Source organism: Theobroma cacao, chromosome 5 (genome assembly GCF_000208745.1).
Source record: "Theobroma cacao cultivar B97-61/B2 chromosome 5, Criollo_cocoa_genome_V2, whole genome shotgun sequence".
Lineage (NCBI taxonomy): Eukaryota > Viridiplantae > Streptophyta > Magnoliopsida > Malvales > Malvaceae > Theobroma > Theobroma cacao.
Window position 1 is genome coordinate 38,130,152 of NC_030854.1, and position 270,489 is coordinate 38,400,640.

Consider the following 270,489-nt stretch of genomic DNA (forward strand, 5'->3'; position numbering starts at 1 on the left):
TGATCTTTGTCTTTTAGATTCGTTATAAATATAAACTTTAAATGCTTTATTGATAATTATTGATAACCACGAATAAAGCTTTGTCATCTTCTCGTCATGTATAATTTTCAAATATTCGATCTTACCTTAGTTTAAGTCAAGTTACCTATAGCATAAAAATTATACTAGCTCTAAACAAAGGTATTTGGCGTGTTTAGGCAGCATTGACTAATATTGTATTTAGAGCTGATGAGTTCCTTTTCATTATTGTTTTCCATCACTTTATTTTGGGAAACTTGTCTCTGCATTGCCTGGTAATAAAGACAACAAATTGATCTATAAATAACAAATAAATTAATACCCGAAATTTAAAGAGAAACCCATGCATGCAAACAAGTTGGGTGAGCCTAATCATATAAGTATTAGCCGCATAATTTCGTGAAAATACTAAAAAAAAAAGGATTAAAAATTATTCTGATCCACAGGAGAAAAAAAATAATGGTGTTGTAGTACATTATTGTCCCTTTGCAATGATATGATAGATTCACATATGTTGGTGGGTTAACTTGAAAATTACAATACACTTCGTTTCTATATTCAAGAAAGGGTGCATAGCCTTCAAGCAATGTACTCTCCCTGCAAATTTTTCCACCCCAAGAATACATTTTTTGAATTTTTGAATTTCAATTATCTTCTATCTCAGTTAAAATTAAAAACCCGTTTATTATTTCAAAAGTTTAACCTAATAGCGTCATCGATACCATTATATATATATATATATATATATGTGTGTGTGTGTGTGTGTGTGCGCGTGTGTACTGTATCAAAATTTATAATATATTACTCTACATTATGTTAGACATAGAAATGAATAATAAAGAAGAGGAGGGCAAGAGAATCTAGGTTAATTAAATTTATGCAAAGAGCCAAATACAAGTCAGAGTGCTATTATAGCTAGTGGAATCCATATGAAAAAACTAGTGCAATTTAAATAGGACCGCTTAAGTGAATGCACGAAGGCATAATATGTCGTTAGCTACAGTAAATCTTAATTTGTTAATTAGCATCTAATCTAATCAAATAATGAAATGCTATAATTAGCATTCACGACAAGATGCTTTCTTTTGTGTCTTGTCTTTACAAGATTTGGAGCAAAACTAATTGAAAAATTAAGGTTAATAATCCAAATTAAGCTGTAATCTTCTTTAAAAGATTGGATTGTCAACGTATCTCTTTAAAAAACAATATTTTTGATTCATTCAAACTAGTGCCAGTTGGGTCTAATGTTTTATTTAGTGGGTTTAGATCAGTTGGTGAAAATATGAAATGGATTGTGATTTTTTTAAATTTTGGGGTAAAAAAATGAAATGATTTTACCTAAGATTATATAGGACTTATAGGTATAACATGAAGAATTGCAGATTAGATTGGATTTGGATAAAAAAGAATAGAGCTGGCAATGGAGTAGGAGTGACTTCTTTTTCAAGTGTTGCAGATACATGCAAAGATAGACAAAGATTTAAGACGAAAATTGATTGATTCTGATTTGTTTTGATTAGGGTTTTGAGTTTGTGTTGGCTTTTTATTCAATTTTCCAAGTAAGGTAGAGATTGGAAAATCTGGGTTCCTATCACTGGACATGACCCCCCATAAGTTTTTATACATACAATATATACTCTTTTATGATATGACCATGACGTTTTTCTTGCAATTGTTTTATATTTGACTAAAAATAAATGAAAGTTTGAATTGTCCTGTGAGCTTATCGAGAATAATTTTTCTTTTTGAAGTTTCTTGAGTGCAAAAGATCCAACTGCAATTGATTACTTGATATGACTCTCGTGTCTCTAAATATCTGTCTATATTTAATTTTAATATATATTATATTAAATTTCGAGACGAAAAGAACTAAACAAATGAGTCGAAAGGAGTAATTAGTGACGATATCGGTGTCTCGAGTTAAAAGTGTTTGAATACATTAAGGTTTTGAAATTGAATTTTAAAAAAGTCAGTAAATTCTCCAGAGAGCTTAAATTCATAATTATACTTAATTTTAATTAGCCGCCAGTAATAGAAACCAGAAGAAAAGGAGAGAAAGGGAGAGAATGCAGAGAATTAAAAGATATATGCACACCCTCAGAAAAGGGGAAATGAATGACAAGTTGCTATAAGCATACATTGCCATCAATAAAAAAAAGTTTGACTAGGAGACCTTTGAAAGTTGGTTCCTTTATATGCCCATTTGCAATAGCAGCCATATTAACACAATGATGGCTACCTTGCCTTCTTTTTTATTTTTTTTCAATTTATTTTTCAGATAGTCCACCAAAAATTGACTAATGAACTTAGAAATTTTGATTAAATTCTTGTGGCCAACAACAATATTTCTTGGATTTATTTTCTTGGGTAACCTTTATTGGATTATTCTTTCATACCTAGCTGGCATTGGTTTAAACTCAATTAAAAGCCCATGCCTTTTTTCTTTTTGGTTTGGGGGTTGACTTTTTTTTTATTTTAATTAAACCCTTTTTTTGGCATTATTTTTCTTTTTTTTTATTTTAATGGTTGTTGGTGTGTGGTCATCTTCATAATAGTGACCAACCCCTCCCACCAAAGAGATTGCCCAATGACTAGACCTAACAAAACTCCAAAAATACCAGCTATTCAATTACTACCATACTCGAAAATAAAATTTCAAATTAAGTTTATAATAATTGTACTGCTTGCAATGATTGGTCAATTTTGAGTAAATCGACATGTATGAATCGAATTAATTATGATACTCGTAATTATTTTCATATTTTTTACCCGTTTGTCTTACTTTTCAAAAATTATGATACTATATCCATCGATCTCCTATCAAAAAAAAAAAAAGAAAGAAAAGATAAGCTCAAAACAAATTACATCAACATTGGAAAGTAGGGTGAGTTGAAAAGAAGGATAGCATATATATAGAGTGAGTAGGAATAGGAATAGGATGTTTCATTGGGGAAAAAGGGCACTTACAAGCATCTTTTACATATATGTAAAAGCTTGGTTTCCATACCCTTTTATGTTGGAGAAAGGTAGATGGAAACTAGAAAAGCCTTTTGCTTTGATACTAGCTAGTATGTAGTAGTAGTAGTACTACACCTATAACTTATATAATTTATACAACAATTAAAGGAGTGACATCCCTCGTATAGTGTCTTTTGTTTTTGTGGTTTCACATGTCATCTCTGACACCCAAAGTCATCTAACTTTCTAGGTCTTTACCAAAGAATAAAAAAAAAAAAAACCAATAAACTCTCTTGTATGTCTTATAAGCCCTTTGTTTGTTGTTTCTCTTCATAGCATTGCAAGAATCTCTGCAATGGCAGCCTTCTTCTTTTCTTTTCTTTTCTTTTTTTTTTTTCTGTTTTGATCTTTGTATCAATATGCATGATTTGCACGACCGACCATATTATTACCCAATGACAAAACCTCTTCTCTTGTGCTTGGATGGTTCCCAGCTTTTTTCATGTGCGTGTGCTCCACGCGCTGCCTAATTTGGCCGACATGTGGCTCTCATTGGGTAGGTGGCTGTCACGCTTCTATTGGGAAGTATTAGCCTTTGAGTATATAATGCCGCGCGTTCTTAAAAAAAAAAGGAAAAAAATGATACTAAAAAAAAAAACAAGACATGTGTTAGCCATGAAACATTCCTAAAATTGAGGAAGAAAATAAGGTTGAACTTATTTTTTTTATTTGTCTAAATTATAGTTAAACATGTAACAAAAAAAACCTGTTTTTCTTTTATTTTTAATCACTGCATTAGGTTATATAGTCTTAATTCCAATGAGGAAAAAGAAAATTGATCAAGTTTAAGCCATTGTTTGCATTGAAACAAGCAATAATTTGACCATATATTTTCTTAAACAAATGAAAGTAATAATATTTAACCTAAAGTTATAATATTATACAACTTGAAAATGGGTAAAGCCACTATTGCCATTAGAATTTAATTTTCTTTTTTTTACTAAACCAATATTTTCCGACCCTTATATTGAATAACACTCCTAATTATAAGACCATATCAATACCCTCGCTATAACGGATATAAAATAAGCATTAATACAAATATAAGGTGCAACGCGTAACAAAAATAATTTTTGCACTCTTCAAATTTAAAAAAAAAATACGAGATTCTGATCCCGAAATATTTTGATGCAACCGTTGAAAAATTTTTAATAACAGAATTATTTTTTGGAAAATTATTTTTGTTATGTCCCATGTTGATTATAAATAGTATAAAGAAAGAAAAAAAAATTATAATCCTATCAAATCTCAAACAGTGTGGACAACCCTTTTATCCAAAAATTAATTAATTAATTAATTAAAAGCACATAAATATCTTGCATCATTTTCATTTATTTTCAAAGTGTCTTTTCTTTTCCATATACTTCGAAAAAATAAAAGAAGATTTTTTCTTTCTCAATATTTCACAAAGTGAGGAGACAGGGTGTGGCTCACAAGAGGAGAGTATGTTGCCTTAATACCCCAGCACAGGTCCTCTTCTACCATATTTTCAAAGGGAAATCATATTTTTGTACCCTTTGCTTTGCTTTGCTCTCTTTTACAATTTAATTCCATACTATTTCACGTGCAATTCTGCTGTACAATTTTTTTTTTTTTTTGGGCTTTGGGTGTTCATCAAATGCCTTTAAAAGCTCACTTCTTCAACCCCAAACTGGAATCTCTCAAGGCTGATATCAGAATTCTGTTCTATTTTTATTCTTGGGGGGTGTTGTCCTTCTCCATCTTAAACTGCTTGGTATGATTCTTATTTAAACAATTAAGGGTTTTGCTTTTTAGTTTGGAGAGAGAAAGAGAGAGAAAGAATGGCACTAGATGCTGTGGTGTTTCCGCAGGACTTGTTTGGTTACAACAGCAAAGATCTGTACAGCTTGTTAGGAGGGAATTGGAGCTATGACTTTGGGTTGGAAAAGCAAGAAGAGAGAGTGTGTTTCGATCATCATTTTCCTGACAACCAAACACCCGAGACTAACAGTTTTCTTCATGGAGATTGGAGTAATTCTTCTTCACCACCTTCCATGGTTCCACCCCATTTCGGTGATCATCATCGACTGCACCACCCGAACTCGTCCTCGGATGCTACTAATAATGCTAATGGATCAACCAACGGCGGCGAACCCTCAGCCTTGGATACTTCAACAACTACTTCGACTCGTGCCAAGAGACGTCGATCCAAGAGTAGGAAAAACAAGGAAGAGATTGAGAATCAAAGGATGACTCACATTGCTGTGGAGAGAAATAGAAGGAAGCAAATGAATGAATATCTTTCTGTTCTTCGATCTCTAATGCCTGAATCTTATGTCCAAAGGGTATTTGTTTTTTGCTCTCAACTTCCTTAGTTATAACATGAAACAAAATGCTAATGAAAAAACTGTCTTGGTTGTGTTTTTTCTTCTTGGTCAGGGTGATCAGGCATCGATTATTGGAGGTGCTATCAATTTTGTAAAGGAGCTTGAGCACCGTCTTCAATTTCTAAGTGCTCAGAACGAGGTGAAGGAAAGATCAGACGGTGGTAGCAGCAGCAGCTGCTCAGCTTTTGCTGAATTCTTCACATTCCCACAGTACTCGACTAGTTCAACCCGGAGTGATAGTTCCATCTCCATGAATGAAACAATGGTTGAGACTCAATCTGCTATAGCTGACATCGAAGTTACCATGGTGGAGAGCCATGCAAACCTCAAAATAAGAGCGAAGAGGCGACCCGCGCAGCTCTTGAAGGTGGTTTCAGGGCTGAATAGTATGCGTCTCAGCATCCTCCATCTCAATGTCACAACAGTTGATCAAACTGTCCTCTATTCTCTCAGCGTCAAGGTGAGTTAATCATAGAAAAACACCAGTAGCTTGTTACAGTTAACCTTTCCTTTAACACAGAAGAGAAATCTTGTTTAGAGTTTCCAGCATTAAGCATATTTGGTCCTAAAAATTGCAGGTAGAAGATGATTGTAAGCTGACTTCTGTGGATGACATTGCCACAGCAGTGAACCAGTTACTAGGTAGGATTCAAGAAGATGCCATGTTGAATTGAAATTTCCCCCATCACTGTAATTTGTTTCTCCTTTTAATTTCCCCTTCATATCCATATATGAAGGCTTTTCTTTCAGTTCCTTTTCTTCTCAGGTTGTTCCTGAAATTGCCTATTGCCACTGATGTCCCTCCAATCTCATTAGTGTAGTTCTGTTTTAGGCCACTCTCTAGACTTCTGGTGGATGAACTGCTTTAGAAAAACCTTTCTCTGTTTCTTTCCCCAGAATCATCATAATTTTCAAATAAATTAAATTTTTATTCTGTCTTTTTGTGTGTTCTCTTCTTTTTTTAAGAGCATGTAATGGTACCAACCACACATGAAATGCCAGGTCAATTCTAACTACCTTTATTCTAATACTAATAATGCATGTCATAGCCTGATGTTGTTGGGGCAATTTAAGATTGGCAGTCTCCTTTTTACCCCCCCACTTTTCTTTTTCTCAGTGTTATAGGTAGGAACCAAAGGGAAGTAGGGGGCTTGAATCTTGAAACCCTCAACTCTCAACTCCTTAAGAAGCAAGTAGTTGACTAACAATGGACTAAATTGCTTACCATTTCATTACATGTAGTCTATCAATGTTGCTCTGCTGATGCTTCTTCTTCATAAAAGTCTTCAAGATTATGATTCATAATCCAAAATTTGGCTGCAAAGCCATCCTAAATGAAGTCAAAAATCAGAATTAGCAGCTGAAGAAAATGACCTATTGACAACTTAGACTATGTTTTAAGTTATATATGAATCATTCAAACAAGTTTACACTGTCAAGAGTAGCAGAAATATGTGATTGATCACATGCTGATATCCATGAATATTTTAGTATATATCAGAAAGCCTGCTTCAAGAATTTTCCTCTCACAGGAAGCTGAAACCATGACCACCTATGAAGGAGAAGTACTAAGATAAAGGCTGCCATATAAGCAGCTTTAGAAAGGCTTAAAAAAACCTCTCTTTCTGTAAAAATTTCCTTAAGCATGATATCATGAAAAAATTTTGTACCTAAATAGCTATGATGGGTTTCTTTTTTTTTTTTTTTTCTTTTTTTATTCCTCCTGTATAACTTCAAATCAAAATCATTTGTGCATTGAAGATAATCATGGCCCCATGAAATTTTGTACGATGTTCATGGTCGAATCCCAAGGCGAAATAAAAGTTGATATGTTGGTGGGGTTTTGATTGTCCTTAAGAGAGCAGAGGAACAGAGATTAGTGTTAAAGTTTGATCGTTGTTGTAAAATCATATGAAGAGACAAATTAAAATTATGTGCTCCCCTTGGACACTAGCTAGCTATACATTTAGGGGTAGAGGGTCCTTTGATTTTTTTGCTGCAAGTTTTCCTTTTATTATTCCTTTGCAATGCTATATCTTGAGCTGATAATCAATTTGGATTGCTTGGCATTTTTAATTAAATGGTTCGAGTTCAAAATGGTACTTTGTATATTATAAAAAAAAGATCAGTAACAGAAAAATTTTAACAGTGTTAAGATTTGGATAGATAATATTTTAAACATGAATCACTGTGATATTTTGTAGACATGTATTATTATAAGAAGAGGATTGTTGGGGTTTGGATGAACAATAGTTTAAAGGCAAGTGTGAATGCAAAAGTGGTGGTTTGAGGTATTAATCAATGGTCCTGCAGCAAAGTCGACATAGATGTAAATTGTAATAAATATGAAACACTGTGAATGAATGAATGGAAAATGAACTAAAGAGGATGTTTTGGCACTGTACAACTTTACACATGGCCAATAAATTAACATATTAACAAAAGTATGCTTAGGAGAGTTATATGTTGGGGTTGGTTTTTCTTTTGGAATTTAAATTAATTTTTTTTTAAAAAATAAATATGTGTCACTTTTCACATGCATTGTAGAAGAGTCTAAGTCCCCCATAGGTGAACCACAGAATCATGTTTTCTTTATACCATCTAGGATTTTATTTTTAGAAGATTCTAACCCCTACACTGTTTCTGTCTCTCACTTTCTCCTTCTTTCCTTCTTTTTCTCCCCCTTCATCTGTTTTATCTTCTTGTTTTCTAGTGGGGGAGACATGGGCTTTAAATGATTCCAAGCTTCCCCAACCCAACTCTCTTTCTCTCTCTCTTCTCTCAATATGTTTTTTCTTATATATATTTTATTGCCAAGTAAAAGAGAGTGGGAAAAACAAAGCATATATATATATATATATATATAGAAAAGAAAAAAAGAAAAATACAGAAAGAGATACAAAATTAAGCTTTTTTAACAACNAACAAAGCATATATATATATATATATATATAGAAAGAAAAAAGAAAAATACAGAAAGAGATACAAAATTAAGCTTTTTAACAACATATATGCTATTAAATTCAATGGAAACAAATAGAGTTATAAAAGGTAAGAAAAAATAAATATATATATATATATATGTAGAATAAAGCAAAAGAGACATTCAATGTCACTATAACAAGGAGACTTTATATACCAATGATCTTGAATAAGGATGGATGGCTGAAAGATATAAAGAAGAGAGGATTTTAGGCAGCATTGATTGGTCCTACAGTATTGTATCTTGATTTTTACAAGAGGGCACAGAAACCAAATTCAATGAGAAAATTTTTCATTGGGAAAAAAAAAACAAGTTAAATGATCATTTATTTACTGATCTTCTCTTAGTAGGCATCATCAATATATTTGGTCTGAAAAAGAATTGACAAAACCCATTCTCACTTGACAAATATCTACATTGGAAACTATGGGGTTCTTAAGATATTTGAGTGACTCAAGAGGAGCAAAATTTTTAAAAATGAAGAAGCATGTGGAAGCAATTCCATGGGTTTTTTAGACTTAAGTACTTGGCAGCTGGAAATTAAAGAGCTGAGTATTTGCTATTGATTTATGATTAACCAGGAAGTTTAAGCATTAGTCTTTAGTTCACCAGGGATTAATTGATCATTCAATAATGAAAATTTGTATCCAAGGTCAATCCAGGCTTTGCAGCATGCACTTAGTCCAAAGCATACAAGAATTCTAGTTACCACAGGCTTTGCAGAACTATTATATATGTAATCTAGCATTTGATGAGTTCAACTTGGCCAGAGGCATTGATCAATAGCAATTAAACTCTTTCCTAATTTGCACCCAACCATAAATAATGGAGCAAGGTGATATTGTGAAAATATTTGGCCATTGCATTGTCAGCTACTCATAAAATTTTCTGCAGTGATTGGTCTTGGCAATCAGTCTTGGATTAGAATCTAGACTTGTCATGTGGATCCTGCAGATGTTGCTTTCTTGCTTTATAAGCAAGACAGAGGATTGTCCAGCAGGAGGGAGTTGTAATTTGTTTGCCAAAGCCTCCACTAAAGACCCTCTCCAAGAGGCTGCTGGCTTTACAGAGGATTCTTGTCACTGTCTTGGCAAATTTCTAATTATTATTATCATTTCAGGATTTCCACGATCAATGACGAATTTAGAATTTTGAATGATGGGTGATTAAAGGGTAATTATAAAGATAATTATACTATATATATCTAGTTTTATATTTATAATAATAAAAAAATTAAAAATTGAGAGATGACGGCTCCATCTCTGTTTACAATGTACAGTGTCTTACTAGAAGATAAAGTTAATAGAATCTAAATTAATCCATAACAACAGGTTATTAGTAGACTATAGCAATACCTATTAGCAATATAATTGGCCTGTAAATCCAAATCTGCCCCCCCCCTAAGCTGATTAGAAGAATATGTTGTAATGTTAATTGTTAGTGGTTTTCAATCCAGAGTAAGCATTTAGAAAGATCAAGCTTTATATACATGTTTACCTATTTAGAGAAGTGATTTTTTTTTTTGAAGATTTTGGTCATTGCATTTTCCAAACTAGACTGCAAAGAAAGATTATTTTCCAAATTTTCCTAATGAAACTTGAATAACTTTTCAAATCATTGTTATCAATATACCTTATGATAATAAGGAAAAACAATATGAATCAATATATTATAAAAGTTTATTTTTATTTATTTATTTATTTATTTGTGGTTTAAGATTTAGATTTTTAGATAAAAAGATACTACAAAAATCGAATTCTCTTTTTCATAAATTTTTTTAATTTTTGGTTACTAAATTAATATGAAAAATGTATTTAAAAATATATATTATTAGGTAACATATTAAGAGTTTAAATTAAAAAAATAACCATCTTTTATAATTCTCAATTTTATAAATATACTTTTAAAACTTTTTAAAATTTTACGTATACAACTTGTTATTAATAATTAACTTTAACAATTTTTTACTGTATGTTGTGATATCATACGATAATTCATACTCGATAACAAATATATATATTTTTTGTTAAATTAAATATAAACTACATGTTTTATAATTAGATGTAACAAAAAGTATGATTGAAAGTGCATGAATTAGAAAATAAGCTTTCCATTCACATTATCATTGACTCTTAATTTTCTGCTAAGCTCCTTTAACAGGCAGAAGGAAAATTTGATTCTTGAGGAAACATTGAAGAGGATATGAAAACCTTTACTTCAAAATTATTGGTGTGTCCTAACTCAGCTCGTGTAATTTGTTGATGAAGCTTTTGAAAGCAACCTAACTGAAAATGGTAGGTGCAATGCAGAACAGGATGAAACAGATAGTTAGATAGTGATTTCCTTTTTGTCAAACAGAATAAAGCAAAAGAGGTGTAAAGTCACTGAGAAAAATAGTTGACAAATACCCAGAAACAGGAAAATGAAAAGAAACTTTAGACAACAATCACATTAGATAAGGAAGTACGGCCCGCAGTATGGCCTAAAGGAAATAAAAAGGAAGATGTGAAACAACATCTGTCTGGTCCTACAGCATGTCTGGGTTACACAAAGTTGGATGAGAGAATTTTCGTTGGGACATGGTTGTAGATTGGAAACCATCGGAAAGCTTAAAGGACTTGCAATACTGGCCTGAGAAATGTGAATGCTCCCTGGTGGCTCAAAGCTAGGATGATCCACCCTGGATGGACGGTGTCTTTTGGTTGCAGTGAGCTGTCTTTTATTGGGAGACTGGTAAAACCCATGTTTCAGCCGTTTGATTGTAAGTTAATGCTAGTGAATGTGGAGTTGAAGGCTGCAGTATTAATGGTCTTAGGTTGTAATCTGTCTCTTATGGTTAGGAGTGTTGCAGGCTGGGTTCTTGTTTGTAAATGATAGTTTATGGATGTTTTTGTACAGGGTGGGAGGATACTGGACAAACTTTTGGGGTACCTATGGAGGGTTATGAGCTTCAAGTAACCTTTTATAAATGAATTAATTCATGGCTTATCAAAAACAAAAAAAAAAAATTACAAGTTCTTTCATCTGCTATAGTACAGATTCTGCAGATAACAATTCTGTATATATATGTTGAAATCAAGTTGTGGTGTGAAGATCATGGATGATTGTACCCAGGAGGATTAGAGATTTTTATTGTCTTTCACCGAGGATGATTGGTTATAGGAAAGAAAAGGACTGCCATGTTCGAATTGGAAAATATTGAATTTTACTGGTAGGAATTCGGACTTCTTGAGTTCTTAGCAGAGCTGAGGGCACAATGACTTTTTCTCCAAGTAAACGATATTTTGAAATATTAAAACAAATAAAAGGGCATTATATCCATGGGGAATCTTTAGGGTGTTCTGTGTGATTATGCTTTAGCAGGACTTTAACAGAGGACATGAGATCAGCCAGATGAATTTTTTATGTGATTTATGAATCACTGTCAAAGCCCAATTCTGCAAATATTTTAGTGCATGACTAATCTTCATGTTGTTGCTGGTTTTCATTCAAGAGACAGAGAAAATCCTGGAGAAGCATTCTGGAGAATTAACTTCATGTATCTCAGTGAACATTGATGGACATGGTAACCTAGTAAACATTAATTTACAGGAATTTTGAAAAGAAAATCTTCTGCTTGAACTATAAGGAAATAAGATGTGTGATTTGATGCTGATTCTGTTATTTTGAGAAACCATTTACATTTGATTTTGTTTCCTAAAAGGTTCAGCTTTTTGAGTTTTGACCTCAATTTTTGTCTCTCCAGGATTCTGAGCTTTCTGTCATTGTTTGCTGGTGGTTGTTGGTTCACCAGCTATGGTGCTAAAAGTTTGGGAGAAATTTGGGTTTCCTTTCCAATGCAAACATGGATTATATTCTTTCCAAAAATAAAGTTCCTTATGGAGGTTGGAATTTAATTCAATGAGCTGATTTTTCTCTGATACTTATTCTGTTGCCTTTTTTGGAACATCTTTCTTCTTTGTCAAGTTTCTTCCAACTACATATAAGTAGTAAATAGGGCTTTATGATTGTTTTCTCATAGCACAAACCTTGTTTGCCATTGAGAGACAGCCCACAGCTTTGTCTTTCTGCTGCTTAATTACTCAGGTACCTGATTTTAGATTTTTAACAGTTACATTCTTCCATGTTATTTTCAGTTACTGATAACATTTTTCTTATGCTTTTCAAAAAAAAAAAACATTTTTCTGGCATGATTGTTTTGATTTTATTAAATTGGTCTAAGGAATCAGTCTTGGATTAGAATCCAGATTTGTTCTTGCTTGAATGCGGATCCAAGTTTCTTTGTAAGTAAGATTTATAACTATTAAAGAAGTGTTACGGGTTGGATTTAGCAGAATAGTTAGCAAGGCGTAAAAAATATAGATACTTGTTACTTATGTGCAACATTGTTTATCTCCTGTTTCAAGTTCACAGCTAGATATCTTACATGAATATGATATAGTTTTAACTGTTAGTGGTTTTCAACCCAGAGTAATAGATTTGTTTATTTAGAGGAAACTTTAGCAAATCTGATCTTTCTGAATGTCTTTCAGGCTGACTGATATATCAATATATATATATAATTCCATTTTATTCTCTGTTAGTTGAAACCCCAATTTAAACTTCAGCAATTATTGTGTTGCACTGCCTAGTTCCATGGAGGAGTTTGACACCATGGAGCATCTGCTTGCTGCATATATTTATCTAGGATATGAATTCTGTTTTCTGCAATATATTGTCAGCAACAGCTTTATATTGTTTACTTCAGTACCTCAGTACTTGCTTTCGTACTAAGCTTCAACATCGATATGTTTAACTTCTTAGAGACCATGGATGAAGAGATATTAAGTGTGATTTCAAGTGGTGAAGGAAATGCAACTTCAGAAGTTTCAGATTCAATCAGCACCAGTCACCCTGCAAGGAAACGCCAAAGAAGCGGCAGTAATGGTACCTCATCAAGATTCAAAGGCGTTATCCGACAGAAGAATGGGCAGTGGGGTGCTCAGTTATATGCTAATCATACCCGGATTTGGCTAGGAACTTTCAAATCCGAAACAGATGCAGGTATGGCCTATGACAGTGCAGCAATCAAGTTTCGTACTGGAGACACTCATAGGAACTTTCCATTGACTGACATCACAGTTGAGGAGCCAAAGTTTCAGAGCAATTACAGTGCTGAAGCTGTGCTAAGCATGATAAGGGATGGTTCTTACCAATACAAGTTCATGGATTTTCTCAAGAATAGCTTTAGAAATGGCAAAGTAGAGATTGATCTGAACTCTGTACGGAAATATAGCGGTAAGGGGCTAAGCTGCAAACAGCTGTTTCAGAAGGAGCTAACACCAAGCGATGTAGGGAAGCTGAACAGACTTGTTATCCCCAAAAAATATGCTGTCAAGTACTTTCCACTAATTGAGGGCAGCGGTAGCAAAGGAAGCGATGCTGAGTTGATTTTCTATGACAAGTTTATGAGACTATGGAAGTTTCGTTATTGCTACTGGAATAGCAGCCAAAGCTTTGTTTTCACCAGGGGTTGGAACCGGTTTTTGAAGGAAAAAGAACTGAAAGCTAATGATGTGATTTCTTTCTATGTATGTGAGAGCAGAAAGGAGCAAGAGGTGCAGAGATTCTGCATGATAGATGTGAACAACTATGGAAACGATGATGCATTGGCTGAGGCAGCCAATCTGCAGGTTGGAAGAGAAGTGGATTTGCAGCTTAGACTGGGACATTGTTATGCCTTTGATGGTGGAAAGCAGGTGAAGCAAGAGCAAGAACTAATGGCAGTAGATGCAACAGAAGATGTTAATACCACAGGTTTTAAACTCTTCGGAATGCAAATCAACTGAAGCAGAGATGCTTAATTGAGCATCACAGCAAATGATGGCTTGAAGTTTTTGATGAGCACTTTTTTGCTGGAAAAATTGTGGGTTTATGTTGAACTTGTCATCCTTTGAGAAGGATGCTGAAGTTTTAGTTTTTGAAAGTCTGATTCAAAATTACTATTAAGCATGCTAGTCTGGAATCCGTTTCTTTACAAGAATTGGAATGCTAAAAAAATGGAAGTTCTCACCTCTTTTATAAGCAAACATTTGTGTGTATGCCTTTGAAACAATTGACCAAATATTTCTGAATTCTAATACCACAAGATATCTTTCCATTAGGTGGCAAAACAGAAATGAAACAGAGAATTTGCTTGATAATGAAGCTATCAGATCCAGGTAAATTGTTTCACAAAGTGACAGCAAAGTTAGGAAACAGTCACAAGAAAGGCCATTTGCATATTCCAGTATTCAAAACTGGAATCAAAATGCCTTGAAACACATGGTGTGTCTGCTGTCAACTAACATTAAAGTCTTGAGACATCACTAATACCTATTGCCTGCTTGTCCAAGTTGCTTTCCTCAACCCACCATTTCTCTATAAACTCAACAGGCAAATGCAATTGAAGATTAAAGTCATGATGATAGATATCTTAGAACATATTATTGAATTTGATGATATAATTCATTACAGAGGACTGATATAAGGGGTTTTCACAATTATTGAATGCATTATTTATCTGGAGGTTGCTCCACACCAAAAGCATCTTGCCAATAAGAAAAAAGAGAATAGCCATTTTCATACTGAACAACAGTCATGCATCCAAAATCTCTAGTAATGATGGCTCTGGAAGCAATCCTAACTCATATTCATCTTGAGGTGTGCTCCTCGTTGGTAAATGGTAATGATGACCTGGTATATATGAGGAATTTCCATTAGTTACACTAAAAGTATGGAAATGCATCTCAAACAGGAAGCTAGAGGACAGATAAAATAAATCTTAAGTGGAAAATAATGCACAAGAGAGTGAACCTTCTTCAAAACAATGTTATTCATGATTCATTGTTGGTTGGTATAGGCACTCCTGAATCTTCTGTCAGCTTTTTGTAAGCATCTTGCAATCTTCGAGTAACAGGCCCCACTTTCCCATCACCAATGATGCGCCCATCAATTTTTACAACCTGTTAAAAGAATATTTCATCATCTAGATTGAACAAGGGAATAAAGTAGCCAGCCTGTGTTGAAAACGCAAACAGCAAAATTGAATACTCTCCCTCTCAGTCCACTAAGGTTCTAAATTGAATATTTAGAAAGAAGGAACTCACCGGGCTGAGTTCTCCCATCGTTCCGGTAGTCCATACCTGCAGGGAATCCTTTTTAATCATAGCTTCAAACACATGTAAAAGAAAAATTTACAAGCAAGGAAGATATATCTAAAGTCATTAGTGAATATTGTGCCAAAAATATCCTGTGTTCACAAATTTAACATTAAGCGTGTGTTTCAATTATTTAAAAATGTACACGCCTTTATAGGCAGCTGTTATCATATTTTAGTCAGCCTCTTGAAACACTCAAAATAATAACTACTCTAGATGGAAGTAGATATGGGAGTCTGAGCAGAAGGATATAATTAATAGAAACAACCAGAATAGCTTCTACGTGAAGGTATCAGGACAAAGGTATCATCATAAACACTTGTCTTATGACAAAAAACTGCCACTGAACTTTATAATATGACCTAGAATAGAGGCAACCAGTCATTACTCTGCAGGTAGTAAGGCCTTTTACTATAGTTCAAAGGAACTTCATCTAAGATATCACTGTGAAACAGAGGAGCAGTTCATTCAAAATTTTGGAAGTATTTCTTGAAATGTATTCTATAGAAAAACAACTGGAAACCTCATCTGCTGTATGGAACTCAGATAAGCTAATTCTTCGCTCCTCTAGGACAAATTTTTCCTTTACAACAAGCTCCATGACCTGCAATGCCAATGACAGGAGAGTCATATCAGCACCAAAAAGATAATACAAAGTACTGACTAAATAGTTTTAATATTTCACCATATTTTATCCATTAAAAGGAAAGAAATTTTTTAATATGAGTAAGACAAGTTCATTTACTTTTTACACAGGAACATTTCCTGACAAAAAAAGAACATTGTTGGATGACTTTTTAAGTATTTACTTAAATGAAGGATATAAAATATGTTGAACAAAAACAAAAAGCGAAAAGGTTCTTGTTCTGCATATTTGCATTATTGCATCCTTAATTGCAGGGTAGATTTTAGAGATGCAAATTCATATCATTATACACTACAGCCTGATTTGTACCAATATATTGAGAGATAGCAATCATTTATAGTCGCACTTAATCAATAAACTTTTTGTTGCTTATTCTGCCACAGAAATCAAGTAGGCAATGTGTATTCAAACTTAGCCATGTTCAACGATGAGATATTGAACTACTTTTCATGTACCTAGAGGGTTACTTGTTTCCTTGAGATCAGGAAGTTGGGAGTTTCATCAGCCAGGACATAAATTACAGCTAAAATGAAAGTTTAGGCAACTTACAGTTGCTCGAGTAATCCCAGGAAGACAACAATCAGCATGAGGTGTCAAAACACGGCCTTTCTTTACCAAAAACTGCAACATGAAGCAGAAGAATGCTTCTCAGGTAGAGATTTTCAACTTGCAAAGCACATGTGTGTTTAGAAAAAGAATGTCTTTTTAACAACTAAAATGCTATCCGCCAACAGGTAGCATACCAATATAAGTACTCCATCATTGTGTTACTAAATTTCCAGGTTCACACATAGACCTAAAATCAGAAATTGAAGCAAAAGCCTAGTCTTACAATGTTTGTGGCATTTGTTTCGGATACATAACCATCCTTGTCAAGCATGATTGCATCATCAGCACTTGCATTGTTCCCTTCTACCTGCACCAGACCACATAAATCAATTACGTCCAAGTCGTAGTTCAACAAAATACATATCTGGCATTAGTAGTACCAACATAACACTCCACCATAACAGAGTAAACACAATGGCCATATCACATGATCATGGTTTACATCCTTAAGCTGAACAATCCACCAATAACCAAACCCAGATGAAACTTTTACGTTTCAGAGATTGAAAAAGTCCACTGCCACTTTCTAATAAGAAAACTCACAACTTAATACAGTTATTATCATGCAAAATATAATAAATCAGTTAACATTAGGAACCGAAGCATTTCATGTTATGAAAGCTATCAAATCAAGAACTACACTTGCCTGTATTGCATGAGAGAATGAAAATAACCATTCAAATCACAAATTAGATCTAAACTTTATCTACTATCAGATTTGTCATCCAATCATATCAAAGTCCTGGGTAGGACAATACCTTCGCTAGTATATTATTCAAAAGATTATTGTGGTGAATCTTCGAGTCCAAATTCTGAAAGGGATAAAAATGACTCAAAGTCAGCTGGGTCATAGGAAGATAAAATTTCCTAAAGGCAAATACTATTAAATAGAAACAAAGCACCCAGCATTTCTTCCCTCATAAGCCACAGGGAGACCAGACATAAATATGTTCTGTTAAACTTTTCTAGCAAGTACCAAATAGTGGCAAGAAAAGACACCAAGAATCTTACATTTGGTGAATTACGTCGTGTAGTAGCAGTAACCAGTGTTATACCACTCACATTGTCATAAACAGGGGGTTTCCATTCAGGAAGCACTGCATTTTTTTTCACAGGAAACATAAGCGTATCAGCTGAAAAACCACAAATCATAGAAGCGAGTTCTATACTTGACAAAAATAATTCAACTAATATTATGCAGATGCACTACAATAGCACATTCTTAGTGTTGTATTAATTTACAGATAACATCCGTGTGTCAATAGAAATAAGAATTTACGAATATGTCTCTTGTATATGAAGGACTTAAAATCACTTTACCAATCAAAGTGCAGGAATAAAGATTAAATGCCGGGCTCATCCCAGAAGTAACCTGAACAAGATGAGTTTATAGCAAATCAGTGAAGAAATTCTTAGGCCAAACAAGAATTTTGAATGGCAACAACCAACATTTTGCAAAATCTCGTTTTTTAGAGGTGCAGTACTTAAGGCAATTCAATGATTACCAGAGTATAGCGAGACAGAGAGAAGGTGAAAATGTTTCATACCTTTTTCCCACGAGTAAGTGTTAGTCGAATGTGTGTATTATCAAACATTCCATTGGCATTGAGAGTTCTGAAGATAGCCTCTTTGATCTGCAATAATGCCACATGTTACTAAAATCAACCAATGAACTTCCTTGCAAGTGCAGAAGCAATAGATGCTTGCACAAACAATGGCCATCAACCAATGCCCAATACCATAAAGTGCTGATATTTTACAGAAAGTGAATTCAAATTCATCTGCGGATCCTCACCTCATCACGAGTTGGAACATTGTCGAAAGCCAGAGCCTTTGCAGAATCAAACATCCTTGTGAAATGAACCAAAAGTATCAGTGAGGACTCATATAGATCTGAAGTTCACATATGTGTCATTTATTCATCTTTTGCCATATGATCACAAATAGGATAAAAGAATGGGGCCACAAATATGCAGATAATTTTTTTGTTTGAAAATGTGCTAATTAACTAGTATACTACTGCAATTCCTACTAAAGGGAATTCAGAATCTCATGGTTCCTGGCAACATCCCATAGAAGTAAAGAAGTTATTAGCCTCAAGAAGGGGAAATATTATCTGCTAATTATTTAAAGAAAAATATAAAAGAAAAGAGTAAAAAGAAACCAAGTGAGCATTACTTCCGTGTTTCACAAAGCACTCAAGACTAATGTCCACATCTCTTAGCAACAGCCACAGAAAATTCAGAGAAATAGACCTATAAATGGCAAGCTAAAAAAAAATACAGCATGCTATACCGTGCATTTCTAAGAGTTGTTTATAAAAGCTGCAGAATTTAAAATATACACTCATCAATTAGTATAACTAGTCAACTCAGAAAACATAGAAGCATCACTGGCACATCATGCAAGGATACTTTGACCAACTAAGTTGCACAAATCATATGACAGCACTCAGCAACAAAACCAAATACAGCTTTTGTTATCTTTTAAGCATTTAGTTTCACCAACCTATCTAAATGCTCTTCAAGCTTAAATATCTTTCCACTGTAAACTCGAAGTCCTTCCCACACAGCATCACCTCCTTGAACAACTGAATCAAACACTGAAACCTGGTATGCATCTCTCAAGCTAAGAATGAGAAACCTAATGTACCTATGCATTAACGCTCATAAAGGAAAGTCAATGAACAACAGATCTATAATGGTTCCATGATTAAGGACCTTTGCACTCTCACGAGGTACAATCTCATCACCAACCCAAGCCAGCAGCTTCTCATTTTCAGGAACCGGAAGATCAGGAACAGGTAAGGGGGACTTTAGAAGGGATGATGTATGCCTCACATGGCGCCTCAGCATGTTATAGAAAGGTAGACTTTGCTCCAACAAGTCATAAAATGAGAAAGGAAATGCCTGAAAACAGATGCAAGATTGGACATAACTATATCAACACTTCATCAATTATTCCAATATTTCTGCTTGTAATTATTCCAAGATATAAATTTTTTGAAGTAAAAAAGCATGAACTTTCATTATCTAGGTGATAGATAGATTAGTTCACTAGACGAAAAGCAAAAAGATTCATGTTAGAGCTTTTAATCCAAGGACAAGGGCCAACTATACTGTCAAAAAAGCACCAATCTGTTTTTCTAAGCCTTTAAAACAAGCTTTGATAATTGTTTCTTTCATAAATTAATCTATTTTCAGCACATCAAGCCTTGAAATATAAGATGACTTTATAGATTTAGTTAAGACAGCAACTGATTTACAATTCATAATTCAAAATGAAAAGAATGAATAGGTCACATACCCTAGGGTACTTTCTTGTGGGTGTGAAACATGTCGAGTTATGCACACTTTTATACCACCATGGAGCCCATAGACCATCTATCAGTTTTGGACCAGCTTCCCATCTGATCAAGTTTTGACCACCATGATGATGAAATTATTATTTTAGTAGAAAAGACCAAGTACAAAATAATAGCTTTGAGCGTTAAGTATGAGATATGACTGCATCAAACAGTTATTCTAGTAGAAGTGGAGGTGTTTCCAAAGAAATTTAAGAAGGGGACACATGCAAGAGAAAGATATGGTCTATAAGAAAGAGATATATCAAGTGTCATGAGATGGCACAGTAATTTTTAACTATTTGACTAAACAATCCTGGTCAGTCAGCATAAGATTTATTGAGCTAAACTAAGCCATCATTTGAGCAGCTCATCAAGACTGCCATGAATGAGGAAGTTAAGTAACTTGCGCTGCAGGAAGAGCCAGTAAATGGATTTAAAAGTTTTAGCTTAAAAAAGGTTTCCACGTGCCTGAGCATTGCATTTTGAAAAGGAATATTCAAATCTTCACAAAGACCACGTAAAGTAGCCTGCACATCAATAAGATGAATAAATACAAAAAATATGCAGCAATTGTAAATTGAACATACCCGTTGGATATTAAATATATATAAGAATAATCTAAGAGAGAACAAGTATGAGATTTCAAGGTTTGAGAAAATAAATAGCTCAATACACTGTAAGATTCATATGCAGTATGATAATAAGCTTTCTGTGGGTTAACTTATTAGAAAAAATATATAACCTCGGGATTTTGTTGAAGGTCTGCTGCATCAATGACAGGTGGGGGCTTTCCCAATGCACAGAGCTCACTGTATATAGAAACTAGTTCTCCCAAACCTAACTCAAGAATGGATGGAGGCACAACCTTGTCAAAGGATGGCTGACAAGACAATAAACAAATCATAAAAAAATCAGTGAATAACGGCAGAGATAACAAAAGTTAGTACATTAAGCACTAAGCCTAAAATTATCAATCTTGGTTTAGTATAAGCTCTCAAGAGAATAATATTTCCAATGCCTTTATTAACACATGAAGTTCATTTCTAAAAAAATAGAATTTACTATTTACATGCGTGATACCTTTAGTTTACTTATATAATTTCTTTATCTGAGTGAAGTGAGATAGATATGTGTTTTCAAACGGCTTACCAGTACAGCAACAGGATTTCTTATCAGTATAAAGTGTTTTCCTTTCTGCAGCAAGTCAATTGGCAAACCAGGTACCCGTTGCTTTGCTATATGCTGTTTGCAAAGAGAGGGAAATTAATTTATAAAATATCAACTCAAAGATCAAATTTTCTACCTTTGATAACCAAGAGTTAGATCTCAGAATCTGCTGATGCTTTCCACTATACATTTCTCTCAATTTTACTGGAATTAGAATATTTAAGGAAAAAGCCAAAGTCGACCTATAAAACCCATGAAACCTTCTTTCATTGAAAGTCAACACACTTTTGTATGTAAAACATACTTAGAATAGAGTCAGACTTTTAATCTAACATGCACAGTTGAAACATTAATTATACCAGAACAAATTAATATAACTTAAAAAATTAACTCCTTTGAAATCAATATATTCCCAAAGGAACAAAAATAATTCTAGTTTTCTTAAGCAAAGCCATACAATTCAACATAAATATTTGAAAAAAGAAAAATTAGCAGCAATCAATGCTTAGCAGAATTTACTTGGAAATAAAAATTCTCTGGAGTGGACTTATGCTTGCTAGATGGAAAAACGTATAGGTTACCTTACAAAAACGATACTTCTTTCCTCCTGGACCATAAATTATCTCTTTCACAACTTTATTACCATCGCATTCCTATTCCAAAAAATATTTATAAGAGGGAGATGATAAGAGCAAGTGAAAGAAAGCATACATAGAGGGGAACCAGAAACAGAAAAGACATTGTTTATATTGAAAGGATCAGACGTAAGAAACAGAATGCAATAGGTTTCCCAAAGCAAAGATAAAAAGAAAGTAGCATTCTGCATGATTACAGAGTAATTGGAGCAAAGCACATAACCCATTTCTAACATATTATGCTGTAGAAAATAACAACTCCCATTCAGACCTTCCAGTTGCCATTTTTTATTTCTGATCTAAATAGAGATGAAACAGTGAATTCAATTTGGGGCAGCATCCCCCATTTTAAAAAGGGTAATTTCAGTGGTACTAGAGTTGGTCATCTGACTTCTCTAGAAAGTTAAAGGTCGATCAGTTTGATTGGGTTAATGTTGGGCACCTTCCTAAGGTGATGCAACATAAATCTCATGTGGACTTTCTCCTTTTCATCCATATATTTCACAGCTTGTCCCATAATAATGTCAATAAAATTATTCAGAGAAATAAAATTAAAAGATATTTGGTCTTTCAAACATAATTAAAGTCAACATCTCCAAGGAACTTTAATCACATAAGGCATAACATCTCTGTTTTAAGGAAAATAAAAATAATGCTCCAATAAAGTGAAAAATTTAAGATCTAAACTATTTTTTTCCATCTTAAAAAGTAAGGAAGGAAGCAAAAAGTAGAAAATATTGGTTAAGCTTATGTGACATACCATCTTAGATAGAAGCTCTTCACGGTAGGGCCTTTCAACACCGGTCACATTTAGAAAAGTTCCATAGAGGGGCTCATCCAGCACTTCTATGTCATCCCTCTAAGAATAGCAGAAAATGAAACCATTAATAAGTGCATATCACCAAAGAACGAGGCAAACATCTACCTTTTGGCAAACTGAGAAACTTGTTTACAAAATTATGGCTTCACCATCGAGCACTGTCCCTAGAGTAGACTCACAGACTTAACCCAGTTTTGAGATTCATATTAATATTTTATAGTTACCGAAACAATACAAACCTTTCAATGCTCCATAAGTTTCTGAAAAATTATAGCTCAGACCATAAGATAGGACCCCATCTAGTTCAACTAAATACAAGTTTACCCAAACATACTGCAACTAGTTTGTTAGATTTTAGAAGAACGCCAAGATTTTCATATTCACAAAGCAAACTAATGGCCAAAATCTAACCAAATCCCATTCCCACATCAAAACACAAGAATGAAAACCCAAGAACCAGTAGGATCATTATTCAGTTGAATTCTGATCAAACTGACAAGTAGAGCACAGTAACTTGTTTCAAAAACTTGAAGATACCAGTATTCCAGTAGTAAAAATCATGATCAATTACCATAATCCACCAAACAGTGAGATTTGCACAGTCTAGATAACTAAATTATTTCATCCCTAATAAAAATAATCCATTTCACTATTGTTTCAACTTCTTCATAAGCAAAGAAATAATCAGAAATCAGAACACAACAAAACTAATGGGTTAATTACAAAGGGATCCATAGTTCCATTTTGTCAGAAACCCCATATTAGAAAACAAGTAAGATTCAAACTTTACTCTCATCTTCCTCATTCTTCGTAAAATTTATCAGCAACCAATCACATTACCAGAAGTAGAATACACCAGAACGATTTCATCAAGGTTGCATCTTCTCAATAACCCACATGTTAAATAAAAAGCAAGTTTCAAATTTTACTCTCATCTTCTTCGTTCTTTCCCAACTTTCTCAGCAATGTCATCGGGTACTTATAATTCAATCTAAAGTTCCAATTTCAAACCAACCCATATATTATATCACAAGAAAGATTCAGAATTTACTTTCATTTTCTTCACTTTTTCCCCTCAACTTTCTCACCTGCCAATCATCGAACCCAGAAAATTAAAAAAAAAAAAACAAAAAACATTGGTGTTACCTGAGCAAAAGAGTACATGAGACTAGTACTGAGTGATCTTGGAGCAGACCATGAGTGGATAACCTCAATTTCTTCTTGCTTTTGGTCTCCCATTTCTGTTAGATATGGCTAAGGACAATGGTCTACTGTGTAAAGAAATGATTCTAGAGAAGTTGAGGATAATCAGCAGAGAAAAGAATCCTTTTTTATTATGCTGAGTGGCAGCTGTCATGGGAATAGATAATGCAGCTACACTGCAATGATTGCATAAGTAGAAACCAACCTCGTTCAGGTGAAAAAAGAAAAAGCCAGTGCATGAAAAGCTGGAGAAGAGTAAACGTAGGAACCCATTAAGTAAATTTGAGTAATTAATAGGGAGGTTTTCCATTTCTGGAAGTTATTATTAAGTTTTGTCGTCAAATTTCAACTTTGAGAAATCAATATTCTCCCTTCTCTGTTATTAACTATGAACAACTTTAGTACAAGATTGCGTATAAAAGCTATTGAGAATCAATAACATCATGCCACCTTCATGTTTTATAGTTGTGTTTTCATGAAAGTGGAACCCGCAAATTGTTGAAAGTTGCTAAAGTTCTCTTTTGAAGGAAAAAAAAGAACAACTTCAAGATAACTATGAAAATTGGATAAGCATAGTCATTGGTTTCAACAAAGCCTATATTACACTCGGTAATTTTGGTCACAACAGTTATGTGTTTTGAACAGGTTAAATTTACTTAATCTATTTAATAATTATTTAATCATTTAATTAATCAAGTTATGATTTCGATTATTTGACTTATATAATTTATTTATAAACTTATTTAATACGAACTTAAATAGATTAATCATGTTAATAGTATTTAAATAAAATGTTAAATAAATTTTCAATCATATCATGTCTTATAAATTTTAATTCAATCGTATTGTGTCATACAGCATGTTTAATAAACATTTCTTTATATATGTATTTAAATTGTAAACATTTTGTGTTCATAATTATTTATATAATTATTAATACCTTATATTTATATTTCGAGGTTCGAGGAGAGAGAGAGAGGAGTCTAGTATAACATAAATGTGAGCATTTTTTTTAAAAGATATTTCACTTCATTACAAGATTTGCACAACTTCCAAAGCAGTTGCACATTACAACATGCCAAAACCTACTCCCTCTCTCTGCACCCCCAGTGTAAAAAAACCAAAAAAAAAAAAAGTTGAATTTTTAGGGGAGCAAATCAGCAAGAGAGATATAGGGATCTAGTTATTTAGATGTAACAGTAAACAACCTTATGCTTGAACGATCATATGACCTCATATAAGGAAGCAAATCAAGGGGCCTTAGTGTACTTGTTAGGTCTGAGATTGTAAGATTAGCCTGGTCTGCTAGTGCAAGAAAATGATTGAATGTATCGATGTTCCGAATGACAGAAGCAATGTATGCAACTGGGTCTGCCCTTGATCCAAGACTGGCAGCATTGTTGACTCCAGTGATACTGATGTCATAAGCATGAGAATTAGATGAATCTGAACCGTGGGCATTGAGAACTTGTCCTTGGCTGGAACTGTTTGCTTTACCATCTGCACATGTGACTTCGGTTGAAGAGTTCCGGAAACTTCCTTTCTGATTCTTGTCACATGACTTCTTTTTACTCAAAAGAATGGCCAGTACTCGAATAAGATGTGGAAGACAAGATGGATCGTAAATAACATCTGCGCCTAGACTGCAGAAGGAAATATTAATAAAATGGTAATGGATAAGGAAAGAGGATAAGGAGCAAGGATTGCTTCGATCTTACAACTTTCACACCATTATTTTTTAACTAACAATTGACCAGGAATTGTATTAGATAATGTAGGTTTATTGACCAATACCGTTCTTTAAATTGCGTACCGTATTCATAGTAGAATACAGGCACAACCTTTGCTATTCCAATCAATAAAATAGTATAGATTAAAAGATAAACAGCATACTCACATAATTTCTGGCATGAATTCTTGGAGTTCCTTTTCAGATGCGGATTCCCAAGGCAGATGAATGCATTTAACCTAAGATAAACAATTTATTTCAGCTTTGGTTGTGCTGCAATAATTCTCTTTTCGTTTAATTACACGGTTTTAAACGACTAAGGTTTCCACACAAAGAATGATCTGTTCAGTGCAGCAACAAAATCAGCAAAAAAGAGCCTCAAATGCCTATATTTGATGCACAAATTTTAAATTACTTTCATCAGTTTATCATGATAAAAAGTCCAAAGGAATAAATGGTTTTACGGGGTTCAAGTCAAAGATTTAGCTGGTTGATGTGTCTGGAAAGTATGTATAAGAAGCACCAAGAAAATTATGCATTGAGAATGACAAGGTTTCAAGACATTGGATCCCTAAAATATGACATTCAAACTACAATGATTCGACAAACAATTCATCTGGTTATTTACATGAGAATGAATTTCCATCCATGTTGGACCTTTGAGATGGACCACTATAGTTCCATTATCACTGAGAATAACATAAAACTTATTGGCACTTCCCTTCTTTTCATAGATACGATTCATAAGCACTTCAGATTAAGGGTCTAAATCCAGGAATACTGTAATAGAATCAACAACAATAAACATAATAATCTGATGTTCGCACAAGGAACAAAAACATAATAATCGGATGTTTGCACAAGGAACGTGACAAGGTATGAAATACTCATGACGAAAACTCACCAATTTTGGATTTTCAGTACTTGTTTCTGGCAAATCAGTTTCTGTATTGATGTGGTTCATCTCCAAATTAAACTTCATGTTAGCTAAAGTTGACAAGTCACCATCACTTAATATCACCTGCACCAGGTAAAAAACACCAGGGAACACAAAGCATGCTAATTCCAACTTCAATTTTAATCCCATTAACAGTTAAGCAGAAAAAGTAATTTCAGTGGCATTTGCAGCAAAATAACAGCCAAGAAAATGAGAGATTAACTAACACTAACAACTACTAAACTGCATTTAGGTCTGAGAATGCATATTAGTTTGATGGCAGTACAACCCAAGTAGAAAGATTATTTAGATCTTTTCTAGATCATGTTGACAAGGTTTCTAGTTCAATTATCATTCAGCAAAGCAGATGCTTAACTTTATAAGTTGCAAGTCGCAACAAAGCAATAAATATTAGGAAAATGTGTGATTCATTTACAATTATGCAACACGTGTAGATCATTTTCTAATATACTACTCAATTACATAACAAACCTTGGAGGCTTTTACATAAGCAAGACAAATTCCAACCAAACCAACACCCGATCCAACCTGTTGTTTAATAATAAAACACCTACAGTAAATAGAAAATCAAATTTGAGATGATACACAGCCTACCAGAATATATGAAGTAACTTACCTCAAAACATGATTTCCCGAAGAAAATATGTGGAAAAGAAAGTATCAACTCTGATAGGAAAAGACAGGAGGGCCAAATCGAACACCTGTATAAACCAAAGCCATTACAAACTAATTCATCTTAGTTTACAAGCTAAACCAAAGAAAGTGGGAAAAAAAATGTAATTATGATATGCATAACTGAAACCAAATGCACATGCAAAATGCAAATAGTCAACAATCGGCAAATTGTCAACTTTCTGTGAGCAGTTGATCAGTTCTTTCAAGAAGCAATTCACCTAATCACTATTCAGATGTTGAGCATCCAAAAATAGACGAAATTCCAGAGAAGTTGGGAATGGAACTGAGCTAATGCGCAGAAGAAATATCTAAAGAGGGCAACAATGAGTGAAGGCATTTTCCAAAGACTGATTGCCATTCATTGCTCTGCAGTGGGGTAGGGATATCGCATTCTGTTCACAGCAGAGTATGAGAAAGTAAGAGAGAGGAGTCACATCCATTTGAGAAAACAACAGTTTTGAAAGCTTAAGTTGAGCTTGTGCACAACACTTGATACTCTATCAAAACCATTGATATTTCTCCCTGTCCACAGCCACCAACATCAAACCTAATGTAAGTGCTCAGCAAACGACCCACCTCAACCTCACCAGTTCTAAAAACTTCATATCATCACATATCATAAACAGAAACAGTTTTCTTGTTTATGATGACGAAAACTGCAATGGTTTCGAAAATACAACATGCAAGATTAGAATCACAGATCAAATACGAACTAACTAAACATACCCTGTATCTCCCTCGAGCATGTTGAGTGAACATTGCAGCTCGACCACTAGATTCCTCGAACTTGGACAACTTGAGAGTTCAACACAATCTATATGCATCCAGTCAGTAATCAAATATCAGTCAATGCAAATAAAGCTAAAAAAAACCTGACAACCAGCAAGAAACTAGTACTATCTCTTACCAGCATGAAAAAGAAAAGAAATGCATTTCAGGATCCTCCCAGTTTCTTTGAACAAATTAAAATCCTAGAAAACAAGAAATTCCATCAAAAACAATGAAAGTTCCACTAATAAGAAAGTTCGCAAAGCAATGCAAAACCCCATTGGGCCAAAATCTTTACCTTGGAAGAAGTCATGTAGGGAACATACTCTTCATATAAATCATCCGACACATAGCCATTTCTTGACTCAACCTCTGTAATAATCTTCTTCAAAAACTTCTTCATGTATTCATTGCCTTTTCCTATCTGAAAAATTCACAAAAAAAAAAAACCTTAAGCCAGGTTTATTGAACTGAAATTCCCATCATCCAAGAAAATAAATAAAACTCACAGAGAAATCTAGACACTCATTACAAATGAATGTTTGCACTTCATCTGTAATCTTTCCTCCTCCACATTCCCTACCAAATAAAGCTAAGCTGATTAAATTCATAACATAAACAAGAAGAAAAGGAAAAGACTAAGTTGAGCTGCGGCGGTAAAAGCTAAAATGCGGCCGGGTTTATGGAAAACAAACCTCGCTAAACTGAGCAGAGTATCGGTGGTTTCCATGGCGAGGAAAGCGGAAAGCAGGTGGAGACCCGGAGGAGCCTTCGGATCCAGCTCTCGTTCCGCCATCATTGACACGTACTTTTGGGTCGGGTTTTTTTGGAGGTTTAAGATTTTACAGCCAGAAAGAAGATGTCCCAGCCCATTTGGCCCAATTTCTAAATGGTTTGTCAGGGTTGGCCCAGTTTGTCTGAAATAAAATCGAACTATTTTACTTGCTCTTTTTCAATTATTATATTATTTATAAGTGAACACTTCCTCCAAATCTTTTTAATTTTTTAGACACTTAAATGCTCATAAATATATTTTTCGTGAATTTTTTTATAATAAAAATATTGAACATCTATATTATGAAACAAAATTTCAAAATTTAATATAAAATTTATTAAAATAATCCAAATTTTTATTTTAATTTTCGTGAAAATGAAAGAGTTAAACATTTGGTGACAAATTGGCTATTTTCTTTTGATACAATATTAAGTTTAAGAAAACTTTTTTTTGGTCATATTTCTTATTTTTAATTTATGAATTTCATATCAGTTATGGATGTGATTGTTATCATATATATAAAAGTTTAAATCAATCATTATTAATAACTTAATCTTAAATTTTTGAAAATTACGTGGTTTTGATTTGAAAAGTTATTGAATCGGTGGTGTTGAGTTAAAATTGGTATAAGAATTAAGGTGGTTCGGGTGACAAAATCAAAATCCAAAATGTCAGTCACGGATTGACACCTTCTGATTTCTCTCTTCCTCCTCTTTAGTAATTTTTCAAAAATTCTATTGTTTTTCTCCAAAATTAAAAAAATAAAAAAATTTGAAAGGAATCAGAAAATGATTTTTTTTTGCGATTTTGACAATTGGCAAAATCATTTGACATTTTGCTTCTGTCACGTGGATAAAAAAATTAATTAAATATTAAATTAAAATAATGTATAATTTTTATTAAAATTAAAATTTATTTGATTTAAAATAAAAATTTAATAATTTAATTTTTTATAATTAAAAAAATTTAACCTCTACCCTTTTAACCAGAACATCATACCGCACAAAAAGTTGAACCATAGTTCGATTTGTCCCTATCATCCTTCCGCAGGGGAAGGCTATAGTTCCAATTTTACCGGATCTCGTTTGTTACAACAACTGCTAAAATTTTGAGCTAATACAGGTCAACATTGTGCCCATGGTTTTGTTAGCTTGCATTCCCATTTAAACGAGTAAGCGAAAAAATACTGGTTTTTGCCCTAGACTGTATATTTGATTGATACAATACGCTAACTTGGAAACATTCTCACTCAGCGGACTGTACAACGTGTTTGACCTTTTTCCCGTAAACCATGTTTGACTGCATTTATCTCTATATATCAACAGCTTCTTTGCAGCAAAATGCTTCAAATTGCCTTCTGGATCGCCATTGCTTCCCACTAATTTCTCAGAAGCTATGTCATCAACTCCCGTTTGTTACTTAACTTCTTGCCAGGCTTGGGACGCCTACTTGCAGTACCCAGAAGACAGCTTCTGGCCATCTAGGATGCTGGAGATTAACGTTAAGGCAACGTTCGTTGCCTGCGAGAAAACCCAGGGAGGAGGAGGAAAGAAACTGCTTGACGACGTCCAGCTAGGCGGGAGGAGGGTCGTCGTGCAGGAAGAGTCCCACGGGTTAATACTCGACCAGTTGCTGAACAACGTGGTGGGTAAAGACTGGCACGGCACCAACATTTGGGACGTGTTCGACTCCATGCAAATCCCCATCCAACGTCCCGTGCTAGACGAAATCGTCGGCTGTGCCCTCGCCATGGCGGCTAATGAATGTTACGAGAACTGTAAGGTTTTGAGAATGCGGGTGGAGATCGAGACGTTGGTTGATGATGATGACCAGCTGATGAATTTTGAGGAAGATCAGGATGTTTACTCTATCGACGTCGAGGAGGATGATTTCTGGGAGACGGTGGAGGCGTTCAGGACGCTGAGGAAAGTGGTGGTGGCTGAGGATAATCCGCCTGAGAATTTATGTTCGATTTGTTTGGGCGAGTTCTTGGTGGGTTCGGATATTAGTGCTACGCCTTGCTCCCATGTTTTCCATGATCGTTGCATCAGAGCTTGGCTGAAGAGATGTAATAAAAAATTCTGTCCCAATTGTGTTACCATTTTGGCCTAGGTTTGTTCAAGTGGTAACTGGAAGATAAATCATATTCCCTCGAAGGATAAGGATATGGCGGATGCACTTGCTAAAGCTGGGGTATTTAGACATCAAGATTGTTGCAGGTATTCAATGAAGGAATGGGATAATCCAGGCGAAACTTGCTTGCTCCTTGGTGTAATTTTGCTTGCTGGATTACGCAGGAAATCTCTCACGTGCAAATGAAAGTGCTTACTGCTCTAGCTGGTCCTGGTGAACTAGGAGTGGCTGGATTAAAAGCTTTTTGAGCTAATTTTGTACCTGTTTAGGCTAGCCCTTATGCTTATAGTTACATGCTGGTACTGTAGCTAGTTGCTGTTTCTCTTTTGAGTAATTTTTGTTGTAGTTAAAGGTACTAGGCAAGGCTGAACGGGAGGTGGCTGCCATGATGATAGCCATGTGTTTTGGCTGCAAGCTGGCAATGGGGATGCAGCTGGTCACGGGTTTATGTCAGGCTGATGAGAAGAGTGTACGCTTGTGATTTGGTTCACTGTGTTGTATGGGATTTGCTCAGATGGGATGGTACGGGTGCAGAGCCGTGCTTTTAATAACACCACATCTGATTGAAGCTGTGGCAGGTGAGGTTATCAAGTAATTGAAAGCCTGGCCTGCATGTAATCTGGGGCTGCAGCCAGGAACTGATCTGGGTCTGGTATGCTGCAATTTCGTGCTTGGCAGTGGACATGGCATGTCTTTAAGGCTAAAGACTTGTTCTGGCAGTCTGTACCTACCATGTCTTTAAAAAAAATATTTTATAAACATGTGAAATTTATGTGTACATACTGATCAATCATATACCATAATTTCAAATTTAAAAACTTTATCCAAACGTATAAAATAATAATTTTTTGTTATATATAAATATAATTTTTTAAAAAAACTCTTAAATTATTTTAAAATTTTTAAATAAATATTTATTCTTTTATTACATGCAATTAAGTTTTTATGTTTTTATTTTAAATTTAATAAGCTTTATATGATTAACGGTTGATTAATTATTGTTAATCTTTTACTTTTAAAATAAAATTTTAAAAATTTAATTAAATATAACAAAAATTAAAAATTTATTTGAATATTTTTGAATAGTTTAAAGATTTTATAAAATATTGTTCTTATATAATTGTAAGAAATTAGACTTAAGCATTCAACCTGTAAAATGATTAGTCAACTAATAGTGATTAGATGATTGTAACTATTGATTTAATTACTCTTAATAAAAAGAGGTTAGCTTACCTTTTTTTTCATGTTTTTACAATTAGTAGTATTAATTTTTTCTTCAAGATTGACTTTAGACGCAAAACCTTTCGTTTAGCTCAATTTGTTATTATCTACCTTAACATGTACATAATTAATAATCAAACCCGAAATCGACCACACCTTAAATTTAACTTAAATTCTAGATCAACAAGAGACATGATTGAATTAAGTCCAATTATCCTAGTTAAAAAAAATATTTCATAAATACGGCTACTATAATATAAAATATTTAATATTATACTTGAGTATTTGATTTATTAATTAACGTATTATTTTCTTGTTAAAAAAATAAAATTTAAATCTCCTTCTCTTAATTTAAAAAAAAAAAGTTTAATATTAGGTGAAACCGAGTGAAGTACATTTCTAATTAGATTGAGAATGTTAAATATAAAATTCAAGATCTCTTGTTCAATCATATTTTTAAAAATATTAATTATATGATAGACGAGATTGTAAAAATAAAAGTTACTTGAATTAACAAGTTTTACACTTTTTTGTGATAAATTTATTTTATCTAATTACCATGTACTCTCTGCCTTTCAGAAAATAAATTACCGCCCAAATTTCCTCAGTCTACTAATCAGTAATTTCCCAGCTTATTTTTGATGACCAATAAAATTCAATGGTAGAAAACATTGGTGCGGAAGTTTCTGGAACTCTCTTCTTTCCCGCCAAAGATTTTTCACGTACTATAAAAGCGAAAAACGGAAAGCGTTTACTTCTTTCAGCTGAAAAAACAAAGATCGGTTAGTCTCTCTAATCTTTCTTTCTCTGCCTGTTTGGCTGGCTAGAAAATTTAAGAAGATAATACACAATTCAAATATTTGAATTTCGAAAATTTTTGTTTTCTCCTTTGTTAACCATTGAACGAAAGAAAATGTTGTTGAGAGTCAGTTTTATTTTGGATTAACTTCTTCGAATGAAATGTTGATTTCTTAGTGAAATTCTTTTAGCTTTTGAACTTTGAGTAATTCCTTTCTCTCTCGGACCAGAAATTTTGAAGTTCTGCTCAAATTATTTGCTGTTGTTCGTTTCATTTTGGAAGATTATTGTTAAAAGTTTTTCATAAAGAATTCGAAATCTTGTTTGGATACCGAGAAACCTGAAAAAGAAACAGTCATTCCAAATCCTTTTAACTCCGTTAAAACGAAAATTCTCATTTCTCGGAGTCGGACCGAACAGACACTAAAATCCTCTCCGTTACGCTTAAACAGACCATTTAAAACCTTTCCATTGATTAATTTTGTCGCAGATTCGAATCAAATTTCAAGGAGAAATGTCGAATGTAACTGTCTGCGTACGCTTCAGGCCTTTGAGCTCGAAGGAGAAAAGAGATCACGGCGATGACATCTGCATTGAAAGCTTGGACTCCGAAACCTTCACCATCAAGGTACTTGAATTTATCTTAATTTCATTTTAAACTCTGATTTCTTGTTGCTTTTACAATATTATTTATTGTTTCATCAAAAATTTCAAAAAATAAATGATAAAAACTTAAGAAGCTACCAGTTTAGTGATTTGAGTTTGTATATGATAGGATGAGAAGGAAGAAGGCTTTACGTTTAGCTTTGATAAGGTGTTCTATGAGAAATCCAAGCAAGCTGATGTTTATGAGTTTCTTGTTCTACCTATCGTTCGAGGTAAACCTGTTTATTGATTAGTTTCTGCATTTTTCATGATTCGATCCACTGTTTTTTATTTATTTCCTTTTCATTTTTGAAACAGGTGCTGTCGATGCTACAAATGGAACAATCATTGTGTATGGACAGGCAAGCTATTTCGTTGATCGTTTCATACTACCTTCAATCCTAAGAATCTTGCTTATGTGTGTTATTAGTACATTCCAATTGAGTGATCCCTCTGTTCACTAAATACCGCGGTTAAGGATTTTGTATAGTTGATTTGTTTGGATTATTTCGTTTTAAATTTTGTTTAATATTATTTACTCCTTTGTTGAGGATCAATAAAGAACTTAATGGTGAGAAATGCTTTGCACATCCCTTCAAATCATTAGGCTAAAAGACCTTTAAAGTTGATAGTTTAAGTTACTAATTTTCCTTTCGTTGTTGTAAATTCTAGTAGATAGTATTAATGTAACACATTGTCTTCACCTTTTTGATTGCTTGTTGATTTAATTTATGGATAGCTTTAATTCTATCTCTTTGATTGTCGTTCTTTTTCTTTTGGTGACAGACTGGGGCAGGGAAGACATACAGTATGGAGGTGATATGATAAATTTATATATTTAGTCCAGTTAGTTAAAGTAATGAATAAATCGAATTTCATTGATGATGATATTTACCTCATTTTCAGGGACCAAACATCTTGGAATCTGATGAACAGAAGAAAGGGATACTTCCGAGAGTAGTAGATGGATTGTTTGCATGTATTAGATCTTCTGATGAGTCGGTCAAGCACACAATCAAGTTGTCAGTGGTATGGAAACATATTATATTTGTTTAGAGCCTAACTGTGCTTGCTGTTCAACTACTAATGCTGTGTAATTCATGAACTTTTGTTGCTCTTGTCTATAGGTAGAGATCTATATGGAGAAAGTCAGGTATGTATCACCGTAAATGCTATTTGTTGTTGAATTGGGAATGGTGATTCTCTTGTAGATATTTCTGATTGGCCTTTTTGTAACACATGATATTCAAAAGCTTAGGTTAATGAAATATTATAAGATGTGCTTTCCTAGCTCTTTTGGTATGAAATCTACATGCATGTCTTATCCTCAGGGACCTTTTTGATTTATCAAAGGACAATATTCAGATTAAGGAGAGTAGAACACAAGGAATATTGTTATCCGGAGCAACAGAGGTAAGCTATTTCTTGCAGAAATTCTAATTGCATTAGTAGAGCACAAGGAATATTGTATCACCTTAGGTGCTAAATTTCCTTTCCAGTACTGCAAATTACAGATGTATCATATTGGAACTATACTTTGCATCCCAAAAATGTTGAAACTTTTTTTTTGTTGTTTGCCTCTTTCCTTTCTGAAAGCTTTTATTTATACATAAATGTCTCCCCAGATCTCTCTGTTGGACCCTGCCGAAGCATTACAAAGCCTATCTGTAAGATGAAGAGTTGTTAGAGCTTTTTATTACTTGTTTCATTCATACAAATATTGTTTCATTCATACAAATATTGTTTCTGATATTGGACTGAAATTTTAGAGTGGGATAGCTAACAGAGCAATTGGAGAGACCCGTATCCTTTTTTATTTCCTGTTTTTATATCTTTTTATTAATTTCTGAATCAAACAAAAGTAAAACTTCAGTTACAGAATGTACAATCATCACCTTTCCTTTTGAAAAACTTGTCTTCAGAATTTGTTTTAGAACTTAAACATAGATAGAAATGAACATGGCAAGCAGCAGGAGTCATTGTGTTTACTTGTTCACGCTCAACCAAGAGTCAACCACTGAGAAGAGGTATAGCTTATCCTTACTACGTTCAAGGCTTTGAATGAGTTGATCTTTAAATTTCGCAATGTGGTCAGGGTGAAATCTGGAAAATTAATTCTTGTGGACCTGGCGGGGTCAGAGAAAGTAGAGAAAACCGGGGCAGAAGGAAGAGTTCTTGAAGAAGCTAAAACCATCAACAAGTCTCTCTCAGCATTAGGTAACGTGATAAATGCACTGACATGTGGTTCACCAGCCAAAGCAAACCACATTCCTTATCGTGATTCCAAGCTCACTCGAATCTTGCAAGATGCTCTTGTTAGTTCTCTGCCTCCTAAGTCCACCTCTCTGTATTGTCATCCAATTCCAATCAGTTTGATGATCTATTGGTTTTCATATTAAATTTGCAGGGGGGAAGCTCTCGCACTGCATTACTTTGTTGTTGCTCACCAAGTACTTTCAATGCATCAGAAAGCCTGTCTACTCTTCGTTTTGGTGCAAGGTTCATGAACCTGAAATCTAACCTCTGATGGACCATGCTTTTATACCTGTTTTAACCCAAGGTTTAAGCATTAGGGAAAGCCTAATTTCATCCTTTTCAATGTTTCAAAGAGAAAAGGGCATTATTATCTTGTCAATAAAAATGCTGACTTCAGTTCTCTTTGTAGAAAAGTACTTTTTTAAAACAAAAAGAAAAGGATTCAACCTTTGTTTAAAAACCACAAACTTCAAGATGAATACCATTAGTTATATGGATAGAAGATGACTATCTAACAATTGATATCCTTGAAATTTTGAATGCTGGCATCAACCAATCCTTTCATTCAACTTCTTGGGTATAACTTTCATGGCAGGGCAAAGCATATAAAGGCCTCAGCAATTGTTAAGGGCAATGAAGAGAAATATCTTAAGAAGAATGGAGCTTGTTCTGCAACTAGAGATGAGTCGTTTGATATAATTCTCAAAAAGGTTAGTTTTATGTTCTGACATCCTGTAGATGAAATATTCATGTCACTTTCTAAGATGGTTTCTACTTGTTTAGATGAGTGAGAGACTCGATGCTGAAGATGTGGAGTTACTTGAGGAATTATTCATTCAGGCAGGACTATTTATCGATTTTGGTTCAACAGAAGACTTGGAATCAGCTTATCAAGATGTTGCTCAACAAACCATTTCTTCTTTAATACAAGCCGTGCAAGAGCTCAAATTTACTGTTGAGATGGTAATAATTTTCACTAAATATTTATTGTCTTTTACTAGAGAGTAGGGAGAAAAATGAAAAAGGTATAAAAGTAGAATGGTGTTCTTTATTAAATTTATATGCCCTCTTTTAACTCTCGTGATGATAGCATCTGGCTCTAAAATGAAAAAAGAAAGAAAAATCTAAATCACTTTTGCATTTGATTGGAACATTCAGTGAGTTATGCTCTAGTTCTTGCCCAAAGTATTAGAACAATCAGAATACAACATTGATAATATGATCAAGGAAAGACTTGCATTTGTTTAGTTTTGACGTCGTTTCTCACGTAATAGCTGAGCCTACCATCTTCGCAGCTTCAGAGAGAGAACAAGGCTCTCAAGGAAAGACTTGCAGCTGCTGAACAGCTTGATGCTTTGCGTGGAGAAAATGCAGGTTTTCTTCATAAGATTCTAGGCTTTCTCGGCTCCTTTTATCCAACGAGTTGTATAATTTAGCTATTAGCATCCAGGACTTACTTACGAACCGATATCTGAACCCTTTTCCTTGGTCGCTGATTTCTTGGGTTGTAAGTTTTTGGTATAACAGCATCAGGATTTAATGCCATACTTCATATTCCATGCTAAAGCTTCTCGTAGGATCCTAATGCGCTTGTGGATTGCATTATAAGACAATTTCACTGCTTATATTAAGTACAATTATTGCATGTGTACGACGACTGATGGGCATTGCATACTAAAATCTTACTGTTGCTCCATTAGTTGTTGAAATTGAATTGTCATGCTAATATGCTATTGAATTGGTGCGTCTCTATACAGAATAATACATTTCTGCATAGTTCTCTATGGCTGCGTTGGAACTCCTGGCAAGAGCTAAGATAAGTCCAATCCTCTTCTTGGAATTCCTGTGGTAAGATAAGATCACAACCCGTGAAATCGTGCTGCTGTGAAACTGCCAACATTTTGTTTTGAGTCAGCCAACGGGACCCAGCTTTGAAAGGTGTGAAGAAGGCCCACGGGGGGGGTTAAAGGTGTCAGAAGGTTTTTTAATACCTGTCGAACTGTGCAATGGGTGATATTGTTTGGGGTGGTAAGTCTCGGGCTAGATGGTCGTGTACATCTTCGAGAGGTAAAAAGAACTTGGCAAACCCATGGAACAAGTCTGGGGTCCGACCTTTTTTGTTAGAGGGTATGAGAGGAGGATGACCCCTCGATTGCCCCAAAGGCAAAACAAAGCTGTTTTGCTGATCAAGAATATTGGAGCTAGAGGTATAAGAAAAGTAATGGAGTACAAACGTGGATAAAACAGGAGTCCAAGTAAAAATGCTTTATGCCACCCGTGGAAGGGAAATTCATCACTTTTGCTTGCAGAATAATGTTGCTCATTTCCCTGCCACATGCTTTCCCCGAAACAACCTCAGGATTGCACTGAAATTAAAATTATAGTCTTAAAGCACAATGATCCCTGTACTTTGTATGTTTCCAAGTGCTCACGGGGGTCTGTTTTAGAACAATGCTTTTTTGTCCTTTGCTTGACATAAGACAGCAGGATTACAGGAATGAAAGCAAAACCTGGGCAGCAAAAACTTTGCTTTTTGACTCTTCCCCCCCACTTGGCTTCAAAGCAAACTCTTCCCATTGCCCATATAAACAATCAAAAAACCAGTTTTCTCTCCTCATCATTGCAAACCTTGTCTCGGTGCTTGTTAGTTTTGGGCCAACAAGGTTATCACTCCCGAACCATGGCTAACATCACCTCTGTTATCCAAATCATAACCTTGTTTGCCATCGTTTTCTCTACAGCAAGCTCTGTTGACTTCAATTTCCCGGCTGTTTTCAACTTTGGTGATTCAAACTCTGACACGGGTGAACTTGTTGCTGCGCTTGGGGACTTCCTGGAACTCCCCAATGGCCAGGCTTACTTCAAGGCTCCAACAGGGAGATTTTGTGATGGCCGGCTCATCATTGATTTCCTAAGTAAATGCTCTCATCCCAACTTTTTAAGCTATATTCATATATAAATTATGCTTTACATTGCATTTAGATTTCCATGTTCATGGAGGCAGTCCCTTTCATATATATTCAATTAGTCCCATGGTCATGTGGTCTTAACCAAGAAAAAAAAAGGGAGCATTTTTAACTTCTTGGAAGAATTTCTAAAGTACCTTTTCTAAATATGGGGTTCAATTTCCATGTCTGTGGCATACTTTTTACTGTTTTTGGGTAATTCTTCAATACAAATTAGTCAGCCTAGTCACATGGTAACTGGTAAATGGAGTTGATGCTTTTGAATAAAGATTTATAGGAGCAAAGCTGATCTCTTATGCTATACACAATTTTCAAAAGTTTGTTAGTATTTTTTAGGGTTCTTTTAAAAAATTTCCTTAGTATATAAAGTGTTTTTAAAATTAATTTTTTTATTAATTTTAATTAATTTTAGTCAAAGAAAAATTTAATTTTAGAATTAAAAATTTTTTTAATGAAATCGACTCATATGCGTTGGTTTATGCTTTATACTGATTCATATCCTTTGAGTTTTTTTTGTTAGATTATTATTTCTTATCAGAAAAAAAAATTTTTAAACATTTGGAGCATTTTGGAATGATTTTTGATACACGAAATAAACATTTGAGCGTTTTGAGTATTTTTATATTTTTTGAAGTGATTTTTGATACATGAAGAAAACGTTTGAGCATTTTGAGCATTTTCAATATGGTGTATTGTTTGAAATTGTTAATTTTGTTAATAAAATTCAGTAGTTTTTAGGTATTACGTAACCGGTTTTTGAGTATTATGTGACTAGATTTTAGGTATTATGTTATTAATTTTTACAAATTTTGTGATTGATTTTTAAGTATTACATGACTAGTTGATATGGCATTACGTGACTGGTAAGTAAAGCATTACTTTGATTGATTAGTAAAGTATTACGTGATTGATTTTTAGGTAATTAAAAATAAAAAATGTAATGATTAAGTCATACAATGTCTAAAAACTAGTATCGTAATATTTAAAAATCAGTGACACAATGTCTAAAAACTAATAATGTAATATTTAATAACTAATTGATTGGTTTGCTCGCAGTCAGATTTAAATTACTAAAATCATATAGTGTTTTAATTTATAAATATATCTAATTAATTTTAACTCTTTATTTTTGAGGTTTAATGAATAAAATTTTTTTATAAGTAAAATTATTATCCATCAAATTCTTAACAATAATTGCATTATCATTCATTTGTGGTGATTATTGGACAAAAAGTTAAAAAAGTATGGGAGCATGTGAGAATAGGGCATTCCAACTAGAATACAAAAAGAAGTGCGCTTTGTTTTTGGTGCTCGTTTTGGCTATTTTTTTGCTTACCACAATTGAAAGCAAACTCCCAACGGCTGGGACACATACAACCTACCAAACCAATTATTATTTATAGTTGGCAACAAACATAAAAAAAAGACATAAAAAAAGTGTAAGCTACAAGCCCTTGTGATCCTGCTGTGGTGCTGGCAACCATGGCTCCCAAGGCTTACATTCTCCAAATCTTTTTTGCCTTGTTGTTCATCTTCTTGCCTCTAACCAATTCCATTACCTTCAAATACCCTGCTATTTTCAACTTTGGTGATTCTAATTCTGATACGGGTGAGCTGGTTGCTGCCGGAATCGAGAGCCTTGAACCACCTCACGGCCAAAGTTACTTCCAAACACCGTCCGGGAGATACTGCGATGGCCGCCTCATCATTGATTTTCTGAGTTAAACTTTCTGACTATTTTCACTAATTGCATCGGCATTTAGACTTTCTGTTGCATATGCAGTTTTGTTCATCATGACTCTGCTTCACCCCCTGCAAATTTGTATATCACCTGGTCTCTCTGTTTCCTCTGTTTTTTCTAGGAGAAACTTGAGGGTTTCTTGCTCTTTTGCATACTTTATGGCCCTTCTTTTGATCTTTTTGATATAGTTCTTTGCTCATTGATATATGTGTTGCAGTGGATGCAATGGATCTGCCATTTCTAAATGCTTACCTGGATTCAATTGGCACACCAAGTTTCCGCAAGGGGTGCAATTTTGCAGCTGCAGGATCAACTATACTGCCACCTACTGCAAATGCTGTCAGTCCGTTTTCTTTGGGAGTTCAAGTGGCTCAGTTTTTCCGGTTCAAAGCTCGGGTTCTTGAATTGCTAGCTACAGGTCAACTCATCGATCATCTTCTAGAGAAATGCGGTCATCTTTATTGGCACTGATGCATTTATTTTTAATATTTTTTTTTAATTGAGAGCATTTTTCATCAATAGCAGTTAAGAAATCTTAATTGATACACCCGCCTTTTCCATTTAATTGCAGGTAAAAAACTTGGGAAGTACCTTCCAACAGAAGATTCTTTCCAGAAGGGGCTCTACATGATCGATATAGGCCAGAATGATCTTGCTGGTGCCTTTTATTCTAAAACGTATGATCAAATACTTGCCCTAATTCCTTCAGTCATGATAGAATTTGAAACTGGAGTAAAGGTCAGCTTCGAGAACACTAAACTACCTATTACGTCAGGACTTTATTTAGTTATTTGTTTAACATCTTCAAGGTTTCTATGCAAGCCTCTGCGTTGAGGGCCACATTTCGTTATCACGATGAGCATCCTAATCCTTGAAATTCTTTGGTTTCCATTGTAGAAACTATATGATCAAGGGGCTAGAAATTTTTGGATTCATAACACTGGACCTCTTGGATGCTTAGCTCAAAATGTTGCGAAATTTGGAACTGATGCATCTAGCCTTGATGAGCTAGGGTGCGTCAGCAAGCATAACCAAGCTGCTAAAGTCTTCAATCTGCAGCTCCATGCCCTTTGCAAAAAATTGCAGGGCCAGTATACAGATTCGAACTTCACATACGTTGACATCTACACAATAAAATCCAACCTTATAGCAAATTATTCTAAACTCGGTGAGTATGATGTACTTTCTATGATGAGATTGCAATAACAGGTAAATGAGGGCTACAAGTATGGAATAGAAAATGATTTGAGTGCTTTAACATTTTGCAGGATTTGAGCAGCCTATAATGGCTTGCTGTGGATATGGAGGCGGACCTTTGAATTATGACAGCCGAATTGCTTGTGGGAAAACAAAAGTCATCAATGGAACCTCAATGACAGCCAAAGCATGTAATGATAGTTCTCAATATGTGAATTGGGATGGAATTCATTACACAGAAGCTGCAAATCAGTACGTTTCAACACAAATACTCACCGGAAAGTACTCCGATCCACCCTTCTCGAACAAAATGCCATTCCTTCTCAGTCTCAAGTTCTGAAGACTTAATTTACCCTTTGCTGGTAACTCTATTTTTTATTTGACTTCTAGCAGTCATTGCAAGTATTATTGATCAAAAAACTTACTGTAAAGAATTATAAATTCATGACTGGAAGTCCAGTTCCAGATATTGAACCCTTCCAATTATCCTATTGACTCAAAGGTACTATATATGTGTAGAGTGTGTATGTGTGTGTGTGTGTGTGTGTGATGAAATGCAGTTCAAATTGTTCATTCATAAACGAAACGTTCGACAGCTCTCTCTGTATAGTACGAGCTTACTTGCTTCGTTTGATCTGTGATCCTAAGAATTTCAATTTATGCAGATCATAGAAGTAGATCATGTGCTATAATACAACTTCTTCCGAGCACCAACTAAGTATACAACCTTAGACTAAACATCATTCCAGTTTTGGTTTTCCGAATGAGAACCAAAAATCTGTACTAGTTTCTTGGATTGCAAGGTTCTCGTCAACCATCTTTTAACATGATGGATCGTATAAAGGGGATTTGAAAGACAAATCACAAATCCTATAATATAGATTATGCTTTTACTTCTTGGAGACATAAGCATAGTATTGTGCCATGGGAACAACAAAAGCAATCACCAACAAACCTCCAACCACGAGACTGAACTGTCCTCGTTTCTCTTCTGTCTCTTCCCTGGATTTGAAATTGGACTCCCTCTTATTTTCCTTAAACTTGGGGCCACCAGGATCTGGGAGCCCATCAATGGCAGCAACTAGCCTTTTGGCACTGCTGTAAATTGCTTCGTTGTACTTCTCATCCGTGGCCAAAACTGCAAATTAAGAAAACAGTATGATCAGTATAACCGCAGCTAAAGAAACGAAACCCTCTTCTCTCTCCTAGTGGTTTGTTTGATCTCTCAGCCTAAGCTATACCATTGATGGTCAATTGCTGGGAAAGCAAATAAAATGATTCGCAAAGCAATCAAATAAGTTCATTTATAAGAGCCGGTTCTAGGTTACGAAACGATGTGCCACTAAGGACAGTAAATCCTCATTAGACCGGGGAGGATGTCACGGTCCCAAAAGGAGCTATGAATCTTACATTGATGGTATACTAGATTGAAACTGAGTATTTAAGTGTTTGTACCCTCTTCAAGCTACGAGGTGCCTCTAGAACTAATCTTTATAAGAAGGTTTTCGATTTCGGTTTTAGTTACAAAAATAAAAGAAATACTTACCAGGAAGGTTTTCTGATACAGTAGCATCCAGAATTTTTTCTCCAACAGCTTCAATAAATGCAGGTCCCCCTGTGACTGCCCCTTCTTTTTGACTTGTAACAAGCACAACAATACCTTTATTGTTACCCTCTTCAAGTGTGGGATACCAACGCTCCAAAACTTGGTCAGCATACTCAAAAGCATCAGCTTTGCTCTGCAATCAAATCTCAAACTTTGCATCCGTTACACAGGTTAAAAAGCAGTCCTACATTCCCACTGTTTACTAAGAAACTCTCAAAAAGGAAAACAAAAGGAAGCCATAATGTTATGATTCCTGGTAAACAACCAGGTCAAATGAACTAATCAGCTTCAAGAATTGCATAGAGCTTTCATTTGTTCTTCTTCATTTTACTTGGTTTCAGAAAACAAACAATAACAAACCAACAAAAGGGTAATATCCAAGTAAAAGTCAATTCATCAAAACAAGATCTTACTGTGAGCTTTCTAACAGTAACAAAGTTAATGTGGAAGGTCTTCCTTGACTCCAAATCAGATAAAAGCTGCCTCAAATCAGATTTTGTCACTCTACTAAGCACATTAGCATCATCAAACACATAGGAGTCCTTGGGTGGCCCTTCATTGATTACATCAAATTCTGATGCCCATGCATTGCCAGTGTGCAAGACTGGAGAAAAATTGAGTGCTAAAGAGATAGCTAGAGCCGCTAGTCCCCGCTGTGCATGAACAAACCAAGTTTTGGGTTCTGCCAAAGATGGTTTTAGTGATTGAGAAGTTTGTTTCTTGAGGGCACAAGTAAAGGGTTTTGAGAGAGGGAGAGAAGCTGATCTTGGTTGAATTGAAGGTGACAAAAGGCTCTTAGAAGTGGATGCTTTTGGATTCAGGATCGGAGAGAGAGAGTGAGAAGAGAGAATGGTTTCCATTGTTAACTGGTCACCAGCTGGTGGATAGGAGAGAAATGAATTTTATTTTTTTGAAAGAATTAAAAGACAGAAATGAAAGATTTTTTCACCATGTGTCTCTGGTTTCTGTTGAGCTCAGTATGCTTGAGTGGTTTGGATTTTGTCCTGTTTTGGATTGGTTGGCCATATTTTCTCTGGAGGATATTGTCTCTCAGCCATGTAGATAAACAAAGGGTACCTTGGTCTATTCATGATTTGCCAGGACCATTCCAAATAGCTTATCGGGTGACATATTCGTTTCCACTTTCACTAAAATGACCACATCGCCCTCCTGTAACTAATAAAATATGGGACACAATTAACATAGAAGGACTAATTCAGATGATACATTGGTTCTATCCATAAACACAACACAGACCCCTACTTGTTCATTTGTTCTTACGGTATCTGGTGAAAATGACGCAGGTTGTAGAGATCTTGAACTTGTTTGCAGTTGAAAAAGAAAGATGAGATTGAATTAGAAATGATAAATTGTAGGTTATGATTCATGCCGGAGGGAGACTTAGATGCAAGAAATGTTGCAACAAAAACAAATTGTCAAACAGTAGAGGGTAGGGTTTTACGGAACAATAAATGGGCAAAGGAATGACCTTGATGAATTTGTACAAGATTTGGATCAATATTTTACTTTTGATACTAACAATGTGTTAGGTTTGGCATTTAAGAATTCTAAAGAAGATTTTATTCAGATGGTGGCTGCAATGGAAAGGGAAGAGGGAGGTGCCTTATCTCAAAATTGGATATTTTGAGCTTTGGAGTTATGCTTTTCTGTGTTTATTTCCTTCCTTTGTAACCATAAAGTCTAAGATTGGCATTAAGTAATAAAATTGCGTAATTTTTTAAAGAAAAAGTTAAATTGTGAGTTTCACCTGATGTAGCATATATACCAGAATTAATGGAATAATTTAATTAATAAAATAATAAAAATATTTTAGTAAACAATTAATAAAATTAGTATTATTATATAATTTGAAAATTAATTAAATTATTAATTTAATTTAAGTATTATTAATAAATTATTAATAAATAAATAATTCAATAAATAATAATAATTAATTTTTTAAAAAATAAATTAATTAATGTATGAACAACTTAATTAAGTAAATAAATAATGTATTAGTAAACAATTAAATAAATAAATAAATAATATTATTTAATTTTAAAAATAATTAAATTAATTAATATACTAATAACTGAATTAATAAATTTAATTTACTAAATAGAATATTGAATTAGTAATAGTTACTTCTATTATATGAAAATACGATTTTGGAGAAAACGTGTTTATGATGTGTTTACCTAACTTTTGTTTTGATAGTTATATGATTATTGATAATTTTGGTCTAAATGTTTTGAAGCATTATTAATCTAATTGAGAGGATGTTGATTACTTGCTGAGTAGTTGTACTCATTTCTTTAATTTTCATCATTTTTACAGGCTTTGACATTTTTGCATGTTTGAGAATTATATTTGCTTAGCAGGAGTTTTGGTTAGCAAGATTAACATTTGCCCTTGCATATTTATAAATTTTGATGTGAGTATTTAATTTAAGTTTGTAACAAAATGTTAGCGAAATGAGGACTTTGTATTTGTAACTTTTATTATATTTGGAAATTTTTGTAAAGTGTAAATTTTAAAGAGACATTGGATACTTTTTTTAAAAAATTTAAAATGGTGCATGTATCTCTTTCATTTCACTTAACAATAATAAATTTAAAAGGGTGAGAGCATGAAAGTTAAATCCATGGAAGAAGATTAAGACAATGCACTTGGACTTATACATGAATGGAAACCCATATCCAATAAATATCTTTCTTTAGTATTGAGGATTTTTCCAATCAAAATTTAAAAATTTTCAACCTTTTTCCATTTTCATACAACCACAGGAGCAATAAACCTTGCCACTTGCAATTTTAGCCCCATTACCATTTGAGCTCATCTATTCCTGTAGGCTTGTAGCTATCACAAAAACAATAGTTCCCCTCTTGAGATAATCCAAAACTACTCTACATATCTCTCACTTGTTCCTGATGGAGTAGTACTTGTCCCATAGTGTTGGGGATTTTGAAATTTCACTCATCAGGTTCTTGAACTTAAAGCTGCAATCTCCCTACTTATTCAATTCAAGGATACAATTGCGTGCAGAGCACTGCAGATCATATCTTCATTACGATCTACTTCTTATTTGACAGCATCTTGACTTGGCTTGAAATTAATCATCTTTTGGAGAGGATACAAGTGAATCCAACACTGCTAATACAGCAGATGTTGGAGATATTAGATTTAGTTTAGTATGATATTGTTGCCTTATGCTTATGGGATTTGTCTCATGGTGTCTGTTATGTCCCAAATCGTTGAATTTGGGGCGTGACAATTGGTAGTAAACACAATCATCCTTTTTCTATACCATACAATGAATAACCACGTTTCCAAGCCTTGCCAATCTTTGAGTAATATTCTTTTCCTCGGTTGAATGTGATAAGACCATTGATTATCTCTTCCTTCTCCTCAAGATCCGTGACAAAAGAATCAAAGCTTTAGGGATATTCCAATCATGTGTAATCCAAGAAATCATCATCACAATTCATATAAAGCTTTCGTTGCCTCTTCTTTTTCTTTATGGCTTTGTCTTACATGGTTCAAATATCGCACCACTATGATTTCTTGGTATTTGGGGTGAGAGATGAGAGCATAATAATTCTTATTATCAAAAAGATGACTATATATTATCTTCTTCTCAAGGGAAATTTCCTAGTACCATGTAATTTTGACATCTTCAAACTCACCTTCAATGTCCTCATAGTCGTTAATAGAAGAAACGTCTTTCTCCTAAAAGATTCCACTTTCAGTTTACAATAGAAAAGATGTGTTTTTGAGTTAATTACTTCAGCTGATGCCATGCTCAATGTATCAATTTTCAAAAAAGATGGTTAAATATTTGAATAAAACTAATTTAATTCTTTCAAGAGAAAAATGGTAAAACATAACTAAGTAAAAAATCTATTGGAGGCAGTGGAGAGAAAGATTAAACCAATTCTTGATGTATCAAGTGTTGTTGTAGGTGGATGTGAATAAGTGAATGGTAGAGTAAAGTTGAGAATAGGTAAAGAATAGGAGCGTGGAATTGTCAAAGTAGTAGAGCAAGATTATGAATATGGTGGAGAAAGGACTATGTAAAAGAGAATTAGTGAGAAAATATCTAGAGTAATAAGTCAAGAGCGAAAATATTTTTGCACTAGTTCAAGAAAATCTTGTTCTGCCTAAAATGAATTGTTAAAACTCTATAAAGCTAGAGGAAGCAGTTACTCAAGAACTCTCCAGAACATCACAAAATGAAAATAACTTATGCACCGGTCACTTGTTCTTAGTTACTTCAAATGCCATATGCGTGAAAGTAACTCATGAAACTTATCACTTTTTTTAGTTACTTCCAATGCCATTTGCGTGAAATAGTTGTTCCACTTGTTTAGGACTATACAATCACTTTGACACATTATTCATTGATTCAACATATAAGTTAAAGATTGCAAAAATGCACATTTCCAAAATGAAGTACATGATGTTATTTTTATAAGATAATCTTTGTAATCTTGTATATATTCATTTTCATTAGCATGAGGTTACTCTTGGAACAATTAATTTTTATTTATTTAAATTAATAAATTAAAGTTTAAAACAATTAATAAATTTTAGTAAGTGTTATATTAATTATTAGTAAATTTTAAGTATAATTATACACTAGTATATAGTAACGAAAAACAAAGAGGGTAGAAATAAAATAAAACTAAAAATCGTTACTTAATAATTATAGAACTGAAATTAAACTATAAAAAATAAAGTTGCCTCTGAAGTCTCAACCTTCCCAACATAAAATCTAGGCATATAAGGCTCATATTCCTACGAGATCCAGGCAATTATGATGCTACTTGTGTTATTATTAGCCCAATAGGAACGTGGATGATATAGTAGTAGTATTAATTTCCTTGTCACATGCTTGCCCGATATATTATTGCTGAATGATATAGAATTTGCTTTCAAATTAAGAAAAAACACTCAAAGAATGGAATACTCTCTCTTTCTATATATGTTTGGTGGTGCCTGAATTCAACTCACGCTACTAAATTGTATCGAATAAATCCTACCTATGTTTGATGATAGTATTATCATTTTCAAAAGCATGCATTCAGGTTGGATATTCATTGGACTGACGGTCCACATTTTCAATTTAATAAAGGCTCCTTCCATGGACAATCATTGATTCATGCAGATTTTTTTTTTCTTTTTGTGCTACAAATAAAAAGAAATTGAAATAATAAAAAAAATAAACCCAAAATGTATTATTCCATTGAATTTAAATTTAATATCACGTAACAAAACATTCAATAATTAATTAACAAAACATTGGCATGTTTTCTTGTTTGAAACTTTCATTAAATTTTTGTTTTAACCAATGCATGATCTTTAAATAAATGGAATGGTTTTTGCTAAAGCAGCATTGCTTGGGGAGGGTGACCTGGATGAAAGACTGCTTATTCACGTATGTTATGGTCTAAGGGTATTAATAAGATTGCAGATCCGTAATTTTTTTTAAAAAAATGCGAGAATTTTATTGCCTAATCGAACGAGAGAAACAAATTCCGATTACATCATGAAATAAAAGGGTTTTTACCTTATCTGGGGAACTATTATAAGCTACCAAATTATTTGAAATATATAGTAAAACCTTCATTGGCCATGAAATCCGCTACTCTCTTGCCTTCAGGGAAGATATGGATTATTTGAACCTCCCATTGTCGTTAAATCAAACCATGAATGGCTTGAATCAGGTCAGAATTGGAACACGGGTGATCTAATTGAGAGGAGCCTGGACTACTATATTACTGTCCACTTGAAGAACTATCTTTCGAAAACCCAAGTCCCAATCATGTTTTAATCCTCTACATTCTCCCCAAAGTTCAGCCCAATATGCTGTACAACGCCGGAGTCTCATGGTATAGCCTCCCCTCCATTGGCCGAGTGAATCTCTCAGAACACCACCAGCCGCTAGCTGCTTGCTCGGTTGATTTCTGATATGCTCCATCAGTATTTAGTACTATCCAATCCGTGGTTGGAGGAGCCCACCATTTTAACACCTCTGTTAGACAATTCTGTTGAAAGCTCCCATTTTTTATGCAAACTGAACCTCCATTGTGTATAGTTGAGACCATACTGTAGATTAAAGTCAAACTTCGTTCTATATTAATGGTTTCATTTTTGAAAATAATTAAGTTTCTCCATTTCTAGAGAAACCAGCAAGTCACGCCAAATATCATTGCCCATGCTGCTCCATTCGTTTCAGTTTAAGAGTTACTTAGATTAAACATCAACCAGTCCATTGTAGAGCAGCTAAAAAAAAAAATTTGTGCATCTGATGGTAGGATTCTTAACCAAACTTTGTTTGCTAACGGACAATCTCTAAGTGCATGGAGCATTGATTCTTCTTCCAAGTTACATTGCCTGCATATCAAATCATTGGATAGGTGCCTTCGAAGCCTCTCCTGGTTTGCAAGCAGGCGGTTATGCAGGCATTGAAGTAAAAACATACGGATCCTTTCGGGTCCATTCCATCTCCATGCCCATTGCCAAGTACCTGAAATGCTGTTAAGATGTAAAGTCTCTTGTTTTCTCAAATATTCATAAGCCGAGGCAACTGTAAACTGTCCAGACGATGAGAGAGCCCAGTGTGGCATGTCTGTGGCTGAAGAATTTTGTGGACAATGGTCTCCGACAATAACGTTAATTCTTCTGAAGGAAGGTAGTTCACCAAACTATTATAATCCCATTCCCCATCCGATAGAACAAAATTATTTACGCAGCAATGATGCTGGCTTCAATGTCTCTTTTTCTTCGAAAAACCTACCTTAATTCTTCCTTTTTCGTGCTTCTCAATAACATTGTTTATAGCTTGCCTTTTCGGAATGAAGCTACTTTGCGATCTTCCAATTAATCCCTCAAGCATTGGTCTCAACCGATCAACCAATATTTTGCTAAATAATTTCAGTGAAACTGAGCACAAGTTGATAGGTCGATATTGAGTGATTTTCTCTAGACTTTCAACTTTGGGGATAAGGGTAATTAACGTATGATCTAAAGTTGGCGGAACCGAACCTACAGCATAAGCAATCTAGACAAAATTAACCAAATCAACAGTAATATATTTCCAGTTCTTCTGAAAAATGTTTGCTGGGAAACCATCATAGCACGGGCTTTTCCTTGGATTTATGTCAAATAAGGCATGTTGACTTTCTTCACTAGATATCGCCTTGGCTAAATCTGAAATTTGATCATCATTTAATCTCCAATTTGACGATATAGGTAAAGAAACCCAAACCCCGTGATTCGCATACAAATGTTTGAAGAAATTAACAACCATCTCCTCTAGTTCTTTAGGATCTATGTAGCACGATCCATCCTCTCTTCAAAGTGCAGCTTTCTGTTTCTTCCTTTGTCTATTTTTCACAAGTGCATGCTAAAACTTTGAATTGCTATCCCCATATTTGAGCCAATCCAATGGAACCTTTTGTTGCCAAATAATCTCTTCTTGATAGAGCGCAAGATTATACTCCTCAATTAGAGTAATTTCTAAATGCTGAAGGTAATTGTTACGTTCTGCATCAAGTTGCTTTTATATTCCCTTGAGACGCGCCAGTAACGTCCTTTTCTTTTTATATATATCTCCAAAGTTCTCTAGACTCCACTGCTGCAAATTTTCGGCTAGTCCTCTCACAGTAAAAGTCATGTCTTTTTCTGCAAAGCTCCATTTTGTCTTAAGAAAATCAACAAAATTAGGATGAGTTATCCATGCTTTTTCAAATCTGAAATTCTTTGTAGCTTGGAGCAATGGTGAGAAATCCTTACACCGTACAAGGATTGGATGGTGATCAACAACTTCAAACGATACACCATATTCCATTTAACAACATAGTTAATAAATATGAATGCTCAAAATGTTCGAAAGTTTTTCTTCATATATCAAAAATCACTCTAAAATATTTAAAAATGCTCAAAACGCTCATACGTTTCTTCGTATATAAAAAAATTACTTCAAAATGCTCAAAATGTTTAAACGTTTTTCTTTTTGGTAAGAAATACTCCATAGATGAATAGTCTGGTGAGGAAGGTTCAAAAAATATGAGTCAGTTTGAGGCGTAAACCTAAATATACTTGACCCGTTAATAGGTTTCGGGTTGAGGCACAGAGCCTAGCGAATGAGTCGATTTCATTAAGGACAATTTTGTCCAATTTTTTTTCTTTTGGCTAAAAACAGATAAAATTATAGAGAGAACTATTCTTAAAAACGTCTTACGCCTCAAGCCCATTTATGAAAGCACTATATTATTAATTTGTTAAAGATCATACTGGCCCTGAGTTGACATATTATACATCAACAATTCTCTCTCTCAAGATTCCACCTGCTAAACTCCAAGATTGACATGGCAGGGTCAAAAGGCAAGAAAAGCTTCTCGTCCAAATTAGCATCATCCAAAGGTGCTTATTCAACGCAATCTAAGAAGAAAGGGAAGAAAGAACCAACAAGGATAAATGAGAAAGGTGACCTTAAGAGCAAGAGAACGAAGCACAACGATACCATTGTCAAGACTTGTAGGCATTGCTTCTCTAATTTCACGAGAATAAAGGACAGCTATCAGAATAGACACACCGCAGAGCTGTGCAAGAAGGCTCAAGGCACCAGGAAATGTAAAATGGCAGCTAAGGAAATGGCAAAAGGAGAAAAAAAAGTGTGAGCTACTTTTGCCCACTTCTCGTGGTTTTCTTTTATTTTTTTCTTTTAAAGAAATTTCAGCTATAGGGGAACCAAAAACGTTCACCTCATAGTTTTCTATAAACTGGATTCTTGTTTCTTCATAAAAGAGAGGATGGATATGTTAGACATCATACATTTTTGGATGTTGGCTTTCTTTTTTTTTTTTTTTTTTGAGAAATTTCATGTAGAGGGGAACAAAAAACATTCACCTCTGAAATAGAGTGAGGAGAATATTGTGCTTCTTCTAGTGGTGGAATAGCTTTCTATAAATTGGATTCTTGTTTTTTCAAAAAACAGATGTTGGATATGTTAGACATCACATATTCTTGGATGTTGGCTATTTTTTTTTTTGAATGTATAATACCCAACATCCCACATCTGATGTGAATGTGATTGTTAAGACCTATATAACAATTCAAGCCCACTACTACTAACAATTTGAGCTTAAGCTTTTGAAGGTCACGTGGTTTAGGCCCAAAAAGCTGTTGGGTTAGTGGTTGGACTTGAATTGTTACAAATGATATCAGAGCCTGCACCAGTCTGATGTGAACTTTTACATTGCTCTGGTGAGATTTGGTCCCATGGATGTAATGTGTGGCCTTGATGAGAACATCAAGAATTTGAGTGGGTGGGATTGTAATAAACTTGGTGAGATCTTAGTCTCATGGATGTAATGTGTGGCCTTGATGAGGACATCAAGGATTTGAGTGGGTAGAATTGTAATAAACTTAGTGAGATCTTAGTCCCGTAGATGCAATGTATGGCATTGATGAAGACATCAAGGATTTGAGTAGGTGAAATTGTAATAAACTTGAACTTAAGTTACGTGGTTTAGGCCCAAAAAGATGCTGAAACTTGAACTTAAGCCACGTAGTTTAGGCCCAAAATGATGTTGGGTCAGTGGTGGGACTTGAGTGGCTTGGGTCGTTACAAAAGGCGTAAATCTTAAAAAGCTGCTGGATCAGTAGTTGGACTTGGGTCGTTACAGAAGGCGTAAATCTTTGTATTAATTCTTGGATGCTGGCTACTGGTTGAAAAACTTGTAAGACGAATACATTCTTTAATGAAAAGATCATAGAACACCCATTATTGGGCTTAATTAAAAGTCAATGAACAACCTTTTCCAACAGTAGGTAGAGGGGTTTCTCATAATTTAACTTTTATCCTTTAATCTCCATGTTGTTCAAATCGTTTCCAGTGCATGGCTGTAGACCAACTAACATTTAGTTTGTAGTTCATATACGGGGCTCCTATGTTGCCAACAAGTATAGATCAAAACAGAAGCAACATCTTTAGAACTTGGATGAAACATTCTTTTTTCTTTGTCTGGCAATTGTTTCACCAAAATGTACTGTCCTTGTTATGTCAGTTGGTCCATCAATACATATTGAGCTCCACTATCCAATAAGAACATTTTATTGGGATGTACAACACTAGAACTTTCTGGTTCAGGTTTGTACGTGTATGATAAAACCATTTGCACCTAAACACAAACCTGCAATATCATTCTAATGAATAACAAATTGATAACCAAAGATTTGATTAATATCAAATACGCATCCCTTAATTTTAAGGAATGACTGATGAGTAGAGTATTCACTAGTATCTTTTTCAGGGTTGGCTGCAGGAAAACTCCATCTAGAATTAGTCTCATACTCCTTCACAAAAATTGGGAGGTCCTTTAGAGAGCCTTTGTACAATTTATAACCACAATCTTTCACAAAAATCTGATGTGTTTCATAACAGTTTGTTGCTCGCAAAGCTCGTTTGCAGAAAAATGACGGATAGGATTAGATTTGCCATTACATAAGGCCATAATCTCCTCTAATAAACGCCCTCCATTTTTTTTTGGTAAAAAATGTCTGAACAACTCCATCTTCATGCCTTTTTGCTTTCAGACATGCAAACATCTTGCCTAAGAGTGCAACTTTATATTAATACACAGTACAAAAGCCATTCCAAAAAGAAAAAATCAGTGTTAAATTGGATTGAGTTAATCAAGGTTAGAATATATGAACATGAGATGTAATGAACTGATAGAAGTGAAATTATAAGTAGCTGAAAGAACAAAAATAAAAACATGCACCTGGGAGGGAGAGGGAGGAAGCACAAGATCCAATAACTCCGAGAAAGAATCTTCCAAACTGAACCAAATTTGATGCAATGAAAACCTTTTTTTTTTTTTTCTGAAAGTTAACTTTGATTCATTGCAGAAAGAAGAACTCTTTTACATATAAAAAAGACCGTATTCAGCTGAGATTTAACTAATAAAAAAACTGTCGATTGACTGGCTTACAGAAACACAACCAAGGTCAATGCCCTATGAACTATACATCCCCTGCAACAAAAGCTCCCTAATCATGGAGGCCATGTTAACAAAGGAAAACAAACATTACACATCGAAAAAAAGCCAGACTAGATGTCTAGCAAAGCGTCTCTCAAATGCAGAACACATAAGAGAAGCAAAGATAACCTGCTGGGCTGTTTTCCCCTCTTACATCTCCATGCACTCTTCGTTGCTTTCAGTTGACAAGAGGATAAGGTCTAAACTCCCTCTAGCATTGGAAATCACAGACAACGTATAATAGATTATCCCCGAAGGAAGCAGAATCATAATACCATACCCTCAAAACACAAGTGAAAGTGTTCCCCCATACACACTGTCATATCCACACAATCAAGGATAAACACATAACAATTCATTTGTTCTATCATCCCCCATTTTAGCATAATAATCCGCCCTTTCGCTCTTGTTGCTTGCACATATACAAGTCTTCCAGGTCAACAGACAAATATCCCACCAATAGTTTTATACTTGAGATAAAATGCGAAGTCATGATATAAACTTGGGTCACAAGAAGTTTCCATCACCAAGGCTAGGTAGCTTCCTTAATAATTCGGTAATTAATTGATTCAAAAACAAGATAGATTAACAAAGTCCTATTCCAATCCACTACAATCAAAGTTATTCCAAGTCTTAGAGGTAATTAAGAGTGCTTAAATTTAAATCAAGCATTGCAATTATTTATTAGGCTCCAAATTAGTGAGTGGGATGTTCCTGTCATTACAGAAAGGAATTAAAGCCCAATCCATGCAGAATTTGTTTTTTGAACCCATAAAGAAAAGTTTAATATAAACCCTTGAAATCGAAAGCTAATGCAATTGAACAAACTACAAGGCATATGGTCAAAATTTCATCAACCACTGCATGGGGGAAAACTTAGCAACAATTGGGACAACAAGAAGCACCCATCACCATCTATCCAAATCACAAAATCTATGACACCTTTGAAAATCCTATTTCAAATTTACCACTTCCTATTGAGAAAATTTCTCATTGGTGTTTTGGGTTGTGATAAGCTTCCAACTGAAGCAAGGCTTCCAGTTGATTATATCTCTCTTCAAAGTCTTCATCGTCCTTCATGAAGATCTTCAGAGGAAACTACTGTCCGCGAGAAGTTGTCATTGTCAAAGGCACTTAGACCAGAGTGAGGACCCGAAGAGAACATTGACGATATCTCATCAGACTCAGAAGTAGTGGAGGACTATCTCTGGTTGGGCTGGTTGATGGAAATGGTTAACATTGAATCCTGATATTCTGTAACACGTTGCACCATTTTTAATGATTGAACCACTCCATCCATTGTGGGCCTTGGACTTGCCTCAGGAGCAATACAAGCAGCTGCAGTTGTGCAAACCAGTATAAAATTAATCTTCCTTCGGGGACTTCCCTCCAAGCCTTAGATCAGCAAGCTCTTACAACCGGTCTTTGTCTCTCAGAATTGGCCTCGCCCAAGTGACAAGGTTCTCCTGCCTTGATGGTTGTCACATATCTACAGGCATCCTTCCAGTTAGTAACTCAAGCACTACAACTCCATAGCTGTAAAGATCACTTTTTACCAGTAGATGTCCATAGCATACTCCGCGCTACCTACATTTTCCTTTGATTTTTTTTAAATTTACATTTTTTCCCAGTCTTTTTTTTATACATGCAGAATTAATTCACTTTATAAAAGAAGAAAATCAAGAGAATTAATTCAATTTATAAAAAAAAATCTAACCGAAACTAGGATATTATAAATGGGGTCAAATTTGAATCAAGGAGAATTAATTGAGTTTATAAAAAAAATGCAACCAGAAAACTGAAACAAAATTCAATAAAAACTATGAAACTCAAAGTGGAGTGAAACTTGTACAAGAAACCTTTCAATATATATAGCTTCGACTCATAAAGGTTATGTCAATTGTCTACTATCTTCTTTAGTTTTTCTTTTTTAAAAAGCTTTCTCTTCTCATCTTAGCAGTAACAAAAAGAAAATCCTTAGGCAAAATGATATTTGGGCGAGGAATAGTGGCTGATGTTCTCACCAGCCTAATGCTTTTCAGCGAAACAATTTCGGAGTTGGTTCTTGATTATTTGACAAAACACATTGAGCTTTGGCAAGAGAGATTGAAGAACTATTTCTTTCCTAGCATTCGCATCACATTTAACGAGTTCACTTTTGGCCTTTGCCATCGTAGCGATGCATATACCGCTATTGAATACTACCTTAGCTCCAAATCTACTGCACAAGTAACCAGGTTGAAAGCAGAATCTTACAAGAGAAAGGAACCTCTTTTATTTTCTTCAGACCACTATGAGGATATTGAATATGAGTTTGAAGGCATCAAGGTTACGTGGTATAAAGGAAAACATTCCCCTGAGAAGGAAACAATATATAGTCGAGCTCTTGATGATAAGAATTATTACACTCTTGTGTTTCATCTTAAAGATCGAGATATCATCATGGAGCGATACTTAAATCATGTTTTACAAGAAGGTAAAGCTATAAAGAAAAAGAGGAGGCAACGAAAGCTTTATACGAATTATGATGATGGTTGGATTACACATTGTTGGAACATCCTGCAAGTTTTGATTCTTTTACTATGGATCCTGAGAAGAAAAAAGAGATCATCAATGATCTTATAGCATTCAGTGAGGGAAAAGAGTATTACTCTAAGATTGGCAAGGCTTGAAAACGCGGTTATTTGTTATATGGTCCTCTAGGAATTGGTAAGTCTACTTTGATTTTGGCCATGTTTAATCTTTTGGGTTATGATATGTATGATCTTGAGTTAACCACAATTAAAGACAATGCCCGTTTAAAATCTCTTTTAATTAACTCATCATGGAAAGGTATTTTTGTGGTTGAGGATATAGATTGTTTACTTGATATTACGCAAAAACGCAAAAACAAAGAAGATGATTCTGATTCTGATAATAAACATAAAAGTAAAAGTAAAGTTACATTATCAAGATTTTTAAATTTTGTCGATGGAATTTGGTCTGCTTGTACTGGAGAAAGGATTATTGTGTTTACGACCAATCATGTCGATAAACTTGATCCAACTTTGATCAGAAGGGGAAGAATGGATATGCATATCGAATTATCTTATTGCGCTTTAGGAGGGTTTAAGGTGTTGGCAAAGAATTATTTGAACCTTGACTCACATCTTCTCTTTGAAAAAATTGGAAACTTGTTGGAAGAAGTAAACATGACTTCGGCAGATGTTTTTGAGCATTTGCTACACAACAGAGTGGGAAGGATCCAATGGCTTGCTTGGAAAGCTTGATAGAAGCCCTTGCAGCTGCCAAGGAAGAGAAGATTGATGAAGAAGATGCTAAAACCCTTGAAATTGCCGAAGAAGAGGAGATTGAGGAAGAAATTGCCAAGAAAGAGGAGATTGAGGAAAAAGATGCTAAAACCCTTGAAACTGTTGAGGAAGAGGAGATTGAGGAAAAAACTGCTGAGGAAGAGGAGACTGAGGAAAAAGATGCTAAAATCCTTGAAATTGTTGAGGAAATGAACAAAAAGGAGGAATAAAAAGTAAAATGTGTTTTTTTTTTAAAAGAAAAAGTCCAATTAAGGGATTTTGGTTAATTAATTATTTCAAGTTTTGTTTTTTGTTTTGATCTATTTTTAAATTTCTAAGGAGGTTGAGACTTAAGAGCCAACCTGACTTTTGTAGATTATTTTCAATTCTATTATTATTATATAAGAATTTATAATTTTATTTCGTTTCAACTCTAGTTTGCCATTATTATATCTAGTATATAATTATTAATCATTTATATAATACGTATTAAAATTTATTAATGATTATAAATATAATTTTAAATTTTAATTTATAAATTTATAAATTTAATTTTTATCAATAATATTCATAAATATTATTTTTAATTTCTTATTTTAAATTCAAATTTAAGTTTTTTTATAAATATTAATAATTAGATTCTCATATTTATTTATTTGTAATTTTTAATCGAATTCAAGTATATTATGCATAGTTAAATTTTAATCGAAAATATTCTACTCATCAGTCATTCCCTAAAATTAATGAATGTATATTTTTACAGTGTAATAAATTGACCTACCCTTGAGATTTAAAAAATATAAAAAAATTATTGAATTAATTAATATACAATACAGCAGAGATATGAAAGCCTCACTATAGCCATTGAGCATGTAAACTACAACAATCATCTACCTGGAATTTTGTTGAATCCAATGGAATGGATATATGAACACCAGTTTTAAATTGGATTGAATAATCAAGGTTAGTCAATATAAGAACATGAGTCCAAACAAAAATAAAAAGATGTATTGCACTGATAAAAGCGAAGTAACTAGCTGAAATGCAAAAATGAAAACAGGAAGGGAAGAAGAGAATTGCACCTGGCAAGTTTGAGTAGTAAATCAAGATCCAATTACTCAGAGAAATCATCTTCCAGATTGAACCAAATTTGATGCAATGAAAATCTGCAGCAGTTTATTCCTTTCTCTACAGTAATTGCATGACTTTTTGTCCTACAACAGATTGAAAACAAGTATTGCTACAGTAGCTGCTGAGAATTCATTGTGATTTTCTCTATGAAGTTGTTCAGCTATTAAGCTAAACATCAATCAATGTATCTATGTAATACATGGAGAAGCTTTATGAAGTTGCCTTAGCTGTTTTGCAACATCAGTTATCGTTGGCCGGTCTTCTGGATTTTCCTCAGTGCAACTAAGTGCTATCTTTGCAAAAGCTACCAATTCATCACGATTGATTCCTTCACTTGAAATATTTTGATCCACAATTTCAATTAACCGATTGCTTTCAACATAGGACTGCACAAATTCTTCTACAATGGCATCCTCTGCAGCATAATATTCAGGAACATTGTTTCTTCCTGTCAAAAGCTCAAACAAGAGTCTGCCAAAACTATAAACATCAGCCTTTTCATTTATTTTTGAACCTTTCCAAACTTCTGGTGCCATATACCCCGTTATCCCTGAGATAGCATCTTCCACATGGGATTTGCCCTCTGGAATGGCTATGGAGAGTGAGAACTCACTAAGCTTAGCAACATACTTTGAATCCAATACGATTGATATCAGTGAAAGACCTCGGTGAATAATGGGTCTGGATAAAGCAGTATGGAGATATGCAACTGCATTAGCAATATCCATTGCGATTCTTATTCTAGATTTCCATGTTAAGGGCTTAGTCTGCCCCTCATGAACATCCAAGATATATTTCTTGAGAGTTTTTTCACCAGCAAATTCATAAACAAGAAGTGGATTTTGAGTCTCTAAGCAGCATCCAATGAGCTTTAGAACATTCTTATGAACACTCATCTGTGAGCCAATAACAATATCTGTAATAGCCGTTTCAAGATATTTACTTTCCCTAATTTCATACCTTTTAACAGAAATTTCACGGCCGTCCAGAAAACCTTTGTATAACACGAAATGAACATACCTTGAAATTTCTTGTTCAACATTGAAACCGTTCGTTGCTTTGCTCAATTCCTCAGCGGAGAAAGTACGAATAGGATTACATTTACCATTACAAGAGGCAATAAGCTTTTCCAATAACATGCTTCCATTCTTTAACAATGGTCCCTCATCTTTGGTTTGTGTCCTTCTTGTGAAACTCGAAAACATCTTCCCTTCCTCCTAAACCAATCAACTAAAAAATGGGATAAAAGAAAAAGCATGGCATACAGGGCAGAAAGATACAATCAGAGAGGCAAATACACATTGAATATCAAAGTCTTCAATCAGCAATGGAAAGTAATATGATTCTATTTGTTGTGATTAACAAAACTATGATTATTCAGATTAAAAGACTGCAAACAAAATTCTAGTAGTCCTGGTTTAGAAATCCAGGTTTTGTACTCAAACTTTAGTTGTGGTCCAAGGCATTTGCAACTCAACCACAGTGCTAAATTTAGCCAGAGTTTTATTCATGGTTCCCAAAAATATACAATATGTTTTACAGAGCAGCCAACGATAATTTCTGCCCTGCTGCTACAGTCATAAAAATGAAATAACTTGCAAAAATACTAAAAATCAATATGGGGCATGAAATGGTACCTGCAAATGTTCAACTGATCAAATCTAAATTGAAAATACAGCTGCCGGAACCAAGGATGCAGAAAGGGAGTCCAGAAATGGCAGAAAGAATTGGAGAGAGGAAACTTACAGGCTGCTGCAGCCGATGCAGATATAGATACAAGTCAAACCAGGCATAAGCATCCATATATGAAAGAAGGGCAAAGCTTTGATTGAAATAGTCAAAGTTATACACGGACAACTTCCATTAAAAAAAGAACAGGCAGCCTTGTTTGACTTCCCTCCTCAACCATCGCCTAACTCTTTGACACAAATTCCGAAAATTTAACGGCGCTGATTGTTTTTATTAAGTGTATGCCTTAATAAATTTGACTCAAACCTTTGAAATCACCAAATCCCTCAATAATGCAGGCCCAAAATTCTAGATACAATTGGAATTAAGTACTAAGAGGACTCCAGTTTGTTATTGTTACTAATTAGAATGCATTGACTTATTTCTCCATTTGAGTTACTTTGTTTTCTAGGTTGAATATCTGCAAATGTTCTGCATAATGAACCTTGCTTGTATCCTTCTTTCAATGAGATGAGAATTCCATAGCAGGCTTCTCTAAGTTTTTTTTTTTATTTTAGAAAAGGGATTTGAAATTATTCTTTAAATAAGGGATCATGTATAAATCAAATGTTCAGATGCAGTAAACTTCTCAAGTTGCTTATGCTGAAAATGAAATTGTTATCTCTATTCAAATAGGTTTAAAGAATTTGTAAACTAATGAATTTTGACAATTTAAATCCTACAATCACAGCCATACATTTGTTTCTCTTAAGTTACATTTCCCCAGTGGAGCAACCCACTCACTTTCTTGGAAGAACAGAATCTTACAGACAGGTTAAGTTTCATAAATCCAGCTTATAAGATTTTTCAGCTGCTAGAAATAATATTAGCCAAAGCTAGGCTAAGAAGGTGACGGAAAAGACTGACCAATTCGCCTGAGTTGTTTGACAACCTCGTTCAATTTTCTTCCTCAGAAGAGATGCATCTAAGGATAAGTGTTTCAAAACCCAGCAACTGCGCCGTATAAATTCCTTCCTTTACAGCGAACTCTTCAGCATAGCCCTAGTGATGCTTTCATATCTCTGTTGTAATGTATGTTAATTATGCAATAATTTTTTATATTTTTAAATCTCAAGGATTTAGGGTCAAATATTTTTTATATTTTAAAAGTGAATAGACATAGTCAAATATTTTTTATATAATGCTTCAATATGACCACAATGCCCTCCCATAAGTGAAAAAATATGGGACATAACTACCATAAGTTGACTGTCCCACATTATCTACTAGTCTGTAAACAACCATGAACTTTATCTTCCCTCCCTCATGGCCCTTCTTCTCTCCTTGTCTCTACACCCTCCAAAGCCTCCTCAAAACCCAAAACTTACCTCTCTCAACCCTCCAGTTCCAACATCTGTCATTAAAACTCTCAATATTAGGAGACAATTCATCATTAATTCTACTTCCTTATGCATCATTCTTTGGGCCCCGCAAAACCCAGTTCCACAATCTTTAGCTGAACCTTCTACAACTTCCAAGCCGGCTTTGAACATTGCAAACACCAAATCTTGGTTCCAGTTCTATGGTGATGGTTTTGCCATCAGGGTTCCTCCTGAGTTTGAGGACATCATGGAGCCTGAGGTACACATGTTCATCTGATTAAAAATCTTGTATTTAGCATGCCTTTTTAATTGGATTGTGTTGTTCTGCTGCCTTCTGTTTATCAAATATGTAATTTTTTTTGAAGTTTAATGCACTTAATTAGTCCCCTAAAAACATTTAGAATGAAATCTCTAATTACTTGTTCTCTGCAATTTCAAAACATAAGGAATGAGGGTGTTCTTTATCTTTGTCTGGGTTTGGTTTTTTTCCCCAATTTCAAAACATAATGGTAGAATCTAAAGTGTGCTTCCATTTCGTGACATTATTTTGGTTGCTAATAGGCTACATTCTAGTTCTCCCTCAGAATCATAGTCCAAAATCCAATTTTTACCTGTGGTGTTGATGGTTTTTGCTATTTGATACTTCGTTCTGGCTAAATATCTACTCCATTCTATATGTTGGCTGTCTATGCATGGCATTAAGGTGCAAAAAGAGATGCTTCAAAACTCATTTACCAAAATTCAGTTGTTACTGGAGAATAATTATTGGAGTTAATTACGATCGATATTCTTAAAGATGATAGAGTTTTTGCCGATAAACTTTGTCATTTGCTCTATCTTTGTAGGATTTTAATGCTGGAGCATCTCTGTACGGGGACAAAGCAAAGCCCAGAACTTTTGCTGCACGATTTGCGTCTACTGATGGGTATTCAGTTTTATCCTTGATGTTCGTGTTCATTTTTTGTGTTTTCTGTATGATCAGATGTGCAGATTATGCTCCCTAAGACTAGTTTATGGATGAAAGCATGCACAGAAAAAAGTTTAGTTCTGTGAAACTTCCCATTTCTCAGCTTGTATTTGATTTGTTGTCATGTTGGCATGTGCAGATCTGAGGTTTTGAGTGTTGTCATTCGCCGGACGAATCAACTCAAAATCACCTTCCTAGAGGTTTGTGTCATGATGTTTAGTATTATAGCTAGATTAGCTTCAAGAGCATTTCTGAATTGTTGTAATGTTAGGAATATCTGCAGTGTTCAAATTTGCAAAGGAAAAAACAAGTCTCGTGGTTATAGATCGATTTCAACTTATTAGATTATACCATGTAATGTTTGCAATGTTATTCTATCTTTTGGATTAATCTGTTTCAACTATTAGAGAACTTAAATGATCTTTTCTTACTTGAACAGGCCCAAGACATTACCGATTTAGGTTCCATAAAGGAGGCAGCTAGAATCTTTGTCCCAGGTTGGTTATAACTAAATGCTTGGTCCCAGGTTGAATTCAGTTCCATAAAAAGTGAAAACTTCTGTCTATCGATTATTATGTAGGAATAAATGACCACTAGCTCTCTTCTTGACTTCTGTCATCTTTACTATTGGTCTTCAATTCTAGCAATGGTGCAATGGCAGGTGGCGCAACTCTTTATAATGCCCGAACCATAAAGATAAAGGAAGATGAAGGTTTCAAGTAAGTTATAGTTTCAAGCATCCCAGTACTACCATAAACCATTAATAATTAATTCAATTAGTTAAAAGGATACTACTTGAACAGTTACGCTTTTCAGTAAGTAAAAGCAATCAAGGGAATAACAGACTGTAGATTACACATAAACACAACCTAGTCCCCACTACTGTTATAAGGTAGTGTTTCTCAGAATTTACACAGATGGAAATGGAAAGGAATGCAGATCTGCCTTTTGGAAGTATGCACCAAACATGACAGATGAGATTCTGCATATTGCACTAAAAAGTTACAAAGGATAATGAATATAACCGGGGAGAAAAGTTATTGAAAGCATGTTTATTTAGTGTCAAATGTACTATCTTTGTCTCTGTGTCTGATGTATGCTTTCGAAATGCTCAATTGATCACAGGACTTACTATTTCTATGAATTTGGAAGAGATGAGCAGCACATTGCACTGGTGGCCACTGTCAACAATGGAAAGGTTTGTTAATGAATACTGTTGATTGTTAATCTGAGTGTTATTCATTTCCATAATTAAGCTAAAATTGTTCTTTTCTTGTCAAGAGATAAGCCAACATATAGCATGGTACTTTTGCCTCCAGATGATGCATGAAGGGTAAGCTTAAGGCTGAATGCTTTTGGCTCAGCATCAGGATGTCTCCTATGGGCATCGGACCTGTAAACTTAATTTTCAGGATCACAATTTTTACTAGAGATTTTAATGCACCAATTCTTATATATTTATCATTCTCATGCTGTATATCTAATCAACTAGCTTTGGATGCAGGCTATTATTGCTGGAGCAACTGCTCCACAGTCCAAGTGGGATGATGATGGAGTGAAGCTGCGTTCTGCTGCAGTCTCATTGACAGTTCTGTAGTCCTTTGCACAACAAATTATTTCAGCAGGTTTGATGAGTTACATTGTCAGTTTATACATTACTCTCTAGTCATTATCTTGTTCATCAGACTTTTTTTTGGCCTTTTCTTTTCAATTGACAATTCTTGACTTGTCTTCATGCAGACAGGCCTATGCCTATCTCAACATCAACCCTTTGATACGCCACTTACTTTCTTTTCACTGCCCTTCAAAAAACTCTCATTCGACATGGCTCTCCACTGATTGTGGCACAAATTACACATTGGGTTGATGAGACATTTCGGAAACATCTACTGAAGAGATTCAAATTGGAAATTCCAACGGCTAATCACTAGCAGCTTACCTTTTTGCAGCAGCTTGGAAACAGCAGAAAGCTCAGAGTTGAATTCAAGTCATTGAGGACCCTTTTTTTATATAATTTATCATATTAATTGAATGATTGTGAGATTTTTAGTGGAACATAAATCATTCAGATTGCTCTGCATTTGATCAATTTAAGCACAGTTTGCTGATTCTCTTGACTTAGAATTGTTCTACAAGACCAGACCTTTTCATTTCATTTCTCACCAGCGTCCATGATGACTCAAAAAGTAACATTAACCCTGATTCTATTTTCTGCTATTGGATATCAAAGCACTGATAAGAATTTTCTAGAAGTCACTGGCATTCAATCTCTATAAATTCAAGTTTCTTTTAGCTTATAAGAATTATGGATTTTGTTTTCCATTTCTTGTTTCTAAGTAGTAACCCTGTTAACGTGTGAGCTTGGCCATCATTGACCCTTGGTAGGTTGTTTAACTGGAACACGGGAGGTCCATGAGCTTTCTTCAGATGGGCTGAAAGCCCAAAGCCTCGATGGCTTATATAAAACCACAACATAAAGCATTGAGAGGCCTAGCCCACTCTAGCGAGCTTTCATGGATGGTTCAAAACAATGGTACATGATTTATTATAGGTTTAAAAAATAAAAGAAAATCTTGAAATATATCAATTTATGCCACTAAATTTATTCTTTGATTTGTAAAAAAAAAAAAGTTTATATTCTTTTATTGGTTTCCAATATGTTGAAGGACTAAAAAATCATGCAATTACTGAAGAGAAAGCGCGAGGAAGCTGCCAAGCTTTGTGATGGAAACTTCCTGTGACCTTACTTTATGTCATGACTTCACATTTTATCTCAAGCATAAAACTACTGGTGGGATATTTGTCTGTTGACCTGGAAGACTCGTATCTGTGCAGGCAAAGAAAACTGCTACAGGTTTTCATTGCATCAAATTTGGTTCAATTTGGAAGATTATTTCTCTGAGTTATTGGATCTTGTGCTTCCTTTCATCTCGATTTATTATTCAAACTTCCCAGGTGCATTTCTCTTCTTCCCTTCATGTTTTCATTCTTAATATTAACTAATAACCTTGATTAACTCAATCCAATTTAATACTCATGTTCATATGTCCTTTTTGTTTGTTTTTTTTTATGGATAAATGTTTCAAACTCTCTGGCTTCCAACTAGATATTCTGGATCCTGAATCCTTACTGTTACAGTATCAGCTATCTGTTAGCTTATGATCAGTTTAACTGCTAATGCATCAAATTGAAACATAGTTTTTTTTCCTTAGAAAGCAGCAAAAGAAATAAAATAGAAATAATAGGTTATCTCAGTTAGAAAAGAAATATTTATTTACATTACAATCTGTTGATTTTATCATTTTTTTAATTAATTTTATTTTATCTTTACATGATGTTCTACGTACTTATTTACTATCATGTTTGTATAATTAATGTAAAGTTCCACTCTTAGGCAAGATGTTTACATGTTTGAAAGTGAAGAGACATGAAGATGAAGAAGAAGAGAAAGAGAAATTTTTTATAAAAAATGGAGGGGTTCTATTAGAGGAGGTCATCGCCTTATGTAATGGCAGATCTAATCCTATCCGTCATTTCTCTGCAAAAGAGCTTATGAGAGCAACAAACGACTATGAGCACGCCAGATTTTTGTGGAAGATGTTGGTTATAAATTGTACAAAGGCTTTCTAAAAGACCGTCCAAGTTTAGTGAAGAAGTATAACTCTGAATGGAGTTTTTTAAGGAGAAACCCTTACACAGATATTGCCATCGGATCACAAATGAGTGTTCACAAGAATGTTTTAAAGGTTTTAGGTTGCTGCTTAGAGACAAGAAAACCAATTATAGTATATGAATTTGCTGGCTCAAAAATCCTCTCCACATGTATCTCTGCTACTAATGATGAGCCACTACCATGGAAATGCAGGTTGAAAATAGCAACAGGTATAGCAAGTGCAGTTGCATATCTCCACACTGCATTTTCTAGACCAGTTATCCATCGAGATATTAAATGCTCAAATATCCTATTGGATCAAAACAATGTTCCCAAACTCATTGACTTTGGGCTATGTATATCTATTCCCAAAGGACAAACACATGTAATTGATGATCTTGTACTATGGAGAATACTCAATCTTACACCTGAATATAAGGATAGAGGTTATTTAACAGAGAAGTATGATGTTTATATGTTTGGAATGTTTCTAATTCAGCTTTTAAGTGGACAGAATGCTGGTTACATTTTAGCGAGGCATGGTATTGAAAACCTCAAGAATGCTATCGATAGTAGAATAAGAAATGAAGGATTTGCTCTGAAGCAGTTGCAGGATTGTACAACACTTTTCTTTAGATGCATCTCTTCTGACGAAGAAGAGAGGCCAACAATGGTCGAGGTTGCCAAAGAACTCAAGCGAATTGATCAGTCTTTTCCATCACCGTGTTAGCATAACCCCATTTGGCTATACTATTTCTCAGTAGTAGCCGACAAAAATCTTGTAAAATGTAGTTGTATTTATATGCATGGCTCCTCTAGACTCTAAGCCATTGATTTATGAAACTTAGCCTGCCTGTAAGCTTCTTTTGTTCTAAGAAAGTTAGTGGGTTGCTTCATTAGTTTACAAGTTGTTTCAATCTGTTTGAACAGAGATAACAATTTCAGCTGAAGCAGCTTGAGAAGCCTGTTATGGTATTAAAATTCTAGATTGCTTTGTTGGAACTCTCATCTGATTGAAAGAAGGATACAAAGCAAGGTTCATTTTGCAGAACATTTGCAGATATTCAACCAAGAAAATAGAGTGACTCAAATTGAGAAATAAGTCAACACACCATGTACCAGCTAATTTCAAGAGGCGTTAGGATATAACACACCAGATATTATGCCTTTTAAGTTATGTCAACGAGAAGGTTGATACTTATAGTTTTGGCTTATGTCTGCTGAAGCTTTTGACCGGAAAAAGAACACTTGATGATGGAGCAAAGGTTTGGCTTGCAGCCATTAATGCAGAAAACAGAACACAGAAAGAGAATATGACAGTATATAGAAATGAAGGCATCCTATTCTGATGTTCATTCATCTTAGTATATGTCCAATGGAAAGCTTTAAAAACACAGCGAAAACAAGGCTTATACACTATAATGCTCTAAACATCAATTCAAAGTATGCATTAAGCGCATGACAGACTTTAACCATGACAGTAAGCAACTGTCACAGTACCAAAACAGTGAAGCATGTGCCTTTGACAGACAACAAGGCTTACAGGGTCTTCAATGCAACTCTTAATTCAACAATGTATCGCACTTTGACATGATTCTTGAAGTCCTTTGTTTATTATTTGTACATTAATCTTTCCTTGATGCGGTTATTCTTTTTAAATTGGTTCTTCTGCTGGATATCGACTCCTTTAAATGCCTAGGCAATTACTTTTGCTATCCATCGGTGAGTTGACATAAAACAATGTGGATGTGCAAGATGTTGGAGGTCAGCACAAAATGTACATTAACTCCCTTGCTCTAGCTCTGTCAGTTTATCTTTGCAAAAGGAAATTTCTTTGTTCATAAATATATGAGATGCTCTTAAAACACTAGTCAAAGGTGGTTCGTCACTGCTTTGCTATCTGATTTTGCGACCTGGAACAGAATTGAATGTCCAACTGCCCCACTTATTAAGTTTTTTATCACATTTCTTCACAGAGCACCTAACCATGAGTTCATTCAGATTTTCCTTGAAGTATTTATCTTGTGAAGCAGCAAAAATCTGATAAAATTTCTCTCTAAGCACTCGCACTTCTTTTACTTTAATCTGTGTTGGCCTTGCAAAGGTTAATTCTCGGATTGTTCTAGCATGTTTGGTGTTTTCCAGAGAATTTCATGCTTTCAACAAAAGCTTACAGACTTCTAGAAATGGAGATTTTTGTACTAATGGGTAATCCTCTAGGCTCCATCAATCAATGGCTAAGGCCAGAAAAGAAAGGCAGGTTTAAGAGGACCTGTTACACAACGATCACCTGGAAAGATTTGACACCATAGCAGCTAATTACAAAGCATAAAACAAAACAAAAAGTGGAATGTCACACGCTGAAGGCTTAGTTTCGTTGTTTAGCTTGTTGGAGTTGAAGGCATAGACTTAATGTAAATCTGATTGCTTACCATAATTACATTGCTAATATATGTAAACTAAATGTAAAAACAAAGAAGATCTTAAATTCGAAGCTCAAAATCAATCAATGTCATTAAATTCTGAGCGTAAGAGTTAGGCCATGATTGAAGAGAGGAAGTCAAACAAAGCTACCTGTTCTTTTTTAAATGGAAGTTTTCCGTGCATGACTTTTGACCGTTCTCAGTCAAAGCATTGCACTTGTTCTAATATATGGAGGAATTTTGCTGGTGCCTGGTATGACTTCTTCTATCTATATCTGCTGCACCCTGCAAGTTTCCTTTCTCTAATTCTTTCTGCCATTTCTGGACTCTCTTTCTGCGTTCCTGGTTCCAACAGCTGTATTTTCACTTGAGATTTGATCAGTTGAACATTTGCAGGTATCATTTCATGCCCCATAGTGATTTTTTTACTATTTCTGCTGCACTCTTAGGCAAGATGTTTGCATGTTTGAAAGTGAAGAGACATGAAGATAACCAGACATTTTTCACAAAAAATGGAGCTGCTTTATTAGAAGAGCTTATTGCTTTCTGTAATGGCAGATCTAATCCTATTCGTCATTTCTCTACAAATGAGCTTCTGACAGCAACAAACTACTATGATGCAAACCAAATGTTTTTGCAAAGTGGTTTTTATAAATTGTACAAAGGCTCTCTAAACTACCGTCCAATTTTTGTAAAGAAGTATCACAATTACCGCATATGGCGTGATGTTGCAGCCAAAGATACCGCCGTCGGATCACAAATGAGTGTTCACAAGAATGTTTTAAAGGTTTTAGGGTGCTGCTTGGAGACCGAAACACCAATTATAGTATATGAATTTGCTGGCACAGAAAGCCTCTCTACATGTATCTCTGCTACTAATGTTGAACCACTGCCGTGGAAATGCAGGTTAAAAATTGCCGTAGGTATAGCAAATGCAGTTGCATATCTCCACACTGCATTTTCTAGACCAGTTATCCATCGAAGTATTCATTGCTCAAGTATCGTATTGGATCAGAACAATGTTCCCAAACTCATTGACTTTGGACTATGTATATCCATCCCTGAAGGGCAATCACATGTAAAGGATGCTATTAGAGGGAGAGCAGAGTGGGTTTCACCTGAATATTGGGATAGAGGTCATTTAACAGAGAAGGCCGATGTTTATCTGTTTGGAAAGCTTCTAATTGAACTTTTAACTGGACAGCAGGCAGTTCACTTTATGATGGAACATGATATAACGGATATTGGCAAGGTTTCTGCTGAAAAGCTCAGTAACTCTGTTGATAGTAGAATAAAAAATGAAGGAATTGATCTGGAGCAGTTGTTGGATTTTGCAACACTTAGCCTTAGATGCATCTCTTTTGAAGAAGAAAAAAGGCCAACAATGATCGAGGTTGGCAAAGAACTACGGCAAATTGATCAGGCTTGTCCATTACCTTGTTAGCCTATCCCCAGTTGAAAAAAATCTTGTAAGATGTAGTTGAATTTGTATGCATGGCTGTCTAGACTCTAAGCCATCGATTTATGAAACTTAGCCCACCCGTAAGATTCTGTTGCTCTAAGGAAGTGATATGTAAATAAAGTCAAACAAATATATGGCTGTGATTTTAGGATTTTAATTATCAACATTCATTAGTTAACAAGGTTTTAAATCTGTTCGAACAGGGATAACAATTTCAGCTGAAGTTGCTTGAGAAGAAGCCTGTTATGGTAAAAAAATTCTAAATTTTCCTCTGTTGGAACTTTCATCTGATTAAAAGAAGGATACAAGCAAGGTTCATTATGCAGAACATTTGCAGATACTCAACCAAGACAAATGAAGTGACTTAAATTGAGAAATAAGTCAATGCATTCTAAAGTATGCTGAAATCCTATAATAAGTACCCTTTGTATTTATTTGATTGGCCACTACTAAACGTCCTACACAATTTTTTATTAGCTTAATAGCTGCACTGTGAATACATTTTAGCAGAAGCTGTCTCCTGCAAATGTGTATTCTTCTGTTGATTTAATTAATTGTTAAAGTTTTCTGCAGTGTGATGCTTCATTTGTTCATTGAAAAAAGAAGTTTTCCAAGAAGTATTAAACAGTTTTTAATCCAATATTAAAGAAGAACAAAAGTGAACAATTTGTTATTGCAAGTATACCACACGGGTAGTCCTCTCCATACTTACCCCAACTGTATCTAGAATTTTGGACTTGCATTTGTTGAGGGATTTAGGGATTTCAAAGGTTTGAGTCAATTTTAATAAGGAATACACTTAATAAAATCAATCAGCGTCATTCAAATTTTTAGAATCTGTGTCAAAGAGTTAGGCAATGATTGAAGAGAGAGTCAAACAAAGCTGCCTGTTCTTTTTTTAATGGAAGTTTTCCGTGTATGACTATGACTATTTCAGTCAAAGCTTTGCACTTCTTGTCATATACGGATGCTGATGCCTGGTATGACTTATATCTATATCTGCATCTGCTGCAGCCTGCAAATTTCCTCTCTCCAATTCTTTCTGGCATTTCTAGACCCCCTTTCTGCATCCTTGGTTCCAACAGATGTATTTCACTTGAGATTTGATCAGTTGAACATTTTCAGGTACCATTTCATGCCCCATATTGATTTTTAGTATTTCTGCGGCTTATTTCATTTTTTATCAATGTAGCAGCAAGGTAGAAATTATCGTTGACTGCTCTGTAGAACATGTTGTGTATTGCTGGGAACCATGAATGAAACTCTGGCTAAATTTAGCACTGTGGTTGAGTTGCAAAAGGGTTGGACCACAACTAAAGTTTGAGTACAAAACCTGGATTTCCAAACCAGGACTACTAGAATTTTTTTTTCAGCCTTTTAATCTGAATAATCATAGTTTTGTTTATCACAACAAATAGAATCAAACTACCTTCCATTGCAGATTGAAGACTTTGATATTCAATGTGTATTAGCCTCTCTTATTGTATCTTTCTGCCCTGTATGCCATGCTTTTTCTTTTATCTGATTTTTTAGTTGATTGGTTTAGAAGGAAGGAAGATGTGTTCGAGTTTCACAAGAAGGACACAAACCAAAGATGAGGGACCATTGCTGAAGAATGGAAGCATGTTCTTAGAAAAGCTTATTGCCTCATGTAATGGTAAATGTAATCCTATTCGTACTTTCTCTGCTGAGGAGCTCAGCAAAGCAACAAATTCAGTCTTTTACAACTGTTGCCTTAATGCACCTCAAAACTAGAAGAGGATAGACCAACTAAGGCAGATATATAAATCTATTCGTTTTAGATTGGTTCTTCTGCTGGATATCGACTCCTTTCAATGCCTAGGCAATTACCTCTGCTATCCTATTATTCATGGTAGGATAAATGTGCACTTGAATATCCCTTCCCCATATGTGGAGGCAGCAGGCTTCATTTAAAGCAAATGCAGAGTTTTTCAAGTTCTCAACAAAAGATTATAGACTTACCTAGAATTGGAGATTGGTTTATGTACTAATTGGAAATCTTCCAGGCTCCATCAAAGGCTTAGTTTACTTGTTTAGCTTGTTAGGAGTTGAAGGCATATAGACATAATAAAATCTTATTGTTTCCTTTCATAAAGTAAAGTTAAAATTAAAGCTCCAAATCAATCAGCGTCATTCAATTGTTAAATCTTGAGTCAAAGAATTAAGCAAGGATTGAAGAGACAAGTCAGAACGAAGGTGCCTCTTATTTTTTTAATGGAAGTTTTCCGAGTATGACTTTGACCATTTCAATCACAGATTTGCACTCCTTCTTATATATGGAGGAATCTTACTGATGCCTGGTATGAATTGTATCTATATCTGCTGCAGTCTGCAACTTTCCTTTCTCCAATTCTTTCTGCATTCTTGGTTCCAACAGCTGTATTTTCACTAGAGTTTTGAGTTGAACATTTGCAGGTACCCTTTCATGCCCCATAGTCATGTTTAGTATTTCTGCAGGTTATTTCACCTTTATCAGTTCAATACGTCTTTTTCTTTTTATGTTATCCTTTATTTATGACTCTAACTTTAGATTCTTAAAAAGGGTCAAAAATATAGATAGGGCTTTTTCCTTATCAAGAACCTTACTTGAAGTTTTGACAATCTTGCAAGGAATAATGAATTATAAGCAAATTTTTACTCAATACAAAATATATCCAACAACGATAATAATAATAATAAACATAAAAAAGAACTCAAGCAAATCTAGGTTAGCTTTCTTATTTTTGTTTTTTTTCTAATGGGTAAATGTTTCAAACTCTCTTGCTTCCAACTATATATTCAGGGTCCTTACTACTACCACATCACTGTTCTATTACCTTTTGATTATGATTAGCTTGATTTCTATTGATTTCATCATTTTTATTTCAATTTCTTCTACCTTTATATGGTATTGTCCATACTTCTTTATTATCTTGTTTGTATAAGTAATATATAATTTCACTCTTAGGCAAAATGTTAGCATGTTTGAAAGAGAAGAGACATGAACATAATTAGACACTTTTCGAAAAAAATGGAGGGGATTTATTAGAGGAGATTATTGCCTTCTGTAATGATAGATCTAATCCTATCCGTCATTTCTCTGCAAAAGAGCTTCTAAGAGCAATAAACAACTTTGATGCAAGACAGATTTTTGTGCGTAAAGGTCGTATACATTGTACAAAGGTTCTCTAAAGGACCGTCCAATTTTTGTGAAGAAGTATTGCTATGGCGATCATCCACGGTTTGATTTTGCATTCAAAGATATTGCCATTGGATCACAAATGAGTGTTCACAAGAATGTTTTAAAGGTTTTAGGCCTAGAGACCAAAATACCACCTATAGTATATGAATTTGCTGGCACAGAAATCCTCTCCCCATGTATCTCTGCTACTGATGTTCAGCCACTATCCTGGAAATGCAGATTGAAAATTGCAATAGGTATAGTAGATGCAGTTGCGTATCTTCACAATGCATTTTCTAGACCAGTTATCCATCGAGAAATTGATTGCTCAAATATCATATTGGATCAGAACAATGTTCCCAAGCTGTAAGACTTTGGGATATGTTTATCTATCCCTGAAGGGCAATCATATGTAGAGGATGATTCTAAGGGGACAATATGGTATAATGCACCTGAATATATGTTTCCAGGTTATTTAACAGAGAAAACTGATGTTTATCAGTTCGGTATGCTTCTAATGGAGCTTTTAATTGGACAGAAGCTAGCTTTCTTATATCAGGCATATAAAGCCAGCAATACAAGGGATCTCTGTGTAATAGTGTCGATAGTAGAATAAAAAATGAAGGAATTGATCAGGAGCTGTTGCTGGATTTCACAGCAGTTATCCATAGATGTGTCTCTTATGATGAAGAAAAGAGGCCAACAATGATCGAGGTTGGCAAAGAACTCAGGCGAATTTATCAGTCTTTTCCATCACCTTGTTAGCCTAGTCCCATTTGGCTATACTATTTTTCAATAGCTGAGAAAATCTTGTAAGCTGTAGTTGTATTTGTGTGCATGGCTTCCTAGACGCTAAAGACTTCGAATGTATTTTACTCTCTGTATTTATTTGATTGGCCACAAATGAATGTCCTAAACAATTTATTGTTATCAAATTTGTTTATTAGAGGAATTTGTATCAAATTTGCTTAATAAATTATTAGCACAACAAATAAGGTAAATAGTTGAAAAAAACATAATGTTGGGACGAATTGTATTTTCTTAAAATTCTAGATCAATATCGTATTAAATATATTTTAATCTTCTTTCATTGTTCTAGAATTTTCTAGAAGGCTTCTTTTAATTGTTTAGCTTGCTGGAGTTGAAGGCATAGACATAATAAAATCTGATTGCTTACTATTATAAATTAAAGTTAAAATCAAAGCTCCAAATCAATTAGCGTCATTCAATTGTTAAATCTAGAGTAGAAGAGTTAAGTAATGACTGAAGAGAGAAGTCAGAACGAAGCTGCCTCTTCATGGAAGTTTTTCAGGTATGACGTTGACCATTTCAATCAAAAGCTTTGCACTTCTTCTCATATATGGAGGAACCTTACTGATGCCTGGTATGACTTGTATCTATATCTGCTGCAGCCTGCAACTTTCCTTTCTCCAATTCTTTCTGCATCCTTGGTTCCACAACTGTATTTTCACTTGAGTTGAGCATTTACAGGTACCCTTTCATGCCCCATAGTCATTTTTAGTATTTCTGCAGATTAACTCAATCCAATTTAACACTGACACACCCCCCCCCCCGAAAGAAGAAGTCCTCTGTTTCTATTTTGAAGTTGATCTAATTCTAGTGTTGGCTTGGACAAGTCTTGTATAGAATACTGCAGATTGAAAGAAAATATTTATTTCCACTGTAATCTGTTGATTTCATCATTTTTATTTCTATTTCTTTTACCTTTACATAATACTGTCCATGCTTCTTTACTATCTTATTTTTATAATTAATATAAAGTTCCACTCTTAGGCAAGATGTTTGCATGTCTCAAAGTGAAGAGACATGAAGATAATCAGACATTTTTCACAAAAAATGGAGGGGCTTTATTAGAGGAGCTTACTGCCTTCTCTAATGGCAGGTCTAATCCCACCCATCATTTCTCAGCAAAAGAGCTTCTGAGAGCAACTACCAACTATGATACAAGCCAGATTTTTGTGGAAGGTTGGTGGTTATCAATTGTACCAATGCTCTCTAAAGGACCGTTTAATTTTTGTGAAGAAGTATTACGATCCATGGGTTGATTTTGCAATCAAAGATATTGCCATTGGATCACAGATGAGTGTTCACAAGAATGTTTTAAAGGTTCTAGGATGCTGCTTGGAGACCGAAGTACCAACTATAGTGTATGAATTTGCTGGCACAAATATCTCTCTACATGTATCTCTGGTACTGATGTGCAACTACTGCCGTGGAAACCCAGGTTTAAAATTGCAATAGGTTTAGCAAATGTTCTTGCATATCTTCACGCTGCATTTTCTAGACCAGTTATCCATCGAGATATTAAATCCTCAAACATTATACTGGATCAGAACAATGCTCCCAAACTCATTGACTTTCGACTATGTATATCTATTCCTGAAGGGCAATCACCCCTAGAAGGGGATGTTATAAGGAGAACAGAATGGTTGACTCCACCTGAAAATTGGTCTACAAGTTATTTAACAGAGAAGGCTGATGTTTATCAGTTTGGAATGCTTCTAATTGAGTTTTAAGTGGATGGGACACAGCTTGCTATCTATTGGTGCATAATAAATCGGATGGTGATCAAAGGCATTGTGTGGAAAAGCTCATTGATGTTGTCATAGTAGAATAAGAAATGAAGTAATTGATCAGGAGCAGCTGCAGGATTTCGCAGCACATCTCCTTAGATGCATCTCTTTGGATGAAGAAAAGAGGCCAACAATGATTGAGGTTGGCTAAGAACTCAGACGAATTGATCAGTCCTTCCCATCACCTTGTTAGCCTAGCCCCATTTGACTATATATATATCACTTCTAGTAGCTGAAAAAACTCTTGTAATTAGTTTTAATTGTTTTTAGCATGCATGGCTCTATATAAGCCATCGATTTATGGAACTTGGCCTGCCTGTAAGATTCTAGTTGCTCTAAGACAGTGAGTAGGTTGCTCCCATGGGGAATGTAAATGCCCTAAACAATTTTTTTTATCAAAAATTATTTTTCGAGAATTCTATGTAAGATTGTAGTGAAATATGTTCGATTTTTTTAAGATTCTACAGTACATTTCATACCAAGTTGTATTTTTTTCCTAAAATTCTACATTAATATTTAGACCAAATATACATGCATTTTATAGAAAGAAGAATCCACCTTGTATTATAAATTTATAACTTTCCATATATATTTTTGATTTCCTTGTCTCTTCTCCTTGTATTATAAATTTATAACTTTCTATATATATTTTTTATTTCCTTGTCTCTTCTCCAGGTGAAGTAGCTATACACAAATCCTCTTTGGCTCTTTGCAGCCTTCTTTGCAGGCTTCACCGCCCCCAATATGGCTTCTCCACAATGCTATCGTTTAGTTCTTGCTTTGCTAGCCACCTCCCTCTTCATCAACCCTGCCTGGACTGACGAAGCAACTCAAAACCTAATAGACCATATCTGTCGACGAATGGAGGAATATGCATTCTGCGACAACACTTTCAACCAAAACCTGAAAGGTCGTCATGCAGATATGGCAGCTGTGACCCTAATAACCATCGAGCAAGCCGTCAGCCATGCGACCAACACCCACAGTTTCATCGCTCGACTCCTCAAGAAGGCGACCGATCCAGCAGACAAGAAGGCTCTCACAACCTGCCAAGACGCTTACCACCTGGTGATGGGTGGTTTCCAGGAAGCTGCAGCGGCTTTCTTTCTGAAAGATTATGACAGCATGTTGTTGTCCGAGAGGCCAACACCTAGAGCACAAGCTGGTTGCACCGCTATCTTTAACACCCCACCCAATCCAGCTAGCCCTGTTGGTGATAGAAATAGGCAAATGAGGATCTTAATTGCCATGGCCATTGCTGCTGGAACTGAGCTTACCAGGCCTCTTGATTCATAATCTTAATTCAGCCTTAGTCCACAGAGAAGAAGAAATGTCTTAATCTAATACAGTAGAAATAACCCATATTTAACCGTTATTACCTGTAAGAGTTTAGAGTCTCTCCTAACTCTCTTAAATTCTCAATGTATCGAAAAGTAAATAAATTCATAAACAAAAACATACAATTATATATCTAAATATACATGTTTTCAATACACATAAATTTTGATCTAAAAAACCAAATGATGTATGATAAGTACACAAGAGAGTTTAATTTCTAGATCAACTAGAAAATTGCAGTATCAGAAGAAAAATTACACCCCTTCTTCTCCTATTGCAGTATAAAATGCTATTTGATTCTCTGATCACCTTTCTCAATGATGAATGTCATTGACTTGTGTTCTTAGTCCATCTTAATGGCTAGCTTCATCATGATCTTTTTTACAAATTGTAAAAAGTTTGCAAGATGCACCTTCTCACAACAAATTTGACTAATTTTAATTACATTTTTTTCAATAATATTGTTATAAATCATTTTAGTCAACTCTTTTTTTGCTTTTTAACAGCACCTCAATAGATTGATTGTAATTATTGAAGTTTCATATACTAACAATAATTACACTTCATTAATTATTTCGTTACGTATACGTTAGATTAAAACCCGAATTTATTATTGTGAAAAATTAAATTGTTTTAATTGGTTTCACTTATGATTATGGGAATGACATAAGTTAGGAAAAAAAGTATCTTAGAGTTTGATGATTACAAAGGAATCTCAGTATTTGAGATCATAATCTCAGTTTCTTCTTTGTCCACTAACCACCCGACCAAATTACTTAACACTATAGGGAAAAAGAAAAGGGAGTAGGGACAACTCAGTCATAAATATTTTTTTTTATTTTTATAAATTTTAAAATAAAATATTTAAAAAATGGGTCGAAGAGAATATTATCGAAGATATTTAAATAACTTAATTTGATCATCTCGAAAAACCATCAAAGATATTGAAAATGTAAGTAATTGCAAGTGCACATTTTATTAATCTTTTTCTAATTTATTTATTTTTTGTATAAGATCGATTGAACTTCAAATATAAAATATTTTATTTAAACTCTAAATCGATCATCCATGTTTAATCATTAATAAAAATTGAAAACATGGACATATTCAATCAATTGATAAAAAAAATTAAGAATATGTATAATCGAAAGTAAAGATTATCTCGATTTAAATTAGGTGTGATTAATTTAACATAAAAATAGTATCGTTTTTATTAGTTTTTTTTTTGTAGTTCTTTCCTCTTTTCATTTTTTTCCTTATGAAAGAAAATATAAAATTAATAAAAAATAACCATTTTAAGAAAACAAAAACAAAACTCACAAGGAAAAAATTATAATTAAGAAAGGAGAAAAAGAAAAGCTTTTTGCGTACGGAATTTTATGATGAATTAGCTTACAATAACAAAGCATCTATCTGTCTCTCTCTCTCTTCCCATGGTGGCGGAGCTGCCCGGGAATCACGGTCAGCAGTGGCCCCACCATCATTGCCCATTGATCTCATGGGGCCCACTTTTCTCACCTGAAAATCACTTCATCACCGTCCAATCCAATCACACCCACAGGCCTCACCATGTTGCTTCGGAGCACCAATCGTTTCTACTTTAATTTTTAAAATTTATTTACATGGAAAACTTCCAACTAGTTAAATATTTATTCGTTTTAACAATTAAAAAATTAGCAGATTAGAGACATAAAATTTTTGTTAGTTATTTATATAATGAAATTTATTCACATTAAACAAATTATTAAGGTAATTACCTAATTTTTTTCCTAAAATAAAAATTCTATAAATAAATATACATATATTTCCTGTTTTGTCCATTGAATTTTATGTATTAAACTTATTATTAATTTTAATGACCTGATCATTAAAACAACGAATGATTTTTTATTAATTACAATTAAATAATTTTATTTTTGGTACTTTTCTTAGGTCAAATATTTGGTAATCCTTCAAAACTTAATTAAATTGAACCTGATTGTGATTAATTTGTTTTAAAATAAATGTTTAAAGTCAATAATTAAAATTCAAATAAATTTAATCTTTTATCATTTAATACATCTTAATAATGTCATTCTACCTATTAATGAATAGGAAATTTAATAAATGCTTTCGATTACCTTGCATTACTCATTCCCATTAAATAGAATTAGAATATTTTATAATTAGATTCGAGTAGGGTTTGAGTAATAAAATTATTACTTATTACGATTGTGGATGGTAATTACAGACTAACCACTATTTGCATAAGATTATAAATAATAATTTTTAATATTAAATTTAAGCTTTATATACTATTTGTTTTGTTTATAAATTACTTATAATTTGTGTCATATTTATTGAAATTCATTAATTATTCTAAGCATGATTTAAACTTTAATTTTTAATGAGTTAATTTTAATTTAATAATATAATTTTTATTAATAACTATGTAAACATAATTTAAATTTTATTATTATTTAAATTCAAGTTTGATTTTTAGTTTTTTTGTAAGTATTAATAATCCGATTCAGATACGAGATTTTCATTTTAATCAAATTTAAATAGAATATGAGTAATTAAATTTTGAATTGAATTCAAGTTCAGATTCAAATATCTCAAAATTAACGAATATCACCCACTAACATTTAATAAAAATGAACACAAATTAAAAGCAATTTTCTTTTCTCAGCTTTACATTTGAATGAATAATGTAGTAGCATTTTTTTGGTATAAAAATAATATTTTTAATCATAAAAATTAAAATCCTTTTTCAGTATTTATTAAATAAAATAATGTTAAATAATAGTTAATGCTATAGAACCTAGTATTAGAGAAAGTTTTAATCATTTAAATAATAAAAATTTACATAATTGAATACATTAATAATTAAATTAAAAAATAAATAGTAATAGAAGTTTCTATACCTAAAGCTTCACTTCAGTCTAAAAATTTCACCATCATAAAGTTTTTTTTACTGCAATTATAAAAATAATTGTAATTACTATTATTGTTGTAATTTTCTTCTTCTTCTTCTTAACTTATTTATTTATAAATATAAATATAAATATAAATATATTTTAAAATTGTTTCTTTATTTTTTTCTTCCTTCTTTTGCTTTATTGATCGTCAGATTCTTCACTGAGAGGCCACAAAATCTCTTGAAGATCCAACCCAATGCCAACTTCTCTCTAATCTTTCTCTATCAAAGTTAGGGTTTTTTTTCCCCCTCTTTCAAGCTCATCCTTTTGAAACTCTTCAAAATTTCCTCTTTCCAAAATTACCCAACCCAAAAACCAACTCTTTTTTACCTTCCCCAAAGTTTCAATTTTTCAGGGTTTTGGGTTCGATTCAGTGTTAAAATTCTTGCTTTGAAGCTCAGATCAGAGCTTGAATTCTGGGTTTTTGATTGTTGGTTGGTTTATTTTGTTGGTGGGATTTTGGGGGTTTGTTGATAGCCATTTAATTTGTTGACTTTTGGGGTTGAATTTGTTCATTTCTGGAGGTTTGGATTGGGTTTTGTGGGTGCCACATGTAGAGGATTATTGAAGCTTGTGTTGGATTTTAGAGGGTTTCTCATTTGGAGATTTTAGGGTTTGGGTTTTTTATGTAATAATTAGAAAAAGTGATCTTTTGTGGGTATGATTTTGATTTGGTGGCTTTAATGTATAACCATTAAGGGGTCCTCTGCTCTTTGCTGTAGAGGATCCCTATTGAAGAAAATCCAAATTTTTGTGATGTTAAGTTATCAATCTTGATCAGTTTGGGTGAACTTTAGCAAGTACTTTGCTTAAATTTTAGTGCTTTCTTGGTGAAGAAAAGAGAAAAAATCAAGTGGGAAATTTGTTGACTTTGAGTTTTGGTGGATTGATAATTTGGTGTTTGTGTAAATTGTGGAGGAGATGTTCGCTTCTGGTCCAGAAACTGGCCAAGAAAATAGTGGAGTTTCAGGGCCACTTTTGATTCCAATGCGCTTTGTATGGCCTTATGGGGGAAGGAGAGTGTTTCTCAGTGGCTCCTTTACTAGGTGAGAGACTGGAAAAGATCAAAATTTCGGTTTTTCTATCACTTCCTATACTTATTTGTTACATTTATATTTTAAGGGTTTCACTAATTTAGGTTGGACACGGCAATTGATTGTGTCATTTTGTACACAGGTGGTCAGAGCATATACCTATGTCTCCAATGGAGGGTTGCCCCACTGTATTTCAAGTTATTTGTAGCTTGAGCCCTGGATATCATCAGGTTAATCAGTTTTTTTAATGATCATTATCCGTAGTTCACATTGAAAAAGCCATATTTGGAACTGAATTCTTATTGAAAATGTGATAGTGCTCTTTGTTTTGCTAAATAGTTGTGTAGATTTGCAGATAAAATTCATGATCATTTCTGATACTGTTATATATGATGCCTCACAATCTGTTAATAATGAATGCTTGATAGGACATATATCTTTGAAGGAGGGGAAGGGATAGTGAACAAATAGGTTATTATTTTAGTTGCTTGCCAACTAGCTAATAAGTAATAACCAAAGTGCAAGAAGTATGGAAGGTATTGGTCCAGCCTTTTGTATATAGAAGAATTGGACCTGTTGAAGGAACATATTTAACTGTGTTCTCCTCTAAAGAGCACATGGGACTAAATCTTTTATTTTCCTTTCCAATTGAGTAATTGTGGAAATGGCACTGATAATCCATTGGAGGTAAATGCTAAGTACCTTTATGTTCTGTTGATAAGATCCTACTTGAGTTAATAAATCCTACATCCTAGAGATTATGCTGGTAATGGTAAACTAAGCTCATTAAGTTGTAGCTTCAATAGCTCATGTGCTGCTTTATAATGTCTGTTGAAATTTTGTTATCATACAAATATAACCATTTTGTAATTGTTTTTCTCTTTTGAAGCATGTTGTGTTATAAACCCAAGAGTAGAGAATACATGAAGGAAAGCTGCTCATATCATTGCTCATCCATATGTGGTATCATGTGGATGCATGTGTATTCCTAACTCTGGCATGCACGTCCTTTTGTAACTCTAACACTGATCTTCAGGTTTGATTTCTCTATACTGGCAGTTTAAGTTTTATGTTGATGGAGAATGGCGGCATGACGAGCACCAGCCATTTGTAAATGGTAATTACGGTGTAGTAAACACCGTCTTTATAGCTAGGGAACCAGATATGGTTCCTCCAACGTCTAGTCCTGAGACTCCTGGTAGATCCAACATGGATGTTGATGATGTTTTTATTCGTTCGGTATGCTTCTTATCTTTTTCAGTGTTTACATCAGTCCTTTATTGAGTTGTTATAGCAGTCCTTTTTCAAGTCTTGAGGTGCCTGCTTTTTGCAAAGGAATCGGACCTAAAATTATTGTGAGAGTTTTAGATGGATAAACACTTATGTTCATTTACGGGGTTAACTTGTAGGAACCAGTTCCAACAATATCAGATACTGATTTAGAGGTCTCTCGTCATCGTATATCTGCTTTCTTGTCAAGACACACTGCATATGAGTTGCTTCCAGAGTCAGGCAAGGTTTGAATGCATCACCTTTCTATGCAAGCTGTTTATGTGGTAACTTTTGGGGTAGCTTAAGGCTGGTTCTATCTGAATGTGTCCATTGCTGCAGGTTATAGCCTTGGATGTTAATATAGCCGTGAAGCAAGCATTCCATATTCTGCATGAACAGGTGAATCTCATTCACAAACTCAAAAACATGCAGAAAGGAAAAAATATGCACAGTCACTCCACATAAAGGTCCCATTTCAAGTGTTCCCTGTTTTACATACGTCTGTCTTCCAGAGAGGAGATAACCTTGTACTGCATGTGCTTTCTTATTTCTCTAATTTCCTCACTTTTCTCTCTCCCCTTTACGTTTTAGCTTTATGCAGCTTATTTGACATAATTCTTCCTTCCGTAGTTTCTTTGTTATATATCTCTTACTTTTTTAAGATCTTTTACCCATTACAACTGTGTGCAATTTATCTAGGCTTTACCCTTCACCCCGCTGATTATTAGCTGAGATTTCATTGTTGTTGATTTATGCTACTTTCAGGGAATTCCAGTGGCTCCTCTCTGGGATTCTTGCAAGGGTCAGTTTGTTGGAGTTCTTAGTGCATTAGACTTTATTCTTATCCTAAGAGAGGTGAGTTTGGAAGAAAATTTTTTCAGTTTTCCCTTCAATTTTAATCTAACCTGTGATTAGTTTCAAAAAATTTTTATTTGCAACTGGAATAAATTTAGCTACTTTATTAAGGCCAATGTCCTTTTAGAGGCCCAGAGATTTATGAATTAGGGAAATGAATTTTCATGAAATAGACTGGTGGCTTTTTCTTTCAATGGACTTCTGGCATGAAATTAACCAGGCTTCTCTCTTGTTATGCTGAAATTTGAGGGTGTCCATGATTGTCAAGAGAGAGAAATAGGAAGTGGTTGAACATACAACTCACTATATGACCCTTATAACTCAGTACGCCCTCTGACCAACCTCTATTTGATAGAGAGATAAGGGTTTGAGAAACAATTTATGTTGTTCTTCATTATAAAATATTGATGAAATTTTCAATGTTGAGAGATATTTAATCATGATTACAAATTTCTATGAGTAAAGATTTATTTTGTTTTCCATAGTTAACTGTTTGTTTAAATCACTGTAAAGCAATTGTCAAAGCAGCATATTTTTGTAGGAGTATTTATGAGCCGTTATTTAATCTTTCTCACACATACTAAAAGTAGAATGTGGCAATGCATGCTTTTTTTTTTTCTTTATTTGCAACAATATTCCTTGGGTAAGTTTAACATTTCTAACCCTTTGAAGGACAGCTGGGGAATCATGGTTCGAATTTGACAGAGGAAGAATTAGAGACACACACAATATCAGCTTGGAAAGAGGGAAAGGTGCAGCTTAGCAGACAGATTGATGGCAGCGCAAGATCATATCCTAGATGTCTTGTTCATGTAAATGCTTCCATTTCCAGGATGCTCTAGCATTTCTAACCCATTATTCATGACTGCCTCTGATTTATTTGTACATGTTTCATTTTTAGGATGATTCATGAAGGTGGTGAATTAACTTCATTCTCTGATAGTATGTTAAATGAAACTTTTAAGTTCAATTACTGCTTATGGCTAGGAAGAAGAGTTGTTAACTGTTGAAATTATTAGGATTAGCTGTTTTTGACCATGTGATCTTGAACTATTGCATTTTGATAGTAGAGTCTTCTGGAATCTATTCGTGAGAAGAGATACTGATTTCTTAGGAATACGGCAACTCCAGATTTTGGAAGGACGATTAATTGGACTCTATAAAATCTTGATGTTTCTCCCAAAATTTAGAATGGAATATATAACCAATTTTTAAGCTCTTTGAGTCTTTCTTTCATAGCCCATGCTTCTGAAGAATCTGCATTGTTCTTTTATTTATCATGTTATGACTCCAACTTGTTTGTTTGATGCAATTTTTGTTATGGGTAGAATATTTCTATTGCTAATATTTGAGGGGGCTTGGTTTTCACTGAAGTTGGAGCTGCCTTCTATAAGGTTTGGCTACTGTTTTATCAGTACCATAACATTTATGACCATTGTCTGCAGGCTGGGCCTTATGATTCTTTGAAGGATGTTGCTCTGAAGATTTTGAAGGGTAAGGTGGCTACGGTTCCCATCACTCATTCTTCGGCACAAGATGGTTCATTTCCACAGCTGCTGCATCTTGCCACATTGTCTGAAATACTAAAATGTAAGAGTTTCTTTTGTCGACGGCCGAGGGTACATGATTTCCTACTCGTCTGAGGGAGCATGAGTTCTTACTAGCCACAACCTAATTTTCAGGTATATGCAGACATTTTAAACATTCTTCTAGCTCCTTGCCCATTCTTCAGCAACCAATTTGTTCAATTCCCTTGGGTACTTGGGTACCAAAAATTGGGGAATCAAATGGTCGGCCATTGGCAATGCTGCGGCCAAACGCCTCTCTTGGTGCTGCCTTATCGTTGTTAGTTCAAGGTAACCTGCGGCCCTTTGTGCTTAAGGTTTTTGCTGCTGTTTCTGTTTTTACTATAAGATACAAATTATCACTTAGCAGGCAGAATGGAAAAAATAGACTGTTTTAAGCATGCTTTCTTGTAATGTTGAATTAGGAATGTTAATTTTGCATCTACGCCTTTTCATTTCATCTTGAGCTTGTTTTACCTTGCCTTCTTGGTGAAAGTTCAAATGTTTAACTGGACAACCTATGTAAGCAAGTTCATTGTAGATATTTCGGATGGACATCATCATGTAGTTATCACTTTGCAACTATTTCCATTTTTTTTTAGAGGCATTCCTTTTTTCCTTCCTCTAAGCTTTGTGAGACGGAATGTTTTAATGTCTTTGGGGTTGTTAGTAATTGTCGGTACTTCTTGGTCTTTGTGTCTTCTGTTCCATTCTTTCTCCCTTCCCTCTTCGTCTTTTTCACCTATGTTGTTAATCATCTTACAATATGACACCTTGTTTTGCAGCCGAGGTTAGTTCGATACCAATAGTGGATGAGAATGACTCATTGCTTGATATATATTCACGAAGGTAAAGCCTTTCTCTTTCTAGTGGGAAAGGAAAATTGAAAAAGAAGAGACTATTGGATGCCAAACCAAATGTTATTTAGTTCCTTAACAAAAGTTGTCATCTGCTTGTTTGCTTGACAGTGATATAACCGCTTTGGCAAATAATAAAGCTTATGCACAGATTCATCTTGATGAAATGAGTATACATCAGGTAATTGTGAAATGTCATTAAGCTGTGCAGCGCTTGATAGTTTAAATGCAAGTAGAGAAAGAGCTTTTCTTATTAGCCAAGATGTCCTTGAAAAAACTTTGTGATACCCACCTCTTGCAGGCCTTGCAACTGGGTCAAGATGCAAACTCTTTCAATGGTCAAAGATGTCAGATGTGTCTACGATCAGATACCTTGCACAAAGTGATGGAGCGGTTGGCAAATCCTGGTATCCTTTTCATCCATCCTCATTTATTTTTTCATATAATGCAGCTAGTTCTCTTATGTGATTCACACTAGCGTTTTGTTGCTTGTATTCTCACAGGGGCTAGGAGACTTGTGATTGTGGAGGCTGGCAGCAAGCGAGTAGAAGGAATTATTTCATTGAGTGATGTGTTTAGGTTCTTGCTTGGTGTTTAGCTCAGAAAAGGTCAAGTTGTGTTTCAAAACGAGGGCTTTACTGTGGGTGGCGTTGAGGAAGAGATCCATTAAAATTTCATTTGAGTTCTGTTTTTCTCTGCTGCTCTTATCTGTCCCTCACCTGGTGAATGGTCTTTATTTGTTACTCTCTGAGTCTTTTGATTTGGCAGGGCTTCATCACTCTGAGCCCGCCCCACCCCTTTTTTAGGATAGAAATTTTCAAAGAGCAAGAAAATGAATTTGTAAATTGTGAGAATTCAATTTTTCCCCGTCATTTCAATAACCTAATTATTGTCAACTCAACCATGCTGCTGCAGCAGCTCCCAATATCTGTGCTAACAGAGAAGTGAGGCAGAAAAAGAACAAAAAAAAAAAAAAACCCAAAGATTTAGGTGATGCTGGAGCAGCTTCTTATCTCATTTTGGTTCATATATAGTCTTTTCCCTAGAAAAAAATTGATGGTGGTGCATGTACTTGCTTGTTTATGTTTGATAATGTTTGTTTTAAGGCCAAAGCAGTAATTCCCTTATCAGTATAATTATGTAGTACAAAAGCACAAAGTATGTGAATAACAGTTTGTCATTACCATATGATATACTTAGTCTCTCTGCCATATCTGAATAGTTCTGTTATTGTAATGTCAAAACATGTAAATTTATATTTCTCTCTGTGTTCTCTCAGCTCTTGGCTGGAACCTCCTGCCCTTTATCCAAAAATCTTTTGCTTAGATAGTCAAAAAGGGTTATTGTATTATAATAATTTGAAAATAAATTTTAATTTTTAATGTTTTTGTTAGATTTTAAGGATTTATTTTTGTACAAATTGAATATTAATGACTCGTTTTGGTATGATAAAAAATTCAGAATTAAGTTAAAATATATCATAATCTAAAAGTTTTTCTATTATATAAGTCTAAATCTTATTAGTAAATATGGTAGTTGACATTATTATGCGATAATTAATATTGTTAAATATATTGATTACAATCACGATCATGTCAGTTGTCCACGTCATATGTTACATTATTAGAAAATGTTAGTTGATTTTGGGTTTGACGGTGATTAATTTTTTGTTAAGGGTTAAAGGATTTTTTTTTTGTACAAATCGAAAATTAATGACTTATTTTGATACGATAGAATAATTAAGAATTTAATTAAAAAAATCATAATTTAAAGGCTTTTAGCTTGGGCTAGAATCCAATCTATCTCCCAGACTTACCCAAACCCAGATTGCAAGCAGAGGCCTGGGGACCAAATCCGAATTCAAGTTACAAGCTTGGGCCCCGTTGGGTTTTTGTGTCTCAAACAGACCTAGGGCAACTAGTTCTTCTTCACCATATATAAAAGGACCGCATTGGCAGTTTCTTCTTCCTTCTTCATCTCTGCCGCCTGCCAAGCTTCGAGGGTCTCCAGGTTGCTCCTCGGACATCTAGCAGCCAACCCAAAATGGTATGTTTCAATCTCCCCTTTGGTTTCGGCTTGTTTTTGTTATGTTTTTTTTTTTTTTTTGTATAATTGAACCTGGTTTGAGGTTGTTTAAATTATGGAATTATCAGGTTCTTCAAAACGATGTCGATTTGCTGAATCCTCCAGCAGAGCTTGAGAAGAAGAAGCACAAACTCAAGCGTCTGGTTCAGTCGCCCAATTCTTTCTTCATGGTAATTTGTTTTTTCGACTTCTTTGTTTCCATATCTTTTCACCCTTTGATCCATATCTTAACTCTGTTCTTTTTACCCTTTGCAAAGGATGTGAAATGTCAAGGCTGCTTCAACATGTAAGTCCTTCAATTGTCTGGAAAATCGTCTTTGGGTCTTTAAATTTATGTGTTTTGACGCATATTCAGCATGCATTTCGTTCTTAATTCTTGTCTTTTGTTGTCCTTTTTGGCAGAACAACTGTGTTTAGCCACTCTCAAACCGTGGTGGTGTGTGGTAACTGCCAGACTGTTCTTTGCCAGCCTACAGGAGGTAGAGCCAGACTCACCGAGGGATGCTCTTTCCGGAAAAAGGGGGACTAATCTGCTCTACATGATTTGACAAGAGTTTGACCCCTATATGTTTCAAAATGTTCATCTTTATAATTTAAAATTTTTGTAGTACGTTCAAGGATTTGATTACAAGCTTGTTCCTCTTTATGATCTTGATCAAGTAGAGTTTTTACATGTAGTGGATGGTTTCTTGCTTCAATGAATGGAGTTTTGAGTTGCACTTGATTGGCTTTCGATTACATATTAGTAGAGATATGTCTGCTCTTGGTGTAACCATTATGATCCTTCCATGTATATCGTTCTAGATTTGATGATTGGTTTGATGCTGGAGCATTTGGCCTTTTGCCTTGAGTTGCTGGTAATTTTCATATGTCTTGTAAGGCCAATTCATGTTATCAGGGTATGTTTTATGCCATAACATGTCCTGCAAGTTTCCTTTTGGGAATAATCTGATATGGGAGGGTCAATTAATAGTTTTTAACCTAATAATTAATCGAAATCGATTGAACTCGGTTAATTTCGTCCAAAATTGATTGAATTGCGTTAATTTGGTTTCTTAAAATCAATTGAATTTGGTTAATTTAGTTTCCTTTTAATTGATGATTGAATTTGATTAATTCGGTTTTGTTTGTTTGGTTTAGTTTTAATTAGTTAATCGTTCGTTTTAATCCAGTTATTTTAATCAGGTTTTTTTGTCGAAAAATAGATCATTAATAATATATTTATTAATATATAAATATTAATCTTATTAATAAAATGATAAAAATGGTGGGATTTAGCTATTTTCGTTTTAAGATATAATTTGACCAATTTGATTATTTCTACAAGAACTCGATTAATTTAATTTTTAAAATTTTAAAATTGAATCAATCTACTTTTTTTTTTTTAAAGATATTAACTTGATGCCTTCAATATGTGAAATACCTATAGGATTTAATGGAAAATTAATACCCGAGGTTTGTTTGTTACATAACATGTGAACTGGTGAGCCTCATTCAAGGTTTTGGTACATCAATGGATGATGGAACTCATGAAAACACAATTTTTTTTATTATTCAAATTTTCAATTTATGGATTTTCTGGAGGTTCAGTTCATATTAAGGAGAGGACCCTGTTTCAGATTGGATTTGAACAAGCCCAAATTCATAGAATCATGGTCCAATTAGGATTGAGATTTTGTATAATTGTTGATCCATGTTAAAACAAAAACAGAAAACTGGGAGGGTAGAAAGAACTCGAAAGAATTATACCAGGAACCTGGATTCCTACATCATATGTACATGGTTTGGTAAGAAAGGAGATAGAGAAAATAAAGCAATCAGATTCAAGTGGGTATCAAAGCTAATATTTGAGTCTTAATCCTCCCCATGCACATTTGTATTTCTCGGTAAATTGGCAGGTTCTGGGGGAAACATGGATGCAAGCTTGTAACAGCTGAATCGATTATTTGAGCCACGTCTGCTGGCGGATATTGTCGCTCTGTACATGTCTGCGAATGTTTAGAAGAAAACAGTAATCAGCACAAGACATAGCAATGGAGAAACAGGGATGAAGCCAGTTGTCTGGTCCTCAGGGTGGAGAGAGTTTGCTGTTCAAAAAGTAGCATTCACATCAGAAAAGAATTTGCAAATTACCTGTATCATGAGCAAAGTAGCAACACATGATGCGATCAGCTCTGAAGGACCTTGTTCCTCGTTTTTGTCAGAAGCCTCCTGCGACTTGGGATTAGTTGCCCAACCGGCAGCCACCGGTTTTGATGTACAGGAAACCAAGTGATTGCGATAATCCATACTGCCATTCTCCTGCTCTCGTGACTTGATCACCGGCATCCTAATGTCATATGTGAATTGCCGTTTATCTAAAGAGTCCAAAGCTTCTCCAATCCTCATAAATGCATCTTCGCCTTCCTTCATTGATGACATGGCCTGAATGCATAGTGCATAACAAATGTAATTAAACCCTAAGCTTGGACGTTTAGGTAAACAAAAAAAAGGGCATGGAAAAGATACTTTTACCTTCATAGCAGCATCCACCATAGCATGCGCCTTTAGTCTTGAGCCTTGAACAATTTCACCCACACCAGATCCTGATTCTGGTGAGACAAGAGAACTGTCAACATAACTTTTCAAGCCACCAAAGAAGTTGGAATTGGTTGGGGGTTTCTGCCAAGGTGACAGGGGGTTTGCTGGGTAAGCATTTTGTTGTCTCAAGTTAACTAAAGCAGAAGAAGCCTGCACAGAAAATGATCAATACGAAGTTGTCAACGAAGAGAATTGAAATCAAATTAAAGAGCAAACCACTTCTATAATTCAAGGAAACCAGAATGCCTGGCCACTGGCTTCCTTTAGCTGTACAAGTACCGTGGCAATATGCTTCTTGAAAGGTTCAGAATCTTTTAAACAACTTTCTCCATTTCGATTTTCTGATATGTCATTGTTCGTGTTTCTGAGCTCCATCAATAAAGCTTCCTGCAATATTAAATATATGCAAAAGATCAGCTCCAACTAATGTAATTCTGCTAACATCTTACAAGCCAATTAACACAGACATAAAGCAAAAAGCCAACTCTAAAAATATAAGAATATAATGAAGGGTTTTCAGCATTTTCATTATATTATGTCAAATCACCAAATAGGCTAATAAGGTAAAGATGATAATTTTTTACGCAATAATATGAAACAGATCATTTTTTGGAGATGAAGGTATCCACCAAATGCAGAGCAGCTATCTTTATGAGCATGCTAAAAAGCATGACACAATTTAACATGAAAAGTATCCAGGTGTAGTTTCAATGAAACCATAACATTACGATGAACTCAAAAGGATATAAACACCTAAGTTTACCAAATAGTGTAATAACCTTTTTGTCAAGAGCACCGTTCAATTCAGACATAGCTCGTGTATCAGTTTCCCTCCCTTTGATATGTGCCATGGTAAGTGGTTGACCATAGGCTGCTTGATGTGCACTAACAACATAAGGAACAGCTGCCTTAGCATGCAAAATGTTACGGTTGGCATCCACCTGGCCAAGACCCAAGTATATCGTATTGGTTAATGGTTAATATTTAACATTATTGCTAGAGAAATTCTAATTCTAGAACCAAATATGAACTCCAAAGTATTTGATCAAAAGAGAGAATTTGGGCAGAGGGGGTGGAAAGGAAGCAAAAGAAGAAGAAAACTGCTCTCAATGTGATGTGTTAACCCCAAATACACCAATATTTTACAAGTGTCAATTAAAAAAAACCAAAAAATGGTTAAGAGGATACATTTAAACCATAGAAAAAGCAGTGTAACTGAATATAGCATTCTCAGCCCATTTAAGTTGAACTTTCAAATTATGACACAAAGAGATTTAAAAAGACATGTTAAAGATCAAACAAACAGAAATCTGGAATTAACAAAAGTAAATAGTATTTGCAATTCCTATGCATCCTAACCTTTATCTGATTTGCCGATATGTTCACAGGGCTGGTTCCATTCTCCAGACGCCCACTTGAAGTGAATACCGTGGACCCACCAAAATCTGAATGGCTATTCACTTGAGACGGTTTAGGTGTCACGGAGAATTTATCAAAAGCAAGGTTCTGTCTCCTAAGTGCTTCCGGCATATTTTCCAACGGATTTAATGGCATGCAATCAATATCCTGAAATAATATGTCTGTGTGATTTCCAGAATGAACATAAGATGAATGCACTGGAATGCCAATATACTAAAAAGTACAATTACCATGACAAATTCAACCCCTAGTTCAGGACTATCAAACTGAACCCTGCACCTATCATGGTCCACAGTAAGTACTTTTCCATCATGAACTTCCCTCGTTTTGGGATGAATGGCAATTACTTGTTGTCCAACTGATAAAGGATATGCCAGATCCGTTGGAAGTCCTTCCCTAGCACCAACGCGAAGCTGAGAATAATGTTGTCTCACAGACTCCCGATAATGTTTAAGTTTTTCCCTTTCTTCATGTAAAAAGCGTTCAGAAAACCTCCGAGGTTTGCCAAGGGAACTGTTTTAAAAAGCAATTGCATTGTAAAATCTCTGTTTTCCTTATATTCTCATTAGTAGGGATACTGACAAGCTTACCTTCTTATGACACCCCACTCAACACGAGTAAGCCTTGGAACATGACCCAGTCCGACATGATTTAGGTACTCAACAAACTCCCTTTTAGCAAACCAAGCATAATCAATAGCACTGTAAAACCATTCAAAACAGCACCATCTTCGTGCCAGATTAGATGATAGGCAGGAAGAGAGCTGTTCCTGAAATTCAATAATGTCCATAAATTATGCTCAAAATTTTGAAAACTCTTTTAAAGTAGGGAAATGAATGGAGAAGGATTAGATTTTACCTTTAGTCTGTCTTGTGTGACAGACTGCTTGATTGGTTGATTTTTCAATGTGCACTTGGAAGAACTTCTATCTGTTGAAAGGAAGGCTCTCCTCAGGTTCATTTTACGTCTACTTTGATGCTTAGGTGGTACGCTAACAGGGTTTGGTGCAGGAACTTGTGAAGTCAACACCACTGAATCAATTCCAGCCATTTTTGGATCATCATTAGTAGAGGAATCCTCTGACACTCTGAATGACTTCCATTGTCTTGATTGAACAGAAGATTGAGCACCACATTTACCTTTAGTGAGATATTTATTGTCTTCTTCACCCATGTCCTACAAGACATAAAAACATGCACACACACAAGAGCAGGAAAAGAAAAAGGGGGGAGATTAGTCAGCTAGCTGAAAGCAAAAGACAAATATGGCAGCAGCATGGTTCTAAAATAAATAAATTTCAACAGAACAGTGGGTATAAATTCGTATTTAGCACCTAACATCAACCCAGGAGATAATATATACAACTAAAATAACATGGAAGTGATTTGCTACCTTACACAAATTAAAAAAGTAAATCAAAGGTTAAAAGGTTCACCTACCTCATTATCAAAAGATTGTCGGAGATGAGAATCCATTGAAGCTTCTGCATTAGAAATCTGCAGCTTGAATAAGAGATTTTGTCATTAAATCGAGATTAGAAGTGAAGCAGTTACTACAAACAAAGAATATTCAATGATTACCTTTGAACTGAAGGATTTGCGTTTTCTTTTCCAAGAGTTATTGGTAGGTTCTGGCTTTTGTTTTGCCTCAGAAACAACATTATCATCCATAGCTGAATTCCTTCCAACTTTTAGTTTCCTAGTGGTAGCTTCCTCTGCACCAGTGATTGAGTCGAGCACCTTTTCGTTTGGCCGTAGGTGCTTAATATTATCTCTGTGATGACTTGTAGATGCAGCTTCAGGGGCACTAGACTTGTCAACAGATTCAAGTGTAATTCTATTCTCTTTCAATTTGACAGATGATTCTAGGCCAAACATGGAAAAAAAAAACAGAAGGAATAAGAAAAATGTATTCCTTCCAGCATGAATGAAGAAAATGGACTGAAAGAAACATATAATGAGTAAGTATAGCAAGACCAGTGACAGGAAGCCTGATATCATATGGTACAATCATGCAGAAAAAGCTGAACTAGAAGCAATCAACACCTACCAGATTCCATTATTGATGTTGGCAACATTGACGTTGACAAATTGGCTAATGTCAGCAGAGCATCAATGGAAGAGCTTTCATCTACATATCGAAAAGAGAATAAAAAAACGATGTTGAGCCTGTATGCGCTATCAAATCTAAAAAACAGTTGCAAGAAGACCATTATCCTTTTAACAAATAATGCAGCATCAATTCTTTTCGTATTTTCCTGTTCTTTTTCCTTTTTCTTGCTACTTTGCGTTCATTGTTTAGGTAGAATTATCACATTACTCAATGCTAGATCTTAAGTTCAGACCTCCGAAGACAAGCTTCTTGTTACTTCTCTTCCTCTGACTCCATGGTGAAAGTTGTTCACTTTTTGCACTGGTAATCTCCATATCAACTTTCCCTTTGAGAGTACTACCTCTAATTCTTTCTTCAGTGCCACTACACGCTTCTCCACCATCATCAGAGAGATTGTTCTTGGTTTCTTCAACTTTCATTTTCTTCCTGTAAAATTTCTTTCCCTTTCGATGACCTTCAATGGTACCAACAACTTCCATATCCATCAAGGGGTCTGCATCTCTGGCATGAGTTCCAATTACAGGTTCCGTGCCCCTAGGCCTGCCTTCCATCCAGCATTCGTAGGAAGAATCATCAAGCTTGGCCTTAGTTGTCTCCGGTTGTGGTGACTAATTGCATGTCATTAAAAAAATTAAGCATAAAATTATTACACAAATAATGGGGGCACGACAACCAAAAATAAAAATCGTATACTTAAATCAGAGGTCATATACCGTCCTATCATAGCTCTGAACGGGTGAGGATCTTCTGCATTCAGCTCTTTTGTAAGGTGTCTGAGAAACCTGAGGGGAGCCTCCCCTTTGCAATGCCCCAGTCAACGTCAATGCGGCAACATGTTCAGCATCATTATCATCAGCGTCTGACTTCTTAACTCTTTTGTTTGGTGGAATGTAACTTTCAGTGTCATTTCTCCTATATGAATATGAAACAGGAACCCGAGGAGTTCTTTTCCTTACTGCATGAGGATGAATACCTGGAAGGAATTTAAAACCAGATAAGGACCTCAACCACATTGACAGAGATGATATTACAAACTTTCTGACTGAATTGACAGTTGCTATGCTTTGGAAACAAAATTGTAAATTGGCATTCTTCCCCAATACAGCAACATTAAGAAAAAAAACCATGATTGCATAATCACAAGCAAATATTATAACAAATTCCAATTAGCAGTTCTCATGGACTCTGAACAACTTTCCTAGGTAGTGAACAAACTGTCTCCACTGTTCTTTGAACTAAAGATGCTAAATGCAAACACTTGGCTTCCATAGACAACAAAAATGGTTTATTAAAGAAAACATTAATGAAAACCATAATGAGTCTTAAAATATAAAAAAGAGGTAAGGAAGCTCCAATAGTAGATTGTCAGTTCATAACCCACATGACAGATCCTCCTACAAATAATTTTCAGATCATCAAAGCATCGGCTTCACACCCTCCACTTATTCTAATTGACCAACAAGAATAGCTTTTGTTTCCTCTTCTCTTGTCATTCTTGTAGTTTGAACAACCATTAGTGGCGCTTATTATTTACATTCCCTTCCGATTGATAACATTTCTTCCTGATTTATAACACTTCTCGTCTCTGTGACAGACAAAAAATAACTTCATCAACAATTCCTTTGCTTTTCTTCCCCATAAATTGGACAATTTTTACTACTTTAACTCTTTCCCTTTTCAGTCTCTTAGCTGCATTTATTGCCAAATAAGAAATATAACTAAGGGAGGGAAAAGAAAAAGACACTTGTGATAACCAAAGAAAGTAACCAAATTGAAGAAATACTATAGATGCAATTGGGTGCTAACAAGAACGATGTATTTTACCATTAAGGCCTGCCCTCTTCAACAAAGATAGGCATCCCTGACTAGATGCAATTGATTGAGGCTGTACAACACCTTCTTTTGAGGCACCAAGATGAACCTTTGCCCGCTTGCGCTTTTGAGCTTTCTGGGGTATTTCAGAAGGCTCATTACTCTCTCTTTCACAATCGCTCCCTCTCTATTTGTTGACATGGTAAAAAATTTTCAACCCTTGGTCAGTAGATAGAGGAAGAATGTTAAGAGCGCAGTTTATTTTGAGAGCCTAAAAAGGAAAAGATATAATTGGCACAAATATAGTGCAATGAAGAGATAATTCACTTCATAAAGGCGAGAATATACCAAACAGCTTTACTTGATGTGAATGCCAATGGCAGAGTTAAGTTTGTTGTACAGCTTTAGAAATTATAGTAATTAACAGCAAAGGATAAGGGGGACAAGATTACAGTAATCATAAGACCGCAAATATTAGAGACATAATTATTTCATATCCAATCTCACCAGGACACTATAATGATCGGTCATCATTGCTATAAGGCCAATCACAGAAGCTGTTCCATCTGGCAGGGATAAATATGCCTGAAAATAAAAAACATATGAAAGTAACAATATTTATAAGCAAATAGAGTCAAACTAAAGCAACTCTCAGGCTTCATCCAACACATGAAGGCCCAAAAATGCAACTATATACACAACCCTTGAACAATTGATCCGCATAAACTCTTAAAGACTATTGCAATGAGGACAAACTGCTTATCTGCATTAAACTATAGCAGTGCATGGATTTCTAGGCACAACCCTTGTCCAATTAGAACTAGATAGATCTCAAGAAGCAGCATTAAAGTTTAAATGGAAAGTTAACTAAGATAGAAGTTTCATTGGTTTTTTTTTTTCTTTTTATAGATAACCTAACACATGCACTTCCTTTAAGGATCCAGGATTAAGGAATCAAGACAAGTTGGTAACTGATTAGTGCTTAAAGCTACATTTGGGGCTAAACATACCCGGTTCATAAGGTAAAGGGCCTCCACCATTTCAGTGGATCTATTATGCACAGCAGCAGCCACCTAAACATAGGAATCACAAAGTTAAAATAGAACATGTTAATTATATTTATACAAAATAAAAATCCTGGGTGGAACATCATACAATGTAAAAGAATACACAACATTACAGGGAAAAGGAAAACATAATGTTTTCTTATGATATTTCTCAATGTGAGATCAACGGTAGCAGATAATTACTGTACCTTCTTCCAATCTTTCCCATACTCTCGATAAGCTTTATAAAAACGCTCAATTTCTTCCTTGCTCCATTGAGATCCTAACTTGTCAGCTAATTTCTTCTTCATAGCGTAGATACAGCAGTCCATGCATCAAAACGGCACACAATCAGCATCTTATGCAATCCACATGAACAAAGCAAAAAAAACCAGATGCTATGCCGAGCGAAATCAAGTAGTTACCAAACAGCCAAAGGCGAGAGAAAAATTTTATCTTAGGCAAATTAACCAATGGGAAATGACTCAAACACTCACCTTTGGCTTATTTTTGCTTGAATTACTGGCATCTTTATCAGGAGAGACTTCATATACACTCGAATATCGTTTGTTCACACTTTTAGATTTTCTTGTTGGCGCCATCAATAACTTTCTCTATCAAGAAACATAAACCCGAAAAATAGCAGTACATCAGATCCGTTGCTCGGATAAAATAGCCATATAAGATATTCAACATGATTCTTAGCCTATCTATATGAAAAAAAAGCTGACAGATTTGACACAAATCATAGACTCAAATAGAAAATCAGAATGCAGAATCCAATACAGATTTGAAAGTATAATTTGTTTAGTTAATAATTATAAACAACTTAAAAAGGGGAAACAAAAACCGGCAGTGAAAATTTAAAAGTCGATGTTAGCAATGAACTAAAAAAAAAAGTTTAAAATTGTTTATACAAAAATTAAAAAAAGACCACTGGTAAACCTCAAATCCACCATTAAAATAAGCTTCAAGATAGAAAAAGACTCCAAAAGAAGCCATTCAAAAACTGCTCTAAAACCACCCCAGAAAATTAAAAACAGAACTTCCCAAAACCAAAAAATGCAGAATTTCAAAACCCAAAATTGAAATTCAGTAGAAAAGAAGAAGGAGAAGTAGAAAGAAGAAAAAAAAAAGCAAAGAAGCCAATTTGGTTTAACCCACAAAGTCATTTGAAAAACTGCTTCAAACCCAGCAAAGAAAATCCAAAGATACTTCCAAGAAAGCAATAAAGATTCAAAATTTTTAACCAAAATTTGAATTCACAAACAAATCCCAACTTTTTAAACCCTAATTCACAGATCGGAGACTATCCCCACTCACCGAATTTCCAGCCTTGTTCGATCCGAGACTAAACCATGAAGACAAACAAAGGGTTTTAGAGAGAGACAAAGAAGGTTTACCCCCAAAAATAAGAAAAGAGAGAGAGACTTTCAAAAAAGAACAAATTTTCAGAGGAGAGGAGAACTTTTGATAGAGAGAGGGGGTGTGGCGTTGCCGCGAAACTTGAATATAAAGGTCGTTCGGCCAATCAGATTATTTTGTTTTTTTGTTTCTTTTATTTTTTGGATTTTTCTCTTTAAATCTTTTTGTTTTGGTGGGGATTATTTGAAAGGGGTTTGGATTGGAAAAGGGGTGTTAATCACCGTTCACGTGGCAAACAGAAGGATTCGGAGTTGAGGATGGTCTGATTTTGATGTCACAGGTTTGGCAATTATGGGGATGGTAATAGCAGATTAAGTTTGAAAATTTTGAGACTAATTTTCAAATTAGTCCCTACTCTTATGGCTAATTCTGTTTACCTCCCTTCAATTTTTTTTTCTAATTAAGAAGAAAATCATGATTTGATTAAAATGAATAAACAAATTAATTGCTCAATTTTTTTTAACCCGAAACATTTCATGAAAGAAAATAGCTAAAAGTGAGAAATATTCAAGGAAAAAATAAAATAAAATATAATTAATATTATGTACTACCTAGCACTTGTTAATTCAGAATTTAGAGACTAAACCCGTTTTGAAAGAATGTATATTAATCTAAGTGAAGTTGTCTAAATTAAGCTTGCTAATAATTTCCTAATTAAAATCTTACCAAATCAAAAGCTCGTTAAATTTTTTAAATACTCTTCTTGATGTTATATTTATGTAAAATATAGCTCGTTATTACAATGTTAGTATAAAGGCTTTTTTTTTTTTGTTAATTAAGAAGAAAATCAAGATTTCAATAATACGTATAAACAAAATAATCGTACAATTCTTTTGAATTCGAAATATTTCGAAAAAAATAAAATAGCTAAGAGGGGGAAATACTCAATAAAAGGAAAGATAAAATTTAACATAAATTATTTACTATCTAGTACTTAAAAATTTCGAGATTAAACCTATTTTCGGAATAATGTATTATTAAAATTTTTAATTGAAAAAATCACAATGAAGGCTTGAATTTTCATCTGAAAAGAAAGAAAGAGACAAGAAAATCCAATCCAAAGTGTTCATAAGGATTGAATAATTAACCGATTCACACTCTTGATGTTAAATGAACCAAAACCTTAATTTGATGTTAAACACTTTTTTATTTTTTGTTATTGCAAAAACCCAAGCAACAAGTCACATAACCAACAAAAAAACATTGATTAAGCGAGCGTGATTCTTATTCCATCTTATTTTTACATAATTAAAATATTTGATGTATCAAAGGTAACAACACGGTCGAAAAATTAGATTCAACATGTGAGTAGAAAATAATGAAACACTCATCCGATGAAGATAAAATTAATCTCTTATATCATCGTCAATTTATGATTTCTGTAAAAAAAACTTAAATTTCTATATGAATAGTTTTTGAATTTGATTTTTTTCTATCATTGGATGAGATGGTTATCTTAATTTTTACACCTTGACTTTTATATACAAATATCATGAAAAATAGTTTGCTTCATGTTCTACAACTAGACCGATTACATAACTAGGTCATGACACAATTTGATCATGCTAATTGTTACCACGAACATAGCATTTCGGAAGCTTCATTATTTGAATTATAAAGCAATGGGCTTGCCAATTTGCTGTAACCCAAAACAGTCCAGCAATAAGAATTGGACTTGACTGTCCAATGGATTCGATGGCACCCGAATTGGGTCTACAGTGCATGAGACCCATTTCCATTTTCATTTCTTTTCACAATTTCATTTGCTTTTGTTTCGTTTTTTTTTTATCGTACGGAAAAAGAAATCGTGAAAAACTCCGAGGAATGGATGTATAAGTGAGTATTTTGAGCTTGAAAAATTCGCTGTAGAATCTGTAAAAATTCGAAGTGCTGAGTCAGGGCTGCCGAGTTGCTGAGTCTTTCATGGCCGATTTTCAGACATCGACTCACAGAGCCAAGTGGATCTTCACTCCTCAAGGACTGGTAAATAATATGGAAAAAAAATAAGATAAAAGATTTCATCATTTCTGGAAATATGTATATATAAATTTCATCGATTACAAGTTGCTGATGCTAATATCATTGCTTGATTTTCTACTTGATTGCTGTGTTAATGTAAAAGAAGACAAAGTGAGTAAATTTTTTTTTTTGAATTTTGTTGCTTTCTCAAGTTTAATAGAGAACTTTATCAAGTTCAAATTAAATTATTTTTTGTGTTTTTTTTTTGGTAAAAGTATTCCTTTTGTGCTGATATAGGTTGAGAAATACAAGGCTGCAAATCAAAGAGCAATACAAACACTGGAGAAGGTATGGGGAACTCTCTCTTTTGTGTGTTCGCGTGTCTTTAGTGTGTTACGGTTATTGTTATAGTAGAGTAGATGGAAATTGATGTTGAACTCCATTCTTTGCTTTCCAATATCAGCATTTAAATGTTGTCAGTTGTGAATGTGTTCTATAGGAAGCATTCCCTTTTTGAAAATTTTCTGTGCATTGTTCGTTTTATTAAAGCTGACTTGATGATTTCTTTAAAGTATGGAACAACACAAATGGAAGTAGATGCTGATGGCTCACTGTCATACCCTGAACCTATTGCAAGAGATAATGGTAAATGCCTTTTCCTTTTCTTCTTCTAGTTATTATGAGGTGCTTAGTTTGATTAACACAAAGCACACCATGTGATATTTTGATTGTTTGTGTCAGCTGACAAGCATTCTCGTGCAAAACCTCTTAGCATTGAAGAAGAACAATTCATGCGGGTGTTTTATGAGAACAAACTTCGAGAAGTTTGTAGTGCGTTCTACTTTCCTAATAAAATTCAGGTACTTGTTAGTTGTTACTGTTTTTAAAAGAACAGTTCTATTCAGGAACAAAAATGAGGTGATAAAGTGACTGCTTTTTAATCGATTTGCTTCTGTCTCTGTTTCATGTTTTGCAGGCAACAGCTCTAATTTATTTCAAAAGGTTTTACCTGCAATGGTCAGTCATGGAACATCATCCGAAGCATATAATGTATGACTCTTCTATATCTCTTTCAGATATATGCTCTAATGCTTGACAACTCATGCGATGTGCTGTGCGAGTCATTCTGAAAATGCACTTGCGAGTATGTTGGAAAATGCATCATGTGTTATTTTAATGTTTTATGAAATGGCAGGAAAGCAACATACTGTTGACATACCCACCCCTTATCCCCCTTCCCTTCTTTTTGTTCTAGTGAAAGCTGTGTCCTTTGAATTTATCTTTCTTCACTAATTTTATCATTTGATATGTGATGCTGGATTATATCTTCTTTTGACTAATAATGACCCCTGAATACAAAATTTTCTTTAGAGAATGTTATGCTTGTTAAATTGAAAAGGTTTCTATATATCTGCAGGTTAACCTGTGTGTATGCAGCCTGTAAGATAGAAGAAAATCATGTATCAGCAGAGGAGCTTGGTAAGGGGATTTCACAGGATCATCAAATGATTCTCAATTACGAGATGATTGTTTATCAGGCATGGCTGCTGTTCTTTTTTATCATTATTTTTATCTTTTTTTTCTTCTCGTGTTTGTGTAAAACACATATTTTGATTTGCAGAGTCTGGAATTTGATCTCATTGTTTATGCACCCTATCGTTCAGTTGAAGGTTTTGTCAATGACATGGAGGTGGGTTCAGTTAGCCATTGTCCTCTTATTCTTTCCTCCATACTTTTGAAATACTTTTACAAGAAAATTTTAACTTGTTATTTGGGGAAATCATTTGTTTCCCCCTTATTTGTTTACTCATTTACTTATTTATTTCACTAATTAAAAGAAAATAAAAATCAGCTTCTGAAACTCTGTAATCTGTAGTTAATATAATCATGAATTGAGCATCTGGGTGAACTTGATGCAAAAGAAAGGAATTTTATTATATTTCTTTACTATTTTATTTGGCCCTGATTAAGTCCATTTGATACATTTCTGTTCCCCATATAATTAATGACACAAGTGTTGGTTCTCTAGGAATTCTGTGGAGCAAAGGATGAACAAAATCAAATTCTAAAGGTAATTTTTTGGTAATATCTTCTGTAATATTATGTTTGATAGCCTGCTGGTAGTTCTATTGCTACTCATATTTTCTGGAGAGATGTCAGTTTTAGGATTGACATGATTGTAAGTTTGGTTCACCCAACCCAAGCTCGAAAGTATAACTTTTAGTATTACTAATGCTGGGGCAATAACCTAATGCTAGCTATACCTAGCCTCCGAAGAAGATAAATGCATAACTTTATCATTCTAAATTGTATTCTAAGTATCTATTCAATATGTTTATATTGTATAGGATTTGCAAGAAACTGCAAGGATAGAAGTTGACAAAATTATGCTTACTGATGCTCCACATCTATTTCCTCCCGGCCAGGTATCTTTTGTAGTTCAAACTCCATTTCAAGTGTATCTTTTGCAATATCTATCTTAGCTGATAGTCTATAAAAAGAATATGTATGGAAAATGTCTTACTCTTGAAGCTTAAAATGGTTCTATGTTTGTAGATCTCTCTTTTTTTTTTATCAAGTTCACCATAACAAAAGTGATTCTTAGAATGGAATGGTAAATTTGTTAAATTTCCCCTGTAACAAAGCTCTCTCAGATTTTGATGTTTTATGATGAATGTAAGCTTGCTATATTTATGAAATCTTGCCTTTGTCATGTGCTAACTGCTGAGCATCTTCACATTTGCTCTCGGTCGCATCTGGATCAAGGGTCTGATGTTTGATCTGTTCATCTTCCAATAATATGATTTCCCATGGCTTAGCTCGTCTATTGCTATGTTACAGTTGGCACTGGCTGCTTTACGCAGTGCAAATGAGATGCATAAAGTTCTTGACTTTGAGAGGTATGAGCTGCTTCATAATTCATGAAACTCTCTTGGGATTACAATGAATTAATATTCTGCAAGTTTTATCAACTGGTGTCCTTTTTTGGCAGATACCTCAGAAGCATTCTCACACGCCAGAATTCTGAGCACACCATATCCCAGCTTATAGAATCCCTAAATGCTATAGATACTTGGGTACGGTTTTACCATGATTTTATTTTTGATATAAACATCTTATTTAAAATATAACCAATGCCATTCAGCAATAAATAAATACATGCAAGGTTTTTCTGATTTAGATTTATTTTTGCTGGCAACATCTATAGGTCAGGAAATACAAGTTCCCCACAGAAAAGGATATGAAGCATATCAACCGGAAACTAAAATCTTGTTGGGGGCACAGCTCGCAGGATGAGTATGGTCCATACAATTGTTTTGCTTTTTTGAGACCCTACTTTATATGTATATTCATACTGATCATCGATTTTCTAACAGCAGTAAGAAGCGGGATAAGAAAAGGCACAAATCCCATAAAAGTTCAAACGAAATTCCGAATGGACCATCCATTGGTTAACTGTTACATTTTGGTCTGCACATCGGAATCACCTCGTTCGATGGATACAGTAGTTTGGTTTAGCTCCTCTCAAGATTTTTCTAGAGTCCAAGCGATTACGGTTCCACATTCTCCTGAGAACCAGGGCTATCGCAGCATTTCGTTTTCGTCGATTCTTATGGCAGAGCCCCCTGTAGCAGGCGTCAGGACATGTTCTGTATGGTAACCAGACTTCTGGAGAAGAGCCTAAACCTCTTTTAATCTGAGGTTGCTGACCATTAGGCTTCTTGTTTCATGTGATGGAACTTAGAGTTTTCGATACTCAAATAGTGGATTCTGGCTTGAAGAGAAATTTTGGACAACATAGGACTTTGTTTATTTTTAATGTTGCACATTGCCACTTTATGATTGTTCATGTTTATAATATTGAAAAATGAAAAATTGTAATACAAGTTTTCTTTACCAAGAGGAATTAAAATATGCTTTTATTTATCATCCATTTATTTAAATTTGGAGAAATTATATAAAAAATTTAAGTTCGAGTCATTAAATTTTTCTTCGGTGATAAATGAGAAAACGACGTCATTTGAAGCAAAAGAAAAAGAATAAATAAACGGACGTTAACTTATTGATAATTTAATATACAGACCAAAACGACGTCGTTTCAACAACTTGCTTCCTTGCAAACATTTTTTCTTCAGTGTTCTTAAACCCAGAAACCTCTTTACTAAATCTACCACTGAAGCTTCAATGGCGTGCTTCGTTTCCTTTAGCATCTCAGTTCCTCTTTGTTCTCTTCAAATCCCACTCAAGGTAACTCCCTCTTCGAAACCCCAAGGGCCCAAATCCCTTTCTTTCCTCAAAATTCTCTCCCTCAAGAGAATTCTCTGTGCAAAGCAAAAATCTCAAAGTCCAGCTAAATCTTTTCTCTAATAAAACATGCTATTGCTTTGCTTGGTTAATTGTTTGATTTTTGTTTGAACTTTTATTCAGGATAGATATCCAAGGAAATCAGGTTTATGCAGACTTCCAGGCCTACCAACCACCAAAACAGGTTGTTTCCTTTTTTTTCCTCTACTTATCCTTCTCCTTTTCTTTTTTTAGGTCTTGCAGACTCCATTATTCAGGAACCTTGAAAGCATAGTTTTTGCTTATAAACTAGCAGCTAAAGCACAAACATGTAAAATTAAGTGAATTTGGATATTGGGTTTAGGCTAGAATTAAGTCACTGTAGAAATGCAACTAATTGATGGACTTTGGTCTTTCTTTGAATGCCGATGAGTGAGAACTTCTTACTTCTTTTGAATTCATAAAAGTGGAAATCCTTGTTTGATGAAACTTAAATTTTTGTGTGTATTTTAGCTATTTCTTTGCCTTGTTTATGGAATTGAAGCTCGAGGACTTGAGCTCAACATATTTGGCTTGAATTTGTTTTCGTTCCAAATGCTAAGGTTCTTGTAGATTGGGGACTGAGTCAGACATTTTCAACCTGTGGTTAACTGTTAATGAGGTAGAAATTATTTTTTTCAAACTAGAATCAAAGGTCAAAATTTCATCGATTTACTCTCACTGTCTCATCATCATTAGCCCATATTTTAAAATGTACACTACATTTTAACAAAGCGTTCTTTTTGGAGTTTTGTTAAAAGCTGTGACTTTTCCAAGAGAATTTCAGAATATTGATTAAAGTGTAGTATCGGAAGGTGAAAATCGAACCGCCATTCCTTAAGATGAATGAGTAGGTGTACAAGTGAGTGAATGCCATTATAAGAAGTTATACTAGAAGATGTGTCACTAGCATTACCACTTTGACTTGCAAGAATAATTGTGTCATGAACAGAATAACACTAGGTAAAACCCAAAGATAAACATTGTGAATCAATTTCTGACTGTTGCTATGTTGACAATAACATATCAGTTACATGTTGGGTCTTTTAGTCATATCCTTGCTAGTTTGTGCTTTTTCGTTGATATTACGAATTTTTACTTGCAGCATCCTATTTTCCTCCCCCTTGGAGCTCAAACAAAGGCATATTTTCTGTCAGTGGTCAACATCATCCGACTATACTGTCAAAGCATTTTGATGAAATTGTTTCATGTAGTTTGTATGTAAGTTCTTGTACTCATATGGTAATAACTGGTTATTGGGTAGGACCAGATATTGATGATGGCTGGGGATTTGTAGAAGCTTCTATCGATCAGAGTAGTTGATTTTTTCCTCAAAATTGCACAATTGATTTTTGCATGCTCCTCTTGCTAGTTGGAAAATGTCAAAAACATTAGGTATAGTACAGGGATTACCAATTTTTCCATATTGTTCTGAAGAAAACCTATATTCTAAAGAGAAATTTCTTCACCCTTTCTGGATGTTTCAGGACTACCCAGGAAAGACATTGCTAATTCAAATGTTTACGAAAGGCTTGATATATGCCCTTTTTTTTTTTTTTCCATATTGTTAGTTCAAATGTTACCAGTATTTCCATAATGTTCTTAAAGGAAACCTATTTTTCTATAGAGAAATATCTTCACCCTTTTCGGATGTTTCAGGAACTACCCTGGAAAGACATTGTTAGTTAAAATGTTTATGAAAGGCTGGATACATGCTTCTTCTTTTTTTTTTTCCATATTGTTATTTAAAATCTTACCAGTATTTCCATATTGTTCAAATGTTTGAATGCAAGAAAAATTTTTGGGGAAGGGATCAGTTCATGCATAGTTACCAAGCAATTCCTGTTTTTGGGCTGAGTCAAATGGAGCTTAGGTCGCTTAGCCCAGGTTACAATAAGATGAGATGCATGGCTTTGGGCCATATTTTCGTTCATCTGCAAACAGGATTCTGGGATTCTAAAAGAGAAGTGGGCTCAGACTTTCGTGCTTTTAGTTTAGCAGCCAGCACGCAGCTTGACCCAACAGTTTCTAAAAGATGGATTTTGGGTTCTTTCTGGTTCAAACAGTTTGTCTTGGGTTGGACCGCCTTTATGTGTCCGATAAATGGTTTTTGACAGTGAGCAATCGGTCGATTTGATTAGTTCAGTTAAGAAATTTTTATAATTAGATTAATCAATTGTTGTTTAAATTTAAATAAACTGATTGAAAATCAAGTATTATCAAATTAAATCAGTTAATTCGGTCATCAATTGAATTAATCGAGATTTTTGGACTCATGAGCCTTAATGCACTCAAACCTAATGTTTTTTGTTTCTTTTGTTCTATGCTTATTCCAAGGTGAATAAAACTAAATTATGAAATCTTAACAACACAATAAGCTTAATAACATTAAAATGTTTCAATAAATATGGTTTAAAACATTAAAATGTTCCAACAAACATAAATGCAAATGCACTAAAATGTTCAAACAAATAATAAAACCGTTTAATTGGAAAAAAATTTTAAATCAAAATCGTTCTCATTTCTGAATTAACTGAATTTATTTTATTGATTTGGTTAATTCAGGTTAAATTGCTTACTCCTAGGTCTAGGTAGGTCGATCACGGTCACTCATTGTTTTGGATTATGTGTTGGCCTTGGCCTTCGTATGCCTTAGCTTATGCATGTTTGCTTTTAAAAAATATGGAAAATTAAATTCTCATCAAACAAAATCAGATAAAACCACATAATAATATAGCATAATTTTGATCTAACATATCAAAACAATGCATAGAATAAAAATTAATAGGAAAAAAGAAAGAAATATGTATTCTAATAGTTAAACATTAAGTTTTCATTGTTCAACACTTAGAAAAGGGTGATTACTGTTACTTATACTACTTATAAATTAAGCTTTACAGTTACAAAAGCTAAATCCAGATTTGGTTGATGATCAATGCATGGTGGTTGATTACTCTTTCTATGCTTCTTGTATACTGGATTAACTTTTTCAATGGTGGCATATAGAATATAGTCATAAAAGACTATTTCCATAGTCTTTAAGTTAACAAGCAATCATTCTTTCTGGAAGCAGGACTTAGTTAAACTAGCAGCCAGTTATTATTCACCAAGAAAAGTCGTATGGGGTAACAAAAGTTTCAAACTGTCCTTTGCCTTAATGAATATAGAAGCAAGGTAAAGTAATTGCTTGTCCTTAGTTTTTTGACTGAAAGTTACACATTGTTTTCTGTTGATGCAAATGCCATAGTAGATATTGAGAGGGAGATAAGGTTATTTTTGATAAAATTCAAAGCTAAAAGAAAATAAAAAAATTCAAGTATTGAAACAAAGACAGTACCCTAGAAATGCACATGTTGTGGATGGAGCAAATCCATATCGATGCATGCACATTCTCAAACCATTCTTATATTACATGCCTCAACTTTGTTCTGGACCATCAGCATTTCTAATTGATCACAATTTATTTCAACTTTTAAGAAGATCATTGCATCTCTTGGTATGTGTCTTAAAGCACTTTGCAATTTGCAACAATGTTGGAACTTGCTTACACTGAGTTGCTGAAGCTCACATGGACAATTCATGATCCTTTTGCCTTCTGTCCTGGAAAATGGGAGCACCAATTGCAGTTACAACGCCAGATCGCCTTAATTAATTGGCAAGGGTCGGTGCTCGCTGGCAAGGGATGCAGGCTGTTCAGGTTATAAAGCTCAATACCGCAAGTCCATGGTCGGAGCCAGTGGCAGCAACATTTATCCTTATATCATTCTATCAAGAAAAACATCACATAGTACTGCATTGATATAGTTGGTCCCAGAGTTTTTGAGGTTTTCAAAATCTTCCAGTCAAGAATACCACTGCAGATTAGTACAATGGTATAGTTGAACCCAAAATTTTGAGGCTTTCAAAATCATTATATGAAGAAACCACACCACAGACGTACAATGCTGCAATGGTTATGGTTGGTCCAGAAAGTTTGAGTTTAATCAGCTTTTGTCCCTTGTACTACCTCAATATTTATGTATTATTCTTTCTTCTTTGGAAGGAAACATTTTGAGTTGGAGTTTTCTTTCACCCCTTTTCTATTTTAAGTGCACCTGATTGTTCTATTTGCTGGAAAGAGAGCAAGAGGGAGGGCAACATACCATAGTTGAGAAGTGGTCCCCCAAGACCTTTCAGATGCCCTAGGTTTGATGCCTTACCCTTGACAGATATTCTGATTTTATTTAATTAGGGTTCAAGCAATCATCTTTAATGAGAAGATTGCCCTGAACCAATTGCATTTATAGTAAAAAAACAAGCATGCCTGAAGATTTAAATTGCATTTTTCACGGTTACTCATGTAATGTGAAGCAACAGTTACAGTGGTCCCCGTTTCTAGGGTTTAGGAAACCCTAAACCTAGAATAGTTTTACCCTACTTTGACTATTCTTATTGCTGGAAATTTATGTGGAACATGGTAACAGTGCTGTTAACACAAAGATCCAGAAAGGGTCTTTATTGTTTCAAGTCAGGTATTGTGGAATATTTTAGAAGGGAAAGGAATGGGAATGAGTGCTGCTATAGGGCTGGTTGTTTTCACTAAGAGGATATACTAGAGAAATAATGTCAAATATGGAAACTGTGACTTTGAGTGAGGAGAGAGGGGGACTTTGGAAGCTGGGGAAGTGGTCATGCTCAGAAAGTTTATTTGATCTCAATCATTCCCTTGGTTTCCTTTTAGATATCTTATATTCCTTGCTTTCCCTTTTCCCTTTTCCCTTTGCTTTCCTTGCTTTTTTGCTTTTCCCCTTTCTGGAAGAGATAAGAATTGAAATATATAGACCCCAAAGAACAGATATGAAGTAATGAAATTTGGGTTTGATTATAACCCTTTTTGGTGAAGAATGCTTGATGGATTGCCACATTCTCGCCTAAAGAGCCTTGCATAGGTTAGTGAATTATGCCAGTAACCTTGCAGCTCAATACAACTGTAAATGGTGTCATATTTATACATCAGCATCAAGATGTGTTAATTAGTACGGTTAACTGTACCTTTCAAATGGTACTTAATTGATTTGGAAACCCTAGACCTGAGTTCTAAACTGCTGTACATGGTTTATAGTAACTCACTGGCATATACTAGTGATACTACTGGTAATTAGACAATTCTTATGCCATTTTCTGAAACAATCATTTGATGCACCATTCAAAACAACAGAAGAAGTAGGAATTAATTCGGAAACCCTAAACCCAAGTTCAAAACTGCTGCACACAATTCATAGAACTCACTGGCTTTTACTAGTACTGCTGCTGGCCTAATTAGACAATTCTCATAACATTTTCCGAAACAATCAGTTGACGCACCAGTCAAAACAACAGAAGAAGTAGGACCATCGGCATATCCTTTAGAGTTTAATGAGTTACAAAGTTAATATGTTCTGACAAATTCTATTCTTGAAAAGAATATAAGATCATAAATACACATCAAATTACATTGCAAACTAGGTTTTCATGTGTCTTGGTTAGCTCCAAAATGTTCCTTCATTGAAACTCTAAAAAGAGAAAAAGAGAAAAGAGATGCCAATCAATTGAAAGAAATCCTTTTTACTCAGATCTGTCCATCTAACATTTGTAGCATGTGTATGCAGAATCCAATGACTTGGAGTATTCAGCAGTGAATCTGTTCATCGATCTCTTCTCTAAGCACTCAGCTCAAACTCTAATTTGCATCAAAATTAACTGCACCAAAATACCATTAAACTCCTCTAAAAGTATCATTTCTAGCTAGATTAAATTGGACAAGGAAAATACAACTTCACAGAAGTTTCCCCTCTACAGCAAAATGTTGGGAATAAGGGAGAGAAGGGGGGGATGGAGAGAGGGTGAAAAGGAGAAAACAAAGTATGTGACCATGAATCAAAGAAAAAGACACAGCAAAGTTACCTGAGTGTTCAGTGACTACTCAGTTCACACAATCAAACCTAGAAGAGATTGAAAATCTTTTACAATTTGATTACACAAGCTGTCCTTGAACTTGCTCATTTCCCCTTCACCAATTCACCATATAGCTCAATTCATATGGCAAAACCTTCACAAAGACTAGATAACCATAAAATATACATGTTCAAGAAGGCTCTGTGACAGAATTGTCTCCCATAGTTACTGGGGTTGGAGGAGCTTCAGTTTGTTGAGCTGGTTGGCCATTTTTATCCTCTGATGATTCCTCATCTTTGTCTTGAGAGCTGGTTGCTTTGTTTTGGCTAGCTTTCTCTCTTTCAGCCTCCCTATACTTATGTAAATACCTTACTATAGCCTCAGCGTAGTTGTCAAACCCTAGAACACTCAGAGCCCAACAGATGTCATCTCCGTTCACAGTCTTGCGATTCTCTTTGTGACACTTGTCAGATGCCTCGCCAGTGACAAAGCTCACAAACTCTGTCGCACACTCTTGCATTGTTTGTTTAGCCTCTTTTGAAAGCTTGGCACTTGGTGGCAGGATTTGTTTCATAATCCGACCCACGTTGGCAATTGGCAGCAGTTGATCTTGTTCATCAACCATTTTTTTGGGGCAAAGATCGACTCAGATGTTAATGGAAACTAGATGTTCTCAAGCTGAGACACGTAGCTTCCCTGATCCACAAGCTTTCTTATTATATAAATGCATTTCTGCGTATATGTGTATGCATGTGTATAGACACAATGAGGATGCAACATATCATTCGATGACATGTGAGTTTCACGGATAATCATATGCATAGTTTCCGCTCGATTATCATAAAAATGGTTAATCGAGATTTCGAAACACACACTATCTTCGTAACTTCAAATATCTCAATTTTGGTGTTAATTGTCTCAACTTTACTTTTATTTTTTTATACACATCAATGTATATGTATGCATACGTATAATTAAAATATGTGACAAACTTTATACTTAGACTAACATGGTCAGTGTACTGTCATAACTATTTTTCTAGGAGAACAATTAATATACTTATAATCTTTTTTAAAAAAATACTTATAATCTACATATTGTAATCAAATTTTGAGAGAGTTTTTTGACAAGTGCAAACTGTTTAAGATGAAATACTGTCCCAATTTCCTGAGATTAACATATCCTTCAGGTGGTTAAGGGATGAGATCAGTTTGGGTACAAAATCTCTAGGGCAGCAGCCAAGGAGCTGAAACTAGTTAACTGTCTAGCAAGACACCCCCTAGTTTGCTTAAAAGATTCTTTGTAAGTTTGTTTTGCTAAACATATATGCAAGCCCCTAAGCCCTATTGAAGGAATACTTCTCAATACCAAATCATACAAAACATTGTTTCTGTACATGGAAAAACAGTAGGTAGAGCTCTCAGACCAATTCTCAAATCAATCTTCAAACTAAATTTTCACTTTAGCATAAGGAACACGAACATCAATCTATTATTGTTTTGGCTAAGCCAGAATTATATTAATAAATGCTCAAGCTACAAGTAGCTAAAGCAAGTCATCAACACTGGAAATGGGAGCCGACAATAGCTACTGGTCTACACTTGAAAACTATCACCATATCCAGCTTGTTTCTGACATCGTAATTCAAAATTTCTATATATATCCACACCCGTTTTCGCAAGCGAATCAGCACAATAATTAATTTCTCTGAATATATTCCAGAAGGAAACACTAGCCTTCATGGTTTTCATGAACATCAATCTGTATATATGCATCAATATGGATTAATTATGCAACTAAGTTTAAATTAAAGCTCCAAAGGTTTAAGCTATACACTGACCAATCAAAAGTTCAAGCCAAAGTGACAGGGACTGCTTTTTCTACATAGAATCTTGCCATGTCTACAGATTTGCAGGTTCTCCAAGCAAAAAAGAAAAAAAAACCTTCAAACCCTTAAAAGACTTAAAACCATATGGTCCCCCCCTCCCCCACTATCACCATAAATTTCTTCAAAATTCACTCCTGATAATCTGCATTTACAGCCTTTTTGTGCTCTAAATATGCTAATCTTTCCCTTAAAATATTCTTTGCACTGTATTCAAATGAGTGGAGGATATTTGTGCTCGTTTGCATGATTTAGAATTTAGGAGAACCTAAGCATATATAGCAGTATACCTAAAAAAAACTGATCATATACCCTTAGACCTTAGTGCTTGGTTACCTCACATTAGGTTAAAGTTTAGGTTTTATCACTACTATTTGGCTTCAAAAAGAGAAAGAATTCCTTCTCATGAATTCAGTTTTGTTAGGTTTGGTCAACTTAAGATGTTAACCTGACAGGGCATAGTACATACATAGGGCACTATTTGGGCAGATATTTTACATATAAAAGACTAGTTAAGACAATGGGGGAATTCCTGTCTACAGCATCAAGCTTTGTTGTTAGCTAGTTCCACTAGCTGATGATGCTTCAAAATAATTCCACTACTGTCTGCTTCAAAAGATTTTTTCCTGCATCATGTGTAACTTTTGGTTAATAAATTAAACTGTATATATTAGTATATAGAGATTTTTTGGTCTACGCCAATGAAATACTACCAGAGTGTTCTAGAGTTTGAGATATTGGAGAAGTACTGAAGGACAGATTTTGAGCACTGGGAACAAATCAAAATGCAATGGGGCCGCAACAAATAAAATATAGTACTGATGTTTATGCAGCAAACACATTCTAGTTGATTAATTTTGCTGACCTTTGATTATTATTATTGTTTTTGGTTCTTTTGCCTTACCAAAAATATTTGGGTTCTGTTAGGAAAAGCCTTTTTATTCCTTTCTGGTCATGTCACCATGTGTTGTTGATGAGCTTCATTCTTTTAGAGTTTGGTTTTGATTATCAATGCTACCATACCTCTTTAACCTTTTCCATTTTTATGCTACGAGAAGAGAAATTTATGACTCGAACTTGAAATCTTTAAGATATCTTGTTCAACCTTTCTCACTTTTCTGCTGCAAGAAGAGAATATTAGGATTGCAACTTGAAATTTCTAAGATATCTTACTAACCTTTTTCCACTTTTATATTGCAAGAAGAGAATATTACAATCCAAATTTGAAATTTCTAAAATATCTTACATACTAACTCTTTCCTACTTCTATGCTACAAGAAGAGAACACTACGACTCGAATTTGAAATCTCTAGACATCTTGCCAATCCTTTCCCACTTTTATGCTACAAGAAAAGTACATCATGACTCGAACTTGAAATCTCTAATACATATAAACCTTCATCTTGGATGACATATAAAAGCATAATCACATAAAACATCACTTCAATTTGCCTTAACTTTCTTTGGATACAGTAAAAGCTGTACTAACACTACTTATATATTGATTCTCTCTTCAAATAAAGCATGGGCTAATGCAAGTATTTCTCCTTTAATCTCAAAATTAATTAGTCATAATTTCACATTAACATATTTATCTGATCGTATGTATATGCCTAATGGTATAAAAGTATCTAATTTTCAAGAAACTTCAAAGAAATATCAATGATATGCTTCGACTGTTAGGATTCTAAGCATGTTCAGCAGGAAATTAATAATGATGTAGTACTACATTGTGTATATATATACTCTTGGATCTACATCTTAAATTGAAAATAAGCATCTTTATAGACCGTAAAGCAGTAGAAATTCCTTCTTTTTGAAAGCAAGAAACATTCTCATAGACCATATATAAGACATTTGACTTTAATATTAGTCACAGTTTAATTTATTGATGAGACAAAGATTGCCTTATCTAGTTGCCATGTTACAGCAAAGATATGCCTAAAATAATATAAATGTAAAGCTGTACAAACCTTCTTAGTTATTAGCTAGGGTTCCATGGTGCACTAGACTTGTTATTAAATAAAATTAAACAAAAGGGCATGGAGTTATATCCATAGTACATGGAACCTGTCAAAACCCTAGATATGGTTGGAAACTTTTTTGAGGGCTTTACAAGAATAAAAACATTTTCATGGTTTCCTCCTCCCCTTTTATGCCATAACCTAACTTTGGTAAGATTCCTTCCATTTATATTTCTGTAAATCACTCAAGCTGGAATCTGATTTGATTTAGTTTTTGTCTGAAAATGACCTGTTTAAATTAAGAAGTGTGTAACTTTTTAGGGCAAGGGTAAGCCTCAGACCAATTGGATAGCTCAGAATTTGCTTTTCCAGGATGCTTTTTCTTGTTGTTAGAGTGGATTATTGTGTGCTCAGAACTAATTTAACTGATTAAACTAAGGTCAATATTTATGGCTTTGTGTCATAATCATTAGTGAGTTTAGGGCTTAGCTATTGGTTACTTTGTGCAGAAAAATAAGGCCTATGGCGGCAGGAAATTTTTTGTCAGATGGGTTTATGGGGCCATTTTTCCTGAGTTCAGACTGAAGTTTTCATGTCACATTGGTTTATTCCTCCTTTCTTCACAAAAAAAAAAAAAAAAACAAAACAAAACAAAACCATGAAACCTTGTTATTAGCTTGCTGTTCTAGAGAGATTTGAACATCTAATAGAATCAAAGCTTTTAACTAGTTGATGTCTGTCAAAAGGTTTGGTTTTATCTTTTGGTGATTTGGTCTTTTTAATTTTTAATAAAAAGCAAATTAATGCCAAGTGCTTGCAGCCTGCATCAATGGAAAATATATAGAATTAATCCTGGTAACCAAGGTTCATAAAGTACAATGGCAAATTGGCAAGGTTGCAATGATGTTTAATTGGTCAAATTAAATGATCATATTCTTGTGCATAAAATTCGGGTTTTTAGCTTGTGTATTTCTTTTTATTCTCCTTTCACGTTCCCAAACCAGTATCAATTGCCTGAGGTTGTGTGGTAGCAGAGAATCTCAGCAACCTATGGTTTTCCTACATGCAAAGGCCTTTGCTAAGAGTGACCCAGGTAACCTGGAACTGGGATTCTTTGAGAAAAATGGTCCACTTCTGGCCTATATATACTGACTTGGACTGGATAATGGGCTTGCTACTTTAAAAATGATCCCATTTAGAGTCAGTAGTTTTTATCACAAAATCACCAAAGTCCAAATACAAGATGGAATGGGCCCAGTACCAGGTTGTACCAAAGGTCCACCTGTAATCATTGTGGCCCAAGTAAAAAGGAGATACGAGCCCAAAGATTTAGAGACCTTGGCATAGCTGTAATCCATGGACCATTGAGGGTATTTGGCAAGAATGCCCAAAAGCATCTTTCAGTTCAATTCAAGCAAGCAATGGTTAACCTTTGATGTGAAGAGCAAGTTAGCTAAGCTAAACCAAAAATGCAGAAAAATCCACAATGCTGAAGAGACCTCAAGAAGCATTGCAAGGGGTTCACAAGCAATTACTACACATCCGAGAACCTTCACAGATTCAGGCTATGACGAACACAGAGACAGAAAGGGGAAAAGAAACAGTTTCAGTTCCTTTCACTAGAGCACGGATTTCATTATTTAAAACACCAGTCAAGTAGAAAATGTCAGTCTGTCAAACAAAGATTCAGGATCATATCTTTTCCAGTGTACAGAAACTTATCTATTAACAGCTAGAGGCTAACGACTGAAACAGAGAGGAACATAGGGACATACTACGATCAGATAGCTCGAGGAGGTTTCTCTAACACTGCAGAAAGGTAGACTTCATCTTTTGATTTAGGGGCAAGGACCCACTTGTGTTTCTTGTACCTGAACTGCAGAAACATGTACATGTAGTCATCCAGGTCCTTTTTGTTACAGAAGAACCTGTCGATCCACAACAATCCTCCTGGCCTCAAAATCCTGTCCCAATCATAAAGGATGAAATCCATCAAAAGAAGGTCAATCCAGCCATCCAAGAACCCGGTTGTATGAATCAAGTCCATCGTGTTATCAAAGAATGGAAGGCGTTGGTTCAGTGTTGCATATAGCGGAATCAAGCCTCTAAGTGCAATGATCTCATTGAAAGGAGCCCCTAGATTCAAAGCGGTTGAGATGATTGTAACATTCATCTCTCTCATCCTGGCAGCGAAAGTCCCAGTGCCAACACCATAGTCTAGACCAATCCTTACCTGGCCTGGCTTAATGGCCAGGACATCTCTTATCAGGAAATCAACAGGGAGTGATGAGCTATTAGCTACCCACTTGAGCTTCTCCTTTTCCATCTCGAAACATCCAGTGCACTTCGTATAACCTCGCTTGGGATTCTTGCTTGATAAGCAACCGAAATTCCTACACTTGTAACCACCCCACCTTACATTTCTGTCATCAGGTAGCTTCCACAGAGACTCATTGATAGGATATGGCTTCTGGTACACCTTGGAAGCCCTTGTCAAGCACCGCCTTCGGGGCAAGGGATCGCAACTGCCAACCATAAGCTTCTGAGCTAGATTCCAATCATCTTTACAGTATGATCCTATATCATAGTCCATGTACTCCTGCAGTTCCTTCTTCATCAAAACACATGCATGCCCTATGGTATTGTATATCTTCTCTGTTCCATAAAAGTTAACCTTCACAATTCTGTTCTCTTTGGGAGTTATATACTTCCGGATTTCCTCTGTGATAAATGTATTAATCAAAGGTTCCTCTTTCAGGGTACCGTTTCCATTGCCTTCAATCTTAGGCAGCCGAATCTGTCTGAGAGCAATGTGTGCACTGTAAAGAGGCCTGAGCACTTCCACCTCCAAATACTTCTTATGCTCCAATCTTGTCATATTAGTCTGATCCAAAACATCTTTGTTCTTCTCCATCTGCTGCAGAGTCGTCTCTAGCTTTTCCTGAAGGCTCTCCATCGTTCTTAGTACTTCTGCAACTCGATCATTTAAGGCTCTTACATCGAATCCTTCGTAAACATCCTTGATGCCATAAAAATGGCGGCATATGTCTTCATTGTGCACAAAGAATCCAGCAGAGTAGAACCTGAAGAGACTTGATATACTTACAATTATAACAAGCATTCCCAGTACAATCCGAAGCCAGCCCATTATTCTTGCAAACCCACATCTCGGAAAGCATGATCTCCTCATCTTCATTCACATTCACAAATCTTCAGCCTTTCTTCTCCTTACCCCTGCATCTAATGCTTTCTCTGATTAAAGACCAAAACATGATCAAAATCAGCAAACTTCCCAGAATCAAGTCCTGGGTACATGCAGTAGTCATATATGAACATTCCCAATGCTGTGTTTGGCTTCCAAGAAAATGTAGGAAAATGAAAGGAAAAAGAAACAAAAAATGGACTGGTAGAACAATGAAGCCGATACTGGAACAACATATGAAGTTCTGATAAAAAAAAAGAACTATGACTAAATTTAGAACATACCTGATAAGAATATGCTAGCTCTTCCTTTTGCAAATTCAGTAATCTCATTGATCAGTCAACTCCATCAGCAAAACACCATGTCGACCCTCTGACACTGACAATCCAAAACCATCCCAAATTTTGCTCTAGAAACAGATCTCAATCTAGCTTCCAGCATTGCCCCCAGTTGATCTTTAGAGCTGGAAAATCGTATAGCTTAAGCTAAAACACTTCACTAACTAAAGACAAGTGCAGCAGTTAAGTAAATTACAGGCTAAGTACACATTTTACCCAATTAAAAAAAAGGAATAAAAGCTCGAATCTCGTTGACATGATGAGCAACTGTTGCAGAAGTATAGTTTAGTTGATATATATTTAATATTAATTGCCAGAATTAACTTAAAATAATGTCCAAGAGTTGACTCAGAGAAGAATTGAAGATAGTATATAGCTCAGGTTCAGTTGCTTCTATGTTCAATGAAAGTTTCCCATATGGTTTTTTTTTTTTAATTGTATTTATTTAGGAAATAATCTGGATTGCTCCAAAGACAGAAAGTACCTTCTCCAAACCCCCCCAAAAGGCCGACCCCCCAATCTGACCAGTCTTAACTATGCTTAAATGCTCCTATTTGCCTAACATCTGCCCCTAATAAATAAAAGAACATCCTGAACTTTGAGAACAATATAATTAAAATCATTTTCTTTTGACATGTTACCTATAATTTCATCTTAATTCAACAGAATGATTATTTCATTTCGAATTTATTTCGAGTAGAGATTTATTCTCATAATATGGATCAAATTTCGAAAAGGAAATATCATTATTCGATCTAAGAGAATAAGTATTATGTTTTGGATTAAATAAGTTTTTATAATTAACGGTTGATTAATTATTTTTACTTAAAATACACTTGTTATTTTATATTCATTGACACTAACATAGTATCGATATAACATTAATATGAATAGTAAAAATATTATATGATCATCTCAGTAAGTTACGTCATCATTTATTATGACATGTCAATAATATAGACATTATAATTATCTTTTTTAATTTATCGAGTTTAATAATAATTTTTTAATTATTTGATTAACATTATTTTTATTATTTTTATGCATTCACATAATCGAAAACATATTAATATTAAGCATTACGTCTTGATATTTTACATCTTATGAATTAAATTTAATTATTGATATTATCGTGTCATAATTATGTCATTGTTTAGACGAAATATTGACTATTACATAAATAGACATGAATAAGACCGATTAATTAAATCGAAATTCAATATCTAAATAACAAATATTATAAATGTTTACAGAACAATCTGCCCTCATAGATTTTTTTTTTCCTCAGTAATAAAAGCTTTTGCAAAGACAAACGACACTTTTCTCTCCCTCCCTCTCTCTCTCTCTCTCTCTCTCTCTACTACCACCAACACTATACATACACACTTCGGTTTCTTCTCTTCAAGTCTTGTACACCCCATATCTCTCTTCAACCCAGGTACTATCTCCACCTCCCCAATCCCTTTTCTTGGTTTTTAGATTTCAGTTGCAAAACTGGAAAAATACCAGCCATTTGTTCCTTTGGTTTTTTCCTGTTTGTGTTGGTTCTTTCTTTGGGATATGCTCTTACTTTGAGATATATATATTTGGATTGAAAATAGCTACGAATCAATGCAAAACATATCTACCCATTTGCCCAGGTCCCTTCTTTCACGTTTGCTTTTAACGTTTCAAAGCTTTTCTTTCTCTCTGGAGAAGGTTTAAGTTTACTATTTCAATCTCCCTTCTTTTTCTTTGCTTTCTCTCCTTTGTAACACTCCTTTTTTATTCTCAAATGTGGTTTCTTTTGGATTGTTCTTCTTCTTTGTTCCTTTAGCTATCTCTTTAAAGCCAAGTTAATCTTGTTCTAGATAGGATCACATCAGAATTTTGCTTATAATCATTGGGTTACTTCTATTTACTTTCGATGTTATTGTTTTCGACTGTGAATTTTGTGTAAGTTTAGATTTTTTTCTTTTATGTGAATGTATTATTTTGTATCACTTGTTTGGTTTCATTGAATTGTTTGTCACTTTGTTTTAGTTGTTTTCTTGTTCTGAATTTCGACTCTCGAATGTTTTTTAATCAGCTTTGATGGTGAATTGTTTGTATGGAAAGAGGATCTTGGGTCGGTGATCCTGTTATCAGATGCTGTTCTTTGATGCTATCCGCATTTGTGTTTGTTTCTTTAATGAGGGTTTCTTTAGTTCCCTGTTTATGTTTCCAGTATGTAAATCTTGTAATCGGTTAATGTATGCTCGTGTGCAACATATGATATGGAGAAAGAGACTGGGATTTCTCTTTCTGGAAAAGATCATTAATGGGGTTTTCTTTAACAGTTTCTGCAGGTGGCATCTTGTGCTCTGCTCTTTGAACATAATGTTTGTGCTAATAGATTGAGCATTTCCTCCAATTGGCCTGGATAACTGAATTGCCATTTAGGTTTTTTAGGAGCTCCTTTTTAATTGAAATTGCATGTTTCTCCAAGATTGAATCGTTATACTGCTTTAGTCCATAAGGATTTCTGTTTATATGTTGGAACTCTATTGCTTTAATATTTCATCCGGGAGTGAAAAATGATTCATCACATCAGCAATGCATCCCTTTGTTGAATATTTCTTACATTTTGTGTCTCTGTTGGCACTATCAGATAGCCATCCTTTAATGTTTGGATCAAATTCACTAAATTTCACCTTCTTCAAGAGACAATTTTATGATTTTCTTGGGAGAAAATTACATTCTTCCGTTTGTAAAACTGGGTACTGATCTATGTTGCCATTTTCTCTGTTTCATGGTGTAAAAGTCTCAGTGGTTTTTAATGAGTCTGAGATTTGGTAATCTGTACTTGAACACATAATAAGTTCCTGGATAATGTGTGCTCATATGTCATATCTTTAGGGGTTCGCTATTTAGTTTACTGCACTCATATTTCTTAACCTATATTCTTTTCGCAGATGGAAACAGTTCAGTTGGATCTTAACCACAACCTGGCTGAAGAACCATCTCCCATGCAGTTGCTTCCCCCAGGTTCTCTTGATGTAAGTGATATATTTGGCGATCCACAAATAAGTCCGAGAGTTGGCGACAAATACCAGGTGGAAATTCCTCCCATGATAACAGGATCTGAGCATCTTCGGCTTTTGATGGACCCTGTTGACTCAGAAGGCAGTCCTTATCTTGCCCATTCCTTTCTGTTAGGCTTACCTGTCCCTCTCATGTGGACTTATGAACAAGATATTGATTTTGAGGTTGAAGGCCAGGGAGGTCTAATTAAGCCTGATGATGGAACTAAAGTTGATGAGTCTGTCAAATCTAAAAAGTGCAGAAAGGCCCAGAGTTCTAAGAGGAAGAAAAATTCAGAACTCAGTGCTGAACAGTCAGATGCTAGGTTGGTTTATGAAAAAGAATCAAATGCAGAAAACCTTGAATGTGGAATGGCATGTAAGACTAACTTATTTCGACCATGTGAAGGTAAAAGCTCTCATCTAATTCCTGGTTCATCATGTGATTCCTGGAGTAATACAGAAGTGGATGGTTTTCTTCTTGGTTTGTATGTATTTGGGAAGGATTTTAGGCAGATAAAAAGATTCATTGGAAACAAGGAGATGGGAGATATATTGTCATTTTACTATGGGGCATTTTATAGGTCTGACAGATACCGCAGATGGTCAGATGGCCAAAAGAGAAGAAGTCGAAAAAATATATATGGACGGAAAATCTTTACTGGATGGAGGCAACAGGAATTGTTATCTCGTTTGCTTACCTGTGTCCCAGATGAATCAAAAAATAATTTGCTGGAGGTAAACCTCATTTACTGCTTAGATTTCATTTCTAGAAAGAAGCTCATATATGCTTATTTGTTCCTCACACGGACTCAACTTAGCGTTTGTTAGCAGCATGTTGAAGAAGAAAGCGTGAGTTCAATATATCCTCATTGTTGCTACTTTTGCTTTGCTGTTCCATTGATGTAGCACATCCATTTTTCTAAAGTTAATATTTGAGTATGTTTTACAAAGTATACAAGATCCATTCCTTCAGGACTAGCCTCAAAGGCTGAGCAAATGTGCATAGGTCCCACTCCATTGTGGATTCTAGGAAACACTTTCAATAGTACTGTCACTCTTTGCAGTCCTTAGAATCTGAATTAGGGAGGGTTCCATGGTGTCCATGCATGAACGTCCGTTTGTCCATTGTAATAGCCATGCATGTAATTTTGTTACTGCTTTTCCTCAGCTAGTACTTATTAAATCATAAATGCTTACAAGTCTGCTTGAGAATTGTCTTGCACGGCCCTTCTGTTGACTTTGATAGATAATTGTAAGGCTATGACCATTAGTATAATCTTCTAGTTATTTACTGAAACTTATTTTGATCATGGTTGTAAACTAGGTGCATAAAATCAATAATCTTTTAGATGTCTTTAACGTGCTTGACTGAACTTTTATGTCCTTTACTTTTCTAATTCATAATCTATTAGCAGGTCTCTAGGTCATTTGTGGAGGGAAGAACTTCACTTGAAAATTATGTCTGCTATTTGAAGACTACCGTTGGCATATGTGCTCTAGTAGAAGCTGTAGGTATTGGTAATGGGAAGGCAGATCTTACAGGCCTGGCCATGGAGCCTCCAAAGACCACTCAAGCTTCCCCTGAAATACCATCTGGGAAGGCTTGCTCATCTCTTACATCTGGTGACATCATCAGATTTTTAACTGGAGGCTTTCGATTGAGCAAAGCTCGATGTAATGATATTTTTTGGGAAGCTGTTTGGCCACGTCTGCTTGCAAGAGGGTGGCACTCTGAGCAACCTAAGAATCAATGCTCTGTCAGTTCCAAACATTACCTAGTTTTTCTTCTGCCTGGAGTAAAGAAGTTCTCAAGAAGAAAACTTGTTAAAGGAAACCACTACTTTGATTCTGTTAGTGATGTTTTAAGCAAAGTTGCATCCGAACCAAAGCTTCTTGAGATTGATGCTGAAGGAAGTGGCATCAGGAGCTGCAATGAAGAAAATGGGTGGGTTCCAGGAGAGTCATCGGATCAGGATGATCCTCCTGATCGTAAGCCTTGTTATCTCAAGCCCCGAGTCTCTATTTTAAGTTCAAACCATATGAAGTTCACAGTCGTTGATTCCAGTTTGGTCCATGGAGGAAAAGCATCCAAGATGAGAGAACTGAGATATGCACCAATTGATTTGAGGTTTTCTTCCAAACCGATGCAGAAGGATACTCAAGATTCATGGAAGGTAAATGCTAATCATATGCTGTCAAAAGGTGAAAAGTGTGTTACTAATGCTCACCATTGTGAGGGCATAATTGCTAGCTCTACTGCACGCCACATTAAATTTACCATTGTGGATACCAGTCTGCTCCATGGAGGAAAAGCATGCAGTGTGAGAGAACTCAGATATTTACCGGTTAAGTTTGAAATTTCTTCTGAAATTAATAATTCTTCAGGAGGAAGTGAAGATAATTCAAGTGATGATTCTTCATATGACCATAAGCCAAAAATTGCTGACAGGCTATCAAGTCATGGTTCAGTTGCCACTGATACAAAACCTAGTAGTGAGCCAGTTAAAGCTGATAATTTGTTGAAAGGTGATAGTAACCATAGTGAGGGTAAATACGATAATGAAAGTTCAAGTCAAAATCCAAAGAACTCATGGACTGCAGATCAGGGGTTGTTGATTCACCAGGATGAGAAGACCAATATATCAGAGGATACCAGGTCAAAGAGGATAATAAAGCACCATTTCAGTCGAAGAGCTAAATTTAGTCATTCTGTTAATTTAGTTCCCCCGACGAAACGAAGGAAATTAACTGCTCATACTAATACAGCGACAAGTCCCCTCGCCGAGAATTTCTCTGCTCTGTCGATTAATTTAGCTTCTCCAATGAAACGACAAAGATTAAATGCTTGTGCTAAGACAGAGACAAGTCACCTCACTGAGAATATCTCTAGTAATCCAATTAATTTAGTTTCTCCTATGAAGAGACGGAGATTAAATGCTTGTGCTGATACAGAGCAAAGCCACCTCACTGAGAAGATTTCCGCTGATATTAGTGAACAAGCAGGGCTATGCTGTGCCTTACAATCTCAAGATGAAGGCAGCAATGATGTCCCCCATGTGAGTCATTTTCAAGAGAAAGTATCACCTATTAGTTTTTCAGCTGATGGAAATCCAGAATCTATGGACACTCCTCATGGGAGTAGTGAGAAGCTTCAATCCCAGTTAGCAATTGATTCAAACCCACCCCTGGTTCCACTGGATTCTCAGAATGGTGAACCAGAAACGGCAGAAGCCGATGGCAGCGAGTTCATCATTGTGAATACTTATGCTGATTTGTTGGAAACTGCTACTAATGTTTGTGGTGAAGAGCAGCAACCTATCATGAACCCCCGGAGGCAAAGCAGAAGAAGCAGACCATTGACCACAAGGGTGTTGGAAGCTCTTGAGAGTGGGTTCCTCAACATGAAGAGGACACAAAAAGTTAAACATGTGCAAGCACAAGCAATCCAATTCGCAAGTCCTTCCCGAAAGGCACGCAGTAGAGTCAAAACAACATCAAAGCATGGTAGTGCAGGTGGTAAAACTGTGGATAAAAAGGAAGGAAAAGGCATGGATGGCACATTGAGCCATTCCGAAGATATTATCAGCAAATCTCCTGAAGTGGCTCACTAGCTATTCGCAATCTTCTGGGTTGGCCAAAATCCTGAAGTCCTTATCCAGAACAGCTGATGTATTCAGGTGCTGATTTTTTGCCTGGACTACTGCCTGATAGATGCCTCAAACATCTGTGATAGTGCAGAATTTGCTCCCATCTTTTTCTTTGCCTATACCGTAGACCAGCAATCTCCAAATTATAGCAGGGGTTGAGCCGTGATCCATTTGCCTTTATTCTTCTTTTTGTCACCCCTTCAGAAAAACGAAACATCAGTTTTTGGTTTTGTTACAACTAGAAGCCATTTCAGGATTGTCAATTGCATCAGTAAACAGATGGCACTTAGGTACGAGGTAAATCCCTATACAAAGCATGCACCAGTATTCCAAGTAGGAGAAAAATTTATGACAAAGAGTTTTGATCATATTTGTCTCCTGCACTGCCTATTTACATCATGGAAGCTGCTTTCAGGGGTTCATGTTTAATCAAATTTCTGGTTTGTTCAGTTTAGCATGTTCCTGTAACTAATATGGCACTGATCAATAAGATTTCCTGCTCAGAGAGTGCTTAAGTTTTTAGTTCTGTGTAGTCAATCAAAGTTCTTGGTAGGTCTACTGTTTGGTCTGTCCAACAGCTCTCTGCTTGACAGCCCATCCAATGAAATTTGCCTATTATACTTGAATCATAATCCACTTTTGCCAGTTTTCCCTACACAGATTTAAAGGGTATGTAAAAATCGGTTAAATTATAAAATTCTATTAATGAGTTTAAAAATAAAAAATGGGTATATTAAGACATAAAAAAATATAATTATTTCTCGACGTGTAATTTAAACAAATTTATTATCACGAAATGATTATTTCCATAAAAATAATTTAAAAGGCCATCATACCTCAAATGATTGTTATTTGAAAGAATTTCCCATGGCAAAATAATGCAAGTGGGCTATGCACACCGACCATGCAACAACCCCTTTTTCCTTTAAATCATTATTCACTCTTTTCTCTTTTTGTCTCCATGAATCTAGTTGACAAGATATCAAACTTCTCCATATGTTCAATTAGTTTTTTTTAAAAAACAATTAAATTAAAAAAATAAGCATAAAAATTCCATAAAAAAAAACCCGAAACAATTTATCACACGCTTTCTCGAATTTAAACAAAAACTTTAAAAAATTGATAATACGAATTCAATATTTAAAAAAGTAAAAAAAAAAAAACCCAAAATTTTTACTATTATTTTTATGTCAAATCAAATTTGAAATTTTGATTTTTGAATTTGGTAAGACATTTTGGAGATCTTTAGATTTCCTTTAGCAACTTTAAATCTTTATTGTCAGCAGTATGTGCACCCATGCACCCCCTTACTTTTTTTCGACCATTGATAAGCATGAATATTCGAGGAAATTTCAAACGAGAAAAAGGAGTTCTAATTATAAATATATATATAATTCCAAATTTATTTATTTATTTATTTATTCACTTTTTGATTGTTAATCAAATGATTGACAACTTTATTGTTCCCACCATCAAAGTAACTTCTTTATGAGGTGTATGTTCTCTACAATGTTGGAAAAAAGATTTTACCACTATAAGTTCTAGCTCCATGAAAAGTTAAAAAAAATAATAAAATTGCATTTAGGAAAAGATCGATAAATCTCTCGTTTATTTACTATTTATAAAGTAAATTTTGTAAATGCATATCTATACATAATTTCAAACTAAACTCATAATATCACAAGAAGAAAAAAATTATGCGATCTTATCGTCCAAATTCCGAACTTTCAAACTATTAAACCTAAATTTTTGACTAAGTGTATAATTTGAGGAGCTCATGATTTTCAACTTGAAGCCATCAAATTTATAAGTTGACTATTACTTAAAGATCATTATTATCTTATACCAAATCAAACTCTATAAAAAGGAAGAAGTTCATTGCATGATCATTTGGTTTTGGATCTTCCCTCCCCTTTTTTTATATATATATTTTTTTGGGTTTTCCAAATAATATATACTGCATGAAGAATCCAAGATAATCATTCATTTCTGAACCAAATGAATTATACACCAATGTGTAAATGCTTAGGGTTTAGGACTTTTCCTTGTTTCTTGGGACAGAAGGGGTAAAAGGTGAAGTGATTTCAATAAGAGGACTCTGAACCAAAAAGCATCTGATTGAGAGACAAGAGAATCTTTGAGTTCTGTCTTGAAAGTAGCTTTTTCACAACTAGCTTGCAATATGTATTAAGCCCAAAAGTAACATCAATTTTATTTTATTTTTTTTTAATTTTTATTTTAAAATTAAAAATAAAGGGACTTTTGGAAATAAAAGCTCAAGGTGAAAGCTCATTGCCAACTTAATGAGTTCATGGAGATCTATCTCTTTAGATTCCTTACTCATCCTTGTCCATCAAAGAGTCTCTTTTTGTCAATGCCTCAAAAAAGGAAAGACATTTTTTTAAAAATAAACTTTGCTTTTTCCTCCATTAGTCATTGTACTATTGAGGAGAAATTTTAAAAAAAAAATTATTAAGAAATTATCATAACATTGTGGGAAAGAAGTCCACATCATAACATGATCACCTTATCAGATTGTAGGGTTCTTAGAGGTAATTGGTGATAAGGATGTTATTTCTTATTATTAGATTTACAAAGTAAAATAATTTTATTATGTGATTTTAGGGTCGGGATTTTTTACGAGTCAATTTTTCTTCCAAAAAAAGAAAAAGGTAACAAGAAATTACTTCAAAACAAACCATAACCAAAACCTTAGCCTATGAGTAGTGATTTCTCGAACTTTTTTGTAAGACCTTGTTCGATAATTTTAAAATATTCAAATAATTATTATCTTTAACTTATCAAGATAAAAAGGTAACGTATTATCTTATCTAAACAAGATGATCGCCATGGGTGTTATCTCGTAAAATTCATAAATTTCATTGCTTTTTATTGATATAGGCAAAGTCAAGAAAATAACTTTATTCCACATCAAAAACTTTTTCCATATCTCCATTTTTTTTGTTGATCACTTCTAATTAATCTACACTTATCAAATAGTGAAAATGATGGGAAAAAAAAAAGGTACTTAAATTTAGGAAAAAGAAAAAAAATGGTGGTCTTCATCATTGCTGGTCCATACAATATTTGATACATTGCACATATTTAATCACTTTATGCCTTTTTGCAAATAATTTGCCAACTAATATAAATGATGCTTTTCTCATAATTTTCTTTTTCCACTAAACGACATAGCCCTAGATCTTTAGCTAGCTTTTCACTAGCTAATTATGGTTAAAATCTTGTTTTACTTAAGTAAAATCTCATTAAAAAGGTCACAGTACAAAATCTAGTTTATGAATTATTATTTTGGACCCCATTAAATTAAATTTTTTAAAGATTTTCTTTTTGGTTAAAGAAATAATAATAATAATAGAATTTTAATGTTTAATTTTCTTAAATTAAATTTAACCCCATTAAAATAAGACTAATGTAACATCTTATTTCTTTAATAAAACATTTTTGTCAATGATATAAGTGGCTATAGAATTTTTCACTATTTTTTCTTTGTTAATCTCCAATTTTTTGACCAAAATCATCACAAAATTTCAATTTGATCCTCTTCATTAACCCCCCTTCCAAAAAAAAAAAACCTCAAACGTCAAAGATGACATGATATATATACATACACACACACACGCACGCACACATACACATAGTAATAAAAGTGTTAAGCTAGAATCCTCCTCTCTTTGTTTGAGTAATTTTTAGATAAAATTAGACATTTATCGAGGTTGTGCTATCATCATAAGTTTTCAACTTTGAAACATATTTATATATTATATATATATATATATATATAAACAAGTGAGAATACATATTCGAGATTTTAAAAAATTATTATATATATAATTAATGGACAATTATTGTTTATGTTATCTTCATCATTAAAGTATTATAACAAGCAAATGAAGCAACAAATTAATGACATATATGCCGTACGTTAATGTGCAATTAATATATATATATATATATATATTATATATTNAGTGAGAATACATATTCGAGATTTTAAAAAATTATTATATATATAATTAATGGACAATTATTGTTTATGTTATCTTCATCATTAAAGTATTATAACAAGCAAATGAAGCAACAAAATAATGACATATATGCCGTACGTTAATGTGCATATAATATATATATATATATATATATAGTTATAAAGAGAAGAAAATGATCAAAATGTTTTCAGAAATGGATGGACGAAAGTGATAGTAAAATATTTTCTAATAAATGATCTAAAAATTGAAAGGCAGTGGGGTGGGCATGCAGTTGTTTTCACTATGGGGGCCATTAGGTTGGTGGATGCTATGCCGATATGAAGCTTTAGCCCAAGGGATTACAGGCAGGGAAAGGAAGCTGATCATCATCAAAGCTAATGTTGAATTAATCATAATTAATTGCCATATTTAAGCTAATTGTTTTTTAATTTTTTATTTTTTTTAATTGCATCAGAAAGCTTGTACATAGCTTGAAGGCCTAGAACACATTAAAGAAGCTTTAATTTAATGTTAATCAAATTAATTGTAAGGCCTACTAAATAAAAAGTGCCGATAAAAAGATGACATACAAAAAGGGAAAACAGGATTAATGGTGGATTTGTCAACACTTTAATCTTTATAGACACTAGGTAGGTAGAACACATCACAATCAAATTACTATTTTTAAGTGATTAATAAATTGATGTGGGTGATTAATTAAGTTAATTAATTACATAATTAATTTGCTATATGCACCTTTAAAAATTCATTGTGCTTGCATGGGGGTGGTGACTTTTGAATATGACCTTGAAAATGATCATCAATTTATATATTACCTATAAATTTCTTTGTTATTTTTGTGAGTTCATTAGATTGCCCAATTGATTGTGACAAAAAGGGGATCTCCACCATTCAAATTAACTCACAGCCTAAGCTATATTTGTTAATTTTACAAGCTAATTAAGTGTTGTTTAGAAAGAAAATTATATATATAATTATGTATATTTGAGATTAGTCTCTTTAACAAAGCAAAAATAAACCCAATGTTTAGATCATATGATAATGTTCCATGTTCGGGTTTTACATAGAAGAGATTTTTATGTTTCGATACAAGAGGTTTTTCTTTAATGTTAACTTAATCTTGATTTCGGAATTGTAACTCTCATTTCATGATATCGAAATTAAAATCTCATTGCCTTTAAAAAAAAAACAAATGTCTAAATCATATGATAATGTTATGTTCTAAACTTATATGCAACTTGATAGTATATACCTAATTCTTAATCTAGATACAGTTTTGCTCAAAAGGATAATATGAATTATAAAATGAAAATTACCTTTTGTATACCATTTTTGTGAAAGAGAGCATTCATGTATCTCACGCTATGGAAAATGATAACAACACGTTACCTAAATGCCTTTCTTTTGTCTGTCCAAATTAATATAGAGAACAATAAAACTCTATCTAGTTTTTAGATCTCCAATTAAAAAAAAAAACTCTTAATTTCTCTTAAAACTATCAAAACAATCCTAAAGAATTATCGAGACAATTAAACTAATTAATACTGTAAAATTTCGTGATGTATGAAACATCTCTCGAATCACAACGAGAATATCAAATGTAAAACTATTTACTTACCATTCATACATATGTTCAGAGAGACAAACATCATTATCGATAGTTTAACCAAAGCTGGAACAATCCGAATTAATGGATTTTTGTTTTCTATCTTACAATGTATTACTTCAAAAAATAAAAAGGGTTCTTTAGTGAAAAAAAAGGAAGCAGGAAAAGCCAAAAGTTAATTGGGATTCCTGTCCCACACATGAGCTTTATCCAAATTTAGGGGGGTATCGAATAACAACAAATAATTGACAATGAAAATAGTCTTTTTTTGTGTAAAACTTTTCTCAGAAGGTACTGATTCTTCAGCTTGGAGATCACACGTGGTACAACAATTAATTAAAATCGTAAAGAATTGGACAAAATATTGGCATAAATAACAGTCAATCTGGCATTAAATACAGATAATTAATTATAATTATATAATATAGTTTTAGCACTTTGCAGTTAGTTTTTGTCTGTTTTGCATGTGTAAAAAATTTGTTTTGTTGCATATAAAACTCAAGTATTCCTCCAACCCACCACCTACTCAATTGATTTATGGTTCATGATGTATATGGCTTCATTTTCTGGGCCCTCTCTCTCTCTCCCTTTCTACCTAAACTAAACTTCACTGTAAAAACTAAGTAAAATTAATACAAATTTGTGTCTCGCATCAAGAACTTATGTCAATACAATTAATACCAAACTTAACAATTATTAAGTTTAAAAAATATGTTTATAAACGTGAACGTTGTACACTTTATCAGATTAATTTTTTAAAAATAAAATAATAATTTTATAACAAAATAATATCAAAATCGACTCAACCAAACACCTAGAAAGGGAAGCAGGCAAAGTAAAGATTAAAGAAAAGTAATGATACATGGATATATCTCACTGACAATATCTGTTGCTCGATTTTGTGCCTTGTACCATGTAATTGAAGGGTCTTTGTCAGTCTTTTAGCTCATGAGCATGTGGTGGAAAGGATATATTCCAACACCAATTCTTGCTAAATAATCCCTGCATATGTATTTATCATGTATATATATATATATTCATAACATTTATGGTTTTATATTTCTGAAGATGCAAAGATGTTTTGCCATGCAGACAAGTCCCATCACCATGCAAATATCAGTTACGTACAACTAGAAAGCCAGAGGGAAAACAGAAACAGAAAGCGTTGTTAAAACTGTGAAAATATATACATATATATATATAAAATAATTGAGAGCAAACATTGCAACTTTTGCATGGAAAGAGGTGAGCTTAAGGAAAGTGACTGAGCTTCGGACTTCAAATATTTTCTCTCATGGTACACCATCAGTTGGAATTATTATGCTTATCGATCTAACACCTGAAGAGATTCTCTCTGTGTGCTACTTTCACTTTAATGCACTCCCCCAAAAGAAAATAATTCCATCGAAAAAATTCCTTTCAAAATAATTATATTTTTATCGACAAATTATCAATTAATCTAATTTTTTAATTTTCGAAAAAAAAAATTTTGTTAGCATCAATTTTTTCGGAAATAAATTTTTTGTCGGATTCAAATAAAATGACTTAATAATGTAACGATCCGAATCTAAATGTTGTTGGGTCAATAATTTTTTAAATTTTATATTACTTAAAATAAAATTATAAATAACAATTAATATAAATGTTAATAATTATATTCACACTCGATGAAAAACCGAACCACATTGACCAAGTAGAGTTGAGCAGCTAGAAAACGACTATTAAGAACCTTAGCAGACAATTTCTCTTACCTATAATTTAATTAAATCATAATATTGTTAAGTCCCTCTCATTTCTATCTTTTTTTTATTATCTTTAATTTTTTATAATAAAATTTATTTTATTCAAAAATTTTCCATGGCTACTTATGACACATCACCATCCCACATCATTCGACATAGGCCTAAAATGACTAATTTATCCCTACTTTTTCACAAAATATGTAGAATACCCTTGGGGGGGGGGAAAATCTGGCATACACCTTGGGGGAAGTACCACCTCTAGGGTGCACGTGAACATGGAGAATTTTTATGTATTATTGTCGGGTCCTTTTCGAGAAGGATTCGATCAGTGGCCACACCCGTGACGGGCGAGGCTATTTTCGTCACTTCCGTCTGCCCATCACGGCGGCTGCCAACTCTGGTGGCGAGTTTCGTAGTTCCGGGTCATTTATAGGGGTATTTCGGGAATATAATTGCTTTTAATAAAATTATCAGCGGAAAACGACAAGTCTTCAACTTGAAGCTCACTTCCGCCAGCAATGTTTGAAAATAACTAGCTTGTGTGGGCTCTTTTATACATTGAAATACCTAAAGTGCCCCTGATTTCCTTGGAATATTACTAACTTGTTCAAGAAAAATTAAATTGAGCTTAAGAATTAGAATCCTAGCAACAAACAATAAAAATAAAATCCTTACAATGAAGCCATACATTAATTCAATTTGTTTTTTTTTTTTACTTTCACAGAGATTAAAATTTTTTAAATTATAACGTATAAAAAGCAAGAGTATTAGGTGTCTAGAAAAGAAAAACGGGTTTATTTTAGAATATAAAAGAAAAATAAATAAAGAAAAATGGACGGAGAGAGTATTAAATCTTTTTTCTAATAATATTAAAGAAATGAATGTATTTGACATGGTAAACTAAGGCTATAAGTTCCTAAAATTAACTGAAATGAGGATAAGGGCAAATTGTTAATACCAACGAAACCTAGGGGCAAATTGAGTATAACATTAGCCAACAGCGTTGAATATACTATAAGCTAGTGAGTAATATTTATGTATAGATAACAGCCAAAGAGGACTTGGTTGGCTTCTTATGTTCTTCCTTGTGCTAGCAAAAAAAAAAAAAAGGAAAACCTCAAGCACCAGAAATGAAGGAGAAATTCCTGGTTTTTGTCTTCCTCTAGCTACAAGAAAATCCCAAGTTTTTCTTGTTTGGGGGGTTTTTGTTTTTTATTTATAAAAATAAACAAATAAATCTTTTCTGCTTTTGGTGAGATGAGCGGCAAGAACTAGGAATAAAAGAGAGAAAGAAACAAGAGAGTCATTTGGAAGGAAGAGAAAGAAAGACAAAAAGTTGGGTGTTTTTTTATCTGTTTCCTTTATCTTCAATGTCAAATATTACAGCAGGTGATGGCGGGAGCTTATCTTCAGGCAACACTGCTGGAGAAGAAGTTCATCAACAACAACAACAACAACAACAGCAGCAGCAGCAACAACAAGAGCAAGTGAATCACTTCCATGGTTTAAACTCTTTGCCTCCTTCAACTAACAGCAATGGCTCCACCACTACTCCACAGGAGCAGCCTCCACCAGCTAAGAAGAAGAGAAACCTTCCAGGAACTCCTGGTAAAATGAACTGGCTGCTTCATCAACTACTTACTTATTTGCTTTTCTGGGCATCATTTGTTTGATTAAACAAACTTGGTTTTAAAGATTTTGTTGTGTTAAAATTAACAGGGTCATTGAAGTAGAGAAGTGAAGAAAGATTTTTTTGTTTACTGCTTTGAGTTTGAGTTCGTTACATCAGTAATTCAATGTTTTTTTTCTCTGATTCATCTTATGGCTTATAGACTACTTGGTATCAGTCAACAGAGTTCTCAAAATGTAAGCAAATGAATTTTTACCTACTCAACTAAGTTATCTTGGCATTACAGGCCGGATTTAGAAAGTTTTGGACATGTTCTTGCATATGCCTGCATATATATACATATATATTGTTTTGGATCAAAACAAATAGGGAAACCTTCTGCAGGCAGCTGATTTAATTCTTTAGGGCTGTTATGAAGAAGATTTCCTGTATTGTTTTGAGTAGGAAGAAAGGTTTTGGAGCCAATCTGGGTCAGAAAAATGGTGAATTATTGAAGTTTTAAGTTGTTAAAAGGGGTTTCAATTATTGGTTGGGTATCACAATCATTGCAGAGCAAACTGTTGGCCTTGCCCTCACTCCTTTTTTTTTTTTCTTTGTTTTGTTTTTTAACTGTTTCAAGTAAAGGAATCACATATCCCTGCTAATGGAATATCTGTACTTTCCCCTCTCTCTCTCTCCCTCTTTCTTTCTTTTTTCCTCTTTTCTTTCTTTCTTTCTCTCTCCCTTTTTCACATTTCATGTTGATCTAATCACTCCAGTCTCCTAACTGTTTATGTTATTTTATTTAAGATGGCAGTCTGTTGAATTGTAGTCAAGTAAGAAAAAGGACCCAAAATTTGGTTCTTCCAAGGAAATTGAAGATATTAACTGTGGAAAATGAACAATATAATGTTCTTTAATTCCCAACGATTATTTCCAAGTAAATTGGTTTTCTGAAACTTTTGAAAGTTAAGAGCACTAAAGCTTTAGAATAACAGAAAAATGCTATGGCAAAAAGTGAATGATGACATGTCTTTGCATGGGCTTTTATGTGTGCAGATCCCAATGCAGAAGTCATTGCTCTATCACCAAAGACCCTTTTGGCCACAAACCGTTTTGTATGTGAAATCTGCAAGAAAGGGTTCCAGAGGGACCAAAACCTTCAACTTCACCGGCGAGGCCATAACCTGCCATGGAAGCTTAGGCAAAGGACAAGCACTGAAATCCGGAAGCGGGTCTATGTCTGCCCTGAACCTTCATGCGTGCACCATAACCCGGCTCGAGCTCTAGGCGACCTGACAGGGATCAAGAAGCATTTCTGTCGAAAACATGGAGAGAAGAAATGGAAATGCGACAAGTGCTCCAAGAAATATGCTGTGCAATCAGATTGGAAAGCTCATTCAAAGACCTGTGGCACCAAGGAATATAAATGTGACTGTGGCACCATTTTCTCCAGGTTTATACATATATATTTATCCACCTTTGAACATGACTCTATAACAGCAACTTGTCACAATAAAGATTTAAAAAAAAGTTTTGATTTAATGTCTAGAACGCCATGTAAGACTAGTTGGCAGTGCATGCATGAACTAAGACTTGAAATCAATGGTGTTATCTTTGATAGAAAAAGGATGATTGGATCATTCGGATTGCTTCAGAATACATTATTTTTGGGTCGATGGTAGCAAGTTTAGTTAATTTCCCTAATACCCAATTGCTAGCTTTGCTTAAAGTCTTTGTTTGACCACAGATTCTGCATGAAATTGTTATTTTACTATAAAGTCTTAGTCCCCCTTCTTGTGGTCCAAGCAATTGAATAATGGACCCTTTTCCCAATAATTGTTCTTTCTCTGAAGATTATTAAGTGATTAACTAATCAGATTGTTTATCATTATTATTTTTTTTTTTTTGCAGAAGAGACAGTTTTATTACCCACAGAGCTTTCTGTGATGCCCTAAGTGAAGAAAACAACAAGGCAAACCAAGGACTTGTACCCAACGTGGGATCGAACTTACAAGCCCAAGTCCCTGAGCTTATTCCTGCAATTCCCATCAACAACAACCCCAACACATCTGCCATGAATATTTCTGATCCGTTCAGCCATGACACGAAAAGCCCTTTACAGCCCTTAAGCATGGCAGGAAGCATGTTCTCCAGCAATCCTGGAAACCTGTTTGGTGGAGCGAAAAGTAATGTTTCCAATCCTTCCTCCTCTTGCCTGCAACTCAATGCGAATAATTCGTCGACATTATTCGAAGGAAACGGGCACCTGTTTTCTGGCTCAGCCTCCATGTCTGCCACTGCCTTGTTACAGAAAGCAGCTCAAATGGGTGCAACTGCTACTACTGGTAGCCTGAACTCTCCCTTGATGGGGAAAAGTTTCACCACAAGCATGGCGCCACCATCATTTGTTTCAATGCAAACTCCTCAGAGTAATCAACCACAAATGCTAGGAGCTGATGCTGGATTCACCAACCAGTTCATGCAGAAGAGCCAAGAAGAAATACGGTCAGATCAGTTTTTCAATGCTAATGGAGGGGTTGACCATCAAAGTTCAGCTGTGAACAATATGGCGATGTTTTCAGGGGTTTTTGATCAAAACAATGCGTTGTTGAAGAGTATAAAGAACGATCAGCGCGGTGCAAGTTCAAATTCAGGGTTGAGTACCCCAAGAAGTGGTGGAGCAAACCCTTCTGGTCTGTCAGGCTTTAGTGGGGATATGATGACTGTTGATTTCTTGGGGATCGGGGGATCAAGACCCAGGAATCTGCTTGAAAAACAGCATCATCATCATCATCAACCACAGCAAGATCATTTGGAGTTTGGAGGCTTTGCCCAGGCAAGACTGCAAGGCTTGAGCCATTTTCAGCAACATGCAGCTGTGGAGAAACCAATGTGGAAAGTTTAAAACTAGAAGTAGCTAGCTAGCTCAATAATAGAACTCCTTGCTAAAACTTCTTCTATCGCTTTTTCCTTTTCCAGCTCTTTATTTTTAGCCATGGATTAATATTTAAGAAAGTGGTCTTGCTAAAGAGCAAGGCATTCAGCATTTTGGCTAAATTTCAAGCAAGTTAATTAATCTTCCAATAATTGGTACACGTTAGCTTTTCTTTAAAAAAAATTAGTACACGTTAGCTTTTCTTTAAAAAATTAAGTGATTATTATCTTAAAAATTAAGCTATTAAAATATGCAGCATCGATATTTATAATATCAAAACTCATCTTTGTAAGATTGTTTTGATATTTCGTAACATTTTTTCTTATATGAATTCACGATACCTTTGTTACGAGCTAAGTCACTTTATCTACTCCACTCATTAAATTGCTTGACGTGATATCGGAATCAAATTCGAATTGATTCTAATATATATCACTTTATTACAAAATTATTATTATTTTTTAAAAAAATTAACCTATTGAGATATGTAACGTTAATGTTTATAAACCTAAAACCTCTCTTTTACCTAACCAATGTGAAATTCCTTTAAGATATGTTCACTACGAATTATCTCAAAGAGTAATTACATCATTGTCGTGCATGATTTGCATTAAATTTTTCCCTAAGACATTGGTTGAAAAGAAAAGAAAGAAAACCTTTTACGTTTTGCCTTTGTAATCATTTGCTTTAAGCTTTTTCTTTTCCTTTTTTTCTTTTTTTTTTTACGTGCACGGTCAAGCAAGGAGCAAGTGCAACACAATACTCTTTTTCTCCCTCGATGGACGAACCATCGACTCGTCATCCTCGTGCCATGGTGAGAGTAACATGCTTGCACAGATTCGGCCCGTGCAATACCCATCAAGCCTAAGTTAATAGATCATGAAAAGGCCCCCAAAAGGGAAAACAATGGCCTTCTCTAGATTTGTGGCTCTGAGTACCTAATGAAACCACAGACAATGAGAGCCACCAGAACTGGATAAGCATTATCAAGAAAAGCTGGCCAAAACCCAAATTTTTATGCGTGATTGGTCATTAAGAAACCAATGAAAAATGCAAAACTTACGCAAACATTTACGAAAACCCAGAGCATCTAAATTGGACCGTCAGTGCCTTGGAACTTATGTTCGTAACAAGCTATAGTTCTAATACCACCAAAGCAAAGTGCAGAAATGGCATTGCAGCAGTACCTTCATGCATGCAAATATGTGTCTCTGAACAGAATTTACATGACGCAATCATCCAACAACGGCCACAAGGAGAGTTTCCAGGAGGTGACAACGAGGCAAGGAAAGTCCCGGGCGGAGGAATTCGCACCGCTTGCGACAACATTCAGGCGGCGCCTACTTGTTGGTGTTGGTTCAGCTTCTCTAGTGGCTGTCGGTGCAAATTTTGGTGGCTTAACTAGTTTTCTTCTGGGGTTGGCACCAGAGGGTGGTCGAAATTTGAAGCTGGATGTGCTTTATCCAATTGAAGGATATAGTCGTCGCATTGAAAATAATGAAGGATTTGGTTAGTAAGTTCTATTACTCGACTTCCTTGATAACTTTATTTTCTATAAATTTCGAGAAAAGATGACGAATATATATATCATAATATCATAGTCGTATAAACATTGAAATACTCAAACAGTGCCAGACACAGATAATTAAAGTAAAATGAAAATTGATATAAGATTTTTGGACTGCTTGCAGAGTTCATATACCCGGCAAGTTGGGTTGGAGATCAAAGGTTGCTATATAGAGCAGCTGAGAGATTGGAGAGATCACTTGATCCACTTCCCACGAGCAGTCTGAAATCCAGCAATCGTCCCCGCAAGAATGTGAACGAACCAATTGTTGCCTACGGTCCGCCTGGTTCGAGTGGTGAGCTCAATGTCAGTGTCATTGTCTCACCAGTCCCCCTAGACTTCTCGTGAGTATACTACTATCACCTTTAACAAACCTCCATATAGAGATGTCAATTAATGTTTCGTAAAGGTATCTTATAATCGTGTTCAGGTAGAGTTCGAGTAGTAATACTATTATCCATTACAGATTCGATTAAGACCCGGGTAGTAATCTTAGGGTACCCACTACCTTACCCGATGACATCCCGGAAGATGAAGCTAATGGCCTAATGCTTTGCCTTTTTGCATTCATAGAATTGAAACTTTCGGAGGGCCAAAAGAGGTGGGCGAAGCTGTGGTTCGAACGATCACAGGACAACGCCCTGATGTTAAAGGAACTCTGATAGAATCATCTGTGAGAGAGGATCCTTCCAAGAATGTCAAGTACTACGAGTTGGAATTCAGAGTCGAAAGCCCCTCGTTCCAGCGGCATAATGTTGCCGTTTGTTGTGCTCGTGGGGGTAGGCTCTTCACTCTGAATGCACAAGTAGCAGAATCCGCATGGCCAGAGTTCAAGTCAGTCTTCTATAGAATTGCTAATTCATTTAGTCTTACCACTTGATATGGAGTTTTACTTCAGCTTCTTTCCAGGACCTGTCGACAGCACAAGCATAAACAACGGTTGTCAACAGGTTCTGGGATATCAACGTTTTTGTGGGGGAATTGTCGGTCTTTCAGTGGGAATTGGTTGCATAAATATAAAATCATACATTGTCAAGAATCAGATGTCTTAAATCCTTCAAGTACTGTCAGAATTATAGGTTTACATATAAATACATTTGTACATCGAAATTCCATCAGGCACCCACAATGGGCCACTGGAGAAACTATACTTTCTATATCTAAAATTATAATCACTATACAGAGAATTCAGGCACAAGTTATCTGTCTTCGCTTGGCAACCTTCTCCAGATTCTCAGACACCGCTGCAGTTAAATTAGGATCCTCGAATCCAAGCTCAGTGCCCAGTCTGCAATGGGAGAAGAATAGAAACAGTGGACTCAGCCGAAGGGAAAGCAACAAAAGGGAAAATCAAAAGGGTAGTGGGTTGGAGAAACATTTTAGGGAGTAATTAAGCTCAGCAATGCCCTTGTCTTTTCCCTTGGCCCCAATACCTTCGCAAGACCAAATCCCCTAACGGAATATGCACTTATATCTAAAGGGACAAAGGTCAAGTGGGAGGGCTCATTCTTTTTTATCAGACTCCAATAAGATCAACGTGAAATGCTAACATTAAGACCAAGACAAAATTAAGGCTAAATTGACTTACTTTGGATCGAGCACCAATTTTTGGACCTCTTTAATAGCCGAACTAGCTGCATATAATGAGATCTTTCCCACCTGCTTCAACACAATGGGTGAAGTTAGTAAACCCAAGGAACATGGCAAGCACAGGGAAAAGAAAGCACTGAATACTTCTTGGGGTATAAGCCTGACCTCCAAAATTTGAAGTTTTCCGTCATGGTCATTTGGAAGACAGCGGATTTCTTCGGCCAATCTCACAGCCTCCCCCACACTTTCGGGAAATAAGAAGTCAAGTCCTAACTGAACAGTGGACTGAAAAATTCAATACAAGGAAATCAGTCAATTGAAGTATAACCATAAGCAAAATAATATACTTCTATACACCAGAGTTGAGTTTTATCAAGTTTTTCCAATTCTGCCTACTAATTCAAGAAGGTAAAGATGCATTTAACAAATAAAATCTGACAGCATATTTTCTGTTTGGCCAGATTCCATAATGATGGACCATTCGAGGAAGAACTTAATTTGTTCAATAACTTCAAATTAGTTACTGCAAAGATTGGTCCCAAGTTTATAAATCATGAAACCATTCTTGTAAGCAATACCAGGCCAGAATCGTCTCTCCCTCAGAAGAATAGACTCAAGGATTAGTTTCCACAGTAATGAACATCATTTTATCCAACAAGGTAAAAGACTAGTATATTGGACGTACTCAACGACATCAAATGTCACCTTATCTGCCATATTTACAATAAAATTACAGAACTCATCCAAACATGGAAGGTTACTGATTAGAAGACCCACCTGGAGATTCCTCACTTGGAAAGGGCACCCAGCAGGGACAAAGACAGCTTGCCCCAAATGCTGTTCAAACGACCATGGCACCACTCCTGTTAAAAAAAAAAACAACTTTTAACACTCAAAAATAAATATTATTATCTATTACATTAATGATTCAAAACTACTGATACAAAGAGAATATTGAAATTGTCACTGGCTTGAAATTACAATAAGGTTTTCCAAAAAAAATTGTGACCTCAACTCCAATTTCATCTCCTAGAAAATTGGTTTCTAAACATTTTACAGTAGTAGGTTGTTATCTTATCCATCTTCCTGTCAGCAACCATGAGGGTTTCCTTCTTTTTCTGGAAGACTTGGCTGGCTTACAGAAATTTTCAAAATCACAGCAAAATTTTCACTCGATTAGGAATAACACAATCAGAATGGTTCCTGGACAAATTGAATACTAGTCTGCAAATATGCAACACTTCATCCATGTGCCACAAAAAAGGACAGTTGAACGAACTCCAAGACATAAACTCTCTGAAATTGACATCAATTATCCTTACCAAATTCTTCCCTCAACTTTCTCTTATGATGCTCATTCAGGTAAACCACTTCATCATACAGAGGACATATCACCTGAAAATCAAAATAAAGAATCACCAACATGCACTTCTGCACAAGCAAACGTGTTAAAAGTGGAGCTTCTACAACTAAGATCATAAACTTACAGTATCACTTATTGCACTTTCAGGCTTCCCAGAATCCATCCAGTGCATACGCAAATACTCAATTAACTTTGGAACATCCTGTCGGTGGAAGACATCCCAACAAGCTCCTGCATGAGTCTTTCCCAGAACATCCCTTCTATTGCCATTTAACTGTTCAAAATCCACAGATTTCTCCCCAACCATAGTAGTTTCAGCTCCTTGATCATCCATTTTCTCATCCTCATGTACAGCAGATGTGCTCTCGTATTCATCATTCATATCAGTTCCATCAAGTGATAAATCAGGTAACCCTTTCTCATCTGACCTTGTTTCAGGATCACCCAAAGACTCATTTACCTCAGATTCCCCATTGGAATTTTGCATGTCCTCCATTTTTGTCTTCTGACCCTTAGCATTCACATCACATGTATGTACCAACAAGTAAACCTGACAAACGCCTCAACTTTCAGTTCATACACTTTACCGCAGAATATAGAGATTTAATTTTAATGCTTAAGAAAAAGAGTTAAAGGTAATTCAGACTTTGCTCATGAATCATTAATAATTGAATCCATTGTCTCTTTCATATTAAAGATCTAAGATGGTATTACAAACATACATGTTTTAATCTTGCATGTATACCAAAGTAATAGAGTAGAAATAGCAAAAGATAATGCAAAAATGAAAACCTAAATGCTATTCAAGCATTAATTTCCAGTATAGGACCCATAGATTTAATCCTTTGATACACATTAAGACATAAAAGAACAATATACACATAGGAAGCTGCAGTCCCAAAGTATCCTTCTATTAAGAAAGTAAGCATCTGAAAGTAATATTGACCACAATGGTTAATGAAAAAAGAATTTCATTTTTTTTTTTAATTTATGCACTAAAATTAGTCAAGATAGGGGAAAAAGCAACTTACCATGTCACGCATTTTGAAATGGAGATTGGTTACTGAATCCCCTCTACCAAGTTCTTCATAGGTCCCATACGATATATAAATCTTAGGTCCTACATCATTTTGCAAGGAATAATGGGGCAATTTTGCAGCAACATTTAGAAGACCCAACCTGGAATGAATGTACTCAAGTAAAGGAAGTTTACTGATAAACTCAGGTCTCTGGTACATTAAAAACTCTTCAGAAGCACCGGGAGAAGGCCAATCTTTCAACTTCAACATTTCCAGCCAACCATTTTCGTGATATCTTCCCTCCATGTATCCTTTGATAAATTGACCGAGTTCAATATCAACCTGACATCATGTCAAATCAGACCCACAGATATAAAAGCGTGTAACACATAATATCAATTAAATTACTGAGAAATCAAGATCGCACACATATAAGCAGTAGCATTGAGAACCCACCTCAGACCAGTCTAAGCAATCTATGGCCTTGACCATTCTGTTTTCATCTTTTATTTTCTCATCCACATTCTCCTGAATTCCTCTCCATATAGACACTGGATCCCAACTTGACATGGATGAGACATCACATACCTCCTTGACAATCACAGGTTCACCATTGCCCCAACGCTTTCTAAAATCTGCAATCCCTTCTGCTTTAAGATCTTGAGACGATGGAAAGTATAAAAGATTATCATCACTACCCTCTCTGTCAGAGAATTGACAGAGTCTGGGATCATTTGATTCAGTCTTTTCTGAACTTTCAACATCATAAACCTTACAGCCACTAACCATTTCCTCAACGTTCTTTACCAGTTTTGCAACCCAATTCATCTTAAAAATACGGTTTAAGTTCAATGAGTGATGACCACAGCCACCATACTCCATTGGAGGACATGGAATACTGCCATCACTGTTGGCTTTCCAGCCAGAGAACTTATCCAAGAAATTCAGTTTCAATTCAGATACTTGTCCCATAGCAGTTTCTTTGTCTAGAGTTCTCTCACCAGTCTCATTTCCTACATCTTCAACACCACCTGAAGATGCTCTCCGAAGATCTTGACAGCAACAGAGGCACAGATCATACGAGCAATTTGGACAATGCCGATGATAATCAATAATAGGTATCCTACAGAAATTGCTGCAAAAAGACAAAGTTATAAACCATAAGCCATTGGAACAACAGGCATGATTATGTGCTATCCGTACTTTCGCACATCTAATTAGTAAACCTCGTCAAAAGGACAGAAAAATCAACCAATTAAACTAACCAAATTAAGTGAAACTAATTTAAAATAACTAGTAAATGTTAGGTACCAGCACATCTGCTCGTCTGCATTCACCTTTGCCCTAACAAGATCTATTGCAGTTCCTGAAAAACATATATAAATAACAATGGTTACATAATCACATATATTCTCTGCAGAAACTTGAGTTCAAACACCATTTAATTAACACGCATCTTACCATGAAGTTTTTTTTCCAATTCCACTTCAGAACACTGTTCCTGGTGGATCTTCTTAACAACAGGAAGCACCGAAGACAAAAGACTGTAGTGATACTGTAACTTGTCCAGGACAGGTATTTCCCGTATCCTTACCTGCACTCAGTGAAAGTAAATTATTCTTCAACTAAGTAGAAAATTACACTGTACAAAGTAGTATATATTATTTAGATATGCAAACCCTTTAATTAGAGAAGAAAATACCTTTATCATGTTATCACCTCGTAAGCATGCCTTACAATTACAGGAACCACGACATGCAGGACAAGCCTTCTCAATTTCGTCCAAAGGGATGTTTGAGTACCTGTAAGTGAAGCATAAATACTTGCTCACAAACTAAAATGTGAGCACGTTTACCTAAAAGTTCAACTCACCATGTAGAGATACAGCTATCACAATATCCTCTCTTATCGCATTTAAGGCACCAAGAAACTCTCTCTCTATCATTCTGCCGGCATTGATGGCAAGTTTTCCCCACAAACACTTCCTCAGAGGACTCTTCAGAGTCACCCTGAAAACCCACACATGGATATCTGCATCAGCAACATAAAATAGTGGGACAGAAACGAATAGAAAAAAGTTGCAGAGGAATAATCATCATAAATCATGAACTGAACCCTGCAATATATTGGAGTAAAGAATCATAACAATCTGATTATCAATTAACTATATTTTACCCATTCATTTGCTGTGAAACCTAATAAGTTGGTATAGTGTTCTTTCCACCTTTTTTCTTATTGATACTAGTGATGCTATTGAAAGAGGCCCACCACAATTTACTATATGGGCAAGATGCCACTTGTGAAGTATCCCCATTACTAAAGTTGCACATATATATGCCATATCCTTTAAGAGCAACATTACACTCTAGAATGAATTCCACCCCCCAGCCTTTTCAAGATCTCATGCACACAGGAAAAAAAAACCTGCCATAACAAGAATAAAGACAATAGTAATGCTACCAGATGCACCATGTACTTTGCAACTTAACTCACCACTGGCATAGCAACATCATCATAGCTTCTCTGTGATCTGTTCCTGGATGAATCCGCAGCAGAAAAAGATTTTATCTTGTATGACCTCCAATTCTCTTCAAAAGGTGAGCCATCTCTTTGATAATCATCTTCCATCTTTACAGAATTACGTGCTGGAAAATTCCTCATAGGAGGTGTCTCGGGCGAATACTGAATTTGATTCTTTGAAACCTTCTCCTTATATTTCTTCCCAGAAACCGGAGGAGGATAGTCTTCGACTTTCCTACTTATAAGTGGCACATCAAAGTCATCACTCTTGTCTGCATACACCTCAGTTTCACCACCCAACTTCCTCTTTTTCTTAAGGCTAGCTCTCAATGCAGAATTGGCAGCCCTCCTTTTCGCCTGGATATAATGTTTTTCGCAAACTGTTTTGTCTGGCATAGACATGGCAGTACACCTCCACTGCTTCCCGTCCGACCTTTTGCAACGCAAATCATCTGGAATCCCAACATTATCCTCACCATTCCCCGAGCCTGATCTTGGATGATCCATACCACTCACTTTGCAATCAAAGTCAATAGCCGCAAAGCATGCCCAAATTCAACCTAAAAACAGTCAAACAAAATTTATAAAAAAGTACCTAGTAAGCTAGTTAAAAAAAAAAAAAATCAATCACCGCCATTATCATGTACAAACAAACAAAATATTCGAACCCCTTACTGGAATTAAACAATAATTCAAAACAAAAACAAAAACGAATTGAGCCAATCAGGAAGATAAAGAAGATTGGCATTGTATAATAAGTAAATAAACAAGATAAGAAAGCAAAACCCAAAACATAAAAAATAGTAAAACAATGAAACAAAGAAGCAATCATGTGAATTATCAAAGAAAACCCATATTCTTAAACCCCAGAAGCAACTTAAAAAGAAAATGTAAAACAAAAAACAAAGAAGCAATCATGTGACTTATCAAAGAAAACCCATATTCTTAAACCCCAGAAATAACTTAAAGAAACAATGTAAAACCAAAACAAACCCCCGCCCCACAAGAAATTGGGAAACAAGAAACCCACTATTAAAGAAGGCAGAGAAGTGAAGTACCTGAGGCTAGGGCTTTCGATATATAGTAACAGGCGGAGAAAGATATGCGCAAAGAAAAAGAAACTCAAGAAGCATATGTTAACGTATAAGAAGGCCAAAGGAGACTCCGAGTTGGATCGCGCTGTTACTTGACTTCCCGTTTTCGCTTCTACGTTGGTCCTTTTTTAAGTTTTTTTTTTTTTTTTTTGCTTTTTTTCTGGTTTATTTCAGACATCTCCCTGTGAAAGTTCACCGTCAACTAGTTTAACTAAACACCTGTTAAACTTCTGCCGTACCACGAGCCCCAAATCAAAGAATGCCGGAATTACAAAATCCCCCCGCTAATTTATTTTCCTACCACTGTTTTTTTTTTTATTTTTTTCAATTTAAAGAAAATTAATAAAGGATATAGATATTTTTATTATATAATAAAAAAGAAAAATATACAATTGTAATCAAGTCGCAAATCAAAGTGTTATCAAGCTCAAGATGTTAAATAACACTCTCTTCGTTTCTATCTTTTTTTACGATAATTATGATAAAATTTTTTATTTGATGCATTTTATATTAAAATTTTAAAATTTCTTTTTATAATATAAATGTTTGACACTTTTTAATTTGGATAATAAATGACATAATTTCTAAAAAATCTTCAAAAAATATTAAAAAATCAAATAAATTCTTATTCTTTGATTATGTTCAATTAAGTTTTTATACTTTAATTTTAAACTAAATAAATATTTATAATTAATGATCAACTAATTATTGTTAGTCCAAATGCTAATAATAATTTATGCCACGTGATGCTTTGAGACAACTCAATAAATACAAAGGCTTAAATCAAAATATTCAAATGAAGTTTTTTTTTATTGAAATTAAGAAAAACAATTTTTCAAGCTTTGAATAACAAAATTCATATTTTTGATTTGATATATTCAAATATTTATTATGAAGTATCAAAAATATTTAATTATTATAATTATTTTATATTTTTTAAATAACTAATTTAAAATCAATAATTAAATTTTTTAATTCAAATAAATTAACTATCATATAAAATAAAAAATACATAATAATATAAAATAAACTCTAAATTAAAGTGAAAAAGTCTACAAATATTAAAACAATAATACTTAATTTTTGAATACTTATTGTCAATGATAAATAAAGTTTACGATTTTATAAAAATAATAACATAACACACTTACTGTGTATTTTTGAAAGAAAAATTAAAATTAAAAAAAAAACAAATGAGGGAAGAATAATTTAAAAGTTGATATTATAAATTAAAAAAATAATTAATTTTATATAAGAAATAAAATAATTGTTGAAAATTATTAGATACATTATGCCGTTAGTTGATTGAAAATAAAATAAATAAGTGAGAAAAAATAGCTGTTGGAGACCATTAAATATATCTTATCGTTAGTTGATTATAAATAAAAAAATGTAAGAAAAAATAGAGGTTAGAGATTATTAAATATGTATTACCATTAATAAATTGAAAATAAGAAAAATAATTGAGGATTAATAGCATTTTAAGAATTGAAAAGTGATCAAAAATTAAGATTTATTAAGTATATAATAAGAGAAGTGAGAGAATATGTTATTTTATTTTATTTTTACTTTTAGTTTTTTACATATTTTAAATAAGAAATGAAAGAAAATAAATATTTATCATTAGAGAATAGGTAAATATTTTTTTAATTGTTTTAATTTTTTATATATTTTAATATAATCAATTACGTTATTATTATTATAAAAATATGATATCTCTTCAAATTTTAGACCCGAAGCCCTTGCTTTTGTGGCCTTACCCAAGGGTTGGCTCTAATAATGCTAATGTAAAATATTGATGTGTGATAATTAATGATGATGTTATATACTAACATAATCATATGACATTTTTCATCTTTCATGTCAATATCACATGAGTGTAAAATGACAAATGATATTTTTCACTAATAGAAATTATTCAATTGTTAATTATAGAGGCTTATTTAGTATAAAATAAAAATACATTAATTTGATTGAATGTAATAAAAAAATAAAGACTTACTTGATTTTTTTGAAAAGTTTATGAACTTATTAAATTATTACGCCATAATTATTTTATGCTATGGAATAAGTGAGAGTATTTAATTAAATGTTTAAATTAATATTTCATTTTAGAACATAAGGAAATATGAACAAAGAAAAAAAAGATGAAACGACTGCAAATTATTTTTTTATAATATAAATTTGAGAAAATTATTAATCAGTGTTCCATCTATATGTATATTTATATGATATATGTGTTTTCTTATTTATATTTAAGAATGTTGATTTAGTTTTTAGCTGAAAAATGTAATTCATATGCTTTCTTTCTTGTTGGAAAATTGTTGCATTCAAAGACATTATTACATTTAGAAATATTTTCAAATTTAAAAAAAGTGTACATTTAAAATTGAATTTTGCTCTTACATATTCCATTATTCATTTAATAAATGCATGATTGATATTGAAAATTACATTTATGGTTTCAAAATTAATATTTCACATATAATTTTGAAAATAAAAGAAAAATTTACATTGTAATTTATTCATTTCATCGAGAAAACAATTAAAAAGAAGTAAAAACTAAACTATATTAGATGCTCTTGAAACATAATAATTCAGAAAAAACTTATAATTATCAAACACAAATGCACCGCAATGTCAATGAATCCCAAACCTAATTGTAAGAACAAAAATTTTTTTAGAATTGTTTCAAAATTAACAAAGATTTTGAAGGGTTATAAGTGCAATTACCATAATTTTTAAATTTAAGTTTAGACACATTGATTATTGAACTTTTTCTTTCCCCCTTTTTCTTTATATAATTTCCCCCTTATTTTAATCATTTTCTTTTAAGGGTTAACTCTATCTATACTTCTTATGATTTTAATCATTTTTACTTAACATTTAATAATTTTTTTTAATTAGCATCTAATGAATTTTTTTTTCAATTAACACCTTATAAATGACTTTTACTTTCGTAAAGAGTCAATTTATTTACTCATATTTAAGGGTAATTTTATAATTTTATTACACAAAATTAATAACTTAACCCCCTTTAGTTCGTGAAATTATCTATTGAATGCTAATTGTGAGAAATGATATCTTAAAAAAACTATTATGGAAAAAAAATTACAGGGGGTCATATGCCAAAAATAAAACTATAAGAGGTATAAGTGAAATTTGTCATTCTTTAAAAAAAATGAAAAGGGCAAGATCCAAACTTCCAATCCCAACAGCCAAACACCTCCTTTAGAACTACCTTATATTTTTTTAACATTTTCGCACTCAGAGAAAAGGAAAAAAAAAACTATTTCCTCGAGCCTTAAACTTCTCAAATCTGATAGGTATATAAATTCTCAGATCAAAATACAGAGGAGAAGAGAAGATAAAGAAAATGGCGACGATGGCGAGGGCAAGCTCTGGCCTCGCGTACCCGGAACGATTCTACTCGGCCGCTTCCTACGCTGGCTTCGACGGATCTCCTAGTTCCAACAACAAAGACATCAGCTCCAGGTTCTCCAACGACGTCGCTTTGATCCTCTACGCATTGTACCAGCAGGTAAACTTCACCATTCTCATTTCCCTCTCTCTATTTCATTGGATCCAGCCTTCTCCGATGCGACAGCGATTTGTTTTTTTTTTTTTGCTGATTTCTCTTTATTTTTTATTGCATTTTGCAGCAATGTTACGTTTATTTGATTTCAGCTAACGATTTCGTATATTCAATTGCTTTTGTATATAATTCGTATGTTTTTGGGAGCTTTTTGAGTGTAATTTAGGTAGATCTGGTTTTACACTCTGAAATTAAGGCAATTCGAATGTTGATCTCTTAATTAAATCGAATAATTATTTATTTATTTGAAATAGGAAGAGTCATGTGTCGTTACCTTACTCATTTTCCACATTATTATGTGATTTACAGGCTACTGTAGGTCCTTGTAATGTTCCGAAACCGAGTTCATGGAGTCCTGTGGAACAAAGCAAATGGAAAAGGTCTGCAAGCTCATTTGCTGCTGCTGTGTAATTTTAATTTCTGGTGCTTCTTCTTGTTGTATGTTACTGGTTAATTTGATGTATATGTTTGTGTGTGTGTTTACGCTTGGCTATTTTGGTTTGGTATGGTTATGCTTAGGACGTCAGTGTTTTGATCCATGTGCTCAAACGTGGTGTTGATGATAGAAACTTTGATTAGGGGAGATGTGAATGGATCATTTCTGATATGAGTGTCCAGTTACACATGTAGTTTGGACCCTTTTTAGTTCTTTCAATATTTGGTGATACCTGCGCACTGTTCTGCATAGTTTGTATTGCTCAATTCTAGTGGAGAAAAATATGGAGAAGTACTTCTGTGTAGTTTATATCCATGAGATCTAGATTGGTCCAATTTCCACCTTCTGTATATGCAAGCTTTTATATATGTATAAGACAAGGATTTAGGTGGTTAAAAGCAATTAATTATAGGTCAGATGGATGTTGTATATGATATTTTCTTTTTTTTTTCTTTTGTCCTTTTTGATAAGTGTCCTTCTCAGCTTTTTATTGTTAATGCAGCTGGCAGCAGCTTGGAAACATGGTTTCTACAGAAGCTATGCGTCTCTTTGTGAAAATATTGGAGGTATTGGCCAATGACATTTTCTATGTATATGAATCAATTCGATTTTATATAATTATTTAGTATTTTATTCCTTGTTCTTTGAGTTCTTGTTCAGGAAGAAGAACCAGGATGGTATTCAAGGGCATCTAACCCTGTTTCGGAGCCTGTTATAGATGTGCAAATGAATGTGAGTAAGCTTTTATTTCCACAGTTTTTGATTGTGTGTTTTTACTATTTCCCATGGTCTGTTATTTTCACTGTTTTGATTGGGGGAATTTTACCATTTCAAGGGCATCTATGTCTGTTTCAGAGCTTGTTCTCAACTTTTAAACAAGTTTTACACCATATTTTCAAGTACTTCAATTTGATTTTTCATTTGGTATATTTACTGTTCTTTTATCAGTCTGTACTTAAAATTTGAAGGAGAGAAGCCAAGTTGCTTAACCGGAGGTGACTTTTTGTTCTTTGTACTTGCTTTTACCTTCTCAACTTGTTTGCATGTTCATAGCATAATTCAAAAGTTGAGCCTATCATCGAGAATGGGAATTCTTTTGCTGAGACAAAGACCATTTCTGCTGAAAATGGAAGCCTGATGGAAACTCAGGACAAAGATGTTGTATTGGAAGGCCTTGGTTCGGTTGTTGTATATGATCAATGGATTGCACCTCCAATAACTGGTCAGCCTCCTAAAGCCCGATATGAGGTATTGGCATCTCTCTCATTTAAATATCAGTCCTTTCTTCTTCTTCTTCTTGCCCTTTTACCTCATCTAAAGAACTTCTGCTCTTGTTTGCCAGCATGGAGCAGCCGTTGTTCAGGATAAGATGTATGTATATGGTGGAAACCACAATGGTCGATACCTATGTGACCTTCATGTAAGTAAATTATTTACCTCAACATGCAACACACATGCTATATGCCATGTCATTATTTTTCTAATATCACAATACAATTCAGTATACTGTATGATTTTTGACATCAAATGAAGTATTACTAAATTGTAATTCTCAGTTTCCAGGCCATTGCTGGAAAACTCTAATCTGATTCTGTAATCTTAATAAGCTTTGGATTCTTGTTTGTATACTCATGCATCAGTATAACTGTACATGATAGCTTCCCCCCTAATTTGAGGATTGGTACAGGTTCTAGATTTGAGAAGTTGGACTTGGTCAAAGATTGATGCGAAGGTTGGACCCGAGTCAGTGGAATCGCCTTCTCCAGTAAACATGGCCCCATGTGCTGGTCATTCATTGGTTAGTAAAGAACTGAGTTTCTTTTTGTTTTCCTTTTGACTTCTCAGAAGCAAAGTTCTCTAATGAAAAATATGCACATTTCTCTGGTATCTGTTTGCTGAAAATTCTTGTAGTGATGCTGATTGTCTTTCTACAGTTATATCATTTAACTCTCTCTCTCTCCCTTCTATTTTTCCCCATAGATACCATGGGAGAACAAGCTTCTTTCAATTGCTGGCCATACAAAGGATCCTTCTGAAACTATCCACGGTACTTGTTTCCACCCTTATAACAATTTTTGAATAAGTTGAGGGTTTTATTGTTTTTTCGCCTCCTTTCTTTTTGATGGCTTATTTTATTGGTCTGTATTCTTATGGCAGTGAAGTCATTTGATCTGCAAACTGGTACATGGTCAATGTTAAAGACTTATGGCAAAGCACCGGTATTTATCTGTTCTTCCTCTTAACTACCTCTCTTTCTCCTGTATCAACTCAAAAATATCAGCAACCTAAATTTAGATAATTTTACGGGGTTCACGGTTTGTGTTTTTCTTCACAAAAAGAATTAGGCCAGGCTTTGGTTTTTCAATGTCTCTTAGATAGCAGCTGCTGGTGGGATTGATCTTCCTTGCTCTGTTGAATATGGTATTTAAGAAACTGAAAACCTAATGCATAAATGTTGATTGCTGGGCAATGTTTAGCTGAAAATTTTTAAACATATTGGTATGCTTGAATAGGGCTGGAGGTAATACTTGGTAAAGCTAAATTGTCAATGCATGTATGCTTATATATGCTCATTCCCCATTATTTTCCCCATGGTAGCTTCTATGATTTTCCTGAATATGTTCCCCCAACATTGTTACGAGTTTTTTTCCCCCTAATTTATGTGATTACCTTGCAGGTCTCTCGTGGAGGTCAATCTGTGACCCTTGTTGGAACAACCTTAGTGATATTTGGTGGACAGGATGCAAAGCGAACACTCTTGAATGATCTATATATACTTGATCTTGAAACTATGACCTGGGATGAAATTGATGCTGTGTAAGATTACTTTTTGGCAATTTTATTCTTTCACTATCCCTCCAGACATGTTAGTGGAGGTCTGAGTTCTTTTGTTAAATATGTGCTACGGTCCTTCTATAGCCGTTGACATTTAGATTGTAATTGAAATCACATTTGCTGCATGCCAAATCTGAAGAGCTGGCTTTGAACTAGGGTCTTGTTGCATACACAATCAGCCTTATCCATTGTTAATTTTAACCTTATTAAGGTTCAATTATCATACCAGATTTCAATCTGGTTCATAAGATTAGCCTGTGATCAAAATTGAATTAATAACCTGATTACATTTGCACATTTATGAAGTAAAAGACAGCTTGATATAATACTTATATTGCACTTTATTTTGAGTAATCCCTCATACCCAATCATTTTATAGGTTGGAAGAGTGTCATTTTAAATTTATATTCCTTGGTAACTTTTAATATTTGTTTATCTTCATTGTCATGCAGGGGGGTACCTCCATCACCAAGATCTGATCATGCTGCTGCTGTACATGCTGAACGTTACCTTCTTATTTTTGGTGGGGGTTCACATGCTACTTGCTTCAATGATTTGCATGTCCTTGATTTGCAAGCTGTAAGATAATTACTCTTTTGGGTTTTTGCATTTTGCATGTGCTTGTATGAGGAATCAGTATCTCTATCTTTAATGTATTTGGATTTGTAGATGGAATGGTCTAGACCCACACAACAAGGTGAGATACCAACTCCTAGAGCTGGTCATGCAGGTGTGACAGTTGGGGAGAACTGGTTTATTGCTGGCGGTGGAGACAATAAAAGCGGTAAATGACTCACTTCAAAAATCAAATAGAAGATTATTATTATTGTTCCTTGGACGTAGAGCCCCCAGTACATGCTTACTTTTGGTGTTATTGAACTGTCAGTTTGGTATGAAGATTAGAAACAGCTAGGTGGGATCTGTTGGTTGCGTGCGAAAAAATACTTTTATTACTACTCCTTAATGTTTATTGTTTGTCCTATTCTCTTCTTGCAGGGGCATCAGAAACTGTTGTCCTTAATATGTTCACCCTCGTATGGTCAGTTGTGACATCAGTTAAAGGACGTGTTCCTCTTGCTAGTGAGGTATTTTACATTTTACAGATGCTTGTTGCCTTTAAAATGCTATGCATGTGGCAGTCTTTATTTTGATTGCATAATCATATGTATATTGGTATTCGTATGTATAAGAAATGCTGTAATGTTTAAACTTCTGTGTGTCAATTCAACAAGTAATGGTAGAAAGATGCATGTAAATAAAGTAGACTTTCTGCATATGATGTTGTGCTTCTCTGTAATTATTATGATTATTTGACTGGATTGTCTTTAATAACTTCCATCATGTTCATTCTTATCAATTAACTTGATCATCTTCATCGGTTTTAAACTTAATAAATCGTTCCATGGAAATAGTTGAAACTTTGGAAGCTGTGTATCTCTTCAAGAGGAATGTCAATACTTTATTAAGTCATGGAGAAAAGAGGTTCTTTTTTTTATCTTTTTTTGTATGTAACACTCGTGTTAACATTGAACAATTTATATAGTTCTGGTCCATCAGTCTTTATAAATAGCAGATAACTTCCACTGCAGTGATTGAAGTTGTGAAATTACTATCTTCTTGTCTATTATTGCAGGGCTTGAGTCTGGTTGTGGGCTCCCTCAATGGTGAAGATATACTTATATCTTTTGGAGGATATAATGGGCGTTACAACAGTGAGGTAGAAACAATTCTAGCCTCTTCTGTATATGAGTTTATGTTTTTGTTTGATCTTTTATGTTTTGCTGTTAGGTTAATGTTCTTAAGCCAAGTCACAAGTCAACCTTGCAATCAAAGATAATGGAGGCTCCTGTTCCTGATAGTGTTTCTGCAGTGCATAATGCCACAAATCCTACCAGAGATTTGGAGTCTGAGTTTGAAGTTGGTCAAGAAGGAAAAATACGAGAAATTGTTGTGGATAATGTTGACTCAGAGCCCATGGTATGTAATATTTTGATATTGCATTCAACATTCAATTCCATTCATTGGAAATCTGCTGGTTGAAATCTTCTGATATAAAGTTCACGTGTGCTTTACGCATGTCTTGAATGCTTTCGATGTATGTCTGATATAGTGGATTTAATATATATACTTCATAACATTCATATTGCTTTTGACCTCTGCAGAACTTTTATCTATTCTTGAGGTTGCAACTTTATAGTAAATTATTAGTTTATTTATAATTTATTTACCCTCTTACATACAGATTGTCATATTTGCCAATTTATTTCTTCTGCTTAAGTTTAGAGTATATGCAGAAATCCAAAGGTGAGGAGACCAGTGAGCGTATTATAGCAACACTCAAGGTGGAGAAGGAAGAGCTGGAATCATCACTCAACAAGGAGAAGTTGCAGTCGCTCCAGCTAAAGCAAGAACTAGCTGAAGCTGAGGCTCGAAACACAGAATTGTACAAGGTAATTTCTTGTTTGGGAACAGTGGTGTGTATTAGGTTAGACTTGTTTCCCACTAAATTTTTTTGTTATCTTAGGAGCTCCAATCTGTACGTGGTCAACTTGCTGCCGAGCAGTCAAGATGTTTCAAATTAGAGGTATGTTCAAATCAAGAGAACAAAGTTATTGCTTATAATGGAATATTATCTGTTTTTAGGCAATGGATTCATTCAAACTCTGATTTCCTTTAATACTACCATTCTCCAACGCTGTAAAATGAGAATTTAAAAGCAGGTAAGGTTCACAACTACATCATGGTGCATACCAGGTGAATTTGAAATATGCTCAAACTTCATTGTTAGTATGAATTTATTTGGAAGATAGGGTGTCACAGTTTACTTCTCGATCATGCGTTTATGTGGACTGTTTTAATTACTACTATTAAGACTTAGTTTATACAAGGGCTAATCCAACTCTAACCATCGTCTAATCCTCTCGAATCAACAGGTTGATGTTGCGGAGCTGCGGCAGAAGCTTCAGACGATGGAAACACTACAAAAGGAACTCGAACTCCTGCAGCGACAAAAAGCTGCATCTGAACAAGCTGCCTTAAATGCAAAGAGGCAGGGCTCAGGTGGCGTATGGGGTTGGCTGTCAGGAAGCCCTCCACAAAACGCTGCCGACGATGCCTGAAAATTCAATTGAAAGCCTAATTAAATAGTGATTGCTAGATTTATTCTCATTGATAAAAATTTTTGGGTCAAAATATTTTTTTTATTTACTTAACCAAGGTTCTTTCTTCGATGGGAAATAAGATATCTAGTTTAGCCTGAACGGGAAACCCCTCCCGGGGTTTTTGCATGAATACATATGTCTCGTAGATTATAGTTTCAGTTTATTATACAGTTTACATATGGCTGTTGGTGCAATATATTTTTCTGTTCACCAAAATTTTTATCAGAATTTGTATTCAAAGAGTATGGTACTTGAGTGAAGAAGCATATAGGGTTTCTATTGTTTGCCAGCAAATTTTGTGAGGAAATGGTTTTATATGATATTAATTCGAGAAAATTTCATCATGTTTGGTATTATGTACTACTACTATTACTTCTACTATTAGGGAGTGTCAACGGGGAGTTTGACATTTTCAATGTGGCTGCTCAATGGAATATTTGAGACTTCTTTCTTAATCTTTTGAATTGAATTTAGAAAGTTACTTGAGTTATATATTCGGTAAAAATGATTTCGTGCCTTTCCTTTAAACTTTAATAATAATATATATATATATTTTACTTTAATAAAAAGAGTTAACTTGATTGGATAAAATTTAAAATTATCCCTTATATTTTTTATGGCTTATCGGTGGATTTCATTATATTTTTTCTGGTGGTATCGTAGTCTTTACTTAATCTCCCTCGGATTCAAGGAGATCGAATTTGTGACTTGTTGGATGTAAAATTGAGATTCAGAATTACCTTTAAATCATTTGAACTGGAGTTGTGTCTTTGACCCATCATTGTATTTTTGTTTGTCTTAGGTATTTGATGAAATTGGATCCCTACCCTGGTATTCTAATAGAACCAAAATAAATCACAGCCATTCTCCACGGAATCTGTTGCGACCTAATCCATGGTCTGTGCTAAAACCCCATCTCAGACCCGACCCGAGTAGATAACGTTAATTCCTTAATCCTGAAGGATAAAGTTTGTTTTTGTTTTTGACAAATCCTAAAGGCGAAAGGTACAACGATAAAGAATTAATTCCTCTGGAAGCAATTCATGCATACATAGTAAATACAGCGCCAAACCACACGCCTCCCTCCTACGCGTCTCAGCAGACGCCCCCCCCCCCACCCGCATCACACCTGATAATGTAAACGCTTTTGACCCAAATTATTGTTCCTCCACCCTTCAATAACTATTTTTTAATTCAATTAATTAACTGAAAAAACCTAAAATCATATTATTCTTATCTAATTCTTTTTATAGTTTTCACGAGAATTAAGATAATATTTTATATTAAATTTAAAAAATTAAAGAATTGAATACGAGCATATCTAATAGACGCGGAGAATATATTCTAGTTCCCACCCGATAGCTCTTTTCTTTCACAATAAAATCTCCCCTGGAGGCGGTTTCAAGCCACCGATCCTTCCTGTTTCTTTCCTTTTCTGTTTTCTTCCCCCTAAATCTCTCCCTATATATATATATATATCCTTTCGCCTCTACGATCCAAACCCAAGTTTCAGAATCTGTTGAAAAACCCTCTCTTGAATTCTCAACCGAAATCTCATTCTCTTTGCGACTTTTTTGTTTGGTAGAAAGATAACATGGAGTTTAGGCCCTTGGAGATTAATGTAATCTCAGGCAAGGACCTGAAGGACGTCAATCTGTTCACCAAGATGGACGTGTATGCTGTGGTTTCAATCAATGGCGATCATCGTACGTCGCAGAAGACTCCTGTCGACAAAGACTGTGGCTCCAACCCCAAGTGGAATTACACCATGAGGTTCACCGTGGACGAAGCTAACGCCCGACAGAACCGGCTTAACCTCGTGTTCCGTCTGAAATCCGAACGTCAGCTTGGAGACAAAGATATCGGTGTTGTCCAAGTGCCCATCAAGGAGCTGCTCGATCACAACAACGCGGACGAGAAGGTTGAGCAGAATGTAAGCTACAGCGTCAGGTTGCCTAACGGCAAGGCAAAGGGTGTCCTGGATTTCTCTTACAAGTTCGGAGAGAAGTTCAGCAAACCTGTTCCGCAACCTCCAGTTCCAGGGGCTGAAGCCATGTACGTAGACAAACATGGGGAGAAGCCAGCCATGGCGTATCCACCGCCACCGGTTGGTTATCCAGGACCAAGCTCCGGACACCCTCCTCCTCCTCCGGCAGGAGCATATCCACCACCGCCCCATGGGATGGCAGGCTACCCCTATCCTCCACCCGGTGGTGCATATCAACCGTACGGATATCCCGCTCCAGGTTATGGATATCCAGGATATCCTCCTGCAGCTCAGGTTGGATATGGTTACCCTCCAGTGCAGAAGCCGCAAAAGCCCAAGAAGAGTGGCATGGGAGCAGGGTTGGGGTTGGGGTTGGCTGGTGGATTGTTGGGTGGAATGTTGATTGGTGATATGGTTGGAGATGCCTATGAGGCTGGTATTGAAGATGGGCTTGATTTTGATTTCTAAACTGCCATTTTTTATGTTCTCATTCACCTCTTTTCTTTCTGTTCTTTAGGTTGTTGAGAATGTAAATGGGGATCAATCATGGGTTTGAGTTGAAGTATAATCAATTGCAACTTTTCTGCAATGTTCTTGAGGGCACTGATTTTGTTGCTTTTGGATTTGATAGAAGATTGAATTGAATTTATTCTTTCACGTATGGAATCATCACCTTTGATCTTCATTTTTGTCATTAACAAATGGTTTGAAGCATTTATTCCCTATAATCTAATACAAGAAAACAAATACCACTACAAAAAGGGCGAGAATCATTTCAAGTTACACGCATGAAAAGAGCTTGTTCAATATGCTCCAAATCTTCTAGATATTGTCTTACCAAAATCAAACTTTCATTTGTTCAATGTTTTGACCAATTGCTATTTCCATCTCTGGATAAGGACAAAAGAATAATAAAGGGTTAAGCTATGAAGATTTTATTGTTTTTCTTCACTTAATTAATCTCCTTTAATTTAGAAGAATCTTCTTTTAATTTCGAAGAATGGTTATATGAACACAATACATGTAAGAAAGATGTTAAATATTCGGTGACATGCTTGTATTAATTTTTTACAATAAATATTGTATTTACATGTATACATTAACATGCATTAAGGTTATTAAATGACGAAATCAAATTTGATAATAAAAACTTATATACATGTTTCGATTTAATCAAATTTATGTTCGTTTCCGGTATCACCTAAACAATGAAATGAAATGGCGAAAGTTTTATCTGACAATTGTTTCTGCTCAAGGTCTAATAGATGAATCAAACGTCTATGTATAGGTTTCACTCCCAAGACTCCATGGCAAAACCAGAAAATCCAATCCGGTGTCAAGAAAAGCTGGTGGTGAAGCTGATTTTACATGGAATTTCAGGGTGGAGTATGAGATAATTGAGGATCTAATAATTGATAGAGAGAAATTTTCACTTTTTATGGAACTGAATTCAACCTGGGACCAAGCATTTAGTTATAACCAACCTGGGATAAAGATTCTGGCTGCCTCCCTTATAGAACCTAAATCGGTAATATCTTGGGCCTGTTCAAGTAAGAAAAGATCATTTAAGTTCTCTAATAGTTGAAACAGATTAATCCAAGAGATAGAATAACATTGCAAACATTACATGGTATAATCTAATAAGTTGAAATCGATCTATAACCAAGAGACTTGTTTTTTCCTTTGCAAATTTGAACATTGCAGATATTCCTAACATTACAACAATTCAGATATGCTCTTGAAGCTAATCTAGCTGTAATACTAAACATCAAGACACAATCCTCTAGGAAGGTGATTTTGAGTTGATTGGTCGGGCGAATGACAACACTCAAAACCTCAGATCTGCACATGCCAGCATGACAACAAATCAAATACAAGCTGAGAAATGGGAAGTTTCAGAGAACTAAACTTTTTCTGTGCATGCTTTCATCCGTCAACTAATCTTAGGGAGCATAATCTGCACATCTGATCATACAAAAAACACAAAAAATGAACACAAACATCAAAGATAAAACTGAATACCCATCAGTAGATGCAAATCGTGCAGCAAAAGTCCTGGGCTTTGCTTTGTCCCCAGACAGAGATGCTCCACCATTAAAATCCTACAAAGATAGAGCAAATGACAAAGTTTATCAGCAAAAACTCTATTATCTCTAAGAATGTCGATCGTAATTAAGTATTAGCTCCAATAATTATTCTCCAGGAACAACTGAATTTGGTAAATGAGTATTGAAGCATCTCTTTTTGCAGCTTTATGCCATGCATAGACAGCCAACATATAGATTGCAGTAGATATTTAGCCAGAATGAAGTATTAAATAGCAAAAACTAAGCATCAACACTACTAGAAAAGATTGGATTTTGGACTATGATTCTGAGGAAGAATTAGAATGTAGCCTATTAGCAACCAAAAGTAATACTATGAAGTAAAAGCATACATTACATTCTACCATTCTGCTATGAAATTGGGGAAAAAAATCCAAAACCTGACCAAGTTAAAGAACACCATCATTTCCTATGTTTTGAAATTGCAGAGAACAAGTAATTGGAGATTACATTCCAAATGTTTTTAGGGGGATAATTAAGTGCATTAAACTTCAAAAAAATTAAATATTTGATAAACAGAAGGCAGCAGAACAATACAATCCTATTAAAAAAGCATGTTAAATACAAGATTTGATCAGATGAATACATGTACCTCAGGCTCCATGATGCCCTCAAACTCAGAAGGAACCCTGACGGCAAAACCATCACCATAGAACTGCAGAGGAAGAAGCAATGTTTCTCAACATTATGCTGCAGAGGATGCCATTGTAGAAGAATATGTGCAGTCCTATGTTGAAAGCAATCAGTTAATTGAAATTGTGGATCAAAATATTTCAAGTGAAGGAATCAATCGTGATGAATTGGTAGCTTTTGCAAAGATAGCACTTAGTTGTTCCGAGGAAAATCCAGAAGACCAGCCAACGATAACTGATGTTGCAAAACAGCTAAGGCAACTTCATAAAGCTTCTCCACGTATTCCTTAGATACATTGATTGCTGTTTAGCTTAATAGCTGAATAACTTCATAGAGAAAATCACGATGAATTTTCAGCAGCTACTGTACCAATACTTGTTTTCAATCTGTTGTAAGAGAAAAAGTCATGCACAATTACTGTAGAGAAAGGAGTAAACTGCTGCAGATTTTCATTGCATCAAATTTGGTTCAATCTGGAAGATGATTTCTCTGAGTAATTGGATCTTGATTTACTACTCAAACTTGCCAGGTGCAATTCTCTTCTTCCCTTCCTGTTTTCATTTTTGCATTTCAGCTACTTCGCTTTTATCAGTGCAATACATCTTCTTATTTTTGTTTGGACTCATGTTCTTATATTAACTAACCTTAATTATTCAATCCAATTTCAAACTGGTGTTCATATATCCATTCCATTGGATTCAATAAAATTCCAGGTGGATGATTGTTGCAGTTTACATGCTCAATGGCTATAGTGAGGCTTTCATATTTCTACTGTAATGTATATTAATTAATTCAATAATTTTTTATATTTTTTAAATCTCAAGGGTAGGTCAATTTATTACACTGTAAAAATATACATTTATTAATTTTAGGGAATGATTGATGAGTAGAATATTTTCGATTAAAATTTAACTATGCATAATATACTTGAATTTGATTAAAAATTAAAAAAATTAAATATGAGAATCTAATTATTAATATTTATAAAAAAACTTAAATTTGAATTTAAAATAAAGAAATTAAAAATAATATTTATGAATATTATTGATAAAAATTAAATTAATAAATTTAAAATTATATTTATAATCGTTAATAAATTTTAATAAGTATTATATGAATAATTAGCAATTATATACTAGTATATAATAATGGCAAACTAGGATTGAAACGAAATAAAATTAAAAATCCTTATATAATAATAATAGAATTGAAAATAATCTACAAAAGTCAAGTTGGCCCATAAGTCTCAACCTCCTTACAAATTTAAAAATAGATAAAAACAAAAAAACAAAACTTGAAATAATTAATTAACCAAAATCCCTTAATTGGACTTTTTCTTTTTTTAAAAAAATTAACATATTCTTCCTCAATCTCCTCTTCCTCGACAGTTTCAAAGGTTTTAGCATCTTCTTCCTCAGTCTCCTCTTCCTCGGCAATTTCTTCCTCAATCTCCTCTTCCTCGACAGTTTCAAGGGTTTTAGCATCTTCTTCCTCAATCTTCTCTTCCTTGGCAGTTTCAAGGGCTTCTATCAAGCTTTCCAAGCAAGCCTTTGGATCTATTCCCACTCTGCTGTGTAGCAAATGCTCATAAACATCTGCTGGAGTCATATTTACTTCTTCCAACAAGTTTCCAATTTTTTCAAAGAGAGGATGTGAGTCAAGGTTCAAATAATTCTTTGCCAACACCTTAAACCCTCCTAAAATGCAATAAGATAATTCGATATGCATATCCATTCTTCCCCTTCGGATCAAAGCCGGATCACGTTTGTCGACATAATTGGCCGTAAACACAATAATCCTTTCTCCACCACAAGCAGACCAAATTCCATTGACAAAATTTAAAAATCTTGATAATGTAACTTTACTTTTACTTTTACACTTATTATCAGAATCAGAATCATCTTTTTTGTTTTTACGTAATATCAAGAGAACAATTTATATCCTCAACCACAAAAATATCCTTCCGTGATGAGTTAAGTAAAAGAGTCTTTAAATAAGCATTATCTTTAACCGTGATTAACTCAAGATCATATATATCATAACCCAAAAAATTGGACATAGCCAAAATCAAAGTAGACTTACCAGTTCTTGGAGGACCATACAACAAATAACCACGTTTCCAAGCCTTGCCAATCTTAGAGTAATACTCTTTTCCCTAACTGAATGCTATAAGATCATTGATGATCTCTTTTTTCTTCTCAGGATACAAAGCAAAAGAATCAAAACTTGCAGGATGTTCCAACAATGTGTAATCCCAGCCTTCGTCAGAATTCATATAAAGCTTTCGTTGCCTCCTCTTTTTCTTTATAGCTTTACCTTCTTGTAAAACATGATTTAAGTATCGCTCCATGACAATATCCCGATCTTTAGGATGAAACACAAGAGTGTAATAATTCTTATCATCAAGAGCTCGATTATATATTATTTCCTTATCAGGGGAATGTTTTCCTTTATGCCACGTAACCTTGATGCCTTCAAACTCATCTTCAATATCCTCATAGTGGTTTGAAGAAAATAAAAGAGGTGTCTTTCTCTTGTAAGATTCTGCTTTCAACCTGGTTACTCGTGCAATAGATTTGGAGCTAAGGTAGTACTCAATAGCGATATATGCATCGCTACGATGGCAAAGGCCAGAAGTGAACTCGTCAAATGTGATGCGAATGCTAGGAAAGAAATAGTTCTTCAATCTCTCTTGCCAAAGCTTAATGCGTTCTGTCAAATAATCAGGAACCAATTTCGAAATCGTTCCGCAAAAAAGCATTAGGCTAGTGAGAACATCAGCCACTATTCCTTCCCCAAATATCATCTTGCCTAAGGATTTTCTTTTTGTTACTGCTAAGAAGAGAGGAGAAAGCTTTTTAAAAGAGAAAAACTAAAGAAGATAGTAGACAATTGACATAACCTTTATGAGTCGAAGCTATATATATTGAAAGGTTTCTTGTAAAAGTTTCATTCCACTTTGGGTTTCTTCTTGGTGAATTTTGTTTCAATTTTCTGATTGAATTTTTTTTTTTATAAACTCAATTAATTCTCCCTGATTCAAGTTTGACCCCATTTATAATATCCTAGCGCGGAGTATGCTATAGACATCTATTGGTAAAAAGTGATCTTTACAGCTACGGAGTTGTAGGGCTTGAGTTACTAACGGAATAAATACGTTTTGAGGTTGATTGTCTTTTTTTCAATTTCTTTTTATTTGTAATAAAAAAATCTACATGAATCAATGATTATCTATGAAAAGAGCCTTTATTAAATTGTAAATGTGGACTGTTAGTCTAAGAATATCCAACGTAAATGCTTGCATTTAAAAATGATAATACTATCATCAAACATAGGTAGGGTGGCATATAATTATTGAAAACGTGCTGTTTCGGGGTTTCTTACTTGCCTTCTATTAATATTTCTTGTTTGTCCATTTTCTAACAATTTGGTCGATACAATTTAGTTGTTTGAGTTGAATTTAGGCCAAGGGAAATTAATGATCAAACCACAATACCATGATAAACTAAATCCAATACAATTTATTGGACTTAATTGGACTGATCAAAGGCCCAACTTAGAAGAAACTTTTGGGACTAACTCTAAATGTCATTACGACACTATTGCTCAGCCGAATTAATGTTGCTAACCAATTAAATCACTATGCTTTTTCTTTGTTATATATATATATTATTAAAATCATTGTTCTCGAATCTTTTAATTGAATTAATCAAATCAAGGAACGATAATCAAGAGTAAGATGAACGTAAACTTTTATGTATCGAAAAATTGTAGATTTATAAATATATAATTTTTATACAATATTAACCCACCACAAAACGGCATTTCATTAATAAATAAAAATAAAACTCTTTGGTCTAATGAAGTGATGGTTTGTGGTGTGCTAACAATATATAGATTCTATACATTATCAGTGCATTAAATAATATAAATCTATAACTTACTTGCTTTGAAATTGATTTGCATGATCAAAGAGATAAAATTAAATCTATCCATAAACTAAATCAACAAGCAATCAAAAACGTTATGACAATACATCCGAGTATTTGACTTATTGATTAATGTATGATCCCCTCAGAGTTCGAATCCCTTTTCTCTCAATTCAAAAAAAAAAAATAAGACAATGTGTTACATTAATACTATCTACTAGAATTTACTAACAACCATAGAAAAATTAGTAACTTAAAACTATCAAGTTTAAAGGTCCTTTAGCCTAATGCTTTGAAGGGATGCCCAAAGCACTTCTCACCATTTAAGTTCTTTATTGATCATCAACAAAGTTATCAATAATATTAAACAACATTTGAAACCAAATACTCCACACAAATCAACTATACAAAATCCTTAACTGCGATATTTAATTAGTATATAAAGGTATCGTATTTTACGTAATACATGATTTTTAAAGTACTTTCTTTTCTTTAATCATGGTTTTTGTACCGTTGGGTTTTTCCATGGTAAGAATTTTAATGAGGCTTTAAAGTCATGTAATAAGGATCGTTGTAATAGAAAGATCTATTGAGAGGTCCTATACATATGTAATGTTATCTATATGTAACTTGGTCTTGGAAATTAATGAAATTCACCTTCTTCTTCAAAAAAACAATATAGCTTACCTGTCCATGCACAATGATTGTTCCTCTTGTAGCATTGATAGCATCTGTTTCAAAAAAATAGAAATGCATACAAAACAGTTGATCAAATCATGAAAATGCAGAAATCAATCAATAAATAAACAGGTTGCCAAGTACTCATACCTCGAACAATAGGTTCCCATCAATGATTCTTCAGAGAATCGGATAGGCACCTTGAAGTTTTCATGTTGGTTTGAAACACCCAAAACCAAAGTCATTGGACCAAAAACTAATATAACATAATTTGTTTCCAAAGTCTTTTTCCTTCTTTTCCTCTTCTACTTCTCATGTTTGTGTTTAAGTTAGTTCAGTTTTGCATTCAAATTTGCATGGCGACAAAGGAACGATTCTAAGTCTATCACATGATCACATTAACTAGTAAGGTCATATGCAAAAAGAGAAGTTGCATCGAATCTAACAGTAATTATATTATCATTAATCCGAAAAACTTCATTGACTCAAAATAAAATTAAAGAACTTGTTCGAGTATATAGTACCCAGACTTTTCTAAGGTTTATGCCCAAGTTCTTTAATGTACTTGAAGCAACCTTTATCAACAGCAGGCCTTTTTCTTCCACCTGATCCAAGAACAAGATATAAACTAAGGGGCAACCAGCTTTTCTTTGTCAACATATCAATATTTGTCCATCACGTAACACGACTTTGTCATCTTCATTAATCAGGTAAACTAGAAAGGAAAGTATGAACAATTTGGAAAATTTTCAAGCTGTTAGTGACAGTATTAAGACAAACGATTATTGATTCTTATGGCCAGTAAAAGTCAAGACCAAGACTGAAAGCTAACTTACTTTCATTTACATTTGATATATACACCCTATATCTCTGTTCTTTACAGATGAAGTTTTACTCTTAATAGTATCTTCAGTCTGACTTCGAAAATGTTTCTTCTGGCTTTAAAAAATTGTGACCTTCAAGTTGAGTCATCTGTCCACCATTCACTGGGTCAAACTTGCATCGAAGGAAGCTGCATTAACAAGATAACGAAACAAAACCATTCATGTTAGACTCTTCTGACCAATCAAGAAGTTTCATGGACTAAGGATAACTGAAGAGGCCTTTAGAGCCACCTGAGTAACATATGAAAATCAAAATTACTGTAACTTCAACGGCATGACAGAGCCATGAATATTCATGTTGATGTGCCAACAGAATCATTTAACATGTAAAATCCAGACTTTGTCAATAATTTTAGGCAAATAACCATTAAAGTATCTTACGCTGGGTAACAATCTATGTCATTAGCCCAGCCTGCTGATACAGTGAATTAAACAAGCATCAGTCAATAACAACAAAAAAAAATCCTAAACACCATGTATTTTCAATTACCTTCCATCCATGCCAATAATCATGACTGTGTTTTTTTGTTGTCCAAAGGCAACAATGTAGTGTGTGCCTTCAGGCAGCCGAAATTGAGCCACTGACCACTCTGAGCTGAAATACTTTGGCAATACACCTACAAAAATCACAAACCTCAAATAAGCTTGACAGATAAAAACAGCCAACCCTCATAAACGTAAAGTTGGAGTAATTGAGGAATAATAGGCTTGTATGTCAAGCAGTCCCTTCATGCACGTAGTTCTTGATCTATGCTTCACCAAATTCAGTAATCCACAAAGCCAAAGTTCAAAACTAGATCTAAGTCAAACAGCTTAAAAACCCTCTAGTTTCTACTCAATTCCTAGTTGAAAGTTCACACAACTAAAAGGAAGTAAAAAGCAGAGGGATGTACCTTTTAAAATAGAAAGGGATGATAAAGCTGATTGATTAGAAAGAGGTGATTCAGATGCACTGCTTGACCTATCATTCCCTAAAACTACAGAATCAACCTTGAGGCTGAAGACATGGACCGTTCCTTTGTCACTTGAGACAGCTAGCCACTGGGCAGTGGAAGAGAAAGCAAGGCTGAATATCTCTGCTCGGTCTGCCCCTCTCCTTACCTGCATTAAGCACCAAGTTGTGAACTTAATGTATAGATTGCTCAAAAACCTCCAGCTGCCAGAAATTACCCCAAATAAAATCATAGATTACTTGCAAGCAGGAAACTAACAAACACTTCAAAGAATCTCAATGAACAACCTACAAAATCCCGACAAACCACTCATCATTTGCCCAAAACTCTTAAAAAAGTCCAAATGAGAAATCCTGCAGAAGATTCATGGATCTTAACAAGAGGAAAAAGAAAGAAAAAAAAAAACAAAACTTGCCTCAATAGTTGCCAAAAACAAATCAAGGTCATTAAAAACAATAAGCCATCCAGAAAAAACACTATATGACAATTCTGTGGCATCAAAAACAGCTTCTAATGTAGGCATTAGTTTTAGCCGAGTCTACAGGTTTTGAAGCATGACTTCAAATACATTAAATTTTCCTTTTGTAATCAACAACAGAACCCTTTTCCCCCCAAGCCTCCACCCCCTTCCATAAAAGCTATTCGCACATTCATTCTCATTTCTCTAGTTCAGACATTCAATCATTCAATTTCGAACCATGCTTCGACAGTGAGCCTTGACTAATTATTTCTACAAGATGTTAACATCAAACAATATTTTCCAAAAACTCTTCTTGTCGATTTTAAAACTAAGTACTCCATTAATCCCTACATCGAAACCAACCTTTGAACACTCATCCTTTAAACACCCACACATCTACTCCTTAAAAAGGAAAAAAATTCAAAACCAATTCACATACTACACTTCTTAATATTACTTCATGTTTATTTGCGAGTTAAAATAACATCAAAATTCATATTTTTTTTAAAGAAAAAAAGGAGGCGGCTAACTAACTTAACGGATAAAATCCTTCAATGAAAATCATAGTCAGGTAGTACTAATTATCATCTTACCTCTTGAATCAATGTCCCATCCAAAGCATTAAAAACTCTAATCAAAGTTCCTTTAGTACTAGCCGTGGCCAAGACCCTGCCATCATAAGACAAAGCCAAGCACGTGATGTTCGAACTATGAGCATTTATAAATGTAGACCTTTTACTTCCATAATTCTCCACTCTCACTGCTCCCTTCTGCAACCCCGGGCAGACCAACACCATGGGTCCAGTCACCTGCGAAACCTCGCACAACCCCTTCGGATTCGACGTCGTTTCGAGCTGGTGCAACAGTTTGAAGTCCGACAAGTTGTAGACGTAGATTTTGTGGAGGAGGGCGACGACGATTGTGTCGCGGCGGAGGCGGAGGGAGCGGATTGGGGAACGAAAGGAGAGCTCGCCGACGCAGCGGGAGACGTTGTCGTCCCAAAGGAGGGCTTTGGTGTCGGCGTTCGTGTTGGCGGCGGCGGGGGAGGGAGAGGAGCCCACGAGGGCGAAGAGTTGGAAGCGGAAGAGCATGGAGACGAGGGAAAGACCGGCGTTGAAGTCGCGACGAAATTGAGGGCCATAAGGTTCGGTGCTGAAGACGAGGAAGCCACAGTCGGTGGCCGCGGAGAAGCAGGTGTTGTCTTGGTTGAAGGAGACGTGGTGGATGGTTAATGGGTTCTGGTTTCGGGCTTGGGTTGGACCCGGAGACGAGTCCGGGTCGGATTGGGGAAGGGTCTCGCCGGAGGACGACATGAGGAAGGAAAAGGTAGGGACTGGTAGGAAGGACTTATCAAAAGGAAAAGCCAATCAGAGAAAGTTGACGTACAAGTTTGAGGCATTTAGATGTTTACCTTCTCCATGTATTTAAATTAAGGTTTAATATTTATTTCCTTTTGTTTTATTATCATATTTAATCATAAATCAATAATCAAAGAAGAGTTTAATTAAGCGAATTTGAGATTAAGACGATCATGTTTCGTGTCTATAATTTAATTAATCAAATTATCATATTTATAATATAATTTAGATATAATATTTAAAAAATTTTAAAAAATTACTTTTATTATATTTATTAATTTATATTCATATAATGATTAATATATCATACTAGTATACCATAATAATATGATCATATAATATTTTCATTCTTCCCATCAGTTTCACAAAAATATAAAATAATCAATAATATTTCAAAATAAATAAAATAATTAATAATATTTTAATTAATTATTAATAATAAAAATTTACTTGACTCAAAATTAAAATGATAAAAAAATAAAAATTTATTTAAATTTTTTCAAATAACTCAACTATTTCCGACATAATACCTATAACTTATTTAATTTGCTTATAATACTCATTTAAATAAATTAATCATATTAATTATATTTAAACAAATTTATTATATCATAATCAAATCATGTTTCGTAAAATTTAATCTCAGACTTATTTAATAGACATATTAATCTTCTTGTATCGAATATCTATTATGATAAACACATTCACAATCTGTTTAATTAATCATATTGTATTTGTATTTTTTTGTATAACTGTTAATATCATACCTAAACCCGACAAAATTATAACACGATAATACAAATGGCCGGATGCAATCATATCTATGATCCTACCCAAAGTTTGAATCAAATGCATACAATTGACTTTCCAGTGTTTTTTTTTCTATTGCTTTCTTTCTCAAAATCTGTAAAAAACAAACAACATAGAGATGAATTACAGTCTCTCACATATCTGGATTGGCCTCCTCTGGGATCACAGTCAACATCACCTCTTCATCATTTGCTCTTTTCACAACAACCTTCAAAGGTTTCCCGATTCTATCATCCATTATCTCAACAATCTGCCATGGATTTGCAAACATCAGGGTGTAAATTCGATGTAAATCATAAGAGCTATTAGCCGGGGAAGTAAGGCGGTTGGTATCGCAAAAACACGATTTAAATAAAGTACCTCCTTGATACTTTCAACCGGTTTCCCATCAAATTCAACAACAACATCACTTGGACGGAATCCAGCTAGATCAGCTGGGGAACCTGGGGTTACCTGGAAAAAAATTTGAAGCACGGGGAAGATACAAATGTCAACCTGATTTACTTGGATAGCAAATGAAAAAAAATTTGAGGGGAATAAAAAGGGCAGAAAAATGCAGAACCGAACATAACAAGGGAAGAAAGGAACTAACATAAACATACCATAGGTACAAGAATGCCTTTCTCAATTTTAGGGAATTTGGCATCTCTTTCTCTAAGCTGAGCAATGATCATCTCATTAAGATCAAGCATTTTCAATCCAAGCCAAGGCCGAATAACTCTCCTGCTCAAAAAATCAAGTTGGCTAATGCATATAATCTTTGAACCCAGAAGAGATCTGGAGGAAAGCTAACGATGTACACAAATCAAGAGGGTAAAACTTTGTCGTGTGGTTTGATGTCCTATATAAAATTCTATATAATATAATAACAAGCAACAAAATTCAACTGCAGAATCAAATACATTGCCCTGAGTCATTAGTTGCAGGAAGCTCTATCAATGTCAGGAAAGATCAATAAGCCCCATTACTACAAATACAGGAAGTATTTCACCAAGTAGTTGCATCAGGAGGTGATCATACCCACTATTCTTGAAATGCTCTATAATTTTGGAAACCGAGTCAACCGGTACAGCAAAACTCAATCCATCTGCAGCTACCACTTTCATAATATTAACTCCAACGATCTCCCCATCAATATTAACAAGGGGGCCACCAGAATTTCCCTTAACCAGAACAGTAGAGAGATTAGATTAGTATATCCACAAGAGGTACAGAATTGTTCAAATCAAAACAGGACAAACTAGTTTTAGCAAAATCTCTTGTCGTTCTTATCCTTGTTTTTCCCTAAAAAATCTGCTATACATACCAAGCTATTATAAGGAAAGAGCTAAGCACAAAGCATGCCAATGAACATGAGTAAATTTATGGCCAATTTCACAACGTTAAGTTAAAATTCTACCATATCCATAGCCATGTATTCAAATCTATTCAATGAACAAATCGATGTCATTTAGTCTTATACAATCCAACAGCAGTTCAACTGGTATTGCACTTTTAAAAAGGGCAATCAACATTCATAAGAATCACCCAAATGCATACACATTTACATAATGACCATGCTCATAAGCACAGATGCAACACATTTAGTGGTGCACACAAGCTGAGAGAAAGAGAATACCGCGTTGATTGCACAATCCGTTTGCAAATACTCTCTACGCATCCCTCCTAGACCCAAATCACTGCTTTTACGATCAACACAACTAAACAATGGGGTAAAATAGACAGAAAAAAATATCAGTAGCCAATCAGAGAAAACTTCAATTAATCTAACACATTCAAAGTCTCTTTTTCTTTCACCATAAATTATATGAGGGACATAAAATCCATATCAGCTAACACCAATAAACTTACTACCAAGCATAGAAATAGCCAAAAAATTTTATTAGTCCAAAATTTCCAAAATAGACCATGTACATGTCAAATAACTTGAAGATCCTAAATAAAAATCATTAACCAAAAAAACAAAATTAGTGTCCAAAAAAGTACCTCACAATACCCGCTGTAATAGTATTCTGAAGGGAAAGAGGGCAACCCATGGCTATCACCCAGTCCCCAGGACGAAGATTGCTTGACGAACCAAATTTTGCAGTTGGAAGTGGAGTTTTAGATTTGATCTTGACAATTGCAATATCAGAATGTAAATCAGCATTCACTACTGTACCCTCAAACGTTCGGCCATCTTGCAAAGTCACATCAACCTGCAGACATTAATCATATCCCAAAACAAAAGATAGATAAACAAGCAATGAAATGCAGTCTTCACAAAAGAAAATCTAATAAAAATCAACTGCTTACTCATAAATGCAGTTCCTAGAGTTCAATCAATTAGGAACAAGAAATCATCCAAAGTAAATCAATCTATCAGCAAGCATTTTTGAACCTGGAAATTCTCATATACATGACAGTTTCAACTGCTGACCTTCCCCTTGATTGTGGATCGCATGCCTTGAAATTCAACCACAACATGCGCACATGTTAAAATTGTACCATCTGCATCAATAATAGTTCCAGAACCAATACTCCTTCCAGTTGTAATCCCATAGATACCTGTACAACAAAAAGTTACCAACAAACCATGTAATTATGCTTCAATAAAAGAAAATGCTCATGGGTCAAAATGCAAATCAAAATATGCCTCGAGACAATACCTTGTGGGACAGACAGATTGACAACAGCAGGACCAACCTTTGCAGCTGCATTTGCAATAGAATCTCTACTTAAACATCCACAACATGGTTTTTTATCATCCCCAACCGCTACTGGGGCTTCTTTTGTAGTATCCCCAGCTGGAGCAGCACTAACTCTTGATGAAAACAATGGCAAATTTCCTACAAATGCATACAAAACATAAACTACATAGATAATCAATAAAAGAGGCAATCAAATTAAAAGACAGAAAAAAAATGTGGATAACTTAAATGTGAGACCAAAGAATAGGACAAACCAATTTCCCAATGATAAGAGGAAAGAAACGGCCGGCGCCATTGAAATGAAAGGTGTTCACGCAATGGTACAGGAATTGACAGCTTCACAGTTGTTTCTAGAATTCAACCCAAAGTAAGCAATACGAATACCCAAGCACTCAAGACGTTAAGCAAATCATAAAGCAAGAAAAAGAACCAGTTTTCGAGCAAACTGAGAGCTTACCGGAATCTGGGTTCGTATTCCAATAAAGAAGACCCGAACCCGCAGTGCCAATGGAAACGATCCGAATTAGCGAGGATCTGCTACAAGAAACGGAAGCGTTTCTCTGACAAAATGAACACATAAACAGGAGTTCTGAGTCATTTGAGGAAAAAATATCGATTCGCAACTGAAAGATTGACTGAAAATTACCAATAAACGAATCATTAGTAGATTCCCAACGTCAAAATTCCTGAGGTTGGATTGTCCTTGGACTATGATCTTTGCTTTTCTTTCACTAATTGCTATTCCTTAAATCCCAGCAAAACCCAGAATTGTTCTAGCTGAGTTTCACGAAGAATGTAGATTTGGGCTGGGACGAGGAATTTGTAAGCAAAGCCCAATGACGCATAAAATGAAGCCCAAAGTAATATTTTTATTAATTATATTTAATTAATTGTTATTAATAAGAATTTATTTTATTTAAAATAAGAAATAAAAAGATAACTATTTATTCAATTTTTCTTAAATAAGTCAAATCTATTTTGAGCATAATGTCTATAACTTATTTAATTTGTTTATAATACTCATTTAAACAAGTTAATCATATTAATCATGTTTAAATAAATTTATTATATCATATAATGGTGTCGTGTTTCATCAAATATAATGTTTTACTTGTTTAGTAGACAAGTTAATCTTCTCATATCGAATATCACTTGTAATAAAATATTTATAATCTATTTAATTAATAGTATTTTATTTAAGTTTTTTCGTATGACTGTTAATATCGTGCCTAAACACGACAAAATTATAACACGATAATACAAACGGTCAAATCCAATCATACCTCAAATAAATGTATGAATATCTATGATCCTGCCCAAAGTTTAAAGCAAATTTAAACTGTGAAGATTGCATACAATTGACTTTCCAGTGTTTTTGCTCTATTGCTTTCTTTCTCAAAATCTATCAAAAAAAATTAACATAGAGATGAGTTACAGCCTCTAACATATATGGATTGGCCTCGGCTGGGATTACAGTCAACGTCACCTCTTCATCATTTGCTCTTTTCACAACAACCTTCAAAGGTTTCCCGATTTTATTTTCCATTATCGGAACAATCTGCCATAGATTTGCAACTCAAAAACATCAGGGTGTTAATTCGATGTAAATCATAAGCTATTAGCCAGGGAAGCAAGGTGGTTAGTATCGCAAAAACACGATTTAAATAAAGTACCTCTGTCATACTTTCAACAGGTTTCCCATCAAATTTAACAACAACATCACCTGGACGGAGTCCAGCACGATCAGCTGGGGAACATAGGGATACCTGGAAAAATTTTGAAGCATGGGGAAGATGCAAATGGCAATCTGATTTACTTGGATAGCAAATGAAAAATAATTTGAGGGGAATAAAAAAGGCAGAAAAAAGCAGAGCGGAAAATAACGAGGGAAAGAAGGAACTGACATAAACATACCATAGGTACAAGAATGCCTTTCTCAACTTTAGGAAATTGGTCACCTCTTTCTCTAAGCTGAGCAATATTCATCTCATTAAGATCAACCATTGTCAATCCGAGCCAAGGCCGAAAAACTCTCCTGCTCAAAAAATCAATTTGGCTAATGCATATAATCTTTGAACCCATAAGAGATTTGGGGGAAAGCTAACTATGTAAACAAATCAAGAGGGTAGAACTTTGCCATGTGGTTTGATGTCCTATATATAATATAATAACAACAAAATTCAACAGCAGAATCAAATATATTGCCCTGAGCCATTAGTTGCGGTAAGTTCTATCATTGTCAGAAAAGATCAATAAGTCCCATTACTATATATACAGGAAGTATTTCAACAAGCAGTTCCATAAGGAGATGATCATACCAACTATTCTTGAAATGCTCTATAATTTTGAAAACCGAGTCAACAGGTACAGCAAAACTCAGTCCATCTGCAGCAGCCATTTTCATAATATTAACTCCAACAATCTCTCCATCAAGATTAACAAGGGGGCCACCAGAGTTTCCCTGAACCAGAACAGTAGAGAGATTACATTTAGTATATCCACAAGAGCTACAAATCGTACAGATCAAAACAGGACGAACTAGTTTTAGCAAAATCTCGTCATTCTTATCCTTGTTTCACCTTAAAAAGTCTGCTATACATACCAAGCCATTAGAAGAAAGTAGCAAAGTACAAAACATGCCAATGACCATCAGTATATTTATGGCCAATTTCACAATGTTAGCTACAATTCTACCATATCCATAACCATGTACTCAATTCTCCTTCAATGAACAAATCAATGTCATTTAGTCTTATAAAATCCAACAGCAGTTCAACTGGTACTGCACTTTTCAAAAGGGCAATCACCATCCATGAGAATCACCCAAATGCATACACATTTACATAATGACCATGCTCATAGGCACAGATGTAACATATTTATTGGTGCACACAAGCTGAGAGAAAGAGAGTACCATATTCATTGCACAATCCGTTTGCAAATACTCTCTGTGCATCCCTCCTAGACCCAAATCACTGCTTGCACGATCAACACAACTAAACAATGGGGTAAAATAGACAGAAAAATATATCAGTAGCTAATCAGAGTAAAATTCAATTAATCTAACACATTCGAAGTCTCTTTTTCTTTCACCATAAATATCAACTAAGACCAATAAACTGACTACCAAGCACAGAAATAGCCAAAAAATTTATTAGTCCAAAATTTCCAAAATAGATCATGTACATGTCAAATAACTTGAAAGATCCTAAATAATAATCATTAAAGCAAAAAAACAAATTTAGTGTCCAAAAAAGTACCTCACAATACCCACTGTAATAGTATTCTGAAGGGAAAGAGGGCAACCCATGGCTATCACCCAGTCCCCAGGGCGAAGATTGCTTGAAGAACCAAGTTTTGCAGTTGGAAGTGGAGTTTTAGATTTCATCTTGACAATTGCAATATCAGAATGTAAATCAACATTCACTACTCTACCCTCAAACTTTCGGCCATCTTGCAAAGTCACATCAACCTGCAGACATTAATCATATCCCAAAACCAAAGATAGGTAAACAAGCAATGAAATGCAGTCTTCACAAAAGAAAATCTAATAAAAGTCAACTGCTTACTCATAAATGCAGTTCCTAGAGTTCAATCAATTAGAAGCAAGAAATCTTCTAAAGTAAATCAATCTATCAGCAAGAAGTTTTGAACCTGGAAATTCTCATGTACATGACAGTTTCAATTGCTGACCTTCCCATTGATTGTGGATCGCATGCCTTGAAAATCAGCCACAACATGAGCACATGTTAAAATTGTACCATCTGCATCAATAATAGTTCCAGAGCAAATATTCCTTCGAGTTGAAATCCCATAGATACCTGTACAACAAAAAGTTACCAGCAAGCCATGTGATTATACTTCAATAAAAAGAATACTCATAGGTCAAAATGCAAATCAAAATATGCCTTGAAACGATACCTTGAGAGACAGACAGATTGACAACAGCAGGGCCAACCTTTGCAGCTGCATTGGCAATAGAATCTCTACCTAAACATCCACAACATGGTTTTTTACCATCTCCAACCGCTACTGGGGCTTCTTTTTTAGTATCCCCAGCTGCAGCAGGACTAACTCTGGATGAAAACATTGGGAAATTTCCTACAAATGCATACAAAACATAAACTACATAGATAATAAAAAAAAGAGGAATTCAAATTAAAAGAAAGAATGCTTCTCAAAAAAAAATTACAAGAAAGAAAAATATATGGATAACTTAAATGTAACACCAAAGAATAGGACAAACCAATTTTCCAATGATCAGAGGAAAGAAACAGCTGGCGCCATTGAAATGAAAGGTCTTCAAGCAATGGTGCAGGAATTGACAGTTTCAAAGTTGTTTCTAGAATTCAACCCAAAGTAGGCAATTAGGACATATAATGTTAGGTTTATGAGAACATACATCAGATATTCTACGTGGGATTATATTTAAAATTTCTACTACTTAGTTCTTTTTGATAATTCCCACAGAAAGATGGCAATCTTTTTGCTAATTCCCCCAGAAAGAAGACATACCAAATCATAAAGCAAGGAGAAGAAATAATTTTCGAGGAAATTGAGAGCTTACTAGAATCTGGGCTGGTTTTTCAATAAAGAAGACCCGAACCCGCAGTGCCAATGGCAACGATCCGAATTAGCGCGGTTCTGCTACAAGAACAGGAAGCTTTTTCTCTTACAAAATGAATACAAAAACAAAAGTTTTGAGTCATTTGAGATAGGACATCGCTTAGCAACTGAAGAATTCAATAAAAATTACCAAGAAATGATTCGTGAGTGGATACCAAAGCCAAAATGTCTGAGGTTGGATTTTCTTTGACTATGATCTTGCTTGTCTTTTACTAATTGCTATTCCTTGAATCCTAGCAAAACCCAGAATTGTTCGTTCTAGAAGAGTTTTACGCAGAATGTAGATTTGGGCTGGGACGAAGAATTTGCAAGACGAAACGCCCAATGACCCATAAAACGCAGCCCAGAGCAAACTTATGGTATGACGATCGTATATCAAGAAAGCCCAATTCGATAATCACGATAACCATATTACTTTGATGAAAATTCATGAAAAAAAATCTAGCTTAATGCTTCTGCAGGATTCAGTTCAACAGCCCAACCATTAGCTCAGGATTTGAAACAGTAGTCAAAAGGAGAAACCAAATCCCAACGTTTAAGCTACCCAAATACCAATCACCAATCATTTATGGGCAACTTTCAAGCCTCATTTTTTAGATGCTAATTATAGCAAATATCATGGAAATAATTCATGAATGAGGAAATAAAGAAAACCAAAACCAAAATAGAGCAACAAAGATGGGGTAACAAGCACATTTCCATTATCTCTTGAGTCAAATTTTATGCACCAAAAGGTTACCAAAAGAGGAAGAGATCCCTGAGTTCCTAAGAGAACATTAAAAGCAAAAAGGAGATAAAACAGTTTTTTTCATACAAATTTGTCTAATACTACAATAGAATCTTAACTGCCTAAGCTTTTTTGGGAGATTTGGGCTTCGAAACTTTGTCTGACTCAGATGAAGCCGAAGTTCTCTTGGGCAACAACACCGGGTTGATGTTAGGAAGGACTCCACCGCTGGCGATAGTTACTCCTTGAAGAAGCTTGCCTAACTCCTCATCGTTTCTCACGGCTAACAGCAAATGTCTTGGGTTGATCCTGTTTTTCTTGTTGTCACGAGCCGCATTCCCCGCCAGTTCCAACACCTAACCAAAACCAAATTAATTAAACTCTCAAATTTTCGGATTCAAAGGAAAAAAAATCACAGAAACTGATTTTCAGGATCTTGGCATCAATAACTATCACTAGAAATTCGGTTTCCAAAGATCTAAATAAATTTTTTTAAAAAAGAAATGAAAGCTTTTGTTTAAGCAAAAACTAATTCAAAAATCAAAACCCGGTTACAAAATCGAGAAAATGAAACGCATTTTCCATTGATTTCTCTCTGATCAAACATAATTTTTATAAAAAAAATCCAAAAAATTGTAGAGAGAGAGAGAGAGGGAGAGGAGGGATCGGATACCTCAGCGGCAAGGTACTCGAGGACGGCGGCGAGATAGATGGGAGCGCCGGCACCGTAACGCTGCGCATAACGACCTTTCTTGAGGAACCGGGCGATCCTACCAACTGGAAACTGGAGCCCCGCTTTCACCGACTTAGAAACCGCCTTCTTCCTCTCTCCTCTCCTTCCTCCCGCTGGCTTCGCCGTCGACTCCATCGAAAAGTAAAAAACGACGTCGCCTCGCTTTAAAATTTTCCTTTGTCTTTGGAGGGAAAATGACTGAAAGCTGTGGAGAGCTTTCTTTCTTTCTTTCTTTCTTCTTTGTCGGTTGGATTTGAATTTCGAACGAAAAGTGACGGACGAGAGCGGGCTTTTATAGTAACAGTACGTCGCTCTGGCAATCCGTGGCGTCATGGTTTGGCCTAATAAGAATTGGACGGATTAGATTTTATCGGACGGTTGGGTTTCATGGGTTTGGCTTGTGCTTTGGATCCTACGGTCAGGGATTTTCCAGCGTAGGTGATCCGTGTGGTTGGGTTTTGGCCTATTAGGAGTGCTTGGGAGCAAGAGCCAATAGATTTGTTTATATTTTATATAAAAAGACTAAATTGCCCTAGGTAACGTGAATAATATGGCTAATTAAAAATTTAAATATAAAAAAAGTTTCCTAATTGGTAAAGTATAGTTTAATTTTTTATGGGTTTTTATTATAGTTGTTAGTTAAGTAATTTACATTTGCAAAATAATAATACCTAAAAAGGAAAACAAAGAAAAAGAAGAAATATTACTATTAGTTAATCAATTATAAAATGTAACACCCATATCAAAGTATAATTAGTCTAACATCTTTTTGGACCTAAATTAAATCATTTTCAAAAATTTTAATTCAAGTTATTAATATTGATTGAGTTAAACATTTTTTATGTAAGATGAAGTGCCACATAAAATTATCAACGTAAGGGTTATTTGTTTAATATTTTGGATAATGCACTCTTGTATTTGTTTTATTTTTTTCCATCATATTAGGAACAACATAAAAATAAATAAAAATACATTATCCAAAATTTTAAAAAAATATTGTAATACGAACTGAATTTAAACAAAGTCATCATTTTTATCATAATGTTTTAGGTTTTGAGAGAATATTTAAAAAAAAAACTCTTAAATGATTCAAATAAATTTAAATAAGTTCTTATATTTTTATTACATTTAATTAATTTTTTATATTTTTATTTTGAATCAAATAAGTTATTGTATTAATATTTTATTTAATTAAAAAATTATTTATTATTTTATATTATATGATACTGATGTGACATATTAACATATTATAATTAATGATGATATATATAATAATATATCATAATTAATAATAGCATGATATACTAATTTGATATAATAATATAATTATGTAATATTTTTCACATTTCACATCAATATTATATCAATACCATAAGTAAGATTTTGACTAATGATAAATAATCAATCGTTAATCACTTATTTAATTTAAAATAAAAATAAATAAATTTAATTAAATATAATAAAAATAAAAATTTATTTAATTTTTTAAAATAATTTAAAAACTTATTTAAACACTATGCTTAATGCTTTTTGTAAACATTGATTAATTTTTTTTATTTTAGAAGAAAAGGGATTCAAATTCACTTATTGAGTTAAATATTTATGTACAACTTAATTAACGAATCATTAATAATCAAATTTTAATAAGAAAAAAAATAATTACCATGAAAAACAATTTCATTTCTTCTGTGTAGATCGAGTTGTCTCTCCATAATTTAAAAGTATTTTTCTCGTTCAAGATTAATATCGCATCTAATTTTTAATTGGTTAGAACACAAATACAACAATGAAAATTTGCTTAGAGGTCTCTAAATTAATTAATTAGTTATATCCTGTGTCCTGCCTCTCTATCCCAACATGAGAAAAAACAAAGACATCAGCTTTCATCTGTTAATGACCTGAAAACCTGCATTTGCATCTTCCTCAACCCAACAGCAAACTCCAAAGCCTCGTTCATGGCAGCTCGAGTAGCCGCCAGGGCATCCTCCAGGTCCTGATTAACCATGTAATAAGAACATATCTGGCTAAGTATACGATCATGCCTTTCTTGGAACCTCAAAGCCCTTTCTTCAGCATGTTCCAATGCCTGGCTAATCATCGTTAGCCTCTCTATCAAAACCTGTCGCCTTTGCCATCGCTTGAAACATGGTAGTACCAAGAAGAAGGAAGCAGAGAAGCCGACGAGCACGGCAAAAACTACACGAACGTGATCCATCAAAGGGATTTTGTGTTGATTGCGGGGTGGAGGTGGAGGAGAAAGCCAAGCAATTTTAAGAGAAATGGAGATTCCTTGCTTTCAATAACAAGTTCTTCTTTGGGGGTTTGCTTTTGTGTTACTCTTCGTCCATGGTTTGCTTCATTAAATGGTCTAAAACTTTCTCATGCTAATGCTATAAACTTCTAGGGTATTGTTTCTTAAAATTATAAAAGTCCGACATAAAATTATAAATGCCCGACATTAACTAGATCGTGTTGTCAGAAAGGCAGATAGAAGTCGGCCAATTGAACTAGTCTGAAAGCTTCAGTTATCGTCAAGAAGCTTTGTGACTAATCAACTAACCTGGAGCACTTCAGTTTTGAGAGCTTTGCAGAGATTCTACCACGAGAAGTACTCAAGTCTGAGGAATGTTTTCTCCATTTCCTCATTCTTGGCTTTCGTGGCTTTCCTGGCTTCCTGTTTGATGACCGGATTTTCTCTAAGCGCTGACGGCAAATTTCGGGATCAGCCCAGCCCTTTCCCCAGTCCGAGAAACTGGAATAAACTCTCGGTTTTCTCATTGACAGAAGCATGTCTGCCTCCGGGTAAACATGGAAAGCTTCAGCACTTTCATAGTGGAGAAACTCCAGTCCCCTCTTTGTTGGTTCTGGGAATTTTATCTGAACATGGATCTGCACAAGACAGTGCACGTTAAACAATAATACCAGAGTGGTCAGCAAAGATATTAATGTCTGAAAATCCAGCAGAACGAATCTAAGATATTCTGAGTCATCTCTTCTTGGCTACAGACCTTACAATTTTGTATACATATGGCAAAACAAGATGGAGTTAAATGAATTTGGATTTAGACTAATCATGTTTCTATATTAATCATACAGACATGTTTAACTGTGTGAAACTTACCTAAGACATGATTACTTAATCGTGTTATATATCATATATCTGTATAACCTGTGATCCATTTACTAACTATTTATTTAATCGTGTTTATGTATCGTGTAGACACATTTAGTGCATGGTCAAGACCTTCATAGTTGACAATAAATAAGACATAATTTACACCATTACGACTAACTTTAATTTCATTCATGTACTCAAATTGGAGAAGCTGTTTGTTTTAAGTCATAAGTGCATACCTTATCATCCCCCTCTCTTATATATCCTTTAGCTTCCATGATTCGAGCAAGACCTTTCCACCATAGCAGATCGGTAGCTATGAATTTTTGAGACTGCAAATATCCATCACATGACAACCATCGAATACCAAGTGAGAATTCCTGTTAACATATTGTTAAACCAGGTAGATATATGAAAGAGAGATCACCTGCTCCCTTATTTTATTGACAAAAGTTCTGAAGTTTGGCTTCTCCAAGAATTTTTGCCGTTCAATATTACTACATGGAGGATCATCATAAGAACAGTCCATGAAACTGTTCTCTGCCTGCAATTTGATATGAATATCATGAACATAAGGAAAAGATGAAAGAAATTAATCCCTTTGACCATGAGAGTATGATGTGTTCATTAGTTTCATGAGGTCACTGTAATGAAATGTAAAAATGTAAAGAAAAAGAAATTGAACATAATCACACACACACTTACATAACGAGCAGCAATAATTTGCATCAAAATATTTGCCTCCTCTTTCAAATCTTGCTTGTTAGGAGGTCCATTGACACAAACATCACACCTGAGTAAAAAGAATTTGTCAAGAGAGTTAGAATAAAGGGATAAAAGAAAAGAAAAAATCAAAATAAAATAAATAAGAACTAATATTACAACAACTATCATTGCAAACAACTACCATAAAAAACCTTAAATAAGCATTACGCACAAGAGGCACTTCTCATTACTGAAATCTTCCCCAAAATACTCAACAAGGGTTTTGGCTCGACAGCAAGAAGTATTCATTCCATATCTGCAAGTAATTAAAAGTCAACGCAGAGAGGGAGCAAAACAAGCAAGAAAAAATGTATTATGCAAACCTGAAGCAATCAGATAACATTTTATACGCCTGTTTTGTCTGATCTTTGCTTCTTTTACTGGGTAGAAGTGTTGGCACTCTTGATAAGTTTACATATAAAACTGCCAGGACATAAAGTATAGCTCAAGCTAATGTTAAAAATATACCCAAATAAAGAAAAAAAAAACACCTGATAAAATTACAAACTTCAGATAGTAGTATTCAAAACGAAAATACACTCTCTGACCAAAAAAATTACTAGAAAAATACACTAGGTAAGTTCTTTGCTTTGACAATGAGCATGTCATATATTCTGAAATAGTAAATAGGCTTACTGCAATCTGCTAATTTTCCATCCCTTCCTGCTCGACCAGCTTCTTGATAATATGCTTCCAAACTCTGCAATCAGAATAAAGTTTAGAAAAAGCTGAAGTGACCAAAAAAACAGATAACAGTATCTGCCAATTATGGGACACGGTAAAACTAGTAGGCATGCAAGTCGCAAGAGAAAAGAAAAATTGAACCTGTGATAGCCTAGATAGCAAGACTTATCACTATATGATGAAAGTCAAAAGGTGCACCTATAACTAATATTTATCAGAACCTGAGGACAGACCTGTGGCCAACCATAATGCATGACTCTTCGAACATTCAACTTGTCAATCCCCATTCCAAAAGCCATAGTGGCAACAACAACCTGCAGGTCAGAGGTAAAGCATAATAAATCATCTGTTAGATGGCACAATTAAATCATAAACAGTACTTCACCCTAAACTTTCATTTGATCTCAATAAACAAAATAAGACTAAAGAAGAAAAAGGATGTAACATGTCCAAACAGAGAAGAAGATTGCAGAGCAGACAAAAGCAGATTCAGCATATCTATGTAATCAGCATTTGACAAGAGAGATTGAAGCTTGGAGCACCAGAAAAGTAACTGGCTGAAATTTTCAAAGAAATGAAATCTTTTGAAAAACAACAGAATTTCTGGAAAAGGACACATCTTTTTGACGATGGTTACAAAAAGTACAAAATTATGCAGAAACAATTCATTCTGAGTCCTGAAATCCATACCTCTAGGGAGTTTTCATGGAATTCCTTGTGAACCTGCCTTAAATGTGATTTTGGCAACTGAGAAACAAAGAGGGAGGAAAGTCATAAATAGTTGTGTATCAGACAAATATAAACTCTTGTCTTTATCATGTAGCTGCAAGAAATGTATCAGCAAGAAAGCTAGACAAATAACCAGAATGATATGCATGGGCAGAGTTTAATGGAATGAAGATAAGAGTGATTCCTTCAACATGAAGAATGAGAGGGAAAAGAAGAAGAAAGACGGAAAACAAGAGTTAAAGACAGAAAGAAGCAAAGACACCATACTACCAACTGCAGTTCAGAAGCACAGAAATTAGTGCTTAATGACTGCAAGAAACTAAAATGCGATTTCTATAAGTATTTACCGCTGCATTGTAAGCAGCAGCCTTAACTCCACACTTGCAAAGATACTTCGCAATGCTCAGTGTTTCCTTTCTTGTAGGAACATATACAATGGTAGGTCCTTGTTCTAGAGACTCTTGCAGAAGCCTCAGCCATTCTTCTGGATTATTCGGAGGATCAATTGTCTCAAATGACCCCTGTGAACCCCATTCTTCACGATGAGGAAATCCAGAAAATTCACCGTAGACAACTGTAATATAAAAGCAATCAAAAAGCAAAAAAACAGTGAAGCTGGAACGTTTTCATGTTCTATAAGCAAAGCCAAGCAATAGCATATATAGAAGATCAAATTAAAGTATCAGAGGATGGTACCATCCAAATATTCCACACACGGAAAGACGTCAACCTCATTTTCTAAATATTCTACTGACATTTGCTTTTCCCTTGAAGAAATTGAACTGTTTTGCTTTGATGAATTTTCATTATCACTTTCGTCAATATCACTTTCTTCAATATCATTCAAATCACTTGCAGAAGATTGATCTGAATCAGATTCTTGTGAGATTAGAGCCTGTTTCTTTTCACCAATCATTTTCCTTCGGGCATAAAGATCTATGAGTTGGCAAAAATCCATCTCATATGAAGACTCTGATGTTCTACTATGTTTTACCTGTAAAGAGCAGCATATAAATTTGAGGTTCCTATTAAAACACAAACAAGTTCATGATAAGAGATTATGGAGAAATTCAATACATGCACTGAAAGAAAATAAAATAAAAACAATTTAAGACCATTCAAGTTTCTTGATACATAAAAACCCCACTCTAAGTGGAAGTTTGAAAGAACAAGTGGGAAGGGGGACAGGGAAACCAAATATGACCAAAACCATGCTGCAACAAGTGAAAACTCACTGAGAATCGTAAATTTGGACGGAAAAACGACGTGAGCACAATCTTTGTCTCCTTTGACATGCGCAAGGAATCAAGGATGTCTTGTCGAACCTGAACTGTGGCAGTAGCAGTCAATGCCATAATTGGGATGTCAAATTTCAAGAATTTTAAATTTGTGGCACTGAAACTCTCTCGTAATATAGACAATCGCCTGAAACAATGGAACATAGCCATATAAGGATGGCTAAAGCTTCAAAAACAAACTTGAGAGCCAGGCTTAATGCACCCAAAAGCAGTGTACAAAATGTTTCGAGCTAAACAAAAATCTAATAAAGTGAAATTTGAAATTACAAAGAGATGTGTGGCTATAAAAATATGAAAGGGCAGTCAAATAAATTCCAAAAGGTATTAGAGAAAAAAAAATTAACAAGTTACAAAAACTTACATCAATTGATTTAGTACATAGATAAAATGCAATCAAAATTCACTGTCTTTGTGCAAATCACACCTGCTTTAGCAATAAATAGTCATTTGCCTGGCTCTTAAATGCATTTAAGACATGGTTTAGTAAAATGCATTTTTTTCCCTAAATCAAATAAGTACCAATGTTGATTTAAGTTGATTGGGTGAAGAAGAAATACAAAAAACCATGCAAACATAAGGAATACATACCCGTAGTCAGGACGAAAATCATGGCCCCACTTAGATACACAATGGACTTCATCAATAGCAAATAATGTAATTCCACGACTTTCTGCTAGCCTCTGGAGAGGTTTAATTAGTCTGCACCAAAGTACAAGTACTTTCTCAATTACCAAAAAAAAAAACAGAATAAACATTTTCTTTGAGAAAAAACCAAAGAGGCAATGCATGCACCTACCTCAAAATTGTCTCTGGACAAACATATATAATATTATACATTCCTCTCATGGCTTTCTGTTCCACACTGCTGTCTGGTTGCCCAGACCCAAGAAAACAAGCAGAGACTCCATGTTTTGATAATCTTAAGCACTGATCGTGCATCAAGCTTATCAAAGGAGAAACAACAACCACAACCTTTCCTGTTAATAATGTGGGAATCTGGAAACAAAGAGATTTTCCTGCAGAAGGTAAATAATTAGTACCTAAAAAATTATGAGATAGCAAAGTGAATGAACATAAGAACAAGACATGCAAAAGAATATAAGTATTAACCAGATCCTGTTGCGGCAAGAACAAGACAGTCTTGGTGAGTGAGCCAAGCAGCCAAGGCTTCCTTCTGGAAACTCTTCAAGGATGAATAACCAAAATGCTTTTGTAATAAACTGTTAACCTTTGGCTCCCAATTTGATCCAATATCTGGCTCCTCAGAGCAGCAAACTGGAAATGGTTCTGGCACAGTTTCAAGCTGATTATTTACAAAAGAAAACGATCCTTTTTGTTCTTGCACAGGACTATGCGACACCTGGGATCTGGACACAATTCCATCAGGTGCATCATAACCTTTGCTTCGCTTTGGTTTACTTGTGGATTGAAAATGATCCCATATACTAGACTGTCGCATTAGACCCTTAGATTGTAAGGATGACATGCTCCTTTTACCCTTCCCATTCCTTGAAGAACATTGAGAACTAGTTGATGTACTGTGACTATTCCTACGACAACCATTCAAAACATACTCAACCGCATCATCAACTGATGGTCCCACCGCTTTCACAGCTTCTATGGCATCAGAATTCTCAAATCCCATTTCAATAAGCTTTTGAACAACTTGATCAGACGGCGCATCATTACCACCCATTTCATGAGAACTGTCAACCAAGGATAAAACAAAATGCTACCCTAAAGTCAAGGACATCTCAAACATATAAAGCAAAACCTAGTTGACTCAGCTTAGTTCCCTTCCTTTCTCTTCCCCTTTTTCAAAGTTTCCGGAGAAACTAAAATTGTCACTTAAAATCTACTCAAAAATGGAATATTCCTAGAAACCTAATTCTTTAATTAAAATAAATTTCGATGTATCCATTTAGCGATGCGAGCTTAATCTGAATAACACAAATTTTCGATTCATACTTCAAAACGATAGTACAATAATTCATATTTTATCGTTTTTCTCCCTTCCCTTTCCTTTTCATTTTCTAGCTTACCAAACGGAACCGAAAGACCAAAGTCAAGCAGACGAGCAAGGGAGTTCAAATCTTAAACGTTTAAGAAGAACGAATTCAATGCATTAAAAGCCAAACGAATGATAAAAAAAAAATCAGAAAAACAAGACTGCAAAGAGAAATCTGACCTAACTCAGACGGCGATTCAGCTTGAGATCCGAGAAAATTTGAGAGAAAACAGAAAAGCTAGAATTTGTAAAGCCTTCTTTTCTTCCCCGATGGGTGAATTGAAATTCAATTGGCCGCGAAAATATATTTGCTTTTAAGCACCCAACGCGCCAAAATTGAACCGGCGCTCCAATTAATTAATTAATATTATATGCTATTTAAATATTTAATTTTTTTTCATATTTCAATTTACAAATTCAAAAAATTTCGAATGCATAATTATTCTTGTTAATAATCCATCTGATATTCAGTGATTTAAAGTTATTAAAATATAAAATACCTAACTATAGAAATATCTTTGAATAAAATATCATAATTACCCTAACTTTTAATCATTTTTTACGTAAGTTCATTTGTAATTTAAATTGATAGTTCAACTTAAAAAAATATTTTTCATTCGACACATGTCCAATCATTAATCAATTATTGATAATTTTATTAATTTGATGATGTGATAATTTTTTATTAATTTTAAAAATTATTAAATTATATAAATTATAATTTTTTATTTTTTATTTTTTTTCCTATTAAAAAAAATTTCTCTCTACCCTACTCCTCACCACCACTGCTGAATCTGATTGAAAAGTGTCATATTTGGCTAGATCACACTCCCCCAAAGGAGAATGAGATATGAGATGCTCGACTTGCGCTTCCCTAGGGAGATTTGACTGAATATGATATTCCAAGACTACATTGAACTGCAAGGTAACCAACTAGTGTTAGGGAACGCCGCAGGCCCCCTCAGGGAGAATGAGATATGAGATGCTAAGCTTGCGCTTACCTTGGAGGATTTGACCGAATATGACATTTTAGAAGTAAATCCAATTACAGGGTGACCGAATAGTGTAAGGGAACGTCACAAGTCAGATTAATAGAAAGGAAAAAAGTTAAAAAGAGTAGCGAAAGAAAAATAATATTTTAAACATTTCACGTTCACATGTTAATATCATTTACAAGTTTTTTATGAACAGTTTATTTCGAATACTAATAGACGTGTATAGAATTATGGCTAGAAATTAAGGAGTTAAGATATTTTATCCAAAATCTTATCATCGTATAACATTTTTAATAAAATGAATTGCAAAATCAATAACTTCAAAATAAAATTTCTTTTTTGTAATTTTCATCTAAGTTTTAGTAATATTTGTATATAATTTTTAATAACAACTGTAAGTTTAATGAATATTTAATAACACAATATTAATTTTATAGCTTTTTCGATAATATTAATTTACAAAATCAACATTCTCATAATAATATTATTTTCCATAATTTTCAGGTAATTTTGTAACTTTTCAATAATATTAATTTACAAAATCAATATTATAAGAATATAATTATTTTTTGTAATTTTCATTTACTATTTAATAACCTTAGACATATATGTCAAAAACTTCTATCGACAACATGAGCAAATAGGATTATTGAAATATCAAATACTTAATTATATAAAAAATTATTAAATACCTATTTATTAAAATATCATATGCATGCTTTATAAGTATCCTTATAAATATTCAATAATCTCGTGTTATTGAAATATTAAATATATACTTACTGCAAATAAAATATATTAATATAGCTTTTTTAGTAATCTTATTTTGCAAAATCATGAACTTCAAAAAATATAAAAATTTTTTGTATTTTTCCATCTATTATTTAATAGTATTTCATCGTTATTTTTCATGAAAATATAAAAACATTATATTATTAAAATTTTTAATACTTACCTAAATTTGTTAATAACCTTTGTTTGCATAATTAATAATCTCAAAGACCCATAATAATAACTTACTGTTATCAAAATATCAAATACTATATATTATTTAAATATTGTATACTTATACAATAAAATAAGTGATTTTATTTACTATTTTAAAGTACTTATTTTTTTTTATTCATAATTTACTTTTTCATTTTCAACATTTGTTTTTATTTATCTTCTTTTTTCTCATTTTAAGTTGATGTTTATTTTAAAATTTAAAATTATCAATATTAATTTTGAAGAAAAATACAACAAAAAGAAAAAAAAAAGAAAATAGAATCTTAATCCTCTGCTCTCAACAGTTTACAACTCATCAGTAGGTTCATCCTCCTCTTCTGATCCAGCCGAGCTGCCACTACTTTTCTCATAAACTTGTTTTATGATTGGATTACACACTGCCTCCACCTCCTTAAGTTTCTCATCAAAGTCCTCCCTCCCTCCATTCTGGTTATCATCCAACCATTCCAGAGCTTCTTTCAAGGTGCTCTCGATCCGCTCCTTGTCATCAGAACCAAGCTTGTCTGCAAGCTTGTCCTTGTCATCAATGGTGCTCCTCATGTTGTATATGTATGTTTCTAGCTTGTTCCTGGAATCAATCTTTTCCCTCACTTTCCTGTCCTCTTCCGCGAATTCCTCAGCTTCCTTCACCATCTTTTCGATCTCTTCCTGGCTGAGACGCCCCTTGTCGTTGGTGATGGTGATGGATTGTGACTTCTTCGCTGCTTTGTCCTCTGCTGTCACATGGAGGATGCCATTGGCATCAACCTCGAAGGTGACTTCGATTTGAGGAACTCCCCTGCAAGAACAGAGATAACATTGGTTGGTCTATCACATCAGGACATAAAATGATCAAATTTGGAATATGAAACTCACCTTGGAGCAGGTGGAATACCAGTCAGATCAAATCTTCCAAGCTCCCGACAATCTTTTGTCAAGCTTCTTTCACCTTCATAAACCTGGGATTTTGCAAATACAACATGGGTTTCGGTTCAACAGGGTAATAAGGATACAATAAACATATCAAAGAAGCAAGATTTGTTTGTTTTTACCTTGATGGAAACTGTGGTTTGCTGGTCTTGGTAAGTGGTGAAGACCTGAGATTTCTTAGTTGGGATAACAGTGTTCCTTGGGATCAACTTGGTCATGACACCACCAACTGTTTCAATGCCAAGACTCAAAGGAGCAACATCCAGAAGAAGAATGTCTGCCAAGAATCAAAAAACAGGAAATCTTGTTCTTGTTAGTGTGGTCGATCAACGTTTTCTGCTCTGCCAAAACTAATGAAAGAAGATCATTATTACCTTTGGTTTCTTCTCCTCCTTCACCGCTAAGAATTCCACCCTGAACTGCGGCACCATATGCCACAGCCTCGTCCGGATTGATACCCTTGCTAGGCTCTTTGCCGTCAAACAAATCCTTCAACAGTTGCTGAACCTTGGGGATTCGAGTACTTCCTCCAACAAGCACGATTTCACTGATATCAGACTTCTTCAAATTGGCATCCTCCAAAGCCCTCTTCACTGGTCCTAGAGTTTTCTTAAATAAGTCCATGTTCAACTCTTCAAACCTTGCCCTAGTCAATGGCTCCGAGAAATCAACACCATCAAACAATGACTCGATCTCGACCCTAACCTGATGCTGGCTGCTCAAAGCTCTTTTTGCTCTCTCACATTCCCGACGAAGCTTCCCTAGGGCCTTGTTGTCCTTGCTGATATCTTTGTTATATTTCTTCTTGATCAACTTGATGAAATAATCCATCACTCTATGATCGAAATCTTCTCCTCCCAAGTGGGTGTCTCCACTGGTAGCAAGAACTTCAAAGACTCCATTATCAATTGTCAGAATACTAACATCAAATGTACCACCGCCTAGATCGTAGACCAGAATGTTCTTCTCTCCTCCTTTCTTATCCAATCCATAGGCAATGGCAGCAGCCGTAGGCTCATTGATGATCCGAGCCACATTTAGCCCGGCAATGGTGCCTGCATCCTTGGTAGCCTGCCTTTGTGCATCGTTGAAATAAGCTACAAAATCAGAAAAAAGAACAGAACCCATTAAACCATATTCTTCTCTCTGTAGTTCCACATAACAAGAACAATGTAAAAAGGAGATTTTAACCATACCCGGAACGGTAATAACAGCATCTTTGATCTTCTTCCCCAAGTAAGCTTCAGCTGTTTCCTTCATTTTCGTCAAAACCATAGCACTGATTTCCTCAGGGCTGAAAACTTTCGTCTCACCTTTAACCTTAATTTGAATATAGGGCTTCCCATCTTTGTTAACCACCTTGTAAGGCAAGAACTTTATATCTCTTTGAACCTCAGGATCATCGAACCTAAAATTAAAAAACCAAACAACCCAAGTTCAATTCACCTCCAAAACGAATAAAAGAAAAACCCAACAAGTTAAAGTTCAAAAATATCAACTTCTTTACTTACTTTCTTCCAATGAGACGTTTAACATCAAAGATGGTGCGTTCTGCATTGAGAGCCGCTTGATTCTTTGCGGCTTCTCCAATCAAACGCTCTGTATCAGTGAATGCAACCCATGATGGGGTGATTCTGTTCCCTTGATCGTTCGCTATAATCTCTACGTGACCGTTCTTATAAACTCCCACGCAAGAATACGTAGTCCCCAGGTCGATTCCGATCACCGTTCCTACCTTCGTTTCATCTGCCGCTACTGCTATTCCTAAGAAAAATTCTTCACGAAAAAACCAGAGCAAAACAGAGTGAAACAGAGCAACTCAAATTGAAAACTCAAATTTCACTTAAGAAAATAATAGAAAGTATTTCTATTTACCTGAAATAAAGAGAAATAAAACCCAAAACGCCTTGTTCCTGATCGCCATTCTTGCTGTTCGATTCACTGCTATCTGAGAAAAATCAAATTTACTTGGTTTTAGTTTTCACTCTGGTTTTTTATTTCGGTAGAGCGAAGATGGCCGAAATGGTGGTTTATTTATACCGACGTGACGGGTGTTCGGTGCTAGAGTGTTCTACCCAATGGGAGGGGGCCATGTCATTAAACTGACTCTTTTGTGGTTGGCAATTTCGGAATACTAACACGTTGTGGACCCAATCGGTTGATGACACGTAAGGATATTGGAAAATTTGACCGTCTTGTCGGGAATGTTCTTGAAATTGGATGGCGGGTTTAGCGGTTAAAACGGGTAAAACATCTTGGGTAAAAATGGAACTCCCTTCTGGGCTTTGGTTTTGGAGCTTCACTACCGTATTGGGGCAAATTTAAGCCCGTTTTAACCATTTTCATGATCCATTAAAAAACAAAATTCTCGAAATAAATTTCAAAATACATTCGAGTATTTAATTTTGATAATAAATGCATCAGTTCAATCAATTCGATTTTATAATTCAATGAGTCGAATTAATCAAAATTTCATTAAAAAATAATTAAATTGATTAAATTATATACTAAAATAAAAATAATCAAAATCGATTTATATTTGATTCATTCGATCGATTTTATTATTTTTTCACTATTTTATATTTCATACAAAACATTATTTAAAAATATATTATTACTAATCCATTTTTCGGTTTATTTGAATATAAATTTTAAACATTAAAAATAGATCAAAATAGAATCAAGTAACCAATTAAAATGGAATTAATGCTCGCTTAATAGAACAGTTCATAAATGTTGTGGTATGCAAATAAATGTTGGATGGAATTGTTATGTTACACACAGCTATGCAACCAAATCCGATCATGAATTCAATTCAGCTGAACAAAAATCATAATCCAACTACCTGGCAAATCAGCCTCAGCTGAAGAATTGATCTAAAACCCTGCCAAAACTCTACAGAAAAAACAAGAACAAACTTAAGTTACAGCCTGATCAAATGGTTGTTTGGGAAGCAGGAAAAATATATTTTTTATTAACACACCAAGAGGAAAATCTAAATCTCTATCGAAATGGAGCCAGAGGGCTTGGACAGCTTGGGACTTTCAAGCTTCTAAGCTCTTTACAAACATGATCTAACATTCCCAGAAAGTCTCTTACGATCACGAATATCCGAAGTGGATTAGCTTCATCTAGTTTGCTTACATCTCCATGGAAGTATTCTGTGATTTCTCTGACTTGTAACAGGACCCTATGTTCATCTTCTTGCAGCTCTTTCAGATTCTTCTCTGCATAGTTCAGGAAGGAGTTCATTGACCGAACGAAATTCCCACTTTTTTCGTCTGTCGATAGCTCCTCTTGAACCAGATGTTGCAGTTTAGCCTTGCCATCTGATAGGTTCGACACAGAACTTGCAAGAACATCCAGGTCGAGTGTGGCTGTCTTCTTAACATGGTACAGTTCGGTGCTTAAACCAGAAACAAGGTCTAGTCCCATTCTTCTGTAATCCTCTTCTTTTTCTTCAGCAGTTCTGCTTCTGTTCCCCTGGTTGATCTTCCCCATAATGCTATCAGACACTCTTATGCCTTCCGACCGAATGATCTCTTGGACGACAAAATGGAGCAATGTAGTCTTCCCATCGGTTCCTTTCACATCAGCAAGCTTAAGGAGGGCATCGAGCTTGAATGCTATAGCGCCTCCTCTAATTGTTCCAACATTCATTCGGTTGCCCGTTTTGAGTACTGCTTCTAGTAACTTCAAGAAGAGCCTGCTTGACCTGAGTTCCTTGCAGGCTTCCTGGTAGAACAATGGGAATGAGAGATATCAGATGTTTGTATCAGAACATAGCTTTTCCATAAAAGAGATGATATGAATCAGAGCTTGATGCTTACCTGTAGCATCGAAAACGAATTTTTAAGATGAATCACCTCATCCTCAAAAGTTTCTCGGTAAAGCATGGCTTCAGCACGTAAGAAGGCGAATGGAATGCGTAGAAGTACTTTAACAAACTTCTCAGCAGACCCCAACTCATTGATATCTCCTTTGTAGCTAGAAAGCTTGGTCTCCTCTTCCTTGGTGGGTACCATTTTAACCAATGCTTCTAGTTGTTGTAAAACCAAACCATTTCCTGCTTTTCACCAAATGGAGAAAGCAATCACAAGAATAAAAAGAGAGGAACTTGTACGTTGAAATAGATTGGTTTTGCAGATTACATGAATCAAATTCAGAGCTAAACCTTTCATCAATGCATTGCACGCTTGCTCAACTGTCACATTCAGTGCTTTTAAGAGAATGGTTATGTTCTGCAACCTCTTGGGCTCAAGCACATGCTGGCTTGGAGAAGGGGTTTTGCTTTTTGTTTCATCATTCTTCATTGAATTATGTATGTTGTATCCGAAAAGTGACTCCATCATTTCCTCGTCCAATCTTTTCCATGTCAGATTTAGTTAATTCTCAGGATCAGAAAGAAAGGAATTTAGTGTGCAAAAAGAACATGACATAACTTACTCGAATGAGCTTGACCTCAGCTTGTCCCATACCATAGAGCGGTCTGGTGCAGCTCTGACTTTGTCCCAGTGAAGTGGCTTCAATTTTGGCAATGGAGCCCCATCTTTGCCCAGCGGCGTGTACTGTGGAAGTTGGGTTGGTGGAGGAGGTGGACCTTTGACAGGGTTGTTGTTTCCTTTCAGAAATGGAGGTGGACATGGTGGTGGAGGAATACCAGTTGAACTTGGCAAAGGTTTAGAAGGTTTTTCGGGCGAAAGTGGGATGTCACTCGGGTTTGCTTGTTTCTGGTTTGATCCAGAAGAGGAATTTGAATTCCTAGCAGGTGTAACATCGAGCAATGTAGAAGAACTTGAAGCTTTCAATCTTGCTTTAGTTGCAGATAAAGAAGAATTTAAAGGAGAAATGAGCACAACTGGAGGCAGAGGAGGTGGAGGTGGAGGGGGTGGCGGTGGCGGTGGGGGTGGGGCTGTAAAATTCTTTTGACAATCCGGAGACTCATGGAGGCCAGACATGGCGGGGGACATGGGTGGAGATGCGAAAGAATGTTGAGGAGATGGTGATACCTTTGTTACATTCAGGGCATTCTCTGATGTATCACTAAGACTACCAGCTGAAACATTGGAAAGCCGGACATTTGATGAACGCGAATCAGCAAAAGAATGAAACGATTCATCATCAGATGAATGACATTCAATGGGAATTACTTTATCGGGAGGTGAGCAGTGACCCCCATCAGAATCATATCTTGCTGATTCTACATCCTCATGAACTGAAGTAATCTCTCTTGTTGAAGAACTGCTAGCATTGTCGGATTCTGGTAGAGCAACTTCCTTGTTTGATTCCTTCCTCTTATCTATCGTTGATGTTTTCCCAGTTTCAGCACTTTGTTTTAAACAAGCTGGTTGCCGCTCTAAGTCCACTCCCAAGGTATGAAGACAAAAGAGATCTAGGCTAGGATTTAAGCTCACGTTGCTTGATGAATTTTGAGAACTCGTATACTGGGATTTGCCTCTAATTCTTCCTTTTCTGCTGTATGTCAAAATTGGTTTTGTGGATTTCTTTCTTGGCTTCCTGATTTTGCCACAGAAACAGATGAGTCCAACAAGACAAGCTAAAAAAGCAGCTCCAGCAGACACAAGGACTGGCACCAGAATTCTTCTAAGTCTTCCTTTATCTGTATTTTCTTTGTGAATTCTTTTAGGTAGTGGCATTGTGCTTGATCGAGGCGTTGGAGAATGGAAATGTGCGTGCATTGGCAGGGCTGGAGCAGGAGCTGGTACTGAAGTCTCAGCTTCTATACTGTTTGGTGATGGATAGGGAGATGGTGAGAAACATTCTGCAGCACCGTTTAATGGGATTCTTCCTTTGGTACTCTTCAATCCGAGCAAAGCTCTAAACTTTTGCACAATCAAAGCTTCCTTTTGTTCATTCTCATCCTGTCCTGAAACTTTCTCAATTTTGTTCTGATTGCCCCCACTTTCCCCCATGAAATAAAACTGTTGTAGGCCATGAACTGTGAAGCCCTCCGCTGCATCCAGTAAAGCATCAGCACTCAAAATGTGGGAGCTGTCTAATGATATGAGCAGGAAAATGATGAAAATCATGTAAAGAATCTGAGAACAATAACCCATGATCTTCAACTAGAAATCATCAAAGCATCACCAAGCAAGCTTTCTGTTTATAAATCTAGGTTCTTCATTTTTGTTTGCATTCTCCTTTCTTTTTTCTAGAAAAAAACATTTATTTTGGTGGTGCAGGTGATGTGTAGTGAAAACCATCTAGTCCTGCACAGTCTTTAATGCTACTCCAAGGAACCCCTGATCCTGGCAGTTGCTGTTGTACAGAACCTTCTTTACTTTCTCCTCTGTTCATGTACTCTTATCTCTTCTCACCCTTCATAAATTCTCCTGCAAAACACTTTTAAATCTGTAGGACAATTTGCCTTCTAGAAATACCCTCAAGGTTAATTTTCTTTCTTTTATTATGTCTTACTTTTCTGATATGCTTTCTATTAAGATAAAGCTGACATATTTTTCTCCCCTTTATTGCTCATGCACTTCATCATTTTCTGCAGGTTTTTTAGATAGCTTCATTGCTCAAAAGCTTAGTCAATCAAATCCCCATCATGGTCTTTGCATTTAAAACAAACCCTTTTTTAGTTCCTAAAGTTCACTAAAAAGTCCTGAAATCAAACCTTACAAAAAATGTCTACGTGGGTCCTAATCTGTTGGACTTGCCTACCTCTTGACAGCATAAGTTTTCTCCAACCCCCATTATTAAAAGAGAGAGAGAGAAATGGTCCATTCCTTTATCATGTGGTAATGTATCTACTCTTCCATTTTCAGATTAAAGCCGCATCTAGGTGAAAGCTAGATCTTGAATGCGAATGCTGCATTATGGGAAGCTAATAGGCCTTTTAGTAGCACTAGTTTATTTCCCAAGCTTTTCTTTTCTATGGCTCCACGTGCAAAGTTGCTAGTTGGTTGCCCCATTGTGTGTCTTTTATCTTCAAAAACATAGTATCAAAATAGTTTGGTGTGAGTTGGTGTTGATTTTCAGCAACCTTATCTGGTATATTAGCCTGTGCCGTCAGTTACCCCATTTAAGGATAGTTTCCCCCTCCCACTTCCATTATGGCAAAGCTATTTGATTGCACTTCATTTTACCAAATCTTAAGTGTTTCAAAGTCTCTCTTCATCTTTGCTCTAACCTATCTTATATGGATTCGAGATACGTGTTGAGCACGACTACGTTATAATTTTGACAAATTATAAATAATAAAGCATCTGAAAAAATATCAGATATAAATATGGATACGGATATGAATACATTAAGGTAAAGTAAATAGTTCATGTAACACTTAATTCACATTGGATCTACCAGAGAAGTATATGAATTCTGAGGTGAGAATAGTTCTGTAAAAATGGATGGTTTTATATCCATTTTGTCACTGGTAAGATGCAGTTGGTACTTGATAATGTGCTGTCAGTGTCACTTCTCTCAGAACCACATGACATATCTGAAACCAGTGGAGCCCATAGTCAACGATAAGCTCCAAACACCACCAAACTTTAATACCTTCCGATGCTTCATTCTCTGCAATGAGGATGTCCATTTGACCTAAGAAAACACACACAAAGAGGCCAAAAATCAGAGGATGTACAAACAAAGAAACAAAGTTTACAGTGCAAAAAACACATGGGAAGTCTTGCAAAAGAATGATGTGCAGAAACTAAAATACAAAACCATTCAAAGGGGAGAGAATCCTATGCTACCATTGCTTTCAATTTTGCTCAAGGTTGGTGGCAAATTTTACCTTAACATTGAACAATTATTTCCCTTCTTTCAATTTTTGCTCTTTTTTGTTGCATTTACGTTGTAGATTAATGGCATAAATTGGCTGCCCACTGCCCACCACCTTACTGTCTAACATCTAATGACTGTATGGGCTTGAAACCTGAAAGGCAGTGGGTTCTTTACTGTTTTTAAGGATAGGAATGGAAGGGCCTAGGTTCACAATACTTTGGATCAGAAACAGGTCTTGATTCAGCAATCCTGGACCAAGGGTTTGGTTGTTTTCCCATGAGAAGAAGCATGGAAGAAACGGCCATGATTGTTACTTAGAACATGGTCTAAAATTGAAGAATGTTTGAATAATCAATGGAAGGAAAAGTGGAATTCAATTTGGTGAGGTTTAGGCTATCCCCCATTCATTCCCTCCTATGCAACATAAATAATAATGGATAAAAGGTTTAAATAAATTCCTCAACTATATGTTTTCTTATTAATTTATTGTACCCAAACAACCTTTTATCATTTAATTCGTATTTATACAAATCTTAACCCTAACGAAAAATTATTAATCGTTCGATCAAATATTGCTAGCATTTTTTATCCATATAACTTAATAACGTAATCACATGATCCATTCCATAACTATTATTACATAATCATGTCATTTGTTTTCATGTGAATAAAAATTACCAGCCGATATTAAATTGGACGACAACGATTAATTTTTCATTAAAAATTAAAAACTTAAGTGAATATTCAAATAGAAAAAAAAAACTTATTTAGATACGATAAAAAGAATAAAGACATAGTCTTATAAACATGGTTCAATTATGACTATTAAAAGCAGAAGGGGGAAACACTGTATTTTTCAACATTAGAAACGCGTATAATTAATCAAACTTCCATTTATATTTAGTCTCTGTATCCAGACAGATTCAGCCAAGGGTTTTCACTTGTTTTGACAGCTTCTCCAAACCATCTTTTCCTTCTTTCAAACAAGATAAAGCTAACGTCACCCAAGGTCAAATACCCAAATCCAGGTTTTGCCTTCAATTTTGACTGGTTCTTGAGTAAAAATCCAGAGCCTACTTGCCTTCAAGTTGTGTCTGTCTCTCATTTTGACTTGTTTGTTCTGCTTTATCTCCATCTTGTTTTGTCCTAAACGAATAATTAGCTGTCGTGTTTTCAATTCTACAGTATCTTAATTTGATCAAACTTCACATGCGTTTGTCCTAGTAAGTAACATGTACTAGGTTTAGGCTAGGATTAGGTGGGAGAATATGTATTATTTGGTTTTTATCGAGGTTTTAATTTTGATCTATTCGTTTCAACTCGAGATTTATAATATTAGTTGAATTTCATATTAATTATGGCAATACTATATGTTAGGATTAGGTTGGAGGATATGTATTTGGCTTTTGAGATTTTAATTTTGATATGATTCCTTTGAGTCTAGATTCATGGAATTACTCAATTAATAAACATAAATCATGAAATTATTTACTACATTTAATATCTAAATAGCCTCTTTCATCAGTCTTCCTCAATTGTACCCATAAACTGTTTCAACTAAAAACTTTTAGAAAAGAAAGAATCATAGTTAGTTTAAGGAAAAGTAGTATAATTGATAGATATATAGATTCTCTACAATTACCAACTCCGTTATAATATGTAAGCTCGAATTCGAGATCTCATAATTTCTAAATCCTAATCATATTTCTAAACTATGATCATACCCGAATCAAGTTTCTCAAACCAATTCAAAGAAGAAATCAATTTCGAAAACAAAGTGCAAAATTCAAAGATGTACAATTAATCAAGCTTTTCACTTTCTATATTCAAATCTCTAGGAATAATTAGTTTAATGAATGTATAATTAACCTCAATTAGCCAAGTTGTTCTTCCATTATTGACTTAATCATTACCTTACAACAGGTCCTAATTAGGCGGTCCAATGTCGGGTATTCCATCATCATGAGATATGGAACACATTAATATGAGCACTAACATCCATTAAGTAGTTAATATGTGAAAAGGTATTGGTGTTTTCTCCTTTTGTAATGGAATTACCACAGACCCATTAACTAGTGGAAAATCATTGTGTTTTTTCCTTTTAAATTTTATTTTAATAATTTTTAATTAAAACTATTTACCTTTTTACCTACCAGCAAAGTTCATTTTATTTCCCATTATCTGAAATTGAGAAATTAAATTTCTAAAATATTGTCTTTCAAACCTTTTAATTTCGTACTAAAAATTAAATAGTATTTCTTTTTGGATTTATATTCGCAATATTGTCCGTATTTATACACTATCACTTATTGCTTTATGCTCCTCTGAGTGTCAAAGTTTAAAGATACAATGCATGATCCTTTAAGATTATAAATGCACCTGAACAGTTAATTTATTGGTTGGTGTATAATCTCCTGTGATTCGAATCCCCTCTCCTCTAATTATAAAAAAAAAAAACCTTTACCTAATAATTTCCCTTCTAAATATGTCTTAAGGTTATATATATATAGAATTAATAAATCTTTCCCAATATTCCCTTTGTAAAATAATTCTTCAAGTCCTCTCATATATGCATGCCACCTAATACCTATGAATACTTATTGAAGTCCAAATGGGTGACTAAACACCACATGCATTGCATAGAAATTAAATTAGAAAATAATTGGGTACTACTAGCTAGGTGTTGTTGCAACTCAATCGAGATGGTATAATTTCTTTAGATTATTTTCAGTATTGTATGTAATTTGGGTATTTCATTTGTATTGAATTAATTTTAGAAGAGTTTTCTAAATTGTTTTAGTTTGTATTTACAGAGAATTTTGATGTTCTCTATAATTGTCATATTCAGCTTAATAAAAAAAAAAAAAAGTTGGGTATTAACAGATGTTTCATATGTGAAAATTTGTGCTATATGATTGAATCAATGAAGAAAAATAATGATAAAAACAAAGCAGACACTCTTTGCTTAATTGAATTAAATGGATGTAGCTATCAAATTAAAGAGATTGATATTGTTTTCATCTTTATCTCCATGACTCAATGAAACTGTGTCTATTTTATTGCTATAAAATGTCTTCTTCTATATAAATTCTTTAGGGACAGGCAAGTCCTGCTAAAAGTTGAAGAAATTTGGGGAAGCTGTCAATGTCACTAGAAGAGCATAAAAGATAAGGTTCTTGAAGAACAAAAAACAACATAGAAGATGATTCATGCAACAGGAAAAAATATTATGTGCTGGCAAATAAGATTAGTTAATTTAATAGTTTAAATGTGAAATTCACTAGGCTGTAAGAACTTTGGTGCCTGGCATTTTCATGGAAGCAGACCCAAATAGGAGTGTGCTTTACCTTTTTCCGGGCTTACATTCATTTTTTGGGTTTCAGTTCATATTCAAAGGCAACTTTCCAACAATGTTCTCGTGAATGGTTGACCTGCATGCTGCTACCATTGTTAAATTTCTTCATGCTGAATGAAGTTTTTTCTTGTCAACCTGGGGTTGGGTTGGTGATGGTTGGAATCTTTGAAGATTTATTTAGAAAGAGTATGGAAACGCCCACATAACCACTCCAATCTATAACTAACACTTAACCCGACTGCGCCCCCTGGTTTCACCTTGCTTTTTTGTTTTTTTCTCTGGAAGTTTTGACTTCTCTTCCCCTCCCTTGATTTGCCCTCTCAGCGACCTTTTCCCCCTTTATAAAACTCTTTCTATATATGTTCCTCTTTCAGTTCTCAAATTCTATCTCTCTCACCAACATTCTCCTAGTATTCAACTCTTGAAGCTCTCCAAAGGGCAAGAATTCATTGTTCTCTCCGGTAAGATTTTGAGAGTGATTTTCCCAAGAAAATCCATTCTTTTTGGTTGCTTTCACTTGGTTTGATTCATGTTTCCATGCACCATGGAAAACGTCTAAACTGATTCACTGATTTTGATGTCAATGATGTGCGTGTGTGTGTTTCTTTGCTTTAATCAATGATGAAGAGTGGTAGAATAACCAAGTAAGTCTGTTTCTATAAGCAGAAAAGCAGCCAGACAAGGGTTTTTAAAGTCAAATATGCCCTTGCATAAAATATAATTCATGAGGGTAGCATAGTCAAATCCTTAGCTAATTATTATAGTTCTAGACATGATATATCAGAACTTTGAGTCCTTGTCAGCCTGATTGCTCTCCCTGGTTTTTCATTTCAGGATACACAAACTCTGGGTTCGAGAGAGTTGAGAGAATTAGGAAAGCAAAAACTATGGAGATTCAACACAGCAAACACGAGTCATGGTCCGATACAGAAAGCACGAGCAGCACCAGGGTCGGCTACAGTGGTCCATTGAGCGGGCCGATATTGATGAACAACAAGAAAAGCAGCAGCAAGAAAAGTGCAAGGTTCAAGGATGGTGACGACGAGTACGTGGAAATCACTCTAGACATCCGGGAAGACTCGGTGTCTGTCCAGAACATCAAGGGAGGTGATCCAGAGACGGCAATGTTAGCAACCAGGTTGGAGAAAAGGCCTTCATTCGGATCCCAGCTTTCGTTCCGAATCAGGCAAGTCTCTCAGGAACTAAAGCGGATGACATCGACCAAGGCTGCTGCACCGTTCAACAAGGTCGACAGGAGCAAGTCCGGAGCTGCTCGTGCCCTTCAGGGCCTGAAGTTTATGACCACCAAGAACGTAGGAAGTGAAGGCTGGTCCGAGGTCGAAAAACGGTTCGATGAACTGTCTGTCGATGGCTCACTCCTCAAATCTCTCTTCGGCCAATGCATAGGTAATGCGACACCATTCTCTCCCTGTTAGCCCGATGATAAACCTGTTTACTTCCAAACCAAGATCATAGCCTGATTAGAAACCCTGGGTTTGGTTGTCGTAACCAGGAATGAATGAATCCAAAGAGTTTGCCAGTGAACTCTTCGAGGCCCTGGCTAGACGGAGAGGGATAACATCATCAGCAATAAGCAAAGCTGAGCTGAGGGAATTCTGGGAACAAATCTCTGATCATGGCTTTGATGCTAGGCTGCAAACCTTCTTTGACATGTAAGAACTCTGTCTGTCTGTTTCACATAATTGAAGCACTTCCATTATTGACCCAACACAAAGCTTGAATTATGAATACCATACGCTTCCATTGCATAAGACAAATTTTGTGGGACATTTGAGACGGATTTCACCTAATCATTAGACAAAATTATGCTAAGATGTCCATTTTGGTATTCATGCAAAGAATTTTATCATATAAAACCGCATTTTGTGCTCTCTGCACGTGAAGCCAGATGGCCGGTGAAAATAAATTCTCTTGCCATATATTATCCAATTTTGTTGACTTTATAATAATTCTTAACAATAACTCTCTACTTTGGTTATACAATACAAAAAATAATTTTTCATTTTAATTTACTATTATGAAATCATCACTTAATTAAATAATCTAATCACCACCAAGAAAATTCTTTGCACACGAATACGATATGAAAACATTGGTTATTCTTACTTGTTTCTATTTGATGCTTTGTTACATATTTAAAAAAAAAAAGTTTGTTTTAAAAGATTTTAGAATTTTTATTTTTATGTATTTTATAAAGTGACGTATTATGAGTAAGTAATAATATATAAATATTATATATTGACAGTTTATTAAATATAAAATTTATTATTATTCAAGCAATTTTTGGGTAAATTCAGGGTTGACAAAGATGCTGATGGAAGGATCACGGAAGAAGAAGTGAAAGAGGTGAGTAAAAGCCGGAGAATAGTACTACTGATATGAAAAGTAGTTTAAGCTGCAACTATCTATAAAAAAATATTTACAACTGTTTCAATAAAATGTTGTGCAGATTATTGCATTGAGTGCTAGTGCTAACAAGCTGTCAAAAATCCAAGAATCTGCTGAGGAATATGCAGCCCTAATCATGGAAGAACTGGACAAAGACAACCTTGGCTACATTGAGGTCAGCACCTTGACTTTCATTGAATGAACTAACTCTCCCAACCCCATTTCAAGGCCAAGCAAACAGGATCTCACCCTAATTTCACCACAGACTTTTGACCCAATTCCCTGTTGGTTGTTTTTTCCTTTTTGTCAGATATACAATTTGGAAACACTGCTTCTCCAAGCACCAAGCCAGTCAACCAACCTGGTGACAGATAGCCGCATTCTGAGCAGGCTGTTGAGTGAAAAATTGGTGCCAACAAAAGAGAGAAACCCCATCAAAAGATGGGGCAGGGGTCTTGCTTACTTCCTGGAGGACAATTGGAAAAGGATATGGGTCCTGGCCCTGTGGATCTCAATCTGTGCAGGCCTGTTCACTTGGAAATTCATCCAATACAAACATCGGGCCGTGTTTGATGTGATGGGCTACTGTGTTACCACAGCCAAAGGTGCAGCTGAGACAACTAAATTCAACATGGCCCTTATCCTCCTTCCAGTGTGTAGGAATACCATTACTTGGCTTAGAAGCAGGACCAAGTTAGGGGTGGTTGTCCCATTTGATGACAACATCAATTTTCACAAGGTATGGTAAATAATAATCCAGAATTAAGGGCTAATTATCTTACTTTTATCTTATAATAAATCATAATAAAGGATGTATACATAGAAGAAATTAATACTTTCTTGCATTTGGACCAAATTCTATAGGTGGTTGCTTTGGGGATTGCTATTGGAGTTGGCCTGCATGCTGGTGCTCATCTTACATGCGACTTCCCTAGACTTCTCCATGCCACTGATGAAGAATATGAGCCAATGAAGCCATTCTTCGGGGAAAAACGGCCTAACAACTACTGGTGGTTCGTGAAAGGCACCGAGGGCTGGACTGGTGTAGCCATGGTGGTGCTCATGGCCATAGCCTACATACTAGCTCAGCCCTGGTTCCGCCGCAACCGGCTAAACCTCCCCAAACCCATAAAGAAGCTCACCGGATTCAATGCCTTCTGGTACTCACATCATCTGTTTGTTATTGTCTATGCCCTCTTCATTGTTCATGGATATTTCCTCTACCTCTCCAAGAAATGGTACAAAAAGACAGTAAGTGTCTCAAAAAACTAGCTAGTGCAAAACAACATTTTCACAATATGCTGACATTTTCCAGAGGATTTTAAATTGTTTTCTGCTATTTGCTTGCAGACATGGATGTATCTAGCAGTTCCAATGCTACTATACGCGTGTGAACGCCTGATTCGTGCATTCAGGTCTGGCTATAAGTCAGTGAAGATCTTGAAGGTACATTCCAACCCCCCCAAATGTCAAATTTATCAAGTTTACTGGTAGGAAAAGATAACAGTTTTAAGCTCGGGTAAGGCTAATACTTGTTTCTGTTCATAATTCAGGTTGCTGTGTACCCTGGAAATGTACTCTCCCTGCATATGTCTAAGCCTCAAGGATTTAAGTACACCAGTGGCCAATACATCTTTGTGAACTGTGCAGCAGTCTCCCCATTCCAATGGTAAAAAACAGGATCAAATAATTATGTAGTGTTTCACTATTTCAACAGTTTTAATGGCAGGGAAACTGATAGAACATCGATGGTTTTTGATTCTTCAGGCATCCCTTCTCCATCACTTCATCCCCTGCAGATGACTATTTGAGTATTCACATCCGAACCTTAGGAGACTGGACATCCCAGCTCAAGGCCCTTTTTGTAAAGGTGATTGTTCTTCCTCAAAACCTGTAGGATTTCTACAACAAAATGTCTCCTTTGTAAGCTTTAAACGTTTTGGTTTGCAGGTCTGTCAGCCTCCATCAGTTAATCAAAGTGGCCTCCTGAGAGCAGATGTTGGCAAAGGAGAAAACAAGCCTAGGTAACTTTCGTTTTTCCCCGCCAATATGCTGTTTTTCCATCTTTTTCCAATCATTATCTCAACTCCCAACATGGAATTCAATCTTCAAACAGGTTGCCTAAACTCTTGATCGATGGCCCCTACGGAGCTCCAGCACAGGACTATAAAAAATATGATGTGCTTCTCCTAGTAGGACTCGGCATTGGAGCCACTCCGTTGATCAGCATAGTCAAAGACGTGCTGAACAACATCAAGCAACAGAAGGAAATGGAGGAAGGGATAGAGAATGGAGTTAAGAACAACAAGAGGAAGCCCTTCGCCACCAAACGAGCTTATTTCTACTGGGTCACTCGCGAGCAAGGCTCGTTCGAGTGGTTCAGAGGGGTGATGAACGAGGTGGCTGAGTATGACAGGGATAGGATGATCGAGCTCCACAATTACTGCACCAGTGTGTTCGAAGAAGGGGATGCTAGATCAGCTTTGATCACCATGCTTCAGTCCCTCCACCATGCCAAGAGTGGGGTTGACATTGTATCAGGAACCCGTGTGAAGACACATTTTGCCAGGCCGAATTGGCACAAGGTTTTCAAGCATGTTGCTGTTAACCACGCTAATCAAAGAGTCGGTATGTCTTTGCTTTCTACTAGCTTTATTCTTCATTTCAATAAGCCATAGACGCTTTAAAATCCTGCATTTCAATGGTGTTTTCCTCAAGCTAAGTACACATGTCCCAAGTCACTATTAGGGTATGCAATACCTATGATTATCATAAGATCGAAATAAGTTTCTTACTTTTTTTGACACTTTATTTTCATAAATCTCACATCAATTATGTATTAGAGTAAAATTAAATATTTATACATTATTTTTTATCTATAAAACATCTTTTATGAAAAAATAGTGAGGTCTAATAAATTATAATGGATAATACTTTACAAACTAAGCACAAGTATAATATCAAAAGCTTACCTAATATTGAATCCTATTTTGCAGGAGTATTTTACTGTGGAGCACCTGGATTAACAGGGGAGCTAAGGAGGCTAGCTCAAGACTTTTCAAGGAAAACCAGTACCAAATTTGATTTCCACAAAGAGAACTTTTAAAAATTTTTGTCTTTACATTTTTTTATTTTTCCATAAAAAAAATGTAATATAGTAGTATATAATTTATGTTTTAAAAGGGTATAGCTGTAATGTTGTTTTTAATATGATTTGGTTATCAATTTTATATTGGCAAAGCCTTTTCACTATTTAGTTTTCTTTTTTGTTTCCCTTTCCTTTCTGTCTTAAATCAAATCATAATGTCACATATATATCTATATATAAAAGGAGACAGGCCCATAAATATCTTCATAAAGGTTCATAAGAGTATTACAACAAAGCTGTAAATCAATCCATCCCCTGGCAAAAAGGCAGGCTGAAGTTATTGGAGAAATAAGTTTGGACCACTGGTTTTGGGGCAATTAATAGAAAAAAGGGCAGCTTTATTCTCAATGCTTCTTTGAGGGGCAACTTCTCATTGGAACCAAGCCAGCATTTCCGTGTTACAAAAATTTTATGCTTCATGTTGATGGTTTCCTTTCTAAGGAGACAACTCAAAGGCAACTTCTCCTTCATAAATCTTCTTTGCCCATTGCATGGTGCCTTCCTATGGTTATTTAATATTGATGCATAATAACCCCTTTTTTGGGTAATTTTCCCATTAATTTCATGGAAACTTTAAGCTTGATTTAAAGTTATAATGGCCCTTTTTTTTTTACTCTGAAGAAAAATATATTAAATTTGTAATGCAAAAAGATTATGAGATAAATTAGGATTAAGGGTGAACATATTTTGATTTAAATCGAATAAATTTGATTAATTCATTTTATTTTTTTGATTTCGATATTAATCGATAAAGATGAAATAGTTTACAATCAAATCAATTCAATACCCACATTGAGATGCCTTGGTGCATTAAAAGTTATTCTTTTTGTTCATGCATACAAGAAAATTGTTAGTGGTTTGGCACTATTAAGGAGGAAATTACCTGTGCGGAAAAGAGAGGAAAAGAAGGAAGAAAAAGCAGCCAAAAAAAAATTCTGGTATAGTCCTAGCTAGCAAAAAAGAAGCAGTTAAACAAAGAGCATCAAAGTGTTTAACTTGATAGGTGTCCATTGCAGAGAAAAAGCAAAGCTTTCAAGAAAATTTTCTTTTTTTTTAATGTAATAAAATCATTTTCTCAGCAAGTACTACTCTTTGCCACCCCATTTAGCACCAACTCCCGGGGCCCCTACTTGATTTTTTTTCCATCGTCTGTCTGTCTCTCTCTCTCTCTTTAAGCCTTCACTTCTTAAGCATTTCCTCACAGTTTCTCTCTTCTCTCTCTCTCTCTCTCTCTCTCTCTCTGTGCTCCTCTCTTTTCTCAGAAAAATTTATACTTTCCTCTTTGCCTTGTGTTGTGATTATTGTCCTAATGGCAACTTCAGAAGGCAAAGCAGATACTAAACAAGAAGCTAAGGCAACTGAATCTAAAGAAGCAGAAGAAAACCAAGAACCTCCTCTTAAGTACAAGGTGAAAGCATGGTTCTTTCCCCTTTTTTTCCCAATTTTAACAGTATTTTTCTCAGACCCATTTTTTGTTTCCCCTTTATTTCCTGGTTTTCCTCAGGCTTGGGTGTTGAAAGTCTCCATTCATTGTGAAGCCTGCAAGAGGAAAGTCGAAAAGACTCTAAGAAAGATTGATGGTATACTTCCCTTAATCATCTCAATCCTTTAACATAGGACAAAATTTCATTAAAATTCTGGGTTTTCTGCTTCATAGTTTTTCTTCTTTTTCTTATACTGGTTTCCTTCTTGTTTTCCATGGAATCACTCTTTCCTTCCAAGTGACCAATATCACTATAGATTATTAAGCTCAAAATCTTGTTGTTTGTCAGGTTTTCTCATCTGGGTTTTGTTTTGATTTTTCAGTTAATCTCATTCCTTGATCAAAGTTTTCTCTTTTTTGTTTACCCAACATATTCTTTTTACGGTAAAATCTCTTTTCCATCATGTTGTCTCCTTGTTCATCTCTCATTGTCACTCTAATTTCTCCTCACCTGCCTACCTGAATTTATATATGAAAACAAAACTCAATCTGCCTTGTTCATTTCTATCATTACCTTTTTCATGTATGTATTTTTTGCTCTGCAATTTGCAGGCGTTTACGAGGCCATTGCCGATTTGAGGCAACAAAAAGCCACGGTGAAAGCCAACTTGCACGTAGATGTAGAAACTTTGATCAAGAAACTAATAAAGAAAGGGAGGCATGCAGAGTTATGGCCTGAAAAAGCTGGACAAAAGGAGAAAAAGCAAGGAAAGTCGAAGAACAAAGACAAGCAAAGCGGCCAAGCAAACGGTGATCAAGAGGGTAATAGTAACCGTGGGGTTGATAAAGAGAAAGAAGCAGAAAAAGCTGAATCCACTGTTCAACAAGACACTGCAAAAAGCTGTGAGAATGGTAGTACTGCGAAGAATGCTGAGGGTTGTAACAATGTTAGGAAAGCCCATGAAGGTGGTAGTGCACCATGTAAAACTGGTGGGCAAGTCAAGGAGTCGAAGCCTGATCAGGTCAAGCAAACTGTGATCCTTGCGGCCGGGAATCAGTCACCTGTGGCTGAGAGGAAAGGTGGTGGTGGTGGTGACAGTGAGGGTAATGCTGGTGAGAAGAGTGGTGGTGGTGGCGGTGGCGGTGGTGGCAGTAAAAAGAATAAAAAGAAGGGGCAAAAAGGGAATGCTAATGCTAATTTAGATGAGGGTGAACACTCAGGCGACGCTGGACCTGCATTCATTGGATCGCATTTTCCTGTTTATGGACCTCATGGTCCGGTTCCCATGCCATCTCCAGCCAGTTACAGCCCTCCACGTCACCACCAAATGTACGAATACCCAACGTATTCCCATGCACCACCAGTGTATGTCACTAGCTACAATACAGCGTATCCAAGTAGTAGCTACAGTGCTGCATACTACGCCTCATCACCGTATTCATACGCGTATATGCACCCAGGCCCCATGAGTGAACGTCCGCCATCAGATCAGGGCCTATATCCATACTATTCATCACAGCCGTCCGATTCCTTTGAGATGTTTAGCGACGAAAACCCGAATGCATGTTCAATCATGTGATATATTTTACGGCATTATATGGATACGGAATTTATACTGCTGGTATAACCGTACGGGGGGATAATTTTGCAATGTATGTAGGTATAGAAGGAAACCTTGTAGCTTAAGTTAGGGAAAAAGAATAAGAGTGGTGAAAAAACAATGGGTTTGGGGGGGTCTTCCTTTTTTTTATTTTAGTGGTGTTTGTGCTTAGCTTTTTTTTAGAACTTTTTGCTCTTTTTGAGGTTTGGTTTTAAGTCTGCATTTAGCATTGTAATGCTTAGTTGTTTGTAGGCCCCTTTGACCCCATCGATCCTCTCTTTCTTTCCTCTTCAGCTGATGTGTATAAGTAGGTTTTTGATTTGGCATTTTGGCCTTTATTACATGGTGATTAAATGAATTGCTTAGATAGTTAGATGGATCCCAAAGATTTGACTACACTTTGGGTCAAGAGGAGAAAACGGTGGCTCATATTTTGATTATTTTCCTGGCAAAGCTTTTAGCCAATTCAGATGGGCAGACAGGTGTCATATCCTCACTGGAATTTTTGCTTTTGGGGCCTGTTGAGCTCTGGTGTAGGACCCTTCAAATCTCTCAAAACCTACTTCCTTTTTCTGATGTGTAAAGGTGAAATTTGATGATCAATTTGCATTTTTAAATTCAGTATTTGTTTATTTATTGCAAGGGTCTCCTGGTTTTTTGTGCAACTTTTGAAAAAGAAAACCCCCCATTTCTTTCTTCTTTAATACAAAACTAAAGTTACCATTGCCTTGTGCTTGATGGGGTAAGTAGTGTGCATTGTTGTTTACCCTGCTTTACATTGATGATGGAAATACTGAAGGTAACAACCTCACTGTTCTCTCTCTCTCTCTCTCTGGGTATAGATTTGTGTGAAGTAGTAGCTAGGGCATTGAGCCTCACTGGGAAGTTTTCTTTTGGAAGGAAAGCCATCCCCTCTTTCTTTCATTAAAACTACCATTGAAATGTGTGATCATGACTTTAACAGACCTTTGCTTTTGTTTTTTGTTTTTCCCAAACTTTTTTGGCTTCTTTTATTGGCTCACACCCTCTTATTCGAATTAAAGCAAAGTCTGTACAATTGCAGATAGCTTATTACCCTATCCTTTTTTTAAACCTCTGTCTCCTTCTGTTCAAACGAATTTATCATGTGACATGAATCAACATGTTCTTAGTTTATTAATCACATGCATGCAGGAGGTTCTTTATTAACATAAATTACCCATATCAAACTATTTTTGACTAGTACAATTTTATAACATAGGAGATTTGATCTTTCAAGAGAGGAGTGATTCCTCCCCCAACCTCCACTTCAATCATATTACCATTATCTCCTCCTTATCAAAGGGCAAAGTTTTGAGCTAAACTAAGAGATTAATAAAGGCCATTTTGGTTAACTTCTATAGACAATGGATGGGTCCTAGAAGTATAAGCATTCTTCCATCTTTTTCAACAGGTTTTATACTTTTCCTTTCCCAATCCTGAAGAGAATATGTGGACTTATCTTTGTCATAAAAGAAAAGAAAAAACTTTCTCCAGAAGTAGAAGAAATGAAACCTGAAATCTGCCAGTGCCACCCTTTATTAAATCCTTTTCAATATATATCCAGAAAGCTCCCCTTTTCAAGTTTTTATTCTCTTGTCCACTTGAAGCTCATTTTGACATTCCAAGCTTGATGGGCAAAGAGAATCTAATTGTTCTGCAATTTTTATTCTTTCCATTGTACTGTCCACAAGAGAACAAATCTATTCTTTTAAAAGGGTAATCATAATTGGGAAATCTGTTTATATTATGAATTGATTTTAAATTAAATATTTGTTTTAAAAATTTAACATATATCAGAATAAGTATTGTCTCTATCTTTAGATTTTTTTGACAATCTTCTTTTCAGTTGATTCATACCAAATAATAATAAGAATGTGATTTTATATGACATATCTGTATTAAAGGGGTCATTAACCCAGCTCAGCAACTACTAATATAAAACAATATTGGGGTAAGCAAGACTGTGGAAGAGTGTCTCTCATGGACCCCTTATCTTCAGTTTGAGCAATTTTCTTTTCCACATGCTGCTCTTAATCATGAGCTTCAGAATTGGGCCCATCAGCTTTGTACGAAAACAAAGCACAGATGATCATGGTTGTTAGCCTGTATCAAATTTTGTGCAGCAAAATTGGAGGAAAAAAGGTAATAAAAAATAGGAAGAGAGTTTGATGGTTTACTCTTGCATTTCCCAACTTTCCTAAAAGAATGACAGTTGAGACATCTTGGAGTTACAAAGTTAATGAAAAATTGTTTAGAATTTAGAGAAGGATTATTTTACGGGGAGATTTACTCTTTTGTCTTTACTATGATTGTCTTTTAATCTGATGTCCTTTCCTTGGGTTAGCACCTGAAAGTGGGGGGAGGCTGAGTTTGAGCCTTGGAGGGGAAGGGAACAGGCAAAAGATCAGACAATGTAAAGCAAGGTAAAGATTTGTTTGGACCATTGGTATGGATGGAAAATGATTCATGAGAGAATCTTAATCCAAAAGCCAAAAAAAGGAAAAAATACATGTCAAGTCAGTTCAGTCTATCAAAGCATGACTGCAAATTTCATTTACAGCATATTCCCTGGGTTATCAATTTAAGAGCAGTTTCCATTAATAAGGAACCTGATTCCTTCAATCCAAGTCTGTCTTCCTTCCCAAGCCTCTCAATCCTCCCCATAACCATTTCCCTAGCTTTAGCCAGTTATTTGTAGAAGCTACTAGAAGAAAGAATAAACAGCAACGTTCTCTCCATTAGAGGCTGAACTTGGTAACAAAAATGGGGTTTAACAAAACAATAATCAAGAGTGGTGATGCTATAATTATGATCTTAATGATGACAATCATGACCAACACAATGATGGAAGCAACCTTTGCCCTAAGTTCAATAACAAAAAGGAAATCAAAGCTTACCATTGGCTTTGGAGCTACCTAACTTTTTGGTTGTGGGGGAAAGACTCTATATGTGTACCTAAAAGAAGGTTTGTTTCTCTAAAAGCCTAAACAATAGAAATAGAGATGTCTTACTAAAAGGAAGCTATGCCCCCATTAGAAATATAACCAAATTGCTTAAGCTAATTGCTTTGAGCCACATGCCCATTTAAAAATAAAGTAAAAAACTTGGGTAGTTAACATTGAACCTGCTTTTGCTCCATGAAAGCTGTGCCTTTGTTTCTCTTGTTTTGTCAATATTGAAACCCCCCTAGGATGTGTTTCTCAATAAAGGTAAAGAGACAAGAATCAGATATTTTGATTCTAGGAACCTGTTTTGCAAAGAATCAAACACAAGTCACACTTGAATTTGGAGTCCATCAGTCTAAACTCCCCCCCAAAAAAAATTTTCCAGAGCTGCATGCTTGATTGCTGAGACAATGGAAGGGAAAGATTCTTTGGGTTTCTGTAGTTTAAACACCAACTCTGTTAATTATGAAGAATGGTGGTCAGATCAGTGGCAAAAGCAAACCTTGGGTGTGTTCCACCATGATTTGCTTAATCATTGCATCAGTTATACCATAAACAGCTCAATGATAAGCTGTTCATCTTCATAAACAATTCACTAATAATCATGTATAAGTCACTGGATCTTCAGTTCCTATACAAAGCTAACATTAATTCATAATTCTGCAATTTATCAGATACTGGGTCATAGAAGGAATCATTTATGTGGGTCAAAGTATCAGAAAGAAAACAATGCTTTATGGTGAAGCCTGCCTGCCCGCAGTAATGATTTAGGTGATCTATTTCTCAATAAGGGAAAGAACCCAAAACACAAGATTGCTTTCAAAACTTGCTCTATTCCAAGTAAATGCTATTTCTTGTCAAATAAAGCAAACAAGCTAATTTTTTCTGGAACGAATATTTAGTATATGCTTTGCTATCAAGTTATAGGACCAGGTATAAGTTTCTTACATGTTTTAATTCTTTTCACCATAAATATTGATTATTATTTCCATTGGCTATTTAGCTAGTGAAGCATTTGGTGCTGAAAAAATTTAACAAAATTTAAACTCTGATAACCAAGAGAAAACAAATATGTGGAGAACACCTCTGTTTCAACGAAAACAACTTCAACATAATCCACCAAAACAAACTACGACATAATAGTTCAAACTAACACATTTCCCTCCCAAGTTCAGAGACAGCCTATTACTGCTATCGGACTTCAACTTTCTTCTTCTGCCAGAGCCTGTCAAGGGCACCGTCAGCATCACCCTACAAAGTCAAACAAATCAATCAGCAGCTGACTTGATAAAGAACCATGGCAACAAACCACAACATGTTAATATAGAATCGAACTTCTCTATCACCTCCGTTGTTCATTAGACCAAATAAAACAATGCAAGTGAAAGTTCCTAGATTCATGGAGATAAAGAGCAGCATATAAATTATCATTCTCGCATACCCACCATTTGAGTCTCTAACAATTATTTCAATAATTACATATCCCATTTGACCTATGGATGAATATGCGCGCATACATATCATGCTTGTTTGAGTAATAGCAATGAGATTCACTACATGTATCTGCCAGGACTTGTACGAATCTACAGGCAACCAGACATATCTATCCGGTGATATTTGTCTCTTCCAGGTCTTCAAACACAGGTTTTGTCACTATCATATCCACTTTTTGCCATGAGAATATGATTGGAAACATTCTTCAAACCAATGTTTTCTCTAAAAGAATTTGAAGATTAAATGGATAACAATAGATGCTTATAACATATCTTAAATATCTAGAGTGTTAACATCACAAGGTAACCATAACCATGTCATTAACAAAGCAAGTTGAATGATTACACCTCAACTAATAAATTGCCTCTTCTAGGTCTTTAAGCATAATTTTTGTCACTACCATATTGAGCTTTAGCCATGAAATTGTGATCGAAAACATTCTTAAAACCAATATTTCCTCTAAACAACTTTCACATTGAATGGATAACAACAGACACTCAAAACATATCTCATATATTTAGAGTGTAAACATGACAAGGAAAGCACTTGCATATCATTAACAAAGCAACAAGCACGACTAAGCCTTTTACACAGGATGTGAATGTAAACATGACATAAATGCAAGTATCAGATCCAATCCAATGACAAAACATCACAGCAATAATAATTACAACAAGCATAGATTCAACAACAGCTTAAAAACAATCAGTAGGCCAGCAGAGAACCGACACGAACCTGGGCACGGACAAAGCCACAAAGAGCAAAAGTGGAGTATGAGCCAGCGTATCTCCCAAGCTCATCCAAGTGTCCAATGTTGATCTGTACAGAAGCATGATCCTTGGAGGTGATGAGCCTGTTAGTGGCAGAACTGCAACAGAAACAACAACAAACTACACATAAGCTTTCAACACAAACAAAAAGTACAAAATAAAAACAGGAGTGAAGCGAATTAGATACCATTTCCTGGGGATATAAAGATCCATGTTTTGACCCTCTTCGTTCTGCATCTTTGCGGATTGCTTAACAGAACAAGCAACAACACTAAGCTCAAATCACCTAATTCAACAACATCGGTTTATATTCATCAAACAAACATGAACCAATAAAGAATAGAAAAGCTAACTACATTTCAACTTCAATTCCCTTATAAACCCTAATTCAAATAATGAAAAAGAATCACACAAACATTTTAGGGAAAACCCAAATCCTGATTTAACTTTTAGTGTTACAAAAAAAATTGAACATGCTTACATTAATACTTAAAGCGAACAAAAACCCACCATATGCTGATTAGAACATCAAATAAGATAAAACTGATATCAATTTAGAACCATAAAATATATATTTGAAATCCAGAGAGGGTACCTGGAAGAGAGAGATCGGCGGCTGCAAAGAAGACTGTTGTGGTTTAGGGGTTTTGTTTGCAGGATTTTATACGTGAGCAGGGCTTAGTATGCTATGAAAGAAACGACTCCGTTTCATGGACTGATGTAGGCCTATAGGCCCATTTTGTGGATTGGCAATGTATTCAGCTGTCGAGTCTTAGTCGGAGCCCAACAAATTTATTAAATGTTATGATTTTCATTAAAATTAAAATTTTAATAAGATAAATATTCATAATTTAAAATTATTTATTTTAAAATATTTTTAAATTTCTATCGTTACACATATATAAAATGAAATATTATGATTAACTGATAATGTATATATAATATACATTGATTATCAAATCAACGAATTGATATTATCTCAATGTCTCTAAAATACAACAATTAAAAATTGTACTAAGAAATTATATTTCAAGAGAAGAAATTGAAAATTTCAATTAAAGATTGCTCAAGCCTCAAAAAATAATTTGATTGTACAGACTTAACTTTGAGTTAGGAATTAGAATTAGAATTTAACATTTATAGATTGCATAATAAAAGTAGCATGACATAATTTTAATGAAATACATGATTTAATTAAAATTTAACAAACAAATTTAATATAACCAAAATTGATCAAACTTGAAAAAAAATAAATGACATAAATTTCATTTGTTCAAAATTCAAAACATTATTAAATTAAAATAACTTAATTTTAAATTAATAATAATTTGTTTATAGTTATGTCCTAATCTCATTACATACTAATCTTATTTTGAGTACTTTTTTTTCTTTTTCAAATGGAAAACTAAATTTCATACTATAAAAAAGTTAAAATATAATTTGTCCCTTATGCTATCTTAATTTTACAATTTTAGTCTCTCTATCTTAATTTTAATGAATTTAATTTTCATAGATTTATAAAAATTTGATTTAAAAATAACTGATAACAGTATTAAATTTTATTAGATAATTTTATAGTTGATGATAGAACATACTATTATAAATTTCTTTTACTTCGTGACACATACTAACATAAAAAAAACACTTCAAATTTTAGTAAAAAAATATATTTTTTATCTAAATTATTATTTAATTAAAATAATATATGATATGTTATTAATATATAACATAAGGAAAACATAAAATTTAATTAAAATAATTATATTATTTAATTTAAAGAATATATAACATGCTAAATCAAGAAAATATTTAGTTAAGCAAATGTTTCATTTTAGTTATGTTGTCACTTATATATTTAAAGAATATTCAACGACTAAGCATTTTTATTTCAATTTAGTAGTCACATGCAAATACATTGTAGTTTTATGTCAAAAAATAATTTATCATTTTTTTTAAAAATTTATCATGTTTTAATTAAAACAATAAATAAATATAAAATGAGTTTTTAGTAATTTAGTAAAATAAAATTTAAAAAATATATCTTTCGTATTTTATACATATCATGCGGTATCATATAATATTTGATTAAGATGATAAATGCAAAGGTTATCATCAGAATACTAGCTTATCCAAATTAAACTAAAATCTTTATATTCTTGTTAATTTTACTTAAATCAATTCTTGATAAAAATGTATAATTTTGTCATTTATTGGATTTAAATTAAAAAGATTAAAATTGTCAAATAAAAAAACCGACTTACGCAAAAATCAAATCAGGACCGTCGACAGCACAAGGGAGCGAAACAAATCGACGTGGACGGCAGAGATTCAACGTTCTTCCCCCTTCCCGCCAAATGCAAAATCAGGATTCGCTCTCTTTTCCATGTCTCAAATTTCAGACTTCTGAATTCGGAGGGTTAGCAGTTTCAAATTTTCATTCAGAGAAACAGAGAGCTTAAGAAAGAAAAGACGAATGGAGCTGAGCCTTAGCGGGAACGCTCTCAGAACCTTTGGTCGTTCGATCACTTGCCTCGCACGTGTGGGCAACGAGCTCGTCATCCAAGCTTCTCCTTCTCAGGTACGCCTCCCTTTCGTCACCTTTCCGAATTCAATCTCTCAACTCAGTTGTTTTGCTCACAAGTAATTGGAATTAAGTGATTATTTTAGTTAATTAAGCATTGAATTAGGTTTTTGTTTTTGCTGGGACACGATTAGGGTTTTGAAGGGGGCATAAGTGCTAATTTGTTTACTGTTTGGTGACCGGGAAAGTGAAGGAAAATGAAAAGGCAATCAAGTTTTCACGCTTGGATTTAGTTTCTGTTTGGTTCGCTGTTTAAGCGGCAGATTTTCTAAAAGCAAAGGGAATAAAAAATGGTTTCAAATGATTGGCGGATTTTGATTACTTTCGTCTTAGTGGTGAAAAAGGAAAAAGAAATGCAAAAGCATTTCCATCTACTTCTATTTGTTAGATTTTCTAGGCAACCAAACAGAATACTATACTTATTAGCTATTTCAAATTATAACGGATCAACTTGGCAATATTTGCAGCTTGCACTTCATACACTCAATTCCTCAAGGTCGGCCTACCAGTCTATTACTTTTAAGCCGAACTTCTTTGATGTCTACGGAATTTCTGGAACTCAAGTACAGTGCAGCGTGCTTTTGAAGGTATGGTCTTGTCTTTCATTTGCTTATATAAGGATTTGTGGGATGGATAGTGAAAATGTAGCATTTCAAGTGACTTGGTGTGTTTAGGCTGTTTGTTCTGTTCTTAGGACACCTATGTCAAGTATCGATCACTTGACTCTGAAATTGGCTGATCCAGATGCATCGAAAGTACAATGGGCTTTGGAATGCTATAGTGGTAAAGTACTCATTTGATATTCTGCTACATTTTGCATCCAACTTCAAATATGGGAAGGGGAAGAGGTGTTTCTCATGTATGTCACTAGTCTATTCAATTTGCTGCAAATTTGAGTATGGCAACTATCACTGTGCCATGCAGTTAGTGTTAGCATTGGCATGCAATCAATTTATTGTGTTCTACATGCCTTTTACAAGTTTGATTTTACGCTTACCTAATCCAGCCACAAAAGCCAAAATAAATATTAGAAGTTGGACTTGTTTTGGATAAATTTGAAAATCTAGTTTTTTGCTTGATGCAGCATTTATGAGTACAAGGAAACTTTCCCATGCAAAGAGTCCTCACGTAATTTTCTGATATTTGATATAAATGGATTTGTTATGGTTTTAAACAGTTTCATAACATATGTTTGGCAGGTATGAAAAAAGCATATTGGATTACCTGCAATGTTGAGCCCGACATACAACACTTATCTCTTGATAGGAGAAGATTTCCAAGTAACTTGGTAGTGAGGCCTCGTGACCTAAACAGATTGCTAGCTAATTTTCAATCATCACTTCAGGAAATTACCATCATTGCAACAGAGCTGATGTCTTTACCTTCTGATGCTGCAAGTGAAATCGGTGGAAAAGCTGTTGAGCTTAGAAGTTATATAGACCCAACAAAAGGTACACGAACAATATTGATTTTTGCTATTTCACCAGAAATTAAGGTTTATTCTTTCACTTGCCAATGCAGACAACGATTCTTCATTGCACACTCAACTGTGGATAGATCCTATGGAGGAGTGTGTGCAGTATACTCACACAGGAGATCCTGTAGATGTTACTTTTAGTGTCAAGGAATTGAAGGTATCGAATCTAGGCCCACCAAGTAGATTTTGAAACAGCTTGATTATATTTGGGTCATAAATCCAATTTAAACATGCTAATAATTGTCATTATTCTTTCATTAATATGTGAGGTAAACGTTATGTTACTCTAAAAAACTGAAATGCAGGCATTCCTTACTTTTTGTGAAGGCTGCGAGGTTGACATTCACTTGTTTTTTGACAAAGCGGGAGAGTAAGATATCCTTCTAGTAATTTTAGTTCTCCATACATTTTTGGAATGTCATAATTCTCTTTTGATAGCAACTCATAGAACAACTTGTTCTGAAACATAAAATATTTCATGTCATCGAGCAATAACATCCAAACATGAAATAGTTCATTTGCGATTTGATAGCAATATCTTATAGCAAGTTTGTGTCATATGTTTTTGTTGCATTAATTCAGCTTCTTACATCAATCGTTTGCAATTAGATAGCTATCTGAATCACAAATGAAATATTTTTAGGAAGTTAGAAGTATATGAAACTTTATTTAACCCAAAAAGAGTACAACACATATGATCAGTTTATTACTTTTTAGGTTGGGACAATGCAAAGTCAATGAGTATGCTAATAAACGACTGCTTTTGTCTGCCTTGCCCTCTTTCTAAATACTATTATCACATTTTGCCAAAATGTTGGTTTGATCTTGGAAAGATGTTTGTTTGGGAACAGGCCAATATTAATGGCACCAAAATTTGGTCTAGATGATGGATCTGGCTCAAACTTTGATGCTGCACTTGTACTTGCAACCATGCTTATATCACAGCTACACGAAGGCAATCCCTCTGAACCTGTACAAGCCGCTGCGACAGTGCATGACCAGGCAATGCATGGGACAGGGTCTCAAGCACAACAAGAGAGGTCTAGGGCAAATGTATCTGAGCACCCATCTGACCACACCCGAATATGGTCTGACCTATCAGGTAACTATTCAATATCCTGATTTTGATGCCGTGTTCATCCTAAACCTCATGTATTACAATTGTTCTCAGGAAGTGCAGCAAAAAGTGGTAGTGGGGTTGAAGAAAGGCAGGTTCAAAAACAGCAGAACTTGAATGCTAGTGAACAGAGGGATATTCAAAGGATTAGCATGATGAATATTACAAAAGATGCACCCATTAGAGAAAGTGTTCCTGCTGCTCCTAATCTGTATCCTGAATATTGCTGTTTCTATGCCCTTATTCAAGTCTTATCACCATGTTTTGAGCCTTTTATTGGTCATATCATGCTACTCTTTTCTTCTTCCTCTGCATGTGTGCAGTTGCCCATGCCTGCAAGATTCCTGCATCTTTACATATGCTAGTGAACAGAGGGTATAAAATCCCATTTGTTTTGCAGTCATTATACAGACTTAAGTGAATCATAATTATGGGTAACACGTTACAAGCGTTTTTGTTTTAAGTGTCATGGAGGAAGTCTTTAACGCTGAACTTTGATGGCTTTCCCTGTTCTTATAAACTGTGCTGCAGGATTTTTTTAGTAGGACAATAGCGCTGTAACTTCATTGGTTTTGATTGTTTTAACTGGATTTTCTTAACAGTCTATAGTAGCCATCACCAAGTAGAAAGGGACCATGTTGCAGGGGTGCAAGGTTACTCACAACACTAGTTAGTTGTATTGCTTATAATGTTATCACTTTTACAGTAATTGAATTTTCCTTTCCCCCCTATTTGTTGTGCTCAGATACGAACCAGATTAATGGGCATGCGTTATCACAACGTCATCCTAGTAACTGGGTAGATGCAGATGAAGATGATGATGATGATGATGGGGATGAGAATGAACTATGTGTACAGTCAACACCACCATATTATGAAGAACAGTAATAATGAGCTAACGACAGATCTCTTGGTCTTAATGCTAGCCTGCTGCTTGTTTGCTTTCTTCAATGTAAGTGCATGACCCTTTTTTTGTCATATCCTTCATTCTCATTTAGCTTTATCTTCAACTAATTTAAGTAACTTTTCTTTGCTATAGTTATTGAGCATAGAAGGATCTATAGTCTGATACACTTCAAAAACAATTTATAGAAGTATATTCAATTTAATATTTGATTGTAATATATGTTTGTGGGGAGTGAAATCAGTTACAAGCTTCATACTCTTATAAAGCATGTTAAAAAATTAAACATTGTGTTGCAACAAGATTATGAAGTACTTACATTTGTGATATAGATTTTTTTGGATAGTTAGACTCTATGGTAGCAGTAAGAGTGTCAAAAGATCATGACCAGGAACATAAAATTTTTAACTTTGTCAAAAAATCCATGTCTTACTTGATGCCAGGGTGGTTTTATCTATTTAGGGTTAAAACACTGTTTCTAGTATCTTAGTCTTTAGGTGATTTTCAATATTTAAGTGAGTATCGAAACTTTTCTTCTATAGAACAGACCTGAGTACTAACATCTCTTTTACGGTGCTCACAAGTTACAACATTCATTAAAATCAAGAAACATGTGCTGTCACTTGTAAACTTGTCCTTCATGCTTCGTGCAGAATTCAATTGTATCTCCTGGACCCGCGGCCCACCTTCAGATTTTCATTCAGAAATTCCCAAAGCGTTTTTTCTAGGGGTTAGGGAAATTCTCCTCACAATTTTCTTTAGAAAAGCAAACTAAACATCAAATCATGTTATCTGAATTTCTGCTAATGTACTCTCTCATTTAGTTCCATGCACTGAACAATGTTACTTTGGACCTAACATTACAATTAGCATGTCAGTTTCAGTTGTTGTGGTCTTTTGTCTAATTAGAGTTCTAGCTTTTTCACAAAATGGAGATCTTTGAATGTGAGATAATAAGTATGAAAGGATAAATGAGGTAAATAGATGCCAACTCCCTAAGTTATATAACAGGTAAACGAATTGGTGACTGATCCTAGAATGGACATGGGTTGTTATCTATTACTAAAATTTTGCAATAATTAGCTAATAGTTGCTTGTTAAAATATGAAGCAACTCTCATTTGACTTTTAGTGGATGTTCTCCCTTAGTGAGTTCAGGTCCTTCCTTGATAGTGTTTCGCGAGCCAAGGACAGTTGTAGTTTTGCTTGGAAGAACATTAGCCATTGAGGGTTCACTGTAAATACATTTTAGGGGAAAATCGCCAATCTTATGTAGTGCCTTCAGATTCAAGGGGAAGGGGTATATTTAAAGAGTTGCAATATGCTTGGTTGTTATCTTTTTACTTGGAAGCCTTTATCCCATCCAATAAACTACCTTTCTAGGTTTCTCCAGAAAAGCTGATGGTACCTACCATTGGGAAAAGGCATGGAGTTAGCAAGTTAAAATGGTTGTTAAGCTTTGTAAATGCCTTCAACTAGATTTGATGTTCTGAGATTTCCCCAGCTTTAGGTGCTACATATTAGTCTGGTATAGATTCCTATTAGCCAGGCTTTCAAGTTCATAGCATTTATAATTCAGCCTATTACTTAGCCAAGATTTGGACAATTTTAACCATCGGATTGAGGATTTTGGGGTTTTCCTGGATGTTGAATCTAGAATCTTGGAAATCTACAGATGGGGTCCAGTAGTTGTTCATGGCTGCCCCAAGCCATTTAAGGATTTCTGGGTTCACTTATTCATTATAGCATGATCCCTGAACAATGCTTACATGCCAGGATGTCATAGAGCCTATCATTGATCCAAACATGTTTATTGATTTCTAGGCAGGTTTTTGTCAAGATCTTAGAATACAGGATTCAGATACTGATAGAAATTTTTATGTTCCTTTGTGACAACTTGTGCTGTTTCACCTTGTGAATCTATGATTTAATTATAGTGTGATCTTATGAATGTGTAAAAATAAAATTTTAAAAATCATTTAAAATAAATAATTTAAAAATTATGAATATTTATTTTTAAGCATTCTCAACTTTTAAATTTATTTATTAAATGAAAATATTTATTTAAGTGTAACTGTATAGGTACAGTGTGAACCTATAGAAATGTGATAGGATTGAAGGAATATCTACAAGGTCAAAAGGTTAGTACATCTAGAATTGCTTATAGGTATAAGTGGGGCTGTTTGGTAAGTGGGCAAGTTAGATGGTATTTCTTTCAATTGGTTGTTGTCTGTCTTTTTTTTTCTCTCTTCATCATCATCTTAATTCCTTCTTAACCACAATTAAGATGAGAAAATGATAAGAAAATGTTGCCGCAGACCAAGAAAAAGAGAGAAAATAGTTTTTAATTGTAAACTATGAGAAATATACTAACATTCGATTCAACTTTAAAAAAAAAATAAATAAATGGATTTTGTTATTATATGAGAAAAGATTGATGAGAGCCAGCTGGCTACGCAGACGGTTTGGTTTTGGGGACACGCAAACACCGTCTTGGTGATCTGTGTTGGGTCCCACGTCTTTTAACGGCTACGTGCTGATTACGTCGGTGCTAACGACGTTTCGAATTTATTTATTTATTTACTGACGTTTTCTCTTTTCCGCTGAATATGTTTTTTTTTGCGTTAAAAAAATATAAATCAATGTAAAATTCTTGTAGCCGTTGTTCGTTTGATTGTTTTGAATTGTTTGTCTTGGCGCGTAGGAGTGGAAAAGTTCTCTTATTATTCCTCATTTTGAACACAATTTGATAATACGATACGAGAATGATGCTGATATAACTGGGATTGCAATTAAGGTTATCATATTCTATATTTGAAATGTGAATATATTGATAAATTTAAACATGAAAATTTCATATTTTAAATATATTAAATGTGTTTGATTTGTTTGTTAATTGTTTCATCGTGTTAATTTATATAATATGATTTGTTTGATTTGTTTATAATAATATTTATTTAAATAGGTTAATTATATTTAAATAAATTGATCATATCATATAAATATAATTTAACTTATTTAATTATGTTGTATAACAAGTCGTATTGTGTTTGTGTTTATTTAGATAATTAATAATACTTTATTTAAATAAACATAATTTTGATCCAACAATTCAAATTGTTTAGTTTAGTTAAGAGTTGAAAGGTAAGAAGTAGACAAAAATTCTAATTAAAGAATATTTATAAATTAAAAAATAATATTTGAATTATAAAAACATTTTTATAAATATCATTGCCTTGTCAAGTTAACTTTTTGCATGCTTTCCACGTTAATATTTTTTTTATATATTTTTATAAAACATGATGATGCATATGGTTGAATGTTCAACATTATCAGTTCATCACATGTAAGTGGATTTCACGTTTGATTATTATTTTTATTTTTATTTTCCTTTCTCAGTCTTGTTAGAGGGTTGAATGTTTCATAACATCTTAAGTGCCAGGCATGTGCAAAGTGTAAAAAAAAAATTGTCAACCCTGCAACACTCAACAGTTTTCAACAGCATTTGTCAAATCATCATTAAGCCAAAATCTTGAAATTATAAAATTTAAAGTGAATTTTACACACATTTTGAAGATTTTATTTTTTAAAATTATTTTTTTGTGAATAAGTTTTGTTTTTAAAAAGAGTTATATCGAAATACTTTTAATTCAAAATTTATTTTATTTGTTTACATTTAAGAGTATCTTAATAATTTTATTAGAAAAATTTAACTGAGTAATTTCTTTCGAAATTAGGGGTTTATTTTGAATAAGAAAATATAAGTTATTATGTAAGAAAGTTGAAATTAATAAGGGTGTAAATTGATTTTTTAACAAATTTATAAGAAAAGGGAGCAATTTGAGATTAATTTTTTAACGAAAAATTAGTAGCAAAAGGAACAAACGGTAACGGTAACGGTAACGGGAATGTGGTGAGGATTAGCAAAGAGCAACGTGCTTCGGTTTAACAGATTCTTGGATCAAGTTTTGGAAATGGAAGGATGCTAACCTAAACCCTAGATGCCGTCTTTCCCCTTTCTTTTTTATATTTATCTTTTTCTTGAATCATTAATTTTGTTTTCTTTTTTCTTTTTACCAAAACAAAACTGTGTAAGAAAGAGAGAGAGAAGCGGTCAACGATAACGGGTGGACTTATGCACTTGCCCAATGCTTTCCTTGTAATATCCAAGTTGCCATTGTCTCCCATCTGTTCCTACTTGTTCTAGTCAATGCTTCTTTTTCATGAAAATTAGTCATTTTTTTCCCAACCATTTATATTGCAATATAACCTTTTCTCGAACTCAAATCTCTTATATAAATCAAATTTATACTCCCTAAAAATACAAGAGCTCATTTAGTCTTGTGTTTATAGTGTCAGAAGATACTTTTGATTTTAAAGATGTTTAAGAGATATTATTAATATTTCTTGTAATGTGAGTGCTAAAATTAGTATTTAATATTTATTAAGTAAAAAAAATAAACATTACAATCACATTATAGTTAATAAAAATAATCATATTGCAGTCAAACCAAACCCAAGTTTATTTGTTTCAGAAAGTTTCTTTTTCATCACAATTTTTTAATCAATTGCTAATTTTAAAATTTTTCATTTTCAATTGTCAAATACACTTTTAAGTATAAAATGAACAAAAAAAAAGCCTTTTATTTTCTTGAACATTTTGAATTTAAAATTAAATTTTTATGTATTTAAAAATAATTTTAAAAAATGTAATTATTTAAATTTTAATTTAAATTAATTAAAAAAATTTAAATTTTATTTTTAAATTAAAAATTATATATTAATTAATAAACTAAATACTCGAACATAATCAATTTTAATTTTTTAATAGTACTATTAGTAACCCAAAGCAGACAGCACAACACCGAGTCCATCCTATTAGCAAATCAATGGCATATCCGTAATAAACAGCAAAGTCAGTGCCATTTATGCTGACCATATTACTAATAAGTGCCAACTGGCTCTTAACCCCTCCTTCATTTTAAAAACTCAAAACTGAGAGAATTAAAAACAAAGCCACCAGACAGAAGAAAGCTGAGAAAAGAGGAAACAACAGGAAGAGAAACAGCTGCAGCAGCTCACGTTAGAAAGCAAAGAAAGGGAAACCCCAGAAATCAGAGCAAAGAGCTGAGAGGTTTTGAATTTGTCAAATGGCAGTCAATTGTAAGCTTCTCGTGATCTGCGCCATGATCATCACGGCGGTGGTGGCGGCGACGACAACGACCGTCGATGCGAGTGGGGAGCACGAGCGGATCCTGGGTTGGATACCGACCGGATCGCCATGCAAGGGTTCCATAGCCGAGTGCTTAGCTGGGGAAGAGTTCCAGCTGGACTCCGAGATCAGCCGGCGCATTTTGGCGACCGCCCAATACATCAGCTACGGTGCACTGCAGAGGAACACCGTGCCATGTTCCCGACGCGGCGCTTCCTATTACAATTGCCAGCCCGGCGCTCAGGCTAACCCTTACAGCCGTGGTTGCAACCGTATTACAAGGTGCAGGAGCTGAGTTTTCTTTAAATTTCTTTTGCATTGTCCATTTTTACCACCTTTTTTTATTATTTTTTCCTTTTTTTTCTTGGGAGGGAGGAATGGGTTTGATTGTTACTATACATGAAGAAAGAACAAAGAGGAGATAGGGAGGAAAGATGGGGTGGCTATGGCGGATGGGTCTCTGTTGTTATTGGTGAAAATATTATTGTTATAATTTTTATTTTTAATTTTTAATGTCTCTTGTAAAAGATTATTGTTCTTTCTATTACACTTCTTTTTGTCCCCTCGAGATCTCTTTCTCTTTTCTTTTCATATTTTTTTTGGGTCTTAGGGTAATTTTATGATTTATTCATTGTTTAAAGAAATGTAGTTTTTTCAATTATAAAAAAATTAATTTATTTTCTCTGTTTTTCATGATTAATAATTTGGTTGTATTTTGTAAAGGATTTCAAATTTTTTTAAAAAAAATTAAATTTGAATATAAAATACATCAAGATTAAAGATTTTAACTTAATTTCTGTAAAAATTAGATAATAACAAATATTTAAAAATGGGTTATTTATTTTGTTAGATGGTGTTGGAATATCCTAAATGGTATGTATATGGAAAATGTGAGTTGTTTTTGGAAAAGGGCAAAGGAATTGTACCATGAAAGGTTTTGGAGAAGACATGATGAAAAGAATATAAAGATTGGAAAAGGATAGGTGAAAATGATTTTTTGTGTTGGGGGAATTGGAGGGATCTCTTTTGAATTAAACATATTTACAAGGATTTAACCATTTGAGATTTGGGCAGATTTACACTCTTTTTTTTTCATATAATATCGGATGTAAGTTCTAATAGTAATTTTTATTTTATTTCATGTCATGAATCAAATTATTTTATTTTTTTTATTAATTATATGAATCAAACTTGTAGTGAAATTGAACCAAAAGGAGAATTGTAAACCCAATTGCATGATAGCATTTGAATATTTAATTTATTAATTAGTATATGATTTTTTTAAAATAAAATTTAAATTTTTCTATATATATATAAATCAACTGCATGGGACATAGAAAATTGAAAGTCCTTCACATGAAGTATATGATTGACTGATTCAAAGACATAAAAAAGAAGGGTTTTCTTTTATTTCCTTTTTTATTTTTTAGGTGGCAATGGCATATGTTTGTAAATTATGGTTTGATAATGATGGGTCCATCACAGCCTAACATGTGCCCATGATATCATATCAAAAGCCTTTCAGTGGACCCCCTTTTTGTCCAAACACAAAAAATTTGTATGCCCAAAAGGGGTCCCTGTCACATGCCTTGCCTTTCACTGTTTGTTTCAATCTTTCTTCTTTCTTTTGGTTAAAATGTCTGTGTCTTTGAATTGATTTATTTGCTTTTACTTTTTCAAACAATAATAATGCAAAGGGGAAGTGTGAATAATGGAAAAAATTGTAAAAAAAAAAAGAAATAAAGAAAATACCCTGCTAATTATTAATTAAAAATATTTATTTACACGAGTTAATTCAATTGATATGAAAATAAGTTCGTTTTCTTTATCAACCAACTTCGATCTTTCTAGAAAAAGCTTTGAGAATAAACTCATGAATGCATCATGTTCGATATCGAAGAATATAATGTACCTTTTCATATCGTTCCGGGAAAGAGATTAAGTTCAAATAAAATTTGAGAATATCCTTAAATATATTGTGGTATTGGTTTTTTTTTTATAATTAAAGAAGAAAGGATTTGAATCTGCTATTTAGGCAGAAGGATTATACATTAATGAATAAACCAAATATTATAGTACTGGTTGTAGTGTAAAACTGTGAATTCAATAGGAGATGAGAGACAAATTCTATCTTGTTTTTTAAGCATCCCCAGAAGCTTAATAAAATGATTGGGTGATAATTTATATCTGGTGGTTGGCCATGCCAGAGATAAAATTAATTAAGATTGGCAGCTTATAAAAATGTGACTGGGTTTATACCATGCCAGTGGACCACGCTTAAAAACTGGCAGCAAAAGCTTTGACAAAGCAACATGTCTTGGTGGGTCTTTGAATCCTACCAGATTGCCCCTATTACACTTGCTAATGCCTCCTTCCAACCCCAAGGGAAACGAAAAATCAAAGTAAATTTGTTTCTGATAATGCTGTCAATTGTTATATTTGACATATAATAATTTATACTAATTCAAGATCTACTATGACAAGAATTTCGAACATAAAAACGTACTTGATTCTTCATACATGATTTTACAGTAGACAACGTACTGCAAAATCCTGCAATGCTTCTCCATGATAGTGTCAAGTTTTGATATGAACTGAGGCTGAGATTTGGACAATTTTGGCATGAAAAGTTCTTGGAGCTATGGAAATTGGTACAATGGAGTGGAGGGCAGGCTGTGAAAACTTTGTAGGACTGTTGAACCATTGATGTTTATATGCAATTTTGAACATAAGCAACTTTGTTTTGATTCCTGACAAAGGGAACATATCTGTAAGCAGGTCAAGTCCATGAGAATAAAGCCCCATTGTTGTACTTTGGGATGAGGTTTTTTCCCATTGGTAAGCCCGTGACAGAGCCTGAATATCAGAAATTTCCAACAGGCCTACACTGCTTGCTCATATGAAGCAAATCAGGGCTTTGGGCCAACTCCATTTGACAAGAATTGGTGTGTTGATTCTAGAAATGGGTTAAAGTTCTCTATGACCCTGTTTGAGCCCAAAATTCAGAAGGCTTTTGGGTCACTTTTGGCCCAAAATGTTGTCTCTTTTGATTTTAAATTTTCTCTTTGTCAAGCAAATCCTCTCTATGAACCCTAATTTCCTTTTTCTTACATTCAATTAAGAATCAATCTAATGCTACATAGATGTTCATTTCCTCAACTCTTTTGTTATTTTTCCTCTTCATACTATTTCACAAATTAACTTGTCACATGTTTTGAGTGTTTGCAACTTTGTTTCGGACCTACGATGGGTGCTCGTAAATTCTTGATCTTAATGAAAAATTAATAATTATTAGATTTAATATTATTCAATATTTTTGATCCACGTAACATATTTTATATAAATTTTCACTTAATCACATTAATAATTCTTGATCTTAATGAAAAATTAATAATTATTAAATTTAATACATCGCTTGTCTTATGTCATATAGATAAAAAGTATCAATTAACATTACTGTTAATTTTGTCACGTAATAAAAAAATAATAATTTAGTTGTATAAATAAATATAGTTTAGGGTTTTTTTAATAAATAAATCGAAAAATTAAAAGACATAAATATTTTTTTAATATTATGAGCAACCTTCTGGAATATTCTCTTTTGTTCGATACCGCAGATGGAAACGTGGAATGAAACCCAAATCCTTGGTCGGTTGACGTCATTTTTGTCTAAGTTTATTAATTATGACGATTTATTTTATTTTAATTTTTTTCCTTATTAAAATCACCTGCTTTCCTTAGCAACGTTACCTTAGCCTCGAAGGACTCACCTCAGCGTTGACCAACGCCTACACTATAAACTACCCAACGCGTTCCATCACCGCTTCTTCATCGCGGCCGCTCATACGCCTCCCGCGCCAGATCTTCCCTCTCCCCTCCCCCCCTTCTATAAAACCCAACACCCTTTTTTCCCTTCTCTCACAGTTTCTCAACGCAACGCCCAACAAAACACAAACAAAGAAACCATCTTTTTGTTTGTTTCATGGCTCAAGGAGATTCCAACTTTCAACAAGACATGGTATCGTAATTGAATCATGGTTCTCTTTTTTTTTTTTTCGATTTCTGATCAAATTTTTCGATTTTGTTTCTGGGATTTGCTTAATTGGGTGTTTTTTGTTTTTGGGCAATGGAAAATCTGAAGGCTAAGGAGGAAGAACAGAGCCTGAAATACTTGGAATTCGTGCAAGTATCGGCTGTTTACGCGGTTTTGTGCTTCACCAACCTCTACGTTTACGCTAAGGAAAGGTCGGGACCGTTGAAGCCCGGCGTCGAGACCGTCGAGGGAACGGTCAAGAGCGTGGTTCGACCGGTTTATGATAAGTACCACGATGTCCCCGTTGAGCTCCTTAAAATCGTGGATCGCAAGGTAATTGTGATGATGGGGAAATTGGGAAAATTTTTGTGGTTTGTGTTTCAATTTGCAATGGGGATTCAAGAATTCTTCTTTTGTTTCATTGCAGGTTGGTGAATCTGTGACTTCGATCGACCGTCGTGTCCGTCCGGTCATCAAGCAGGTCTCCTCCGAAGCCTTCTCGGTTGCCCAGAAGGCTCCGGGAGTGGCTCGGGGCGTGGCTTCCGAGGTCCAGCGAGCCGGAGTGGTGAGCACTGCCTCAGGGTACGCGAAATCTGTCTACACCAAGTACGAGCCAGCAGCGAAAGGGCTTTACGCCAAGTATGAACCCAAAGCTGAACAATGTGCTGTTTCGGCCTGGCGAAAGCTGAACCGGCTCCCTCTCTTCCCTCAGGTGGCTTCCGTAGTCGTCCCCACTGCCGCCTTTTGCACCGACAAGTACAACCAGACGGTGGTTAGCAGCGCAGAGAAAGGGTACAAGGTTGCCTGGTATTTGCCATTGGTTCCTACTGAGAAGATCGCCGAGGTGTTCAATGAAGAGAAGCCTGAATCAGAGCCACTGGTTTCCCACAGTTGATTTTTGCTTTTGCTGCGTGTTTGTGCACAATCTGATTATGTTTAATTGGTGGTTATATGTCGGTTTTAAGACTAAAGTTCTCTTTCTCGCCATTTCCATGTATCTATAACTCTGTTTTCTTCCATTGTTCTCCATGTGTTCCTCTTTTCTTTCTTTCCTTTTTTATATTATAAATATTTATATGAAAATATGTTTAATGTTTATATAAATAAAATGTAAATTTTGAATATTGAAAATCGATTAAAACAATTAATCTTAATTAATTAATATTGAAATTGAAGAAAATAAAATTGAATTTTCTGAATTCAATCTATGATGTCGAGAGTGGAAGGACTTTTTGATTATCCCAAATGCTATGGGGATGCCCTGTTTATTACAAATGCTTCATAATTTTTAAAATTAATAATAATAAGTGTTTATCAATAACTAAATATTAATTTAAGTTGATTATAATATTTAAGAACGAATTTATAGTGGGTTTTTGTTAAATAATACTCATTCCTTCTTTTTTTTTTTTAACTTATTTTTTCTTAATAGAATATCCAAAATAAAGTAATTTCTTTTCATTTTTCTCTATCTATATTTTTATTTTTATATTAAAATGTATTGAACATTTATATTGTAATTTTTTTAAAATTTTAGTGTAAAATATATCAAATTCAATTTTTTTATTTTAATAACTTTAAAATAAAAAAACAAACATATAGAGAAGGATTTAACGGTGGAAATAATAATTTTTTTACAAAAATATTTGTAAAAAGAGTGATAACTTTTAAGCCCAAGTGACAGATGAAGCCCAGAAAAGACCCAAAACCAAACCCGAGTTGTTGGTTTTTTCGGGTCACCTTCGACCCGGCCCTACTACTACTACTACTACTACTTCTTCCCAGTTTCCAGATTGAACTGAAAGAACAGAACCTCCTTCTTCTTCCTGTCGACCTCCACATCAGAAAAAGGAAAAAAAGGGGGAAAATTCGAACTTTACAAGAAAAACCATGGCGAGTTGCTTGCACGCGCCAATGGCTTACAGAATCCCATCCTCCGCTTCTTCCCAATCCGTTCGAAGACCAAAGGCTTTGACGCTCAGTTGCCGCGCTTTCGGTGCCAAAAACGCCGCTAAAATCCCCATGCCTCCGGTAAACCCTAAGGACCCGTTTCTCTCGAAGCTCGCTTCTGTCGCCGCTTCCTCCCCTGAAACGCTTCTTAACCGTCCGGTTAATCCTGATACGCCGCCGTATTTGGACTTGTTTGAGTCGCCCAAACTCATGGCTACTCCGGCTCAAGTAAGTGTAATTGTCGATAAATATTTGGTTAAACTTTTTAATTGCCTTTGAATATCAGAATTATTAAAACAATTTCCTTTTTCCAAATTAATTAAATTAGGCTTTTAATTCTAGTGATTAAATTTGGATTAACTGAAATAACGTGAATTAAACATTTATTGGCTGAATTAGGTGGAAAGATCAGTTTCATACAATGAGCACCGGCCGCGGAGGCCTCCGCCGGACTTACCTTCATTGCTTCTTCACGGTAGAATAGTTTACATCGGCATGCCGGTAAGTCTTTTCAATAAGGAAGAGAAGAGGGTGGGGGGGTTAATCTTTAATTGAAAATTATTTGTATAAAAGTTTCGAAACAACAAGGGGGGACAACTGCTACCATTGTTTTTGGCCTTTTTGAGCATTGGTTTTTCATGTTCTTGCATTTAGCTAGAGGTATGAGACGTGCATCCATCACACTGTTACATTGTTATTTTAATCTGTTCAACCAGTTAACCATGTTCATCGTTCAGCTTGTGCCTGCGGTGACAGAGCTCATAGTTGCAGAATTGATGTATCTTCAGTGGATGGATCCCAAGCAACCAATATATCTTTACATAAATTCTACGGGGACAACTCGTGATGATGGTGAAACAGTGAGCATTGCATCTGATACCTATAAGTTTGATAATAAAGAGATGTCTTGTTGAAGATGTAATGCATTTTGTATTTCCATAGCTTCTGGAGATGTTGCTATCATTTGATAGATGTCATAAGACATAAAGTAAGCCAAGTCGTGTTCAAAGGTTTGATTTTGGCAGTGTTTTGTGTGAATTTTGTGTATCCTGTTAAACATAAGACTGCATTATGCTCCTGAATGGCCCCTACACTGTATGCACCACCATTTTGTTCTTCCTTGGTGGTGCTTCTACTGCTTGCTATTCGCACTTGAATATTGTTTGTGTTTTCTTTCCGGTCCATATTTACAGAATTTAAAACTGCTTATGCCGCAGGTTGGAATGGAGACTGAGGGTTTTGCCATGTATGATGCACTAATGAATTTACAAAATGAGGTAAATTTCTTTCTTAAAAGATATCAATTTCTCTTGTTTGCCATATTTTAATAAGGATATTAAGTTTTTCTCTGGATCTCTCCTCAGTTTTTTTCTTGTTTTTGTTCAAGAATGATATGATCTTACTAGTCAACTTTTTCTTTTTTTTTTGGTATTCCTTCATAACACGGTAATTGTTGCTTATACAGATACATACAGTCGCTGTTGGGGCTGCTATAGGTCAGGCTTGTCTTTTACTTTCTGCGGGCACTAAGGGTAAACGGTTTATGATGCCTCATGCCAAAGGTATGATGCAGTTTCCTGCTTGTCCGTGGTTCTAAATTTTTATGATTCCATCTTATCTTTTAAAAATACAATTTCTCAAGTGTTGGCTTGTATTTTGTTTCAGCTATGATCCAACAGCCTCGTATACCATCATCTGGATTGATGCCAGCAAGTGATGTTCTTATACGTGCCAAAGAGGTCTGTGGAAACTTCTTGTTCTTTACATTTAAATGCAATTAAGCATTTCCTTGTGCTCTGATACAATAATATTTGATCTGGATTTGCATTTTTCTTTAATTGTTCATCTTGGGCTCTTCTTTGAGTCTTTCACAGCCTTTTGAGAGGTTGCAATTTATGAATCTAAATTGCAGTATGAAGCCCTCTGACTGTGATTTGGTTTTGCAGGTAATAATAAACAGGGACATACTAGTGGAACTTCTGGCCAAGCACACAGGAAATGTAAGTGTGATGAATATATGCTAGTCTTCTTTGTTAGATATAAAATTTGCAAAAATGAAGGAACTCAGTATATCACTTTCTCTATCATTAGTCAGTAGAGATGGTAGCCAATGTGATGAAAAGACCATTTTATATGGATGCTACCAGAGCTAAAGAGTTTGGGGTCATTGACAAGGTGAGTGCAGTATAATTATAATTTTTGGTATTTCATCTTTCATGATACCTATCTGAGGGCATGTGTTTCGCGGGCAGATCCTTTGGCGTGGTCAGGAAAAGGTAATGGCAGAAGTTGCTGCTCCAGAGGAGTGGGACAAGAATGCTGGCATCAAAGTCATGGATGGCTTTTAGTGTCTGGGTGGCAGCACTCGTCACTGTAAGTGAAGTCTTCTTCACCCTGCTTTTGCAGAACTAATCTTTGGCTGACTAGGGACATTGCTTCTGTAGTGGAATGTTGGTTTTAGACCATTTGTTTGGAAGGAGCTGGTTTTGACCATATTGGCTCAGTGGCACTAAGATATTTATGCTTTTCCTAGTGTGATAATTGAAATTGAATAAAAACAACTAGAGACAACAATGTAAATTACGAATGCAATGATTTTAGGCTTTGGTAGAATTATCCTCGTATTCCCAGAGCTGTGTCAAACAATGCTGGTAGTTTGAACCTTTCATTTTTGTCTGTTGCCATGTTTTAAGACTCTTAATTCTGTTTGTGCAGCAGAAATTTCGTCCCATTGGACTGCCTATATAAATTCCGTAACATAGTTCAATCCGGCAGAGTACCCTTGTCATCTTTTCAGGAGTCTTGAATATGCAGGGACACAATTAATACCCCGTCATGAGCAGAATTTTAACAATACAGTTTAGCTGGAATAGATTGCAGGTCGATGGCATACTCGATGAAGATGGAAACCAGGGATGCACAAACAGATTTAAAGAAAGATACCAGAACAATGGTCCTTTTAAGTTTTGTAGTCAAATTCTGTATAATCTTACAGATTGTGATAATTTAGCCTTTCATGCCACTTCCTAGCATTGTAAAACCAGTTTTCTTTTCTTAAACTTTTATCATAAACCTGTCAGTACTAATTTAACATTCATTGGCTGCCAGGAAGGCCCATGTTTCATCACATTTTATAGTTTTAACATCTCCATATTAGTATCTTATGGATATTTGTATTATTTAAATAATATATTGTGAATAATTTCTGTTTAAATCGATAATTTTGTTTATTAAAACTACAAAAATATCCTTAAACATGGATTAAAATTACAAAAATTTCTTTAAATAAGGATTTGTTGCCCAAATCCTATCTCCTCACCCAATCAATGGTTTTAATGGACCCACTAAACATAAGCTGACGTGGCAAAATCTAATCGAATCACCTTTCCAAGTTCTAAGGGAGTTCACAGGAAAACAGCTGTTTACAGAAAGGAGGGAAATTTGCCAATGGGCAATACCTCTCTTTCCCTCCGATTCACCATTTTCCTTTCTCTTTCTTTCGCAGCTTCTTCCTCGTCTCCCTTCTTCTTCTCCAAATCCCCATCCTCATCGCCTTCGATTCCCAAAGCTACGCCGTCCGATTTGCTCTCTCTCCTCGGCCCGCCATCTCAGTCTTCCTCGGTTAACCCTTCGGTCGCTGATGAACTCAAATCCTGCTTCAAATTCCTCGTACCCTTCACTCCCATCGATACCCGAAAAACCCCAGATTCCAAATCCCTTTCTTATAGACGGACCCTTCTTAAGAGTCCAAGAGATGAGGAAAATGAGCTCGTTTGGTGGCCTCCCGAACCGGTTCTCGAGCTGGCCCGTCTCGCTGTTGACTCTGGTGGTGATCCCGGTTCAATCCATCGCGCCCTTGATCCAACTGTCTTGCCTGTAAGTTTTTAGTTGATTTAACTTCGTGTTCTCACAGCTGAAAGCAGTAAACTTTTCCATAATTGGTGGGTTTCAGCTGATGAACGGCTGTCATTACGCGTGAATCAGGTGCCTGATGTCGAAGGATCAAAGGAAAATAAATGTGGGTTAACCAGAACGCCCTATGGTAGACGCTTCATAAGTCAGGTTTATAAACCAGACTCTTCAATACTTTTGGTATTTTCCCGGAAACTTATTTAGATGTTTAGCTTATATTTGGTTTTTCTGAAATTGCAGGAGTTGAATTCATATCTTGAATACTTGTTCAAACTTATTGTTGAGAGGGGTCCTTCTGTTGGATTGAAAGTTTCATTAACTCGATATGATTTGTTTCATGGTCACATTTTTATTGCCACAGAGACCGGAAGGCTTGGCATATTGTAAGCTTTATCTTTTTGCATGATCAATCTGCTTGTGCAGCGGAGATGTAATTTGCATAGGACTCAAATTGGAAAAATGTTGAATAAAGAAGTTAGGTGACAGCTTCTGGAAATTTTTATTTATCGAAATTCAAGGGCCAGTATTCATATGGCAAATTTGAACCTCTTTAGTTTTGGAACTTGGGGTATCATTGTTTTGATCAGCTTCTTTTGTGAAGCCTTAGACCTTTAGGAAAATGTATGAAATTGGTGAAGAATTATTATGTCTAGAGATGCTATAAACTGTGATTATTAGTGAGGCACTGGCCACTTTTTAAGAGTTGGAAGCTTATATGAAAAAGGGATGGAAAAGGGATAAGATGGATAATGGTCTCTACCAGCAATACTTTTACCAATCTATTACTTTGAACGCTTGCATGTTCCTAACTTGTAGCATTTCAATGGCAGATTTCATGCTAAAGAATACCCAGCATATGATAAAGACATGTTTCCAATCAACATGGGATATTGCCAGAAGGGTACAATATGATGTTTTCTTTGATCTATAGGCAGAAGTGTTACATTTTCTAGTAGCTTCTTACTATTTAAAGACACAACATATATGAATTCCATACTGTGATGTTTTGTGCTCTATCCATTATTGATTACATTTGCTTTTTCCAGGGTCCAACGTGACTTATGATGATTCAATGAACTTGAGAAATATTCTCTGGCTTGCTCCATTGCCAAGCAATTCAACAAAAGGTTGGATGGCTCCAGGTAGGTCTTTCTATAGGTTCCAAGTTCAGTGCTACTAAAAATACCAGAAACAATCTGTTCTCAGTGCCTACAGAACTTTTGTAGTAAAAGCAAAAATGAAATTTGGAACTGAAAAGATTCTACTACTGTTTCTCTATTTTGAAAGACGAGGATTCAATATTTATTAATTTGGTCATGATAATGATTTGACAGGAGTCCTGCTCGTCCTGGATGCACGTCCCGGAGGAATCATATATAGGGATCTCATACCTGAGTATGTGAATTATGTGAGGACAATATATGAAGGTTTGATTAACCATTTGTCTTTATGCTAGTTTTATTTGTATAGTTAAGCATATGTATGCATTTTTTGCTTAACTTAATGGAATGACTTAGCAATTAGCACAAAATTTCTTGGTTTTGGCCAGATGATCTGGGCAGTGTTGTCGTTGATGTAAACTATTTGAACATTGGAGATCCACAGCCTGATTATCAGATTTTCATTTGCTGATTCTTCTTAAGGTAAATGCTCTCCTTTATCACTTGAACAGTCCTAATCCACTCGAGTGCCTTTCAATCTTCATCATTGGAAACATACTCAATGCTTCATCCTGTCTAGGTGGTTTTGTCAGTAGCAGATTATCAATTCTTTTGCATGATCCTCAGAATGGAGGTTGAGCTAAAGATGAGCTTGAAATCTGACCATTGTTTCAATAATTGGTAGAGAAAACTCGGGTGGAGGATTGGACTTTTGGAAGCTTGGATGCTCAAAATGCCAAGCCAGTGTTTCTGACTGTTTAATGACCAAGAAGCCTCACTTTTTAGTTAAAATGTCAAATTTCTAACTGATTGTGATTTGTAGAAAGAAATTTTGGAAACCATCAATGCGTAAACTTACTTGCCCAAGTTCTGTTTTGATGAAGTGTCAGCCATCCCTCATTTATGCTTGTCATACAAGTTTTAAACCATGTGAGAGATTCCTCCTAATAAGCCTTAATCTTAATAGTGCATAGTTTCTTTATTCTACTCAAGGAAGCCTTTCTCCTTAATTTGTATTCACACAAGCTCTTAATCTTTACGGAAAATTAGCAATCATCGAACTTAATGTACATTTGTATTTTCAATTTACATGATATATGATATGATTAAGTGACTTGTTTCACATCAATTATTACGTCATGTCACGTAGATAAAAAATAACAGTTGATATTGAGTCTAGATATTGTTAATTTTCTGTTAAAGTTAAGTGTTGTGTGGGTATAAATCAGAAAATAAAAACTTGTTTGGATGTAATAAAAAAAATTAAGGGATTAGTTGTATAAATTAACATAATTGGAGGACTTTTTGGGAATACTAAAAAGGCGAGCCTCTGTTTTTCAGGGTCCGCAAAATTAAGAATTTTAAGCCCAAAATGACCCAGCCCAAAAGGTATTTTTAGGACAAGATACTTCTGGAAGTTATAGCATGCGCCAGCCTCAATGTTCCCGACGTTTTAAGGTTACGTGTGTCACTTAACAATGCGTCCTATGCACATCTGACGTGTCTCCCGTGGCCCCAACAGAGATTTTACCCCTATTGCACCCACCAAAGCATCTTATCCAACACTCGATAATCAAATAATAAAAGAAAACTTTGATCAGTCAACCCGACCCGATAAATTTTTTTATGATGATTAGGATAATATATATGGATTTATTATTATAAAAATAAGAAAATTCGAAATTATTTTTAATATTAAACTATTAATCCTAAGCTATTTGTAAATTGTAATTGTAATATTTTCTCGAATAAGATTATTATAAGTATAAAATTAAAATATTACAAAATTAACTTTAAAGGTAAAATATTTGTTTTTTTATAATTTCATCCCTTCAATCACATCATAATTACTTAAATTCAATACAATAAGAGAAAATCATTGAAACAATGATAATGATGTTGTTATTCATAATAGTTATATCATTATTATTTGTCATAATGCAATCGAGCCTACTACTCAAGTTGCTTAAGTTTGGCTCAACAATGATTCAGATAAATTTGATCCCATTGAATTGCTTAACTTATATCATTATTATTAACAATAATAACACATTTTATTTTGATTAATTAGTGTATTCATTATATCGTATTATGTTTTATACATGTAATTAAAGTAATTTCATTAGTATAAAAAATTTGTTACAAAGTTACAAAAACCGTCTCAAAAAGATAATATTATGAATTGAAATTTGAAAGAATATATTTATTTGTAAATACTAGCTTATTTGTGTATCTTTATTTATTTCAAATTAATATCTCGTTTAAAAAGTAAAAAAAAATGCTTATTACTCTTATTACCACTTTTTTTCTAAGTTAAGGATAAATTTTTTTAGAAAATATAATTAATGAAAATCAAAATTTAATTTATATTTTTAAATAAAGAAAAAAATTCAAAAAAGTAATTAAAATATTTTTAAATAACCGAATCATCCGACAACCCGACCCGATATGCTAAATGGTCAGTCACTATCCCTGCCGCCTCTCCAGTTTCTCTTTCGCACCTTTCTGTCTCCGCTCTTCATACTCACGCTTCTCTGCTATTTTAATCAGATCAACAGAAAAAAAAAAAGAAAAAGAAAAGAAAAAGACGAATTCTCTCTTTATTTTTTTTTTCAGAAATTCGCTGAGAAAATCTGCCAAAATAGAGAAAGAAGAAGCAAAAGTAATGGCCGTGCAGTGGATAGACAGGGGAGATCTATGGAAGAACAAGGCTCGCGTTTTACAGCTCCAGCTCAGGCAGCGGTTCAGGGTAGCGGTTGATCGCCATCGCCGCCACCGTCATTCGATGTTCGCTGATCGTTACTTCTCCTCCACGGTCCAACGCTGGCTCCGTCGTTTCCGTGACTTCCGTCGCGATTCTCTCCCTTCTTCCTCCGCTTTCAACCTCAAACGAGGTCACTGTTTTTTGTTTTTCCTGCTCTGAATCTGATGTCTTCTCTTGATTAAAACTCTTTTTTTGGATATTTTAGGAATTAAAATTCATTTACGTTGCTGGTATTGCAGTGAGTAAGGACTTTAATGTGGAGGAGGATTCAGTTGTTTTGCGAACGCTTCAAGCTGTGGCTGTTCCTTTGATAGGAAATGTTTGCCACGTTTTCATGAATGGTCTCAATCGCGTTCAAGTACGTAGGATTTTTGTATGATTGAGAATTATTTGTGTGTATATCGCGGTTTGTAAGAACTAATGTCTTTCTCTTTTCTGTCAGGTTTATGGCCTCGAAAAATTACACTACGCATTGCTTAATAGACCCAAGAACAAACCCCTTGTAACGGTATAAGCTTTGGTTTTTTGCTATTGATCAGTTTTAGCTTGTCGTCAATTGTAGGTGTGTGTTTCTCTTATTTGTGATCCTGTTATTATGTGTAGCATATGCTGATGAAGGAACGGTTTTATTGTTTTTTTGAAATTCATTGCAGGTAAGCAATCATGTTGCATCGGTTGATGATCCGTTTGTCATTGCGTCGCTGCTTCCTCCGAGAGTTCTTCTGGATGCTCAGAACTTGAGATGGACACTGTGTGCATCAGATCGATGTTTCAGTAATCCTGTGACTTCTGCATTCTTTCGATCTGTAAAAGTGTTGCCAGTGTCTCGTGGTGATGGGATTTATCAGAAGGTACCCCTTTTAAAGTTTTAGAAGTATTTTTAGTAATCATGGAACAGTGAATGTTAAATATTGAATGATCAAGTTGATAACTATACCGCATTGTGCAGATGAATTTAGAATCCTTGCATTGTGAAATTTACAGTATGTATTGTTGAGATGAGGGGCATTTAACTGAAGAAACGGGAAAACAAAAGGAGGGAGATCTTATTGGCATTTGAACGTCTGTGAAATGGAAATGATGGCTAATGTCCCAGACTGGTCTGATTGTAGACCCATACTGATTTGTTTTGTCAATGTGTAAGCATGCTAGTACAAACATATTTGGTTTACATGCATATTGTTTAGTGTTTTTGTGGGACTAGGTTTCTTTGTTCTTTCCTTGAACTTCTTATGTTGCTTCCTGGAGTTCTGTAATATGGTCTAGGCCTGAGATATTTGCACCTGTATTGGTAGGTTTGTGATACGGTATGGTTTAGGTTCATCTGCATGTCTATGCCTTTCTTCATGACTTTGTTTCATGTATGGCAGTTAATGCCCATTTCATCCTTTTGGTTCTTTTTGTTGTAGGGCATGGACATGGCTATTTCAAAGTTGAATAGTGGTGGATGGGTTCACATCTTCCCAGAAGGCAGTCGTTCCCGAGATGGTGGAAAAACTGTGAGGTCTTCCAAGAGAGGTGTTGGGAGGTAAGAGTTTGTTGATAACTTATCTTTAAGAGATGAGAGTTATATCTCCTTCTAGCTGGAAATAAACTGGCCTCATCTCTTCTTTGATAAAATCTGTTTTAAGAAAATGATTTGTCCAATTATGTCTGTTGCTTTTTTTTTTCTTCCTTTGCTTTTTTTATCCTTTCCTTCTTCCATGTCAGTTACAAAATACATTTAACAACCTTATGGTGATACAGGTTGGTTCTAGATGCAGACAATACCCCAATTGTCCTGCCATTTGTGCATACTGGAATGCAAGATGTTATGCCTATAGGAGCCAATTTCCCAAGGATTGGCAAGACGGTATGTGGTCTTGCTATTCTTTCTTTTGCTAGATAGACATTCTTAAAGTTTCCATTCCACTCAATTCTGGCAATAAGGTTGTAAGTTTAACAGCCTCCTGTGAGTAATTGTACTGTCTGCAACGCGTGACTTTGCAATGTTTTAAACATGTTCAGCTACAGGCTGCAAATGCCTCCCTCATCGTTCCATCTTTAGTAACATTGTGTTCTTTCTTTCTCTCCCCTATTTTAACATCTCTACCCTTCTCCACTCTTCCCTTTTTCACTTCCCTAAACCTCTTTCCCCATATTGGGCTTGACAAGCAAATCCTTGCTAATGGCTGGTTATATCATAGTTTTATGTTTATGATTACATTTGCTCTTATGAAGTGATATGTTGATTTCTTTGTTTCCTTTACTTTTTTTTGCCGACTCTAGCTGATGATTTCTCTTAATGCATAAAATTTTGTAGGTGACAGTTCTAATTGGAGACCCTATACATTTTGATGATCTGCTCAATGTGGAAGAACCCGTAGATGCATCAAGAGGAAAATTGTACGATGCTGTGGCCTCTAGAATCGGGCATCACCTGCAGAACTTAAAAGTACAAGTTGACAAATTAGTGCTCGAGCAATCTATCCGGTTGGAAAATCATCACATCAATGCTGCAAAAAGGACAGCTGATATCCTGCATCAGGTAGATTGGGATCCATTTGGCTTAGGAAGCAATGAATGTATGGTGGATGAATCATCAGGACAGGAAACCAAAGTCCAGCTGAAGCCAAACGCTGTTACCTCTTCAGAAGAGTGCTCTCCCGATGATCATCGATATTTTAGAATGGGGTTTTCTTTTGAAGGTGGGATTGCATCAAGGATTCGCAGTTACATGGATCCAACCGAACTGATGGGTTTTGCAGCAAGAGGCTTGTTCATGAACCCCAGAGCAAAGGAAAATTCTGCTAGCATTAGGGACATACGCCCGCTGAGGGTTTGGAAACAGTTTTTGGAAGCTAATTTGTTAGTTCAACAGTGGAATACCTGCTAAAATGTACCCTGTAGAATCTGTAAATCAAAATTTTGATATTCAACACTCACCATTAGCCCTTTCACAATAAAATGTGTAGCTCTCTATCACCTTTAACCTGTGCCAAGTAGTTTAACCCTTATTTATTTTTTGATTTGTAGTTGCACGTCTTTCATTTTACCAAAAAATTAACAATCGTCTGACCAATGTCAACTGATACAGATTTTGTCACGTGACAAATGAAGTGATCATGTAACTTATTTAACATCGATAATCATGTGATCACAGTAATTATCACGTCATATATCACATGGATAGAAAATTTTTATTTGTATTATGTTTGATGCTTGTTAATCTTTTGTTAAAATTACGGATTTATGTAGGTGATGTGATTTATTTAACATCGGTAGTTATGTGATTATGTTAATTATCACATCAAATATTATGTGGATAGAAAATATTCGATAATATTAAATTTGATGATTAATAACTTTTCGTTGAAATTACGAGTTTACGTAGATACAAACTAAAAAATAAAAACTTATTTGCATGCTATTAAAAGAATAACAACTTATGTATATAAATTGTCTTATTTTATTTTCGGAGTTTTTCATTACTTGCTTAAACTTTTCTAAGCCCGAGAGAAAAATTTTGAAAGGCTTTGAAACGACATCGCTCTTTGATGTCGAGGCTACGACGTCGTTTAAAGGGGCTGAAAGAAAATCAAAACCCCACAGGCGGAAATGATTTCGATATTTGTTTTTTCTCTTTTTCCTTCACTCTCTTGTTTCACAAACCAGAAAGCCTTTACAGATCATTATCTTCTTCTTCATATCTCTCTCTCTCTTTCATTTTCCTCTGCTTTTCTTCTGTTTCTCGTTCCAAACAAATCCAAACGGTTTAGGTTTTTTCCTTTAAAATTTGCTCTGCAGAGAGCTAGAAAGATAGGTATGGCAGAAGAAGAAACAGAGCTGAGTGAGGAGCAAAGGAAAGAGATCGCCAAATGGTTCCTCCTCAACGCTCCCGCTGGCGAAATCCAATACGTCGCTAAAGGTCTCTCTCTCTCTCTCTGTCTAGTGTCGTTTTAGCCTTGCATTTGCCATTGTCGTTGTCGTTTTAGTTTTCGATCGATCAGTTTGATCAATTAGTTCTATTCTCTATCTCGTTTGTTGGATTCGCATTTGATTTGGATTGATCGGTTCCATTGTCGATTTTTCTTATATCATTTTTATATATAATATATTTTTTTGCAGATTTGAAGTCTGTTTTGAATGATGACGACGTGTACAATGAGGCGGTATCGGAGGCATTTCCTGTTTACAACAAATCTCACATGATTTGCCTCGAAATGCCTGGTAGATTCGGAGATGTAAGTCTTAGAAACCCTTAATATAATTTGCTTTAGTGTTAATTATTAGTAACTTAAAGTTAGATGTATAGTAATGTGATTGGTTAGGCTTACAGAAATGTAAGTGCATTTGATATGTTTCGGGATTGCCAGAAATAGCTTTCTTATAGTTCATGCATTTTATGTTTTTAAGGTATACATTTATTATCACGAATTGCCTTGCTTCATATTTGTAGTTTATGTTGGATTATGCATAATAAATACAAACATGTCTTAGTTGGTTAAATGTTGTAAGTGTAGCTTGAATGCTGGAGGTTTATATGTCATTTTAGAGTGCCTTGATTGTTTACTTTAGAGGCAATGAGTATCGATCATTGCGTTTTAAGTGCTTCATTTCTAACATTTTCTAGATAGGATATTGAGCTTATTTTCCATGGTTATGGTCCATAAGTCATCCAATTACCTCCATTTCTCATATTGGCTTGTTCTCTTTTAATCAAATATGATGATAATTACAATTTCTGGTCTCTTTGTTCAATGCTGATGTCATTGAATTTGGTTCTAAAACAAATCTGATTGTTGCAATGTTGTCCAATTGGAGTTTAGGTCCTGGTTACATCATATGGGGAGCTTCAGGATAATGAGTATCTAGACCCCAAGACTGCTCAAGTTGCCATAGTTGACCATGTCAAACAGGTACCTTCTAGCCTTATTAATGCATCTTGTGATTGAAACTTCTTAATGCCATAAAATTCAAAGAACCTTTGCTGTAAAATCTTTTCCCGAAGTTGAAATTTTTAATATTCGGTAGTTTTCTTCCTGATGATATGACACTTAGAATGTTAATGCGTCATTTAATTTGAATGTTTATATCATGATGTCCTAAATTCGTTCAGGTTTGTACAGAGGTGAGACCTGCCACTGATGAGGAGCTTCCATCCCCGTATATAGAGGAATACCGGTAGGCATTACAGCTCTAATGGACTGATATTATTTTTAATTGATTTCTAATGAACTATTACGAGCATCTCTCTGTGAGATTTAATAGAGTTGACAGAATAATATGGGGTCTTTACATTTCAAGTGCCTATTTCCTCCATAGCGGGATCCAAATTAGAACCGCCTTAGATCTAATTTATTTCATGTTTGCTGACATGGAAATGACTTGAATTTGAACCTTTGCCTGTTGTGCACAGTGACCCATTCCAAACGTGTAGGTTTTTGTTACTACTGCGCCTTTACCTGCATGTTAGTGTAGGTTTTTGTGTTTAATTGTGGCTGTTCTATGATTCTCTCCCGGCTTTTGACTCTCCTGGATTGATACCAAGGACTGTCCCAGGATCTATAAAGTTGCTTAATGCCAACAACTGATAAGTTTGATGGTTATTGCTGAAACTAGCACTCATCATGAACAGAGATGTAATCATAGTTGCTCTTTCTATCATCCCTACTTTATATCATAAAGTTCTAAGCAAAAACCAATGGCAGTTTATCACTGGAATTAGGGTGCATATCTGATGCTTTAATTACAATTTGTACTTAATTTCATTGTTTTCGTTGCAGATGTGCTTTGGACGTAGAAATGTCAAAGTATGTTGGTGAAGCTTATCCAAAAGGTTTTTGTTCAGTTTACTGTACTAATGGAAAAGATGTGGAGGGACCTGGATCTGATTTTGAGCTTGTTGTAGTGATTTCTGCTGCTAGACTTAGCCCACAGAATTTCTGGTGCGTTAAATTTGTTAGACTAGAATGTACTAGTGACTGTTCTACTGTAATTGCTTGATTGTATAGCTGACTAGCTATTTGATTATCTGTTAGTAGTCTAACAGAGGATCACACAGAAACACATGACTGTTTATCTTCTAATAATGCTTTTTGGCTTTACAGCAATGGAAGTTGGCGGTCAATATGGAACATTGAGTTTAAAGATGATATTCAAATACTGGAATTGAAAGGCAAATTGCAGGTATTTCAGTATTTCTCATGACTTAGTGCATGGCATATTTGTGACTCTTTTCTTCCCGCATTTCAGATCTGAATGAGTCAGTTCTTTTTCATCTCAGGTCGGTGCACACTATTTTGAAGAGGGAAACGTGCAATTAGATGCAAGACATGAATGTAAAGATTCTACATTATTTCAGGTTATTACAAAATTGACAAGCTCTTTTAACATTGCTCCCCTCCCCCCCTCTCTTGTCTTCTTCCTTGGTTCTTTCTTTTCTTTTCTTTTGCCTTTCAACTATTTTTAATAGTTTAACTATTTTGACATAGCATTTCAGGCTGATAACTGTATTGAGCAAATATTCTAATGTGAAGGCATGTGAGATATATAGTTTGGATATTACCATAAGTTGTAAAATAGAAGTTTTAGAGTTATTAACAGTGGCAGTAGGTAATTTTTGTTGGCGTAGTTTATCCTGCCCTGTGGCTCCTGAACGTGCATCAACAGAAATGCCTTCTGACCTCTTTCTGCCCTGTCCTCTTTCTATAATTGGTTTCATATGATTAATACTTTCTGTGTTTGTTTCAGTCCCCTGATGATAGTGCAGTTTCTATAGCCACCATAATTCGCCACCATGAGACAGAGTACCTGGCATCCCTTGAGGTTGCTTTCAATATGTCTGGTTTATTTCAAATGCTTGAGTTTTCTAGAGTTCTTTACTGACAGTCGAGACATAATGCAGGCATCCTATTTGAATTTGCCAGATACCACTTTCAAGGTATGTTTTGATTTGAAAGGCCTTTTTAGCCAAAAGTTGCTGGGGAAACCTTTTGAATTAGGTTAGGATACCATTTTTAGATTTGTTTTCAACCGTTACACCCAGCTATTTTTGGGTTTTATTTGAAGGATACTGCTTGTTTCTCAATCATGCCAGTATGTGGATGATGGAACCTAATACCATTTTATGTTTTTCTGTGGAAAATCATATTGCTGGTAGGAGTCATGCTGGAGCAATAGATAAATCCTAGCTAGAATGTTTGTCTACAGAGAGAATATTAGATCTCCTGATGTCCATCTAGAATACTCGTCAACTTCAGGAACCCCGTTGAAATGAAACTAATGCTCTTAAAATTTTTATGTGCCATGCAGGATCTTCGCAGGAAACTTCCAGTTACTCGAACCTTATTCCCATGGCATAACACTTCACAATTCAGCCTGACAAGAGAGATATCAAAAGAACTGGGAATTGGAAAGTGACTATACCATACCAAACTCGTAAAGCACATCCCTTGATGCATAAAATCGATTTAAGCTGGGTCCCCCGGTCACCGGACAGTATCTGTAGTACAGTTGCTGAGAGTTTACAACTGTTGTTTCGCCTCCAACCACCTTGATTTTACAGTTATCTGTTATTTGGTGTGCAAGTTGTGTTCTCCTGTAAGAGTCTCAAATTTTGGTGTGCTTATCCCGCATCATTCTTTACAAGCCATGTATAGCATTGCTTTGAATAGTTCCCCAACATCTTTCTTGTGGTGCTTGTGGAAAATTTTAGTACGTATGCCTGAGCAATTGTATGTTCCAGATTCCAGTGTCATAGATCATATAGGAACAATATTAAAATTCTTAGATTATGCTTTTCTACTATTCAAGTATTAATTAATCTGCCTTTATTGTTCTAATTTGAGCAAAAAGAGTTCGTAATTCCGTTGCCGGGGATCGAACCCGGGTCTCCTGGGTGAAAGCCAGACATCCTAGCCACTGGACGACAACGGATTGATTGAGCTTCACCCCGTACTTTTTTTTGAAAAAGTGTATCAAGAACCATAGTGCTGTCAAAAAGTGTTGTTCTTTCTAGAGCCTGTTAGTCCTATTGTTTTGTCTTAAGAAACGTTTCACAGATTAAAGATGTTAATATTGATTCATTGTGTCTCACGATTTGTCTTAAAAAATGTCTCGCAGATTAATACTTAATCCGATCTAAACCTAATACACGACCAACGTGGAATTCGTTGGTCCCCTCCAATAGCCGCAATTTCAAAAACACATCCAAGCTCAGAACCGATCCCTCTCTCTCTCTCTATTGAATCCGCAGTAGCGATAATGGTAAATCAGAGTTACATTCGTGGGAATACAATCGAGTATCTTCGAGTCCCCCCGATGATGCATTACTACCCATGCTTCTTCTTCTTGTTTTTTTTTTTTTTTAATTTTTCAAATTGATTTTCCTTATTAGTTCTTCGGGTCCATTTGCTGCCTCTGGAATGATGCTTCTTTAGCCAAATCAGACTATTTTTTATGTGCTCCGTGAGGCATCCTCTTTCAAAGCTTTTCTCTTAGTAACCGGTGATGTAGCTTTGGTTGGATGCCTTTCGTCGAAGCGCATCCTCTGATGATACCCTTGAGATTGGTTGCCTTGCTGACCCAGAGTTTGCCCTTATTCAGCAAGTGGGAATTGTTTGATTTATCAAGCAAATTTATATTTCTGCAGCTCTTGTTGTATGAATGGATCCCCTTGCTCTCCAGGGAGCTGCCCAACTGTGTGCTTATAATGAATTTTTTAAGTAGTTCATATTCTTTGCGTTTCTGCTTCTCTTCTCATACCTGGCTCTCAATGATGAAATGGTGGCATAGGATTTTTCAATTAGTTGTTTTTTGAACCAACAAGAATGCATTTTCTTTAATCTGCACTAAGCGAGCTTATCTTTATAAAAGCAGAACTCCTACGCTGTTGCAGTTATGATTGCTGGGTTTCCCTTTCAGGTGATTGGCAAAGTTAAAGAAGAGGCCAAGAGCCATGCATTAAGCCATATGCATGTCCTTCTCTCGGCAATCCTTCTGTTGGTATCTCTAGTTAAACTTGCTCGGATAGAAAGCCGCCTGGGGTGGGCTGCGTAAGGGGCAGAGTTAGAGAAGAAGGTGCTGTTGGTGGAAAAGCTAAAGGCAATGAGCCTGGTGGAGATGAGGGGAGGGCTAAAGGCAGGGCTAGGGGAAGGTCAGCTGGTAAACCCGGTGGAAACAAAGGTAAAACTAATATTTTTTTTTTGTTTCCCTCTAGCTCCATTTTATGCATTCTTGTATTGTTTCGGTTGCCATGTCACATTCAGTGTGGGCTGTCATGTTCATCAAGGGATGACTGATACCTTAATCATCATTTCTTAGCAGTCTTAAGGTTGAATGCCCTTCAATCTTCATAATTGTTGCTATTGATCTAGTACAAATGGCATTCTTGTCTCTGCAATCTTTCTTCAGTTGAATGATATATCTTCATAGCATGAGAAGGATGGTGGATGGAGGTTAGGTCATTGGTCAAAATCCATTTGGACTCGTGAGTTTATCTCATTGTTAATCATATACATTCTTGTCTCTGCAATCTTTATTCACTCGAACATTATATCTTCCTTGCATGAGCAGGATGGAGGTTTAGGTCAATGGTTAAAATCCCATTTGGATGCATGAGTTTATGACATTGTTAATCATATGCATTCTTGTCTCTGCAATCTTTCTTCACTCAAACAATGTATCTTTGTTGCATGAGCAGGATGGAGGGTTAGGTCATTGGTCAAAATCCCATTTGGATGCATGAGTTTATGACATTGTTAATCATATGCTATAGTTGCTACCCAAATTGCATACCTATCTATCATTGTCCATCCAGGGGACCTTTTGTTAATCTTTGTTTATAAAACAGAAACAGTGCCCTTTTGTGAAACAGGTGGGTGGACAAGGTCGTTTGATACTATGTTCAACAGTTCAGTAATTGGATTGGAAACAATTTGGCACAAACTTTGAAGCATTATGTTTCGTTTACAAACAAGATCAAGTGGGATATCTGTCTTGCTACGTTGCAATTAGGATGATTGCATGGAAGGGAGATTGCTAATGAGGAACAGATTCAGTGTCTTATTCTCTTGATGTAAAACTTTTTGAAACAGAAACTAAATTACTAGTTTTCGTTCTTTGATGTCTTCAGTGGTGATGGTGCATCTTCTGCTTTCTCTAAACTTCAAAATCTCATCAACAGTTTCTATTGTCGGCAATGTATGACTATATAAGGCGTTATAGTTTTAACCCTTAAATACCTAATCTCGCCTTAATGCACAAATTATGACTCTGTCGATTCTGGGCCCTTGACATTAAGTTTATGTCCAACACAAATAGCAAAGTGCTTCCTTGGAAAAGAATAAAGAGCTGCAGATTATGAATATCCCATCTAATTTTTTTTAAGATACAATAATAGACCCTCCATTTTCCTAATCTTATCGTTGACTTTCCTCTCCTCAATCCTCTCTTCGAAAAGTATTTTTCTCAATTTATTGAAAAAATAAAATATTAAATTTTCTTGTAAAGTGTTTAAATAGCCTATGAAACACAAACGTATCTCATGTTCAGATATTTTTTGACTTCGTGTTCAAACCTTTGTCTTCAGAAACACGTGCACGCAGATAACGTCGTTGAACTTGTTACTCCAATAATCTAAGGTTACTGTCAGCAGCACACTGCCCCAGGAGAAAAATCCAAAATAATTAAAAAAAAAGAACAAAGAAATTATACAATCTTAATCAATTATTTTTTTCTTCTTTGTTAGCTTTTCTTACAGCAACCACCTTTTCAGGCCGACAGTAACTGGATGCTTTCAGAATGGCTGAAATCAAAGCAGAACCTGCTCAACGTCATACTCTGGCCATCCCCATGGCCGACGACTCAGCTCAGAAGCCCAATAAAACTCAGCGTGTTGCCTCACTTGACATTTTCAGAGGCCTTACTGTGGCGGTACTCTTCATTTTCTGTTAAGTCTTTCTGTGAGCTGGACTGTTGGGGTTTTTTCTTTTTTTTCTTTTTTAATGAATTTCTTTACTTTTTGTAGCTGATGATTCTAGTAGATGATGCTGGAGGAGAGTGGCCTGTGATTGGTCATGCACCATGGCACGGCTGCAACCTTGCCGATTTCGTTATGCCCTTCTTTCTTTTCATTGTTGGCATGGCCATTCCTCTTGCTCTTAAGGTTGTAAGGATCTTCTTCTTCTTCTTCTTCTTCTTCAAAGTTAATGAACTAGCAGTTTGGATTTACTACAGTGAGTACCTTACTGTCTTTTTCTTCCTCTCCGAGACTATGGCTAATCATGGTTAAGTTTCTTGTAGAGAATACCAGGTAAAGGCAAAGCTATCCAGAAGGTGGGTTTCAGAACTTTGAAGCTCCTCTTTTGGGGTCTCTTACTACAAGGTTTGGTTTCCTTTGTTTGTCATATACTAGTAGCTGTCAAGGGAAAAAGGTTGAGACTTTGGGGGGTGATCAGTTCCTATCTGCTCAGGGTTTAGGCATTCATGATGTGCTAATTATCACATTTAGCTGAGGATGCTTATCCTAACAAAACATTATAGAAGATTATGGTGGTATAATTCATAAGCAACTAAGTGACTTACCACCCTAGCAAATGTTCCTGAAGCAGTTATAGATTCCAAATTGAGAAATTCTTTTATCTTAATCCATCTCTGCAAATTCTAAAAGACGAGGGAAAAGCTTTTGATGCTAACTTTGGATCCTTATATCTGTCATGAAGGAGGGTATTCTCATGCTCCTGACAAGCTAACATATGGCGTTGATATGAAAATGATAAGATTCTGTGGCATTCTACAGGTATATGTTCCTGATGTTAATTGCAGAATTTAGTCCTTAGAAATGGCTTTAGGAAGTAAATTCCCTTTACCTTTTGTAGAGAATAGCTTTTGCATATCTGGTAGTGGCACTTGCAGAGATTTTTCTGAAAGATGCACAACCCAAAGATGTTTCAGCTGGTCATTTCTCTGTGTTCAGGTTATACTGTTGGCATTGGTAAGTTCATCTTCGATTTTTCTTGGTATGGTATTTATCTCCATAATCATAATGTATACTACTAACTAGTTCTCTGTTTCCAAATCTACAGGCTGGTGGGTGCATGCATACTTATTATGTACTTGGCTTTACTTTATGGAACATATGTTCCTGACTGGCAGTTCACTGTCCAAAATAAGGACAGTGCTGATTATGGGAAGGTTTTCACTGTAAGCCCTTGGTTGCCCTTAATCTCATCCTACAAAACCATAAAGTTCCAGATAACGAACTGCTGTATTCTATCTAATAGTATGCCACTCTGAGGGAAAGTTCTATCTGTTGTTTGATAAGATTTTCTGTATTTCATTTTAGGTAGCCTGCAATGTGAGAGGAAAACTGGATCCTCCTTGCAATGCTGTGGGATATATTGACAGAGAAGTATTAGGGATCAATCACATGTACCAACGACCAGCATGGAGAAGATCCAGGGTGTGTTTTCGTAGTTGCAATTCTGGCTATGATCCTCTTTGGAAATTAAAATCACCTAGTTTACAGTGAATAGCAGTTACAGGTCTGAAATCTTTTCCTAAAGTACTGCAGGCTTGCACTGTGAATTCCCCTTATGAGGGACCATTTAAAGATGCCGCTCCATCATGGTGCCATGCACCCTTCGAACCTGAAGGGATTCTAAGGTCTCTGGACTCTGTAACCACTAATTCTGTGTGGGAGTTTTCTATCTTTACAGCTATTGATCTAGCACGTTGTGTATGCTAATTGCAGTTCAATATCTGCTGTTCTTTCTACAATCATTGGAGTCCATTTTGGGCATGTGCTTGTACATTTGAAGGTTAGGATTCCGGTTCTCGGTTATAATATCAAGATACCATTGCTTCTTGTCTTTGATAAAAAATGAAAAAATCGATTCCAGGGTCATTCTGAAAGACTGAGGCAGTGGATCATGATGGGAATTGCTCTCCTTATTCTTGGAATTGTTCTACATTTCACAGCGATTCCTTTGAATAAACAGCTATACACTTTCAGCTATGTTTGTGTAACATCTGGAGCAGCAGCACTTGTTTTCTCAGCCATCTATATCCTGGTATGTGCTTTCAACATGGCACTCTCAGCAGTCGAAAACAGGTGACATTTTCCAGCTATCCTGATACCTTATGCTGATCTGAAGCAAAAATTTTGGCTTTGCCAGGTTGATATTTGGGATCTGAAGCTGGTGTTTCTGCCATTGAAATGGATTGGCATGAATGCCATGCTGGTTTATGTTATGGCAGCTGAAGGGATCTTTGCAGGTTTCATCAATGGATGGTACTACCAGGATCCACATAATACACTGGTGGGTTTAGTTTTCCACATGAATGATTTACTCCATGAATTTGAATCAGTTCGAACTAATCTATGGCATTGGCAGGTATATTGGATTCAAAAGCACATATTCATTGGGGTTTGGCATTCAAGAAGAGTAGGCATTCTGCTCTATGTTATATTTGCAGAGATCCTCTTCTGGGCTATCATTGCAGGCATTTTGCATCGATCAGGAATTTATTGGAAGCTTTGAGATTTCCCCCATTGCCATATGGATACTCAGTAACTTGCAATACTGAAATATTAGATACTTAGTTGTTGAAATATTATGTAATTTGGGCCTCCTTGAAGCATAATTCCCATCACGGACGACTTAAATACTCGATTGTTTTTGTAAGTGGTAGAGTGACCTTATTGTCACGATACACTGAGATTCAATCTTTTGTTGCTCCGATTCGTCTTTAAAAAAATTCATAAAATTTTATAGTTGTTTCGATAAATTATCGGCAAAATCAATGACGTCAAAAAGACACGGGCATTTGTTATAACTTTCATCATTTTTAAGCAACATCACTCGTTATTTATCAATAACTTTTTACGAATATTCAGCAACGTTGAGTTACCGACATATCAATACATATATCATTATTTATTAATCTCGAATGTACTTTATCAATAGCTTATATGCAAATTTAGTAAGTCAACATTAATGAAATGTTAAATACTCGGATTATTGAAATATTAGATAATTTTATAACATTTTTCAATAACTTTTAGACAACAAAATCAGTAATCTTGAAATGCATGATTAAAATTTTTTGCAACCTTCAACTGTTATTTAATAATCTTTTTAAGTACTTCATCAATGAATTTTTATGAACCTAATTGAGAAAAATAAATAGGCCCAAAATTTAAAATACTTAGGCCTAAGATATGGTCCAAATGTGAATGAAGTAGGCCAAAAAATAGCCCATGAGAAAGAAATCGGGCCAAAATGGGAGGTCCGACTTGGTTCAAAATGGGTCCAAGATAGCCCGAGACGCACTTCCAAATCCCTCTCAGAGACTCTCCATTTCTTCGAAAACAAGTTTGAGTACTATAAAGTAATAGAAACCCAAAATTCTTTCAATTTTTCTGTCTTTTACCCTTCATTTTCGTTCTAATTCGACTGCTTTTTTGTTTCTGTGATCGATCTTTGGATCAAATTCGCCGTTGATTCAAGAACTGTCACCGATGGCGACCGCCATGGTAGAAGATTCGAACGTTGAAGAGGACCAGCTGATGTCGATGACCACCGAGGACATCGTCCGAGCGTCCCGTCTTCTCGATAACGAGATTCGAATCCTCAAGGTCCCTCTCGATATCTTCTTTTCTATTATATCTATGCTTCAATTATTAGTTTGCATTGTTCTTTTTAGGGTTTTTGTTGTGGTTTAGGGTTTTTTTTTAATCCAATCTCACTATTAAGTCCTACCCATCTCAATAGCATTTCGTCTTTCAAATATTAACGACCTTGTTGTTTTATTTTTGTTCTGGATATTGATTAAAGCTAAGTAATTTTTACATATCAGTGGAAGTTCTTTTTGTTGTTGGTGGGTTCTGAATTTTCTGGTTTTGGTTTAATTGGGAAATCTTAATACTTAAAGCTAAGTAATTTTCTTTTCTTTTTTAAAGGAATGCAGCTATAGTATGTGTGAATTTTTCTGATTTTTGGTTTAATTGGTTTGTGGATTAAAGGAGGAGATGCAGAGGACAAATCTCGAGTTGGATTCATACAAGGAGAAGATTAAGGAGAATCAGGAGAAGATTAAGCTTAACAAGCAGTTGCCTTACTTGGTCGGCAACATTGTTGAGGTAAATGTTGTGTGGCTCTTTTTTGGTCAAATACCTTTTGAATTTCTATGTTATATCCAGTAATCTTCAACTTATTCTGTACTGGTATATAGTGATACTGTGTGTAAACAAACTCACAGCGCAATGAAAAGGGGAACTGACTGAATGATGAGCCATTGTTGATGTAGTTATATCGTGAACAATCATCTGCTTGGATGATTTAAACCTTAATAATTACTGTTTTCTTTCAGATATTGGAGATGAATCCTGAGGATGAGGCAGAGGAGGATGGTGCCAATATTGATCTTGACTCACAGAGGAAGGGTAAATGTGTTGTGCTGAAAACCTCTACTCGTCAGGTGAGGGCAGCATTATTTCTTATGTGCTACTAGTACGGCAAGTCAATAGTCTGTTATGTTATTCCGTAGTGAAACTAATTATCAAATCAACATTTGTTGAGAATTGAAAAAAGTGACAACAATGCTTAGTTTTGATCTTGACTTGTTTTGTAATCACTGCAGACCATCTTTCTACCTGTGGTTGGGCTTGTTGACCCTGATAAGTTGAAACCTGGTGATTTGGTTGGAGTCAATAAAGACAGTTACTTGATATTGGATACCCTGCCTTCAGAGTACGATTCTCGAGTAAAGGCTATGGAGGTTGATGAGAAACCAACTGAGGACTACAATGATATTGGTGGCTTGGAGAAGCAGGCAAGTTTTCTAATTTTGCCACCCTTTCCAAGATCACTTGTAACTGTTGAGCTAATGTTTAACACCTTTTTCTGATGGTTGTTCCTGTAACAGATCCAAGAACTAGTTGAGGCCATTGTGTTGCCCATGACTCATAAAGAGAGGTTTCAAAAGCTAGGGATTCGTCCACCTAAGGGGGTGCTCTTATATGGACCTCCTGGTACCGGAAAGACTTTGATGGCTCGTGCTTGTGCAGCACAGACAAATGCCACATTTCTGAAGCTAGCAGGCCCACAACTGGTTCAGGTATGAAGTCTATTATCCCAGCTTACTTCTCTACATGTTTGGATCCTGTCTACTGCTTTCAATTCATGTTAGAATCATTTTACTGGTGCTCCTTACTTCTTGATTATCATAACATGACAGGAAAAATGAGAGCAATAAAGTTGTTTTCATTACTGTATGATATTAGTTGTGCATTTTTATCTGCTTGCATAGACCCTTTAATAAGTATTTAAAATTTTAATGCATGTAGATGTTCATTGGAGATGGAGCAAAACTTGTTCGTGATGCCTTTCAGCTTGCAAAAGAAAAATCTCCATGCATCATTTTTATAGATGAAATTGATGCAATTGGCACGAAGCGTTTTGATAGGTAATGCTATATCTTCATCTCTTGGGAAGCAAATTTGTTTTGACACTGATAACACTGGCATTTATTTGTGGACAGAATCACTAATTATTGACCTGTCTGTTACCACCTGCAGTGAAGTGAGTGGAGATAGGGAGGTGCAACGAACAATGTTGGAATTGCTCAACCAGCTTGATGGCTTTAGCAGTGATGAACGTATTAAGGTTTGAAAGCATGGAACATAATTTTTGTGCTAGCTGTTTGAAAAAATGTAAGTGATCTATTCTAATGTAATGCATGTATTGTAGGTGATAGCAGCAACTAACCGAGCTGATATCCTTGACCCTGCTCTGATGCGTTCTGGTCGATTGGATCGTAAAATTGAGTTCCCACATCCCAGTGAAGAAGCTAGAGCTCGAATCCTTCAGGTATGACATTCAATATTGCTGCTTCTATGTCTTCTATGACGTGTAGAATTTTATTGAATTCTTTCATTGATTTTCTAGATCCACTCGAGGAAGATGAATGTTCACCCAGATGTCAATTTTGAAGAACTTGCTCGATCTACTGATGATTTCAATGGGGCACAACTAAAAGCTGTTTGTGTGGAGGCAGGCATGCTTGCTCTTCGCCGTGATGCAACTGAGGTGCACTTTCTAATCTCCTGGGAGTTTATCTACCTTTTTGTTTTGTCAACAAAAGATATCATAAGGTTACATGTACAGAAACAGCATTTAGGTATTTCATATTGAACATGCATGTATGTTCATATATGTATATGTGTATGTGTATGTGTATTTATTTGTATCAGATTTATTTGCAAACATTTTAGCTGTGGGAGCAAGTACTAAAATCGGCTTTTGGGTCCTTGATTTACAGGTGAACCATGAAGATTTCAATGAAGGTATCATTCAGGTTCAAGCTAAGAAGAAGGCAAGCTTAAATTACTATGCATAAGTGGGACGGGAGAGCATTTCACTGTGAAGAAGGGGCCTTTTGAGCCAATGTCAAGGAGGTGGCCGAGCATTTTACAGTCTGAGAGAAGGTGCCTTTCAAGCCAATGTCAAGGAGGTGGCTTCTTCCTGCTGAGAATCTGTGTATACACGTACTTGACTGCCCAATTGTTTTGGGTTAGGCTTTTCTTTCTTCTGCAGTTCATTTTATTTGAACCGATGCATACGATTGGTTTGCCATGTTTGTATTTGAACCCTGCTATACTCGGGTTGTTTAGCAACAGATTAAGAAAAAAGGCCGACTTGGGACATCCCGAAATCCTTTTTATGCCAATGTCTGATTACTGAATTCTGATGCCCATGCATGGAGGATGTGTAGTGAAAGGAATGCCTTAAGTGCATTAGATAAAATATTTAATGTGACCGAAATCTCATTATCACAATCTGGAAAGGTTTTTTCTGTATCATGATTCTGATTTTCAACTCAAAAGATATGGTTGATAAGGGAAATATCTTTATTTATAAGATCAAAGTTTATTTCATCTTTTAATGATGTGAGATTTGTGATACTTTATTTTATCTAAATATACAATCGTCTTTTATTAATTTTATTTGGGTTCTTTTGCTTATGTAACTCGATTTTGGTATCTTTCATGTAGATTCTATATCTAACTCGACTTTAATATCATTCATGTGGATTTCATAATTTCAATTTGAAAAACATGCATGTTAAGTGAAGAAAAACTTTTATTTGTAAAATCAAAATCTATATCAACTCTTATTAATGCGAGATCCGTAACATTCATATTAAACCTTGAGGTCCACATGACTAGTGTTTGACTTGTTGAAGGAATGGGAATTATAAGTAACTAATAGTAAAAAGAGATACATATTTGCAAATCTGAACTAATACAAAGCTAATCACTCAGGTTTTGACAACTCCAACTTCAAAGACAAATTCGCTTGTGAGAAGGTTTAATAAATCAAAAAGAAAAGGGTTTGATAATTCCATCACCATCACACAACACATTCAAAAGTTGGAAAGAAGCTCTTTTCAGTACAGGAAGTGCTGTATCATAGGGTTTTACCTACAGGAAAGAGCTGAGTCCGCTCCTTTGGTCAAACGGAATAAAGGGGAGTCGGCATCTTGTCTAGTTGCCCAAGTTGAATATTCCCCCAAAACAGAAGGATATCAACTTGGCCAACAACAACAGCAAATCTCACTTGCCATCAGAGGAAACACCCATGCAACAATAATGAACCAGAAAATGTTGGGAAACACACTATGTTTTTATTTCCTCAATCATGTTATAAATATATCCTTCTTGACAACAAAAAAAAAAAAAAAAAAGGACATGTAAAATGATAATAGTAAAACCGAGTTCGAGACCTTTAAAAAGCATATATATGAACTAAGAGAAATACTAAATAGTTTAGAACTTATATCTAGAATTACACAAGTGCGGCTTATGGGGAAGCCGGTCTGCTACGGGGTGAATAACTCCATTAACATTTGACTTCCTTCAAGCCATAGGCAAAGTACAGGAAGGTTGGATCGGTAGCGCCTTCCTTGTAGTACGCAAACACCAGGCTACCATCATCATGCATGCTCTCGCCCACGAAACTGCAACACGATAACTCAAATGGTTTAAGTAACAATAATTTGATCAAATCAAGTTAATGACAGATAATCCAACAAGATAGACAAGAGTTGCATACAATTGGAAATCCTTAATCTTTGAAAGCAAGTACTTAGTTGCACCCTCTATGTTCTTCTTGAACAACTCTTGCTTCTCTGGCTCTAATTTGGGTGTCAAGTTCTTGATGTACCTCTTCACGAAGGTTACAAACTGCTTCTTGTCAAAAGCAGGTTGCTCCTGCAAATCACAACAACCACAGTTTTCAGATGGGAGTATTGAAAAAAGTCAAGCTATAAACCATGAAAGGCAGGTGCAGTTCATTTACCTGAAGTCTGAAGGTGTCGACAATGTCGACGACCTTGACAGCCTGATCATCAACACCTTCATCTTCACCACCATCTTCTGCAGAAGGGTTAGCCCCAGTGTCTACACTGACAGCTCCTTGGATAACCCACTGCAAATTAAGCCAAATCATGTTAGTTTAACCAGATCGCATAAAATTCTTTGGTTTCCTTAAAATCCATTAAAAGAAGCTATACAAACACAAGGAAATAAAGAAGGAAGAAAAGATTCCAACCTTCCCTTCAACTTCCCATAACATGCCATTCTCGATTTCCTTGTGTGAGAATGAGTCTGAGAGGAGCTCATCAGCTGAAAATTCATCAACAAGAACCAAGTTCACAGTTACAAATCTGCAAATAGCTTATATTCCAACTCACAACAAAACCAAGACAACTTTATTGAACAAGTGCTAAGCTTTCTGCAAATTAACAAATCCTATGAACTCATAGTCCTAATCCCATATATTTTCTTCTGAATTAAAGGGGAAAAAAAAGTACCCACCCTGACAAAGAATTATCCCAAAAAAAAATCATAAAATAAATAAAAACAGTGTAATCAACAATCAAACAAAACACCCAAAACAAAATTCAGCTCCCTCTGTTCAATTCTCTATAACCAAACCATCAATCAAACCAAAAAAATAAACCCAAAATTTCAAGATATATAAATAAAATTCTAAGCAACAGAAGGAAACATACAGATCTTGGAACCAACAAGCACAGCAACAACCAAAAGAAATAAGAAAACAAGAAGCAGAAGAAAGATTATACCTGTGAGAAGATCCTGATAAACCAACATACTTGCTGGGAATTAATTTTCTTCCTTTTTTTGGCCTTAAATTTCGATTTCGGGAATTTATTGAAGAGGAAGCTAGATAGTGAGAGAGAGCCTCGTCCGGCGAACGGCAGCGAGTATTTATAGCGGGATGGTGAAAATCAAGGGGGGTTATCAATTTACCAAATTAGCCATTAATTTTTTTTTTTTTTTAAATTTTAGTGAAAAAAGGAAAACATAATTGAGTAAAATTCTAATTATTGATGTTGAATTCAATTAAAAATTAATATCTAATATTTATAAAAGATTCAAATTGAAAATCAAATCAATTTTATGTATATTGTTATTATTAAAAATTAAATTATAAACTAAAATTAGTAAAAAAATTTAACAATTTAAAAGTATATTTAATAAATTAAATATTAATATTAAAAATTATTATTTTTATAATAAAATTCAAATAATAATTTTTTTATCTAAATTTTATAATAATTTAATATTTAATTATAAAATACTTAATTTTTTATATCTAAAAATATCCTACTTTGAGGTTTAACTGTGACGGTTAACGTGAGTCAAACTGAAACTCAAAAAACATCATATCTTTGTTCTGTGTTTTTTAACCGCAGGTGTGTCAGCGGGAACTGTTCCGGTAACTCTGGTAGTTACAGTTGGCTTTTTACTGCTATTCCGATTTTGTCGTGTTCAAATGGGTCCCACCATATCTAAGTTCATAGCATGTTGATTATTTTCCTGTATCTGCTAAGTTTAAGAGGTTTGACTGGACAAATCTTAAAAAGTCTTTTTTTTTTTTTTTCTTCAAATATTTTTTATACATGAGATTTTGATTATAATGCCATAAAAACAATGCGAAAATAATTAAAATTGAGTTTAATATTTTTGTATTTTGTGTCTTAATCGTATTGATATGTTTAAGATATATTAAACCCGTTTATACATAACATATTTAATTCATTTAATTAATTATATTATTGTATTAACACATTCATGATATTGACTTAACAAGTTAATTGTGTTTAAATAAAATTTATTATGTTATAATTGTGTTGTATTGTATAATACATGCAACAAATATATTTATATACTTATTTAAAATTTGGATTTATTTTATTAAATCATATCATATACATAATTATTTTTCTAATTATTAATATTTTTATCTAAACACACACAAATTGTGATATCACAACACTAATTATCGAATTTACTAGTGAGTCGTGTTTTTCTTTTTCTTTTTGGTCAGAATATTCATTTGAAAAAGAATGCAATTAGATTTGCTAAAAAGTGAAACTTTTTTTACTCAAATTATCAATACCTAAAACAAGTTAATAGTCACTAAACTAAACTTTGGGTTGGCCGAAGAGTAACAATGTTTTGTTTCTAATAAAGATTAGTAAAATTAAGTAAAGAATAAGCATTAGATGCATGGTATATTGTCTACCATTCACAAAAATGGAGGACAAAAAAAAAAAATTAATGGTGGTCTTAAATATTTGGAATAAATGATGATACTTCTTCCGTCCCATTTTTTTTTTATTTATGTTATTTTTTGAAATATTTTTAATATTTTTTATTATATCATATCCAAAAATAAAAAAATTTGTTTTAATTTTTATAAGATTAAAAAAATAGATAAATATTTCGAAACGAAAATTACAACAAAATGAGGTATTATCGAAACCGAAACATCTATTCTAAAGTTCTTAACTTCTATATTTTAGGATTTTACACTAATTTTTCCATAAATTGTTTAGGATTAATGGTGACTATGATTATGCTTTAAGTTTATAATAGGGGGAGAATATCCATTGAATGGAGACATATTCCATTTTGACAAAAGGGTTACAGTGGGATTGGAATAAAGGTACAACTTTTGGCTTGGTTTGAACACCAAATTTGACCCCAAGAGGGCCACATGCATCTCATCTTTGAGATGCCCAATCATTTCTATATGGAAAATTTAGCATCAAATTATCAAGAATTAATTGGTAAAATAAATAAATAAATAAATCAAGGGTTCATTTGTGTTTTCTAATTCTTACAAATATTATTTTTTCCATCTCTTTTTTTCATTTATATTTTTTTAGATGTCTCGAGCTCAAATTTATTTTTCTTTTTTTAAACATATGATTTTTTCTATATTTAAATAAATATCTATATTATATTTTTTAAAAATTTAATTAAGATTAAAACGTCTATTTTAATTTCCATTAAAGTAATTTAAGGATGGAATGAGCAATATTTGTAAAATATATATTTGTTGATTAACAATTGAATGGATAATTATCTATTTAAAAACAAAAAATATGCTTAGAAAGTTAAAATTTTTTAGATAAAAGAAAAGTTCTTGTAGCAATAGAACGAGAGAATAAACATAAACAATTAATGGTAAAAAAATGTATATATATTTATTTAAATTGAAAATGGTAAAAAAAAAAAAGGAAAAGGAAAATCTGTTATCTGAAGTCTGAACACAACTAGCAATACCCGCGCTTTCACCGACCTGAAGGTCCGTTTAACCGAATCGGGTCTTTACAAAAAACCCTACTCATGCGGCGGCATTGCCGCCACCAAACCTATCACTAAGGAAAGTACAACGGAGAAAATTTACAGCCGGAAACTGAGATATGAGAGTGAACCGAGCGAGAAGGTTCGGAGCGGCCCGCCTCCCTCTCCGCGCTTCTCTTCCTTCTCCAAGCCATCGAGTCGCCGCCGCTTCAAACGCCGTTTCCTGCTGGTATTGCGACCTAAAAATCTCCGCCTTCAACGAACCTCTCTTCCGGTTCGGGCGAAACCACGCCGCTATCCTCAAACTCTGGTTCTCCATCGGGACCGGTTTCGGCCTAACCGCACTCGTCGGAGTTACTTTGATTCTCATTTGGCAACTGTTCCTTAGGTCCAACGCCCAGCTAAGCAATCTTTTCAGCTCCCTTTTGTTCGGGTTTTCCCCTTCTTTAAGAATCTCACTTTCGGATGCCGGATATTTGTTCGTCTCAACGTTGTTCTCTGTTTCCGTACATGAATTTGGCCACGCCGTCGCCCTTGCCAGGTCAATTTCTATTTATATCTCATTGCATTAGAAAGAATTAATGTTGCAAGTTGAAAGTTTTGAGTTTCAATGTTAGGTTTTTTCTCATGTATGTTACCATAGGTGAAAAAGCAGTGAGGGAATACAGTTGGAGTACATCGCCGTTTTTCTTGCCGTTCTGTTTCCTGGTGCTCTGGTTGCTTTTGATCATGATTTGCTTCAGGCGTTGCCACGGTTAACTGCTCTTCGTGTTTATTGTGCCGGTATCTGGCATAATGCAGTGGTAAGCTCTCAAATTCATGGTCAGTTTTTCATGTTTAGGTGAATTATTTGATTGGCTTAGGCTTAGTGCAGCATTGGTAGTTGGGTTGCAAACTGTGGTTTGTGAAACCATAGCGAAATGCTGAAGGTTTCAAATCATAAAGAGCGTTGTGTAATTACAGTTTCATAACCTAACCAGAATGGGGAACTCTGACTTAATTTAATGTATCTCCTTTGTAGTTCTGTGCAGTTTGTGGATTGTTGTTGTTCCTGAAGCCTGTGATCCTGTTTCCATTTTACATACATGCTGAGAGCCCTTTGGTACTCCATTTCATTTTTCTCATTGCATCTTTCTATTCAAAAGCATGATTGGTTAGACTTGACTTGTTATACCTTCTTTTGTCTTGGATAGGTTTTGGATGTAGCTCCAGCATCGCCGTTGTCTGAGTTTTTGTCACCTGGGGATGCAATAGTGTCATTGGATGGTGTGCGAATCCATGATGTACAAGAGTGGGTGGAGATGACTTCTCTACTAGATAAAAAGATACGTCAAAATTCAAGTGATTTGCATTATTTTAAAGGTTTTGGTACAGTAGATAACAGAAAGGGATACTGTGTGCCTAACGCCTTGTTGGAAGACAGCAAGAAGGTTCAATTGGCGGACAGCCAATCTATTTGTCCTAATGATCTTGTGGCATTTGTGAGAATTCACTGCTTTGATCCAGGTAAATTGGAAGATGTGGGTGATGAAGATGGTCATCGGGGAAGAAGAGAAAATGAGCTCTGTTTGAATGCAAAGGATATTGTCAAGCTTGAAAAATGCGGTGAAGGATTGGGAACAGTAATGATAAATGGAAGCCGTTGCATATGTTCCCAGGTAGATGTCTTATCGTAAAAGCATAAAACTTTAGCATTTTTCCTTTGTCTCTTACTTGCTTCAAGATGATGCAAGTAATATATCATTGAATGCTAACTTTTTTAATTTGATGCCTGTAGGATGAGTCTTGCTTAAGTCCAGTTCAGTTGCCAGGTTTGATGTGGGTTGAGATTACATATTCAAGGCCTTATTCAACAGAATGCTTGCACCTTAGAAGTTCCCTTCTAGATTCCAATACTTCTGATGCTGTAGAACAGAACTGTGGAGGAACTTTTGTTTTCGTTGGTGATGTGATATCTATGGCGCATTCAGTTCAGTTAACTGTATATCAACCCCGGTGGGGAATTTTTCTTGGCGAATATCTTCCAAATAAGCTGGAGAAGAGCTTAATATGCACGTTCCATGTCTCTCTAACACTAGCTCTTCTCAACAGCTTGCCAGTAAGTATGACATTTTCTGATTTTCACTTCATGGAAAATTTACCTTCTGTCCAAACATATGCTTTTCCACCTTCATTGTGTTGCAGCATATCACTCTAACAAAGAGATAAGATATATAAATGAAGGTGAATGTTACATTATATTAGGGAAAGAAAAGATTTTATTGTCCAAGTAGATTCTGTCCGGGTTAAAAGGTATATTTGCAGATAAAGATGCATATCTGACTTCACGGTCAACATTAGAGGCTAATATAGTTCTAAATTTTAATGACTAATCATTATATTGTATATTAGGTATACTTTCTTGATGGTGAATCAATTTTGGAGGTGACGTTGTCCCACTTCACGTCATTGAGTCCAAGGAAAATGAGAAAAGTTCTTCAAATATGCCTTGTCGGAGGGACTTTCATCTCTGTTCTGGCCTTCTTGAGGATCTTCTTTATCAATTTCTTGTAAGGTAACTTGTGTAATTGTAGTATAAAACTCTTCCCCTTTGCTCTTTAACTAACCTGCACGTTAAAGTAAAAAGAAAAGGAAAGATTTTGTAACTTTTCCTTCTCACATTTGCTTCGAACTTTCATTGTCTTAACTGAGTAAATTACATGATTGGTTACTAAACTTTCACAATATTTCCGTTTTTATCACTGAACTTTAATTTGTCTTGACTATGCCGTTGTTGAAGTTTGCAAACTATACCAAATCCGAGCACCCTAACAGATTTCATCCATCCAAGTGACAGACAAAAATGACTTGGTTTTAAGGTTTCTTTTTCATCTGAAACCATTACTTGGTTGGGTCGAATCTGTTAGGATGACCAGATTTGATATAATCGACAAACTTTATCGACTTATTCGAGACAAAATTTAAGTTTAATGATTAAAACAGGAATTATGTGAAAGTTCAGTGACCATCCGTGCAACTTACTCTATTTATTCTCTGAAATTTAACTGTTCCAATGTTGCTGCCGTCCAAAAAAATGGATATTGGCAGCAGCCGACATATCCCTTAGAAGCCGTGCAAGCAAAGCATGGCTGGCTCTCTTTTGGGTACCAACCTGGACTCAAAAAATTTAATGAATTTGTTTATGTAATATGAATATTCCCTCATATGGCCAGTTGGGTTACGTACGATACAAATCCGGGGATTCTTAGCTGCCAAAAAAAGGATAATAATCCAAAACCCATAGCCAGCTTTTACTGTGTAACTCTTTTACTTTACAGTTTGGTTTCAACCTTGTTGATTGCCCTAATCAAAGAATCATTGAAATAGGATTCTTCAGTTGGGGAAAATGTGGGGTGTCCTAGCTCATAAGATCGAATCAAGTCCTTTCTTCCATTACAATTTTCTTCCGAAATAATTACTCTTTTTGTCTTAATTTTCGTGAAAATTAAGAAGAGATAAACGTATAATTTTCTTGTGAAATAATATCCTTTTTTTTCTCTTTTTATTTTAATTTTTATAAAAATAAAGAAGAGACGAACATTTAGAGACGGAAAAGGGCAGTAATGAAAAATTAATGCAAAATGGTCAGCATGCTTGCCTTTTATAATTTGTAGGTTACCTTGTCATTTCAGTTAAATTTAATATGGTTGGTGGTTCCTTTAAATAAAAATAAAAGTAAAAATTAGAGCAATTAATTCTTTTTTTTTCTTCCTTCAAATTTGTCTAAAGGATGATTAAGTGACAATGACATTTTATTCCATTTGCTAATTGAGATTTGTTGAGAACATTAAATGCAAGCAAATCCATTAATCAAAGATTAGAGAATTCTTCACGAAGAAATATAAATCTAGAAGAAACTCAAAGGAAAAAATAAAAACAATTTTATATTATTAGTACTCTTCTCGTCCCGTTCTATTTTGTTTAGTAATTTTTTGGTTTTGAGATGTTTTTAAATGATTTTTTTCATTTTTGGGATGCAGAATATTTTTACTTTTTTTATTACAAATTAAAGAAATTAAATTTTATTATAAAATATATCAAAATTAAAATTTTTATCTTAAATTTCGTAAATATTAAAAATAGATAAAGATTTAAAAATATTTTTATATTTTAATCGAATTTCACGTTTTTATTTTATTTTTCTTAAATTTTAATTCTTCACTCATGAACTAAATAAATTCTTAATAAAATCAAAATACAAACCAACATTTTCTTATTTTTAACAAATTTTTTTTTTACAAGTGTAATGTGCACTAGTTTTGAAAAGAACATTTTCTCACATGCCAAACAGCTTTTTATCGACCCGTTACCAACTTTGACCCGATCCGATCCGATCCCAAGTTATGGCCACCCAATTTTCACCCACCGTTTTATTTAATCCAAACAAAAGCTCACAGATAAGAGATAATATTATAAAAATAAAATAATTAAATATTGTTCGAGGAACAACCGCTGTCAACCAAAAAGCAATCCAATCCGTAGAATGAAAGTTAAGAAAGAATCTGAGCCGTCGGATGGCTCTCATTTTGGACAGCGGTTCCGGTTATTTCGTCAACTTAACAGTAATCCTATGGCCTAGTCGAGATCGAACGGTCCGAGATTAACATTTCTTCGACGACAGAGAAAAAGGAAGCGAAAGAGAAAGACAATAACCCAAAAAAAAAAAATATATAAAGAAAAAAAGGAAAGCGAAGAAAGATAAGAGAGAGGAACAGATTTTTTCACTTTCGTATTTTCCATCAACCTTCCGAAGAAGAATTTTTTTTTTTTCTAATTTCTCTGTTCTTCTTTGGTCAATCAGAAGAGGAATTTAAGACGACGACTCGTTTTGGTTTGTGTTTGTAATTTTATCCGATTGAAATCGGAGGTCGTGTTGGTAAATTAAGGGAGGCGGAGGAGGAGGAAGAGGAAGAGGACGAGGGTGATTTAGACGGTGTTTGTGTTGTTTTATTTTGGGAAATTTAGGGTTTTGAGATTTTGGGGGTGGATTAATTTTGACTTTAATTTATAATTTGTTTTAATTATGGGATTAGGGAGTAATGGTGGGGATGATGTTGTGGTGGATGACGGCGATGGAGGTGGCGATGGTGGTGATTGCGGTAATGGAGAGAAGTCTTTCTGTTCTGTTTCATGCTCGATTTGCCTCGAAACAGTTGCTGATAATGGGGATCGATCGTGGGCTAAGCTTCAATGTGGTCATCAATTTCATTTGGGTAAGTCAAAATTGGCAAGATTTGGAGCTGATTTTTTCCAAGGAATTGTTTGATTTTTTTTTAAATAAAGTTGGGATGTTAAGATCTGGGCTCAAGATTAGAGTGTGTCTAGTTTTGGCTTAATTGATGATGTAAATGAGGAAATCATTAAGCTTGATTTTTTTTATTGCTTATGCTATATTATAAGCTGAAAATGAAAATTTAGCTTGATAAAGATGAATAACTAGGTTAATAAGACTCAATCTAATAGAGATTTGATGTTTCAATAAATTGCCATTTTTTTTTGTCCTTGAGGTGAATAACTACGTCCTATAAGATGATCAAAGTGAATTTTGCATCGCAATTAGTTTTTGGAGACAATTCATAGTCGGAATCAAATTAGAACAAAATTTTCAATGCGCTTCTAGATTTGCCCATAATAGTTATATTGACATAGTTTGATGAGCTGCAGCTTAGGAGAGGGCTACTAGTGAGTAGATTAGTTGAATATGAAGGATTTTCGAGTAGGTTGTATGTTATTTTTGTTGGTGTGGTTGGCAACAGCTATAGGAAATTATCGTTCCAAATCTGTTTTAAAGGTTCTAATAGATTATTATATGTTTTGTAATCATTGTCTTCAGATTGCATTGGTTCAGCATTCAATATAAAGGGTGCGATGCAGTGCCCTAATTGTAGGAAAATTGAAAAAGGTCAATGGCTTTATGCCAATGGTTGCCGTTCCTATCCAGAATTTAGTGTTGATGATTGGACACATGATGAGGACCTTTATGATCTAAGTTACTCTGAAATGGTAATCGAGCAACATTTCTATGCAAATTCTTTTTTATGCAGTTTCAACATTCATGGCATGCCAAATGGTGTATTTACATTTCTTTTCTAAGTTGCCTTGTTTGTATTTACATTTCTTTTCTTTTTGCAACTTGATATGTTTAACCTTCTGATCCCTTGCCCTCCACCCTATTTTACTTTAAACTACTATGAATTTTATTGGTTTAGCGTGAAATTTGATATTTGAAGCTCCTATTTGATGAAGCAAATTTCCTTTACTAAATCTGAACCAATCTTCATTTCTTTAAGTTCAATAATTTCTGCCCAAATGAAAATTTGCAGATTATAGTTTTAATTGCACTGCACCCTAGACACCGCTTGCATTAACCTATACAATCATGTCTCTATGTTGCTGTTTGTTGCTTGCATTCTTTGGCTCTATATGTGCATACACTTTAAACTGACAGATGAGTCGAATTAAAATGTACTTGCTGCGTGCTTATTATGGTTTTTGCAGTCATTTGGAGTTCACTGGTGTCCATTTGGAAGCGTAGCACGACTTCCTTCATCATTCGAGTAAGCATGAATCACACATTAGAGGTTAAATCTGAGTAGTTTTCTGCTTCAATTTTCTATGCTGAAACGTGATCAGTTGTCACTTGTTCACATCAAATGTTTGTCGCCTTTTATTTTTCGTGTTTTCTGGGATGAATCTTTCAGTAAGTAACTGGCAGAGAGAGAGAGAGTTTGATGGGAGGGTGGTATCTTCTTAGTTAGAAATTGATTTTAGAAAATGGAAAAGCTTTATCCTTTGCTTATGGTTTTTGGTGGCAAAATGGCCTTGGAATTCAAGCAAGTAGTGGATCTGCTTGTAACCTGTATAACCTTTATATCAAAAATAATATATAACTCCAGCTTGAATGTAATAGAAGTAGTTTAGATGGTTTAATTTCTGCAACTTATGTCATGTGACCCAACGCCAAAACTCTTTATTGATGGTTTTCTCTGTCAGTTGAAAACCAGTTCTGTATGAGATAGATAAGATGAATTGCCAATGTTTTAAGAGGTTTTGGGCATCAAGTTCATCATTGGGTTGAAATTTTTTCCCGAGCATAAATTAATGGAGCATAGCATTTTACCATAACTACAGCATATTGTTTACTTCATTGGAAGTCGTGTTCTAAGTTGGAAAAGCTTTTTTAGTATGTCATCATTAACTCTCCCATAGGTAAACCTCCCCTTTTATTTCTGTACATGTATCATTATAGTTTTGTTTGCGTACTTCCTCTTGCCATGTTCAAGTTTCAATAATATTCTTTCCTTAACATGTTTTGTTTTTCTTTCTTTTTCAGGGAAGGAGAGTTTTCATCAACCACATGTAAGATTTTTCCTTGTTTTCTTAAGTGATGCTTGTCTGTTATGGGTTCTAAAGGTGGAGGTTGGCTGGCCTAATATGCTGATGTGAGTTGTGTTGGATTGCAGATCACGAGTTACTGGGACAACATGCCATCTTTGCTGAACATTCAGCAGTATCATCTGCTAGTCATCCATGTCCATATGTAGCTTACTTTGGGCCAACAATTCATCCCTCATCCTCAAATTCCAGTGGAAGTGTGTCAGATAGTTCTAATTTCAACAGTCACTGGAATGGTCCATCAGTGCCTAGTGAGATACCTACTTCTTATGCTTTTCCTGCCGTGGATCTTCATTATCACGGTTGGGAGCATCATTCCCCTCCATT

General features: G+C 34.8%; 46 protein-coding genes, 2 long non-coding RNA genes, 1 other non-coding gene and 3 pseudogenes across 83 annotated transcripts in view; 34 read left to right on the plus strand and 18 right to left on the minus strand.

Annotated features, from left to right (window-relative positions):
• On the plus strand, positions 4,448–6,324 carry LOC18600423 (transcription factor bHLH94). Its single transcript, XM_018120514.1, has 3 exons — positions 4,448–5,342; positions 5,437–5,844; positions 5,963–6,324. The coding sequence occupies exons 1-3, from the start codon at positions 4,839–4,841 to the stop codon at positions 6,056–6,058; spliced, it is 1,008 nt and encodes a 335-aa protein (XP_017976003.1). The 5' UTR covers positions 4,448–4,838; the 3' UTR covers positions 6,059–6,324.
• LOC18600424 (AP2/ERF and B3 domain-containing transcription factor At1g50680) lies at positions 12,239–14,419 on the plus strand. Of its 3 annotated transcripts, none has more exons than XM_018121243.1 (2): positions 12,239–12,251; positions 13,171–14,419. In XM_018121243.1, exon 2 carries the CDS (start codon positions 13,176–13,178, stop codon positions 14,193–14,195), a length of 1,020 nt encoding a protein of 339 aa, XP_017976732.1. In that variant the 5' UTR covers positions 12,239–12,251; positions 13,171–13,175; the 3' UTR covers positions 14,196–14,419. The 3 variants fall into 3 exon arrangements, with proteins under 3 accessions (XP_017976732.1, XP_017976731.1, XP_007030917.2); XM_018121242.1 differs by lacking the exon at positions 12,239–12,251 and adding an exon at positions 12,265–12,453; XM_007030855.2 differs by lacking the exon at positions 12,239–12,251 and adding an exon at positions 12,569–12,650.
• On the minus strand, positions 14,792–28,922 carry LOC18600426 (branched-chain-amino-acid aminotransferase-like protein 1). Its single transcript, XM_018121772.1, is given in 31 exon segments — positions 14,792–15,081; positions 15,202–15,350; positions 15,495–15,530; positions 16,069–16,149; positions 16,741–16,812; positions 17,024–17,107; positions 17,559–17,612; positions 17,812–17,897; positions 18,121–18,172; positions 18,348–18,434; positions 18,596–18,650; positions 19,309–19,409; positions 19,521–19,709; positions 20,107–20,209; positions 20,615–20,673; positions 20,889–21,026; positions 21,296–21,388; positions 21,895–21,966; positions 22,709–22,807; positions 23,915–23,985; positions 24,082–24,118; positions 25,170–25,614; positions 25,869–25,939; positions 26,605–26,721; positions 27,130–27,186; positions 27,275–27,359; positions 28,060–28,147; positions 28,241–28,304; positions 28,400–28,525; positions 28,611–28,680; positions 28,797–28,922. Coding segments are annotated over 30 exon segments (2,925 nt in total). The 5' UTR covers positions 28,901–28,922; the 3' UTR covers positions 14,792–15,081; positions 15,202–15,221.
• On the plus strand, positions 32,999–37,580 carry LOC18600428 (kinesin-like protein KIN-1). The gene is made up of 16 exons (XM_018121227.1): positions 32,999–33,012; positions 33,519–33,656; positions 33,804–33,906; positions 33,992–34,035; positions 34,460–34,489; positions 34,580–34,702; positions 34,801–34,826; positions 35,005–35,086; positions 35,299–35,340; positions 35,443–35,476; positions 35,625–35,700; positions 35,769–35,988; positions 36,081–36,172; positions 36,525–36,639; positions 36,713–36,892; positions 37,225–37,580. Exons 2-16 carry the CDS (start codon positions 33,543–33,545, stop codon positions 37,363–37,365), a joined length of 1,422 nt encoding a protein of 473 aa, XP_017976716.1. The 5' UTR covers positions 32,999–33,012; positions 33,519–33,542; the 3' UTR covers positions 37,366–37,580.
• Positions 38,418–42,319, plus strand: LOC18600429 (GDSL esterase/lipase At1g54790). 2 transcript variants are annotated; one of them, XM_007030865.2, is made up of 5 exons: positions 38,418–38,844; positions 40,854–41,054; positions 41,208–41,374; positions 41,534–41,804; positions 41,905–42,319. In XM_007030865.2, exons 1-5 carry the CDS (start codon positions 38,427–38,429, stop codon positions 42,171–42,173), a joined length of 1,326 nt encoding a protein of 441 aa, XP_007030927.2. In that variant the 5' UTR covers positions 38,418–38,426; the 3' UTR covers positions 42,174–42,319. The 2 variants fall into 2 exon arrangements, with proteins under 2 accessions (XP_007030927.2, XP_007030926.2); XM_007030864.2 differs by lacking the exon at positions 38,418–38,844 and adding an exon at positions 40,303–40,615.
• On the minus strand, positions 42,389–44,436 carry LOC18600430 (UPF0603 protein At1g54780, chloroplastic). Its single transcript, XM_007030866.2, has 3 exons — positions 43,853–44,436; positions 43,380–43,572; positions 42,389–42,971 (listed from the first exon to the last, which is right to left on the minus strand). Exons 1-3 carry the CDS (start codon positions 44,297–44,299, stop codon positions 42,724–42,726), a joined length of 888 nt encoding a protein of 295 aa, XP_007030928.2. The 5' UTR covers positions 44,300–44,436; the 3' UTR covers positions 42,389–42,723.
• LOC18600433 (non-functional pseudokinase ZED1) lies at positions 55,141–60,682 on the minus strand. Of its 5 annotated transcripts, XM_018122157.1 has the most exons (4): positions 60,546–60,681; positions 59,929–60,125; positions 58,860–59,824; positions 56,827–57,076 (listed from the first exon to the last, which is right to left on the minus strand). In XM_018122157.1, exons 2-3 carry the CDS (start codon positions 59,948–59,950, stop codon positions 59,097–59,099), a joined length of 750 nt encoding a protein of 249 aa, XP_017977646.1. In that variant the 5' UTR covers positions 59,951–60,125; positions 60,546–60,681; the 3' UTR covers positions 56,827–57,076; positions 58,860–59,096. The 5 variants fall into 5 exon arrangements, with proteins under 5 accessions (XP_017977643.1, XP_017977646.1, XP_017977644.1 ...); XM_018122154.1 differs by lacking the exon at positions 56,827–57,076 and adding an exon at positions 55,141–55,976 and having other exon boundaries at positions 58,860–60,125; positions 60,546–60,682; XM_018122155.1 differs by having other exon boundaries at positions 58,860–60,122; positions 60,546–60,682.
• LOC18600434 lies at positions 55,983–58,007 on the plus strand (annotated as a pseudogene).
• LOC18600435 lies at positions 61,842–65,046 on the plus strand. Of its 4 annotated transcripts, none has more exons than XM_018120608.1 (8): positions 61,842–62,217; positions 62,804–62,883; positions 63,065–63,125; positions 63,365–63,422; positions 63,587–63,644; positions 64,051–64,123; positions 64,207–64,258; positions 64,430–64,522. In XM_018120608.1, exons 1-7 carry the CDS (start codon positions 61,903–61,905, stop codon positions 64,210–64,212), a joined length of 651 nt encoding a protein of 216 aa, XP_017976097.1. In that variant the 5' UTR covers positions 61,842–61,902; the 3' UTR covers positions 64,213–64,258; positions 64,430–64,522. The 4 variants fall into 4 exon arrangements, 3 of the variants coding, with proteins under 3 accessions (XP_017976097.1, XP_017976096.1, XP_007030936.2); XM_007030874.2 differs by lacking the exon at positions 64,207–64,258 and adding an exon at positions 64,666–65,046 and having other exon boundaries at positions 61,843–62,217; positions 64,430–64,550; XR_001927743.1 differs by having other exon boundaries at positions 64,051–64,258.
• On the plus strand, positions 66,320–67,632 carry LOC18600436 (annotated as a pseudogene).
• Positions 69,272–70,594, plus strand: LOC18600437 (wall-associated receptor kinase-like 8; the record flags this gene model as incomplete). The annotated part of the gene is made up of 2 exons (XM_018121097.1): positions 69,272–69,396; positions 69,907–70,594. Coding segments are annotated over 2 exons (663 nt in total), but the record flags the coding sequence as incomplete, so codon positions are not given.
• Positions 71,432–74,601, plus strand: LOC18600438. The gene is made up of 3 exons (XR_001927783.1): positions 71,432–71,587; positions 72,009–72,898; positions 73,431–74,601. It is a non-coding gene; the product is annotated as an uncharacterized LOC18600438 (long non-coding RNA).
• Positions 75,443–76,180, plus strand: LOC18600442 (non-functional pseudokinase ZED1). Its single transcript, XM_018121098.1, has 2 exons — positions 75,443–75,629; positions 75,906–76,180. The coding sequence occupies exons 1-2, from the start codon at positions 75,443–75,445 to the stop codon at positions 76,178–76,180; spliced, it is 462 nt and encodes a 153-aa protein (XP_017976587.1).
• Positions 76,982–77,533, plus strand: LOC18600443. Its single transcript, XM_007030884.2, has one exon. It carries the CDS (start codon positions 76,982–76,984, stop codon positions 77,531–77,533), a length of 552 nt encoding a protein of 183 aa, XP_007030946.1.
• Positions 80,658–87,171, plus strand: LOC18600444 (sucrose nonfermenting 4-like protein). The gene is made up of 13 exons (XM_018121164.1): positions 80,658–81,581; positions 81,712–81,799; positions 82,629–82,808; positions 82,979–83,086; positions 83,181–83,240; positions 83,607–83,696; positions 84,374–84,508; positions 85,142–85,286; positions 85,379–85,552; positions 86,047–86,110; positions 86,230–86,299; positions 86,420–86,525; positions 86,622–87,171. Exons 1-13 carry the CDS (start codon positions 81,457–81,459, stop codon positions 86,714–86,716), a joined length of 1,440 nt encoding a protein of 479 aa, XP_017976653.1. The 5' UTR covers positions 80,658–81,456; the 3' UTR covers positions 86,717–87,171.
• On the plus strand, positions 88,048–88,927 carry LOC18600445 (40S ribosomal protein S27-2). Its single transcript, XM_007030886.2, has 4 exons — positions 88,048–88,164; positions 88,272–88,373; positions 88,461–88,489; positions 88,606–88,927. The coding sequence occupies exons 1-4, from the start codon at positions 88,162–88,164 to the stop codon at positions 88,730–88,732; spliced, it is 261 nt and encodes an 86-aa protein (XP_007030948.1). The 5' UTR covers positions 88,048–88,161; the 3' UTR covers positions 88,733–88,927.
• LOC18600446 (protein ALWAYS EARLY 2) lies at positions 89,845–98,656 on the minus strand. Of its 3 annotated transcripts, XM_018121160.1 has the most exons (21): positions 98,496–98,656; positions 97,670–97,786; positions 97,382–97,477; positions 97,137–97,199; positions 96,634–96,711; positions 96,139–96,313; positions 95,028–95,287; positions 94,547–94,922; positions 94,252–94,332; positions 93,783–94,066; positions 93,642–93,698; positions 93,342–93,378; positions 93,061–93,233; positions 92,793–92,971; positions 92,433–92,715; positions 92,143–92,349; positions 91,563–91,724; positions 91,063–91,170; positions 90,718–90,933; positions 90,337–90,627; positions 89,845–90,191 (listed from the first exon to the last, which is right to left on the minus strand). In XM_018121160.1, the coding sequence occupies exons 2-21, from the start codon at positions 97,772–97,774 to the stop codon at positions 90,027–90,029; spliced, it is 3,396 nt and encodes a 1,131-aa protein (XP_017976649.1). In that variant the 5' UTR covers positions 97,775–97,786; positions 98,496–98,656; the 3' UTR covers positions 89,845–90,026. The 3 variants fall into 3 exon arrangements, with proteins under 3 accessions (XP_017976649.1, XP_017976648.1, XP_007030951.2); XM_018121159.1 differs by having other exon boundaries at positions 93,061–93,378; positions 97,382–97,474; XM_007030889.2 differs by having other exon boundaries at positions 93,061–93,378.
• Positions 100,382–104,483, plus strand: LOC18600447 (cyclin-H1-1). 2 transcript variants are annotated; one of them, XM_007030893.2, is made up of 13 exons: positions 100,382–100,580; positions 100,854–100,904; positions 101,129–101,201; positions 101,298–101,416; positions 101,533–101,606; positions 101,974–102,094; positions 102,178–102,246; positions 102,586–102,627; positions 102,905–102,982; positions 103,398–103,456; positions 103,549–103,633; positions 103,765–103,853; positions 103,934–104,483. In XM_007030893.2, the coding sequence occupies exons 1-13, from the start codon at positions 100,521–100,523 to the stop codon at positions 104,010–104,012; spliced, it is 999 nt and encodes a 332-aa protein (XP_007030955.2). In that variant the 5' UTR covers positions 100,382–100,520; the 3' UTR covers positions 104,013–104,483. The 2 variants fall into 2 exon arrangements, with proteins under 2 accessions (XP_007030955.2, XP_007030954.2); XM_007030892.2 differs by having other exon boundaries at positions 103,937–104,483.
• On the plus strand, positions 104,658–106,431 carry LOC18600448. Of its 2 annotated transcripts, XM_018121167.1 has the most exons (4): positions 104,658–104,804; positions 104,985–105,045; positions 105,443–105,501; positions 105,985–106,431. In XM_018121167.1, the coding sequence occupies exons 1-4, from the start codon at positions 104,742–104,744 to the stop codon at positions 106,102–106,104; spliced, it is 303 nt and encodes a 100-aa protein (XP_017976656.1). In that variant the 5' UTR covers positions 104,658–104,741; the 3' UTR covers positions 106,105–106,431. The 2 variants fall into 2 exon arrangements, with proteins under 2 accessions (XP_017976656.1, XP_007030956.1); XM_007030894.2 differs by lacking the exon at positions 105,443–105,501 and having other exon boundaries at positions 104,663–104,804.
• Positions 110,609–111,494, minus strand: LOC18600451 (nuclear transcription factor Y subunit B-4). Its single transcript, XM_007030897.2, has one exon. It carries the CDS (start codon positions 111,415–111,417, stop codon positions 110,983–110,985), a length of 435 nt encoding a protein of 144 aa, XP_007030959.1. The 5' UTR covers positions 111,418–111,494; the 3' UTR covers positions 110,609–110,982.
• On the minus strand, positions 116,274–118,212 carry LOC18600452. The gene is made up of 2 exons (XM_018121165.1): positions 118,128–118,212; positions 116,274–117,893 (listed from the first exon to the last, which is right to left on the minus strand). The coding sequence occupies exon 2, from the start codon at positions 117,835–117,837 to the stop codon at positions 116,422–116,424; it is 1,416 nt and encodes a 471-aa protein (XP_017976654.1). The 5' UTR covers positions 117,838–117,893; positions 118,128–118,212; the 3' UTR covers positions 116,274–116,421.
• On the plus strand, positions 119,485–125,394 carry LOC18600453. Its single transcript, XM_018121161.1, has 3 exons — positions 119,485–119,619; positions 121,115–121,960; positions 122,641–125,394. Exons 2-3 carry the CDS (start codon positions 121,115–121,117, stop codon positions 124,834–124,836), a joined length of 3,042 nt encoding a protein of 1,013 aa, XP_017976650.1. The 5' UTR covers positions 119,485–119,619; the 3' UTR covers positions 124,837–125,394.
• On the plus strand, positions 133,277–136,926 carry LOC18600454 (protein indeterminate-domain 2). The gene is made up of 3 exons (XM_018121163.1): positions 133,277–133,835; positions 134,896–135,292; positions 135,751–136,926. Exons 1-3 carry the CDS (start codon positions 133,598–133,600, stop codon positions 136,742–136,744), a joined length of 1,629 nt encoding a protein of 542 aa, XP_017976652.1. The 5' UTR covers positions 133,277–133,597; the 3' UTR covers positions 136,745–136,926.
• On the plus strand, positions 137,790–139,459 carry LOC18600455 (psbP domain-containing protein 7, chloroplastic). Its single transcript, XM_018121166.1, has 3 exons — positions 137,790–138,283; positions 138,466–138,685; positions 138,915–139,459. The coding sequence occupies exons 1-3, from the start codon at positions 137,944–137,946 to the stop codon at positions 139,219–139,221; spliced, it is 867 nt and encodes a 288-aa protein (XP_017976655.1). The 5' UTR covers positions 137,790–137,943; the 3' UTR covers positions 139,222–139,459.
• LOC18600456 (lysine-specific demethylase JMJ25) lies at positions 139,348–146,110 on the minus strand. Its single transcript, XM_018121162.1, has 14 exons — positions 145,892–146,110; positions 144,807–145,393; positions 144,186–144,322; positions 144,016–144,115; positions 143,775–143,907; positions 143,625–143,679; positions 142,770–143,448; positions 142,326–142,655; positions 141,419–141,844; positions 141,254–141,326; positions 140,709–140,794; positions 140,097–140,216; positions 139,930–140,000; positions 139,348–139,629 (listed from the first exon to the last, which is right to left on the minus strand). Exons 2-14 carry the CDS (start codon positions 145,338–145,340, stop codon positions 139,530–139,532), a joined length of 2,844 nt encoding a protein of 947 aa, XP_017976651.1. The 5' UTR covers positions 145,341–145,393; positions 145,892–146,110; the 3' UTR covers positions 139,348–139,529.
• Positions 149,197–156,298, plus strand: LOC18600457 (acyl-CoA-binding domain-containing protein 4). The gene is made up of 18 exons (XM_007030908.2): positions 149,197–149,468; positions 149,832–149,902; positions 150,461–150,524; positions 150,619–150,690; positions 151,012–151,206; positions 151,301–151,378; positions 151,646–151,756; positions 151,939–152,005; positions 152,116–152,177; positions 152,636–152,775; positions 153,246–153,372; positions 153,463–153,577; positions 153,790–153,878; positions 154,427–154,510; positions 154,582–154,770; positions 155,088–155,243; positions 155,318–155,377; positions 155,727–156,298. The coding sequence occupies exons 1-18, from the start codon at positions 149,304–149,306 to the stop codon at positions 155,910–155,912; spliced, it is 2,031 nt and encodes a 676-aa protein (XP_007030970.2). The 5' UTR covers positions 149,197–149,303; the 3' UTR covers positions 155,913–156,298.
• LOC18600458 (protein SRC2 homolog) lies at positions 157,356–158,598 on the plus strand. The gene has a single exon (XM_007030911.2). The coding sequence runs from the start codon at positions 157,549–157,551 to the stop codon at positions 158,407–158,409; it is 861 nt and encodes a 286-aa protein (XP_007030973.2). The 5' UTR covers positions 157,356–157,548; the 3' UTR covers positions 158,410–158,598.
• Positions 159,885–165,819, minus strand: LOC18600459 (annotated as a pseudogene).
• Positions 165,911–168,987, minus strand: LOC18600460 (autophagy-related protein 18a). The gene is made up of 4 exons (XM_007030913.2): positions 168,177–168,987; positions 167,064–167,271; positions 166,661–166,787; positions 165,911–166,298 (listed from the first exon to the last, which is right to left on the minus strand). Exons 1-4 carry the CDS (start codon positions 168,894–168,896, stop codon positions 166,196–166,198), a joined length of 1,158 nt encoding a protein of 385 aa, XP_007030975.2. The 5' UTR covers positions 168,897–168,987; the 3' UTR covers positions 165,911–166,195.
• LOC18600461 (putative protease Do-like 14) lies at positions 169,656–173,179 on the minus strand. 3 transcript variants are annotated; one of them, XM_018122330.1, is made up of 11 exons: positions 173,088–173,179; positions 172,899–173,001; positions 172,696–172,791; positions 172,400–172,603; positions 172,171–172,298; positions 171,738–171,949; positions 171,370–171,451; positions 170,772–170,914; positions 170,354–170,474; positions 170,112–170,204; positions 169,681–170,001 (listed from the first exon to the last, which is right to left on the minus strand). In XM_018122330.1, exons 1-11 carry the CDS (start codon positions 173,100–173,102, stop codon positions 169,885–169,887), a joined length of 1,314 nt encoding a protein of 437 aa, XP_017977819.1. In that variant the 5' UTR covers positions 173,103–173,179; the 3' UTR covers positions 169,681–169,884. The 3 variants fall into 3 exon arrangements, with proteins under 3 accessions (XP_017977820.1, XP_017977818.1, XP_017977819.1); XM_018122331.1 differs by lacking the exon at positions 173,088–173,179 and having other exon boundaries at positions 169,656–170,001; positions 172,400–172,579; positions 172,899–173,044; XM_018122329.1 differs by lacking the exon at positions 173,088–173,179 and having other exon boundaries at positions 169,656–170,001; positions 172,899–173,044.
• Positions 173,198–177,335, minus strand: LOC18600462 (putative protease Do-like 14). 5 transcript variants are annotated; one of them, XM_018122335.1, is made up of 13 exons: positions 177,198–177,335; positions 177,009–177,085; positions 176,688–176,783; positions 176,363–176,542; positions 176,135–176,262; positions 175,702–175,913; positions 175,356–175,437; positions 174,760–174,902; positions 174,356–174,476; positions 174,115–174,207; positions 173,928–173,999; positions 173,725–173,843; positions 173,198–173,247 (listed from the first exon to the last, which is right to left on the minus strand). In XM_018122335.1, exons 4-13 carry the CDS (start codon positions 176,529–176,531, stop codon positions 173,226–173,228), a joined length of 1,161 nt encoding a protein of 386 aa, XP_017977824.1. In that variant the 5' UTR covers positions 176,532–176,542; positions 176,688–176,783; positions 177,009–177,085; positions 177,198–177,335; the 3' UTR covers positions 173,198–173,225. The 5 variants fall into 5 exon arrangements, with proteins under 5 accessions (XP_017977824.1, XP_017977826.1, XP_017977822.1 ...); XM_018122337.1 differs by having other exon boundaries at positions 177,009–177,088; XM_018122333.1 differs by having other exon boundaries at positions 177,009–177,104.
• Positions 177,747–178,787, minus strand: LOC18600463 (probable histone H2A.5). The gene is made up of 2 exons (XM_007030920.2): positions 178,468–178,787; positions 177,747–178,150 (listed from the first exon to the last, which is right to left on the minus strand). Exons 1-2 carry the CDS (start codon positions 178,660–178,662, stop codon positions 177,917–177,919), a joined length of 429 nt encoding a protein of 142 aa, XP_007030982.2. The 5' UTR covers positions 178,663–178,787; the 3' UTR covers positions 177,747–177,916.
• Positions 180,228–187,435, minus strand: LOC18600464 (ATP-dependent DNA helicase Q-like SIM). 3 transcript variants are annotated; one of them, XM_018122000.1, is made up of 16 exons: positions 187,312–187,435; positions 186,229–186,824; positions 185,915–186,134; positions 185,707–185,817; positions 185,056–185,245; positions 184,517–184,814; positions 184,168–184,394; positions 183,782–183,838; positions 183,325–183,405; positions 183,044–183,107; positions 182,731–182,830; positions 182,580–182,663; positions 182,348–182,435; positions 182,070–182,186; positions 181,882–181,974; positions 180,228–181,416 (listed from the first exon to the last, which is right to left on the minus strand). In XM_018122000.1, the coding sequence occupies exons 2-16, from the start codon at positions 186,812–186,814 to the stop codon at positions 181,075–181,077; spliced, it is 2,658 nt and encodes an 885-aa protein (XP_017977489.1). In that variant the 5' UTR covers positions 186,815–186,824; positions 187,312–187,435; the 3' UTR covers positions 180,228–181,074. The 3 variants fall into 3 exon arrangements, with proteins under 3 accessions (XP_017977489.1, XP_017977488.1, XP_007030983.2); XM_018121999.1 differs by having other exon boundaries at positions 187,307–187,435; XM_007030921.2 differs by lacking the exon at positions 187,312–187,435 and having other exon boundaries at positions 186,229–187,293.
• LOC18600465 (luminal-binding protein 5) lies at positions 189,370–192,042 on the minus strand. 2 transcript variants are annotated; one of them, XM_007030923.2, is made up of 7 exons: positions 191,914–192,042; positions 191,550–191,814; positions 191,235–191,446; positions 190,413–191,135; positions 190,161–190,315; positions 189,985–190,067; positions 189,370–189,907 (listed from the first exon to the last, which is right to left on the minus strand). In XM_007030923.2, the coding sequence occupies exons 1-7, from the start codon at positions 191,960–191,962 to the stop codon at positions 189,415–189,417; spliced, it is 1,980 nt and encodes a 659-aa protein (XP_007030985.2). In that variant the 5' UTR covers positions 191,963–192,042; the 3' UTR covers positions 189,370–189,414. The 2 variants fall into 2 exon arrangements, with proteins under 2 accessions (XP_007030985.2, XP_017977288.1); XM_018121799.1 differs by having other exon boundaries at positions 190,413–191,446.
• On the minus strand, positions 192,826–196,491 carry LOC18600466 (formin-like protein 11). The gene is made up of 4 exons (XM_007030924.2): positions 194,485–196,491; positions 194,213–194,403; positions 193,869–194,104; positions 192,826–193,773 (listed from the first exon to the last, which is right to left on the minus strand). The coding sequence occupies exons 1-4, from the start codon at positions 196,113–196,115 to the stop codon at positions 193,042–193,044; spliced, it is 2,790 nt and encodes a 929-aa protein (XP_007030986.2). The 5' UTR covers positions 196,116–196,491; the 3' UTR covers positions 192,826–193,041.
• On the plus strand, positions 201,520–206,728 carry LOC18600467 (respiratory burst oxidase homolog protein B). Its single transcript, XM_007030925.2, has 13 exons — positions 201,520–201,606; positions 201,980–202,552; positions 202,659–202,818; positions 203,464–203,512; positions 203,616–203,729; positions 203,865–204,293; positions 204,419–204,805; positions 204,905–205,000; positions 205,108–205,223; positions 205,322–205,424; positions 205,505–205,578; positions 205,671–206,182; positions 206,551–206,728. The coding sequence occupies exons 2-13, from the start codon at positions 202,033–202,035 to the stop codon at positions 206,658–206,660; spliced, it is 2,670 nt and encodes an 889-aa protein (XP_007030987.2). The 5' UTR covers positions 201,520–201,606; positions 201,980–202,032; the 3' UTR covers positions 206,661–206,728.
• LOC18600468 (heavy metal-associated isoprenylated plant protein 3) lies at positions 207,855–210,112 on the plus strand. 2 transcript variants are annotated; one of them, XM_018120669.1, is made up of 4 exons: positions 207,987–208,110; positions 208,207–208,282; positions 208,509–208,569; positions 208,738–210,112. In XM_018120669.1, exons 2-4 carry the CDS (start codon positions 208,280–208,282, stop codon positions 209,703–209,705), a joined length of 1,032 nt encoding a protein of 343 aa, XP_017976158.1. In that variant the 5' UTR covers positions 207,987–208,110; positions 208,207–208,279; the 3' UTR covers positions 209,706–210,112. The 2 variants fall into 2 exon arrangements, with proteins under 2 accessions (XP_007030988.2, XP_017976158.1); XM_007030926.2 differs by lacking the exon at positions 208,509–208,569 and having other exon boundaries at positions 207,855–208,110.
• On the minus strand, positions 213,715–215,620 carry LOC18600469 (40S ribosomal protein S21-2). Its single transcript, XM_018120671.1, has 4 exons — positions 215,552–215,620; positions 215,144–215,242; positions 214,922–215,054; positions 213,715–213,943 (listed from the first exon to the last, which is right to left on the minus strand). The coding sequence occupies exons 2-4, from the start codon at positions 215,191–215,193 to the stop codon at positions 213,884–213,886; spliced, it is 243 nt and encodes an 80-aa protein (XP_017976160.1). The 5' UTR covers positions 215,194–215,242; positions 215,552–215,620; the 3' UTR covers positions 213,715–213,883.
• Positions 217,320–221,278, plus strand: LOC18600470 (cell cycle checkpoint control protein RAD9A). 4 transcript variants are annotated; one of them, XM_018120758.1, is made up of 10 exons: positions 217,320–217,534; positions 218,005–218,124; positions 218,212–218,320; positions 218,737–218,988; positions 219,059–219,171; positions 219,320–219,384; positions 219,866–220,116; positions 220,186–220,342; positions 220,744–220,784; positions 220,877–221,278. In XM_018120758.1, exons 1-10 carry the CDS (start codon positions 217,430–217,432, stop codon positions 221,017–221,019), a joined length of 1,356 nt encoding a protein of 451 aa, XP_017976247.1. In that variant the 5' UTR covers positions 217,320–217,429; the 3' UTR covers positions 221,020–221,278. The 4 variants fall into 4 exon arrangements, with proteins under 4 accessions (XP_017976247.1, XP_007030993.2, XP_017976246.1 ...); XM_007030931.2 differs by having other exon boundaries at positions 217,322–217,534; positions 219,342–219,384; positions 219,898–220,116; positions 220,741–220,784; XM_018120757.1 differs by having other exon boundaries at positions 217,323–217,534; positions 220,741–220,784.
• Positions 226,014–226,814, plus strand: LOC18600471 (protein RALF-like 33). The gene has a single exon (XM_007030933.2). The coding sequence runs from the start codon at positions 226,185–226,187 to the stop codon at positions 226,539–226,541; it is 357 nt and encodes a 118-aa protein (XP_007030995.2). The 5' UTR covers positions 226,014–226,184; the 3' UTR covers positions 226,542–226,814.
• On the plus strand, positions 229,984–231,326 carry LOC18600472 (REF/SRPP-like protein At3g05500). Its single transcript, XM_007030934.2, has 3 exons — positions 229,984–230,264; positions 230,388–230,612; positions 230,707–231,326. Exons 1-3 carry the CDS (start codon positions 230,229–230,231, stop codon positions 231,172–231,174), a joined length of 729 nt encoding a protein of 242 aa, XP_007030996.2. The 5' UTR covers positions 229,984–230,228; the 3' UTR covers positions 231,175–231,326.
• On the plus strand, positions 232,065–235,388 carry LOC18600473 (ATP-dependent Clp protease proteolytic subunit-related protein 3, chloroplastic). Of its 2 annotated transcripts, none has more exons than XM_007030936.2 (10): positions 232,065–232,457; positions 232,629–232,730; positions 232,967–233,089; positions 233,447–233,506; positions 233,695–233,791; positions 233,895–233,968; positions 234,176–234,229; positions 234,321–234,404; positions 234,482–234,602; positions 234,945–235,388. In XM_007030936.2, the coding sequence occupies exons 1-9, from the start codon at positions 232,170–232,172 to the stop codon at positions 234,575–234,577; spliced, it is 978 nt and encodes a 325-aa protein (XP_007030998.1). In that variant the 5' UTR covers positions 232,065–232,169; the 3' UTR covers positions 234,578–234,602; positions 234,945–235,388. The 2 variants fall into 2 exon arrangements, with proteins under 2 accessions (XP_007030998.1, XP_017977333.1); XM_018121844.1 differs by having other exon boundaries at positions 234,948–235,388.
• Positions 235,603–238,367, plus strand: LOC18600474. Of its 2 annotated transcripts, none has more exons than XM_018121843.1 (8): positions 235,603–236,105; positions 236,214–236,291; positions 236,382–236,524; positions 236,972–237,042; positions 237,188–237,283; positions 237,476–237,568; positions 237,691–237,784; positions 237,929–238,367. In XM_018121843.1, the coding sequence occupies exons 1-7, from the start codon at positions 235,677–235,679 to the stop codon at positions 237,771–237,773; spliced, it is 993 nt and encodes a 330-aa protein (XP_017977332.1). In that variant the 5' UTR covers positions 235,603–235,676; the 3' UTR covers positions 237,774–237,784; positions 237,929–238,367. The 2 variants fall into 2 exon arrangements, with proteins under 2 accessions (XP_017977332.1, XP_017977331.1); XM_018121842.1 differs by having other exon boundaries at positions 235,612–236,105; positions 237,882–238,367.
• On the plus strand, positions 239,779–243,036 carry LOC18600475. The gene is made up of 7 exons (XM_007030939.2): positions 239,779–240,195; positions 240,305–240,423; positions 240,508–240,573; positions 240,719–240,916; positions 241,475–241,593; positions 241,812–241,917; positions 242,368–243,036. The coding sequence occupies exons 1-7, from the start codon at positions 239,967–239,969 to the stop codon at positions 242,938–242,940; spliced, it is 1,410 nt and encodes a 469-aa protein (XP_007031001.2). The 5' UTR covers positions 239,779–239,966; the 3' UTR covers positions 242,941–243,036.
• On the plus strand, positions 243,680–247,853 carry LOC18600476 (F-actin-capping protein subunit alpha). The gene is made up of 10 exons (XM_007030940.2): positions 243,680–243,972; positions 244,173–244,288; positions 244,874–244,963; positions 245,164–245,228; positions 245,831–245,992; positions 246,155–246,233; positions 246,331–246,408; positions 246,798–246,872; positions 246,952–246,987; positions 247,359–247,853. The coding sequence occupies exons 1-10, from the start codon at positions 243,870–243,872 to the stop codon at positions 247,464–247,466; spliced, it is 912 nt and encodes a 303-aa protein (XP_007031002.2). The 5' UTR covers positions 243,680–243,869; the 3' UTR covers positions 247,467–247,853.
• On the minus strand, positions 247,911–247,982 carry TRNAE-UUC. Its single transcript has one exon. It is a non-coding gene; the product is annotated as a tRNA-Glu (tRNA).
• On the plus strand, positions 248,091–250,183 carry LOC108661864. 2 transcript variants are annotated; one of them, XR_001927756.1, is made up of 2 exons: positions 248,091–249,230; positions 249,904–250,183. It is a non-coding gene; the product is annotated as an uncharacterized LOC108661864 (long non-coding RNA). The 2 variants fall into 2 exon arrangements; XR_001927757.1 differs by having other exon boundaries at positions 248,102–249,230; positions 249,922–250,183.
• Positions 250,768–253,786, plus strand: LOC18600477 (heparan-alpha-glucosaminide N-acetyltransferase). Of its 4 annotated transcripts, none has more exons than XM_018120593.1 (12): positions 250,768–250,995; positions 251,074–251,214; positions 251,349–251,430; positions 251,768–251,844; positions 251,924–252,039; positions 252,131–252,248; positions 252,391–252,507; positions 252,619–252,710; positions 252,799–252,865; positions 252,947–253,117; positions 253,223–253,366; positions 253,442–253,786. In XM_018120593.1, exons 1-12 carry the CDS (start codon positions 250,837–250,839, stop codon positions 253,586–253,588), a joined length of 1,431 nt encoding a protein of 476 aa, XP_017976082.1. In that variant the 5' UTR covers positions 250,768–250,836; the 3' UTR covers positions 253,589–253,786. The 4 variants fall into 4 exon arrangements, with proteins under 4 accessions (XP_017976082.1, XP_017976083.1, XP_017976084.1 ...); XM_018120594.1 differs by having other exon boundaries at positions 251,074–251,211; XM_018120595.1 differs by having other exon boundaries at positions 250,768–250,979.
• LOC18600478 (26S protease regulatory subunit 6A homolog) lies at positions 254,399–257,883 on the plus strand. The gene is made up of 10 exons (XM_018121763.1): positions 254,399–254,685; positions 255,073–255,189; positions 255,420–255,527; positions 255,690–255,881; positions 255,975–256,166; positions 256,396–256,514; positions 256,627–256,714; positions 256,799–256,918; positions 256,997–257,137; positions 257,370–257,883. The coding sequence occupies exons 1-10, from the start codon at positions 254,569–254,571 to the stop codon at positions 257,445–257,447; spliced, it is 1,272 nt and encodes a 423-aa protein (XP_017977252.1). The 5' UTR covers positions 254,399–254,568; the 3' UTR covers positions 257,448–257,883.
• LOC18600479 (translationally-controlled tumor protein homolog) lies at positions 258,701–260,329 on the minus strand. The gene is made up of 5 exons (XM_007030946.2): positions 260,196–260,329; positions 259,661–259,734; positions 259,409–259,537; positions 259,163–259,320; positions 258,701–259,067 (listed from the first exon to the last, which is right to left on the minus strand). The coding sequence occupies exons 1-5, from the start codon at positions 260,221–260,223 to the stop codon at positions 258,950–258,952; spliced, it is 507 nt and encodes a 168-aa protein (XP_007031008.2). The 5' UTR covers positions 260,224–260,329; the 3' UTR covers positions 258,701–258,949.
• Positions 262,655–265,915, plus strand: LOC18600480 (membrane-bound transcription factor site-2 protease homolog). Its single transcript, XM_007030947.2, has 6 exons — positions 262,655–263,269; positions 263,384–263,531; positions 263,750–263,830; positions 263,922–264,386; positions 264,506–264,826; positions 265,120–265,915. The coding sequence occupies exons 1-6, from the start codon at positions 262,848–262,850 to the stop codon at positions 265,279–265,281; spliced, it is 1,599 nt and encodes a 532-aa protein (XP_007031009.2). The 5' UTR covers positions 262,655–262,847; the 3' UTR covers positions 265,282–265,915.
• LOC18600481 overlaps positions 267,338–270,489 on the plus strand; it is a 5,471-nt gene continuing 2,319 nt past the window's right edge. The window contains exons 1-5 of one of the 2 annotated variants that reach the window (XM_018122001.1): positions 267,338–267,980; positions 268,601–268,770; positions 269,266–269,324; positions 270,101–270,126; positions 270,231–270,489. The exon at positions 270,231–270,489 is cut by the window's right edge and continues 132 nt beyond it. In XM_018122001.1, the coding sequence (XP_017977490.1) occupies positions 267,791–267,980; positions 268,601–268,770; positions 269,266–269,324; positions 270,101–270,126; positions 270,231–270,489 (704 nt within the window). In that variant the 5' untranslated portion in view covers positions 267,338–267,790. The remainder of the gene's footprint in view (positions 267,981–268,600; positions 268,771–269,265; positions 269,325–270,100; positions 270,127–270,230) is intronic. The other variant, XM_007030948.2, reaches the window with a different exon arrangement.

Bases quoted from the DNA above. Each gene is read 5' to 3' on its own strand.
- LOC18600423 (XM_018120514.1), top strand. From the start codon at position 4,839: ATGGCACTAGATGCTGTGGTGTTTCCGCAGGACTTGTTTGGTTACAAC. The intron at 5,343-5,436 runs GTATTTGTTTTT...CTTCTTGGTCAG, and splicing joins CTGAATCTTATGTCCAAAGG to GGTGATCAGGCATCGATTAT. The intron at 5,845-5,962 runs GTGAGTTAATCA...TAAAAATTGCAG, and splicing joins TCTATTCTCTCAGCGTCAAG to GTAGAAGATGATTGTAAGCT.
- LOC18600424 (XM_018121243.1), top strand. From the start codon at position 13,176: ATGGATGAAGAGATATTAAGTGTGATTTCAAGTGGTGAAGGAAATGCA.
- LOC18600428 (XM_018121227.1), top strand. From the start codon at position 33,543: ATGTCGAATGTAACTGTCTGCGTACGCTTCAGGCCTTTGAGCTCGAAG. The intron at 34,490-34,579 runs GTGATATGATAA...CCTCATTTTCAG, and splicing joins GGAAGACATACAGTATGGAG to GGACCAAACATCTTGGAATC. The intron at 36,640-36,712 runs GTTAGTTTTATG...CTACTTGTTTAG, and splicing joins TTGATATAATTCTCAAAAAG to ATGAGTGAGAGACTCGATGC.
- LOC18600429 (XM_007030865.2), top strand. From the start codon at position 38,427: ATGAAAGCAAAACCTGGGCAGCAAAAACTTTGCTTTTTGACTCTTCCC. The intron at 41,055-41,207 runs GTCAACTCATCG...ATTTAATTGCAG, and splicing joins TCTTGAATTGCTAGCTACAG to GTAAAAAACTTGGGAAGTAC. The intron at 41,805-41,904 runs GTGAGTATGATG...AACATTTTGCAG, and splicing joins AGCAAATTATTCTAAACTCG to GATTTGAGCAGCCTATAATG.
- LOC18600430 (XM_007030866.2), bottom strand. From the start codon at position 44,299: ATGGAAACCATTCTCTCTTCTCACTCTCTCTCTCCGATCCTGAATCCA. The intron at 43,573-43,852 runs GTAAGATCTTGT...ATTTGATTGCAG, and splicing joins TTACTGTTAGAAAGCTCACA to AGCAAAGCTGATGCTTTTGA. The intron at 42,972-43,379 runs GTAAGTATTTCT...CTTAATTTGCAG, and splicing joins TGTATCAGAAAACCTTCCTG to TTTTGGCCACGGATGAGAAG.
- LOC18600433 (XM_018122154.1), bottom strand. From the start codon at position 60,113: ATGTTTTCGAGTTTCACAAGAAGGACACAAACCAAAGATGAGGGACCA.
- LOC18600435 (XM_007030874.2), top strand. From the start codon at position 61,903: ATGGCCCTTCTTCTCTCCTTGTCTCTACACCCTCCAAAGCCTCCTCAA. The intron at 62,884-63,064 runs GTATTCAGTTTT...TGGCATGTGCAG, and splicing joins CGATTTGCGTCTACTGATGG to ATCTGAGGTTTTGAGTGTTG. The intron at 63,645-64,050 runs GTAAGTTATAGT...AATTGATCACAG, and splicing joins AAGGAAGATGAAGGTTTCAA to GACTTACTATTTCTATGAAT.
- LOC18600442 (XM_018121098.1), top strand. From the start codon at position 75,443: ATGTTTGCATGTCTCAAAGTGAAGAGACATGAAGATAATCAGACATTT. The intron at 75,630-75,905 runs GTTGGTGGTTAT...AAATTGCAATAG, and splicing joins AAGCCAGATTTTTGTGGAAG to GTTTAGCAAATGTTCTTGCA.
- LOC18600443 (XM_007030884.2), top strand. From the start codon at position 76,982: ATGGCTTCTCCACAATGCTATCGTTTAGTTCTTGCTTTGCTAGCCACC.
- LOC18600444 (XM_018121164.1), top strand. From the start codon at position 81,457: ATGTTCGCTTCTGGTCCAGAAACTGGCCAAGAAAATAGTGGAGTTTCA. The intron at 81,582-81,711 runs GTGAGAGACTGG...TTTTGTACACAG, and splicing joins CTCAGTGGCTCCTTTACTAG to GTGGTCAGAGCATATACCTA. The intron at 86,526-86,621 runs GTATCCTTTTCA...GTATTCTCACAG, and splicing joins GGAGCGGTTGGCAAATCCTG to GGGCTAGGAGACTTGTGATT.
- LOC18600445 (XM_007030886.2), top strand. The intron at 88,374-88,460 runs GTAATTTGTTTT...CCCTTTGCAAAG, and splicing joins CGCCCAATTCTTTCTTCATG to GATGTGAAATGTCAAGGCTG. The intron at 88,490-88,605 runs GTAAGTCCTTCA...CCTTTTTGGCAG, and splicing joins TGTCAAGGCTGCTTCAACAT to AACAACTGTGTTTAGCCACT.
- LOC18600446 (XM_007030889.2), bottom strand. From the start codon at position 97,774: ATGGCGCCAACAAGAAAATCTAAAAGTGTGAACAAACGATATTCGAGT. The intron at 97,200-97,381 runs GTACAGTAATTA...TCCTATGTTTAG, and splicing joins ATGGGAAAGATTGGAAGAAG to GTGGCTGCTGCTGTGCATAA. The intron at 94,333-94,546 runs GTCTGAACTTAA...TTCGATATGTAG, and splicing joins CAAGAAGCTTGTCTTCGGAG to ATGAAAGCTCTTCCATTGAT.
- LOC18600447 (XM_007030893.2), top strand. From the start codon at position 100,521: ATGGCCGATTTTCAGACATCGACTCACAGAGCCAAGTGGATCTTCACT. The intron at 100,905-101,128 runs GTATGGGGAACT...ATTTCTTTAAAG, and splicing joins CAATACAAACACTGGAGAAG to TATGGAACAACACAAATGGA. The intron at 103,854-103,933 runs GTATGGTCCATA...ATTTTCTAACAG, and splicing joins GGGCACAGCTCGCAGGATGA to CAGTAAGAAGCGGGATAAGA.
- LOC18600448 (XM_007030894.2), top strand. From the start codon at position 104,742: ATGGCGTGCTTCGTTTCCTTTAGCATCTCAGTTCCTCTTTGTTCTCTT. The intron at 104,805-104,984 runs GTAACTCCCTCT...ACTTTTATTCAG, and splicing joins CTCTTCAAATCCCACTCAAG to GATAGATATCCAAGGAAATC. The intron at 105,046-105,984 runs GTTGTTTCCTTT...TTTTACTTGCAG, and splicing joins CCTACCAACCACCAAAACAG to CATCCTATTTTCCTCCCCCT.
- LOC18600451 (XM_007030897.2), bottom strand. From the start codon at position 111,417: ATGGTTGATGAACAAGATCAACTGCTGCCAATTGCCAACGTGGGTCGG.
- LOC18600452 (XM_018121165.1), bottom strand. From the start codon at position 117,837: ATGAAGATGAGGAGATCATGCTTTCCGAGATGTGGGTTTGCAAGAATA.
- LOC18600453 (XM_018121161.1), top strand. From the start codon at position 121,115: ATGGAAACAGTTCAGTTGGATCTTAACCACAACCTGGCTGAAGAACCA. The intron at 121,961-122,640 runs GTAAACCTCATT...ATCTATTAGCAG, and splicing joins CAAAAAATAATTTGCTGGAG to GTCTCTAGGTCATTTGTGGA.
- LOC18600454 (XM_018121163.1), top strand. From the start codon at position 133,598: ATGTCAAATATTACAGCAGGTGATGGCGGGAGCTTATCTTCAGGCAAC. The intron at 133,836-134,895 runs GTAAAATGAACT...TTATGTGTGCAG, and splicing joins AAACCTTCCAGGAACTCCTG to ATCCCAATGCAGAAGTCATT. The intron at 135,293-135,750 runs GTTTATACATAT...TTTTTTTTGCAG, and splicing joins TGTGGCACCATTTTCTCCAG to AAGAGACAGTTTTATTACCC.
- LOC18600455 (XM_018121166.1), top strand. From the start codon at position 137,944: ATGGCATTGCAGCAGTACCTTCATGCATGCAAATATGTGTCTCTGAAC. The intron at 138,284-138,465 runs GTTAGTAAGTTC...GACTGCTTGCAG, and splicing joins TGAAAATAATGAAGGATTTG to AGTTCATATACCCGGCAAGT. The intron at 138,686-138,914 runs GTGAGTATACTA...TTGCATTCATAG, and splicing joins CCAGTCCCCCTAGACTTCTC to AATTGAAACTTTCGGAGGGC.
- LOC18600456 (XM_018121162.1), bottom strand. From the start codon at position 145,340: ATGGATCATCCAAGATCAGGCTCGGGGAATGGTGAGGATAATGTTGGG. The intron at 144,323-144,806 runs GTGAGTTAAGTT...GTGGGTTTTCAG, and splicing joins ATGATGTTGCTATGCCAGTG to GGTGACTCTGAAGAGTCCTC. The intron at 139,630-139,929 runs GTAAGTCAATTT...CTCCCATTGCAG, and splicing joins AAATTGGTGCTCGATCCAAA to ACTGGGCACTGAGCTTGGAT.
- LOC18600457 (XM_007030908.2), top strand. From the start codon at position 149,304: ATGGCGACGATGGCGAGGGCAAGCTCTGGCCTCGCGTACCCGGAACGA. The intron at 149,469-149,831 runs GTAAACTTCACC...TGTGATTTACAG, and splicing joins TCTACGCATTGTACCAGCAG to GCTACTGTAGGTCCTTGTAA. The intron at 150,525-150,618 runs GTATTGGCCAAT...GTTCTTGTTCAG, and splicing joins TCTTTGTGAAAATATTGGAG to GAAGAAGAACCAGGATGGTA.
- LOC18600458 (XM_007030911.2), top strand. From the start codon at position 157,549: ATGGAGTTTAGGCCCTTGGAGATTAATGTAATCTCAGGCAAGGACCTG.
- LOC18600460 (XM_007030913.2), bottom strand. From the start codon at position 168,896: ATGTCGTCCTCCGGCGAGACCCTTCCCCAATCCGACCCGGACTCGTCT. The intron at 167,272-168,176 runs GTAAGATGATAA...TGCTTAATGCAG, and splicing joins ATGGGACATTGATTCAAGAG to GTAAGGAGAGGGGCAGACCG. The intron at 166,788-167,063 runs GTACATCCCTCT...TGATTTTTGTAG, and splicing joins ATCCCTTTCTATTTTAAAAG to GTGTATTGCCAAAGTATTTC.
- LOC18600461 (XM_018122329.1), bottom strand. From the start codon at position 173,019: ATGTGTTCATTTTGTCAGAGAAACGCTTCCGTTTCTTGTAGCAGATCC. The intron at 170,915-171,369 runs GTATTCTCTTTC...GTTCTGGTTAAG, and splicing joins CGGATTGTGCAATCAACGCG to GGAAATTCTGGTGGCCCCCT. The intron at 170,205-170,353 runs GTATGTTTATGT...ATTTTTTTCCAG, and splicing joins AAGGCATTCTTGTACCTATG to GTAACCCCAGGTTCCCCAGC.
- LOC18600462 (XM_018122335.1), bottom strand. From the start codon at position 176,531: ATGTTTTCATCCAGAGTTAGTCCTGCTGCAGCTGGGGATACTAAAAAA. The intron at 176,263-176,362 runs GTATCGTTTCAA...TTTGTTGTACAG, and splicing joins CAATCTGTCTGTCTCTCAAG to GTATCTATGGGATTTCAACT. The intron at 175,438-175,701 runs GTACTTTTTTGG...CCCATTGTTTAG, and splicing joins ATTACAGTGGGTATTGTGAG to TTGTGTTGATCGTGCAAGCA.
- LOC18600463 (XM_007030920.2), bottom strand. From the start codon at position 178,662: ATGGAGTCGACGGCGAAGCCAGCGGGAGGAAGGAGAGGAGAGAGGAAG. The intron at 178,151-178,467 runs GTATCCGATCCC...GGTTTTGGTTAG, and splicing joins TCGAGTACCTTGCCGCTGAG to GTGTTGGAACTGGCGGGGAA.
- LOC18600464 (XM_018122000.1), bottom strand. From the start codon at position 186,814: ATGGGTGGTAATGATGCGCCGTCTGATCAAGTTGTTCAAAAGCTTATT. The intron at 184,395-184,516 runs GTACCATCCTCT...TTTATATTACAG, and splicing joins GTGTGTGGAATATTTGGATG to TTGTCTACGGTGAATTTTCT. The intron at 181,417-181,881 runs GTATGCACTTAT...TGTCTTGTGCAG, and splicing joins TAAGAGAGGGGGATGATAAG to ATCCATGTTCAGATAAAATT.
- LOC18600465 (XM_018121799.1), bottom strand. From the start codon at position 191,962: ATGGCGATCAGGAACAAGGCGTTTTGGGTTTTATTTCTCTTTATTTCA. The intron at 191,815-191,913 runs GTAAATAGAAAT...TTTTTCGTGAAG, and splicing joins TTTATTTCTCTTTATTTCAG to AATTTTTCTTAGGAATAGCA. The intron at 190,068-190,160 runs GTAAAAACAAAC...GCAAAATCCCAG, and splicing joins AAACCACAGTTTCCATCAAG to GTTTATGAAGGTGAAAGAAG.
- LOC18600466 (XM_007030924.2), bottom strand. From the start codon at position 196,115: ATGGGTTATTGTTCTCAGATTCTTTACATGATTTTCATCATTTTCCTG. The intron at 194,404-194,484 runs GTAAGTTATGTC...GACATGGAAAAG, and splicing joins CTGAGGTCAAGCTCATTCGA to ATTGGACGAGGAAATGATGG. The intron at 194,105-194,212 runs GTTTAGCTCTGA...GGTGAAAAGCAG, and splicing joins GTGCAATGCATTGATGAAAG to GAAATGGTTTGGTTTTACAA.
- LOC18600467 (XM_007030925.2), top strand. From the start codon at position 202,033: ATGGAGATTCAACACAGCAAACACGAGTCATGGTCCGATACAGAAAGC. The intron at 202,819-203,463 runs GTAAGAACTCTG...GGGTAAATTCAG, and splicing joins CTGCAAACCTTCTTTGACAT to GGTTGACAAAGATGCTGATG. The intron at 205,001-205,107 runs GTACATTCCAAC...TTCATAATTCAG, and splicing joins AGTCAGTGAAGATCTTGAAG to GTTGCTGTGTACCCTGGAAA.
- LOC18600468 (XM_007030926.2), top strand. From the start codon at position 208,012: ATGGCAACTTCAGAAGGCAAAGCAGATACTAAACAAGAAGCTAAGGCA. The intron at 208,111-208,206 runs GTGAAAGCATGG...GGTTTTCCTCAG, and splicing joins AACCTCCTCTTAAGTACAAG to GCTTGGGTGTTGAAAGTCTC. The intron at 208,283-208,737 runs GTATACTTCCCT...TGCAATTTGCAG, and splicing joins GACTCTAAGAAAGATTGATG to GCGTTTACGAGGCCATTGCC.
- LOC18600469 (XM_018120671.1), bottom strand. From the start codon at position 215,193: ATGCAGAACGAAGAGGGTCAAAACATGGATCTTTATATCCCCAGGAAA. The intron at 215,055-215,143 runs GTATCTAATTCG...TTTCTGTTGCAG, and splicing joins CTTTATATCCCCAGGAAATG to TTCTGCCACTAACAGGCTCA. The intron at 213,944-214,921 runs GTTCGTGTCGGT...TTGACTTTGTAG, and splicing joins GTGGCTTTGTCCGTGCCCAG to GGTGATGCTGACGGTGCCCT.
- LOC18600470 (XM_018120757.1), top strand. From the start codon at position 217,430: ATGGAGCTGAGCCTTAGCGGGAACGCTCTCAGAACCTTTGGTCGTTCG. The intron at 217,535-218,004 runs GTACGCCTCCCT...CAATATTTGCAG, and splicing joins TCCAAGCTTCTCCTTCTCAG to CTTGCACTTCATACACTCAA. The intron at 218,125-218,211 runs GTATGGTCTTGT...TGGTGTGTTTAG, and splicing joins AGTGCAGCGTGCTTTTGAAG to GCTGTTTGTTCTGTTCTTAG.
- LOC18600471 (XM_007030933.2), top strand. From the start codon at position 226,185: ATGGCAGTCAATTGTAAGCTTCTCGTGATCTGCGCCATGATCATCACG.
- LOC18600472 (XM_007030934.2), top strand. From the start codon at position 230,229: ATGGCTCAAGGAGATTCCAACTTTCAACAAGACATG. The intron at 230,265-230,387 runs GTATCGTAATTG...GAAAATCTGAAG, and splicing joins CCAACTTTCAACAAGACATG to GCTAAGGAGGAAGAACAGAG. The intron at 230,613-230,706 runs GTAATTGTGATG...GTTTCATTGCAG, and splicing joins TTAAAATCGTGGATCGCAAG to GTTGGTGAATCTGTGACTTC.
- LOC18600473 (XM_007030936.2), top strand. From the start codon at position 232,170: ATGGCGAGTTGCTTGCACGCGCCAATGGCTTACAGAATCCCATCCTCC. The intron at 232,458-232,628 runs GTAAGTGTAATT...TGGCTGAATTAG, and splicing joins TCATGGCTACTCCGGCTCAA to GTGGAAAGATCAGTTTCATA. The intron at 233,090-233,446 runs GTGAGCATTGCA...CTTATGCCGCAG, and splicing joins CTCGTGATGATGGTGAAACA to GTTGGAATGGAGACTGAGGG.
- LOC18600474 (XM_018121843.1), top strand. From the start codon at position 235,677: ATGGGCAATACCTCTCTTTCCCTCCGATTCACCATTTTCCTTTCTCTT. The intron at 236,292-236,381 runs GTTTATAAACCA...CTGAAATTGCAG, and splicing joins GTAGACGCTTCATAAGTCAG to GAGTTGAATTCATATCTTGA. The intron at 237,043-237,187 runs GTACAATATGAT...TGCTTTTTCCAG, and splicing joins CATGGGATATTGCCAGAAGG to GGTCCAACGTGACTTATGAT.
- LOC18600475 (XM_007030939.2), top strand. From the start codon at position 239,967: ATGGCCGTGCAGTGGATAGACAGGGGAGATCTATGGAAGAACAAGGCT. The intron at 240,424-240,507 runs GTACGTAGGATT...CTTTTCTGTCAG, and splicing joins ATGGTCTCAATCGCGTTCAA to GTTTATGGCCTCGAAAAATT. The intron at 241,918-242,367 runs GTATGTGGTCTT...AAAATTTTGTAG, and splicing joins TCCCAAGGATTGGCAAGACG to GTGACAGTTCTAATTGGAGA.
- LOC18600476 (XM_007030940.2), top strand. From the start codon at position 243,870: ATGGCAGAAGAAGAAACAGAGCTGAGTGAGGAGCAAAGGAAAGAGATC. The intron at 245,993-246,154 runs GTGCGTTAAATT...TTGGCTTTACAG, and splicing joins CTTAGCCCACAGAATTTCTG to CAATGGAAGTTGGCGGTCAA. The intron at 246,234-246,330 runs GTATTTCAGTAT...TTTTCATCTCAG, and splicing joins AATTGAAAGGCAAATTGCAG to GTCGGTGCACACTATTTTGA.
- LOC18600477 (XM_018120593.1), top strand. From the start codon at position 250,837: ATGCTTTCAGAATGGCTGAAATCAAAGCAGAACCTGCTCAACGTCATA. The intron at 251,215-251,348 runs GTAAGGATCTTC...AGTTTCTTGTAG, and splicing joins TTCCTCTTGCTCTTAAGGTT to AGAATACCAGGTAAAGGCAA. The intron at 252,711-252,798 runs GTCTCTGGACTC...TGCTAATTGCAG, and splicing joins GAACCTGAAGGGATTCTAAG to TTCAATATCTGCTGTTCTTT.
- LOC18600478 (XM_018121763.1), top strand. From the start codon at position 254,569: ATGGCGACCGCCATGGTAGAAGATTCGAACGTTGAAGAGGACCAGCTG. The intron at 254,686-255,072 runs GTCCCTCTCGAT...TGTGGATTAAAG, and splicing joins ACGAGATTCGAATCCTCAAG to GAGGAGATGCAGAGGACAAA. The intron at 256,715-256,798 runs GTTTGAAAGCAT...CATGTATTGTAG, and splicing joins GCAGTGATGAACGTATTAAG to GTGATAGCAGCAACTAACCG.
- LOC18600479 (XM_007030946.2), bottom strand. From the start codon at position 260,223: ATGTTGGTTTATCAGGATCTTCTCACAG. The intron at 259,735-260,195 runs GTATAATCTTTC...ATGAATTTTCAG, and splicing joins TTATCAGGATCTTCTCACAG to CTGATGAGCTCCTCTCAGAC. The intron at 259,068-259,162 runs GTATGCAACTCT...ATCGTGTTGCAG, and splicing joins AAGATTAAGGATTTCCAATT to TTTCGTGGGCGAGAGCATGC.
- LOC18600480 (XM_007030947.2), top strand. From the start codon at position 262,848: ATGAGAGTGAACCGAGCGAGAAGGTTCGGAGCGGCCCGCCTCCCTCTC. The intron at 263,270-263,383 runs GTCAATTTCTAT...GTGAAAAAGCAG, and splicing joins CACGCCGTCGCCCTTGCCAG to TGAGGGAATACAGTTGGAGT. The intron at 263,831-263,921 runs GTACTCCATTTC...TGTCTTGGATAG, and splicing joins TACATGCTGAGAGCCCTTTG to GTTTTGGATGTAGCTCCAGC.